At 41.2% G+C, this 288,358-nt stretch overlaps 2 protein-coding genes and 1 long non-coding RNA gene across 3 annotated transcripts; 2 read left to right on the top strand and 1 right to left on the bottom strand.

Annotated features, from left to right (window-relative positions):
* The first annotated feature begins 85,222 nt into the window (after positions 1-85,222).
* Positions 85,223-250,353, top strand: CHN2 (chimerin 2). The gene is made up of 13 exons (XM_087772315.1): positions 85,223-85,644; positions 152,418-152,456; positions 159,787-159,842; positions 175,521-175,552; positions 178,660-178,773; positions 180,794-181,079; positions 225,101-225,178; positions 231,611-231,695; positions 234,127-234,300; positions 236,113-236,190; positions 243,136-243,273; positions 244,959-245,064; positions 248,493-250,353. The coding sequence occupies exons 1-13, from the start codon at positions 85,596-85,598 to the stop codon at positions 248,662-248,664; spliced, it is 1,407 nt and encodes a 468-aa protein (XP_087628441.1). The 5' UTR covers positions 85,223-85,595; the 3' UTR covers positions 248,665-250,353.
* Positions 115,622-135,871, bottom strand: LOC148057612 (uncharacterized). Its single transcript, XR_015702966.1, has 3 exons — positions 135,664-135,871; positions 124,679-124,741; positions 115,622-115,912 (listed from the first exon to the last, which is right to left on the bottom strand). It is a non-coding gene; the product is annotated as an uncharacterized LOC148057612 (long non-coding RNA).
* An 8,692-nt stretch (positions 250,354-259,045) lies between the features above and the next one.
* PRR15 (proline rich 15) lies at positions 259,046-260,437 on the top strand. The gene is made up of 2 exons (XM_087748819.1): positions 259,046-259,199; positions 259,735-260,437. Exon 2 carries the CDS (start codon positions 259,744-259,746, stop codon positions 260,110-260,112), a length of 369 nt encoding a protein of 122 aa, XP_087604945.1. The 5' UTR covers positions 259,046-259,199; positions 259,735-259,743; the 3' UTR covers positions 260,113-260,437.
* Positions 260,438-288,358: the final 27,921 nt, after the last annotated feature.

Below are 288,358 nucleotides of genomic sequence, written 5' to 3'. Positions count from 1 at the left end.
ACCTGTACCTCTTAGCACCACACGCTCTACAAAAGCCTGTAAAAAAGGCTGAGAGTTATAAAGTGCCATAAGAAGAAAGATGAAGCATTGCAAATGTTTTGGGATCCTGTGGTAAGACAATCTTTGATCAATAGTTTCTGCATGATCTTTATAAGTATATATATAGTGTATATATACATGCTACAGGAAAAAAATCCCTGACAGGACTTGTCTTTCTGATTCACCTAATTCAGGTGAGTTGTTTAAATGGGCACGTGAGCCAGGTGGAACAGGCTGTCCTTGAGAGGTTTTAATACTTTGAGGAGCACCAGCACAGCCCAACTTGTTTATTTCTTCTTGTGCTTTCCATCCTAATACTTCCTAATGATGAGACAGGATATAAACCACATAAAAACAGATGATCAAGCTGTGAAATGACCAAGAAAGATCGTTTACATTCTACATCTGCCAAGAGGAAATAAATTCTTGGTCTTCTATGCTAGGAATGTAGCTTGAAAAGCAATGTTACTTTCACATCATCTCACTGGTACTTCCTTGATACTGTGTTTTATGCAACTTTTCCTAACTAGATTTATTGTGAGAAGATCCTGGGATGGGAGGAGACAGAACCAATTAGAAGAGCTAATCTGCTGGAATGCTGAGAACTGTTGCTTTGGAGGCCTCCCATCTGCGTGGCACCATCAAATGCACTTTGCTTAGGAAACGACAACTTGTTTGTTTTGGCCATGGCTCATGTGAGCAGAGATAGTGAAAAGCCAGGGAATCCAACTGGATAAAGAACATCTGCAAATGATGTTCTCTTAATGTGTATTCTATCCAAAGAAGCCTTGATGCTTGGTCTCAACTCTGATCTTGGCCACACATGTTGCTTTGTCAGGTTCATTCAGAATCAGCTTTTGTTTCTTGTAAATAAAGGGGCTGCCGAGTCTGTTTCATGCTATTCCACAATAACAGTGTAAACTATTTTAGCAAAAAAAAAAATAAGTTGGGTATATGGAAATCCGTTTTTGAACTAACTTAAAAAACTAATTGTGGATTTAGAAGCTTAGTCAAGTCTTTTGTTGTTTGAATCTTGCCTATATTGTTCTATGTTTGCTCTTACTTTAGTAACTAAAGAAGATGGACTAATGTGGCAATCCATCAATAGAGTGTGAGAAATAAGTTGCCTGATGCTCCATGTTGGAGCCAGATTGGAGGCCAAAAAAAGATAAAATTTTGAAGAATGCTCTTGGGTCATATTGCTGCAGGAGGGGCTATTTAGTGTTCTTTGTAAACGGTGATTTTGATCTGGACAGCTAGGTTGGACTTTTCACCAATCTTGTTTCTATGGCTACTTGCAAGGTAAAGACACCTAATCCAGTATTCATTACCATTATGTGAACTAAGTTGCATTCTAGGACAAAGTAATTGGCCCTTCAGTCTGGTAATCTTTTTCTGAAGCAGAAACATCTCTTTAATTACTCATTTTCATGGTCCTAATGTATTAATAATCATTAATAACTGGTTATTACAGTTTTATGATTTCTTCGTTCGGCACAAGTGTTCATTCTGTTCAGTTTATTTCTAGTAAGGTGGGATGAGCACAAGTTGTTGCCAGAGAGAAAAATATATACTATTTTGAGAACATAGAGTTGGAGAAAATTTGTATTTGGGACAAACTCACATTTAGTTCAATTGCTTGAAACCACAGGCTGAATTTCATGTCCTGCACAGATACTTTGCGTGGACTCACTGGAATTGATAGCTATTATCACGTCCAAGGAGGTATTGTTGCAATACCTTTTATGAATCTTCTGTCTCAGGGATTCAACCCTAGATTTAGGTTATCTTCTCTGGAGTCTTTTTTTAGTGAAGAGAAAAAAAGATTCATCATGGAGTGACCTGTGACACTTTATTTTTTATGGTGTAGTCTCCAACAAGGTAAGCAATAAGTTGATGGCCAGTATTTCACTGTCTAACGACTGCAAACATTTGTATCTACAGTGTCCCCTTATAGGAATTGGATTGTTTGGCAAATTAAGATTAAGACAATATAAGACAATATTAAATTAAGATTATAACCTTTATTTATTTTACTACAAATTAATTTACTCTTAAAGGTACTTAACATTTATACAGTTGTTTCAAACTTAATTATACAAATCAGAGGTTTAATATGAATTATTACTTGCGCAATAAACCATAATAAACCAATCAATTAAGCTTTCTTAATTGACTTTCTGAACTGACTGCTGTTGGGTTAATGCAAACATTTTTTCTCTCTTTTGGTTGCTTATATGTTCTGTGTAATGGATCTGTGTGACTTGGCTGACAGTGAGTGTTTCTTGGTTCTTTTTTGTCTCATCTGAAGTTCTTTGATCCTCTACTTTTATTAAATTGATTCTGTTAAACTGCTAGGGAAAGAACACACATGGTCTTTCTTGGCACTCAGCTGCTGTTAACTAGACCATGGTGCCGTGTTTCTAGATTATGAAGAACATATAAGAAGACAGTGAGATTTCCAATATCTTTTCATCTTTATGTGTAATTCCTGTTCTCCCCTCTGCTTTTTCAATACATTATATTTAAATAATAAAAGGTCTTCTTTTTTCTTCATGACTGTAGTTTATCAGACTGACTTTTCAGCAGCTTGGACACTTTAGGGAAAAGAAAGCTTAAAATTGAAGAGATTTAGCTCTTTATACATATATCACTACTCTAATCTATGAAAATTTCATTTTGTAACAACACAATTCTAAATCACCCTGTCAAAATTGTCAGATATCCTAAGGAGTAGCTGAATGGGAACTAACTGCACTGGTTCTCTGTCAGCTGGGAGCTCCAGTCGACCTAGGAAACATTTTAGTTGAAAATGCCAGGCTGCTTTCCACTTGAGAAATGCAGAGAATCTGGAAGCAGTGCAGAATGGACCTCATTCCACAATGACAGACCAAATAAAATAGTTTCTGGTGAGATATGCTGCCTCTCCCCTCATCACATGAATTACTTCAACCTATGAGGATCTTGGGGAGTTTGTGAATTCACTGAGGAACTTTGCTAGTCTCTCTAACTCAAGATACATAAACTTGAGTCAAAATACATAGCCTGAAAATTTGCTGCTATGTTGACAGAATAAGATTTTTTTTTAAAGCATTTTTGTGAATATATTAAATAGTGAGTCATAACAAGTCAGTTTATTGCAAACGTCAGCTTACAGACTCAGACTCAAAGTCCTAACTCTGGAACTAACTACATTGCCTTCAAGAGTTATCCATGCTTGATACCATACAACTGCAGGAATTAGGGCTCCTGTGCGTGTGTGTAATGTTAAGTAGTTTTTGTAAACTACTTTGTATCTTTTGGTAGATTCGCTTTTTTCAGATTTAAGCATTTTCGTCATAAGTCTAGGCAACTTCAGAAAGTGAGATGCAGACATTGTTCTCGCTGGCATTTTATCAAAGCATAATTTTCATCAAAGAATAAAGAAAGAAAAAAGGGTTCTTCCATGCACTTAATTACTGTCGTTCTTATTTTAATGATATTTCCACATGACAGTGTTCTCTCTAAAGTTCAGTCATAATTTCTCTGAAACACTTGGAAGGGCAGCTGATTAAAACTGTCTTTTTAATCTTCATTGCACTATCTTCTTCCAGGGCAAATCTATCCATCACATCCAGTGTTCTTTCAGGCTGGCCGAGGTAATGCATGTGCTCCATCTTGAATAAGTACCTTTGAGATGGTGGGGGATGGATTAACACTAATTCCTTAGCATCAGAAGGTACCTTTTCAAAGTTAATTCCCGGTTTTAAGAATATAGATTTTGGATAGTTTGATAATTTGATGCTAAATAGTGACTCAGAGTAAGTAATTTGCAATCACATCCAGTTTTATTACAGTCGTGATACGCTACATCCAGTAACATCAGGATTGAAAAATGAAAAATTGCAACTGATAGTCTTCTGATGCATTGGACAAGGGTTAGACTTCAGATTAGGTTACCATGTCAGGCTAGGGAAGGTTATGATGCTGGCATTAATCTTGGGTTTGAAAAGAGCTTTTTGAACTTGAGCTGGACCTGGTGCTGGTTGGCTTCCTGTAGATAGTGTTTTCATTTCAGACGGGCAAATTTAGTTCAAAGGGTAAAGTATTTTTAAGGGCTAGAAGTCAAGCTGACGTGGTGGTTGAGTCCATGTTACTGTGGGATTTAAAAGGGAATATTAGAGTATTTTGAATGTGTTTTAAACAGGAGTTAGTAAGCCATGCTTAGCTTTTGGTGTGGCATGGGTTGCTTCTGAAGCGTAAGGAGCTGACGTACAGAAAGGCATCGTGTGGGGCAAGGTGAAGGATCAGGTGATATGAATCAGTGAGTCAGTGTTGCTGCCCAGATGTAGGTGTTGTCAGCATGTCTTTTGATGTCATCACCAGCAGGAGCCATCAAGCTGTGCTTTAGTTCAGAGTTCGACAGGGGCTGCTAATCCAGGTGTATCTTTAATTTCAGGATTAGTGTTAATGTTAGGGTTCAGGCTGGCACAAGCAGGAGAGACTCTGCAGCTTCTTGGTCTAATCAGGTCAGTGAGATGCAAACACTGTCCCTAAATGTAACAAAAGGCCCTTTCCTCATGCTCAGCCCTGTAACAAACCCGAGAGCCCTGCTTGTCCGAGCTGTAACCTTGTGCTTTCTGGCCCATTTCACGTGAGGGCAGCTCAGTGACAGAACTCCACGGGAGACCCCTGCCATGTGAAGATGTAAATAGGAAGAACGGTTCCTGGTTACAAATGGTGTGCAAAGGATTTGTTGCTGCTCACAACAGCCAGCCCTTGTATTAACCTTTCAGGCTGAAGCTCAGGAAGAGACTGCTGCTTCTCTCAAGCCTCACAGGTGAGGCATGGTTAGGTGATTTCTAAAATTCTTGAAGTTAGCTCATGGATCCTGTTAGGATTTTGGTTCACATTTGAAAGCAGTGCTGACCCCAGTCCTAAGATAAAAGCAATGACTCCTATGAAGTCCAGAAGTACTTACAGCTACATTCCCCTGGTCCTCGGCAGCTTTTTGTAGACTCAGCAAGAAATCAAGTTAATCGGGAAACCCTGATCCTTTCATTAACCCTAAAGTCTTCCTAAAATTCTGCTGTATTCAGAGGACAGTGGATTAGTGTCACTGTTAATCACTACTCCAAGCAGAGCTTGACAACTTTTCCAGGACCTGCAGCAACTCCGGTTTGTAAGCCAGTATCCCCTGCCTACCCAGGACTACGGTAAGGCAATCTGCAAAAAACAACTGTCCACCCACCCCAAATTAAGTTGCGCCTCTCCAGCTGCAGGGATTGCAGCTCACCAGTTTTTATCAGCCCAAATTCTAGTGCTACGCCCTCTCTGAAATTTATTTTTCAGCCTAAAATCTCTTACAAATGCCGCAATTACATGCAGTCAGCTGGCAGTAGCAACTCTAAACACACCTTGATGGCCCCGTCTTTAGTAACCCAAACTCTCCCATCCATCCTGGGCTGAAATCCAGTCCTCTCCTACAACCTCTCTGCTCAGGAGAGTAGTCACAAATCTTCCGCTGCATCTGGGAGGTGTTAGTAAGTAATTCAGTGCCTCCTCACATCATGCAGAGGCACTCCTTCAGTGTTAATGGGGGCCAGAATCCTTCTGATCCAATAGGTAATCCTTCCTGCTGAGCTGCTTTTTAATGTGTAGTACTGAATATGTCTTTTGCAGCTGACTGAAGTACAGAGCAGATTTTGCTTACGTCCAAAACACCATACAGCACAAAAAGGGTATGGGTTGAAGTTTCTGAATTTCTTTGATTGGCTAGTAGCAGATTTTGAAGTGGCAATTGGGAAAATGGTTTCAAATGCATTTAAACAATATAAAGACTGAAATACTCTCTTTTTTGTTTTGATGAGTGATTTATGCTATGCATCCCAACTTGCTTTTGAGATAGATAGGATATTAGTGGCTTTTTAAAATTTCTCCTTATATTGTTAAGATACATTTTTTTAAAAAACTATACTTTACCAAGTAGACATTTGCAAACTAATTATTCCTATACCATTTGCTGTGCTAAAAACATTTGAATGGATTAATCATGTCCAAAAATGAGTACAGTTAACTCAGTACATCTTAGATTGCATACAGCTTCAGCACAGCTAGATACATCCAGTATCAAATGACATCTGAATGATTCTTCCAACTACATATAAACATGAGCAAGGAGGTCTATTAGCTAATCTTTATTGTTTAAGAAAAAAGTAAACCCCACTAAAGTAAAATAAAGGAAAATCCGATTCACATTAGAGAGTGACAGCTTTTCTTTAACCTGTTCGCTATGTTCTTGTCCAACAGCATGTATGTTAAACCCCGTATCATTTATGTTTTGTTGTATTTTGGCACAAAAGATTTTAATCCAGAGTATTACTTTCAACTCATGAAGCTCACCTTTAAAAAAAAAATTCTTCTATCCAACTCATTTTACCTGTTTAATAGAATTCCAAGAAGAAAATTTCTGTATCTGACTTTCTAAGGTATGAGATTCTCTTTTCTGGACACATGTTTAAAATGCATAATTATTCCCATGAGAAGAGTAGTAGATTTATTAAGAAATCTCTAGGTTCCAGGATTTCTGAAATTCACACGAAACAAGAAGAAAATGCAGGAGGAGCAACATTACTGTGTTAGTCTGTCCCTTCACCTTGACATTGAATAGGAAAACCTGGCCTTCAAAGGGTGAGAGAAAGTTCAGGCTTCATGCTAAATCAGTTTTGGGCCTCGCTCCCAGGATTTGCCAGCTATGCCAATTTTTTTAGGACATAAACTGTAAGATAATGTTAACAGAAAAAAACCCACAGTCACCACGCTCATTTTCCTTTGGCTGGGGGATCAATTTAAATCCCCAGAGCAGCCAGTGCTGTATCCTTCCAGACAGTGCTCCCTCTCCTAATCCAATCACCACCATGACCAGAAGCTGCTAACTGTGCTGTGGATTTCCAGATTTCTGCCTTAATTGCTGGCCTGCAGGAACTTGAGGCTTGAGACAATAGCTGGCTCAGTCAGATGGTTAAACATCTCCAGCCGCACTGCTCCAGGCTCTGCTGCAAAGGACCGCCAGGAGAGGGTCCCCCAGCAGAGCCCATGCGCTTCAGCTGCATTTGGCACCTTTATGAGAAACGAGGGTAGCGGTGGGATGCGGTGTCCCTGCTTACATTGGCTGTGACCCAAGCATCCTCTTTGACCTCTGTGTTGCTGATATGAAGGGCACTGGCTGTAGGATGTAGCTACCCTGTGTGATTGTATCAGAAATAGCGTGGCCAGCAGGACCAGGGAAGTGATTGTCCCCCTGTACTCAGCACTGGTGAGGCCCCACCTTGAATACTGTGTTCGGTTTTGGGCCCCTCACTACAAGAAGGACATTGAGGTGCTGGAGCGTGTCTGAAGAAGGGCAACGAAGCTGGTGAAGGGTCTAGAGCACAAGTCTTATGAGGAGCGGCTGAGGGAACTGGCGTTGTTTAGTCTGGAGAAGAGGAGGCTGAGGGGAGATCTTGTCGCTCTCTACAACTACCTGAAAGGAGGTTGTAGCGAGGTGGGGGTCAGTCTCTTTTCCCAGGTAACAAGTGGTAGGACAAGAGGAAATGGCCTCATGTTGCGCCAGGGGAGGTTTAGATTGGAAATTAGGAAAAGCAACTTCACTGGAAGGGTAGTCAGGCACTGGAACAGGCTGCCCAGGGAAGCAGTTGAGTCCCCATCCCTGGAGGTGTTTAAAAGGTGTGTAGACGTGGTGATTAGGAACATGGTTTACTGGTGGACTTGGCAGTGCTAGGTTAACAGTTGGACTTGATGATCTTAAAGCTCTTTTCCAACTTAAATGATTCTATGATTGGGGACAGTCAGGAATTTAAATAAGACCCACAAACGTCAAGTTGGTTGAATGACATCACTGTGGTGTGTCTCAGTGGTTGTACTCCCGTTATGTACAGTCCCAATTAAAATAATCTGGTCTCTGGTTTTGTTTGTATTAAGACTTGCAGGAGAGATTGCATGCTCCCTTACATGCGGCAAACCATACATATGTCAGGCAGGGGGAAGTGCAGATAGAAATTGTTGGTTTCACCACGTCAGGTTTACCACGTGCAAGGACAGACAACGGGTTTAGTATTGTCAGCCTCTCTGCGAAGGAAGCTACAGCAGCTGACGGACCTGGTGCCATGGTGGATCCCACGGGCCAGTGACATGCTGTGCAAGGCAATATTTCTTTCTGGCTGTATTTACCTTCCATTTACTTTAAGCCACCTTTTGCTCTTTTATAAATAACGCAATTTAAAAGGAATCTGACGCTTTTTTTTTGCTGTAACCTGCCTTTTCCAACACAGAGCAGCATTGTCCCACATCTTAGATGAGCAACACAGTCAACGTCCTGCAAGTGATGACTTCTGAAGTTTAACCTAATTTGTTAAATGGGTAAAGCTGTTGCTTAGAATAAATACTAAAGCAATCAGTGGAAGTAGCCAGTCTCCCTAAAGGATATTATGGGTAAAGTAATGGATTATTGAAGGGGCAGTATGTTAGTCCCGGGTTTCACCAAAAACAAGCTCTGGCTGACATCCATCCTTTTCTCCAAAAAAAGTCATTGCTAAGGGCAAGTCAGAGATTTGGAGTGAAGACTGCAGATTTTAAGTAAAAAAAAAAGAATTAAACTTGTGTGTGTAATTAGCAACATCTGCAAAGAGAGAATTTATATTATATTTATTTCTGTGATGCAGAAATGAAGATGATTGTACATTTATTTTTGTTAAAATGCTGATATTTCTTTGTCTTTCTCTTCTCCTTTCTTCATTAGCTAGCTTTATACAAGTGGTTCCTTGTGGTTTGTCTAGGATATCGGTAAGCATGTACAATTAAGCCAGTGAGAGGAGTACTGCGAAACAGATGTGGATAGACCCCAGCATAACTGGGCGGGTGAACTGCTGGAAGCACCGAGCGGAGAAGGCCGAGTGTGTTCTTGTTTTCTGATGTCTGGCAAGGGAATGGAGTTGGCTGATAGTGGGTGTTTTGAACAGCCCTGTGGCTTTGTGGTAATACAGTGCAATATCATTTGGGAAAGCAACTGGATTCCTGATGTGGAATTATTGTTCCCTGGCTGGGATGTGCTGTGGAAGCAGCGAGCTCTGCTCCAAAACTCAAAGGGTAACCTGCCTTGCCTAGGGAAAACTGGAGAGCAGACTCTGATAAGAGGCAGCTTCACTCCTCACACAGATGGCTGGCAACTGCGGGAAATGGAGAGGCTCAATGTGAAGCGAGAGACAACCAAGAGCTGTGGGGTGGGTGGAGATCCAGGAGCCTCAGACCAATTTTGGAACAGCTTTGAATGAGTGGAATGGGTGTCTTGGCTTATGGTCTCATCTGCAGTTCCCGGTAGCTATAGAAAACCAAACTGGAGTACTGAATTAATAAATATTGACATCCCATAATTCATATATTAAGGTTTTCACAACCAGATTTTGTGCAGATATTAAACACCATTTGCATAGTGAAACTATGGAAACTTTGTATTTTTAGATAAAGCTGTAAGAAGCAGAGACATGTTCAAGTTTTCTTCAATTTAAACTTTAAACTGAATATAACTACGGCAATTAATTCCTTTTCTTTTGAGTCTATATCCTGAACCTTCTACAATGGCTTCAGAGTAATAAAGATAATGAGAATTTAATGTGAACTGACTCACATACCCAACAGGCAAAGATGAAACAGCATCTTGAACAGTCAGACATCATTGTAAAATCTAAACCAATTGTACAGTTTAAAATAAGTCCAATTTTTATGAACCAAACAAGTGCATTTCCTTTGTTGGCCCCCTACATCAGCACTGGAAAAGAACCGTTTATTGTCCTTTGCTCCTTTGCTTTTTGCAAGAGTTAACGCAATGGAAGGGGATCCCACTCTCCCTAAGGAAAAGCGTGGAAGACAGATTCACTCCTCTCTCCACAGCACACCCCAGAGAAGTCACCACTGACTCATAATCAGTGCTTGCAAAGGCAATATCTATTTTGTGTCAGCTGTGAACACTAGGCAATATAAAGACCCTTTTTATTTGCTGCTGCTTATTACTATGAGAAAGAAAATTGTGCTATTGAAAGCCCCTTTTTTCTCCGCCAGCACAAATGAAAGTGTCTTCTCAGCCATTTTCCATACACCAGTGGCTTGTGCCTGTCCAGTTTGACCCTCACCAGCCAAAATGAATGCAGCAGTTCTTCATTCTGCACATACTAATGGCAGCGCATGCCATGTTTTGAACGCGCTACATAGGCTGTTCATTGTGGCCACCCTTGTGTTGCATGCAGCGCTTGTGTCAGCTGCGCCACTCGCGGTCTTGTTCCAAGACAGAAGAGTCCCTGGTGATTCAGCAACTAACTGGGGAATTTGGAACTTCAGAAAAAAACTGAGGCCACCAAGAACTTGTTTGAAGTTAGTTATAACCATCAACTTTAAATAAATGCAATAACAGTCTTGGAGGGGGAGGGGAGGAGTTGCTTGCTTGCTTGCTCTATGAAAAAAGCCCCATCGATGAACTAGAATGGGGTCAATCCTACTTTTTCATGTGAATATCAGTCTGAACTGGATCATTTAATCATAAGATATTATTTTACAGTAATGCCTATGAAACACCTAGTTAAGAATGCAGTTTTCTTGTGCTACAGATCTACAGGCGAGGGTATTTATTTGGAGTCCAAGGCAGGTCCTTGACTTAATTTGCAGTCCCATCTAAATGACTTACAGCAGGTCACTTCCATACGGTATGACAATATGGCAGGAGGATAATCAGTCCTGTCTCTTTTCAGGAATTTTTCAACGTTTGCTACATATTTGCTTGCACATTTACCTCAATCAGAGACTGCAAAATAAGGACTGTGCTATTTTTCTTGGTACATGTGAGTAACCTAATTGATTAAGTTGCATCTGTGTAAGTAGCTGAAGTGAGATGTTCACATCCACTTCACAGGGTGAAAGAAGGAGCGAGAAATGGACAGCAAAAAATTTGTAATTTTTATATTTTCATTCTATAAAGGTAAAAATTAAACTACTAAGTTGCACTTCAAAGTGTTAACCATGCAGGCATTTGTGTTACTCAGGCTGCTCTTGGAGGCCACAGCTGCAGCTGTAGAAGTCCTGGAAGCACAGTAGGCAGTCCAAGACAAGATTCAGTTACCATGTGTGGGCCTGCAGGCATATAATCCCAATTTCAAGAGCAACAGTTCAGGTGGAAAGCTACAAATCATTTGGCATGTTAGTTTTTTCAGTGGCTGGACAAGAAGTGTTTATTTAACACATTAGGAGTACAAAGGCTGTGAAAATAAGCAGGGTCACAATAAAAAATAAAACACAGATTTTGACAGAATGGACAACCACCAAAGATATTTTAAAATCTAAATTTGAACAGTGATATCGTCGGCAATGGTAAGCTACTGTTCTGCCACTTCCTGATTCACAGACTTGTTCCCTATTTAAAATCACTGCTATCTTGAGAATGCAGAAGATGGGTTAATTTCTATTGTATTTGACTACCCAAACAAAATCCTAGTGTAGTTAAGCTTCTCTGAACTCAGCCTGTGGTACACATGATTGAGTTTTTTGGTAGTGGAATTGCGAAAGAGGCATATGCCGAGGATTATATTTGAGGAAAAAAAGGAAAATCTAATGATGACAAAATGTGTACCCATCCATCTATTACATTTGCACACACATGTATCTAGCAAGAACTCATATCAAATACTCAGCGGGCCTATGCTGGCTATGTGTTATACCCAAACTGTCTACCAAGTTTTCTTTTCAAAAAGACCTGTGCCTAAACAGCAAATATGAATCCAGTTCCATGCTTTGCAGAGCAAGCATCTGCATTTTTAATTTAACAATGACCACAATAAAAATCAAGGTTTTCTTCCTGAGAAAGAGCTGCTCCAGCAATAATTATCCCAAATCTATTTAGCAGTTTGCAGATTGACTAATATGATGTAATACAATGGGGAAAAGCAGAAATATTTTATTAGGATTTGTCAGTTTGCTACCTGTATATTTTATCTTTAAAAGATCTTGCTTAGAAAGTTACTAAGCATTTGCTTTTATTTATTCAATTGCTTTGGTTAAAATTCTGTACTACCTCCTCTGAGGTCATTACAAACAGTAATATTTAGGCTTTAAAAATTATGTTGGAAATACTAAGGCTTGATAAATATCACATTTGCTTCATTGAAATTAAACTAAACTCTCTAGGCAAAGGGATTTGGATTTGTTTGGGGGATTTTTGGTTTTGGTTTGCTGCCAAACCAATAAATCCAGACCCATTCTAGTTTGGTTTAATAAACTAGCACTTGGAAGGTTAATCAAAATCCCATTTTCAATGTACAAGTGTAGCAGCCTATTACTAAAATATGCTTTAACGTGACTTTACCTCAAATGCTTTGACATTCCAATATGTCCATCTTTGCAATGTGTAATCATTCTATGCGGGTTTTTTCTTATTTTACTAAGGTATCAGCATGCGACAGCTTTGCAAGTATTTTCCATCTCTGTCGTGCATTTCCACAAAGGTTGAATACTGCATGAGGTTATCTTGCTACACAACCTTCTCCACTCAAAAGGGTGAAAGTAGAACTGGGAGAGGTGCAGAGAAGGGCAGGAAGAGCAAGGAGGGGACTAGAGCAGCATCCACATACGGAATGGCTGAGAAAACCAGGTCTCAGTCTGGAAGAGGACAGTTGAAATAAGATATGCATCTAGTAAATCATGAGAGGCATGAAGAAGGTGGATAGCAATTGATTGTTCACTGTCTTCAATGCAAGCACTACAAAGTATCTAATAAAACTAACAGTAGGTAAAGTTTAAAAAAAAGGAAGTTCTTCATCTAACTCATAGGCAGGCTATGAATCTCTTTTTCTCGCAGTACTGTGAATACTGGAAACTGATAAGAAGTCAAAGGGAGACTATGCAGGGATTGCATAGATATCATGTTTGATTCAGACAGTCCCTGAGCGATCAGTGGATGCAGGCTGGGACAGCCCTTGCTCAGCTCCCGGTCTTCCCTGGGAATCTGCTTTTGGTCAGTGTCAGAGGCGGGACATCAGGCTCGACCGACCTTTAGTTTTACCCAGTTCCTATAATGTCAGTTGATGTATGAACTGACAGGGTTTTCACTGAACGGGTTATCAAGCATTGGAACAGGCTGCCCAGGGAAGTGGTTGAGTTCCCATCCCTGGACATATTTAAAAGACGGGTAGGTGCGGTGCTTAGGGACATGGTTTAGTGGTGGACTTGGCAGTGTTAGGTTTATGGTTCCGCTCGATGATCTTAAAGGTCTTTTCCAACGTAAATGGTTCTATGATTCTATGACTTATTTCATCAGATGTGCTAAGATGCATATCATTGTCAGTACTAGCAACTTAAGACATGCGGTTGTAGCATGTCCTTAAATCTTCATGTTCTTCTTTCCTTGGCCTCACCTAATACAAGAAGATTGTACCAGGTAAAATATATTGTAAAGTGAGTCAGCTAATTGTGCAAACTCCAAAAGCATTCTTACACTTAACTGTGTTAAACTTGACTTCTCTCGGTCCAGCTTAAGTTGGTAATATGCTAGCTTTGGTTCATTTGAATAAGGAGCTTGCACTGCATTGAAGATCAAAACTTAACTGTACCCAGTAACTTGGACTCATGTTTCTTTGCTCTGAATTTTATGGCTTTTTTAAAAAGATAGTATGTTCTCCCTTCTCTTTTAACACACTGAGCATAGACAGTAAGCATCTGTCATACTGTAGTTTGTTTTAAAGTTAAGAGCCAAAGGGTTTGGCAGAAAAAGTTTTCATTTTGGTCAACACAAGCATACGCTTCTGTTTTATGTAACTAATGCTAAAATGAAAAGTCTGCAGCAATTACAGCCCATTTTTCCATTACCACACACTTACCAGTTGTGAAGTCTCTACAGATCCAAGTTTCATGGAGAATGCCTTTTTGTTACTGCTCAACAATCGTATTTGATTTTTGAGCAGTGAGAAGACAGGATCTCTGCCAAAATTTTTAAATCACCTATATAAAAATGCTAAGGCCTGGATACAGAATTAAACACTTCTTACTTATCGCAAACACATGTAAGTCTTTTTTTTCCCCCCTTTCTGCATGTTATACAATCTTAGAATCTCAACATATGTGTAGAGGCAGTGTGGTCTATTGGATAAATCACGAGGCTTAGACTTCTAAGACCTGGCTATTCTACCCTTGACTTTGTGACAGGCACCAGGGAAAATCCTATCGCACCTTTCTGGACAAGCTTTTCACCAGAAAAATGTAATGACGATAGAGCCAGCTAGATGGTATTATAACTATTTATGATTATGTGCTTTATTTTATGGAAAGAATTAATTGCACGCTGTAATTTGCCAGTAGTTTCTGATCAGGCTTTCAGTAAACTTAACTTTGCTTGTCTTTTCACATACCTGCAATTGCTTATTCTGGTTTAAATTGGACCCACTTTCCAGGCTGCTAAGTACTCCAAGAGCACAAGTTGTCACAAAACCAGGCAGAAATGTGGGAGGGTGTATACACAGAAAGAAAACACAAGAGAAAACCTGAAGGATTCCTAAGACCTCGTTTTCGAAAGAGGAGCTTATTGTGCTTAGCATTTTTGTTCTACCTACTATATATCTCCAGACACAAACCAGGGAAAAAAAACCCACAAAACCAACGTTAAAATATATGGTTTACACTCACTGTGTTAGATTAAACTCCAGGAAGGCTTAGTGGTGTTTCACTCTAAAGTACGCAGCAACAGGGACATTCAGGCAGGCTAAATAGTTCAACTAATCCTCCAGCTGCTGACCCACAGTAAATCCACAGCCCTTCAAAGAATCACTGATGTGACTATGGAGACCCTCGGGGACAGCTGTAATAGAGATACGGAGCAATCCTGCAGGCTGCCCTGGGGCAATTTGGCGCAGCGAGGACAGAGATGCTTGAACCAGAGCAGAACGTGCATCTTTCTGCCTGCTGGTTGCTCCTCTCCCCCCTGCTGTGGTGTCATGCTCTCCTAGGGCAGGAGCAGGGGCAGGAGCACCCTCTGCCAAGGGGTGATGGTGTGTGGCAATGCAGGGCAGCTGCTCAATGCGCTCTGTGCAATGGGCTGCTTAACAAATCTTTCCTGTTGGACAGGGTCTGTCATCAAACAAAATATTCCGAAGGCATATCTGTGACTTCCCAGAGGCAAGGAACTGAACGGCCTTCAGCCAAGAGCTGCGCTTTCTCTAGGTGGCAAATTGAATAGGAGAAGAAGGATGCGTGGGTGGAGGGCAGAGGGGGCAAAAGGGGGAGCCGAGGCACATGGGAAGCCTGCAAGAGCAGAGCATCACAGAAAGTTATGGACCTATTCTCAAAAGAGATTACTTCCATTTGCACAATAAAAAATTCAGGTACAGACTAAATTCAACCTGAAGCACTTACAAGTCCGTAGGATGTCTGTGCTCTCAAGAGGCACCATTTTTATGCCTCTCTGAATTGGATCCTGAAGGTCACAGACAAAATTATTCTTGGCTCTAGCTATAGCATCAGTGTGTGCTCTGGCTCTTTTCTTCTTAACCATTTTGTGTGTAAGTGGAGTGGAGTCAAATCAACCTTCTTTTTTAACACGTTTTAATTTTCTCATTATAACCAAGAAGGAACTACAGACAATTTAGAGCATATTGTAGCAAGACGGAGTTCTGGAAGAATATTCAGAAGAAAAAGAAACACTTTGAAATGCTATTTAAGAAAATAGGTGTGTTTTCTTCCACTCTGACAATCTTGAACTCATCTCTATCACATCCCTGTGTATATTTTGGTGGTTTTAGAAGAGGTCACTGAAGAGATCAAAGAAGCTATTAGTTGTGATACGAATCTCCATCTGTTGCCAGCCCCCTTCGACAGCTTGTCTTTCATATTTAAAGGCATTTAGTGGAGCATTTTGCCAGCTTCTTAGTATGACCATAACAGGCCTCAGACTCTCAGCTTTCATAGCTATATTCCAAAATTAGAGTGCTCTCACGAACTGGCAAGTTTCCAGTTTCTGAAACAAAGTATGGCAAAATCCAGCACTGTGAGCTATTAGCACTTGTCCCCACCATCCAATGTCCAAGCACGTCTGCTGGTGTTCTCCAGCTATCCACAAAAGTTACCTGTACTGTGGTAAAGAAATGACTTACAGTTAGAACTATAATTCAGTTAACAGTAAATTTAACAAGGGCAACAAAGAGGTTATATTTAAGAAGAAAAATATCACAGGAACCTTATGAATATGCTTCAAACTAGTAAGGAACACGGATTGTTTTGATACTTGTATTTCCATTGTTAATTCTGTGATAATTTGGCTGGAGATGCAGTGAAGAATTTAAAAAAAAAAACTAGTGTGGATGTCCTTATTAAATACTTTTTCAACTGACGACCAAGATCATCTTTTAATTTTGAGCAAAAGAGAACAGTCCTAGTGAGGAAATGTCTTAAGCCTCCAAGTTTCTTGCTGAATGCAGGGACAGGACACAGTGGGGTTGTGTCCCCAGTTGTGGGCTGTCTTCTGCCCTCTGCCCTCTGCTAGGGCTGTGTTGCTTAAGGACTCTCAGCAATGATTTCTCTGCCAGTATCCTGGGACCTCCACCTTTTCCCAAACCAAGAAGATGCTGCTCTTGGCAAACACAGGCCCAATACTAACCATCCTGGTATGCTTTGGTTTCAAGCAGAGGGGTTCTAAAGCCAGGTGGCTTCATTCAAATGCATTTTTTGTTTCCTGGAGAAGTGCTCTGTGTTTTCCAAAGTTGTTGAGAAGACACTTATCAGAAAACCACCTTAAAGAAGGCCACAGATGAGCAGTGGATTAAACACTTGATCCAAAAACACAGCTACAAAGGACCACAAAAACAAGATGCAAAGTTGGATTATCACTAATTTCAGTCACCTGTCCTAGTTCTCCTTTATTGGTACCTGCAGCAACTTGAATCCTAAGGGATTTCTTGGCTATAGCTCTTTCCAGTTTGCACTTCTTCCAGTTTTGTATCATCAGCAAACTTGCTGAGGGTGCAGTCTGCCCCATCATCCAGGTCATTAATGAAGATGTTGAACAGTACTGGCCCCAGTAGGGATCCTGGGGAACATCATCAGTTCCTGCTTCGTTACTTTGTTAGGTTTATCACCTTTTGAAGCAGCCTAACATTTCAAAGGTGAAAATTACTTAAAGCCATCTTTGCCTGTACACTGTGTCTTTCTCCTTGTTCACCAGGGCTTCTGCTGGCCATCGGTTCCCAGCCCTGGTCTTCTCTTTTGAGAAGCAAATCGCTAGCTGATGATCACTGGCACACGTGTAGAGACTGTGCTAGACCAAATTGTCATCAGAAAGACCTAAAAATCCAGCTATTGCAAGGCATATTTGACTCCAACATTCTCCATAGACTCCTAAAAACCTGCAAAGACCAAATAAAACAGAGAGCATCGCTTTTTGAGCAGTCTCAGTGGCAGCATTTTATCTGGCTCTTCATTTTCCTGTATAGTGTACATGCATTTCGTATTTCAGTGACAAAGGAGGAATTCACAAAGGTTCACTTCAATGGGAAGGTGTGTCAAGGACAGGGAGTTTGGGGAGGTGATTTAGAGAAGGAACTTAACTTCAGACACTCTAAGGCGTACCTCTGAAGGAGCCTCTTTCTTTCCAGTGCCTGTAGAGGAAGTGCAGAGAGATTAGCCTCCATCAACACTCCTCTAAATGTCAATGCAAAAGATTGCGTATGACAGCAGTTGGGAAATCAGATAGTTTAATGCAGCCATTAATTAAACAAAAACACGAAGGCAGTCTCCCCATACATTTTCATAACTGCAGTTGAACTAGAATTTCAGTGATTGAAAAGATTTTTGTAATTAACTGCATCTGTAGAAGCAACAAAATACTAACAGTGTCTGAAAAATTACCCTTTGATGCCCTTAGTACATTTAAGCGAGCAAAAAAGGTACCCTGTCTTTTCATAAGTGCACTTACGGTACAAAAAGAAATGGTTTGAAGAACTGTCATTCATAACATGGTATATAACTGTTGCAGCATATAAATAAAGCAGGGTGAAAACTTTGTTAAAATATTTATGCACACTGTAAGATTTAATGTTTCCTTAAAAACACCACTTACAAAAGCGGTTGATATAGTAAAAAATGCACTTAACCCTTGGACTCTGTTTCTGAGCATTTCCTGGTATACGTTCATGGTGGCAGCACAAGGAACCATAAATCCACGGGAGACACCGTGGTAAATGTGCAAATCAGATGTTCTTGGACTCCGCCACGGGTGGACTCCATCAAGCTAGGGGGAAGGAGACTGATGCTTTTTGTTCTCCTTTGGCCAGTGAGCAGGATTAAAGAAAAAACTGTACCCATATGCTGAAAGCACACATCACTTTAGAGGAAGCATATTATCAGTAGTCAAAAAACCAATACATTGGGTAATATTCCTTCCTAAACTCCAGGCTGAAGTAGTGTTTACATTTTGTATCAATCAGGAGCCAGCAGCAATTTGGTAGGATTTAAACCAAGATAAAGATCTTCTTGTGTGTAGAATATGAAGATCTTTCCTATATGAGCTACTAAAAATCCCAAGACAGGAACAAAGGTTTTTCCGAAAATGAGTGACTGAATACATGCCATGTCTATATATGTAAGTGATGTTGAGAGATCTGAATTCCTCATAACTTTAAGGGAATTTTCTGCAGTTGCTGTATTTACCAGCATAGACACTGTTATATCTGTGTTATATACCACATCATGGGTGAGAACACTGGCAATTACTTTATACCCAAGATTATGCATTTTAACTGTGATATTCTTCGGTAAAGTGTTCTTTCTGAAATGTTAAAAAGCACTCATTACATTAATTGTTAGCATTAATTTCTTCTGTTGTTTGTTATGCTAAATGTTTTTATTACAGTGTAGCTTTATCCACATCGAAAATGCAATAAGATATATCCCAATGTAATGCAAATATGGGACTACAATACAATTCAGCTAGTAATCATAGCCTTTCTCCATCATTTTCTCCATCAGTAATGGTTGCAATAGGAGCTTATTTGACACAGAAGAATGAATTGCTACTTTAATGGTTTTTACTGAAAAGAACAAGACCTCTAACATGCAAGAAAACTCAGCAGGTCTCTATGTGTTAAGCAGTTTATTAAAAGAATACAATATGGGAAGATGAGCTAGACCATTCCAGTGCATATAGAATATTTCCTCATTAATGCTATTTCATTCAGAAGCAGTCAGAGACTTATTAAATGCATTATCAGTTTACCAGACTTTCCTTTATTTTCAGTTGATATAATTTCTCTCTCTCTCTTCTCCTCCTAAGGCTCTAGGATCACTCAGTGGTAATTATTAACATGATATCAGTAATTTGGCCCCTAGTATATAAATGTGTATTAGATATGCAGCTACTGAGCCATGCAAACACCATTAGTTTTCAAATGAGGAATTCAGGGGGACATATTCATGGCAGCTGAGTTATGGCAGATTTGGTATTACAGCTGGGCTCCGAGCCAGCCTTATGATCCTTCCCGTATTACCAGCCATCAAGGGCACACAGTCACTGGTGGGGATGTCAGCTTGAGGCTGTGTAAGAAAACTGAGACCCCAGGAAAGCCAACCATATGAAAGGCAGGTCTGAGGCAGCTTGGCAGCAAGTCAGCTTCTAAGTAGTAATGCTTGTATTAAAGATATTCTGCCTTCCACGCTTAATAGTAATAAAGTTTGATTGAAGACATATTCAAATTGCACTGTCTGATGCCAGGTATTTAATATTAAGCAGTTTGGGGAGTTTTGCTATCTGAAGCAAAAGGGATTTAGATTTATTCCAGACTTTCACAGTAGAAAGTTGCTCTATGGGCTGGAGCCAGTGAGCCAGATTAAAAAAAAAAAAGGCTACTGGAGGTCTGATCATCTTCCTTTTGGCAGAAACATTCATGGTTCTTTGCATGCTTTTCAAAATTGTTCTGCTGTAGGAGGAGTTACCCTCTGCCGCAACACCAGGAAATCCCCATTTTGCCTTGAAACTGCTGCAGGGTCCAATATGATGATATTACTTTTTTCTGACATTACAGAGCTCAGGACTCCTGTGGTGATGAACTCTCATCTCCCTCCCTCTCTCTCTCACAGAGACATTTGTGTTTGCAAAGTTAACTTTGCTGCAAACAAAAGACTCAAAACCACAGAAGCAAATTAAAAGAGCCACAAGTTACATATCAGCTTTTTTTTTCTTGGTATTTAGAAAGCCTCCTGATCCTATGGCAATCCAATTATATTTGAAGCCTGACTCATGATTTTTGAATGTTCGATGGCACATCAGATATCCTTGGGGATCCACAGCAGGCTATGATGTTCCTGTATTAGGTTAATACACAATTCACCATTTAGAAGACAGAGGGACAGCCTTGCCAGTACAAATTCTTCATTTACTTTTAGGTGATAAGAAATACAGTGCCTGTATTTGAAGCTCTGATTAAAAAATTTATTAGTTCAACATTTCATATCACCAGCTAACAGCACACATGCAAATACATGTTGTATTCATTTGGATTTGCATTTGCATGGATGGTTTTACCTATAATGCAGCCATAGACATTTAGAGGATAAGAACTGTCAATAAAGTAATCTGTATACTGAAGGAGATAAAGCCCTACCTGGAGCATAAACAAAGAATTTAAAATTCAGAACCATTGGCGTAAAGGGTTTTGAAATGTGTCTACAGGATAAGTGTCCTTTTGAAGCTAAGTGCAGGTAGCAAGAAGAAATTGGGAGCCATCCTTCTACACTGAGCCATGGCCTGGGAAAGCAGGTGATGTGCCAAAGCGTGCAAACAAGTTGCATCTTCCTGAACACCCTTAGCTACACCCTTACAGCAAGAGCTGGAGGTTGCTTCAGGCTCTCTGCTTGATGCAGAGAAAGTTTTACTCTTCCATCTCAATGCCTTTTGCGTTTTTAAAGTATTTGCATTGTTATATCTTGGCCTATTTCTAGGAGAGGATAATATTTTGCAGACAAACCTATGTGCCTTTCCTAATGACGTAGTGACCTTAATCTCTAACGTTTTGTGGTTTCCTGCGTGGGGAAGCGCTAGAGCAGCAACCTCAGCTCTTTCAGCAGATTGATCCCAGTTGACTGCAATGCATCTGCATTTTGAGCGCTCTTCTATTCACTGACCAAAACAAGCCAATAGTCAGGATGGCAGGGAAACATCTGCAAGGAAGAGCGCGTATTTATTCCTTCTACTGCTGGAGATTCCTGGCTAATTTGGGAACGTTTTCGGCTGCAGAAACGCAATAGTTTCAGCTTTGTGCTGCTTTGTGTCTCCTGTGTTTTTTCCTTGCTGCAGGCGAGGAGGGAGGAGAGGAGAAGGAGTTTCCCTGGTGCAATTGCTTGCGTCAAGTAAACTCTCCATAAATCTCTTCTTGAGGAATTCAGTTCATTAAAGCCCAATTAGACACCAATGGCTTGATTTACCTCATTAAGGCTAATTTAAAGTAGCAGAAACAGCAAACTGCTGCTAGGGATTTGTAGCTAGAGTTTTAGTGGACTGTGAACAGACAAATACCAAGGCAAAGACAGTTCCTTTTACTGTAGTTTTCACTCATATTTTTGAGCATAAATACCTATTAAAAGAACATTTACTAAATCTGGAGTGAAACTCTGAACATGTAACAAGGAAGACATGACCAAATACAGTAATTTACCTGCAATTCTTTTTTTGGTTGGGTTTTTTTTGTTGTTTAAAGAATAACTATATTTTTCTTTGAGCTATATTAGGTGAAAAGACTAAGAAAAAACAAAATAGTCTGAATAAAGTTTTTCCTCTCCCATAAAACTTGTAATCAAAGTAAAGGATGTTCCTACAGAATTAGCATTTGCTTGCATTGCACCTGTCAGCACTGCAGGAACAGGTTTATTCAGCTTCTGAAACAATTACATTTGCAAGAGGCTGTGCACGCCTGAAGGAGAAGGGTATGGACTTTATGAAATACTCACAAATTCAAGAACTTTTCAGAACAGGATTCTGGGTAAAAATGACCCAAGTACCATACCCAGCACTTTCAGAAGCCCAAGTCCCTGTAAATGTGAACTTTGGTTCTTTTTCTTACCAAGCTGAAAACAGCAAGGGCACTATCTGATGCTTGAAACAGCGCTATCCCAGAAATGGCTGCATGAGTACAGCAGGAGAGCACCTACACACAGGTATGTGGACCTATAACTCTATTTATTTGGACTCATAAACTCAATTTGTATTCCCAGAGGACTAAAAGCAATCACGAAGTTTGATATCTAATCTATACTGCTCATCCAGGCTCCCTCTAAGGTTAACAGAGACACAAGACGACTTGTACAGGTCCTCTACAAGAGCTGTATAGTGCTCATCTTGTCTTTATTGCCAGATTGCATGCTATACAACTGGGTTTGCTGAGGTACTTTGCTTTAAGAAGGCAGAAGTTAGGTAAGGTCCCAAGTTTTCTTTTTTTCAGTTTTCAACCAGCCATGGTATTGCACAATATTCCAGGGGTTTACTGGAGGCAAAACTCAAGATTTTGAGCAGTCATATCAGACACAGGATTCTAAAAGCTGCACTAAACTACAATATGGGTATAAATATCTGTGTGTCTGTATGTGTATACACACACCTATGAAACACCATTTGACAGATGAAGGACATCATATTACATTCTCTCATTTATGCAAAATGGTGTTCCCTAAGAACAGAAAATATCTCAGGAATTATTTCAACACCAAATTTATATTCACCTATCTAAGGTTATGTGTACTTTAGATAAAAGTATTCAGATACATCACTGCCATTAGTTTGTGCTTTTTCAGCCTAAGACTCTTAAAGGTGGAGGGACAGGTCACATAACTCAAGTGTTGGAGCATTTGAACTTAAAGTTTGTCACTGAAGTTCATAATAAAGTTGTGCAGCAGAAAAATGACAAGTTTGAATCACATTTTTCTCTTGTACTAGAGACATTGCAAAGATGTGCTCTATCCAGAATAGTTTCAGCTTAAAATATCAGTCCTTTGCAGTTAAACCTCAGACAAGCTTCAGACTGGGAGTTCATCAAAGCCATTGAGCCACGTCAAACAAATCAAAAAAGATAGGTGTGCATTCAGCAGTCACGAACAAATACAGACATTACAAAAAAAGTTTATCCATCTCAAATAGAAAGTTATTTCTGATATTCTGAAAAGCAGCTAAAACATTAATAGCAAGAAAAGATAAAACATAACTGCAATCTCAAGGTCGCCAAAAGTTCTGTTGAAGCCTCATAGTCACGTTTCTTAGTAACAAAGAGATAAATCGTAACCTTCAACTTTTGGAAATTCATCTTCAAAATATCCATAGTTGCCATAGCTCTCTGTTCCCATCGCTCTCTCTGACCCCTCTCAGAGAACTTGACTAGAAATAGGATGCTGAGAAAAGACAATCTCCCAGATCTGGAAGCTCCTTTGTATTTTTTTCATCTTCCTTCTCTGATTTTTGCAACAGTCACTGCTAAAAAATGCACATCTCTTCCATGCTAAAGCTCACTATAATTTTTAAAGCAATGTTAAAATCTAGTTGTTAAGATGCACTTCATCTGGAAAAGTTTTCTCTCATGAAGTTCATGGGAGAAATTTGGAGATCATTTTACATGGAAAACCTGAAACCTGTCATAGTAACTTAAGTGACATGAAGGTCAATTAAACTGAATTCCCACTTTCCCCACAGAAAATTTAGTATCTGAAAATTTGCACATGCCAGCGGAGGGGAATTTTTAAAAGGAGCTGTGCAGAGCAGCCTTCCTCCAGCACTGCCTGGATTGTGAGTGAGTCTACATTTACCCCAAAGTTAAAATCAACAGTTAAATTCTTAAACACTCTTAGCAGTGTGGTCTGGTGAGCAGCTGAGCTGGTCTAAGTGTCTGCTGTTGCCAGAAGGCAACACCTTCACCCCACTCTCCCACTGTCCCTCCTCCTCCTCCCGCAGCCCCGGCATCTCACCCGCAGGCTCACCCCCTCTGCGGAGCTGCAGCCCCCCATGCAAAGGAGCCACAGTCTGGATGAGAAGGGAAAACAGAGGTTGAGAAACTAAACGACTGCCTCGAGATCACACAGTAAGCCAGCAGAAAAGAGCAGACAAAAATTCTGAATTTTTAAATGCCAGGCCCTGACAGCGGTCTGCGCTGCGCCTTATCTAAACAATCACAGATAGGCCAGCGCGGGAAAACAGGAAGAGGTAAAATAAGCAGAGGGCTTTTTTCTCCCTCCTTTCAGGAAAAAAAGGTAGTCAAATCAAAGGAGCTGATTTTCTGCTTGTGTTTAGAGAAAGGCATTTATATGTAGATCATGTTTCAGTTTGACCAGTAATACCAAATAATACTGTTTGTGCAAGTCGCAGAGGAGTGCAGCAGTCTGATTTTCAGCCTGATTTCCGAAGGATCTGGGGCTCCTGCTGCGGGGGTGTCCATCTGCCTCTCCCCACCTTACCCAACCACTTTGGAACCCACTGGCCGACTTCAACCCAACATTCATGAAAAGCCGTGTCTAAACAGAGCAGAAAGAAACCTGAAGTAATACTCTAACACAAGCAAGGCTACAGTCTGGGGTCATTTAGGAGGCAGAGGAGGAAGACCACAGTACTGTAGGAGGGTTTAGGAGACACAGAGGTAATTTAACGATATTGCAACAAGGAGGAATAGAAAGGAGCTGCGGCTATGGCTGTTAAGGGTCATAGGAAACAACACCATAGGAATCCAGGCTTGTTAATTCTGCTGTTTCTTTCATGGATGAAAAAATCTCTTTTTGGGGCTTTTAAAACAACATCAGGTGTTTGAATCTTTCCATTCAAAATCTTTTCTTCTGAGTGATCATCTGCTTTCAAAGAGGCAGGGAGAGCTTATATGTTTGAGTCTTTTGTGGAGGGAGGTCTTACATAGAAAATAAATGATCAATGCCGTTATATCATTTTGAATCTTACATGTCCACAGATTTCCTAAACAAAAATAAACACTCAAGCCCGCAACAACGTCTGTATTTATTTTGGCCTTTCAAAGTCAAGTTCTACAATTTTTTTACCAGTGTGTTCCTAATTGCTAAAGTAAATATAAAATTAGATCCAAAATTTGAAATGAGACACCATAGTGCCTGACCTAATTAGGAAAAGAGACATTTCCGCTAATTGTTTTCCAATGAGTCGGAGACAATGCAGTATCGCTCCTGAGCAGCCGGAGGAGTTCAGGATAAAGTGTACAGTCACAGGCAGTTGCACATCATGGATTTTGTCCTTTGGAAATTAATGAGCAAGGTAACCGTGAAACAGCCTTAACATTTTCGAGTTCATTCAGAAATAATGATGACAAATATTCCTGCATGATTCAAGTCCAGGAAAGTTTAAGTAAAGAAAGTCCATCGTTTAAGTAAATGTTACTGTGCTCCAGAGCTGTCACTTCTGTTATAATTATTGGAGGCTACGAGTGGCACGCGTAGCCCTGGGAGCCTGGCACAGGCTTTGCTGAGGGCTTTCCAAGCCCTGGGGGACCACCATGTAGAGCAGTGCTGCCTTCATCTTCAGAGAGTTTCACGAAGCAAAGTGTGATGCCTGAAAGAGCAGAGGAACCCCAGCTTGCCCTCAGGCCCTCAGCCACTCTGGCTAGTGGGACTTCAGGGGTTAAACAATCCTGTCCGTGGGAGAGCCACCACCTTCAAACTCTTCACGTTGTCTGACAGCTGCAGCGTTAGTAACAAACAGAGGCATTTCAGCAAGATCAAGCAGTATCACCTTTGAAAAGAGTAATAGCATGGGCATGCTTTAGTATATAAAACAGGCTGCATGAAGAATATCCCACCTGGAGTGTTCAACTGTCCTGTCCCCTTCATACTAGCCAACAAAGAAAAAAAGAGGTCTGAGGGGAGATTTTTTGGCCTCCAGCACTTGATAAATTAATGCAAATTAATAACTGATCTGTGATGAAGTGTAAAATCAGGGCTGAACATTTCTATTTCTGTGTGGAGGTATGCAGGGGCAGAGTGCCTCAGCATCAATCAACAGAGGAAGGGGAAAAGACTCCAAGACGGCTTTCGACCAAACAGCCACGCGAAGCCCTTGCAGGCTTTCCCAGGGAGCTTGGAACACTGCCTCATTTATTCCAGATGTAACCTACAAGACTCATTTGTTCTGATGATGGCTAGATAGCAATATTTCATATATGGGTCTCAAATGGTAAGCGACTAGAGTTAAAAATAGCAGTCACAAAAGTGCTGTTCACATCAGCGAGCAGGGGATCTGGGATCACACTTTACAAGACCATCTTTTGTTCTGGGTCCATAAAGACTGAAAATGTGACACCAAGAGTGGCACGAGATGATTCTGCCTGGTCACCACATGAGCTTTAGCACCAGCTCCTTGACATTTGTAATTTGCCCAATGGTAACCTCTCAGGCTCTTGGTTTTTTTAATCTATAAAATGAAGATATTCCATACATCACTCAAGTTCTGCAAGACCTAATCTGTTAGTATTTGTAAACTTGCTCTGATATGGAAAATGTACAGTGGGAGATTATGTTTACGAAAGTTTATGAAAGGGAAGTCCTGCTTCACTAACCTGGTCTCCTTCTATGACAAGGTGACCCACTTAGTGGATGACGGAAAGGCTGTGGGTGTTGTCTACCTGGACTTCAGTAAGGCCTTTGACACTGTCTCCCACATCATTCTCCTGGAGAAGCTGGCTACTCATGGCTTGGATAAGTGCACTCTGTGCTGGGTTAAAAACTGGGTGGATGGCCGAGCCCAGAGAGTGGTGGTAAACGGAGTCAAATCCAGTTGGCAGCCAGTCACAAGTGGTGTTCCCCAGGGCTCAGTGTTGGGGCCGGTCCTGTTCAGTATCTTCATTGATGATCTGGATGAGGGGATTGAGTGCACCCTCAGTAAGTTTGCAGATGACACCAAGTTGGGTGGAAGTGTTGATCTGCTGGAGGGTAGGAAGGCCCTACAGAGGGACCTGGACAGGCTGGATCGTTGGGCCGGAGCCAACTGCATGAGGTTCCACAAGGCTCAGTGCCGGGTCCTGCGCTGCGGTCACAACAACCCCATGCAATGCTACAGGCTGGGGGAGGAGTGGTTGGACAGCTGTCTGGCAGAAAAGGACCTGAGGGTGTTGGTTGACAGCCGCCTGAATATGAGCCAGCAGTGTGCTCAGGTGGCCAAGAAGGCCAATGGCATCCTGGCTTGTATCAGGAACAGTGTGGCCAGCAGGACCAGGGAGGTGATAGTGCCCCTGTATTCGGCATTGGTGAGGCTGCACCTCGAGTACTGTGTTCACTTTTGGGCCCCTCACTCCAGGAAGGACATTGAGATACTAGAGCATGTCCAAAGAAGGGCAACGAAGTTGGTGAAGGGTCTAGACCACAAGTCTTAGGAGGAGCGGCTGAGGGAGCTGGGGTTGTTTAGTTTGCAGAAGAAGAGGCTTAGGGGAGACCTTATTGCTCTCTACAACTGCCTAAAAGGAGGTTGTAGCGAGGTGGGGGTTGGTCTCTTCTCCCAGGTAGCAAGCAATAGGACGAGAGGAAATGGCCTCAAGCTGTGCCAGGGGAGGTTTAGATTGGATATTAGGAAAAACTTCTTCACTGAAAGGGCAGTCAGGCACTGGAACAGGCTGCCTGGGGAAGTGGTTGAGTCTCCATCCCTGGAGGTATTTAAAAGACATGTAGATGTGGTGCTTATGGACATGGTTTAGTGGTGGACTTGGCAGTGCTAGGTTAACAGTTGGACTCGATGATCTTAAGGGTCTTTTCCAACCTCAACAATTCTATGATTCTATGAGATCTCATGAGACAGGATCAGGGTTCCGGAGTTTCTGAATAGGAACAACTGTGCTGACATCCTCTTGCAACCAGTAATAATTATTATCCAGGCATCAGTATTTAGCATCAGAAGATTCATGGGCAATCTTGCAGAACTGCATTGCCACTTTCTACACATAAAAGGGTAGTTTTGTGAAAATTAAATGCATGCTGTATTACAGCCTAGAGAAATCTTCATGTGTTTGGTAGATTTTTAGATTAACTGCAATAATTATTTATTTTTTTTAAAATTTTATGAGTTTTCCCCTTTTGGGATTGATCTTTATCACTTTCAAAAATGCAGTGTCTGAAAAGACAGCCCATAGGTAAGTGCAATATAATTAACAGAATCAATCTAGGTTCACAAGTACAGCAAAACCTAGTAAAACCAGAGTAATAGCTAATGTGTTAGCATGCTTACTCACAATTTCAGCTCCTCATAGAAAATCATACAGTGAGAACACATCTTGAACAGGGTGTTCAACTAGAAATTGACTTTATTTACCAAAGGAGTTAATTTGAAAAGACACTTTGAATATTGCATATCAAGGTGGAATAAAGATGATGAAAATGTTAAAAAAGCAGAAGTTTCATGCAAAAAGGCAAGAATTTTTAATTTATTTCAGTGATCTAAATTCAAATTATAATGGAATTATTCCCACTGTTACAAAAATTCTTAAACTGGCATACCAAATATATGTACTACTTACAGGTCTTTTTTTAAAACAAAGACAGACTTCTGTCAATTGAAATGGGCAGTTTTGGGAGAATAAGAAAAAAGCTATGTTTGCCTCATTATCACATATGCACAACTGAAAGCTATTGGTTTCTTTAACTGTGAAATAAAAGTCAATAGTTCAAACAAGGATAATACTGAGCTTGATGCATGTTATCTCCATCTTCAAAAGCCCATTCTGGAGAAGAAAAGCACTCCATCACAACTCTGACTCATGGATCGCTCCTGAGGTAACCTCCTGTGCAATTATGAATGATTCTAGTTTATAACTTTTGCTTTAATTTGCCAAGATAGAAAATACCCAGTTTTGTTAAAAGCATCTGAGAATCAGATGCTATATATATTTCAAATACAAGATATGATGTATTCCAGCATGCTTTTTAAGTTGGACATTGGCAGCAGAACTTTTTGGATGTGAAAATATACTTTGAATGTTTTAATGAAATGTAAGGGTGTGTTATTTATAGCAAATAACCACTCAAATATTTTCTCTTGTGATTTTGCTTATGAAATATTTCTTTGGTTGTCAAAGAGACATGACTCTTCCCAGCAAATCATATGATGACAAAAATGTGATAGATAAGTTATAGATAATTTTTCAGAGAGTTATTCATGGGAAGGAACAGAAGGAGAGAGAAAAATGCAATAAACAATAAATGAAAAAGAAACAATTTTCATGCACAAACTGGAGCATCCTGCACTAAAAAAATATAATTTCCTCTGCATTTCCAGGCACTTCCAGGAATAAGTATTTACCTCTTGAATAACTGAACTAAAAGATTTAATAACCAGGGTCAATTTTTATTTTTTAGAACAAGTTAACCTCTGCATTCCATTGCTTTCTGTACAAGAAGTGACTAAAATAAGGAAAATAATTTGGATTTTAGGATTTCAGTGTGCTAATTAGGCACAGAAATGTTAGGACCTGGATACTAGGGTGAAGCTGCAATTAGCTGAGGTTTAATGAGCTGTGTAATGATAAGTGACAGGGCTGTGTAACTTTACAGCCATAATTTCCTGACTAGATGAACTCTTAAACACTGCAATCCTACGTCTTACCCCAAGGCACGTTGACCTTTCTAGCTGCCCAGAGGAGAAACAACTGCCTGCAAAGTTTTTAGGACCTAAACAATATTTTAGCAACAGGAAATTCCTATAGTTTCAGGGCAATTTCTCACTCTGATCAGAGCAAGCATCATTTTCCATGCTAGTCTAAACATTTCTTTCTGCTCCTTATAATCTAGTTTATGTGGCTAGAAGAGTTTGTCTGATGACAAGGGGATCCTCTGAAGTAGCCACAGTTGGATAGGATATCAAGGGCATCCAATATCCACAGCCACATCAAATACAGTTTGGGTGATGGAGAGGATGCGCAAAGAAAGCCTATAATAAAACACCTCGTAAAAGAGGACCAGAAATGCAATTTCAGAAAAAAAGCAAAACAAAATATTAAAAAAACTCTATTTGTAACATTCACGAACATCAAGGAGAAAGTCTGCTAGATGAAGCATGGGTCTGAGAATCAAGTGATCTGCAACCATTAATTGCTTCTGACTGCCCATGACTTTTGACAAGTCAAATTCTCGCTGCTATGGGGCATGTTACAGATAAAAAAGTTATTTGAAACAGATAAAAATGTTACTTGAAGATGACGAAGTCCTCAGATTCCCTATGGGAGACATTAACATATTGCCAATACTTTCAAAACACAATAAAGGGAATATTTTCTGTTGAATCTTAATCTTTCTAGGATAGCTAAACTGTAACATGTGCCATACCTTGTGTGATCACTTACAATTTTTTTCTCCTTCATTCCTTTGCCTCCTTTAGCACAGAGCACACATTTGCCATGACAGATAAGCACTCCATGGAGCAGGGACTGAATTTTACCCCTATTCTTGTTTTCAGCCACCATCCCCCATTCTGTCCTTCCATTTTAACAGAATTTATAGTGAACCAGACTAAGAGATAATGCACTTGGAAAGCTCCAAAATACCTAGATTCTGCCTTTACTGAGATTTTGGCAGAATTTAAATATCTGGGTCAATGAGAATGATACAAATCCTGTTGTCCTGCAACAAATGTCCTTGGAGGCACCCAAGACCTCCCTAGACCCCGACTCTGCCTGCTAGACCCCAACTCTGCCTGCCTGTATGTGCAGCAAGAGGCTGGGCTGAACAGTGGGCTCCCACTCACGCTCAAGCATGGTCCAGGATTTCCGCGTCTGTCATGGAGGCATTGAACACCCAGGATTTGGCAGAAAGCCAAGCAGCATGGTCACATCCACAGAAAATGTACACAAACCATATACATATATACAGTGCATGGCACTGCTTGGGACTTCAAAACTGAAAACATCTTTTGAAATTGGGTGGCAAGGGAGGAAGTGATGAATAAAACAGATTAAACACGGCATTTCCCAGATACCATGTCTGTTATCTCTACTTTTATATATGTGTTATGGAGGGTGTATAAAGCTAGCAATATGATACTAACTGTATGCTTATCAAAAGTCCCAAGGACATAATACTTACTCTGATACGTAGTTCAGAAGCTCTGAGGCTGTGAACTGTGTGGTGACATGGAAATCCTCAGGTTTGTACCCGTCTGTGATATCCCTCTGCCTTTCTCCACCGCCTGCCACTTTTTGCTTCCTCAGTGGCTTGACATGCAGAATGATTGGGTTTTTTTCTGGGGCTGACAGCAAAATAGACATTTTTTTACTTTGCTGTTTTTTTCTCATGCCGTTCCCCGATCCGGTGCCCAGCCTAGCTGACAAAGTAGTCACATTTGCACAGCAGAGAAGGCACGGCTGATGTGACAAGGGAGCAGGAGTACCTTAAGCCAATTTTGCTACAAGAAGAATAATGCGTAATGAAGTTGTGTGAGAACTGTGGCCTTATCTAGCTGTGAAAGGAGTCAAATACAATTGCAACTCAGTTAACATCCTTAGGAATTTATTACCAAATACCTTTTGTGCTGAAAAGTTGGCCTAGTCCTGGACAAATATTACCAATGCTTCGTTTGCACTATGACCAACACCCACAACTATACAAAACTGCCACACACTCTCCACTACTTATTTAATTAGGCAAGGAGGAACATGACACAGCTGGTGAGGGAGCCAACTAGGCAAGGGGCCCCGCTGGACCTGTTTGTGAACAGAGAAGGACTTGTGAGTGATGTGATGGTTGGAGGCCATCTTGGGCATAGCGACCACAAATGATAGAGTTTTCAATTCTTGGAAAAGTAGAGGGGGGTCAGCAAAATTGCTGCTACCTTGGACTTCTGGAGGGCCCACTTTGTCCTGTTTAGGAGACTTGTTGACAGAGTCCCTTGGGAGGCAGTGCTGAAGGGCAAAGGAGTCCCGGAAGGCTGGACGTTCTTCAAGAAGGAAATCTTAAAGATGCAGGAGTAGGCTGTCCCTATGTGCCAAAAGACGAGCCGCTGGGGAAGAAGACCGGCCTGGCGGAACAGAAAGCTTTGGCTGGAGCTCAGGAAAAAAAAGAGAGTTTCTGACCTTTGGATGAAGGGGCAGGCAACTCAGGATTACAAGGATGTTGTGAGGTTATGCATGGAGATAATTAGAAGGGAGAAAGCCCAACTGGAACTTAATCTGGCTACTGCCATAATAGACAATGGAAAATGGTTCTATAAATACATTAGCAACAAAAGGAGGGGTAAAGAGAATCTCCATCCTTCATTGGATGTGGGGGAAAACACAGTGACAAAGGATGAGGAAAAGGCAGATGTACTTAATGCCTTCTTTGCCTCAGTCTTTAATAGTAAGACCAATTTTTCTCCAGGTACCCAGCCCACTGTGCTGGAAGACAGGGACGGGGAGCAGAATCAAACCCCCATAATCCAAGGGGAAATGGCTAGTGACCTGCTACATCACTTAGACACATACAAGTCTATGGGGCCGGATGGGATCCACCCAAGGGTACTGAGGGACCTGGCAGAAGTGCTCACCAAGACACTTTCCATCATTTATCAGCAGTCCTGGCTAACCAGGGAGGTCCCCGTTGACTGGACGTTAGCAAATGTGGCATCCGTCTACAAAGAAGGGCTGGAAGGAGGATCCAGGGAACTACAGGCCTGTCAGTCTGACCCTGGTGCTGCAGAAGGTCATGGAGCCATAACCATCACGCGGCACGTACAGGACAACCAAGCGATCAAGCCCAGTCAGCATGGGTTTATGAAAGGCAGCTCCTGCTTGACTAACCTCATCTCCTTCTATGACAAGGTGACCCACTTAGTGGATGACGGAAAGGCTGTGGGTGTTGTCTGCCTGGACTTTAGTAAAGCCTTTGACACCATTTCCCACATCATTCTCCTGGAGAAACTGGCTGCTCATGGCTTGGATGGGTGTACGCTTTGCTGGGTAAAAATCTGGCTGGATGGCCGAGCTCAAAAAGTTGTGGTGAACAGAGTTATATCCAGTTGGTGACTGGTCACAAGTGGTGTTCCCCAGGGCTCAGTACTGGGGCCAGTTCTGTTTAATATCTTTGTCAATGATCTGGACAAGGGCTTCAAGTGCACCCTCAGTAAGTTTGCAGATGACACCAAGTTGGGTGGAAGTGTTGATCTGCTGGAGGGTAGGAAGGCCCTACAGAGGGACCTGAACAGGCTGGATCAATGGGCCGAGGCCAACTGTATGAGGTTCCACAAGGCTCAGTGCCAGGTCCTGCACTTGGGTCACAACAACCCCATGCAACACTACAGGCTTGGGGGAGAGTGACTGGAAAGCTGCCTGGCAGAAAAGGACCTGAGGGTGTTGGTCAACAGCTGGCTGAATATGAGCCAGCAGTCTGCTCAGGTGGCCAAGAAGGCCAATAGCATCCTGGCTTGTATGAGAAATAGTGTGGCCAGGAGGACCAGGGAAATGATCGTCCCCCTGTACTCAGCACTGGTGAGGCTGCACCTCAAATACTGTGTTCACTTTTGGGCCCCTCACTACAAGAAGGTCATTGAGGTGCTGGAGTGTGTCCAGAGAAGGGCAACAAAGCTGGGGAAAGGTCCAGAGCACAAGTCTTATGAGGAGTGGCTGAGGGAACTGGGCTTGTTTAGCCTGGAGAAGAGGAGGCTGAGGGGAGACCTTATCGCTCTCTACAACTGCCTGAAAGGAGGTTGTAGCAAGGTGGGTGTTGGTCTCACCTCCCAAGTAGCAAGCTATTGCAAGAGGACAAGAGAAAATGGCCTCAAGTTGTGCCAGGGGAGGTTTAGATTGGAAATTAGGAAAAACTTCTTCACCGAAAGGGTTATCAAGCATTGGAACAGGCTGCCCAGGGAAGTGGTTCAGTCCCCGTCCCTGGAGGTATTTAAAAGACAGGTAGATGTGGTGGTTATGGACATGGTTTAGTGGTGGACTTGGTAGTGCTAGGTTAATAGTTGGACTTGATGATCTTAAGGGTCTTTTCCAACCTTAACAATTCTATGATTCTATGATTCTATGATTCTATGATTCTATGATTCTATGATTCTATGATTCTATGATTATGCAAGGCGGATCTTTGCATTTAATGACTGCAAGTGCTTTGCTGTGGAATTCTCCTATAATCAGTTCCTTCTGTTTTATCCTACCGATGGGATGGGAAGCAGGGAGACTGCAGGCAGGGCTCCAGGACACAGCTCCCTTGTGCCACCCTTATTCTTGGGGACATTCCTCTCACTATCTTTTTAGCTGAAAATGGGCAAAGGCAAATAGCAGAAGTGGAGAAGGACATGGATTTAGTTGCATTCTTGGGGGCCACGCTGCACAAGAGTGTGCTGTACCAGGGCGTATCTCTGGGGGAAGGGTAAAGCTATCATCTACCTGCCTTTGGAGAAATCCAACCCATTTTTCTTGAGAAACGACAGGCTTTGTAAAGAGGAATCCCCTTTCCAGCACCACTGTGCATTGTGCTCTGAGGGCAGGGAAGAGGGGGAAAAGGAAGCAACAAGAGGTCTGAGACATCTGGTTATTACTACCTTTGACCCTGACATGTCTATCTGCCTCCTCCTAATGCAACTTTGTGGGGAAGCTGCATTTTCACAAAATCAGAGTTAATGGACTGCTGATAGGCCTTGCTTTTCTTTATTTTCTCACTTATCTTTACAGGCCACTCACTTGCACGTTTCTCAAACTCTGCAAAACGGCTTTCAGTGATGGGTGGATAATATCCAACTATGACAAAAGCTTTCAACAGTCATCTAATGTCCCAGCTGAATAACTCAATCTGGAACACAAAGAGCATAGAATGAAGTGCCAATAACAATTATATCCAGCCTTTCCCAAATAACTGCCACAACATGCACAATTATCCCTTGCCAACTAACGCAAGAGTGAAAAGTGATGTATCACCAGTCTTTGGGAGATAAGCAGAAGAGTCACACAATTCACACCGGCAGGCCACATAGTACCTGACTTTTGTACGTTTCTCATATACCGGTGGCATAGTACAATCATGGGTGCGTGGATAACAAGAGAGTTTGCTGTGTTACTGTTGTTTTATGAAACCTTTTTTTCAGCCAGTCACAGGGATTTGAAGAATACAGTGTACCATTCACCTTTTTTTTCAATTAAAATAACAGCAGCCAAACACTTTAATGTGAGAAGATTAAATGTATATGAATTAATTCCTGAGGACTTTTTCTGATTTCAGTATGAACAATGCAGCCAAAGTTGTGGGAAAGCCTTGAAAGATGGCCAATTTGCTCATGTGCCTTATTTTAATCACTGCCTAAACCTGTTGGTATAATATTTCCTTGAAAGTGGCAGTATAAAACATCTTCTGGAAAAGCTTGATAAAAATCTGTAAACAGTGCAATGAAATTCTTAAACAGCTGCAAGAGAGAAAGCTACCAAATTCTTTCTACTTTAAAGGCAGCTTGATACAATCCTACATTCAAGTAACAGAGAAAAAACACAGCCTAACCTCCAAACTGTAGCACAGAAAAACATCCCAAGGAAAAAAATCCCTGTCCTATGTCCAAGCAGTGGAAATGTTTTCATAAGATTTTGCACACTTTATCTTCAGTGAAATAATACGAATTAATTAAAACCCCTTCTGAAACATGCTGGAATCTAACATGATTTGAGGGGATGAAGCACCAAGGAGTTCACCAGGTTTTTGATCCCTCCAGAGGACCAGTTCTGATTTAAGTCATCTGTTTTGCAAGACTTTGCAGCCAAAAGTCCCCTTAATGCAGCAGCTCCCTCATAACTGTAATTTATCAAATAGATAAACTGATGGAAATTATCTGCTCCCTGTTCCAGCGTGAACAGTGCGTGATGAAGAGTAAGTGACCATTTGGAAACAATCACCTTCCCTCTGTTCCCTTCAGTTCCTCCCAGTAATTCCAGTAGTCCTCTTAAAATAGGATCTAGAGCCAAAAAGGTTTTCCCAGGAATTCTTTAGCTCAGTAATGCTATTGCATTCTTATATAGTAAAGAGATACATGTATGGATGATCCTCCACCAACAAGACCTCTTGCATCTAATTTTCAAAACCAACTTCTTCCCACTAGCCATAAAAGCAGCTTTCATATTAATTCCGCCTGGTTTTGCTGCCACACAGTGAATACTCTGCTATGATCAGGGTAACATGGAGCTTGAATCCCAACTGGAGTATTGAAAGCATTGAAGGTGTTTTTCTCCTATGTGCTCCACGGCAATGCAAAAGTTGTTCAACTATGTACTTCTGTATCTGTTTCACTTTCCTTGAAGTTTAATCTTAGTCTGGATTTCCTGAGGATATAATGCTTGTGATAATTATCTTAAATGACTGATTTATACACAATCTCAACTGCAGTTTAATACCACTTTCAAATAAAAGGACTTCCTTGTGTTTTTAAAATGAAAGAATTTATACGTATAATCTAAATTTTAAAAGTCAAAGAAAAAAATTTTCATACAATAGTTGTTTGAAGATACGTACCATGAGAAAACATTTGCTCCTGCAAAGTGTTGGGATGAGTTTTCTCACTCTGGCTGCTCTTTGGTGCTTTAGAGCAGCATGAAGCAGTGAGTACCCAGCCACTGGGTCTATCAGTGATTTCTAGCATCACCTGGCCAGGTCAGGGGAAAGGGGAGAGCACTGAGGCTCACAGACCTTGGAAATGGTGAAGTCAACAACCTTCAGAAGCTGCAGGAGGCTTGGTGTTGAATTTTGGGCAGACAGGTGGCTAGAAAATTGCTGACAGTTGTAGCAAACAAAAATTGCAGTAAGGGCCAAAATCACTAACTCCAGGGCATTCAGAAGAGTGAATAACATTAATTACAACCAACACTGAGATGTGACTGAGGCTGGAAAACAAGTATTTTTTTTATTTCTCCCTCCCTCCCTCCCCTTCCTTCCTTCCTTCCTTCCTTCCTTCCTTCCTTCCTTCCTTCCTTCCTTCCTTCCTTCCTTCCTTCCTTCCTTCCTTCCTTCCTTCCTTCCTTCCTTCCTTCCTTCCTTCCTTCCTTCCTTCCTTCTCAACTTCACATTCAATAGCTACATCCCTGTTACAAACCAAGGGCAGGGCATGATTTCCAGCACTGCCCTTGCATTCATCTGTACAGCTCCATCCCAGGCAGGACTTTTGCATGTGCTCAGCAGCAGACCCCGGCACCGGCGCCAGCCCTGCAGGAGGAACTGCCTGATCGGCATTGCCTTCTCGGCACCGACTAAGAGGGTAGTTTGGGGGCAGCCACTCACTTTTGGGGAGGAAGAGATAGCAGGTACTGGAATACAAGATGAGCTAGGATGCCTTGCCACAGGGATATTCAATAGCCTCTGGCCTCTTTAATTCAATAATGTCAATGCTAGCTATTGAGTCTAGGAAGTACATAAAGAGGTAATTTTACAGGGGATTAAAAAATAAAGTCTGCTGCATGGGAAGTGAAGTCTGTGAAAGGGTAGCTTCGTCTTAGTAAGAAATGGGAAAACACAACCATTATACATTCCCTGGAGGCAGCTAACGCATGAGATTTCACTGATTTTTAGCTAAATGAGATGTTTAAAGGTCTATATTGTTATTCAGATCAAAGATGTTTTTAGTAAATACGACTACATTCCATTAAAGAGATTTATTTCTTCTTATTTATTTTTTACCCCAAATAACTATTAAATACAGCCGTATTCTAAAGTTTTCTCTGCAAGTTTGGAGAAGTATGTGATGTCATTTGTGCTTAATGAAATGCTTGAAAGCAAAATTTGGTTCATAGATGAGGGAAAGCAGAGAGAAGTGGCTGAATTACTTCTTGGTGAATAATGTGCTCGGAGAGAAAGAAACCCACATGCAGCAGCTGGAAAGCATGACAAAGGCTGAAAATTAATTCAGACACATGGAAAATAAAGGATATTGCACAGGGCTTAAGCTAATTGTAATCACTAAGTTAAAACCCCTTCTGGCTTTTGGACTAGCCTGGACCAGTTGCTTCGCTTTGTATTTGCACTCTGCACAGATAAGCTGAGCGATACCTGCCTCAGCAAGTATTCAGTCAGGATTTGTGCACTCGGTTCGGTCCCTCACTTCCAGCTTGCGGCATGAAAGATATATTCTATGGCAAGGACTATGCTCCATTTTGGAGGACAAAACACGTATCACTCATCAGCACAGAAGGTGTGCAGCTAAGAAGCTTTGTAATTAAGAACCCTCACAATTGCATTCCATAATTTATTCATAGTATCAATTACAGAATTCCTGGTAGAGGAAGTCAAACTAATTATATTTTTTAAAATTTAAATTAGTTTCTTCTGTTCAATTAAGGGAAGCCAGAAACTCTTCAGGGTACCCACACTGCCAATGGCAAACTGTAATAGCTTTGCAGTGAGACGGTCAGCTGGAGCAGCTGCTAGAAGAACATTCTTTGCAAAACAAAAACTCTGGTAAAGCCGTGTTATCCACGTTAGTCTTGGAGAGTGACTGCTTAGCCTGCTGATTACATAAAACACTACTGTTTTTTGTATATGATTGTAATTCTGCAACTTTTAAAAACAGGACAATGACCAATGTATTCAAGGACTATGGTCTGCCTTTCAGGAGGATGAGTAACCTCTCTCGGCCCAGATGCATAAATTCAGATGATTGCTTGTGAGGTCTATGCTAGGGACACACTCATTCTAGACCCAGATGACCTTCTGGGTCCTCCTCATCACTGAATGAGGAGCGGAGAACAACCACTTTCCTAGGGCAGGCCCCTCAGACACACGAACTGAGGGGATGGATTTGGTCCTGCATTCCCAGAGCGCAGCCCAGTTGTGCGTTTATGTTGCCCTAGTGCAATGTGGGTCCTATTGCACCCCTCACACCAGCACTGATGGTTCAGGGGGCTGAATTCATCAGAGCTGCCCCTTGCAACCTGGCTGCATTGCTGCCTCCTCTCCGCCCCCATTTCACTGGGCCAAGGACATCACTACAGCTTTTTTTTTTTTTTTGGGGGGGGGGGGGGGGCGGCGCTTAGACTTTCACTTAAGCTACTCTATTTACATTAGATCCTCCAAAGAAAAACATCATTGCTTGCAAAGAGAGTGGTGCTACAAGCAGCGTTTCTGGCAGAGAATGCTGTGGGCATTTTCTGATGTATTTTCAAGTACCAAATAAAAAAGTGCCAGGCATGTACTTCATCCGCAACTGCTTGTGCCCTGATAAAAGAGCAGAGGGCCCCAGGACCCATCACGGCAGTTATTACAGGACATTCTTTCACATATCCCACACAGTGAGTTACAGCGAGCTGTATTATAAATCCAGCTGTATTTTTAGGTGCATTAGTGGTCGCTTGACTACAACTGAGTCTGGTCAGAGTTCAGATGTTTGGTGGAGTTGTTTTATTCCCCCTTTTCCTCCTAAGAACTATAAACTCATTTTCCAGATATTTCACTCAAAAACCTCAGGGCTGCAACTTCCATCTACTGATTTGAGGGGGATTATTTCTTTCAGGAAAATTTCCAGAAAGATTAATATACTACCAAGTAGTTTATTGTATTTCCTAATTACAAAGAGAGCAGGTTACCAGATCAAGCAAAACCAACACGTTATCTTTGATGCATTCCTCGTAATACACCAGTAACCTTTGGTAGAAACTTCCCAGTGTCTGGATCAATGATTTGTGGATGGCCAGGAGAAGGGATATCGGCAGCGTATAAGCAACGAGGAAACTATTTCTGCACAGAAACAAGACCAGAGACTAGGTGGTTAAAAGCTCTTGTATGCATTAATGCAGCTAACAAGGCTTTATTGTCTTCATCATATTTTCAGTTAAAAACTATGCAACTACAGTCCTGTTGTGGAAAGTGCGGTTTCTCACATGGGTGAATTTTTTCAGTTCTGGGAGCAATGAGAAGTTGACGAAATCTCTCCAGTCTTCAGGCTCCTGTTGTAAGGGAAATTCAATGGGAAAGTTGCTGTAAACAGAATAAAAAGTACCCCAAACAGCACAGTCAGCACCTATTTCCAACATCACGATGCAGAGTCAATGGCATATTATGAAAATTACCACATAAATAAAGAAAAGCCTCTCCTGATTTTTGAAATCTCTTTTTGGCACTTCAGAGTCCTAAATCATTTGATGCATTTCATCATATTTCTGACAGAAGAGGGAAAACAGCAGCAAAGTAACACAAGCACCTCCCGTGATCTGGAGGGTGATGCATTTTCTAATAGAAGAGAAGGTGGAAGAAGATTTTCTTTTCAAACCAGTCACGCTTCAGATTCCACAGCTGCAATCCCACTTTCTCCCAAGAGAAAATGCTGCAGGGAAGCAAAGGTGTCACACATTGTCTGTCTTCGCTCCCCCTCTGTGAGAAAGGGAATGAGTAGCTACTTAAATTTACATTTTATGCATGCCAGGCAATGAATTGAAGCTAATTGTATCAAACCCACTCCCAGCAGTATTTTAGCATATTCCTGGTCAGTTGAACTCCACGTTCACAAGGTCAGATATAAGGCTTTGCTTCCGGACTGTATGATGGGACACAAAAATGTATTTTATACAAAAGAGATGAACCGCTTGAGCTTTAAATTTAAGTTTTAGTCTTTTAAATACCTCTTTGTAGCAAAACATACAGAGTTTGAGGTGCATTTGCATCTTCAATCAGTCATTTACAAAATGCTATCAGTCATGTCAATTATCTGATCTCCCAGACGCGGCACGTGCAACTAAGACTCTTCTAAGAATTTGTTTTCCCCTTTTTAGATAATCCATAGAGAGTATAAACATCTTCTGACAGACTTAAATATACCAGTAATCAACAAATGATACCTGTAATATCAGTGTCAAGCAAAGAAGTCTCTTAAAAGAGTATTTACATGGGGCCCAAACATCCAGTTATGACATACTCTTATAAAATATTTTGGCTCATTATTGTGAGAATTCAGAATGATCCTGGCTCTAGAAGGGATTACACCAGTTATGAGGAGTGTAATCAGATACATGATTTCAGCTTCTAATTTCATATCCAAATGCCAAAAAAACTGAGCAGCAATTTTCAACATTTTGACTTCAGGCACCAAGATGAGACCATAAACCTTATCATTTAAGCTTGTTCATAGCATTTGTGAGCGAGTAGACTGCAATCCTCAAATAACCCCTACCGTAAGGGGAAGTGCCTTGACAAAAAATGAAGTGGAGGAGAGGTGAGACCACGACCATGCAATTAAGCTATTCTGTTTCTGATCTGCATGGAAAGGAATTCCTCTCCAGCTAGAGACAATGTTCTACTATAAAACGTGATTGGGCTTGAATACAAGAGCTATCGAGAAGCTCATTAATGTTTCAAAATGTCCTTAGTAAAGCTGACTTATAGTCTAAGCTTTAACCTAAATGAGTGGATAAGCCAAATGTCATGTGTATGAGTAGCCTCTTTGAAATCAGTGGAGCTGCTCCTACACTTGAATCAACATACAGTGAAATGCATGAATAGATGGCAAGGATAAACTAAATTTTACACTAGCTGCATTTAGGCTATTTCCTAGTGCTGGTATAAGAATAAGACATTTATTTACATTAAACTATGTTCTTTCGCTTGTACACAAACTGGGTGGTGTAGCAAGGTCATTTGTTTGAATTATACTGGGAGCTTGCCTGGCAATAAAGAAATTATAAAAGTTAATATATTCTGTAACATTCTTAGAGAGGGAAGGAAGATGGTTTGTATTATTATATAGCCAGCCTGATGATATCTGGAGAAACAATCACTGTAAACCAAGATGGATGTCTGTATTTAAAACACAAACCCTATAATCAAAATTTTCTTCTGCTTGAATTTGTTTTCTAGGTCATTTTCTGATGAAATTTAAATTTGAATCTCATTCCAGGTATTAATATTAAATGAGTGCTTACCTTTCTTATATCAAACCCACAGTGAGAGAAGAAAACTCTTTCATATTATTATACAAAGTGCTCCCTCACACCTGGAAGGAATTGTATTACTTTTTTATTTAAGCAGTTTCAAATTTACAGCCTAGCTCTAGTATAGAGAGGAGCCAAAGGTTATCTGTTCTCCGTGGAAGCTAATTTAGGACTATTCGTACAGCATAGAACAGGTCTGTTAATATTTGTAAGTACTTGCATTTACTCACAGTCATTAAACACTCCTTTTTGTCTTTCATTTTCTGTAGGGGAATGAGGTCTGCACTCGACGACAGAAAACTCAGTCTGAACTGAAATATTCTGCTCTCCCATGAGTAACGGGGTTTCACTTTCCTTTTTCCTCCCTTAACACTAGATTCTGTTTAGTTTCTGGGTACAATTCAATTTTAAATATTTAGATCTTTAGGACTTCATGACATTTTTTATCCTCCATTCAATAACCCTTGAATTCATGCCCGGTTCAAGGTGTTCTCAGAGAAGCTTTCCAGTTTGGATTTTAGTTCAAAAGACTTGAGGCCTAATGTTTTTCAAAGGGATCTCTGCTTTGTTTCCACCCCTAACAAGAGGGCTAAGAGGAGGTTTATACATGCATATGAATAACACGTCCCTGAAGGGCTGAAAGTGGACTATCCTTACTTGTGTTATCATTGCAGTTAAAAATACTCATTGGGAGACAGATCCCATTATGCCAGGCACAGTGCAAGTAGAAAGCAAAAATGCAGCTTTTTCAACTACTTTACAGGTTGAAAAATAGGTTTATAGGTAGTTTCAGCTATTATTTTATAAGTCACTGTGGTATCCATGCATTGTACTATAAGAACAGTTCAACTACATTGGGTGTTGGCTAATTATCACCAAATTTCTCATTCGAAGTAACTGTAATGCAATTTATTTTCTTTAACAGCAAACAATAAGTGCTGAATTATCATTTGCCTCAAGGTTCTACCATAAAAATGAAGCGTTCCTTTAGTTTGAACTTGTCTTATAAAATGGCCTGGCATGTATTTCTGTGAGGTCTCTCACCTTGTTTAAATTTAGTCTTTGTGATTATCTGAAATTTAAGCTGAGTGATAGTGCAATTTTTGCCACTCTTTTAGTGGAGGTCTTATCAGATACATTAAGTCTCTTCTAAAATGGTTCAGCTTTTCACCTTGGCTCCCACAGCAGGCCTTCCATTTCTAAACACCAGAGCTTGTGGTTGTAGGAGAAAGCACCGAGTTGGGTTTAGAATTGGTCTGGAACATCTTGTATTGCTCTATGACATTTCTGTCACAAGTTAGTTCACTTAAGATGGCAGCCAGCAACAGCAGGCTCGGAAAAAATAGATCAATGATACCTTCATAGCCACTGAACTTCTGGCCTGAATACCCCTTTTCTAACATACTGTGATAGCTTTTATTACTCACACTGACGTAATATGTGAAAGAATATCTTGAAAATACTAAATCAGAGACAAAAATTCTTACTTACATTTAAAGGTTCACACATTATGTTGTTTTTACTGAGACAAAGATTAATGGAACAGATGATAGTGTAAATCAGCTTTGTAGTCCAATAATTTTCATATTACAAGGTTATGAAAGCCACCTTCAAACATTTGTTTTCTTTCTACTTGACACCTTGTTATTCAAAACATTTATTTTTCATGTGTGTTGTGACATTAAGTTAAAGCAAGAGCAGCCCTGCAGATAGGGACCCGGGGCTGCTGGTCGACAGCAGGCTCAGTACGAGTCAGCAGTGTGCCCTGGCAGCCAAGAGGGCAAACTGCATCCTGGGGCACATCAATCACAGCATAACCAGCTGGTCCAAAGAGGTGATTACCCTGCTGTATTCAGCGCTGGTGCGGCCTCGCCTGAAGTACTGTGTGCAGTTCTGGGCCCTGCAATTTAGGAAGGATGTGAAAGTCCTTGAATGTGTCCAGAGGAGGGCAACAAAGCTGGTGAAAGGGCTAGAAGGAATGTCCTATGAGGAGTGGCTGAGGACTTTGGATTTGTCTAGTTTGGAGAAAAAGAGGCTGAGGGGTGACCTCATTGCTCTCTACAGCTTCCTGAGGAGGAGAAGTGGAGAGGGAGGTGCTGATCTCTTCTCCCTTGTATCCATTGGCAGGATGCATGGGAATGGCCCAAAGCTGCGCCAAGGGAGGTTTAGACTGGACATGAGGAAGCATTTCCTTAACAAGAGGGTGGTCAAACCCTGGAACAGGCTTCCTAGAGAGGTGGTCGATGCCCCAAGCCTGTCAGTGTTTAAGAGGCATTCAGACTATGCCCTTAAGAACATGCTTTAACTTTTGATCAGCCCTGAATCGGTCAGGCAGTTGAACTAGATGATCGTTGTAGGTCCCTTCCAATTGAACTATTCTATTCTATTCTATTCTGTTCTGTTCTGTTCTGTTCTGTTCTATTCTAACATCTCAGTCCCTTTATCGTATTCAGAACTCAACACGACCAGGTCTTCCTAGTCATATTATGACATACCGTTCTTCACTAAATCTCTACCACCTTTTAGGATCTTACCCTAAGATCCTCGTCTGCCTTGTTTTGGTAAAGAAGTTGTTGGGCTGGAGAATAAATACAGGCTTTGGTGTTCCTGGGGCATCTTAACTTCTGGTTTCAGATTAATGTTTTTTCTTTGTTTGGATTCAAACACTATGCCATGATGGAGCACAGAAGCAGATTACAACATTTTATTTCAGAGGTGTTGAGAACAGTATCAGGCCCTACATAAGCAGGCATTTGTGTGAGTTTTGCCACATTGCTTTGCTTTCATTGGCCTTAAATTTACTGATCCAAATTCAGTCCAGGCTCTGGAATATTCTGAGTGACTATATGGCAACTTTCCAACAGTGCTAGTCTGAAACAAAGAAAGGCAAGATTTGCTGGGAAAGGTAAAATTTTGGTAAAGGTAAAAATTTGCTGGGAAAGTTTGGAATTGGCTTCTTGTAAGTAAAGATACAAACAAACATAACTGTAGGCCTTTGGAGAACGTCCACTGTCACACTTTCAGAGTTGGATATCCCAAAGTTTAGCCCCCAAACAGGAGCCAAACTTTGTCTTCAGCCATATAAATATCTCATCACTACAGGTGAACAAGTGGCAGACATCATCTTTGCAGGAGTGACAAGTTACCTAAATGTGGATGTAGATATACAGGTATTTATCTGACCTTGTTCCTACAGCGTCTGAATACTGCGTTGTCTTTAAGGAATTTGTCTTCATAGCATCCTTATAGGGTGAAACACACAGCTTTGCCTACTTTACAGCAGGGACACTAGCACATGGGGCCCTATGGCCTTATTGCAAGTCTTTAACGGCATTGAGGTAATTGGAAACAGCTGGCACTGGGACTAAGAGGGAATTTAGGTCAGGTGAATCTACGCCTTGCCTAACTGAGAGATTTTACAGGTTTTGAAACATAGGGACATTACAGCATCGGGGTATTTGCACAGATGCAGCCATATCAGCAAAATGTGTGCCTTATGCAAACGATCCCTCCAAAGCTGAACAAGACACGGCAATACAAGCTGGCAGAAACCTCTAGCCCATATGCAATTTTGCTGGGCTGTTTTGTTCACCTTCTAACCGAGTGGCAGAGTTATATCAACATCTTATTGTCCCCGGAACAGCTGTCCCAGTGCTATGGACAGGCTGCTCCAGGGCCAGCTGTGCAGTGGGAGCATGCCATGCCCCTGCTGCTGAGATGGCGTGCATCGTGCCACTGGGCCAGGAGAAGGTACTTTTGGTAGCAAGCACCTGGTTTTCTCAAGCCTTAATCTGAGCAGAGCCTTCATGTTTTGGCGCAGGTCAAACATGAAGTTTCCAAGACTTGGAGGCAGGTGTCCAGCTCTCGGCACTCATGCCATTCGAAACTTTTCGCCATGCTGGATATGTTTCAGGCTCCAGCCTTATCAAACTAGCTAAGTGTTCCTCTCCAAAATGAGTACTGTGCTGCCAGACCTCTTGGAAGACTTCTAATAGCACTTCACCTTTTTTTTTTAAAGTATAACATTTGCCTTTTAGTTTATTGCTTTTTTTGCAAATGTTAATGAGGGACATATTTCTGCTTATTAAACATGTAGTAGCCTCATTACAAGGGATGAGCAATACTTATACACATGATGTGCAAATACTTATCGAAAAGCAAAGTTACACATTAGACATACAAATGACAAGATTATTAAAATAGAACTTTCTGTAACTTATTGGGAGTGTATTACTTTGTGCGTAGAAAATGACTGTGCCATAACCCTCTTGGCAGCTACGACCTGGTACCCATCAGAGAGTGCGATGCTTCCTTGCAGCCCCTGCTCAGCTGTGCCTTAAACCGGAGCTGCTACTTCTGAATGTGAAACTTAGAAAGCGTGTGGTCGAGTCCGCATCAGCTCTCTAGACTGCATTTCTTCTGATTTCCATGGGATAAGTCAAACCTTCAGGGCTTGCAGACCCTTAGTTAAAGAAATTAAAACAGCTCATGAAAGACAGGATTGTGTAAACAGAGTCTGAAGGTGCTCTGTTTGAAATTAAGCCAAAGCAAACGCTGCGGCCAGCTCTTCCTTCCCTTTGGTTGCCTCTCCCCCCTCCGTGCTGCTGCAAGGAACACCTTTGCCAGACGGCTCCTGACCTCCCCCGTGCCCATTTCTGACCCCCAGCCACTCAGCTGGTTTTAATTGCAGAAGGCCAACATCAGGTCCTTCAGCATGTACTTTAGTGGCCTCTCTCCCTTTCTTCTTCTGGATATATTTAAGGGCCTGCTCAGCCGGCTGCTGGACGTGCCCCCCCCGCCTCTTGCCCCGTGAGCCCGTCGGGGAGGGGACTCTGCAGCCATCATCTTTCGGACGGGCATGCAAGATCTGAAACTGGTTCCCGGGGAAAGGATATTTTACTTCTCAAAGATAATTTTTGTTTGCTTTTGGTAACTCTAATAAAAAACTGAACGTGTTAGAACACATTTTATATTAGGCAACAAAACAGATAATCAGTTTGGTGACATCTGAATTTTCTTGACAGCTACTAGAGTTTTAAAGCTATTAGAAAGTCATTTGCAAAATGGCTTTTATCAAAGTAGGAGAAACAACTCTACTTAACTGCAAAGAAGAGAACAGAGAAACAAAGAAAAGGTAAAGCTCATACCACCCACCTCCATAAGCAGCTCCTTTGAAGCTGATCATGACCTGGGAGCTAGGCTTATAGGTATGAATATAGTACCTGATAGTAGGTGCAGATTTCCCAGCCTAAGACTGGAGGGAGCACTAGGGTGATTGGTTTAATGAGATTTAAAATGAGATTACATGGTCTGTTGTGTGTTAGGGCTGGAGGATTTCTCTGTTAGACTGCCTATCAATATTCTTAAATTCAGCTTTTATATGGTGACTATAGATTGCTGGTCTTTTTATTTTCTATTTCTTCGCAGCATTCACCTAATCAATTCCTAATGAGCAAAAATTATACTTAATATCATAACCAAAGGGATTCAAGATTCTGTAGGCAAAACTATCGAATCGTCTGGAGGTTTTGAATAACAAAATCTCATTACTCACAATGGAAATTGAGCAGTCCAACCACATAGAAATCTGATCCTTTAAAAGTACTTTTTCCTGAATGATTTTATGTCATTATCCAGGAACACAGAGGCATGACATACCATCTTTGTTTTTGAGCTCCTAGTTCACTGCGCACAATATTAGGTCTATTTAACCAACGTCTATAATGGTTATGGCTGCGAAGAAAAAGGCCAGTGTCTGAGCAGAATAACAGGTGCAAAGCACCTGGAACAGTAGCACTAGGACCAGTGAACTGCCCTATTCATCCCAGTGAGCCCAAGGTGGAGTTTTATGATACAGCTGAGCCACTCTACATGCAAACTGCTCACAAATTGGCCTTGCTCTCCTCCTCCACCATTTCCTTTGAGCCAGCTCTGGCGTCTGCTTGAACACAGAGTAAAGCAGATGAGTGAAATGGCACAGAAGAAAACTTGCCTTCCAACCAATCTCTACCCCCTAAAAGAGGGAAGGAAGAAAGAAAAGACTCTTTTCCATGAACTGAGAGGATGAGGAGAAATGGCTTTGAAATCTGTAGCCTGCAAATGTAAGAATCTGGCAAGTTATTCTTCTCCTTAGGTAAGGCTCAGTATATGATTAAAAACCTTCTAGTCATAAATACTAGTTACCTTGTTAAAGACCCCTAAGCAAGCTCTGATGGTGCTAACATACTTATGCTGCACTGGAACAGGTCCCAGAAGCACGTTAACCACGGTAGTATTTTGCTGCTCCCAGACCTGGGAGCCTGCCTCCAGTGAGCAGCCTTGGATGGAGGGGAAGAGGGATGCAGCCACCAGCAGGACCATGCTGACATCGTACCTCGCTTAGGACTTTGCTTCCTTCTGGGCTGGCATGGAGGTTGCTATGCTGCAAGGGTGTTTTGGGGATGACACACTGTACACTGCAGTGAGAGGCTTACACCCATGATCTCCTCCTTCTCCGCAGCCAAGGGTGCCCACCACTCTCTTGGGGAAATACTCATGCTCATTCCCCTATTCACCCAGTCAGGAGATGCAGGAGCTGGGGGAAAGATCAGGGCAGGGCTGGACTTGACTGGGCTGGATAGCTCTTTTTGGCATCCTTAGATGGGCTCAAGCCCCTGAGAAATTTCTAATGTGTACAGATGTGCGTTCATGGCGTAACTATGTCAGCAACACTTTCTAGACTGGACTGGCCTGTTTAATGACATTCACCTTCCAATGTGGTGTCCTATGTTGCTGTCATTTAGGAGACTGATTGCCCCTATTTGCATCAGACCCAAGGCCAATGGGCCAACAGAGTCCATGGACCAGAGTCCTATGAGAGTAGGGTGTGCACGTCTTCTATGTATCTCATTTCAGAGTCTTACATGGGCAAAAAATGGGAGGGGTCCACTAGTTCCCCCCCTACCTTACCCTTTGGGCTATCTGATAGGAAAGTTTTGCTGTTAAGCTCAGTTATAACCAGAATCAATGACCCAACAAATAATTGAGTGAGACTTACTTGTCTCTATTATAAATTTCCTATTTCATCTAGTGACTTCACCACAGCATCTTCAGGAAATCAAATGCTGAATGAGAATCAGCTGGCACAAGCTGAATCTGTCAGGAATGCAGTGATTCTGGTCAAGACTGAAAAAGATAAATGCTTCAAAATGTATGTGGTACATTGTCATGGTTTAACCCCAGCCAGCAACAAAGCACCACACAGCTGCTCGCTCACTCCCCCCACCCCGGTGCGATGGGGGAGAGAATCGGAAGGGTAAAAGTGAGAACACCTGTGGGTTGAGATAAGAACAGATAAATAATTGAAATTATTATTATTAATAATAATAACAATAATAATAATAATAATAAATTGTAATGAAAAGGAAAACAAAAAGAGAGAGAAATAAAACCCAAGAAAGAAAAGTGATGTAAATGAAAAACAATTGCTCGCCGCCCAGCCTGCTCCGAGCAACAGCCCCCCGGCCAGCTTTCCCCCAGTTTGTGTGCTGAGCATGACGTCATATGGTATGGAATATCCCTTTGGCCAGTTTGGGCCAGCTGTCCTGGCTGTGCCCCTCCCAGCTTCTTCTGCATCTCCATCCTTCGCAGCTGGTAGAGCATGAGAAGCTGAAAAGTCCTTGACTTAGTGTAAGCACTACTTAGCAACAACTAAAACATCAGTGTGTTATCAACATTATTCTCATACTAAATCCAAAACACAGCACTGTACCAGCTACTAGGAGGAAAATTAACTCTAACCTAGCTGAAACCAGGACATATATAAATGTTATCTTCCCTTGCCTCTATCTCTGCTCATGTCAGCACACAGGTCCTAAGTCATGCTAATCCCACCATCAAATTTAGAAAATCCTTAGAGCATCAGCAAAGTATGCCTTTCACTTGCCTTGCAAGCAAAGATCTGATCTCAAACTGTTTCATCGTTCTTGATGCTAGAAAATTGGGGGCAGTGGTGAAGAGTCTTATTCTGGCAGAAAAATGCAGCCTACCTGTGCTGGCAGCTGCAGATGTCCCTGCTGTTCAGCCATCTCTTTGTCTTCCAAACACTGCTGGTCAAATTTCAAAATTTAATCTTCACATTTCACCATCACCTCAAAATCCACCTATCTCATTTCCCAGACTAATTATACAAGACCTAAAGAAAGCATTTTTCTTATCAAAAGGAGTTTAGTTCTCACAAGCAGAGACTGTGGAGTAAAGTTTTAGTAGTTAAAAAAGAATTAATTTACCCTTAAAGCATTCCTTATCATTTCCTTTTGGACAAAGATTTTCCCCTTTAATATTATGTGCATATTTTCATTACCATAACTCCACTTTTGCCCAAGGCAGGAAGAGAAGAAATTTCCTGAAGCACAAACAAAAAAATAAGTTTAAGCATGATTTCCTTAAGGGAAAGGCAAAGAACAGTGAACTGGGGCTTATTTACTCTCATAAATCTAAAGAAAGCCATATAAATTCAATACCATAAAAATCCAGGTATCCTATAATATTTCCTATGAAGAAAAAATATGAAGGCATCATATTTTGATCCAGAGGTGGACAGTGCTTTACAGGAACATGAGGTCAGGTTTCTGTTTCAGGAAATGGGAGACCAATTTTACACTAAGTCAATGTAAAATGATGGGCTGTGGTGACAGATAAGCAGAATGATATCATACCTTAGCTTCTTTACGAAGAGTAGAGCCTGCATTTTACTTCTTTTCGAAAAGAAGCATTACTAGTTTCTATGTCTTTTCTGGGCTATGTTGTATGAATTAACCAATTTCTGTGAAATAAGGCTGACCTATTTTCCAGAAATGCAAAGCATAATGAAAGGAACCCATCCCAGGCATTAGTGTTAGACACTGTCTAACCCACGCTAACGTTTTTAAACAAAACGAACCATTGTCAGGGTTTTTTTTGTGTTTTTTCTGTTGTTCGTTACTACTGAAGCAGCAGCTTTCCTAATGAAGAATTCAAACTGGAATCTGACACTTCAGAGTCAGAGTAGCTGCAGAGAACAAAACTTTAATGAAAACAATATCCTTCAACCAGATTTTCACATATGTTAGCGGTTACTGTCGCTGCCTTTCTCAGTACTGCCTATCTACATAGTCATGGTCTGCAAAGCGAGTTCAAAGGGCTTTGCTACATAGGAACCTGTACTGCTTCAGTTACAGCACAGCACATCCTTGCACGGATGTGCAGCAGTTTAAAGCTGAACAGAAGATCTCGGCTTGCTTCTGTCCTACAGAAAACCAATACTTGGCTAATGCACACAGAAAGATAGACCAACACTCTCCTGTTGGCTTAGCTGCTTAATTATGTTGTCAAATCAGTATTAAATACTCCAATCAATTAAAGAATTCTCTGGGCCCCAGATTGCTTGTCCTACTGTTATTTTCTTTTGCAGGTGTTGCTATTGATTGGCTGCCACAGGCAGGATTATGGGCTGAGCAGGCTGTAGGTCTGATATGATACAACTGTTCTTATATTCACATGGTAATACAACTCTGTATTTAGACCAGGAACTCTTGGCTCTAATCCCATAAATTATACTTTGCCATTAATTTCAGGTGGTCCAGAATTTCACTTCAGACCTTTAAAATCAAACAGTGCTGACTGGGAACACATTTCAATTAAAAAAATATATATTCTAGACAAGAATGTTAAATATAGGAGCAGATCAGCCCTATCCTTTAAAAATCACCACTGTCAAATCAATTCTGACCCAAACTATCCTGCATGAAAAAAGGTCCCTCAGATGTTTCACTGGAAAGTTAAGTGAAGCAGACACAATAACTACCATATTGCTTCTTCTAGAAGTCCCTTAAAATCCATTGTGCCGCTACTGAAAAGCCGATGGCTTGTGCTCCCTCAGCTGGTTAATTCATGAACATTTCCCAGAGCTGTGCTATTACTGATGGCTGAATTTTCTGCAGCTCGCTAATATCTTTACATGTGCAAAGATATTTGTCTCTACAAAAAAAGCTTACAATAACAATAACAGTATGGTGCAGAGAAGCAAAAAGACTGACTCTTAGGGCCCTGCATATTATCGTGAGTTGTCTGACAATAGTATCGAAAGTTAACAAATGAAAGCAAACATTGATTCTTCCTTTTCATCTCCACACAATTAGACTTTACTCTGACAAAACCCTATACTTTAAATAAACAAGATGAACCCATAATTCTGTGCTCTCGTATAGCACTTCATATGAGATTGTAATTAATTCAGGAAAATAGTGTTTTCTACTATGGAATTCCCTAAAGCACTTTTTTACTGTTATTTTTAATGGATTTTTATTATTTAAGCATTGTCCTCTAAGTGAAAAGCACACAGGACTGACCACATGCCCTCAAATACACAGCCTGTGGAATCCATTCACTAATAACCCCGTAGGCTTAAATAGACAAGTGGCGAGCTTCTCATCCACCCAGCTGTGGTTTGTTTGAGGTTTAACTTGGGATACCAGGAAATTCAGTTTTGTCTCTGTACCAGTTTTTTTACCAAGGAAAATTATTTGCCATTGTCTTTTATTAAATTATTTCCTATAGTTATCATAGAATCATAGAATGTCCTGAGTTGGAAGGGACTCACAAAGATCATTGAGTCCAACTCCTGTCCCTGCATAGGACAACCCCAAAATTCACACCAGATGTCTGAGGGCGTTATCCAAATGCTTCTTGAATATTGTCAGGCTTGGCGCTGTGACTACCTCCCTGGGGAGCCTGTTCCAGCGCTCCACCACCCTCTGGGTGAAGAACCTTTTCCTAATGTCCAACCTAAACCTCCCCTGGCATAGCTTCCTGCTGTTCCCTCGGGTTCTATCATTGGTCGCCGGGAGAAGAGATCAGCACCTGCCCTTCTCTTCCCCTTGTGAGGAAGCTGTAGACTGGGATGAGGTCTCCCCTCAGTCTCCTCTTCTCCAGGCTGAACAGACCAAGTGACTTCAGCTGCTCCTCGTACGGCTTCCCCTCTAAACCCTTCACCATCTTCGTGGCTCTTGTCTGGACACTGTCTAGTAGCTTTGTATCCTTTTTGTACTGTGGCACCCAAAACTGCACATAGCACTCAAGATGAGGCCGCACCAGTGCAGAGTAGAGCGGGACAATCACCTCCCTCTCCCGGCTAGCCATGTAGTGCTTGATGCACCCCAGGACACAGTTGGCCCTCTTGGCTGCCAGGGCACACTGTTGGCTCATGTTCGACTAGAACCCCAAGATTCCTCTCCGCGGGGCTGCTCTCCAGCCTCTCGTTCCCCAGTCTGTATGTACATCCAGGGTTGCCATGTCCCAGGTGCAAAATCCGGCACTTGCCCTTGTTAAAGTTCATACAGCTGGTGATTGCCCAGCTCTCTAATTTGTCTAGACCTTTCTGCAGGGCCTCTCTGCCCTCAAGACTGCCAATGGCTCCTTCCTATTTTGTGTCATCGGCAAACTTAGATAGTAATCCTTCAAGTCCTGCATCCAAGTCATTTATGAAGACATTAAAGAGCACTTATTACTCTCTCTTCTTTGCCTTCCTTTTTAGGCAAATCTAATTGAAATGTGGTAGGCCTACTTTCTCTTATGAAGTTACAGTAAAAATAAAATGCATCTTCAGTATATTTAGTGAAAATATGTAATGAAGCGTCAGCAAAGGAAATGTAATTTTTTTTAAATTTACACCTTTTGGGTAGATTGAAGTGTTATATGCTTTCAGTGTAAGTGGAGGTTTCCTTTAGATGGCAAGAAGAAAAAGAAGAAAAAATAGGGCTTGTAGGAACTGAATTTCTCCGGTGAACAATTCTTCCATTATTTGTGTTTCTTTATAAACAGCCAGATATATTACAGGTGTCTTTCATGAAGAGCTGTGTTGGATTGTTTGGTCCTTTTTTTAGTAGGGACCTGATATTTACCTGTACTAGACAAGTAAGTTGAAATAAAGTCATAGGAATCTAGTTATTCCATTTATCCATGCAAAACTAGCACTGAAAAGTGCTTCTACAAGAGCAGCTTGCTCATGTAACACCAACCTGGAAAAAGTGAACATCTTTTATTTTCTTTCCATATCTGAGATACAGGTAATATTCCACAGAAATAACACAATGTTTGCTTGTAAGCAATTTGGTACAGGACTTCTTAGAAATCAAATTAAGAAAACTTCACAGGTGCAGTTGAATTCAGAGGAACGTAGCCATCTGCCAGAGACCCCTATGGAGACTGATTCCTGATTCTACTTAATTCCAAAGTCATCTTTAAATTCATCAATAAAGAACTGAAAAGTCTTCAGAAAGGACTCAGATTCTTTTCAGAGTTTCCTGTGATGCCTTGAACCAAAGATAAGGCCAATTTGGTGCAGGAGCATTATACAATGTCAAAGTGAATTGAGTGCAAGTTGATAAAGCAGACAAAGCAGCAGCCCTGGCAAATGAAGAATGTGTTTTTCCATGGATCTGTTAAGGCAGTGGTGATACCAGACCATGGTTAGATGTGTCTCAGCTTTTGCCTGAAGCTTCTTAAGGAGCTTCAGCAGGAGACATTAGCTTCTAGCCAGCCCTGCAATGTAAGCCAAGGTGATGCTCAGGCTGCAAAATCTGGTGGTTCATGGGGTGAAGACCACAAAAAAGCTAGCCTTCACCTTTTCACCTAGATTTCTGTCAGCATTTTTAAGGTTGAACAGTTAGATAAAACACCTGTGCACCTCTAGGCCACCCTTGCATATAGTCACATCATAGAGTTTCTCTAATCAGAGAAAGGAAGACCAGCAGAAGTCTCAAAGAATACACCTTCCCTATGGAGTGAATGATGGAAAATAAAAACCTTTCAACTGGTAGGAAAAATTGTTTAGAGGAAATTATTTCCAAAGATAATGTCTAGCAGCACCTTCTAGCATGCTTCCAGATGAACTCCAGGACTTGGTTACAGGGCAATTTACTAATTTCCAAATACAGTTGGGAGCCTAGCTTTAGAAATCCAAGTTTCAGGATCCAAGCTTGTCTAACAGCAGGAGCTGTTGCCTCTTCTACCAAAATGGGAACCCAATGAAAATCTGATAATATTGTAAAAGCTCCAATGACAGTTTCATGGACTTACGGTAATAATGCATCCCATGAAGGAGGTAAAATGAAAAAGTCTATTCCAGGCAGGTCTCTAATCTTAAAGTATAAATCCAGTGAGTAATGAAACAGTAAAGCAAAGCTTTATCTAAAATTTATCTATAATAAGTTTGTGGAACTTGGTTAATAATTTATCTCATACACTTTAAAAGTAACAGTAGCATCCACTGATAGACTGCTTCTCTGAACTAATTTTCTGAAGGAACTGGGGAGGAATGTTTATAAATAAGAAAGATGTATGTGACTACTCCCCCTGTGAGGTATATAGAGAATTTACATCCACCCTTTTGTCAAGTGAGCTTTTGCTAATCCGGTGACAAAACTTGAAATATGCCAATAGAAACTTTAAGAGGACTCTGATGCAGAGAATTACATTGCATTTCAAATGCTTCATATTCACCTAAGAGAAGGAATACAGGATTTACAATAGAAAATTTTTCCTACCCCTCTTTACCATAGGAAGATCCTAAATCTTCCCTTTCATCATTCTGCTCACTGGTCTCTGTCACAGAATATAAGGCAATGAAGATTTATTTCTTGAGCTCCCAAGTAATTATAAAGTAAGATAGTTTCCAGGGACTGGGGGCAGTGTTATCCAGAGTAATTTCTCCAGTAACATAGAAATCATTTTTCTGGTAGCACAGAAATCACTGGAAAAAAATGGGTAAATGTACTGGACTATAAATAAAAATATGAATCAGGCTTATATAGGAAATGTTCACCCAATTCAAGCAACACATTTTAAGGTACATTTACTTGAAATACACAGCAGGGTTCCATATAGACTTTGCAGGACATGATTGTTTGGATTGGTAGTCTTATCATTACAAAACTCATTTTGCTAGGTTTATGGCACTTCAAAAGATACAACTGTCTCTTTACTTGGTGTTGAATATACAACTCCAGCCTGAGCAGGCATCTCACCCAGAATTCACATAGTTTCTGGGAAATGCAGCCAATACTAAAGGACATCACAGGTCACAACATTTCTAAATTGACCTTTGGAGACAGTAATTTTTTCGCAACAAGATGATATTTAGAATTTCCTGGCTCATTTGAAGGAAATTTGCATGGTGTCTATGCAAGCACTGAAGTTGAACTAAGTTCTGTTTTCTTAATTCTGTAGCTAGCCAATAGATATCACTCAGTCTCAGTGGAAATGGGATATGACAGTTTTCATCTGGTGAAGCTATAAACAGTATTGTTGAAGGAAACAGGTCTCTCCTTTCAAGAAGACAAAGAGACGGAAGTGTATCATCTGGCTTAGGCTTAAGCCCTGGCCATAAAGAGGGCTGTTTTCTCTCTGAAGTGCTATATGTACCTCCCTGGTTACAAGTAGGCAGTAAACATGTTTAAAATACGAGAGAACAGTCCTGGGGTTATGAGTGAGAAAAGTTTGTTAGTCCTGGAGGCAACCATCAGCAACGACGGAGTATTTAAGTGAAAGAATGGAGGGCATAAAGCTAAAAATGGCCCACCAGCCCTTAATTTCCTGTAGCTAGACATGCCTTTCTGGAAATTTTAAACTTGCCCTTGCTTTCCTCTCAGTTCTAGGGAAGGGGACTGTATTGGGGAGGGGGGAAGATGCCTGAAAAAAATGTGAAACCTATAAAGAGACAGCTGAAATCAGTTTTCTGCACTAGCATTTGATTAGCTGTTCTCCAGCTCTAAACCCCTGAAGCTAAAAGAACTAAAAAACCCAGCCATAAACAATGAACGCTTTGAATTAGCTTCTCTTCATATGTCATGCAAGAGGAGGGGAGTGACGTGCCCACAGTGAATAGCCACACAGAAGGTCAGCCGGAATCTGCAACAAAATCCAAGGGTGGAAACTAATAGCTAAAAGCATCTTCTAGACTCTTAAGAAAAGATGCATTAAAATCAAGACGTCTGTTAATTAAGCAACTAAAACAATTGTTAATGGAGGAGAACAGCCACAATGTAAACCTACCTGAACATATGGTGTGCTGGGGGCTCCAAATTCTGTTCCCGTGCAGCCCAACACTTCTAACCCATTTCCTTCAGCATTCAGCCTCCCCTAGGATCATGTCTCGCTGCTCAGGGATGGAAGGAGACAATAGATCTAGAGAAAAGTAAATATATCTAATACAGGAAATTCAATCCATCCACTAGAAGATTTTCTTCCTCAAATCACCAGTAAAGCCTCAAAACAGCAGGTGACTATCTGCTTCAACTAGGAATGAAAAAGAAAAACCAAAAAAGATCTTGCTAGTTGATAACAGGCCATCCATTCTGAAGAAACCATTAACGCTCTGAAATCGTAGTCTTGTTCTGAGAGCCATTCAAACAGGCCTGTAAAAATCCAGGCTTCGAGTCCACAAGTGGACTTTTTACACAGTATGTTTATTTAAACAAAAAGATCAAGGCAGATGCTTGCAAGCGAGCTAGTGGAGACTTGTTTTTTTAAGAAAAAAGGAAGCATTTACACCAAGGTGGTAGAGAAGAGCTTAAAGACATAAACCAGACAAATCTTAGGAAAAATTAACTTTTTTTTCCTGTCTTGTTTGTGGGAACCAGGTATTACGAGGATGAATTATGAGGCAAGTGATTTTTTTTTACCATTTTGAATCATTATTTAACTATCCACCATTATTTTTCCCTTAAGTTTTCTATTTCTGATTTTCTTTCAGTTAATAATTTGTATTTCAGGTATTACAGACAATTTGGTGCCCCAGAGAGATTTCTTAACACCAGCAATTATCACTAAAAGCAGTAACTTCTTCATAGCCCCTTTTTACATAAATTTCTTTAAAATGTAAAGGAGAAAAATATGAACTGAAAAGATTTTAGAAGTTGCCCAGGAGATGTTAGCAGTACCAGCTTCTGGGAGTCCAGTGGGCAAGTGTTTACAAAAGAGAAATAATGTAACCAAGGAAGCAGCATTTACCTGTACCAAACCCTTCACACATCATCGTCATTTACTATGCAGCCTGTTGCATTAGCATAACTAAAGCTAGTCCAAACCTAACAATGAAAGAAAGTCTAGGATACGTGAAAAAGAAAAGCCTGCTCCTAGCTCTTCAGCACTAACCCTACTTGTAGAGTTTTACTCACTTTTCCTTTTACCATCTAGGAAAACATCATGTTGTTCTTGAAATTAACAAATAAATTATACTTAGGGCCACTAAATTCAAGAGACTTACTTTTTTTCTCATTGGGCATTCTACACAAGCCCAAGAAGAAGGGAACCCATATTTCATTTTATCAACCCTTTTTAAAAAAACAGAAAGAAAAACCCAAACTGCTTCGGATCACCTGTGACTTTCTGTCTGCTCCCTCGGCCGTTACGCTCACCACGCTCCGGGAATGAAGAGTCTTCCAGAGGCTGCAGATTTGCATAGCTCAGGATGGACTTTTTTTTTTTTTATATAATTTCTCTAGTAAGAAAAAAAATGTATGTTAAAGTGAAGTTGTTAATTTAGCCAGACAGGTGCTCAAAAAAATGCTTAGATGGTTATAAATAGATGTGTGCTTTCATAGATGCAAAAGCATATATGCAGCTGCCATTTTCCCTGTGCACGTGGTTCAGAAAGCTCTCTGTCTCCAAAGGTTTCTTTGTACCTTAAGAGCCTATTGCTATAGGGTAGTTGGCAAGTACAGGCCATTTACTTTCAGGTATGAAGGAGGAAATATGTATTCAGTGTTTGCACTTACAAGATTATCAATGGAAAGCATGGAAAACCGGGATGTGCAAGGAAACTTGTTTATTCACTGCTAACAGATTTTTTTTGTCAGCCCTGCCTGACTCTTTTTTAATAAAGGCATTTTTCTATGAAAATACCTTTACAGAACAATATAGTATATTTTTCCTGCCATCCCCAAAAGCTAGATGTTTCCCTATTTCCCCCTACATGTGCCACTAATTTCAGTGACACATGTTAGAAATAGCTATAATACCAGTGTTATAAAATGAATATGTCCATGGAAAATGTGCACAAGAGACAGAGCAGCTACTGTATTTTCCCAGTATGTTCTGTATTATAAGTGCTGGACCCTTTCCATTATAAGACCTGTTTTCAGTTGCCCCATTTCAACCATGTTAATTGAAATTTTCCATGCCAGGGTTCTGACCCAAGACAATTTAAGGGAGAATGTTTTCAGCTCTATTTGTTCGATCATTTCCAAGAGTCATCCTAAAGCATCCCGGTAATTTTCCCTTTAAACAGGTTCTGTGTTTCTGGACTTCGACACAAGTACTTTGGCAGGGTGGTTACTCTGTCCACAATGTGTCAGAGGAGATGAAGCCAATGTGGAAAGGAGTGAGGCTGGGAGAAGATGGAATGGTGGATGGGGAAGGGAAAAAGAGAATACACAGGTGGTTGAGATGAGGATGGTTGAAGCAGTCTTTCTCCCTGCTAAGGCTGGATATGGAAGTGTCTTGTGATGGAGAACAGTAAAACTGGAAAAGAAACTGCAGGAGGGAGAGCTTGAGAAGGAGGTAGCAAGTGGGAAGCGGAAAAGACCAGACAATGAACGATGCTTCGGGGGAAGCTGGAGGTGGCAGAACAAAGAGTGTGAGAGCAGCTGAAAGAGCGCAGAGCATGCTGACATGAGACTGAGAGCACTCAGGGGAAAATTTCAGATGGCAGGCCTGGAAGGACTGGCTGGGTAAGACAAATTATACTGAAAGCTGGAGAAATGGGGAGGAAGATACAAAGCCAGGGAAGAGACAGGACTGGCACAGAAACAGATGGGAGGAGAAAGATAGAGCAGAAGGTCAGATTTGGGGCTGGAAAGAAGTGTCAGAAGAACCTACGCCTCACTAGAAAAAAAAAAAAAAAAGCTGCCTTTTAAAAGAATATTTTTGTCAAGTGAAGGGCTCAAAAGCTAGAAAGTTTCAGACTAAGGTTGCCTATGTAACCCTAGCTCAGTCTTCTTTGGGGCATTTTTATCACAACTCTCGCTCAGATTAGCAACTGTTTGCTTTCATGGCACGTCATCATGACAAGGAAATCAAAAAGAGGCTGAACAAGCCATAATCTATTTTGCTAGAAAAACCAGACAAAATAAGATGTCTGAATTTCTTTCAGCTTTAGTTAGTCTCCTGTACAATGGTACCTGTTCCAAAACGCACCCAATACCAGCTGTATCAGAAGAGAAATTTAATTTTCAAAAGACCTCAACAAGGGATATGAAACCCATGTGCAGCAAAGAAAACACAAAGAGGAGATAATGTTGGTGAAAACATTTTTTCAAGGTGTAAAAGTAACAGAGAAAAAGGCATTAGAGAGTTCATTGCAAAGAAAATGCTACAGTATACTATAGGTAAGTGTAAGTCATGAATAACATCATCCTTTTCTGAAAATGACATACTAGGAAACAACCTGTATCAAACAACAAATAAGCAAGCAGAACACTGGAAGGCAGGCAGAAGCATATTGCAGGGACATCTATTTGAGGCCAAAATGTAACTGTGATTTATGTTGGAGGTAGGCAAAAAAAATAGGTATTGCAGAGCTAGGAAAGTTTAACAGGCTACAGAAAAGTACAGAGAAAATATTTAAAAGCATTGTGAATATTTAAGATTTGCTTCAATAGCCTATCTATTGGGACCATCAGGATTCAGGGCCACAATACAATGAGAAGAAAAAGTCCAGTCAGGAAATTCCAATACAAAACAGCAAGGCCAGAAGTTATAGGGAACATGGGCCAGTACTAACAGCAAAGATTCAGAAGAAAGTGTAGGCTAACTTTTCTTCAATAGTTCCTACTCAAATTCACTATACTTGCACTCACAGTACAGCAAAGAAATGTGGATGCTACCAACAGTGCTGTTTTCTCCCTTATAAATGCAACGAAAATCCTCAACTAGGATTCTGCCCAGATAATAATGCTCTTTAATAGTTGAAGGCAGCCTACTTCAACATAAAGAAAACAGGAATTTCTGAAATAGTCTGCCTTATTTGCCAGAAACTTTTAAAAGCTTCTAAATAGTATTGTCAAGGGTGACTGAAGTATTTAGAAGTTCCCTTTCCCATGGCCTTCTCTCAAAGTCTCTGCTGATAGCAAGACTTTGGAGGGTGAATGTGTTTTAAAATCCACTTTTTCGTATAATCATAGAATCGTAGAATTGTTTATGTTAGAAAAGAACTTTAAGATCATTAAGTCCAACTGTTAACCTAGCACTGCCAAGTCCACCACTAAACCATGTCCCTAAGCACCACGTCTACACCTCTTTTACATACCTCCAGGGACAGGGACTCAACCACTTCCCTGGGCAGCCTGTTCCAGTGCTTGATAACCCTTTCGGTGAAGAAGTTTTTCCTAATTTCCAATCTAAACCTCCCCTAGCACAACTTGAGGCCATTTCCTCTTGTCCTATCACTTGCTACTTGGGAGGTGAGACCAACACCCACCTTGCTACAACCTCCTTTCAGGCAGTTGTAGAGAGCAATAAGGTCTCCCCTCAGCCTCCTCTTCTCCAGGCTAAACAAGCCCAGTTCCCTCAGCCACTCCTCATAAGACTTGTGCTCTGGACCTTTCCCCAGCTTTGTTGCCCTTCTCTGGACATGCTCCAGCACCTCAATGACTTTCTTGTAGTGAGGGGCCCAAAAGTGAACACAGTATTTGAGGTGCAGCCTCACCAGTGCCGAGTACAGGGGGACAATCACTTTCCTAGTTCTCCTGGCCACACTATTTCTCATACAAGCCAGGATGCTATTGGCCTTCTTGGCCACCTGAGCAGACTGCTGGCTCATATTCAGCCAGCTGTTGACCAACACCCCCAGGTCCTTTTCTGCCAGGCAGCTTTCCAGTCACTCTCCCCCAAGCCTGTAGTGTTGCATGGGGTTGTTGTGACCCAAGTGCAGGACCTGGCACTGAGCCTTGTGGAACCTCATACAGTTGGCCTCGGCCCATCGATCCAGCCTGTCCAGATCCCTCTGGAGACCCTTTCCACCCTTCAGCAGATCAACACTCCTGCCCAACATGGTGTGATCTGCAAACTTACTGAGGGTGCACTTGAAGCCCTTGTCCAGATCATTGACAAAGATATTAAACAGAACTGGCCCCAGTACTGAGCCCTGGGGAACACCACTTGTGACCAGCTGCCAACTGGGTTTACTCCACGCACCACAACTATATTCACCGCAACTATTGGGCCCGGCCATCCAGCCAGATTTTTACCCAGCAAAGCGTACATCCATCCAAGCCATGAGCAGACAGTTTCTCCAGGAGATTGATGTGGGAAATGGTGTCAAAGGCTTTACTAAAGTCCAGGCAGACAACACCCACAGCCTTTCCGTCATCCACTAAGCAGGTCACCTTGTCATAGAAGGAGATGAGGTTAGTCAAGCAGGAGCTGCCTTTCATAAACCCATGCTGACTGGGCTTGATCGCTTGGTTGTCCTGTACGTGCCGTGTGATGGCACTCAAGATGATCTGCTCCATGACCTTCCGCGGCACCGGGGTCAGACTGACAGGCCTGTAGTTCCCTGGATCCTCCTTCCAGCCCTTCTTTGTAGACGGATGCCACATTTGCTAACGTCCAGTCAACTGGGACCTCCCTGGTTAGCCAGGACTGCTGATAAATGATGGAAAGTGTCTTGGTGAGCACTTCTGCCAGGTCCCTCAGTACCCTTGGGTGGATCCCATCCGGCCCCATAGACTTGTATGTGTCTAAGTGATGTAGCAGGTCACTAGCCATTTCCCCTTGGATTATGGGGGCTTGATTCTGCTCCCCGTCCCTGTCTTCCAGCACAGTGGGCTGGGTACCCAGAGAACAACTGGTCTGACTATTAAGAACTCTATCAAGCAGTCAGAAGAACCCTAAAGGATGCAGTGAAACATCACCCTCTCTTTTAATAAAGTGCATTCTTCAGCTTTTTTAATTTAATGGTAAAATACTTCATTTAAGGGTCTGTATTGATAAAGACTTACAGTCAGAAAACGATGCTCAGTGTCCATTGAATTCTTTTGATGCCCCCTGCAGGCCATGATGGATAGGAAGCCGAAATCCTCGTAGGAAAAAACCCTGTAGGTGGTATCAAAATACCTATTTTATTAAGAAATAGAGCTGCTTCCATTTTACCTTCCCTCATGAACTTACTGATATGCAGTCTTTCCTGTTCCAACATGCACAAGCAAAATGCAAAACAGTTCTAGATTCCTTCTTGCTGACCTAATTAGGCAGAATAACGAAGGCTGACAGAGCAACGCAGCGTGGAGATGCGTAATGCCAAATATGGGGGTAAAATTGGAGGCGCCTGTGGTACGTGAGACTCAGAGGAGTCTGCTCCATCCCTGTGGGGACATGCAGCTTTGCTGTCTTCTAACCTAAAGATACCAGTCTGTTGTCAAATGCTTTTGCCTCCATGTGGTAGTGACTCATACAGATGAGCAAACTTCTGAAATTAGTCCATGGCAGGCCTAACACAGAGTCAGTCTCCTTCAAGAAGCTGAGGGCTTCTCATTTTGGTGACTTCTCCCTACTAAATGCCCTCCAAGACTTCACAGTACCTGCCTAAGAGTCAGTCATGCCAGGGTCTTTTCTCCAACTTGGTGCAGAGTATCAGGATCCTTGGGGATGAATGTGATAAAACTGCACTAGCTGGTTATTTTTCATTATTTTCCTTTTTAACCTTGGAGACTGCACACATTATATGTTTCTCATAAGGGATCTATTTTGCTAGGAGTTTGGAAAAGGCTGGCTTTCTGAGATGAAATATTCTACTTCAGTACTCAGGAGGAGGGAAAAACTGTAATCACACATCATTAAGTGAATCACCCCACTACCCTAGCAGAATGTAACAGGATACAGTGTGCCGTGAAAACCTGCTTTAGAAAGTTAAAATGACTCTTTCTTTAAAAAACAGGATCAATCACCCATCATTTTTTGGAGAAAAGATAGATAAGACCTGGAAGGCATGAGGCGACTATGGTGGGATAATTCCCAGCTAAAGAATATTAAGCGGATGGATGAAAGAAGAAACAGAAGACAGAAATTTCTAAAGGATGTTTGTAAGATGAGTTGCAGGGAAGAGAATAGCACTGAGAATAGATAATTAGCAGAGGGAAATTAGTACAAAGGAATGTAAGGTTCTCATAACCTTTTTGTTCCTGCTGTCATCTGTTTTTTAGAAAAAAACGCCTTCTGAGACAGGTCATCGAAGTTTGATGAACGCACATGAGCTGATCTGGGATCATTCTGGACCTCTTAAATCAACCTGCGGCAGTTTGGAGCCAACATGCAGCCAGTGAGAATATGATGGGTAGGAGAGAAAGAACACGAGGTGCAAGCAAGCCTCTCCAGAGGAATCGCTGCTATTATCTGGCCTCCATTACACAGATGTTAACTCTGAGCTATTCTGTGCGCTAGTTTGATAGCTAGTGTCTAAGGTATAGTGCTTTTCTTCTGAAATGTCATCTTCCTATTGTGAACAGTGAAAGAACTGCCATGCTGAAGTTTGGGGGTGGGTTGTTTTGTTTCGTAGGGTTTATCTCTGCCAGCCTGTCACATGATAACCCGGTCTTGGCAGAGGGTACTCAGAAGAGATTGCTGTTTCAAGTCTTGCTCAGTTTAGGGAAACTGGAATAACTTTTCACATTTATTCCTTGGAGGGGACCAACCAAACTTAATTTCCTTCCCAAAGAGCAAGAGGAAATTAAAACAAGTGTTTAAAAGGAGTGGAGTATATGCTCAAAATGTTTGTGAGAAAGTCAGTGTTAGTTAATGCACACTATTGTGATAAATCTTTCAAGGCATCATCTATTTTACTCATATACTGAAAATTCAATAAATTTACAATTCAAAGCACTTCTCTGTACACAACATTGTTCACCTCAAGACTTGTTCTGATTTATTCTGCTACCTGAGGTGACAGTGCTGATTCAGACTTCTTCACACCACAAAAAAGTGGCTGGGTGAGGAAAAGCCCTGGTTTCAGCAGACAGTAATGGGCAGTTGTTCAGCTGTACAGGATGCCAACAGGCAGACACAGGCCATTCAGTTTAGTGAGTCTGTCATTACAAGGCATAAACTGATGGACAGAGATTTCTTACCCATGATGAGTGGAAGGAGAAGAATAAGAAGGGGATAGACCAACATCGCACATCCTATTGCCTGAGCAAACATTACCATTTGGGCATCCACAGAAGCTGATCTTTTCTTTACAGACTGTAAAGAAATGGAGAATAGGGGAAAAGCCACACCATCAGCATCTTAATTTAGGGTAAGTAAGTGCCACAAAGGCTTTCATTCCTGCTCCAGTCCATGGGATGCCCAGCCCAGTGTGCAGCTCAAGAGTTGCACGGTGAGCCCTTGGGATCCAACCGAAACCTCCCCCGGGGAAAGCGTGATCCAGGAAAGGTCCTGTCCCTCAAGCACATCACTGGGCCACTGCAGTTATCCTCCTTACCCAGTTCAGCTCCGACTGGTCACACGTGAGTCAAGGTCTGGAAGGGGAATAGAAGCAATTCTCCCTTAAAACAGAACATGTAAAATGGGGGGAGCGGTGAAGGGGGAAGGTAATTTAGCTTACTAATGATCTTATTACTTCTGGCATGAGGCATTTCACTTGAACTAGTTTTATAGGATCCTGGGTTTTGCTAGATATTTAGTAGTAATTTAGAAAAGGTAAGCACTTTTTAACTTATGAGGGAGGATGAAAACTAAAACCTCTGGTTAAAACAAATTGTAACTCTTATGATTTTTTCTTCCAAATTTTCAGAAAGTTTTTGGAGCAGAGGTCTCATGTTTCTAAGAATTCCTTTAAAAATGAATTGCTTAACAGTTCAGTAATATTTCAAGCACCAGCACAGTTAATGAACTCTGCTGTTGTCACATGAGCAGTACATTAGGCTATATCATTGCAGTCTCATTTAATCTCTTGCTTCGAATCTTAATTCTTGCAGCTTCAGAAACTGGCAGTGACAGGGGCATCCAGATCCCTAGTGAAGACTAGGCAAGTTGTCTATAAAGTTGTTTTCACTGTGTCACCATTTTCAAAAGAAGGGGCAAGCAAGAGCAGGTGCCCTGGATCTCCTCTTGATGGCTTGCAATCCTTGATCTCTGAACACAGACCACTGCTGACTTCTAAGGTCCCATGCCAGCTCAGCAAAGCCAGCAGAGCTGTTGCTTTAGACACTGTCATTTAATCATCCAAGGTAGGAAAACGTATCACAGATTTGAGACAAGAAAGGAATTTGCTGCTGTGCTTACTTTGCTTTGCTTAATGGTCTATCATGTCATTTCATTTTATCCCCATCTTAACACAGTATGAAGAATCCTCTAGGCACCCTTTATCTAATATCTCCTGCAGAACAAATTGCTTTCACTTCTTTAAGTTGTTCTCACTTTCACGTAATACAGCAGAGGAAAAGAAAGTTTCTGATGACTTACGGCAGGAAGCAGATAACGTGCCCTCCTGGCATCACTGAAGGAGAAGCGGAAAGCTTTCATAAACACATTTCTAACAGGCAAAAACACATTTCTAACAGTACATTGCAACTTCAGAAAGGCCCCAGCTACAGAGTTTGCATTTATGTCCTGAACCTCTTGCACTTTGGGATTGTTCAGCTTTCAGATACAGATCTAAGGCTGCTTTTCCATGACATTACAAGCTAATTCTGAATTCTAAAACCAGCACTTCTAAAAGGTTTTACGTGTTGATGTCACAATTGTTTCCCAAACAATGGGAAATGAGAAGAAAAAAAAGCAGCAAAAAATAGGAAGGCTTCAAGCTATTCAGGTCAGAGGTCTTTTCTTCTGTGCATGCAATGCCCTACAAACCTCTGCTCAGGACCTTGAGACTGTGGGAAGAATACTGAAGGAATATTTCAGCTAGAAAAAAAATCTCCCAGGAAAAGCCCCGTGGACTTGGTAACACCAAAACTTTTTTCAAATGTATGTTGGTTTCAAATATTCACCTAGTACAGCAAAATAAGCTCCATCATTTTGGCATTATCAAAGGAAAAAAAAAAGTCTAAACAGTTTCATCTAAATCTGAAACAGTTTTTCTGACTGTTCAAGAACTTCTAGCAAATGAAAGAAAACACATATTTTGTGGAGCTTGGCTTCAGATGTTATTCCAATAAAGAACAGATAATAAACCTTCCTTGAGGCCTTCTGACATTAGATTTTGCAGAGGAAAAGAAGGAAGGATTTTTCCTAAGTTCATTTATATTTTTACAAGGATTTAAACAGTACAATACTGCAATAGGATACCAGGCCCTGTAGAAAGTCCAACATTTTCACAGCTCAAGATTCAGGAAAAGGTAGTCCACAGATGGATGCAGTTCCACAACAACACGTGCGCAAAGCTGGCAATAAAAAGATAAAACCTGCTGTTCATTTGAAGACAGGATCTGTGGTGAGGTACAGCTGTTTGAGCTAAAACACTGCAAAATAAACCAGCTAACCAACATCACAAGTTTGCACCCACACCCTAACATGTCCATTCAAGGCTTTAATTGCATTTATAACAGAGACCAGAAAATATGCTACAGAAGGGCTGGAACAAAGACCAGCTTCTGTGACTAAGAGAAAACAGACATATGTGTGCTAATTCAAAGGGCCAAGAAAACTGTGTGAGGTTGGAGAGGATGGGAAGGAAGGTGGCAACAGCCTGAAAACAGTACTAATATGGCTCTGTGAATAACTGATAGTCTTCTGGAGATTGTCTGAGTCCTGGGGAACAAGGGAAGAAAAAGGCATTTGTTATTGCTGAAATGTCAATCTGAAAGAACTATTTGGTGAGCGAGGTCACTCGGTGGTTTTGGACACAGGATAATCCATTCAGCCTCAACTCTTTTGGACCTGAATAAAGAAGAAAAAATCTAAAGAAGGACTTGGAGTCACACAGTTGCTGGTGCTGTTTAAATGACTCATTAGTTAAAAATCCAAGTCAGCAGAAGAAACTGCCAGATTTTATTGATTTTTGTACTTTCAGAGACTGAAACCAGTATCGCTTGTTCCCCAGGAGAGATCCATTCTGATTTTCCTGCCCATACGAAAGGGCTACAACAGGCAGCACTGAATGCTCCATGCTCTAAAATAGTTTACAATCGAGTATTTAAGTGAGAAAACAAAAGTTAAGGTTTCCTCTCTTAACTCCATGGAGCAAAGAGATGTCCCAAGGAAAACAAATAGAAGAACTTCTTCACTCATCTACAACTCTAGTTTACTGAAAATCTTCACAATTCTACAAAATATTGTAGATGGAGCCTCATTCATATGAAGGCTGAACTGTATTACAAGCAAAGCTGTTTATCTCATGTTGTTCTTTACAGATTATGCTATAGGCCTAGACAGGTTAGACAGAAGCCTTGCTTAATCAGTGGATTAATTTGGGTTCAGCACTGATGTTGGAACAGAGCTGTTTTGTATTTCATAACCTATTGCAGTATTCATTTGGACTGTAAAGGCTGTAGCATAAGTCAGTTGGTGGTTACACCTACAGATATTTCTCAGCCATAAGAAGAGGATGAGTTTAAACTGTTCCCTTGATCTGCCTTTCCATTTTTAGCCTTAAAGAAAAACATCGCAGGAAAAAAGCAGTTGAACTGCAACATCGCTACAATCTAAGAAAAAGCTGCAGTTTGCTCCTGCGTCCGGGTTACTGGAAGCGATCCACACCCCACAGGCAGACGTACAGCTCTCCCTCCCTGAGCTCATTGCAGCCAGGTGTGCAGGACAGGAGCAGAGGTCTGGGAAAGCTGCGCTTCCCGTCGGCTCGAGCACACACTGAGAGCAGCGTGCTGCATTGCTCGGCTACGCATCAGGATCTGGCTATTGCTTTCCACTTTGATTCGTCTCTCAGAAAGACCAAACTGGCAACGTGGCTTTCTTACACCAGCAATGCTAAAATTCATTTATCATGCTGATTTCAGTTAGGATGTTAGTCACTCGGGCAGGACAGTTGCCAACCCTCAGTCATTCTTCCTGTATGAGTTTCCCAAAGGCTTACTTTTAGACCATGTGTATGTGGGTCCAGTGCTTGTTTTTGTTCTTCTAAGCGTTTTTTAAATTCCTCTCCAGTTCAGCACAGTGATACCTGATGAAAAGCAGGTGAGCGGGGGGCTGTTTAAATGCCCCTTGCCTAGCTGTGCAGCAAGGCCATGCTACTTGCAGTCTTCTGCAAGTGAAGGAGATGGATCAGAAAATAACGCTAAACTGTGCTTTTTGCAGTAGTATGAGAAGCACATTAGTTCCATTCATACAAAACCAGTCAACCTTCAGGAGCAGACTGCTTGTCACTGGGAGTTTTTCAATGGATTTAAAGAAGGAAACAGTTAGCAGGAAGGCTCAGTTTTGAAAACACCGATTAATGACTAGACAACCAGGGCTGCCCAGGGCCACTTCCGATATAAAACACCTGTGAGTAACTTCTTGAATATTCTTGATTTAATCTTGTGTGTGGCAATACAGTCACCTTGCAGTGTTTCAGTCATCGCTCTGCGTTGTCCTGGGCACAGCACTCTGAAAAGCCTGGGATGGTTTTGTTTCATGGCATTTGCCTTTTGGCGGCTGGGGTGGCTGGGAGGTCACAGGTGGGACTTTCACATCCACACCTGTGGAAGGACTCGCTGAAAACACAGGAGCACACTGAGGAGTGAATGAATGCACCAAACCAGAAATTAGGTGCAGTACCTTGTTGCATCAACACAAGTTATAGAGCTCCTTCCTTTTAATCCATTTGACACTGCTGCAGCCTTTTGACTTAGGAAGAAAGGATGCTGCAAGATGTTTCTGCTGAAGATGTTAACTTTTTATAAAGTTAAGTCCCTGACGCAAACTTAGGGAAACAAGTGGAATTCACATCAAAATGGGAGCCCTTGGTTCAGCAGTCCACCTAAAGACAAGCTTTCTGACTTGGGTAAAATGTGTGTCTAATATTTCGGCTAGATATTTTGACAGCATGGTGTTTGTGTGTTGCTTGTGTTTTAACCATCTGGTAAGCACATTAATTCCGCCAGAGAAGGGAGAGACAGTGACAAGCACGGCAGAGATTTACGCAGTTTACATTACGGCTTTACACCCGACTGTGAGGTCGCAGCACTGTGCCCCTGGAGCAGAGTTTGGCAGCAAACACCACCACGTCAGAGGAGACCGGACACAACCCTTGCACTCGCAGGGACCGCATTTCTTCCTCTCTCAGCGTCTGACATGGATTCCTGAGAAGCACAAGTATGAGGAAAATAACCCTCAGCAGGCTATCTGTGGGAGGTGCCATCAAGGCTCTTGGAAGTGCTACCACAGCACACCATGATGTGCCAGTCTGGTTCAATCACTGGTTCCACAACATAGTAGGAGCAAGTCACAGCAAACTGTGTGAAAGGAGTAACAGCATGGAGAGGACACCAAAACCAACTCTAACGTGGGTTAGGCGAAACCAACAAACATAAAAGCTGGCAGGCTGTATCCAGCAGGGTGGAAGATCTGCTTTCAGAAAACAGGCAGGAAAGGTGTGAGGGAACATAACTTCCTTTCCCAATTGTTGGTTCTCCTACCTTGGCACAAAAAGAAAGCATGCAGATTTTATACTCTGACTGACTCCAGGTCACTGGAACAAAACACTTCCTTTAATTTTAAACACAACTGCTAAACAAAATTCTGCTACTCCTGCAAGAGGTGCTGGTAGGTAAGCTTTCCCCTTGTCAGCTCAGATGCTCACAGAGGAATGCATCAGTCAGCATGGCTGGGGACAATGCAGTCTCAACCTCCTTTTTGGCAATGAATATTTCTGTCCTCCCCTGTTAACCTCATTTAAGGTTTTGTATGAGGCAGAAGGGTCAGCCCCCAAACTAATGTCATCCCCTTCTCGCCATTCCTCTTCCACACAGGTAAGACGTTGTTGCAGCCTAGAGTTGTTTATCAGGTCAAACAGGTTCAGGTGTAAAGGAAGGCGCATCTAAAATCCTTCATTGTGGTTTGTCATCACTTCCAGTTAAGGCAATTTTTGGTTTTGGCAGTGTCGCTTTAAGTCATCAGAAATTTCACCCTATTTCAGCAAAAGCCAAGTTTTTTGATAAGGTGCACCAGATGACTAAACTGTTGATATTCAGATTTTCATATTGCCATTAAGAGACATGTAAATACTCTGAAGCTTTGGTAGGCAGCAAGCTACAGTTTAGGAAAATGGTAAAATTCCTCTAGCATAGGTCTTTTGGATGAGCGAAAAACAAAATACTATTAAGAGAGTGGGGCCACCATAGTCTGTCCAAAGCGACTGCACAAGTCTTTGTATTCCCAAAACTTTACACTTAAAGACAGTTATTTTCACTGTTGTTTTTATGTGACTGTATAGAGTGGATGGAAAGACAACCCTGAGTGACATGTCTCATAAGCACTTCTGCAAAGGTGAAGAGGGTAAGAATTTGGCATCCAAAACTGTTCTAACTTTACAGCATATCTCAAGATAAGGGCAAGCCAAGACACTTCTTATTTATGTCAAAGTTGTTTCTCAGGAAATAATGAAAAGCAGAGGTCTTGCAAGAAGCTGGTTTAAGGAACTTCAGATTTTCTGTATCTTTCACCTACAAATAATAAGCTCAGAGAAGTCCTTGGTTTTCCATGTGAATGACAGACTATTAACTTCTAAAATGAAACTTCTGTTCAGAGTGGATGTGGCACAGTGAAAAACGGGTAGGCATGCTGCACTGCCACCAGTTCATAGCTCTGACATAAATGCTATTCTGTTCACTTCCATCTACAGTCCTAAATAATACAAAGAATCCAGCTTACAGAAACTAGATTTCTGTATAGTTAAATTCACAGCCATGGAGCTTGATACTGCACTCGGAACCAATTTATTTCCTTTGGGAAAAAGCAGAGTATGAAATTTCATCATACACGTTTGTCCCTGCAGAAGTACTACTGTAATTAAAGAAGGATTTTGTGGTTAAGACATGTGACTAAAAGGCAGCAGTGATAGGGGCTGTTTACAGCTGCACTACAGCTTACATAAGCTCTGGTTTGAGTCTGCAGAATGAGGACAATTTAGTCATAACATAAGGTAGGATAGATAACGTGTATTAAAATCCATCTGCAGAAATAATTCGTAACTGCATTATACCATCTGCAAACACAGTCAGAGCAAGAAGCCATATTTTATTTTATTGAAAATGCTTTTTACACATTTTAATGAACACTAAAAACATCAAGAAGGTCAAGGCACTGCACTGACACTTGATTTGAAAACTTTCCTCTAATATTGAGAGAATTTGATTTAGAACATGTTTTGCTATGGTGTAACAAGTAGAGAAGTTCATAGTACTGCTGATAGTAATTAATACATTCAGACTGTGGAAACCTCATGCTTCAATGTATGTTCAATAATCAGAAGGCCAATATTATCTCTGAACATGTTTCAGCTGCCCTTACAGTAATACATTGGTTTTTACGAGAACAAAGTTCAAATTCAAGATTTGCTTGTAAACCCAAGCATACCTGGTGGACAGAAAGCAAGTACAGATTAACACCAATTCAAGAACAAAAAAAAAGCTAATTCTCTCCTGCATAATATATTTGGCTTGTAGGCCTCTCCTTTGAACAGCTTTAACCAGAAGAACTCCATATTACCCACATGCATATCAACTGTAGTGAACCAAGACTTGCAAATTAGAATTTTATTAGCCATAACAAAGTTAAGAGAGTAATGTTAGAGTGTAATACTTCAGCATCATTTACTCTTGCATTTTATCTGACAGCAGCTCTTGATCCCTTCAGGAACCACCGAAATACTTTACTCTTAGTGGCCACTACCAACACACACAGCCAATTGACCTTCTTGACTCAGGACTTCCAATTAAAGCGGAGAAAAGGAAATACCTTCTCTCACCACACCCAGGCCTGAGAACTCTTTGACCCAGGGAGCTTCACAAGACCTGGAGAATACCTAAGAAAGTCCTTAGCAATGTCTGAATCGCAACGGCATGAACTGGCCAAGACTGTTCTGCTTCCTAAGTCCAAAGATCTCAGCCACTGCAGGATCCTGTTTCACTGTACGTGGCACAAATCCCTAAATAAACAGATTTTAATAGATTAGGATTATTCTCAAGCATAGAAAGGGCTCAAATAGAGGAAATAAGACTGCACAGAACATATTTTACCTCTGTGATACTAAGACCATATCAGAGCAATTGCCTGAAACAAAATGCAGGATTAGTAAAGAGAATAGATTGGCCTAATAAAACAAATCCCTCATTCTAATCCTTGTAAACCAAGTGGACAAAAAGCAGTAAACCAGATCTTATCTCTCTGGGCTAAAAAGCTGGAGTTTAATAAGATGGAAGATTTAGAAGAACATCAGATTTTTTGGAAACTCTGGGTAGGACTCAGTTCTCGATGGGATTCAGTTCCAGCAGAGCAGAATCAGCTTCTCTCTCTAAAATAAATACCTATTACTTGGGCAGCTGGGTGGTTCTTTAAGACCTGTTGATGATATTGACAAAATCTTGATTGACTATAATGGGACCTAAGTCACTAAAACCTCTAGGTGCCTAAATGTAGGTATCCTGATATTGTGGATCCCACCCACTACGGGGTGACTTGAATGGTTCATAGCAAGTCTTCTCAGTCGGAATCTCTCAAACAAGAGCGCCCAAGGACGTAGAATGTGTGTTGAACACCAGTTGAGCCTGAAAGACATTCAGAAGTCTAATCAAGGAGCAAAAATAAATATCACTACTCTTCATATCTGTTTAGCCACAAACTATAGTTTTGACTTCCCAACATGTCTTGAGATACACTATTGCAATTAGAGAGAAAAACTGAAAGTAAATCTGAAAAGTACAACTAGGTATCAAAAAGATTGTATCTTGTTTCAAGGTCATAAAGACATTCTGAGGCATACTGAGTTCAGAACAAAACCCAAATTCCTATAGCTTAGGACAGCTAACTATAGCTTTGAGAAAAAATCAAAGTCTAAATAGTTCATGGATTGCAGTGAAAAACTGCTGTTCATGTTACTAAACACTAAAAGAAATAATAGTAAAAAAAATACTGGCTTGATTCCTGGGTCAAGTAATTTCAGTGACTCCCGTTTCTTGATTCCATCTATGGCATAGGTACAAGTTCTTTTGGCTTCTTCACTTTTCTTAGCTGTAGCTTAAAGTTGAGGTCACACAGGTTTTATTCAGTAGAGTTCTGTCAAATTATTTTCCAAGAGTGTTATCTACAACAAGAGGTTTCTAATATTACAGAATCCCCCAGTCTCTCAAGTTGTACATGTTCACCCATCTTGCACCGCTTCCGGGACAGTTAGGCAGACGTTACCAACACACTACTCCTCTTCCATTTGCAGATGCAGATGCATCTCCAGTTCTGTCCTAGGAAGTTGTAACGCTTAATCATTCTCTGCTACTGAGTGATCCATAGGGGATGCAGTTTCTAAGATGGTCCAATTTGTTTGATGTCATCATCCCTCAGGGAATTGTGCTTACGACTGAGTTGAATGCTAATGTTCAGCATTCCATATTCTAAAAATGTCAAAAGGCCTACGGAATAACCTCTGTAGCTATTTCTTTGATGCAATGTCAAGGATAAATATTAATAGGTCTGCTATAAATATAAGCATTTGCCCTACAAAAAGCACTTCAAAGAGTATAGAATCCATCCCAGCATTTTACATATACCAAATCATGCACAATAATGACTTCCTGTATAATGATCGTATTAAATCGCAACTCAAATTCGTGTCAGTGAAAATTCATTTAGTATTTTTCACTTACAGGTATCAGAGGAAAATGAGTTAAGACAGTCCTGATACAGGCTGTGACAGAAACATTTGTCTTCCCATGCTTGTAAATAAGAAAAAAGGAAATAAGAATTGATTGATAAAATTTGACTGGATAAGAGTTTAGCCATTTATTAGTGTGAAGCAACTGCTACTCACAGATCTAGCCTGTATAATGCAACATACTGGGAGAACAGGTTTTCCATCCAGCCTAAGGATGAAATCAATAGTCACAAAACCATACCAAAACTGATGCTTCACTCAAGTTCTGACTGAAGCTTTTGACAACTAGTTTCTGATTCTAAAAGAAGTCGGATAAGGTCTTTTATTAAGAGGCAAAATAATTTAAGATTCATTTAGTGGCTAATGTTCTCTATTTTCAATACCATGAGAACAACAGTATGTGAGCTAATTTTAACATGTGGAAAGAACATTTAATTTTATCAGAAGGAAACAATGAAGAATCTAATTTATTCTCCACATGTGTGCATAACCCCCATTGATATTAATAAGAGTTAAGCAGCCTATGGAGAGGAAAATAGGCCCCCAGATGTGGCAAAATGTTTTAAGAAAATTATCTGCAGCTTTCTAATGACCACAGAAATTATTTCTTTTTCTATACCAGTGGAGAGAGAAAAAGGGCTTCATATCCAGCCAGTCATGAAATGTTTCTGGCTTTCCCAAGGCTATATGTATGTGAGCAGTGGTATATACACACACACTCACAGACATGTATATGGATGGTGTCTCACAGACTTACACAAGTACATCCTTCTCAGTCGTCGCCTCTTTCCAACCAGGCTGATTCATGGCACAGGGCTGTCTGAAATTCTGCTGCCCTTCCCACTGGCTGCTCCTCCCAACTAGGGAAAAAGAAGATAAATTTTCCTTAATTCATGTATTTTTTGAATCTGAGTGCCTAACATGCTGTCAGGGGTAGCTGACAGGACCAATAAAGGCTGGTGAACAACCTTATTTGCCCTGTGCCACATTTTGCCTTAATTCTACTAACTTTGGTGAGTGTGGGGGGTTAATCTTGGTTAGTCATGGGCAAATTTCCTCAGCTGCCCAGCAGTAATCCCAAAGAGGGATGTGCTTTGACTTCATCCTTAACATTCGTACCACTCATTTCCATTCTCTTTTCAGGACGAACTTTGATATAAGTTGTTGGTCATTAGCAAGTCATTCCACCTCATTCTTCATTCTTCTGAGGCATTTCCTTCTGAAGATATACAAATACTTTGCTGTTTCTGTGGTGGAGCTCTTTCCCTTCATTTTCTGAACTTTTTCAGAGCACAGTGCTCCTAATGCTCTTGGGCAAAACCTTCATCACTAAATGGGACCTCTGCAGAGCCTGAAAAGGTCATCTCTATTGGTGTTCACAGCAGGAGTTTAACTGAATGACATCCAACTTTCCTTTCATGGCATTCCCTGGGGAACTGCCCAGGCCTTGAAATCCTGCACTGTATGTTCTTTGTAGCCAAGAACTTGCAATCTTGAACCAAATCATCCTCAACACATTTACAGCCCCCATTCCGTCCAGCTAAGCTCATGATATATTAACGTTATTTACACAGAGATACTTATTTATGGCTCTTTTACATAACTTTCATCTGATTTTATTTTTATTTTAATGTGCAATTTTAGAATCATATCATTTGATGCACTCTCCTCTGATAAAATTCCCTAGAATTTGCATTTCACTAGATGTTTTTGCATGTTTCAAAATGTCAGCATAATAATGAGAGCAGGACTTCCGATGTTTTGTTTTCTTTTTATATCTGTGGAATGAAAGGCAGGTTGGGCATGGGCACCTCTGTTTACTTTCCTTTTGAATCATAGACAATAGGATCTTCAGTCACTGATGAAAGCTCATTTGTACTCTGAATGTTTTCCTGCCCACTTAAGCTGATTTTATATAACATGCAAAATGAGTATTCAATATTGAGTTAATTATGCACCAAATGGAGTAAGCCAACGAATTAGCTTAATCAAGCATTCTTTTTTCCTTAAAAAAACCCAACAAACCAACCCAACCAGAAACAAACCAGAGAAGAGCTATGACAAGCATTACAGACAGGCTCCTGGTTTGACTATCAGGAAACATTCGTTCCCTTCCTGGCATTGTTGTTTACCTCTGATGCTGATTTTAAACTGGAGACTTCACTTCGCCTTGGTTCACTTTGTCAGCTTTTTCCATTGTCAGTCTTAGATAGTTACTTAGCAAAGTTCTATTTATGGTATAGACCATATATATATATATATATATATGGCAAACTGCCTATGGTATAGATATATTCTTTACTACATTTTCATTAAAATGTTCCCTCAGATGTGCTTTTATCTTTGCAGGCCAAATATGCTCCCCAAAATCACAAATAACAGGTTTAGAAATGCAGATTTCATCAAAGCATTACTGGGAGTTTCACAGGGGGAGGCTTTGGTGATAGGGAATTTGATGAAGGTTTGGTTTTAATTGCACTGGGACCAAGACCTGACCTTCTCTTCAGGGTCAGGGCTGTCACATACTTAAAATGGATCTGATCTTAGGAAATGAAAAGGGGCCAACAGCCCAAATTTGAAGAGCTCCTGTCCTTACTGCTTGGTGTCTCTATAGATCTGTACTCTTTATTGTCTGCTTACAAGATAACTTTATCCAGTTCTGAATGTGAGACAAAGCTTATCTTTTTTTCCTGGGAATTTGGACAAGAATTGGTTGCAGGATACAGGCAGTTTTATTTTTAATTTTTTGGGGAGAACTCCATCATATCATCCCTTATATATTTTGGACTGGATGCTTAAAACTACAGCAAAGGATGCCAGGCAGAATATAGATGGTTGGTAAAACTGAACACAATAAGCAAGGTAATCCATCATGCCATATCTTAGAATAAAGTTGAACTTACTAAAATCTAGGATTCCCCAGGATCATTCTTCAATACCTAAGATCTGCAGAACTTCTTTGATACTGGCGCCTTTCTCACAAACCCATTGGTGCTCAGAATCCCATTTCTAATGTTCTTTGCAACTGAGAAATGATAAGAATAGACTTATCAGTAAACCTGAGCTTACCTGATGGCTGCCCTTGGTGGAATGGTACTAAGCAAGTGTATGGGGGTTTTATTACTTGAAAGGGTGTATTTTCTTTTATAAATACAACAAAAACTCTGAGCTTTGTGAGTAGGAACATTTGTCTCTCCTGGTTTATTTCCTCCTCCCACTACTACATAAAAATATATATTGACATTGCCTTGTGGCATTACAAATTTTACTGAGGTGTATTATAGTTTCCAAAGCACCTCATTTTTTATGATACGTGGTAGCTTAAAGGGAAAAGCAGTATCCAGCAGGGAAATGAAGGGTGAAACACTGGCCTCTTTGAAGTCAGTGAGAAAAACTATTACTGCCTTCAGCAGAGGCAAGGTTTCAGCCCAAGCATTAAGGGACAAATGTGGAGCCATATATTGATTATCTCTTAGGTAAAACCATAGAGAAGAGAAATGCCTTCGTCGGAGTCTAGGATGCTTAATATCAGTAGGTGTTTAGGACATTGCATTACATAGTTGAATGATATGTTGGTCCAATGAAACATCCAAAATCTCTACATTTGACCTCTGATTCTATAAACGAAGAAAAAATAAACCAACTGCAAACCCATTATAGCCTGTAGGATTTCTGTTTACATATGTAATACAGAGCATCCATATCTGAACATATTTAAGAATAAAGGGCCAAGCTTGAGGCTACCCCAGCCTATATTAGTAAGTTGCAAAGTACACAAAATTACATTCAGACATCATTTTATAAAGGGAGAGAAAACATTTATAAACAAAAAAACACATTAAGATGGGAATTCTCCTCTAGTAGCTGCCCCTCTATCATTTAAAATATCTGTATCTAATTAAGAGAATCTGGTATCGCAGGTAAACAGGGGAAATATTGAGATAAATAATTCATGAACATCTGAAGTAAATAACTTCTAAATAGATATTTTGACTAATTTACTTTTGAAAAATAAACGAGCAAAGCATTGTTTTTGCAAGTCGGATGAATACAATTTTCAGTTCTGTAGCTGAAATAAAATTTATTTTGGACAACCAACGATTTAGTTTCTAAAGGCTTGTAACACATGACTGACTTAGATAGCAAATCATGCAGCCTCACCACTATTTGTGAATTTTGAGTATCCGAATACTTTTTTGCATTGAACAGTTGTCAAACAAATCCATTAGCCAAAATTTGTCAGTACAAAGAAATGCAGTGGGGATGCTGGAACAGCAAATAAATTAATTAATTAAATCTTCATAGGTTTGCATACAATCCATACGCAAGGAAAAAAATGACAGAAGAGTTAAAGCAGCTCTGCTCTGAGCCCCGCTCTTTCTTCCATCTTAATGAAAGAGTAAGGCAGAGGCTTTGATATGACTGCATTGTCATGGTAATTGCGAAGCTGTGAATTCAACATGATGACTTTACTATAGGTTCAAGAAAGAGGAAATGTTGAACTATGAGGAAAAGAATTTATTGAAATGTCAGTCTAGATAAAAGGCCAAAGGTTAATAAAAGGTATGCAGTGTACATCATGGAGGTTCATTTTAAGTATGATCCACTTGGAACAATTTGGTAAGGAAATCTCAGTTTAGTATCAGTTGGCCCATATTTCATGTAGAGTTAGTTAGTATGTAGTAACATGAGAACCAGAATATTCAGAAAAAGAGACTTATTGTTGTTAAGTTCTTCAAAATTGTTTCTGTTCTTGTTTTTCCACCTCTCCATCTATATCAAAATTATGAGTGTTTATGGTTCATTAAGAAATTAGATACCTGCCTAAATATTTAGTAGTCTAGGGTTCCATCCCTGGAAAAACTGAAACAAAAAGCTGTCATGTTCCAAAGTAAGAGCTTGACCATGATGTAAAGGAGAACTATATTGCAAGTAGTTTGGACTTTTAAATTCTGTTCTCTAAGGCAAAGGGTTTGAAACTTGCTGCTTATTATTAAGAAAGGAAAAACACACTAAAGTTCAATTTCACCAGAAATTTTTCTGCACAGTTTTTTTTTCAGATCAGGTCTAATGGCAGTTACATAGTTGACTCTAGTAATTTCAAAATCTTTATCAGCTTCCAATTACAGATTAGAGCTCCACTGTATAAAAAAACTTTGAAAACAACATAACAAGGAAATTCTCTGCCCCAGTGAACTCTCAATCTGAGATTTAATTAAAATAGGATGTATGAGACAGGAAGAAAGATGAAAGGACAAATAGGATGAACGTTCATAAATTAGTCATAGCAGCAGGTTTAGCACTCACAAGTGACGACCAGCCTATTTGCTGTACATCTTTTTCAGAGTTAATAAAATCCAATAGATGCCTCTAGTTTGTTCACCAATTAAAGGTGCAGAGCTAAAAATTGCACCAGGTCTTAGGGGTCTCAAACCTTCCTCTTTGGAGTATGAGGAAAAAAGTGAGAAATCACAGAGAGTTTTGAACTACACCACCACCTGCTGTTGCAACCATTATGACTCACATAATTTATTCATACCCAAATACAGTGTGATCTGCTATTTATTGATATTTTGGTTTATTTTTTTTTATTATGGCTTGTGCTTATATTGAGTAAAATTTCCAAGTACTGTGGAGAGTATATAAATATGGATTATATATTGCTTATAACGGCCTTTCCCTTTCATAACAGCAAAGAATGAATAATGCATTTCCTCCCTTTCCAGCTAAGCAATACAAACATCAAAGGAAGGATTAGCATTTTAGGTCTTTGACAACTCTAAATCTTTGTGTCATATGTCTTGCTGTCTTGTGCAGAACATTTATATTTCTATACCTATTACATAATCAAAGCAGTGGGCCAAAATCTTTACTTTCCTCTAATTTGCATAATTAATTAAACCCCAGCATTTTTGCCAAGCTATCTACACTCACACTGAAATAATAAATGACAAGTTTTGTCCTGAAATAAATTAGTTAACTAGGTTTCAAACTCCTGTCCTCCCCGCCAGGTTTATGGTGCAGAGTAAGCCACTGCTCCTCTGCTGTATTCACCCAGCAGTCAGATGTAGCGGATTATGCCAGATGCTATAAACATAATCTGAGATGCCATGACAGCAAAACCAGAAGGGCCTTAAGGATTGTACTGCAGCCATCTACAGAGGCTTGGCTGCTAGGAGTCCACATGAAGCTTGGCTGTAGTATTGGATGGGGAGGGCTTACAGCTGAGGAGACTCAAGGCACACTGATTTTGGGCAAGATTCTTTTAGGAAGGCTCTTATAAAATGGCTCCTGTATAATGGAGACTTAAACAGGTAGAAGATAGTGATATAAATGATGGTCTGCCTTAGATGAATTTCTTTCAGACTGAGTAAGCCAGGCTGATGCAGAGATTCATGTTGGTACAGGCCCTGTCTGGTGACCTACCTTTTTTTTTTCATCTATACTTGTATTTCATATCTCTTTTCTGCAGCAGGAAGCATTCTGCCAAGTCAGTAAAATGAAAGAAGTTCTAAGCAGAGGTCTTTTTGCCTCCACAGTGAAAGTGCCTACTATGTCTAAACTTGAATGAGAGGAAACCGGGATGTTAAATATGTGTGGGTACTTAGATATGCAATAAGCAACTTGGTCAAAAGGGAAAAATCTGGCTTCTTGAAGGAAAGCAGCGCAGTTCTGCCCACTTTCCTTTATTTGTTATTTCTAGGTTTTCATCCTGCTGTCCGGGGGGAGGGTGACTTTCTGCTTGCTTTTATCGCATGGGAATATAAAACCTATTTATCAGCTAGGATTTGCCTTGCCTTCACAAAGTCATTACAAATTAGCTATGATACTAATGACTGTGCAGCAGGCAGGTGGCCTGCCTGCTCCGCAGAGCCTTTGTTTTGAAATAAGGACACAAACCAGTACATACCAGTTGGCTGGGGAACCAAGGCCACTCCAGAAGCCACTCCATAGCACAAAAGCATCATAGACATGTCCTCAGCTGTCAAAGTCACTATGGTTTGCACCAATGGCTCTCCAAATGCAGGTCCTCATCCTGCTCATACCTATAATTTTACCAAAATACATCGTTCTACCAGAGTTCATGTGACAATGAAATTGTGCACGTACCTACGCATCAATAGGTTCAGAGTTACACTGTGAAAGAGAGTTACTTCCAAAAGTAGTTTTCTGTTGGGTTCAATAAGTCTTGGGCTGTGAGACTTATTATTTGATGTAATTCCATGTTATTTACTCATTTTTGGTTACTGGAGAACAAAATGTGTGTAAGCTCTAGCTTGAATAGGAATAGGATGCAGAAGTATGAGAGTGGAATATTATGGTACAGAAATAACTTAATACACTGAAAGTTTGGAGAAACTTTTTGGGTATTTTCATAGATTCTTCAGAAACAAGCAGCAACGCTTTTTGGTTCCTTTAATCTTCCAACTATTACTTTGGGCTTCCCACACCTATTAGCTTTTGGAATACAATGGCCTCTTCTGCAGTGAGTTTAATGTTATTTGAAATATCGTGTTGCTAGCTGGGCTTTAGCATAAGGCAGGCAGTCACTTCCTTGGAATTTAGGTATAGACTGAGGACTGGTTTGTTAAATCTTTGTTCTTTGACAAACTCCCGAATCTCTTCATGAACAAAAAAAAGGGAAAAAAACCACCCCAAAACCCAAACATTGAAACTCTGCCAGTAAAAACTGCATTGAACCAATCTAGAAGCAAGGAAATCTTCAAGGAATCTTCCCCAGGAATGAAAACCAGAAAAGCTTTCAGATCTTTCTCATGCGTAATACAAAGCATACAGTTTGGTACTTTTCCTTTGCAAGTCACTGTTAATATCAACAGCAGTGTCCATCCACGGGGGGTTTCTAAGGTCATACATAGGGAAATGTGATTTTTCTGAGTTCCTCAAAACTTTTGGAAGCTGGGACTTCTCATAAAAGTGCAGATATCATGCAAGCAGGCACTACGTTTAGTTCCACAGGGAGTGTAAAGTGGAAGATTTTTATCAGGCTTATATGAAGCATGCACTTGTGGAAAGCCCAGGAATAGTCTACATCAAAGAGAGTATCTAGTTTACAATTTAAAGTTTATTCTTGTTATCCGAGTATTTCCACTGTTAGTGATGGTTAAATCCGGGCTTTGCACAAATAAGACTAGAACAGATTCTGTTCACAGTTTCTATAAAATAGAACTGAAATGTGATTGCATTGTCTTCACTTTGCACTTTTTACACATAAAAAGGGTACTTTTGTTTCTTTTAAATTTGCTTCTCCTTTGATCTAGTAATTTCCCCTCTAATTTCATGGCTTTTATGTTCTTTGCTGCTAACAAGAAAAAAGCCATCCTGTCGTGAAATGTGAAAGAGTTTTCTTTTAATCTACAGTACATTTCACTTAACTTTATTAATTTACCTTTTCAATGTGGTGGAAATTGAGATTACACGACCTCATACCTGCTATTATCACAAAGATTATCAGCAGTTGCCTGTCCTTCAAAGGTATACATGTTCATAACCAGACATGTTCAGACTCACTGACTTTGGACAGAAAATACTTAATTTGCAATTATTGGAATACCTGGAGTAGTCATTCTCTGAAGAAGTTCCTCTCTTGCTTTATCCAGATCTATAGCTGCAAAGATAATTGAAAATTAATGACGAAAATTCTTTTCTGTCTGCAAAGTCACGGCAGAGTGAGGGATTCTCCTCTCTTTTAGGTTATTTACCTCTTTCCCTGCAGATTCTGCCAGGGTTGTTAACACCACTGCCTTTCACCGATCATATGAGACAGGTTTCCGACAGTTGCCAGAGAGGCATGAGGGCAAGACAGCGCTAGATTATGGAGGGAAAAATGAAGACAAAACAGACAACAAGGAGGCAAATATTAGAAAGATATAGCAGGAGGAGCAGAAAAAGCAAACATGTAGGAGAGAAGCGAATAGGACTTCGAAACATTACGTACTCTGCGAGTGAACAATTTACTAGTACAATCTTGATGTTTGCCATACTACTACGGTATTCTCCTACATCCCAGGTATCAGCCTGGTTTTATGACCTAATCCAAAAGACAAAATAACTTTCTACCTTTCTCATTTTGTTCTCAGCATTCAGTCTTTAAAATGCGTGAAATATTTGGCCAAAGGCCGAAAAAGCAGCGACCCGCCTGTCCTATGTCTGTCACGTGGCGATTTACAACCTAAAGCTTGGTTTAAATCTCGTCCCTTCCCGTATGGAGCAAGCCGTCATTACAAAGTAAGACGTGGAAAGCCCCTGGAGGTGCTGGCCGGAGTCCCCCGGGGTCGGGGGAGCCGCGGCGGCGGGATCGCTGCTACGGGTGTCGCTGCCGCTAGAGGGGGTCTCGGTACCTGTTTTCCCGAGTCAAAAACTGGCTGCAGGGTCTGGGGAGCCCGGGTTGTATTTTGGCTCTGGGAGAAGGCGGCCCGGTGCGGGTTACCGACGGCAGGAGGTTTGCACGCTCGTTTGAGGCGCTGGGTAGCTGGGTGGGTAAGGCTTAGTTTGCCAAAGAAACTTTAATGCGCTTCCTTGCTCGTCCCGAAGTAACTTTGTGTTACAGACTCTGTTATGAAACAAGGCAGGCTTTCATAAATCATCATCAAGGCAAATGGGTTGTAGGCTTCTTACGGATCCTGTGCCAGCAAGACTTTGCCACGCCACTCGGCTTTTGACAACCGTACGGCAGCTGACCGCCATCCTGCAGCCTTGTCACCCTCATTTTATAAAATGAGATGGAAGCTTTGGCTGGCGATAAAGCACTGCGGAGGAAACACGAAGGGCAGTCAACAGGAGGAAGCCTCCAAGTGATGCTTTCTTGGCTCTTCCTCTTTCCCACTCGCCCATTAAGACAGAGGGTAGCGGCCGAGGCTGGTGCCCCCGGGTCCCCCCAGAGCCGCCAGGACCGGGACCGCTGCGGGGGGGTGGGGGGGGGGGGAGGGGGCAGGCCCCAACCGTGGCCGGGCTGCGGCCCTGAAGCGCCCGCGGCCTCCGCTGCGCACCTGACAGCAGAGCCCGGCGTTGGCGCTGGGCGAAGCCCTGCCCCAGGTGCGCAGCCCCGCTCCAGCCGTGGCTGCGCGGCAGCGGGGGTCTCCGGCGGCCCGGGGCGGGGGCCGGCAGGGCCGGGGGGCGGCGTGGCGCGGAGCCCGCGCTGCGGCACCGCCGAGGGGGGCGCCGGGCCGAGGCGCTTCAACAGGCGCTGCCGCCCCGGCGGGCGAGGCGGGACGGGCGCCGGCACATGGCAGGAGCCGCGCTCGCCGCCAGCCCCGTGCCAGGCGGCGGCGGCCGGAAAGGGGCTTGGCCGCCGCTCGGCGGGGCTGCCGCGCCGCCGGGGCTTGCCCGCGCGGGACCCACCCTGCCCGCTCAGCCGGGGCCGGCAGCCCGGCCGGCAGCGCCGCCGCTTCCTTTGTGTGCGTGAGGGGAGCTGCGGCGGGCGGCGGCGGGTCTCCCCGGCGGGCTGTCAGCGCTGCCCGCGAGGAGGCGGGGAAGGGAAGGGAAGGGACGGGAAGGGAAGGGAAGGGAGGAGGCGAGGGAAGGCGCTGGCAGGGCGGCTCTCCCGTCCCCGTCACAAGGTAAGCCCTGCTCCCCAGGCGGAGAGAGGCACTGGAAGCGCCGCGGGGCCTCTTCCCTGACCTGCCGAGCGGTTTCGCCCAGCCCCGGAGAGCGGCCGGCAGCACCTCGGCGGGGCGCCGCCGCCACCCGCTCCCCGGCGGCGCGGGGAGCCGAGCGCGGGCTGCGGCGGCGGCTCGGCGCGGCGCGGCTCCGGCACTTTGCGATGGGCTGGCGGCAGCCGGACAGCAGCGGGGGCCGACGCGGGGCTCGCAGCTAAGGGGCGAGGAGGAGGGACCATGGCCGCATCCAGTAATTCCAGTTTGTCCGGCTCGTCGGTTTCCTCCGGTAAGTTTCTCCGGCGAGCGCCGCATTTCTCCCCTCCCTCCATTTTAGCAGGGAGCTACCTGTCTGCAGAGCGCCTCGCCGTCCCGCCCGCCCCGGGGTCCCCGGCGCCGCCGGCAGCCGCCGCGGTGGTCCCCGCGCCCGGCGCGGGCTCTCCCCCGGGGGGCGGCGGTGCCCCCACCGGGGCCGGCAGTCCCTCAGGCGGCGCCGAGGCGGGGAGCCGGGAGCGGGGAGGCGCGGCGGGGCCCGACTCGCCTCCCCGCCGCCCCGCCGTGCCTTTGTGTGGGGCGGGGGCGAGGGGCGCCCCGCGGCCGGCTCCCTCGCCGGGGGAGCGGCGTCCTTCCCGGCTCGGCAAGGGGGGCGCCCGCCGCCCCCCGCGCCTCCGCGGCCGGCAGGTTACCGGCAGCCCCCGCCTCGGGGTTTGGGTGGCCGGGGGTGTTCCGGGACCACCTCGCCTTGCTCTGACGGGCGTCCTCTGCCGCGCTCCCCGCGGGGCAGGACCGGCCCCGCGTCGCCCCTCGGCGCGGCGTGCTGCGGGGGCCGGGCGGGGGTGCCCCGCCGGTGGGGGGCTGCCGGACGTGCCCCTCGGTGGACGTCGTGGCACCCAGGGCGTTTTGAGTACCTGTACAATACTGGGAACGATTAAATTCCCCATCCGGATAAAAAAATGCTCCAGGTGAAAAACCGCCCCAGGGTTTCGGCCGCGGGGGCCGTGGGCGGGTGTGAGGAGCTTGTGCTTGCTCTGGGTTTTGGGGGTGCTGGGGGGGGGGGGGAGGCGGTGCGGTGCGGCTTGCCGCCCCGCCGACGGGGAGGGCTGGCTGCCTGCAGGAAGGCAGAAAAGTTACGGTGCATTTCTGAGCGAGGCAGCCTGAAATTGAAAGCAGCGCTATAATAGTACTACCGCCTGCTTCTCAGCTCACTGAGCAGTTATTTTAATATTTAAGTTATGAGAAATTGGCAGAGAGTAATATCCTGGCATTTTAGTGGGCTGAAGGAGTAAATAGAAGGATGAACAACTTTGGGGTTCAAGGGACTTGTGACTCAGTGTTTTATGTGAGGTGCCAGATTGAGAATTTGTAAGAGTGCTTCTTAAACATAGCAATATGTGCTGTGAAAAGCAGACAAGTGCCTTTGACTATCAATACAACTGTAGGAAAATATAAATGCATTTAGAAGGCAATGAGCAGCTATGTTTCTTTTAAAGATGGTGTATGTGGCTTACACAGCTTATTCTATGTCACTGTTCCAGTGTGAGACACTTACAGCCGGATCGAAAGAAAGAACTGGCTCCTAAAGACAAATATTTGTTCCAACTCTTTTAATAAAAAACACAAACATTGCAAGCCCTGGTTGCCTTAATTAGAAGGCACCTGAAAGAAGTAGGCATGAGAAATTCTGCTTTGTGTTCACATTCATGATACAAGAGTCGCAAGACCAGAATGAAAACAAGCAAGAGTCATCCCAACTCAATAGCTTGTTAGTTAAGGTACTTGTTTGGGCAACGTGAGTTTTATTTTATGGATCATTTGTGTATTTTTACATCTAAGTTATGTGATAAAACCAGGAACAACCCTAAAAGCCCGGGCTGGAACCTGGGACTCTCTTCCTTGGTGCTCTGACCATTAAGCCGCAGAGGCATGTTCCCTGCGTGCGTAGCTTCCTTGCTCCACAAGTCTCAAGGTCTTTCTTGCATTCTGTTCCAGCTTCTGAGAAAGGATGCTGAGTGCATACTTCTGCATCCCCTCTGGCTTTACTGAATCTGGGCTCCAGGGTCTGACTCGCAAACTGGCAAACGTGTCTCCCTTGCAGTCTTGGTTGAAATGCCTGAAGTGCAGGGAAGAGTGGGAGTTCAGGCACATCCTTGGTCCGAGCAGTTGATATCAGCTAACTCCAGGTGGCCTCCTGCTCAGCAGGTGAATCTGGCGCCAAACTTAGCATCTAGCTGAGGAACTGAGCTCTGGGCTTTAGATGCACATTCTTAAAAGTCAGGGGTTTTGGCACTTGACAGCTTTGTATGAAGCCCTTAGCTACAGCCTGCAGCAGTTTATGGTTTATCTTTTGTTTTGTATTTTTGCAAGGATGAGCACAGCTGAGCCTTGGTGCATGCTTGGGGCTCTTAGATGCCACAACAGTACAACTAATAAATATTGTCAACTGCTTCATAAAATAACTGAGTGCCCTTGGCTTTCATAAATTACAACCTTGGAATGATTTTTGTTTTTGTTCTGGTGCATTCAGTCTATGTTTCTTCTGTGCACATACTGATCAGAAGTTAAATTTGCTGCAGCACGATAAAAGTTTCCAATATTAGCAGACACACCATATCTGACTGTGCAGCTGTATTTTGCCTGTCTGTGGTTTCAGTTCTCAGAACTCAGCAAGTCTTAGAGCATATTGTTTACATAATCTAACCAAACAGTCCTGCTTTTAAAGTTAATTTGGTAGAATTCATATGTATGTTTAACTTACCAATGTGAAGACTTCCAAATAGTATAATTATTTCTGTTCTGCAGAAGAGGGAAGGTCGTTGTATCACAATACATTTCACTAATGGAATAGGGAAGTGAAGTTTGTGGTTGATAGCAGAATACCATGCTGCAGGACTCAGCTCCACCATCGACACGATGCTTGGCCTTGATCAAGCTGTGTAATGTGTTGCTGGATCTTTTGCCCATCTTTAAGAGCAGTTTAGTGTTTATCCATTTCATAGGGAACTTCTCACGTTAAAACATTGCTCCTATAATCCTTTAAGATCTTGAAATAATCTAGGAACAATTACCATATTTGCTAACGCATTTTTAGCTTCAGCAAAACATGTCTTTTATTTTTAGTTTTTTAAAAAATATGCTCATATACAAACATTCTGAGGAGAAATAAAACTGTTCATCTTGAGACCATATAAATAATTCAGGTTTGAGACCGCTGTTGGGGTTTGCTGTTGTTTTGTGATAATAGTGGAAATTAGAGTTTGAATAGCAGATGTGAATTTTCATTCACTTTTTTAAAGGGATGATTCCTTCCACCTCTTACCCTCCTTTCTTAAAATACAGATAGTTCTCCTTCCTTAGTGTCTACCTCTACTCTTCTTTTGTAAAATCATGTATCCATTATACAGATGAGCACAGATGTGTTGTAGGAGCAAAGGAGTCACATTAGGTCCCGGGTGGGGAAAGTCTGCTTGTGAATGCTGACTGCTGAAGCCTGAGAATGTGTTACTGCAAGTGACCATTTGCACTGTAACATTTCTGTTTCAATTCCTGCCAATTCGTATCTGAGAAAAAATATTAAACAGTTCAAATGTATTTAATGTGAGGAAGCTGCCCAAGAATTTTATGGTGTAGGTATTCTCCCTGCCCACTTATGTTTCTGTAAATGTTTAAGTAGGATTTATAGTCTTCACTTGAACTTGTATCTACATTGAAGACCAGAACTTGGTTCTGTCCTGGGGCAGTGGTTTATAAGCACTGCCTGCACAGTGACATGGCAGGGTGGTTAGCTGTAGCTGTTGTACAGATGGGGAACTAATGTGCATGGAGAGCTCTGACTTCAGCTATCAGCTAATGGTAAAGCAAGTATTTCTACTTAGGAATCTGTTGCTCCTTTGCTTTCACAGCTAGAGAACCTCTCCCTCCCTCAGAGCTCGTGTCTGTGTACTGGACTCCACAGCCACTGTGAGGCTGCTAATTACAGGTTCAATAATATTAGGTGCTTGTTATGGGCCCCATCTGATAGGAGCCCATGAAGGAATTTTTCCAGTAAGCTAGCACTCACTGGTAACAAAATCTACAGGAGAGCTGTGGGTATTTGTATTGTATTTCTTCATATATAGCTTTCTGCTTTTGGTGGCAGAACTTAAGCTGCTCTTTGACTACCAGCAGTCGTGTTTGAAGGTGGCTGGGGGAGAAAGGGGTATACTGTGCTGAGGGAAGAAGGTGGGCATGATAAGCAGCTAAATAAGCATTATTCTTTGGACCTTGGGTAAATCTGCACAGCATATGAAGCGCTGAAATTATAATTACTTCCAGTGGGAATTCCACTTTACTTTCCTGTAATCTCCTCTATAGCACATGCCCAGGTGATCTATTAGCTGTATTCCTTGCAAGCCCCTAAATTTTATTCTTCTCCCTAGATGAAGTGCTGATTCAACCAGAAGCAGCATCTCTTCTTTCTCTCCTGTCCTCCAAAGAGGACTGTACGCATTTCTATGCTTTCCTTCATGCTGCTTTCGCCTTAAATTAGACATATTCCCTTGCCGCTCCCCATTTTACTATTGACCCTTATTCTCACTCATTCTGATCTTTCTTTTTTTAAACGTTTTTGTTGTCGTTGTTGAAACTTCTCAGCTTTTTCCTGGCAAACAATTTACCTCTCCCACTTTGTCACCAGCTGCCTCCAGTTTCCTCCACCCAGTAGCCAAATACTGATTGTACACGACTGACGAACTTGAGGCTCTGCTTGCTGGAATGTAAATACAATCCTGAGTGAAGAGACCTTTGTGGCTGTGTCTGCTCTGCTTGTCTAAGGAGCAAAATATCCAGCATGCTTCCCAGCTAGGCTCCATGGTGCGGTATTCCTGGGTGTCGGATGTCTCAGGCTCTGTGCAGTTGTGCCATCCAAAGCTAGCACGAAGTGGCTGTAAATCCCAGCTGCCTTTAAGGCTTTGAGGTCTGCTTGAAAAGTCTTCTGCCAGATAACCTCCCTGTAACAGGTGGATAGGTTAGATAGCTTGGGCTATCATGTAAGGGTCCACGCTGAAGGTAAATGTAAATAAGAGTCTGCTAACGATAGCGTGTGATCAGGATTTCTCCTCCAGCAGGACTCAGACTGTGCCAAAACCTTTGCCTGAGTCTGAGCCTGTGCTGTGAGACTGGTAACACTGGGAGAACTTGGATGAAGACCCAAGGCATACATGTAAATGTATGTGCCAGTGTACCCAGTATTTTGTGTTTTCTGTGAGCTCCAAAGAGAAATTTGCAGGTGTTAGGCTGAGGGGGTAGCTCTGCACCTTTCTGCTTCCCATCTGAATTGATGCTTCTTCGTGTGCTGTGCGCGTTCCGAGTAATACCTGTTATTAGGCCAAATGATGGAGTTGAAACACATAGGCAAGCTTTCTGCTACAGGCCTGGAGCAGGGCTTGTGTGTCTTGTCGGGGTATTTTTACTTTTCAGCTATGTCCACTGCTCTAATAAAAGATACTTCTTCTCCCCACAAACTCCCTGCTTTTGTAAACTCAGATACCTATGTAGAAGATGACCGCTGTAAATTCTTTTTAAATCGCCAATTATTGATGCATTTCTTTTTAATAGAAAATCGAAAACTGTTTTTCTGTCCTGAAGCTCAGGGGAAAAGGCCTTTAAGTATCATTTAAGCATTGATCCCCATTTATTTAATAATGAAGTTTATTGTTTGTAAACTAATTCTTGTAATAAATTGAAAGGCAAAAAATTGTTTCTTTTTTAAATAAATGATCAGAGATATGTTGTTTAAAGGCAGTGTAGTTCTCAATTACATGTTTTCACACATACTCTGCGTTTCAGGAAGGATAAAAAAACACTGAGGGGAAGAAGAAAAATCTTTCATGGTTCCAGTAACTTAACAAGGTCAAAATAAAATATTAAAGGCTCATGACTCTCTGGGGGTCATGAAGGTGCTGTGATGTGAAATAGGCAGATATATTGTAAAAATGAAAGTCAACATAGGCTGATTTTAATTAAGATGCAAGCAAGTGAGAAGAAATGAAATTAGTATTGTACACAGATTCAGAGAGATTCTAATTGGGAAAAAAAGATTAGTAAATGAAAATAGGTGTTTATTCTCAATGATTTAATAGAAATAGTGTTGTGAAAATGGCACATGAAAGCTATTTAAATAATGCTGCCATTATGCTGATAAGGTGCTACTTTTGATTTTTAAAAGGGCAATAAGAGTTCTTTTTATTTCTGTTTCTCATGCCAGGCTTCTGCTGGCCAGGGTGTTCTTGCTCTAAATTAAAGCTGAAGTCTTTTGTATTTGATGATTATATAGAACTCACCATTCGTATTAAAAATAATAAAAATTCAAAAGGGAAAAATGCCAAAGTACTCCATTCTGATGTAGTGATTGGTCCAACAGTTAGTTACTGAATGTGTAGGCTGTGATTACTGAGAATAAAATAGCCTGGAAACTGGTACAATGCATGTCTGCTTCACAATTTAGCTTATATTGGTACTCGGTAAAGCAAAAGTCTTATTCTTCTTACGGATCTGCTTGTCTCAAAGACATATGTGGAGGATCAGACGAACAGTCTTTCATGCTGTCATGATGATGACCTTTTTGGATACCAGTTCAATTGACTAGTTTTTGCCTTCTGTTTGATAGTTCTAAGGAGGCTTAGATATGCCAAATGCTGAGCGATTGTAGGCAGAAATATTTTACATTAGTGAGGATTATATACAGTCCTCCTGTATGCCTGTGCCCATAATGTATTACATGTTTCAAGTGATAATAATTTGGCTATCATAGTGCATAGGTAAGTCTTAAACCCTGTGTTTTAGACAAAGAAATATATATATTTTTTAAAAGCCTCTTTGTTTATATACAATAAAAGCATACCTTTTGCTAAAGGGCAGCAGTGGTTGGATTTGCCTTGCTTGCAACACTGAGTGCTGGCAGAAGGTGTTCCCATGCTGGGGAGCCAGTCTGTTGTCAGTTGTTCCTCTCTTCTACAAAAGGAGGAGATACTTAGGAGATTAAATATTTGGAGAACTGTGTGTTAAGGAATGGCACATTAATACTGCATGAAAAAGCTTCTGTTGCAGGGAAATGTAGCAGGATTTATACAAGAAGCTATAAATTGGTAATTCTGTATATATCACATTCTTTACAGGTGTAGTCACAGTTCATCTAAGAATTATACACAGTAGCTAGTGTAAATGTATAGTTTTAACTGCTATGAATAATGACCCATTCTTGCTGTCTTTTTCTGACCTTTGATTGTGAGAATGTAAATTTGAATTTTACATTTGGAGGTGGTTATTACAAACTATGAATCATGCACAATTCAGCAATAATAGTTTCATCATCCTGTTTTACTCAGCAATAATCCAAATCCTGGGGCTGGAGAGCGAGTGTATCCCTGGTAGAAGAAAACTGATGTCGCAATAGTGTCCTTGTACCACTAAGGTGCTTTAAAGTTTGCTGATGAATAGGCTGAAACTTGACAGCACGGGCTGATGCGTTTGGTAAGGTAAGGAGAGGTTAAAGGGTTTTTAAAATTCAGAAGGATGTGCAGGTGTCACTCGCCTTGCTTCTGGTATTATTGATCAAGGTCATCACAAAAGAATTAGTTCAGTAAACAAGACATCTGTTCTGAGGATATCTTTACCAGGCAGTCCAATTCCCCCGAGACAAGGTGTCTCCAGTATGGTATTATTTCTGACAGTGTAGAAAGTACTCGGTGGGCCCTTTCTTATCATCAGTAAATCACGTGTCACCTGCTGCGACCTGTGTGTCAAGTCACATTTCTCAATTTCTCCTTAGAAGTTCGTCATGTAGCTATTCTTCTTCTTCCTTCTCACCTTCTTGTTGGCTGTTCAAACATTGCTCGTAGCTTTTAAAAAACCAACATGTTAAGAAGTGCGTTTGAGGTGTTACGCTTCTTATTTCATCAAAGAAGAAAATTGGATGTTAGAAGAGATGGAGACCTCAGTTTGTAAATGAGATTCAGCTTGTTGAGCAGATGTTTAATTGCTAAAAGTTTGTCTTATCTTGACAGATTAATTGGTTAAATGTTTGGCTTCGTGTTATGGCAAGGAAGAAAAATGGCAAGCACACATCATGTACAGGCATACTGGGCACAGCCACTGCAAAGGCAGGCAGAAGTTCCTGGGAGAAGGTGGTTCTTCTGCTCCAGCAACGTGCAGTGTGCCAGAGGGCCTGTGCCGTGTTCAAAAGCAAAAGAAGTCCGACAGCTCTTTCAGCATTAAGTTTGCCGTCAAAAGACACCGTGTATCTGTTGTAGTATTTTTCTACTGTGTGAAGCTGCCCTGATTCTGCATTAATCCCCAATAAACAAGATCAGAGTGCCCCAAAGGAGAGAGGAGAGACTGGGGGGATCATGAGAGACCCGGACAGATCCTCCATTTTCAGCTTTTCCAGGGCATCTGTGTGGTTGCTGTTAGAGGCAGTTGTATGGTTTTTTGTGTGGCTGAACCCTGCCTTTGTGTGCATGTAGCACTGTACTATTTCTGCATATGATACAGTGCTGTGGCCCTGCAGACAGTGCCAGCCCTTGTATCTCCCATTTTGAAGCAGTTATATTGTGTGTGAACATGTGTAGCTTAATAGTGAACCATATCCTATCCTGGTTAGGAGTTCAGGTTTAGGTACTTCCTAGCACAGAGGCATATATAAACTGTGGACCTCTTTGGCATGGAAAATTAGGGATGCTAGTGGCTGATGTGGGCTGTTAGCACATGTAGATAACTTTACAGGAGAAAGATCCACCCACGGCTGTTAAACACAATGATATTACCTCTGTCTAAAGTCCCTGAGCTGTATGTAGGCTGGGAAACTGTATGCTGTATGCCTGCTGTATCCTTTTATTCTTCTTTAGGTATCCACTGATAGTCACTGTGGGAGATAATCTACCGATCTGACCTATCATTGCTGTTCTTAGGTATATAGCTGGTAGAGTTACTGCTGAGTCAGCACACCATGACTTCTAGGTCCTGCTTTCTACAGCCAAGAGCTCCTGAAAGAGAGGAAAAATTTGGGGTGGGTTTGAAATATGGGATGTTGACATTCTTTGTTGCAGGTTAAAAACAAAACCAAAACCCACACCTATGTTGCAAGGAGACCTGGTAGGAAAATCTTACTAATAGCGTGCTGTATACAACAGTATATAGATTTGTCTCAATCCCTCTTTCTTCCTTTGATTGAAAAGCTTTTTCCTTCTTCTCCTTTGCTTTATGACTGTATGACCCAGCTGGATTTATGATCCAGCTGTAGCTGGATCACATTTCATTCTTTTTTATTCCAATATTAAGGCTAGCAATTAATAAACTTTTCAGAGCTAGAGCAGAGTTTTTCATATAAGGTTCCTCAAAGTTGCTTCCTCAAAATTTCATATAATGTTCCTCAAATCTTGGGATTTAGGGCTTTGCAAAAAACCTAAATGTTGCAATCAAATTTCTGTAGTGCACAGAAGTGTCTTAAAGCTGAATTAATTCTTTGTAAAAGATTTTGTTTTTTAAATGAAAAACCCTTTATGAGCACAAGGTATTAAGTCCTGACCCTTCAAGCTGCTTGGTACCTTCTGTTCCCACTGCATTGAGGTAGTAAATCAGCAGCTTGCAGGACTGGGTAGTTGCTTATCAGAGTATTTTAGTGCAGTTTCCATTAAAGCAGCATCTGCTGTTATGATGGGGCAAATTATTATAGACTACATGGTAAACCTCCCCTCCTCCAAGTGCTGGTGCATAACATTTAATATCCAGTGCATTTACATCACATATATATATAGAACATGTCAATTCATTGGTGATGAATTTCCAAGGATTATGTACAAGACTTAAATTATACATAATTTGTATAAATACCTGCTTCTTGAGAGAGCATACTCTCCGTAACTCCTGATCTCCTGCCAGGCAAATGAAGATGATGGACAGCTTTTAGCATCATGCTGTGATAGCTCTGTATTTGCTTTATTTTGCAATCTGAACCATGGAGTTAGGTTCTTTTGTGTTGATGAACTTGTTTACTGAAAGAATATTGAACCCTTTGATGTCTTAACAAAAACGGAAAGACAAATTTCAATTCTAAGCTTCCTCATGCTCATTTGCGTCTAACATATCGGTGAACATTGGAAATTCTGATTCAGTTTAAAGAATAACAGTAAATGATGACTTAAATAGGAGTGGCTGCCATGGATGAAACTTCAGTGCTCCTGAGTGAGCGCTTGAGGCTGGGAGACAAATTAAAGCTATGGAAATAGTGATTGACAGGCATGCTTTTTTCTCCTCTTCCATTATGACACTAAAAACGGCATTAAATTGGTAAACCACTGAGAAATAAAACGGATGAACTGGAGGAAGGCAGTAAGTAGGTGTCAGATTGGTGAGAATTTATGAAATTATGTAGACAAGAAAAAGAGATGTTTTTATTTAGGTTGTATAGAGAGAAGAATAAAGGATCCTGAACTCTTTACAAAGCGGGTTGCTGTATCAGACCATGGTATTTAACAGAGGTAGAATTTTATAGATTTTTAATGTAGAACCTCTGGTCATTTTGGTAGTAAATGACTACGTCCTAGCGGGTGAGAGAGAAAAGCCTTAGGTGCATTGATGCTCTGTTAGAAAATGTTGAATGTTGGGTTCAGGCCTTATCTGGTGTTTCTGAGTGAGCGCACGAGCCGGGGAGCTCTAAGGCATAGCTGAAAGCATCAGTCGCTGGCTGTGAAAAATTAGGTAATAACCTTGTTTCCTCCGATTGAACCAACAGGTGACTGTCAAAGTGAAGAAGCATCCCATGCTACAATAGCGTTTTAGGTACACACATGGTACAACATGATTTCTAGGCTAGGAGGTTTCAGATTTTTATGGAACTCTCCGAGAGCTGCATTTCCATCCACGCAGCGCCTGGAGTGACCGCTGTGGTGGCTTTCCATATTGCAGTTTGAGTGATTTCTCCTGCAATTTGAAAAAGTATCATAGTGAACAAGTGAACATAAAATGAAGAGGTTTTCTGGGCATGCTATTGGGTAGTGTTGCTGGGTAGTGCTATTGCGCATTGCTAAACAGTTGTTTATTTCCTTTCAGAAGTGATGGATTAGTTCATTCACTAAGCTCCAAGAAAGAAAAACCAAGAAATTCTCCTCCCAAATCCACTAAATTGCCTTATACCATTGATTTTAAAAATAAACCTGAAAAAATGGAAGTTGCAGTGCAAAACCAAAGAGTTAAGTGTATTACTTTTAATGATAAATGTAACAATAAATCTTTAAGCACTGACAACTTAAGAAGTCAACACACACTGTGTGATTTCTTCTAGAACTACAAAATTTGGCAGATGTGTACAGGTTATATATGGGCTTGTTTGCACATAAAAATTATTTCAAAAAAGGCCTTAAGAGCTGTAATAAAAAAAAATATTCAAACATGGAAATATTATGGAATAGTTATTCCGGAACAGCTATTCCTGAACACGGTTCAGTTAAGTTACAGTAATGTAGATCATTGACTTGAAAGGTGTAGAAATACAGCATTAATTATACTCATTTGTCGAGTAATGCTAAGCTTCTCTTTTCTTTCTTTTTCCTTTCTGCTCAATGTATACTTGAAAGCTCATTGCTGTCTTTTTTCAGAGACATAATGCATTCTTGACATCAGAAACTTAAACCTGAACCTGCCATTTTCAAGGTTTTTTTCTTCTTTTATTTAGTTTTGTGTTGTTTAGCACAGGAGCTGATCACATGATGGTTAAACTATAAAAGGATAAAACGACGTGAAGATAAAGAGGATTCATTTCAGAGTAAAACTTTGCTAAACAGAACAGGTCATTATAAGAAGCGTTCATGTCATGCATGTAAGAGGTGCAGTCAGGATTGGAGGTCTACTTTGCTGAATGTTGTTGAACAGGATATTATAATTACTGTTGTTTCATTTATGCTGACATAGATTTATGTAGAGATTGTGTGAAAAGGCCACAGGGCCGTACAACTACACAGTTGGTAGCTGTATAAATATAGAATAAATGACACTTTGGGGACCAAAAATCTTGTAACTTGAATAATGCTAGAAGCATGAGGATAGTGGGTGTAAACTACAGTCAAAATAGTGAAGAATTGGCACGCTGTTATTAATTACATGTATCACAATGTGTGTGTATGTTTAAGAAAATAACAGGAATGAGAATGTTTAGGAAAATAGCAGGAATTTGCCCCCCCACCCCCCTACGAATTGTTTCTTCTTTAATTCTGTTAACTAAGAAGGAGGAGGCACATTGTCTTCAAAGAATTGCTGCAGAGGGCTTTGGCTCATGAAAACCTTTTCTGTCTTGTATTTGTTTCAGATCCTTTGATCTCTTTTGGTTTGATGAGTATGTGTCATCACTTGGTATTGCAATTGCTTCCTCTTGCTCAGATATGACAGTAATAAACATATTCACTGAAGAGTGTAATTTAAAATTTATATTATTCGCAGTTATTGGCAAGTACTGTAGCCTAAATAGTGAAAATGAGGGAGACTCTGGTTCAGGTTGATTTTTTAAAATAATTGATCTGTCTTATCAATATGCATAACAAGCTTATCAAAACAGACTTCTCAAAAATTAAAGAAGAAAAAACTCAATATAAAATGATTGTAAGTGTAATTGAGTAGTGTAATTTACTTTCACTTTACAGGAAAAGGCTTTCAGCTTCACCTCTTAAGCAGCTTTAGAAAACTGCACACTGACTCCTGGCAGTGTGTATTGATTGAAAGCATCCAGAGTGTCTACAAAACAAAAGTGTACGCAAATTTGTCTGAAAGGGACGTGTTTTATAGAAAGAAACTCCATCACTGTCTAGGGTTTGTAAGAAGGATGTTAACTTCAAAAATACTGGATATACTGTAATATATAATAAAGAGCTTAATCATAGTAGGATTTTTTTAAAAGAATCTTTTTTCATCATTCTGTAAATACTTAACTACTCTTCATAGCACCTGTTTCATAACTGGGAAGAAATTAAGCAGAAAAATGGAACCACTCAGCTACTACCAGGGACTAAAATTAAAATTAACGTGGAGTAAAAATAGAAGATTTTTTCAGGAAACATTCTCAATTCATTAGAGAATGAACAGAGGTCCCTCCTTGGACCTCATTGGGAGCTTTGGCCCATATAAGGGACGTATTTAGGACTTTTTTTCCCTCTTGTTATAGTTTGCCTTACTTTTGTTTTATATAATAGTGTGTCACATATTTGTCTTATACATTTTTGGTTCTCTTTATAGAATCAGTTTAGGACATGCTTTGGCTCAGTAAAATTTAGATAGGTTTCTTTTTGCCTTTCCCTCCTTTCTCGTATGTACTGTCTCCCTCCAAATGTAAAGCTTTGCTACGCTGAGGCTTGGGGTTAGGAAGACTTATGCTTAAACCAGTTAAGTAACTGCAAGTAATGTCAGTGATGGGAACAATGTTATCCTGGATTTATGTTCTGACAGTTACTTAGTCTGATACTGGCTTTCCCTGTCCTTGATGATCAGACTGTTCCCTAGTAAACATTTGAGAACATATTTATTCACTGCTATGTACTTAAAGAAGTTGATGCTGTTCATTTCTGGGATGCTTGAGCGCCATTTGGAATAGCAGCTGCTGAGGTAACGATTTGGACGTGTCCCCTACCACCCTTGAAAGGAAAAACATCGTGGGCGCACAAAACCTTTCCAAAGTATCAACGACATGCAAGCCTGAAAGCATTTGCATATTTTATTTTTAACAGATTTTTTTCCCACCATTAGTATGTTTATCTTGCTTGCAGATACTGGGTCTGATTGTGTGATGTCAAGCAGGAATGACTTCAGGATATTTTGTATATCTAAGGCTCCCCTAAGCACATGAGCAAGGGCATTTTCTTTCTGATTACCTGCCAGGCTGTGACAAAGTTAAAGAAATACGATCTTATGGGTAAGACTTGGTAGTCAGCTCAGTTTACTCTATCCTGTGATTTATTGGAGCCTGCAGTCCATGTAATGGGAGATGCCAGCTCTCATTTGAGGGAGCCCTAAGAAAGAATGAGAAACGCACCTTCAGGCCCAGCCCAGCTTTCTGAAATACTGAGAAAAAAAGAGTTTTGTAGTGAGGTTATTACTTGAAACCAAACCAAATCTTAGGCCAGTCTGTCTTCATCTCATTCCCACTGCTCTTCCCAAAACAGCCCTTCTTCCCAGAAAACACACCAGTCTTTATAGTCTGTGATCCTAAGGAACCCAACTGTGGCAAAATTCAGCCGAGTTGCACCATTGGAGAGCCTGGCTTTAAGTTTTGTAAGAGAAGTTAAGTTCCAGGATTAGCTGACCTGTCAGAGCAGTCTGAAGTTCCCATCAGTGCAAATGGGAATCAAAACAGAGGTGCTACTAAGCAGTCGTCCTCTTGGGTTCATATTGTCAGGGATAATTTTTCTTTGGACAGCCTTAGTAAGATGAAAACAAATAATCAGCCTTACAATGGTACAAGTATGAGGAGACTACCTCTAACCTCTAGCATCACTTAAATCAAAATGCCTCGCTCGTGCTGGTCCTCCTTTCCCTGCCTTTGGAAACAGTAGAATAAATGCAGCAGAAGGTAGGTGAGCTGAAAAGGTATGAAGGGGAACAAACAATATTCCTGTAAGATGACTTTGTGGCCATTATATTTTCCCTGTTCTCAGTCACTTGCAACCTATTTGCCCGTGCTGGCCGGCTGGCTAAAGCACAGCACCCAGAACAGTGGCTAGAGCACGTTTGCGGAGGAAGAGCTGTACAGCGTTGGCCACAAGCTCAGCTACAGCCATGTGTCTTCTTCCCACCTGTGGCCACCAGCAAATGCTGAGGAGAGAGTGTAAGAATAGGACGAACGCGCAGAGTAAACTTCTGCAGAATGTTCTGTTGGCATCCAGAAATCTGTGGCTTGGGAACTTCCTGAGATAAAGAGCTGGATTCTTAAGTTTAATAGCTATACTTTATTCTTATATTTCATTTCATTAATTTAGTTAGTTGTTCTGTGGACCCATGTAAACTTGGAACATCCTGTGTCAAAAAGCTCTGGAGTTCAAATGTGTTATGCAAAAAGGTACCTTTTTCACTTGCTTTTGAACTCGCCATCAGCTAGTTTCATTTCATACACCCTACCTCTTTTATTGGAAGAAACAGTGAAAAATTTTTTTATACATGTGTGAAAGCTTAAGTGGCATAGAGCCCATTATCGTAGTGACACAGTCAATTCTTTTCCAGCCTGAAGAGTCACAGGGTACTTGGCCGATCCTTGTATGGAATAGCCTGCATATCTTTGGTCATCCACATCGTCTTCTACTACTTTTTTCCAGTCCTAATGTAATCTTATAAAAATGGACCAGAAATGAAAACAGTCATCAAGGGATGGATGCATCTTATATTTATTGCACTGGAATTAGGGTGTTCTCATTTTGTTCTCTGTTCCTTAATATTTGCTTTTCTTTTTCATTCATGGTATTTTCAAGCTTTTAGGAGCGCTGTGTTGACTTGCATAATATAACATACTATCATGTGTCTGCTAGTATTGTTCTTTTTAGTAATTTCTACGAGTTTGCCCAGTGCAGATGTCAGGATACCTGGAATTTTTTGATTTTCCCTTGGGTCCCTTTCTAAAATTGGCATGATAGCCATGTTGCAGTCCTCTGATACTGAGCCAGTTTTAAAAGAGACAGTTAGTCATACTAGTGTTTCATCCATGAGTTCCTTAAGAACTCTTTCAAAAATATCATCTGATCTGCACAAATTGTTAGCGTTCATGTGTTTGTTCTGTAGCTTCTTCCACTGAAACCTCCCTTTGAAATGGATGATCCAACCAGTCCCTTGTAAATAAATGTTCTGGTGTGGCGGCTTCTCCAAGCTCTATGTTCTCTATATGCAGAACTCAAGATACTTTATTATTTTCTGCTATGGCCTGTAACTGCTGCTTTTATGCCTCGATCATCTGTTGGTCAGACTGGCAGGCTTTGCATTTGGACATGAAAAAGGGGTTGCTGTTAATTTTTATGTCTTCTGCTAGTCATTTGTCAGGCTGTCTTTTGGCTTGCCTTATTGTAGTTTGAGTTTGCTTTGGGTTTTTTTTGTTTTTGTTTTTTTTTTAATTTATTTAACCTGCAATAGCTTATGAGTCTTTCTACTTCCTTGATTTGGACACGACTCCAGCTTTCAGAAGGATGTTTTCTTGCTTCTGATAACCTCTCATACCCTCCTGTTCAGCTACGCTGCCTGCTTTTTCCACTTTCTCAAATCTTTTGTTGCTATGTGGCATGTATTTGCTCTCAGCCTCCAGTGCGGTATCTCTGTTTACCATACTGCCTGGGAAGGTTTAACTCTCTTAGCTTCCCCGTTTAGCTAGCTTCCTTTTAACAAGATTTAATGTATCCTCCAGGGTGACTTAAAAAATCAGATTTCGAAGGTTTTATCAGTCTTGTCAAAATTTCCTAGTATGTGTATCAACACTACCTACAGTTACAAACCCATTAAAAATGTCCAAACTGTAAAAACTATGTGTGAATGTGTAAGCACGTGTGTCTGTTCATCGTAGATAGGGAACAGATAATCGTTCTTGACAGGAAGAATAATTCTAAATGTAGAATCTAGGCAGTCGAAGCTGATTTTTGTTTGTTTTTATCAGGCTCTAAACTAGCAGAAACTGTCCCTTTGGATATAACGCTGCTGTCTTCGGCACCTGTGGCTGCTTGAGGGCCAGCCAAGCTGCTTTTGCGCCCAAGGAGTCTGGGAAGTGAGGTCTCAGTTTTGAGCTACTGCGGTTTGGAATTTGGATCGAGATGGTTTAGCAAGGCAACTTGTACAGTTAGACATATTTTTTTGGAGCCAGCGTAGGCTAACTTTATTCCTGGAAGAATCTGGAGCACTCCCATAAAATTGCATGTCTTTGTTGCAGCTGACTGTGATAGATCCAGCTGAGGAGTCAGTAAGTGTTAATGAAGGGCCTTAATAAGCGTGGACTGATGTTGCCTAAACAAGCTTAGTAAAGTCCTGTCACTTAGCTGTGGTATTGTTTTAATAAAAAAGCTTTTTAGAGAGTCAGAAAATGTAAGAGTAATTGGATTGCATCATAAGACATCACTGACACTCTGCTGCTCAAAGGGAAGAAAAACTGAGCTGGATTAGTAATTTTTAAATATTGTAATAGAAGAAGGTAAAACAATTTCAGAAAAGACAAAACAGTGAGCAGACATCTTTCTTTAAACCAAAATGATGCAGTTTGTTTAAATTTAATAGTAGAGTCAATATACATATACATGTACTCAAAAGCTGTCATATTACCCTACCCAGCTATTAATCTTGATCTGACCCATTCCAGGCAAGAAGCATGTGCTCTGTGAGTTTTTTTCTTTAAACTTCAAACATGAGCTCTCTTTATGATAATATAATATTTTCCATGCTGTCTTTCTGAACCTTTCGCTGTGTGTTTGAATTTTACAACATTGAGGTTTATCTGAAAGTGGATTTATTTTTAGAGCTTGCAAGAGAATATTTCAGCTGCATGAGTAAGATGCAGAGATCGAACAGCCTGGAAATACCCCTCTCTGAGAAGCACCCCTTCTTGGCTGGTCACACTTGATTTCGGTTTGCCCATGACATGAACGTGTGCCAAAGTCCTCACTTGGTTCTGGGTTGTTTATTTATAGTTTATTAATGTTTTTAATACGATTTTAAAATGAGGTGCTCTATGTTAATTGAGTAAGGAAAAGCTTATACTGAAATGTGTTCCTGTTAATGGCTAGGGAGGTCTATTCCAGAAGCAGCAGAGACACCACCCCAGAGGCTTTCGTCCAACTGGGATGATGTGTTCCCGCCTCTCCTTTTCCTGAGGCATCTCCCTGGGGAGCATGTTCCTCCTGAGTGCATCTGTCCTGCTTTGTGCAGCTCCCCTCCGCCTTAGCAAGCCCTGCACCCTTCCTCACCATTTTCACTTTGCTCATGGTAATCCCCAGCGCTAGAGAAGATGTGTAGGAAAGCTGAGGGAGGGTTTATTAAGCCTGACTTAGAGCAGAGTCACAGGGTGGAAGATCCAGGAGGCAGCTTGAACAGACTGAACAGCTTGTTGCTGCCGGAGAGAGGGGGTGTCCCAGCCTGCTGCCTGCTCCCGGTCCCTGCTCTTGCTGCCGCCGTGCGCGGCTCTGGCACTCGTCTTGTCCTTCTGTGAGCTGGCAGCCGGCACCGTTTGAGAAACAGGGCTGACAGTGAAAAGCAGAAATCTCATCCTAGCATTTGCTTAGCAAGGTTCTCCTCTCCTTATTCCAGTATCCGTCACCCGAAATCTGAATTTTTCCTTCTCTTCAAAGGTATATGGTGTGTCGATCACCTCTTACACCATTGCTATTCAGATGCTTTCCAAAGTGCCCGTGCCTTTCTCTTCAGTTCCTCCTCTTGCCCTCCTTCGTGCATATGTTCTCATTCATAACTGCAAAACCTTTTGGTGCCTGCATTGTTCCATGCCTTTCATGTAGGAAGCAATATTAATTGTATTAATTGTACATGGATTTTGCTAATTCCCTAGTATCTGAGGCATTCTTAGGTTTTGATAGAGCATCTTTGGGTGTTTTTTTGAATTTTAGCACAGCTGACCATGCTGGGAGCTTTCTGAAAAAAAAAGGACAACATTCTGTATTACAAACAAAGGAAAAATGGTGCTAAGGAGAGTCTATTACCAAGTGATGAGAAGCCATAAAATTCCAGAGTTGAGAGTCTAGGTGCACATTTTCATGGGCTGCTCTTGACATCAATATTAAAATATAGTTGTCAACCATATTATGAAACATTACGTTTGAAAAAAATAAAATATAACATACAGTTTGTGCTTACAATATTGGCACATCTCTGAAACACAGTGTGTTTTATTAGATATGTGAGTTGGAACTCAAGAAAACTGTTTAGATGAAATGTGCTTATTAAACAGAGGCAGCAAAACCCCTGTAACACCAAAAGATTAAAAGAAAAAGGGAAGAAGGGGGAGAAGTGTACTCATACATGAACATTTTAGAGTCCTGTTTTCCTGTCTACACGAAAAGACTTGATTTTTTTCTTCTAAGGATGCAGTCTTTTTTCTATAATTTTTTTCCCTGTTCCTTTGAAACAGTGGACTGGAAACGGCGATGTTCTGTGACCTATTGTATTAACTTGGGCTAGTGCCAGGAAAACTTTTCTGCCTGAAGAAATGGTGCCAATTTTCAGGTTCAATATTTCATACTACCTGGGTTATAAAAACATTGTGAATTTCTGTGCAGCTGACAGTTTGTCTTTCCAATTCAATAAAGCCGTTACTAGCAACAGGTTAATTATTAATCCTTGGATTTCTGATTGTTTTGCTTTCTTTTTTTAACCTAAACTGTCCTCTTGGGCAGCTCTAGATAAATAACATCTACAAGGGGGGGTATTTTACCATGAGAATTTTTAAACTGCAGCTTTCAAATGCTGCATGAATGATTTCTTTCATATATGAAATATTTTACAGCCAAGACGAAGATAACTTTAAAAGCAGAGAAATTATTGGAGTCATGTCGTTTTAGGAAACTAAAGTGAAACACATTCTACAAACATTTTTTTAAATCTGTCAATAACTTGATAAGTTTAAATTTTCAGATGCATGATGATCTTAAGTGACACAATAATAAAATAAGGATCCTAAAATCTTTATTTACATGAAATGCTTTGGTTCCATTGAATCTTGGGAAACAACTCATGATACATCAAATAGCCATGTAGGGAATTTCAGAGATGACACCGATGTCAATTTAAACTTTTTGGAAAAATAGTTTGAAAAACAAACTTTTAAATCTTTTTAGCAGGGAGTAAATGCCCCCTTATACTTAAATCTCTGGAACCTCTTCATGGAACAGTAGAAATGCTTTGGAGAGCAGTAAAAGTGGAATTGGCTCCATGGTTCAGAATATTAGATCCCTGCAAATGCTCAATAACAGATAATGAGGAAAAGTGAGAAATTCAACCAGGAGTGTAAAGAGAGGCTGGTTCGTGCAATGAGCTCCATATGGATAGACATTTCTGCCTTTGCAGAACATCACTTTTATCAGCAGGTCCCCACATAGTACATGGATCAACTGTGTAGAGCTGATTGCATCATCAAAATGAAGTGACAGCATGTCTCAGTTGGTCAGCTAAATGTTATGTGATATTCTTGATCATGAGGATAAAGCCTGTGATTATTTTGTTTCCATTAGCTGTTCCAATTGTGTGTTTCATCCAGCTACTCTTACAGTCTTTATTTACTGTCTGGGATAACACAGGCATAGGCTTTGATTTGGATTGAAACCGCTTAGTCCTAACAGCAATTTCTGGGGAATTTCTGGTGGTCAGCTTGGGGGATTGGGACTAAAATAAGGAATTCTGTGAATAGACGAGCATCTTAACCCTCTTTATCCCGAGTCCTCAGAACTACCCACTGCCATGACACCAGATCCCAGTTACATCCTATGTGAGACCCCAGCTCTAATGCTCCGGGTGCCGTCCCTGTCTGCCTCCCCCTCACACAAGCACATATTTTCCCCTCTATCCAGCTCCCTGCAGCCCTCCCTGGTTTCTTCCACCTCCTCCCAAATCTGCAAGCTCCCTGTTGTAGTACCCTCTCTATTATGGGCTTCTTGGTTCCTTTTGAGAGTCTGTAGTTATACATGCGCTTACTGGTCAGGAAATATGTGCATACCCATCAGGTGAGCAGAAGGGGTGTCTGTCTGTCTGCAGAGTGATGCCCCTGTTGGGGTTTTTCCCTCTAATGCCACCAGTGGCGTTAAAGCTTTAAAAGGCGAGTTCTCCCTGTCTTCTGCTGAGCCTCTGTCCAGGCATGGCATTTCACTAAATCTACGGGAACGTCACGTCTTTGAGATCTTTCACTCTTTGTTAAATTGAGTGGTAATTGGGTGACAAGTTACAGTAAGCCTCATCTGCCTGTGAGAAAAGCAGGTACTGTCATTTTGGAACTGATACTAAGTTGAAACTCAACTTTCTAGAGATGTGAAAGCTGGTTTATTGTGTGTGTACGAGTGACTGAATGTGATCCCTTTCGGTCTGATTAGTTACATACGTTCAAAAAAAAGGGGAAAAATGTATGCATTAGAATTTGAAGTATGTCTGTGGATGAAACAATATCAGTATTAATAAACTTTGTGATTAATTAAAACACCAAGAAACTTCAGCTTCCTGTGACTTCAAGCCAGAATTTTTCCCTTTCATCTTGAGACTTACCCTAGCAATAATAAAGTATCTATATTTTAGATAGATCTAAATGAAAGTATCTATATTTTAAAGTATATCTATTTAGTAAAGTGATCAGTTGCTAAAACCATCCATTCATTTCCAAGAGAGTGCCAGTTTTGGGGCCAGGTCAGGCACTACCAGCTGGTTTGGCTGATGGTGCTGATACCTTATGTTCATGGAAGACATTTAATCGGTCAGGAAATAAAGGCACTTCACTGCTTTGATTACACGAGAAGAAGAATTTGGGGGTTAACTGCTGCCACAGCCTTGCAGCACAGAGCAAGGTCAACAGGTCAACGGAGGAAGTTAGGAAGCATCTGCTGCTGCATCGGAGTTTGTAGGTGAGTGGGCTGCAAGCACCCCAAGGGTGCTGAAGTCATTGCCGCCTCTGGTGTAAAATGAGTCATGAAACGAACCACCTAGTGTGCTGGTTTATGGCTTTCTCTAAAAACTGCCACTACAGACAACATGTGGAGTCTGCACACTGTGCTGGGAGATCAGGTCGGTGCAAATCCAGAGGACGACGTTATCGTCACCTTCAAACCAAAGCACAAACTGGCTTCTGACTTGGCACTTCTCACTCAGATGTTTCGTGAGCAGCTGTGATTATCATCAAAGCCCGTCACACGGTAGCTACATTTTAAGACTTGAGAAGGCATTGACTTAAACGGTGGAGGTAGAATCTGCCACATTTTTCTGTCTAGACATGCTTTTATCTCCAGTGTCTTGAAATAACAGAACATAGATTTGTAAAAATTGAAATATAGCAGATAGTGTTTTGATATCATGGTGGGAGGGGATTGCATAACCATTTGATCATAATGGGGACACGTGAAACCAGAACCTTGTGGCTGATGCTAAGGAATGGGCTGACGCCTTCTTCCCCCGCAGCAAAGCTGTGCTTTTACAGCCTATACTTCTTGCTTGTAACATATATTTGAATGATAAACACGGGCACTGAAGCTCCCAGTTACTCTTTTTACATACATTTCTGAACTCTTAATACTTTGCAAATACACTCAAAGCATGATGTAATGTATTCCAGAGAGGTATTATTTATTCTGAAAAGAATTTGCCATATATTAGTTAGGAATTTTCCTTCCTTTTTTTCTCCCCCTAGTTTCTGTAAAGCACTCTGGAAGTTTTCACTAACAACTTCTGTCTTCTTAACTGACATATGGAGAAGCCACGATGTTGGCATGAAGTTATCTCCCGGTAATCGTGCCAGCAGAGTGTTATTTTTCGGCATTGTTTAATACAGGAAACTGCTTTGCGTTTTGTCTGAAATTTCAGCTTTTCTGAATGTTTGGTTTTGGATTCATAATGTTAATATTGACAGTTTCTTTTGCATTTTGAAATGTCTAATAAAAGGGATAATGATAGCATGAAATATTTCTTGGTGATCTTGTATTTTTTTTTTAATTCCCTCTCCTTTATGTGTCTTTAAGGAGTTCTCTGTGGCAGATATTGAAGAATAGCTATTATAGGAGAAGTTGCAATATAGAAATGCCAACTTTTTATGTCTGAAATCCTTCAAGTTCTATGTGCATTTTTCATAGATATTTCTTTTCATTTTTCTATTAGTGCTAACATTAAGATCCATCTTAGCTGCATAACAATGAGCTGGGTGCTTCTCTGTTAACACAGAAAGCAAAACTGTCAGTTCAGGTCAAATCCTGATTCTTTGCTTGCGGCAGTGATAGGCAAGGCAGGAAGAATGGAGTGGGATTTCCACATCCCTGCTTGTTTCCTGACTTACGGACTGAGCAAAGTTGTTTTGGAAAGTAACTGAGACTAAGTATAAAGGCTTCAAAGTCCTTTTAAATAATAACAGACAGCATTTTTATAGCAAATTGTAGATAAAATCCTGGCACTGTTGAAGTTGGCATTAAAAGTCCCACTGGCTTCAGCAGAGCCAGGATTTCACACACGGTGTTCGAAGCGCTGTCAGGACATGGATTGATTCTCCGTTGCTCTGTCCAAGAGGTGGGTAGGTATCATTGCCTTTAATTTGCAGGCCAAGATGGCAAGATGAAATAACTTGATCCTTCCTTCACAGAGAGTCGGTTCGCCCTAGGACAGTAATTTGAGGTTTCCTTGATCTCAGCAGTCATTTCATGCCTGACACCATCTTTTACAGTGCATTTTTGCATGGTATCCCTGTATCTTAATTTGATATTCTGTTCCTTGGCCTTGTTTTTACTTGCCCATCTTTTTACTAACCATTTCATTTATCGTCTGCTTCTCTAGCATTTCTTCTTCTGCTAGTTAATTTACAGTGGTTCTATTTCTGACCATCAGATTTTCTCTCCTCCTTTTATGGCCATAACAGAGCACACTTGTAAATCATCCTTCAGACTGCATGCACTGGCTGCCTTCTTGCTGCTAAAACGTGGACAGCTCTACCCTGTCACTACTATGCACCAACATTTAGCAGACGTATTGCCATTGTTCCAGAAGTACTATTTTCTTAACATTTTTAATAGTTTTGTTATTGTTAGGTGCTTGACTCCTGAAAATAACTTTAGTAGACCTCAGTGTCTCTTTATAAACTTAATAGATGCATTCTAATATGTGTAATTAGTTGTCGAAGTATTTTCCTTCATTTGGAAATAATCTGTACAAGCTTAATTTTTATATTACTGCCAGTTGCAGTTGGGTGATGTGAAGTTCATTTGTCTGTCCTGGTTGTATATTGTATTCTACACAAAAACTTAAATTACTTTCATAACAAAGACATCATCTGAACAATGGTGGACATGCCTGCTATATCCAACATCTTACGCTGTGCTTCTGGAAACAAATAATATGCTATCTTTTTAAATTTCCTATTCATTTCCCCAGTCTGTTCCTTGTTGTACTTGTTCTGTTTCATGCTGGTTTCTTTCCTCTATCAAACAAGATCTTTTGGAGTACCTTGGCATGTATTGTGATTTAATAGTCATTAACTGGGTTTTCTCTATGGACAAAGAAAGGCTGGCACAGCCAGAACTCGCAGCGTCCCTCTCTTCTTTCTCCTCTCCCCTTGAGCCTCAAGCCCGGCTATTTAACAGCTGGGGTCTCATCCGTGTTCCCTGGTATTTGATGTGAGGGTTCATCACTCGGTAAAAAACGATATTCATTTCTTCAAGAGCTGTGTTCAATGATTTTGTAACAGCGTCAGATGGCTTGGGGTAAGTGAGCTGAATCCGAGTTTGAACACAAATTTTCTTAGATGAAGCACTCTTTCTATGGTTGTTTTTCACATGTACAGGAAAGTTATGCTGAAATTTGCAAGTTTAATTCTTTATAACAAAATGTTAAAATGTGGCAGCTTGGTAAGCGAATTGCCACTTGCTTTCTGCTAAGCATTCTAATCAGTTTGGGCCCCAAACTGAAACCTTGTTCCCAAGTACTCCTGCATTTTGATCTGGGACAAAGCCAAAATCCATGGAGTATCTCTCTCTTCATTCTGGTTGGGAAGGCATCAGGCTTTGCCAAGACCAGCAATTTTTTACCAGATTTCAATGCAAGAGGTGACGACATCTTTGGAGCAAATAATTCTGTGAGATTTGTGCTAATGCGGTGGCAGCTGTTTTTCGGAGTTACCGCCTTTGCTAGCACCTTGGCTTGCTCTTGCTGCCAAAGCAGTTGCTTGATCCACACCTAAACTCTGGTGTAAAACTCGCCAAAGTCTGTATCCAAACTAGTGCTTCTCAGTGTACCTTTGCCTGTGTTATCATATCACTAGTGATCTCATATATTTCCAAGGTGGAGGGGAGGGAAGGACAGAGGAGGAACTGCCATCTGTGTGACCAGCTTAATTCAGTATATGCTCAGTAATGCATTCTGTGACTGTAGTGGGCTATTAATTTTAAATGTTATTATTGCTGTTCATGGAGGCATAGCTGAAATACTAGCTTGAGCATTGGATCATGTATATTTAAATGCTAATAGTTGTAAAAAATAGTAAGCACTTTGTAGTTGTGTAATTTTTTACTGGAAGGATCACATGGATTGGTATTATTTCCTTATGTGTTTGAATAATCCATAGGTTGCTTTGACTGAAAAACAGGAATATACATTTGTAATGTAAGTATGCCTAGGGGAATGCCAGTCATGTATTCCTCCAGAAATTTTGGAAATGCATCCAGATAGATGCAAACTCTAATATTCAGTGATTTTTCAGGTCCCTGAAATATTGACTGGTACGTAACAGAAGGTGATAGTAGGGTTCATTCAAAAATTTCTGAGTATTCATTTAAATCTAAGAGTGCTTGATTCTGTAAGCAATTATTGAAATCCAAGTGTACTTGCTTTTTATGGAGGAATTCAGTATTACTGCAAGACCATTTACATCAGCTCTCACTCTTCCTGCATTGTGCCTGCATTGTGAACAGGCCAGATGGTGCTTTGCTGCATGCGAGCACAGCAATAATTGCAGTTCTCAAAGTGAATGGCTACGTTTTGCAGCATGACACCAATTTCAGATGAAAATGAGGCCCGGTGTATTGACAGACGCAAGCGGAGTGAAGCCGTGGCCCACAGAGTGGGAGTGGACTTGCTTTCTGGCTATTCCCTATTATTCCTTATGTACATTAACAAATGTCTATGTAAATTAGGGCTGTTTGAAGAGATGTTTGCTTGGGGTGAAGTTTCAAAAATTATCCCCCATCCTCCCCAAAGCTGTATGTTTCAGTATCCTGACAACTTTCTTACAGTATTATGAAAAGGTATTAAGCATAATAGGTATTAGTCTGTGTTTTGAAATAAAAGGTGTCATTGGTAGAGCTGGATATCATTTTGCTGCCATTTACCCTTTATCACCTGGTCCAAAACATTTGTTTCTCAACTCTATCCAAAGTTGTTTCCAGCCTCCCAAAGAATTTGACCAGCTTCACTGTTAAGTGCATTTTTGCTCCCCTATTCTGCCAGAAAGCTCATCGCTAGTCTCCTGACCTACTCAGAAATTAATAAGTATTCATCCTTGCCTCCCTTTCCTGCTCGTCTCTTCACTTTATCCTTCTTGCCAGGGTACCTTTTCTCCTCTCTCCCTTCTCTTTGAAATCGCAGTTCTCGGCTATGTAGTCCCTCTGCCTCCGCTGTCCTCTCTTGAGGTCCCAGACTTGTCTGGCCTTTGTGGATGGGAGGGGAGGAGATGGTGGAGGCAGGTTGTCAGCTTCAGCAGGTCTTAATAGGAGAGGGATGGGGAATGGGGAGGGGAAGGGGGCTGGGGTGGGAGAAGGTTGCTAGGGATTACGTTTCCATCTGCCACTCTCTCATCTGTCCTTACCCCGGTCCTGGGCTGCCGGTGCTCCCCTCCTTTTCTGCTGTTGAAAAGAAGGAAGAAAGCATGGGCTTTTGTTTGTTTAAAAGCATAAAAGAAAGAGGGAATTAAGCTCATTAGTCCTTCCTTATTAGTCACCATTGACTGTAGGGAGTAAGCTTGAGTAAATGGAGGCTTGCAAAACGGGGTAAAATCATTCAATAGCAGCAGTTAAGGGAAAGCTGAAAGTCCATTTTTCTTTTCTGCAAATTGTAAAAATACTGGAAGTAGATGATTTTACATCAGAGTATCAAAATTAAAATCTGACATGTGAACAATTAATTGTATCACCAGTTGCTTGTTTCCCTCTTACTGATTGTCCAAAGAATCTAAACACTTCTGAAACAACAATTTTGATTCATGCTCAGGTCTGCTCTGCAGTACACATTACAGACTTGGATTGTATACTGCTGTATGACTTCTAAGAGCAAATTTGTTACTTTATATGAGTGCTCTGAAGTAATATATATGAATACGTATATCTGAAGTACATGAACATTCTCAAATAACTATTTGTGTTAGTAGGATGTTGTTTTATTTGGGCGACAAGTTTCTGTTTTCCTGCTCTTGGCTTTATCTTTGATCAATGCTGTACTAGAAAATAGACTCAATTCTGTGTTACCTGCTCTGATAAAAAATAATTTCTTGATTTTAATCATAGAAAGAGAATTCCTGTTGACAAGTTACTGGCCTGACCATACTTAGAAATAGGCTGGGTGCTGCGGGTACTTAGTTAACATGATCTTTATGATACAGAATGTCTAAATGCAGAATGTAAGTCATTTGTTACGATATTTCGGATGTACCAAATAGGCAGCATTTGACAGTGAAATAGTACAAGTTTTCAGATAAATGCGGAAAACAGGTATAAGTAGCCTAAAAATTCACAGGTAAACTACTGATGCCTGTTACTGCTGCTGCTGTTTTGGTGGCTGCTGCTACTAGTAACCACTGTGCAAACTGGAGATATTGACAGGAAAAATGATCTTGGGAAGGCAGTAATTAGTACGTTCTTAGCACATTTACACGTTTGATGAATACAAGTGGTGTAGCAACCAGAGTGATGTATTACTAGTATTACTAGCGTCTTGGGACTATTCCCCCCTCTGCCTGTCGTCATGCCCATGTGCTCTCACGTCAGGGCGACAAGCCCAGGAGCATTTGGAGGGATGGGAACACCTTCTTTGAACCACAATCCCTCTGTTCACCCCAACCATTAGGTTAGAAAAGCAATTGTGCAACTTCAGTGAAGTGCTGTGTGCTTGTAGCTTCAGCAGTGTCACAGCACTAGGGCTTTGGCACCTCAAGCAGCAACCCACACAGGCCTGGTGCGATGAACAGCAAGTGTGAGAGCTGGGATGCTGGGTCACCATCACGGATAGCTCTAGTGCTGCCATTCTGTGTCTGACGGTGTCTTCCAAGCTGCTGGTAAGATTTTTCTTTGGGGTGTGTGTGTGGAAAGCCGATTTGCATCAAACATTCTGTTAACTTGGGACGGCGGTGGCAGGTGGAGATGGTCTCTTGCAAGTAGGACATGTAGAAAAGGAAAATGGACACTAGATTTCATCCCATAGACAGCACTATGGTTTTCCTCTTGCTTTGTTTTGAAAGTAGTCACTTTTAAAGATTTAGTATAAATGAGGTAATTGCTCCTGACATTCTTTGAAATTGTGAGTGTGGATCATTAGTATGTCTCTATGAGCTTTATTGTATTTTTACATGATTTGTTTGCTCTTAAAGGAACCAGTTTCAGTGAAGACATTTTCACACAGGGCTTTAAGACTGATAAGAGAAAACAGACAGTTGTTGAGAGTACTTGTAACAACACCTTCATTGATATGTCTCATTTTTTAGTATCCTTTTATCTACATGTCTAAAATTAAATTAGGTCTCCATTACTAAAATTAGAAGAGTCATTGGATTAGAAGTGCTTTCTTTCTGATCCTTAACTGAATGAAAGGAGCTTCTTTTGATAAAACTGTAATAGAATTAAATGCTCTACATCCCATCTCCTGAAACGTTATGGATGGAGTATTAACTTTATTATATCCACCAGACTAAAAACACCTTAAAAGGTGGGACAGAATTTTCTGAATAGGAAAATAAGGTTTGTCTGAATAAGAGAGATTAGCCATTCAGCCCCAGTATTATCCTTACATACTGGATTTTTGTTCGAGGTAGCCTTTCCTCCACCTTACACAGACAAAACTCCTATTGTATTCAACACAATTTTTGTTTGTTTGAGGCAACATGCTTGTCATAAACTTTGGTGGATTACACTGATACTTAAGACAAAGCTTGTGCATAAGTATTTTTACTAATTGGGACCATAGCATTCAGCATCATTGAACTCTGGCATTTTAAGGGCTTCAGGATTAAATCTACTTCTTGGCACTACTATGCCAATATATGCGTTTTGTATGATTAAGTATTTGTGTGTTTCTAAAATGCTTTCTTTTCCGGTCCAGAAACCATCCATAGCTGAATCCCAGCCAGGTTCTTTTCTGCTGAGGTCTCTGGCTTAGAGTCATTGACTGAATCTTCAGTAGAAATGGTGTAGGGGACGAGCAACAATCCCAAAAGCATCTGTGCCTTTAACAGGTCTGAGCTTGAGGATTGAACGGAAACATCGGAAAATAGTATCCAAATTTAACATTTCACAATGAGATATGTCCTGTTAGCTGGCAAGCAATTATTCTAGTATTAAAAACCAATTTCATCTTTCTTAGAACCACCATAAATGGCCAAGTTTTCCCATGATTTAAAAGTAGTAAGACCAAACGCCTTCAGAGTAGTTCAGCACAGCTTACCCTTAGGAAGATGTGAATCCTTTAAGGTTCTTGCAGACTGTGGATTCATTTGTGTGAAATGGCCTTCCACCTGCTGCTGGGAGGCCCCTGATGGCATTGGGCAGTGGGTGATTGAAAAGTGACCTTTTTTCGAGTGCTTTGAATCACAGTCTATGCCAGTCCCACTCTGTGAGATTATTGCGGGGCTGGGATGATGCAGCAGGATATAGGATGGGAAGGAGTTCTCTTTGGAAAGAGTTTAGTCCTTACCTATGGGGAATTGCATGGGACCACTGTTGGGCCCAGTTGAGTTTCATCTGGTACAAGGTATGTTCAAGAGGTGCCTGAGTTCTGCCCACTTTTTTACAAACAGAGAGTACTGCTGTGGAGTGCCAAGTCTCATTTCTAAACTATTCGTCCAATCTCGCCAAAAAGCTAGGGCTCAAGTTAAGAGGACTACACTTTTGTGTAGATAAGCCTAATATGCAGCTGTATCTGCCAAACATTGCATGTACCCTAACATTCAAAAATTGAAAGTAAAGAGAATAAGAAGTCATTTCGTTGACACCTTTTCAGTTGTTGAATGTTTGTTGGGGTGTGAAATTTATGTCTTTGAATTTATCTATGAACTTGTTTTTGAGATATATAAGCATAATCAGCATTTGCACTTCTTCTCACAAACTAAGTGGCTTAGGAGGGAAAGCCGGTGTTCAAATTTCTTTCCTATAATTGGGTCATTTCTCCGCAAAGAAATTTTCTGACTGCACTGAGGTTATTTTAGCATGATGCAATGTATTCTGTAATGCAAGCCAGTCTCTTTCATGTCTGATGTGTCACTTTTTGAAACAGAACTGTAGAGGAGTATCTTTGACAAATGCTAAGACGATATTTGCAGTTTTCGTGACCTTCTTTTATTAGTGCCTGTTCAAGCTGATTCATCTTTTATGTCAGCAGTTCCCAAACTTTCCTGCTTTGGACTGTTTCCTGCCTTCCAGTCTTGAAGCGGAGTTTCCAGCTGCAAGTTGCAGTGCTTTTCTGGAGTTACGACATCCCTTGTAACCCCGTTTCCGAGTGTTGGGATCCCAGCTGGGCTCGTGGACCCACATTCAGACCTGATGCTTTGTGCAGTAGTGTTAAAGCCTGGCTGGCCTTGCTTTAAGCTGCCCTTCCCAACAGGTGACAAATGTGGGATTTATCCAGCATAAGAAGGTCCAGGCCTGCATGAAGAAGGCAATTTGTTGTCATTCAGAGAAACAACAGGCATCTACTAGGAATACAGAGGACCTCTAAGGAAAGGTTCATAGGAAGGTGCTGACTGTGTAATGGTGTCAGCCTCCTATGGAAGAAGCCCAGAAGAGAGCAAGGAGCAGGAGCTTGGAGATAAAAGCCTCGCCTGCAGCAGGATAAATGAACAGTGGTCCATATATCAGGAGCAAGTGGGGCTGTAGAAGTCATGGCTCATGGATTACATAAAGGAAGTTTCAGAAGGGTTGGTAAGAACACACTTGCGGTGGAAAATGCGTTTAACGTGAAAGGCAGGCAGAGCTAAACATAGATCAAGCAAGTGTAGTACTTGGGTTATGTAGGTGGACTGTAGTCTCAGACTGAGTCTTTCTTATTCTAATTTTACGTTTGGTTTTAAGAAGTAAGCTAGGCTATGGCTTAAATCTTAGGGAAACGGCTAATTACAGAAAGTGAAGTTGCTCCTATCATCTCTTTTTAGGTTGGAAGAGGCTTGGAGTAGTAAAGGCTAGTCAGGTTCCCCGAGGGGCAGGATGTGACTGGGAACATTTCCTTGTGCGCAGTGAAGCGCTGATCTGAAGAGGAAGTGTTTGAAGGGTGGATAAATGTCTGCGTGTATATTTAGCCAAAACCTCTGTGACAAAGGGAAGCAGGGACTGGAAGGATTGCCAGGGTCTTGGCGCGCAGCAGTGGTGGTGGAGGAGCCAGCTACTTGGAACAGGCAGTACCCAACCTTCTGTCCAGGCTGGGTGCTGACAACAGGGTCTGACCTCAAAAAATTTCTCTTATGTTCCCAGTGTCATTTCAACATCAATACAAATTAACAATCTAAATAGTATTATTTTTCACGTATATTTCAGTGAAGGCTATCCAAGCCTTTGCTAGTACGGCATTTTAACTGACGTGCAAAATCTGTGAGATCTGTACCAATACACCCCCATTATGAGTTACTGAGGGACATAAATGTTGTGATCACTTTTTGAAGGAAATGAGTGTTGGAACTGCAGGAGGAATTAAAAATCCAAATTCAGTTTTGTTAATTCAGGTATATAAACAGGGCTTCCCAAGACAAAGGGGTTGAAAAGGTAGCCTGTGAACTAAAAACTCTGTTTACATATATAATGTTCTGTTTATTATTTATGAAATATATTTTAAAAAACCCTTTCTGACTTGTGGATTGTTTATTTGAGGGAAAAAAGCTAAGTCTAACTTTTTAGAAAATGCAATGTTTTCTGGAATGCTTGGTTCAGCATATATAAAACTATATTTTGAAAAATTTATTCCACTTAACTCCATTAAAAGAAATCTGAGCATCTGGCGGTGTAATAGTAAAATCTATAGTGCGTTTCTCTTCAAAATGCAGCTGAACACAATCTTCCCCCTGATATTTCTGATGAGTATGTGATAGCTATATCAGCTATTTCTATGTTACTCATTTTGACAGATTAACTTTTTGATGGGAATTTTCCATGGAATGAATCTTTTTGTAAACATGTACTTAATAAATTAGAAGTTGACTAACAGGCAGTGATGACTAAATTATAATGTAGGAAATATTAATATGACAAGAATTCATGTATCTTAAGAGTGATTTGAGTTTGTGGTCTGTTTGCATATGTTGCTGTTAGCAGCAAACCAGCCAAGGAACAAACAGTTCATCCTCTCGGTATATTTTTGCCAGTTTCCAGAATAAGTAATATCAAGTGAAGAACTGCACACTTTCGTTTTCTAAAAGCAGCTTTGCCCTCCTATAGAAAAAAAATATTTTGGAAAAAATCTCATTTAATGTAATTGATATATCACAAAAGTAAAAAAAAAAAAAAAAAAAAGACATTGTATCCATTAGTACTTCTGCTAGTTCTTGTATTTGGGTCTTTAGTCATTTGTTGTCTTTCACCTATCGTTTTCCCCATATATAGATCATTTCTCCTCTTAAAGCACCAAGAACATACATATGCTGAAGGCAATATTTGACATATAAAGATTCATGTAAGGATAAAAAACTTGGCAGATTAAACCAGGGCTCAAAAATGCTGAGGAATGATAAGATGTTGCATTGCACTTCAAAAAGCAAAGAGGTTGAGGTTGTTTTTTTTTAATAATGAGCATATGTCAGACAAGGCTTTTTTCCTGGTAAAACCTACAGCAGGATTAGCAGAAAAGGTAGTGCCATTCGAGAATGTATGTGCTAATTTCTGAACGCTTGAAGTTTATTCCTTTTTACTCCTTGCTATGTCTTCTCAGTTGATTAGTAATAAATCACTTTTAAGCCAGGGCACAGGGGACTATGGCACAGAATAAAATGCAAGGATGACAGGCTCGTTTACTGGCTTAGCACACAAACATGTTAGGCATATTGCCATTAGTCGTCTTGAGTTTGGAGTTCAGTTCAAAGAGATGCTTGTCAATGCATTTCCAAAAGGATGCGTTACTCATTTCCATAACGATGCTGGTGGTGACTGCATGCTCAGTAGAAGCTATGAAGAAACTGGAACTTCCTCTTTGTTCTTGTTTTGACATGGGATATATGGTTTATACTAACTAGGTTCTATGGTATTAAAAGTAATGAATAATTGTACATAGTTTTCTGGCTAGAAGAAAGTTGAAAGCACACTTTTCAAAACACTCAGCTTTGCCTGGACTTTGTTGGGTACATTACTGAGGAGAACGTGTCCTGATTTGTTGGGTGGATCGAGCTCATCCAAATGGACTTTCTGGGGCCACAGCTGGTCAGAATAGACTGAGGAAACTGGGATGCTGAGAAGTACTGGGCCTTTGTAGATGGCACAGGCCCTGGCACATCTGTCCACCATCCTTAGTGCTCTCCTGCTAAAGAAGGGCAGTGTCAATGAACTGTCATCAAATGATGGCTCTGACTAAGCCTTGACGGGGTGACAGTTCCAGAGAGGTTCTAGAAGGACTCCTGAAATGTATGTAAATGCATGTCATAGGGAAAAATCTGAAACCCCAGAAAATGAATTTCATCCTGTCCCCCCCAGACGAACATGTTCTAGTTCCTTTTCTGTCCTGCTTGCCAGCATGAGATGTTCTGATCATCCTGCAAGAGAGTGGTAAATCGCCCTTTTAAAGAGCTGTTATGGTCAATGGCAGGAAGTGGCGATGCCATCAGAACGCGTTTAGTACATGCTCTTTCAGGAAAAAACATAACTTTAATTTCTCAGACGAATCCTTGCCAGGGGAGGGGAAGGAGTGGCTATAGACTGAATGGATTGACAAGGAAAAATCCTGATAAAATCCTTGCTGTGTTTTGTTAAAGGACATTTTAACAGGTCTGATTCAGCAGCTTCTCAATGGCCACAGTACTCGCATGAAGTTTAGCCTTGGGGCCCTAAGTATTGCCGTGAGTTAGAACTGAGCAAGCCTGTATATGCGCTTTACCTGACCTGTGTACCATAGATTATATTGTAATAGCTTTATTATACTTGCAAAAAAAATCTTGCTAAATGAAGTAAACTTTCTAATACTTTTTCAAATGTGTAAAATTGACTCTGTCAAAATTGAACTCTTTTTAGGTAAAATTCTATGTCTATGAAATCTTCCGAAGTATTTGAAAATCAGGTCAAATTCTGTCTTCTAATCTTTGTGTTTAACACTTTGTATTTAGCACTTTGCATCTTAGTTTATTTGTTTTGATATCAACATTTTACTACCACTGAGCCTGCAGACATTTGTAACTTACCTAACAAAATTATTTTCTTCTATTAATGAAAAACTTTATTTTTCCCTGTAGAAGCACATAATCAAGAATTGATTATACCAAACCGACTAAAAGCTTCCATGGGAGCTTGAATCTGAAGAATTCCCAATACAGAGAATGGAAATCAAGTGCAGCTAGATCAATGTGATTCCTGTTCCTAGTTATTTATACAAGTAACAGGAACTAGGCTACGCTAATAAGCAAGTCAGCCTTTGAAGTACAAAGCGTATGCAAATGTGTTAGCCAAAATTTGGAGTTTGGAATGTAATTAAGTGAGTAGAAGAAATACTGAGGATGCAGAAAAGTTACGGGACTATGGCCCACTTTCCAAGTGGAATTTACTGAGTTTTTTGAAGTCTGTCTTCATGTCCCAAATCTTTTTCATTCTTCTGATTGTAATTTCAGTTGATAAGCAATATTGTAAGCTGTTGCAGTTCATGGATGGATGTTTTGCATGTTAATGCTCATACATTCTTCCTGCTGTTTATGTAAATAAGGGACTTTTGCATTTACTTTTGCATTGCTTAGATCTTAACAAGCACAGCATTTTTAGGAATGCTCAAACTTAGGTAATTTTGCTCCTTAATTTCTCTTAGCTTCTTTCCAGCAGCAGCATTGAGTCAGTATGCTCACCAGCTTTAAGGGGAATTTAAAGGGAAAGGCTGGTACAGACCTAGGGGTATGGAAAAGTGAAAGATGAACACATGGAGTTTGAATATTAGGAAAATGAAAAAAATTACTGGTGAATGGATATAACTATTTGTAGAAGAAAAAGCCAATAGAGAGAGTATAGAAAAGGGGAAAACAGTAAGGCAAGAAGGGAATTTTGAACACTTGAGTAGTAGCAGAAAGGAGTAAATGAAATTAAAGAAGAAAGCTATAATTTTAGTGGTCAGAAGCTGGTATGTACTTTCCAAGCATCCCAGCCCATGCTGGCTTTTCCTGTTTGTTTGGGGGCTTTCTACATTTTAGCTTCCCTTTAAAATCTACAAGTGCTTTAGCTGAAAGTTTTATGTGTTTCTTAGGGCCCAATTCTGAATTTGTAGGGAACACGCTGCAAGAGGTAGTTGCAGAGTGGCCCTGCTCTCATAAATAATGAAAGTTAATGAATGAAGGTGAGTACTCTGTAATGTGGGATAGAGTTCATTGTTCTCTATCCGGAAGATGAGAGAAGTTATTCTGGAAAAACAGTGTTTGTAATATGCAAACCCACTAATGGCGTTGTTCACATGAGCAGCTGTTGCAGCATTAGACTGTATACGTATAAAATCTAAGGACTGGGTTTGAAGTAGCACTATGAGAGTGGTAACAGATTGAGTCAGAATAGGTGCTTGGATGCTGACATACCACTTTAGATTTCTTTAGTGCATTGATCCATACACCACCGGTAGAGTTAAGTGAGAGATTTTGAAGGTAGCAGCTGACTGCAGTGAAGGGAATGGCTGGGGAACTATGCCTTTGATCCATTAGTCATCTTTGTTTTGCAAGACTGTTGATGACAAAATACTGGTGTTTTGGTTTATGCAGTGAAGTTTCTTGTAACACAGATGGAACTAACAAAAAAAATAAAGAAGAAGAAAGCACCTTATCTAAGAGGAAGAAGCTACATGGAGTACCTTGGCACCTCCCGGGTTGTTTGCTCTTTCTTTCCTGGTAAAAAAGGAAAGCTTTCAAAACAAATTTGAAAGCACGGATTAGGATGTGTGCTCCATGTATATGTCTCCTACTTATTTAGTAGGAGAATATAAAATAGTAGTAACAGTTTATATAGTAGTAATTGTACAATGCGAATTACAGATTGAATTCTAAAGGGAAAATCCTCCATAATGAAAAGAATCTTCAGAAACATAGTCGGCGTACTGAAACTTAATTATCAGATGAAAATCTTTTTTACCTCCAGAGGAGTCAAATGTTCCAAATTCATAATTTTTAGAAAGACTTCAACAAGTATAGAAATCATATAAAACTAGAAATCTCGGGGAGTAGAAGAGCATAAATTTTTAATAATATTGAGGGCAACTTACAAAATATTGCAATCCAAGATAAATACCTTGGCTTTGGTATTTATTATTAAACATCTGCTTTGAATCCTGCGTAGTGGAACACTTCTTAGTATTTCCTACTTGTGATTCTTGCTTAGCGCGGGTCACAGAAGTGAAGCCCGACAGGAAATGATCATGTGCAGCCCCGCACGCTTTCGCTCCCCTTACGAGCTTTGTTTGCATCCTGTTTTTTAAACAGGTAATGATTAAGTGTCTTGCAGAAAAAAACAGAACTTGGAAGGCGTGGTATTTTAGCTTTGCTTAAAAATATTTTAACATGCACGTCTCTTTTCTGGGACTGGCAAAGGTTTTGACTAGCCGTTTCTTATAGTCTGATGTTTTATTGCCATACTGCCTGTAATGTTCGAGCTGGGATTGGGAACCTCGTGTGGTAATCGCTACACAAACCACCATTTACCACTTCAGAAAGCTTTATTCATTCTTAGCCTATGTCCTATGTAGTACAGTATACTTTTGTTGGCAGAAGCGATCGTCAGACTTCAGGACGTTAAAACGCCATCTCTAAAGATTACCCTTTTTATGCAATTTCTTGCTTCCATTTGCTCTCTGCTCAGCAAAACCACCTGGGTGTGAACTGTGCAGTGTGGCTGCAGTCAGTCATAATTTTTCTGCTGAGGAAAGAGATTATTTGCCAAATGCTTCAGGCTTTTCAAGAATGCAACTGAAACTAAAGAATATGTTGAGATTTCTGCTCGCATGCAAAAGCTGTGCATTATTCCCCCATGGGAAATATGATTTTGTGTGTTAAGATGCTATTTAGAAATGGCTCCTATGTTGCCTGTACTCCAGGAGTGACTGTGGATGGCAGTAGGAGGTTTGGGAGTGCAGGGAATACGCATCAGAGCCATTCTGCGCAGATCTCATTGCAAACAAAGTACGTAAAACATTGAATTGGATCTCTACTGACAGAAAACGCTGAAGGTCTGTGGAAAGCTGCAGTCATCGCTGGCATCCTCAGAATTAGAATGAGGCTGGAGATCTGCTGGCTTAGGCAAGCTGTCTAGTCCACATGGATGGTATTTAGGTTTTGGCCTTATAAGTTTTTGGCAAATTTAGTCTTGGGAAAATTTTTAGTTGGGCTTGATGTAATTAGGTAACTTCATGTATGAAAAAATACAGTAATTTCTGAGAACATTTATTCAACAGCAAGTTTAAATGCTGTTAGAGGACAAAAGGCCAATATAGGTTGTTATAATTGTCCAGCGAGAAGTTGTTAGAGCATTGGAGACCCCAGGGCACTCCAGAAAACTTTATGCTGAAGCAGCCTTCCCTCGTACGGTTTAGGTAGACCTACAGTTGTTGAATAGATCAGCAACAGCGCTGGTGGGATGTAAAGAACAATTTTTACCTTGTTTTGGAAAGGAGGTGATCCTAGAGACATTGTGAAGAAGTAGCACTGCATGAACACTGCTTGGACAGGGGCAAAACCAAGAAAGTGCCTCCAGCTTTTTGAACTTAATTGATAAGGTGGTAGGTGACACTGGGAAATGGTAAAAGGTACAGAGCACAGAGAGTTTAAGAGACAAGGAGGTTTACATTTCAAAATAGAAAGGTCCTTTCTGAAGATTAATTGTCTTTTAGGACCTCTTAGAACTGGGTGTGTTAAAGACTCTGTCTTTCTTTTAATGAAATAAGACCTGAATGTTTTATGCAGTAACACACATTTGCATGCTGTGGAAAGTGATTTTTATGTTACATGTATTTATTCCATAAGTTCAGTCTTAAGGAATGAGGCTGGTATAATCAACTTCAATATTAACAAAATTTTCAGCAGGGAGGGGCTGCTAATGCAAGCTTAAAATGACAGTTTAGAACTTTTTTTAGTAAGAATTCAGAATTCATCACATATATCATACTGTACATGTTGCTAGAAACATACTTCGCTGTATACTGCTGTACTTAAAAATTGGGCAGAAAGAAATCAGTGGTTGCCCAGATGCCTCAGCACCACTCTCAGTTTGATCAAGCATTCCAGATTCAATAACCCAACTCAGAACAGTGTGGCACAGCCTCATCCTGTGTTCAAGGATGATTTGCTGATGGACTTGCTTACTATTTTGGGGTATGTGAAGCCATAACAGTATAACTGCCATGGGTCTCTTGCGCAATGTGCCAAGACCATGACAAATCCCCAGCTGCTATTAAGTAATTTTCTTTATTGGACACGAGAAGTGGAAATAAATGCTTCATTCTTGGTTTAAAATTTAAGATTTGGGTAATCTATATTATAATAATTTGCCAAAACTGGGTCACGCAAATTCTGGTTTACCCCTTCATATGGTGTTACTGCAGGAGTGAAGTTTTTGTTTCCCACCCTACTTGCAATGCAGTCAGGAGAACACTTTTTATAATAGATTGACTTCTAGTTCTGTGTCCCTGTGCAACTATCATTTACATTTAAGTCTATAATTTGTTCTCTAATGTCTGTTATAAGGAAGCAAGACATGACTGTATGACTTTGAGAGATCAGAAGTGTAAGGTGTTGTGGAATAACCAACCCAGCGCTATTAATTGCGTTTCCTATATCATGCTTCCTATGTTTTTTGTTTATGCTACACATGAGGATTTTTAATAGGAAGCTTGATTCTGGAAGCAGTGGAGCATATCAACAATGAAATAATTGTTTTAAGAGACACTGTAAAGGCTGATAGTCCCAAATTTTACCTACATGTTTTTTGTTTACTTTATGGGCTTGATGCTAGTCTAGACCTGCCTCTAATGCTGCTAGCTTCAAAGCTTCTTAGGTATAAGAGGAGCCTCCCTCTGCCTTTTTTGCCTCCGGCAGTGTGGTTGTTTGAAGCTGCTCTTTGTTTTCAGTCTGTAACATCTTGATGTTAGTCTGCATATAACACAGCAATTCAAGTTCTTTCAACCCTGTGTAGTAATCACATTTATGAGAATGTAGTTATGGCTGTAGTCAAAATGTTCATTGATGGTGTAAGAGAATGTTGATACCTTACCTGTAACTTTCAAATCACCTCTCTTCAAGAGACTTGAATGGTGGAGAGTGTCCCCAATAATGTCTGAAATACAAGGTTGAAAAGAATCAAAGCCAAATACAGAATACATTTTGAAGACTGTAATTGAGTATACTTTGATGGTGTGGAGCACCCAAGGTGAGGCAGTTGGCGAGTCTGCAGTGATTCTGTTGCATGGGTATTTCGAATTACTAAGCAATTGAACTTTTAGGGTCATCAGCAGGCAATGAAGAACTTCAGTGCTAAGCACTGAATGGAGATGGAGATTTTCCCTTGACAAAAAGGAGATGAAAGTTTGACATAAAGCCTTCAATAACAACTGACAATTAGTGTATTCTGATTTTAGGTGAGCAGCTTGGTACTGTGAGAGCACCTGGTTGGAAGTTTCTAAAGCTGAAAAGTTAGGACTCAGAGTCTCTTTTGAAAACAGGGCCAGAGTCCCAGCTAACCTCAAGTTTACAGTGCTAAGTCCTTAGTATTTGGGAAGTATGAACAGTTAGAGTTGTGCCGATGCTGACAGGAAGACAGACCTTGGAGAAGACCTCATTTTTAATACTTGATACCTGAACACAAGTATTTACATGTATTTTGCTAAGTAAACACTCATTCTTTACAACACAAGCTTTTTGGTGAAAGATTTGCAAGTTGCTTTTCCTTTTATTTGATTCCAAGTTTTAATTAGTTCTTAAATGTCTTTCAGTATCTGACTCAGATAGGCTGTTCTGTCGTAGGATGTTGACTTTGTATCTGGGTGTGATAAGAGTCACTTGCTCTTAACAATCAGGCATAGGCTAGAGAGTGCATAGACTACCATTTAAATTTATATGTGTTTACCATATCTTCATTGCCCCCACAAAAATAAATAAATAATAAGAAAGGAACCTGGCAATTTCTAATCATGAGTAACATGGCTGGCAGGTTAATTGCAGGCTTAGGCATGAATATGCAAAGGCGGAGATGATTCACAATTACAGGAATAAAAGGACAATGAATGAGGTCTTTGGCTAGATGTACAGTTATGCCAGTGAGGCCTGGCACCAGAGAGGGTGGATATAATACTTCCTCGATTGGGAAATCATCATGATCAAGAACAAGTTGTTCCGTGAGCTGAACTGCAATGAAACCTGGTTTCCTATGGGCTTGTAACATACCCACTGCGCTGCATGACTTCACCTCCTCACCATGTGCTTCACCCCAGTATCTGCAGCTGCAGTTCCCATGGTCTTCACTGCTCCCTTGCGTCAAAGCAATCACCTGTGCTCTCCCCCCAATAATATTTCCTCCTCCCCTCATGCTCCCTTAACTGCCAGCTGAGCTGGAGGCATTATGCATTGCTCTTAAATTTAACAAACTCTTAAATCCATCCTATAGCCTTTCTCATATTGGTAAGTCACAAGTTTTACCTACGTTCTAGAGAATGCAGCTGATAAAATGTAAGGGTAACCTTAAGACACTATTCAGTTGGGAAAAAAAATTGAAATGTTCAGAGTCTAAATTCAGACTGAAATTTTGCAGCTTGAAACCATAGTTTATATCTGTTGGACTGTAGGATCTCAGTGGCTTTTAAAAATCTCTAGTCTTTAAGATGCAGAGGGGCCCTTGACTAACTCCTGATTAACTCTCACCAACTTAGGGGGAAAGTAAAGAGTTACCCTTTCTATCAATTTTTTGATGGGTGTTTAAGTTTTACCACTTCTTTGGTAACTTGTTTCCTTCACTACATAATGGATTAGGAAAGTTCTTTTAATATGCCTGTGTTGGATAATATGAGTGGTGCACTCTTGTGGTTTTGTGACCATAAAGAGGTTTTGTGACCATAAAGATTTGCAAAATGCTCATTTGCAAGGTGACAGAGTACTAAGATGAATCTGGAGAACCTTCCCGCACAATGTGCTTTTAGCTGCAGTAGCACTTCACAGTAAATCTGTCATGAAAGGTATGGCACTGGCAGTATTTGCTGTTGTTTCAGTGCACAACAGTTGCATTTCTCTTTCTCCCTGGTTTTGCTTTATACTCTGTGACAGTTGAGTCACTTGGTGAGTGTCGATGAGCTCTGCATTTTTCTTGTGGCTTTTCAAATAGCCTGAGTGATGAAAAGAGCTGGAATGAAACGGGACATTGGCCCTAGTTTTGCTGTTTTGCTAATTTCCTGCAGATTTTTTTCAATGTAATTTAAATATGAAACAGGTTATAGTGTGGTGATCCGAATAGGTTTGAAAAGTAATATGACATTTACCACAAAGTACTTGTGAGGAATAAAGACTGAACTGGGTTTATGGCTGTTTGGGTTGTAGAGGAATGAAGCTTTGATCAATAATCTTGAAGTACCCAAAATTGCTGCTGACGTCTTTAGTCGATGTACATAATGAGGAAGACAAGGCAGTCATATGGAACAGTGTGCTCATCTGGACAAGCTGAGCCAATCCACAAAAAAAAATCCTAAAGAAGTTTCTACTTTAAAGGGTGATCTCTGATTGACTGTGTCAGAATGGGGTTATAGTGTCCCAGCAAGCAGTAACTGGTATTTTTTTAAAGTGTGATAGTGAAAATGCAACTCAAGAGAGGCTTTAACAAAATGAGCTCATAAACTCTGAGAACACGTAAGTAGGGCAGTAACCATCAGGAGCCGACTGATGACTTACAGTATGCGTGTGACTGGTGGAACTGGTACTAGAGTACTGAGTCAGTCCTCCTCATCTCCTTCAAAAAGGAAGTTGTAAAAGGTAACAACAGAGGAGACAGACACCAGAATGATACGGGGCCTGAGTAATGAATGCGTCTTACACAATAAACGTAACAAATTCATCAGGCTCATTTTATCAAAAAGGAGTTTGAGGGAGAGCTTGATTACAGCGTACAAATTCCTCCACAGAGAGGAGATAGGGAGTGCTAAAGGCTTTTTTTAATTTCGTTGAAAATGAGTAATAGTCAGAAGCAGAAACCAGATGAAGTCAAAGTAGAAATAAGGTACTTGATTTAATGTGAGAAAGGATGAATGAGTGAGGGAGATGATGCAGTCACTGTCCCTTGATTTCTTCCACTCAACACTGAATGCTCTTCAAAAAGGTGCATTTTCATAAAACATTAGGAACAACAAGGGTATGATATATAGGACATTATACAGTTTGAGGCTTGGTGTCCTGTGAAACTCAATAAAATGACCAGATCACTTTGGCTGAAGACACTAATACAGCGGTTAATTCACAAGACGCCTGTATGTAAGTACAGTTAAAGTGCCTGTTTCACATGCTGACCTACTTTGGTGCTGAAGTACTTCAATCGTTAAGCTCATGGTGAGAATTAGTCACAAACTTACTTCAGTGTAACAATTTCTGTTCGTCTTTTAAACCTCTTATCATCTCACAACACTTTTATTTGTAGAGCAGCATTACTAATTAGTATACACATGATACTGAAAGCACTGATAGGCAAACAGTGCTGAAGAGCCAATAGAGGAAGGGTAAAATACTGTTTTATTTGCAATTCATGATAATTACTTGCTTTTCTTAAATTGAAAGAATGGCAGTGGCCTTGTGGATGCAGAGCAAAGTGTGTGATGCCGTTTTTCTAAAAGTTTAAGGCTTTAGGAGTATCTCAGGATTGGAGAAGGGGAAGCAGGAGGGAGGTGGGCTTTTCAAAAGCATTAGACAAAAACATTTCAAAAGGTATTTTAGGGTTAGATGATTATGAAATTAATACTGATGATTGTTAGAGCAACTTTTTAAAATGTCACTATTTATTCTGAGTTCATTTTCTTCTGAAGGAGACTTTCAGAAAATATCATGGGACTTCGAGGTATAAATTGATAAAATCTACTGTACTATTTTTAGGAGTGAGCAAGGCTCTTCAGTAGCAGTGCGGAGGTCAGAGTGGTTTTTAAAATACAATTTAACTTTTTGTTATTGGTAGGGGTTTTTTTGCTTAGCTGTATGGCCTTTTCCTTTCTTTAAAAGGAGCTGCAAGGAAAGGTCAATTGAGGGAGTACAGCTGATGCCTGCTGGGAGGGGGACATAGCTTGGCATACAAAATACCTGGTCATTAGGACCCTCCCCAGAAGGATCTGAGTGCTATAATTAAAAGCAGTACTACATTTTTGTATGCAGCTTCAGTTGTGGTAAGTGCTAAGTACCCTCAATTTTAACCGTACTCAGATCTGAAAACGATCAGTCACAGGAGCAATTCATGATCTTACACATTCTGGACCATGTACCTTGTTAGTCTTTTAATGACATCTACTCTGCCTCTTGACCTCTACCCCTCGCACACTGATCTCTGCAAAAAGGGCTAAAAGACTGTTCTATTTAATAGAAAGGACATAGCAAGAAACACTAGATGGGTCTGAAAGAAGAGGGCTGTCAGTAATACATGAGATTTGATTCAAGATCAGGTACAGTGCTCTAGTATTTTATTTTCTCTGTTTCTTTCTTACTCCAGACATTGTACTGTGTTAAGTGCCAAGTGAAGCAGCATGTCATTGTTCTTATTTTTGCCATCCTAACCATTTAAAGCGAAGTTTGGGTCAGGAATGAGAATAATTTTCTGTTTCCTTCCCTGTCATTAGTGGGGCTCTGAGCGCTGAATGGCTTTTCAGGAGAGTTATGCATTTCCTTTTGTTTTCCTCCCTGGAGGAGTGGAATAAGCTACAGGCTGGTGAATTTTATTTCACTGAAGCATTCTCCTTGGAAAATATAATGAAAGCTGTGCCACAATTCCAGCCTCAAGTATCCAGTCTGGGGAAAGGCCAATGTTTGATAATGCTCTTGTGGGATCTAATGGGTCGTGTGACAGTTCCCGTTCTCTAGAGCCACCTTTGTGAGGGCAGCCTTGACCTTCTGCAGACCTGGGAATGGAGAGGAGAACTTCTTCAGTAAATGGGTGTCACAGGAGAGGAAAGAGTAAAACTTTGTTATTGTCACTCTTCAGTTCATTTGAGGAAAAAACATGTTCTGATATCAAAATCGGTGTTGCTAATTGTCATTTAGTGTCATCCTTTTCAATTTTCTTTGTTGAAGCATGTGCCCACTAAAAATGAGCAAATGTTCCTCATGAAGGGAGCTTCTTAAACTCAGGATTTAGAAACTAAAACAGTGATTTCCTGTCTCTCTGTCAAAAGAAATCATTTTAATTATTTACAATTCTGTTCCCATTTCCTACCTTTGTTTTAAAAATGGTCGAAAGAATTCTTAGTTGAAATAAGTACAGATACAGATAATTTTTGGGCAGAGCTACACAACAGCCGACATCTAATTTATGACACAGAGACAGTGGGGCTGAGTTGCAGGAGGCTTTTGGGGGTTTTCTTTACATTAGGTACATTAAATTCCTTTAGCACGTTTTGTAGAGGTCCTAATGTTAATAGGAACTTTGGCTATGTAGCAACAGCAAAACATGTAGCAAAATTTTATATTGTGGATTGGAAATTAATTTTCCTATGGTGATTTCACATAAATTAAAACTCTTGAGGGGAAAGTTTTGCAATCCCTGGAAATCAGTTTGATGTGTGTGTATTCATCCAGGGACTGAAATTGATCCCATGAGATCTTTTCTGTATCAACATTCTCTTAATTCATGTGGGCAATAGGATTTCAGTTTTATACATTTGGAAGTGCAACCTTGCTCTGAGCTATATAGATAAAGTTGTGCATATGCATACACGTGTTGTGCATCTCCTTGTGCACGGACACTCTTCCAGCACACAGTCACATAGCAGATTTTGTGCTGTAGGGGTAGAGATAAAAATCCTCTTAAAACCTACCCTGTGATGGACCACTTGTCATACTATTCTGAAATGCCTTCTTCCCTATGCGGAGCGGAGAGATGTAGCTGCCTTGGTGGGAGGGGAAGGGAGCAGAAGAGGGGGTTTATTCCATCCGTCTTACACAGGACTCAAACACACCTGGAAGTATCTCTCTAGACTGATAATTGAAGTAGCCTAAATGACTAGCTGAGACTAGATGCACAACTTCTAGATGGCTAAGTTGAGACAAATCCCTAGAAACATTTCATTATGCTCCCTCTGTCCAGGCTTAGTCTTTGGACAATCTGAGGCCTGACAGAAGGACCAAACCAGTTTGTCTCAGCAGCTTACCAGTAACTAGTGGGTTTGTGTCCAGATGTACCAATGTGCAGGTATGTCTTAAGTGTGGTAGAGACTGAATCAGATTAACCTGTTTGAAATAAGTATAAGTTACATGCCAGGCTGACCCATCATTTTTTTGGCAGATCCAGGCAGAAGAAGTAATGTTGATTTTATCTTCTTTGGAAAGAATATACCAAGCACTGCATCTGACTTATTCTTTGTGGCTTTTGACAGGCTTTTAGCCACTGTATTATCTCTGCCAGCGCCACACCATCAGAAGCTATTAGCTAGAGTTTAGGCTGTTCTTACCTCTTCATCCGCCATCATGACACCATTTTATTAGCTTTGCACTCTGTATACCCATGTGCCACTTGTAGAGCCACTGCTGGGAGGTGAGGAAGGTATAGAGTTCTTGGTGTGCTCAGAGAGCAATCCTGGCAGAAGCTAAGAAGCGTGCAGCTACTTACATAGCAGCTATTGCCAACACTGAAACATGCTGCAGCTTTTTTTCCAGCCCATCCTCAATTGCTTATCATGGCTGTCTTGCTGGAAGTAAGTATTTTCTCAGATCTTCCCACAGATATGCTTGTTTAAGATGTTTCCTGACCTTGTTCCATCCAAAACAAGCTTGGTTAATTTATGCAGCCTAAAAACCAAGGCTTTCTTTAACCCTACCTGCTGCACTTTTGGGAGCCGAGACATCTGGCAGGAGGGCTGTGCAAGGGAGCTGGGCAGTAATCCTTTCATTGAATCATAGAAAAGTTGGTTGGAAGGGGCCTTTGGAGGTCTTGAATCAAAACCATTTCCAGCACTATATCTGGTGAACCATGGCTTTATCCAGCCTAGTCTTGAAAACCTCCAAGAATAGATATTGCACCATCACTCTGGGCAGCCTGTTCCACTGCTGCCCAGAATTTTGTTTAATCATGTTTGTCCAATCTGAACTATCCAAGCTGTAGTTTGTGATGTTTGCCACTTGTTGCATTGTCTGCTGCTACCAAGGAGAGTTTGGGTCTGTCACCACTCCAGCTGCTCTTTAAGCAATTGTAGGCTGCTATTATATTGCCTCTTGGCCTCCTCTTTGCCACACTAACAAAGTCCAGCTCCCTTAACCTCTCATTGTGGGTAATGTGCCTTCTGTATGGTGTTTGTATTATTCGTGAAGAAAGCAATGCAGTTCATTCATATTCAGTTTGGAGTGCGCCATGACCCCCAGGTCATTTCAGCAAGGCTTCTACACAACCAGTCAGTTCCCAGCCTTCAGTGATGTATGGAGTTAGTCTGCCTCAGACACCAAACTTCGCACCTCTTGTTAAACATGATGAAGTTTCTGTTGTCCCAGTCCTCAGTTTGTCAAGGTCCTTCTGAACTGAATCTCCCAGGGAGAGATTAAGCTAAACAGTAATTTACTGTTGTCCGCAAAGTTGCTGAGGGGTCTGTCTTATCACTCAAGTAGTTGATAAAGATACTGAACAATATCAGCCCGCTATTGATGTTGAGGTACTCTGCTCATTACCAGCTGCGAAGCAGTTGTAAAGCCATTGATTATCACCCTTCAGGACTGGCAATCCAGCCACCAATTTTCAACTGACCTAAGAGTCTGTTCTTCTAGCCCTTACTTCCTCAACTCCCAAGTGAGCATGGGTGGGTCACAGTGTCAAAAACCTTAATAAGTCAAGGTACATTGCATCCACCTTTCTCTCCTCATACGTATAGCAGGTCATTTGTTACAGAAAGCAGTCAGCTCAATCAAGCATGATCTGCCTGTGTTGACTGTTTTTGATTGCCTTCTTATCTTTCGTGTGTCTGGAAGCAGACTCCAAGGAACACGTTCACTGCCTTGTCCAGGGACTAAAGCGAGGCTGACCGGCCTGTTGTTCTCTTGGTCCTCCTTCTTGCCTTTCTTAAAATAAGCATATCATCAGCATTTTTCTGGCTGCTGGGGACCTACCCTGGTTCTGTGCATTTTTTTCGTACATAATGGCCACACAGTCAGATCAGCCAACTCTTTTGGCACCCTTGGATGAATCCCATCCAGCCCCAGGTATTTGAATAAATACATCTAGTTTTGCTGATGAGTGCCTAACCAGTTACTTCCCCACTGACAGCTGCCCGTCCCTTTCCCAAACTGTAGAGGTACGTGCAGAGGTCTGGAAGCAAGCTTTTCCATTTTGCCTGTCAGTAGGTTGTCTACCCCATTCATCTCTGGACCTACATTTTCCCTGAACTTCCTTTTGCTGCTGGCATTGCTTGCAGAAGCCCTTCTTGTTTCCCTTTGAATAGCTGGCTAATTCATCTGTAGCTGGCCTTTGACCTTCCTGATGTTAACCCCTAGTGACCGAGCAATGTGTTTATATTCCTTCTCTGTTGCCTTTTTAACCAGCAGAACTGCTTCTTGGAGAGGATGTGTGTCTGCAGCTTGGGTGTTCATTAAAGCACAGGGAAGCTGGAAGTGCACAGACGGTGTTCCCGTCGCTCTCCCTCCAGGGCAGAGGAGTGCCTGTTAAAGATAGCATCTTAATATTTACATCGTTTCAGTCACCTGCTTTTGTACACATGTAGCAGGTCATGAGAAACTATTACTTTCCATATCCCTGATGGCTATTTACAGTATGACTAATTTGTCTCACCAGGCACTCCATTATAAATATGTGTTATATTAGGATACTGGTGTAAATGGCCATGTTGTTCAGAAGAATTGTTCTGGTTCAACATAATACTTTTACAGTTATACTACAGTGTTACTGCTTTTGAATTCAGTGCAGTTAAAGTGTCATAAAATTGAAATATAGGAAGTGAACCTGTCTACAGTTTGCATATTTTTTACTTCAGAGACCAAATAATGGCAGCTGGCTGCAGTCTGTATTTTAAAGTTAAGAAAAAACAACGCATACATAAAACTTTTCCCGTGGTTATTCCGTGTGGGTACTGATGTGTGCCGCAGGATTGTTTATGTCCAAAGCACTCCAGAGTGAGTGGGTATGATGTAACTCTGATGGTATTATGTGGGTAAGAATCTCCTTCAGCTTGGTTGTCCTGCTCTCAAACTCTTCCCCTGAGCCAATGTTGTTGGCCATTGTTGGAAATGGTGTGTTGGGCCAGACGGGCATTTGGTCTTCTCTTGGTATTGCCACTTTTTTGTTATTATGACTTTTATACCTTGATACTTTTTAACTTTCTCTTATATATATTTAGTTCAAGTGAATGTGCTTTCTAGTACATTTTATTGGTAACTATAATTTGTAAATAGGATGGATAAAAAAAAGAATGTTGTGAAAGCTTTTTCAAGTCAAACTTTCAGTGCATCTGTTTGTTTTTTAATGCATTAATGGCAGCGCAAATGTCCACTATTTCATTAACTGTATTTCTTATTCAAGCTGAAATGGCTTATTCCTCGGTTAGTTTCTAGTACCAGTGAGTAACAAAAGAGCAGTTGACTTTGACCTTAATTCAGTTTACTCAGTGAGACATCAGTGTGCAAGGTCTGCTGCACAATTGTATTTCAGAATTATGTTTCTCTTAAGAAGACATCTCAAAGGTCACAAGAGACACTTCTTGAAAGATTTTCAATAACTGCTTGTTTGCAAGATGAAATTCCAAATCAGTAAATGAATAATGAATAGAGCTGGAATTGGATATATAACAATAACTTTTAGAAGTGAGTAGGGTAGACGTGTCCTTGTCCAATTTGAACAGGAAAAAAAAAGTACACAACTTGAAATCAGAAGAGACACCTGAACTGTACAGCTATTTGAGATTTGTTTTTTTCTGTCTGTCCCACCATACTTGGATTTTTTTGTTTGTTTGTTTGCTGGTAACTTTTGTCTCAGTACTTCAGTTTCTTCCTGCACTTATCTGCTCCTTCATGGAGTTAGGGAGTACTTTGTTATTCATGAGGAACTAAATCAATCATCACTTTCTCATGTCATCTTGCATTGCATCAGCTTCCTTTTTCAGATGAAATGGATGGGTGTAGCTCTCTATGGAGTCTAGCAGTGCTGTTTGCTGGCTTGTTTTGGGGTGGTGGTTGCTCAATAGTAGCTTAAACATTTAAACATTGCAGTTAATTTATGTTTATCCATGCCAGTGCAAGGCTTAGAGTTTAAGCACCATTGAGGTAAATGGGCATTTTTACTGCAGTAATGTTGTACCATTATCCCTACAGTCATAATTGTAAAGATTTGCATTTTCAGTGGAGCTGGGTAAGGATTAAGAGCATAAGCAGGAGAGAGGTGGGTTGTAGAGATAGAACTGAGAGCATAATTTGTCCTGCCAGCATCCTGTAATTGCTAATGATGCCTTAGAAGAAGTAAAAGAACTTGGGACTTTTGTTTGCGAGATTGCCAATTAATTTGTTTACGGGGGGGGGGGGGTGTTGAAGGAGTATTTTATGGAGTATGAAAGCTGCCACATGGCAAAAAAACTCCTTACCATTTCAAGTTTAATTTTGAGGTGCATTCAGGTTTGAGTAGAATTGAAATTCTCTTGAAACAGAAAAACTGAGACTTTCTCCCATGCATTGTATAGTCTGCTCCGCTCTGATTTAGTTCCCCGATGGCGTAACACTCTGCTACCTAAGTTGATACATTAATATTCATTAGGTATATCAGTATGGCACTGTTGGAGCCAATAAATTTTGGTTTAGTTTAAAATCAGAGATGATATTTTATACATTATGTTAGCATACAATTTTTATTAGCATATCAGACTGTGAAAGAGTGATGCATTGCAGTAAAAAGCCAAGTATTTCAAGTTAATTGCTATTCCATTAAGTAGAAGTGGTGGTTTCCGCTTAAAAGAGTGTAGAGAAATGTTTGGCTAATGAAAAGAGTGCTCAGAGTGATAATAACCGTTTGATGTAGTGAAGATGCAGCCTGAAAATACTCACCTCAGCGGTCAGAACTGAAGGCCATCAGAAGCAGGGTGGTGAGATGGGACTAGTCCAGCCTGCAGAAGGACTTATGGGATGAGCCTGAGAGGCAGTGGTGCCCGCTGAGGCCCCATTGCGGTACTAAAAATAAATAAAGCAATAAACAGCTGCTAAGATAATCATCCAGCAGCAGGTTTGTCTGACGTGACCTGCTCTTTTTGTCCAGAACAAGTAGCGTGAGAGAGCAGAAACCACATTAAAGCGCTCGGTTAGAGGGTAGCTGGTAGATGCAGGTGTGATCCAGCAAATTCTTCTGCACCGTGCTGCCGCTGCTGGGGTTGTGCTCTGCTGGTGCGCTGCCAGCCTGCACGGACGAGCGGCCCTTCTCGCAGGGGACATGGCGAGGGCAGGGAATCAAGGCAGGGTGTTCTCTTATCTGCTTTCCTTCTCTCCTGCTCAGCCTCCTGTGCTGCTTTGGGCAGGTGTGCAGCCATCACTTTTTGGGATGTGCCACCAGGTGCAAGCACAGCCACTCAAGCTCCTTCTTGATTTCCTTCCACATCCACACCCTACATCTTCCTACTTCCTCTGCCATGGAATCGGAGGGGTTGCAGCTGAAATCAGAGTGGAGGCAGGGAATTCAATTCCCGCTACCTGCTACAGAGATCTCCGTTTAGAAATGTTGAAGGAAAGCTCCTGAGACTCATTTCAACTTACAATGCAACAGCAGTTTTCTTCCTCATACCCCTCTTCAATGATGCTCTCAACAGCTACCATTGATTTCTGTGCCCCAGGTGGAGCACTGCAGCACTACAGGGCTATTTTTGTCGGATTAGAAATATTTACTGCACTGAACTTGGCACTGAAGATTGGATTTGCTTACTTCTGTCTCCCTCTCTTTCTGCCCTGCTCCTGCTTCGTGTCAGTGTAGAGAGCTGCTTGTTTTTGAAACGTGCTCTGTTGTTTGAGGTAGCAGACGTATTTGTGTCTCATTTTACCATGATGTCTAAAGGCCAGATTTGAACTGGGACTCTGCTGCTACACAAGGCTGGGGGCAAGGTGGTTCCATCCCCAGGAAAGCTCAGAGAGGCTGGGAGAAAGACTGTGCTGTTTTTCTTTCTCATATAGGGATGGAGAGTAACACAGGGAGTATTTGGAAGAGTTAGAAATTAATATCTGAAGTTTCAGTACTGTCCTTTAATTGCAAACCCATCCTTTGTCATTCTTAAATATCGGGGTGTTCCCTCCTGATACATCCGTGAGCTGTGTCACTGGTTTGTCTTTTCTCTAGCTGGACCTGTGAAACTCTGAATAAAAAATCGGTAAACCCACAGAATTTATTTTGGAAGTCAGTGCGAAGAGGGAAGAAAACATACCAATCATTCCATATACTCTTTTATGAAAAATCCACTGAAACCTGAAGTGATCAAAAGAGTAGTAGTGTGTGCGTGAGATGGAATACACAGACCACACTTGTAAAAATAAAGACTGAACCTTAGTAAGTATATAATGTAGACATATCTACATCTATATATGCTGGAAAATGTATATGAGCATATTCAGAAAAAAAAAGGACCTTGTTGAACTTTTTCAGCTAATTTAGGATATAGCCACTGGAACTCATCCATTTAAAATTTGATTGTGTAGTGCTGGTCTTTGATCAGGGCTGCTGCGTTTTGCTTTTGTTATAGGTAAAGATACAGGTTTCTGTTCTGAAATAAGGTTATCTTCACAATATTTATGGATGAAGGAATTGGATTTAAACAGGGTTTGAATTAGAAAGTGTTTGATACTGCTTCTAGCCTGGGATTTTGGTAGTTTTCAGTTTAGCTTTTAAAGAGGTTTTTAATAATCTTTATTTCGTCAGGTTAGATATTTATTTCAGTGATCAGCAGAATCTGTGTTCATCCAGTACTTCTGTAGTTCTGTAGGTCATTTTAATGTTTACTACTTTAGCGGTTCATATAAATTTTGCCATAGGAAAATACTTGTCTAGATCTGGACGTGGGTGCAAAAATCAAGTGCCCTTTCAGTGTCAAGAGTTCTGGACTGTAAGGGATAAATCAGAGAGTGCCTGGCTCTGGCTACTCTTATATAGTGTATGAATTCAGTGTTAGTAGAGTACATTTCAGTCATTGGTACTGAGCTTACTGAGAGGAGCATGAGAACCGTCTGCTGTTAACACCATGGCCACTGGGATTTCTTAGCTCACAATGCTTGTACATAATTCTGGGCAGCTCTTTGGCTGAAATAAATTGCTCCCACTCTACTGAAATCAATGGAGCAAGTGTAAGTTTTGTAAGTCAAAGTTTGGTGCTCTCCGATATCAGAATTTTTACTGAGTTGGAATGTCATGGGGATCTTAGTTGTAGGTTGCATTCATTTTTTACGTTCTACATGATGTGCCTTTAGTACTGGTTATGCTCCTTTATTCCCACTTACATTCATTTTTTGATAAATTTAAAGCTAATACATATTTTGCAGCACCCCCTCCAAGCAAACCATGCGAGTATTCATCAGCTATTGTACAGAAGACAATAAAGATGGTGATTTAGATGCAGAACAAGTGGTGCAGGAATGTAGTGCACCAGTCTAGGATATGCAAGAAGTAGCGTGCCTGCTAGGCTAACTACTTCTGTACAGCAGCAGGAGCAGTCAGGGCACAGCTCTGAAATCCCAGTTGGAACTGGTGCAAAAAGACACCTGTACTTTGAAGGACATTGCAACTTAAAGTTGGATCTCTTTTAAGAGAAATCATAGGAGCTGCAAAGGCTTTCTTCAGAGCTGGCATCAAACCACTTTGGCACCTAATCAGTCATCTCTCCCATTGTTATAAAACCATTGGAGCATTTTCAAGTGGGTGTTTTGAGATTAGCATTTGTGTAAGTCTCTCCTGCTATATTAAAAGTGCCTGCAATACATTTCTTGGGGAGGTGTGAGTTGCAGCTAATGATCATGAAGCACCACCTCATGTTGATTTTTCGTTAGTGCTTTTGCGCACGACCACTGGCTCGTTAGATGGATGCTCGCATTTCACAGCTCCTTTTAGCCAACGGTTATGTCATTGTAAATTGTCTGCGGCAGAACTTGGCGTTCTCCTGAATTTCACTGTCTAATGGCACTGATCGTGTGCCTTGTGGACCTCATCAGATATACATGACTGCTTTCAAATCTGGCCTGCTCACTCCGGTGGGGACTGAGTTTTGGACCCTAATGAGTGAGAAGCTGGGAGGAAATGTGGTTCTTCTAGACAATAAATTAGTTTCAGAAAAGAAGCATTTCTCTACTGAAAATGTTTACCATTTGGGGACTCTGGACCAGACTTTGCACAGCAGCGGTGTAAGTAAATTGACTGGCATCAGATAAAATGATGCACTGAAATCAAACGGCCGAGCAATAGGGTATAGGCATGTCTTTGAAAATACAGTGAAGTCAGGTGCTGTTCTCTGGTGCAGCTTAAGCAGGGAAGGATATGCTCAGGGTGAGCTGCAGTTTGCTTTTGAATAATTCAGCCTTCAATAGAAATAAGTTATTACAAAACCTTGATCCAGAATAATTTTATTATTTATGTGATGTGTCACTTCAATAAAAATGTAACATAAATGTATTGAGGTTGTTTTTTCTCATGTTCTCAGAAGGAACTAAATCTCCACCATTTTTCTTAACATTTATAAGCAAAGCTTCCTAATGTAATAATAAATCAGCTGAAGTTATCCCTAGTGTCTTTCTGTGATGCTCTGTGGTTCTTAATGTTTTTTGTTTTTAGCATCATCTTCAGTTTTCCAACTATCTTTGCGTGGCGTTCAGATGAAACTGCTCTCTTAATAGTTAGGGGAGGATGCTGTGACTGGTACTTATGACTTTGGTATGGAGAGTCCTCCTGTTACCCTTTGCTTTTCCATCCCTTTTCCTTTTATCTGTTGGATCCTTGCCGCACACTATAATCACAAGCACTTTTAGGTCAGCAACTGCTGTGTTTTATTTTTAAACTGTACTTGTTAACAGTTGGACATAACATCAAACCTGATTTTGGGTTCCAAATGCTGCCATAATGGGAATATTTAATGATAATAAAATGCTTCGCTTCTGTCTCGTTTGGAGTTCCACCTAATCTGACTAAGCAATCAGCAGTTAGTAGGCAGATCTAAATGAAATATTATTACTCTATAAAACCATTTAAATTTGAATAGCCTTTTATTTAAGATGCATAAGCATTTTTCCAACATTTGGTCTGTTAGGCAAAGTATATGCTGTAAAAGCAGCATTTATTGCTCGCTTGTAAAAATAAAATACGATATTGGTAAGTTAGCTGGAAGCTTGTAGATATTCTAAAAAGATGACAAGGTAAGATAAGCAGTAGAGCTAAGCCGAAATTGCTCTGGAGGTCTTTCTGAATAGCTGTCAGTTTTATGTTCTCCTAACACAATAATGGGCACTCCCAGGAGGTGGGAGTCTCATGGGATAATTATTCTTCTGAGGTTTAGATTCGTTTTGCTATGCCTTTTCCACAGATGGGTAAGATTGCCTTATAATTATTTTCCTCCTCTTTCAGTAGATTTTTCTAATGTAGAAATTAATAGAATTAATTTTGTATACACGCACTGTACTTACATTACCTAGCATATTAATGAATTTCAAGCAATATTGAATGCTATCAGGTGGCAATAGTAAGTGGTCTGGTTAGCTTTTATCTTACAAATTGGATTTAAGTCTCACTGTGCTTCCATTTGAGATGTGTTTCTTTTTAATATTCAAGTGTATTTTCTGCTGTCATAAGCAGGCATGTTTACTCTCTCAGCTTGGTTTACCTTTAACTATCCTTGAAAATAACAAGCACAAGAAGTAAAAGTTTAAAATAAACGTATATTTTATAATTGTAGAATATTTTTATAATTCCTGGTACATGAAGCTGACATAGTTGCTCACTGTTTCTCTGTGAGCATCAAATAATGTTGATGAAATGAAGCAAAAACTTGGCAAAAATTTAGCTTCATTTGGGGTGGCACACTGTCTCAGTGATAAGTTACAAACCTTTGGTGTTGCCAATAAACCCGCAGACAAACAGCAACCTCAGCCTCTGGATTTTCAAGAAAATCTATATTTTGGGAGGTTTAGCTAGTAGGATGATGTGACAAGCTCTGACAAGCTTTCCTGTATGATATAACAAACATATAGGAAAAGCAGGAAAATCTTTCAAAAAAAAGTGTTCCACGGGGATTGGTGTATTTAAAAGATGAAATATCCATCCTAGCTTGGGTGGTGTTGGAGATGAGAGCATTAGCTCATCTTTTTACCCAGCTTTCCTGTCTCCCAAGATGGGAGCAGAACTGCAGAGTGGTGGTTGCTACTACAATTTGCACTTCTTGCTCAGCACCAACTCTTCCTCTTAGCTTAAAAAAAATTGCATCATATTGCTTTGGAGATTTGCCAAATCTTTCCAAAGGAAAGGCTTGAATTTGTTTTGTTTTCCCCTTTCTGTGCTCCGGAGTAACATTAGTCTAACTATGCTGACAGTTTTGAGTCTCTGAGCGTGTAGATACATGTTTGTTCAGTGAGAGTCAAAAAATACTTGAACATGGACCTCATCTTGTTGGATGAAGACTGGTACATTATCAGAGGAATAAAGCCCTCCTTGGTTTCATTACTAGGAAGCAATTGGTGGAAAGCATCTTTTTTGTGTCCGTAGCTATTGAAATTCCGACTCATTTGCTTTTTAAAAGGGAGCCTGTGCTGGGTCGTAAAGATCAACTGCTGATTTTTGCCCACAGAAAAAAATCAGGATATTTGATGTCTAAACTTTATCATTCAGAGTAGAAATCTCAGTAGAAAGTGTACTTGCTTACTGATATGTATTGAATATTGGTTATTATTTAACTGCTGGAAGCTTATAGCAAATATATTTGCTAAGCTTTTGATGAATATTGCTTCTTTTCACCAAGCCTGTGCCATGAAATATAGTAAATATTATTGTGCCGAAACCATAGCCTTACTCATAATTAATTGACCTTACACAAAGTGTTTTAGTGGAATGAGTTAGAGGGTTTGTTCAAAATTGTGGCACCTGTGCGTATCTTTAAAAATAGCTCAAAGGAAGAGGATGTTTTTTTCTTACTGTACTGATTTTCTGATCAAAGATCTGATGGATGAGCTTTTAAGGACTGGCTTGACTGTCTTCTGAGTGTATCTGCTAGATAAGTGGGGTATAGTGAGGTAAGAAACAAATTTTCTTTGTGATTTCTACAAAAGTGAAAAACAATTCCAGAAAAGTTATTGAGGAAAATTGTGCTTTCTACTTCCTTTGTAATTTATTTGTGTAAAAATAACCAGCCAGTCTCTGATTATACAAAAGGAAAGTCTGTTTTTACAGTGGGAATTACTGTTTTCACTGTATTTGGTTTACTTGTCACATATAAAGAAGCTTCGTGTGTTCTAAGACACTTAAATACAGCATTCTTGTGTTATATGCATCTTTAAAATCTGCAAAGTAGGAAATCAGGGTATTAGCCAGGCTGCAGTCACATTTTCCTTTATATATCACGGGTGCCTAAATTCTGTCCTCCCACTCAATGCCACTGGAGGCACTTGTACATCTGTCCTATGAGCACTGGTTTGGATGTGTTTTAATTTGACAATTAAAATGTTACAGAGACATGAGGTTTGCCTCATATGACATGCCATTAACCACAGTGTTTCTCTAGGGAAAATGCAGTCAACATTGCAACTTGCAAAGCTGCAAAGCAAAATTGTCACCCGTGCCCAGGCATCAGGATATTTTGCACAGCCCTGTTGGTTAGTTTGATAAAACTTGTGGAACACCTAAGCGTCTTTTAAATTGTATAGTGTTTCATACAAGGTATTTTGCAACAATATGATACTGTAAGAACTCATTATCAACTGTAGAAGTGCCAGGCTGTAGTAAAAAGCTCCTGGAAGAATTACAGACTTCCAGAAGGCAATTAAAATTCCTCCTGAGTAAGGAAACAATACATAAACCATATTCTTCTGAGAGGAAATAGTCCATGAGAGTTTTCTAGCGATTTTAAATATTGGTAGTAACTCTTTTATTGCTAAGATTGCAGGGAGGAAAGTGTAGTTAGTTACATAGACCTTTCTAAGACATAACAATCTTGTCAGCATAAACTTATTGTTATGGAACCTAATTTTAAGAAGATAAACATTTCTCTATGATTTAGATCCAAATTAATAACTGTAGGAACAGCGGTACTAGGAGAGCAGTTAAATGGCGGGTGGCGATATAATACAAGAGACTGTGAAGTGTTTGTCCATTTGTACAACATATATGAAGAGAAGGTGGGTGCCTTGCTAATATCTGATGTTGATTAATCAAAACTATTTAAAAAAAAAAAAAAGTTGAAGATCCAGAAACTAATTTTGCATAAAATAATAATTCAGTTGGCCTTGAATGTAATTGACAGTCTTACATGCAGCAAAGATTGTAATTAAAAGTCCACCAAAAGACTATAACTAAAAGGAAAATACTGTGTTTTTGTAATGGAGAAAGTACACAGGTACAGTATTGCCTCTTACCCTAGGAGCCCTGATTATTCAGTTTTATCAGAGAGCTGTGGGAATGATTAATATGCCTTGCAGGTGGGTGGTGTTTTTCCTGTTTTTCATGCTTTAATGTACAGAAGCAAATATTGCAGCAAATACTATAGGACTTGTAAAGGAAGCCAAAGAAAGGTCTAATCATTTGCTAACCTTTTATTCATCTGCAGGTCATTATGCTTGCTCTGCGTGGCGGAGTAGTTCTCATCTCAGATGTCCAAGCCTTGAAATTGTGTTTAGGCTGCAGAGTTCAGTAGACTCCCTAGCATATAAATAGCCCCTGTGCTGAGTACAACTAATTTTGTGATTTTTGTAAGTTACCAACGTAAATTCTCTAAATCACATGGCTTTCCTGAGTGATATGAGTTACTAGGTTTCCACTTGATCCTGAGTCTGCAGTTTCAACCTTTACAAATACTTACATTTCTCTGTCCGGAGAAGGGCAAATGCAGGTCTAGATGGGGAAGACCAAGATGATCCCTGAAAAGCTGTTGAACAACCTCCACAGGCAACTGCAGGACTAGGTCTACCTCACACCCTTGAACAGTCAAAAGCAAACTCCTGTGCCCTTGGTTAGAGAGATGATAAAATAACACATCAAAAATAACAGAGTTACCAAAAGCAATGATTTGGATTTTGCTAAAGGTTAATAAGTTTTCAGGGAATGTGCTGGCTCCCTTGACAAGCCAGATAAACCGGCATCATGTCAATGTATGAGTGCATTTCTGGAATGGGGAATGTGCTGACACTACTTCAACATAAATGCTCTAATTGAAATACTTCACATTGACCCTTTTAATGCCATTTTTCGGCATTATTGCGGTTATTTCAGTCACATGCTTTTTCATACAATGTCTGAACTGCTTTGCTGTGTCCAGGGATCACTGGATGGAGGGTTGGGTGTTTTGTTTTTTTTTTTAGGATGCAATAAGTAAATGACTGGAAATGCACTGCCACATTCTGCACAGTGATAAAATTCCTTCCGTGGAGCTATTCTTATATATGCCAATTGATTATGTGGTCTTGATTTTTAGCCAGGAACTAACTGGTCATTAGTTAGAAGATAAAGTATATCTGTGTAAGATAGGAGGTCTGCTAATATGATGTGATTTAACTTATGTCATGTGTTTATTCCTACCAAAGAAATGTCAAGTGTCTCAGTCAGGCAGAACCCTGATTGTGCCATTTTAATGTCTTGATACCTCCGGTTTATAGATTAAAAACATGAAAATGTGAAAATAACCATGTTACATTTAAATTACACTGGCATTAATGCTAAAATAGAAAATGGTAACAAGTATTGGGGTGTAATTTTTAATGATCAGATTAAATTTAATGGCAGCCATTAACTCAAACAGATTTTTGGCAATCAAGCATGAAGGAGATATTTTGTGATTTTTTTTCTTTGTCTACCTTTCTGGTTTTTAGACACAAACCTTTAGTGACTTGCATGAGGAAATTCTTCATTGTTGCTCTGTGAACAAAATGTTTCAAAGCACCTAAATTACAGAGGCTCTTAAATGCCTTCCAAGGTCAAATAGATTCAGTGTGATTCAGCATCAAAAAGGACCTACATGCCTAAGATGAGGCAGCGTGAATACCCCTTTGCACTCTTAAATCTTCCAGATTTCCCATGAAATATTTAAAGCATTGGGAATATTTGCATCAGCTTACTTAGATCCCTGTCGGGTTCTTGGATTTGGTCTTTGGAAGAGCCTGTTTAATTCTATTTCTTGGGCCCCGTGCAGTAAGAAAGACTGGTCTCCTAAAGAGACTTCTAAAACTAGAGTTGTACAAATACCCTTCCCTTTTACACTTCTCCTATTGCTATTGAGAACCCTGCGTATTCCTTCTCTCCATTTCCAAATTTTGAATGATATTTTCATCGCCTTTAATTCTCTTTAAATCTGTGCAGAATAGAAAGGCAGATTTTTTTAACTAAATGGGGTATTGCTCCAATTGGATGGTCATAGCTGGCTGAACACCCCTCACCAACTGTAGAACATGGCTCCTTAAGCTTTTGTTCTACAAGTTTAGCTGTGGAGTCACATAATTCAAATCTCCTGTGATCTCTTGGACTAGGTCCCTAATAATTCACTTATTTCACAGTTGTATTTTATTTGATACTTGATAACTCTTCTAAATTATTAAATTTACCTCCTTGCATGATCCGTCATCTGCATTTTAGTAAAGCAGACGTGTTCATTAAACAAAATTATCCATGCACTGACCACCTGTCTGTTAGTGGAAAGATACTGTTTCGAAATCTGAAGCAAATGCAGGAGAGAGCACAATTTGGAAAGACCCTGATTCATAGAACGGACTAAATGAGCTACCTTTACAGCAGTGGCTTCTAATAGCAAGTTTATGGTAGGCAAAAGCAAAAGATATCAAATAGCTCTAAATTTATATTGTGCTTATTAAAAGCTTACTGTTTCAGTCTAATTGCTGTGCAAGAGAGAACTCCACCCCTTTTGTGAGCATTTTTTGACATTTTAAATTACACACTGTTGCTGATTTTTTTTTAGAAAGAGAATAGCGCAGTGGGAAGTACCCATCATCTGAATTAATACACCAATTATAAACTATGTTGCAAATAAACAATTTGATCATTTCTGTTTCTGTGCCTTATGCTGAAAGTCAAAGTGTCTCATTAAAACAAAAGCTGAAGTCTCATTCCATATTTTAGCTGTCCATGTACCGATGACAAGAAAGTTCAGTGGTAAAGCTGGCAACTACTGGCTTCTCCATGGGCAACTGTGCGTTCTGAATGAAACATTAAACAGAGCTTTTGACACGCTGAAATGTTTCAACAGCTACATCACTAATTATTAACTGCAAGAGAATTAATTTTGCTCTTCAAAGGAAAAGCGACTTTTCAGGAGTTAAAGAGAGGTGCTCATTTGACAGTATGATTATTTGCAACTTAAAAAACTAAGAATGTTCTTTTTCAAAGTGTAGTCAGACGTGCCTGCAAGGACAGTTACTGGATGTAATAGAAGTAATCATAACACCCAAAGGCGTATGCCAAATGACAATCAAACGTAGAAAAAAGTGCCTATTTAAAATAGTTTGCAAAATGACTGCAATGTGAGATAGTCATGTATGCATATATATTGATTGGTGAGAGGGCAAAATAAATGAAAATAGCCCTTCACTATCCACAAGGTTAGCCGTTAGGGATTCAGATAAGATGAAAATGAGCTTCTGTAATTGATAAGTTTTAAGCACAGAATGGAAATTAAATAATGCAGTGATGTTTTATGTGTTGAAAAAGAACTGACCTTATCAAAGAAGCCCCCTTATTACTCTTTCACTTCAATCTCCACCCGCCAATATATGCTGAGGAAAACAGCTTGGCAGAAAAGGACCTGGGGGTCCTGGTGGACACCAAGTTGAAAATGAGCCAGCAGTGCCTTTCCCTTGAAGAAAGCTGATGGTATCCTGAGCTGCATTAGGAGGGGTATTGCCAACAGGTCAAGGGAGGTGATCCTTCCCCTCTGCTCAGCGCTGTTGAGGCCATACCTGGGGTACTGTGTCCAGTGCTGGGCTCCCCAGTACAAGAGAGACATGGACATGCTGGAGAGAGTCCTACAAAGGGCCACTAAGGGGATGCAGGCAGTGGAGCACCTCTTCTATGAGGAAAGGCTGAGAGAGATGGGACTGTTCAGCCTGGAGAAGAGAAGGCTCAGGGAGATCTTATCAAAGTGTATAAATATCTGAAGGGAGGGTGCAAAGAGGATGGAGCCAGGCTCTTTTCAGTGGTGCCCAGCGACAGGGCCAATGGCAATGGCCACATAAATGACACATAGGAGGCTCTGTCTGAACATCAGGAAACACTTTTTCACTGTGAGGGTGACTGAGCACTGGCACAGGTTGCCCAGGGAGGTTATGGAGTCTCCATCCTTGAAGATCTTCAAAAGCCATCTGGACATGGTCCTGGGCAGCTGGCTGTAGGTGGCCCTGCTTGAGCAGGGGGGTTGGACCAGATGACCTGCAGAGGTCCCTTCCAACCTCAACCATTCTGTGATTCTGTGATGTCCCTCCCCATTATAGTCAATTGTATAATATAATTCTGGCTGTATGAAGAACAATATAAGAAAAATACATGTGCCTGAAGAGTACAAACACTGTTCATCTTTCACATAGCCTTTTACTCAACAGTTATATGTTATTATTATATATATAATTACATACATAAAAATAAGAAAAATGTATTTAATGATATACGCTAACTTAATGTCTTGGAAGCAAAGCTATAAATATGAAAGTGTATATGGTAAATCTGTGAAAAATCTTTTTAAAGGAAATATACAAAAGGCATTAAAATACTGGTAATTATTAGTCTTGGTCCTGAAAATAACAATAGAAGATGAAAAAATTAGTAACTAGACTTGTTCATCCGGTGAATCATTTATCTGCACACTGCCAGTAAGCCAGTGGCTTCCAGCTTGGCTCTTCCTCACACACAAGTGTCTTTTCTTGCACATGCAGGTCATAGTTTCAAAATTAGTTGTTACTGGAAAGGAAGTCTGAACTTTGGACAATGGTGGCAGAAAATCCAGGCTGAGGCAGTTCTTCCAAGGTGAAGTGCAGAATGTTTTTTTATAATCCTTTAGTAAGGACAAAGGAAAAAAAAAATCTTTTCTCCTCTTTCATAGTGGCTATGAAGAAATTAGGAAAGAATGCTGGTCCCTCTTTGGTTGCTGTCCTGCTACTAGTCTGCATACCTCTTTACTACCATAGGAGTCATTAATACTTTTCAGAGTATCTAGAACTGGGCATGGCATATAGCTACTGTATGGATATTTGTTGCTGTTCCCCTTATAATTAGAAATGGCACTTATAAGTCAGAAATTTGATTCGTGTGACATAATTTGTGATCTTTCTTGTAAAACAGAGTTTCCTCTTTCCAGTGCATTATCAGTCTTAGTAGTCAGAAGAATCAAAGTTTTACCTTAATCTGTATCTTATTAGACCTGCTTTAGGTAGGTCAGTCCCAGTGCTGGCAGCACAAAACTACAAGTGTTGGCATTACATCATCATCTTCACAAAGTACAAGGAAGTAGTAAAAAGCAATTCAGCCATTCCAGTGTCTTTCACAACTACATCCAGAAAGGTGTCACCTTTGGTACAGAGCCAGGCATGGCGAAGATCAAGGTTTGAAGTCCATGGGTAACTTTACTAACTATATAATTAATATAAGCCCATTTCTCAGAAATTGCTTAAGAATGGCTCTGAGTAATGTATGAACCATTTACCACCCATCATTTACAGAAATAGTCTTCTGTCTTCATGTTTCTTTAAAAAAAAAAATCTTACGTAGTTTTATTCTTTATCTGTCTGGTTAAAGCTTTGCCAACTTTTCAGTACTCCCTTTACTGTAGTCTTTTTACACTGACTCAACTTTACAGTGCTCTATCAGCTTCATGAAAATATTTTATTCCTAAGATGCTTTTCATCCTCTCTACTCTGTGAAGAGTGAAGTAAATTAAGTGAAGAACTAACCTGCGTTTCCTTACTCCCACTTCTCAATTCCACAGTATAATTTCTGGTTTCACAATTTTCTCCAGTATCTTTTCGTGTCAATTATGCACGCAGTGAGAAGCCTTCTGGTAGCTGTAATATTTCCCAAGAGTCAGCATTTGCCATTCCTTTTGCCTTTCTGTTTAGCATACAACTAACTTCTAGTTACTTTTTTTAGGTCTAATAAACATTAACCTTCTCAACTGGTATGTTTCAAAGCTTTTAGTTAACAGTATTGCCTGTAATATTATTCGTGGAAGTCTTTCATGCTTTTTTGCCAGTTCTGGTCTTTCCAGTGAGTACTCCTTAGCTTTTCTGTTTTTGCTAAGGTCATTTCTGATACAGTATTGGTAAGACTTGAAATAATAAAAAAGACCTAAATTGGGCATTCTGTAATTCTTTTACAATGAGTCTCTCTAGATTCAGAGAGGTGTATCATCGCTGGTCCTGTGACATTTTGTTGAGTTTTTCAGAACTGATACTCATCTTCTGCCCCGAGTTTCTCCTGTGACAACTGCTTTCAACCTTAGCTAGCTCAGTTTCTGAATTTAAACAAGAAGTCACTGTTGAAAGTGTGAACCCTTCAAGAAAACAGCAGTAGGAGAGATCCTGTCTTATCACCTAAGAATACATCAGTGAATCCTTTTTCCCATGCTGCCAATCAAAGTTGTGATAGGCATTATCAGCAAAGTTCATATTAGGAATATCATTTAATGAGAGCTCAATGCGGGATGCTTGTCATTTGTGCCCAGTCTGATTGAGTGATTGATTTATTGATTTTTGCTATGTGGCTCAAAACTGAGATCTGTGGTCCTTGCTGAGACCATTACCAGAAGTAAAGGCAGAAGCTGTTGGAGTTGAGGTGTCACGTAGTAACTGAGCCAACCACCCAAACTATTACTGGCAACTTCTGCAAACCTGCTGTGTTAAGTCTAGTGATTGAGAGTGGAGCACGATTTAATGAGTAGAGCTACTTTATAACAAAAGAGGACTAATAAAAGAAGAAGCAGAACAGCAATCTCAAAAAAGGGCAAATAGTAATAATCCAGTCTGCTCAGGTAGAATTTGTCTTGTTTGACCCCTGATTTATGAAGGGCTGAAGTTTAGTCTAATCTAGTCATCCAGGATGGGAGTCCTGATACTGTATCATACAAGGAGGAGAGTCAACATATTTCTCTAGTGACTCAGATGTGGTAATTGCTGTCCTAAGGCTAATTTCCACGCTGACAGCTGTGTAGGATGGCATCTTCAGCTGTACATGGCCCACGTCTAGACAGGGGCCCAGTGGCCTCCTTCCGCGAAGGGAGCAAGAGGTCTATATCTGGGCACCATTAAATATCTCCCTGACCTTTAAGCATGACCTCTGTCTCCAGGTTGTGTTTAAACTAATTCTTTATTTCCCTGAAAACTGATGCCATCAAATGACATGCATGATAGCCTGACAATAAATAGTATTAATACTATCACCTATGTGGAGTTTTGTTCCCTGTGATTTAGGGATGTGTTATCAGCTGAAAGGATCACAGAGGATGTTGCAGTGCCTTGTAAGGGCGAATGTGGAGCCGGTGACCCGTGGTTTTCCTCCGAGTGTGCTGCCCTTTAGAATTATTTTAGCTATTGAAGAAAGGTTCTGTCCGCTCTTTCCTGGGCTGACAGATTCATAACCATGACAAATCTAACGTAATCATCGGGAGTTTTGTTTTATGACTATCTCCTGGATGATTGTTCTTCACCTAGGCTGCAGTGTTTCCACACCATCAGTCTGTCTCAAGCTAATGAAGCACTTTATGGCCACTTGTAGATCAGCTTTCACTGTTCAGTTTACCATGCTCTTTCTAATTAATTTGGAAGACTAAAGCAACAACTGATACTCGTTGGTTTTTCGTTGTTTCTCCCACTATTATTTCCTTTTCTGAAGTCACAAGTATAGATAATCAGATATTTGCATTATCTCAATGTTTCTCCTATTGGAAAAATATGTTAAGTGAACAAACAAATTCAGAAATTCTCTTGCAGTAGTGCAGAAGTATGACAGGAATTTAATATACAATATTATGGTGTTACGGTAAACTATATGTGGAGCAACAGATGTATAGGAAAAAAAAGAGTACTATATTACCATTATAATGTGAGAGGAGAAAAAAATTAGTCAGCTCTTGCATGAATAAATTTCACTGGTCTCATGAATAGCTTCATATAATTTAAAATAACCCTTCTGTATAATGAACTTGCAAGCTAATTACTCTTGGATTGCCACAGCATGGTATAACTCCGTCAGTCTGGGAGCGTTTTAAATTTTGCCAAAGTTGTGAAGTGGATACAGTTGAAACTGGAATTGAATGGGTTTCCCCGATGAATGTATCTGCAAATTGTTGCAGGGTATTATTCCAGGCAGTAACTGTGATTGTTGCTAGATTTATCCTTTTTTGAAACAACAGAGTTAAAAGTGGCAGATGGTAGTTAATGATTAACGTTCCTAGTAAACAAACTTTTGCAGGGATATAGTTAAAGTGGTTGTGTGTATATAAATAGACAGGGAGCATGCGCTATGCAACTATAATTGAATTTCATTAGCATAACTTAAGTAGACGTTTAGTAAATACCAAACACCTTCATTAACTTGCACAGTATTAGGAGGTTAATGACATACCCCCTGTAAATGACTCTTCAAAGTGTTTGGCAGCATGGCAGTTTAGAGCCAAACTAGTACCAGGTACCCCACCCTTTGTGGCTGGTAACTTATTTAACTCCTACCGCTCAAGCTTGGCCTCTGCCGGGATTTCTGGAGGTTGAAGCAACAGCCTTTCTTGCAGAGGGCTGGAAACCTCCCTGTGGAGCAGGACCGTACACTTGCTGTGCCCTCCAGTCGCACCAGTCTGCCTCCCAGCCCGGAGAGCCTTTTGCTCTTAAAACAGGGGTTTTTTTTTTAGCTCAGGCTCTACAAACTTATACTTTTAAACACAGAAGCTCTGCTCCCCCTGCCAAAAATTTACCCAGCAGCATTGTATAACTCTTGCACTAAGAGAAGATACCAGCTCTTCAGTCGATAAGGGCAATAATTGTCTGTTTCCAGTTGCAGATTTTGCAGTCTTTCCTTTTTCTAACTTTTTATTATTATTTTTGCTGATGCAGTTTATGGAAAATATGCCAATTACATATTCTAGTGGGTTCAAGAAGCGTAATTGAATCTTGTCATTGGAACTGTCGGGTCTGTGCATCAGAGTCCAGCCTGAGCTGTGCATCTTTTTAGCTAAGGCGTGTATTATTCATTGCTGCTCATTCTAAAATCTTAATAGTGCGGTTAGAAGCCTGATTGAAAACCAGGAGTGATTTGTCTGTTTATCATGCCAAGTGAAGTAAATAAAGAATGTAGTTACCAGTCTAGTTAATTATTTTAAAAATACTGGTGAGTCGGGAAACTATATGCAAATCGGTAAGAAATTAATTCCTCTTACATTTGAATAATTTGGAAAAAGCACATTGGTTCTACGCGTAGTTGAAATTTATATTCTTCTCGCACCTACGAAACTGTACTGTAAATGAACTAGCATCTCTCTTGGGAAAGAAATGTGAATTTTGCTGACAAGCTGAGGTCTCTCAGCAGAAAAATGCATGCTGACAGTTTGACCCAGTGGCCAGTTGACTGATTTCTTTCTCTCTTTTTACTTCTATTTTAGATGCTGAAGAATACCAGCCTCCAATATGGAAATCATACTGTGAGTACACCAGAAATTTGAATAATCTTAGTACCTTACCAGGGTGTCACTGTTAGGTCTTTGTTTAGAAAAAAGACAGAAAATTAGTAGATGCTTGTAGAAATTACTGTATGGGACAGCAGTGAAACTGGAACTTTTCTGGTTCTCCGTGGAGCAAGTGCAGCAGGGTTACGAGTGCCAGACTCTCTGCGTTGCCAGTGTGCAAATCCTGGGTTTCATGGTTTCTCTGCTGAGATTTTCAGGAAGGATTCCAGAAGTAGAGGTTAATACTTCATGTATTTACTAAAGGTCAGGCTTGAGTATACTTGTCTTTTTATATGGGTCACCAAATCCCTTTAAGATAATAATATTTTTGTCCTTAGCAATAGAAGCTGATTTTTGAAGTGGTGGTTTAGAAGTTGGAGACACCATTATCAGTTCTTTGAACCTTCCTGTCTGCCTTTAGAAAAATCATTTACATAGAGAGCAGTGCAGAAGTGCATATTTTATGCTCTTTTTGCTTTGTTCCAAATGTATTTTCTAATAAAGTAGCACAGATCTAAGACAAAATATTGGCTTTTAAAACCCTTATTAAAGATGGCCTTTAAATTTGATCTTTTTATTTTAAACCCTTACTAGAACTTTAATGAAACTGTAGCTTTAGGTGCAGAAGGTTTTTTTTTTTTTTGCTGTGTTCAGATGCAGAACTATCCTAAACAAAAGCCGTCTCTTTTATTGTGGCAACTTCAAATTCAGTACAGTGCCATTACCAAAATGGAACTACAAAAAGACAAGCATCACAACAGTTACATGCATGTACATGTATAATGTTAAAGACTGGAATAAACTTGTTGACTTCACTTATATGCACGTTAAACTACCTTGTGACTTCAAAGACATCACCTCTGTGTTACCCGAGAATGTCATTCTGCCTCAGAATGGACTGGGATTTTTTCAACCAAAATTTGAGTATGCCGTTAAATTACGAAAATTGCTTCTCAGAACACTGTTTTCTGGAGACTTTGTTGTTGTTGTTGTTGCAGCACTTTGAATGTATAAGAAAAATCTCCTTAAAAGTCAGCAAGAGTGTATTGATTTGAGTTGGACCATTCCAGAGTATTTTGCTGGGTACTTGGAAAGAAGCAGACACTTGAGCAGGTTTTTTTAGAAGAGAAACCTGGCTTACTCAAAATCAATGGAAAAGCTCCCGTTGACTCTGACGAGACCAGGATTTGAAATGACAGATGTTTCCTTTTTTGCAGGAAGTTTTCATTAAAAAGTCAGGGAATAAGTACATGCCTTTACTTACCTTCTCTTAGTTGCCCCAGTAGTGCAGCAGACAGATCACTGCATGCAGTGAAAAAGTCTGGTTACTTTTGCCTGATAGCTTACACATAGTCCAAGGAAACTTTTTTTTAAAAATAAAAAAAAAACCAACAGAATGAACTAATAGAATATGAATATATAATTTCCTATTCAGATAGATGTAGGATGCCAATATTGTGGTAATGACAAAGTCATGGCCTCAGCGTCTGAACCCCATGCATGAATGACCTTGGAAAAAGTTACACAGCTCCAAAACGCAGAAAATAGTTTAAGGTTACAGAGATTTACTGCTGAGACTGCTTAGCCACAGACATGCGTTTTTCATTGCAATGTTAGCTAATGTATGCTTCTTTACTCTGCTAGAAAAATCCCAATCTGGTAAATTAATTCTAGAGGGTCTGTCCAACGATAGCATTAGTCTATGATGCAATCTACTGTCCTGTCTCATCACAGTTTTAACTTAGTGTATGTATTTCACTCTTAGCAGTTTGTGTTTACTGGCTATTTAACAATTATTGTCAGTGTATTTTAGCTAGTAACCTTTAAAATTTGCTAACGTACTGCTAAGATACTTCGCATACAGTTTTGATTTCTTTTTTTAAGTCCTGGATAAATTTAAGTGCACTCTGTTGCCTTTTATTGACATCATGATCAAGGCTTCAATCATTCTAGCTTCTCAGCAAAGGCAGATTTTCCTGTTTATGCAGGCAGAGTATTCAGATAAACAGTATTGCACATATCCATGGGCAAATACCAGTCAAAGTGGAACAGCTTTCAGCATCTAAGCCTTACTCTTTGGCATAATGTACAAGGTTGTTTCAGCTGTATTTGGAAAAGATGGACACTTCTAATGCAGAAGATCCTCACTCACTTATGAAGAATTGTTAGAAGGTACATAGATTTCACAGATTAAAAGGTTTTTCAGACTTTTCCTGATAGCCCTAGGACACAGAGAATAAAAAGAAATGGCAAGAATAATTTTGTACTACCAGGAAGGGACTTGGGGAAAAAATCTGGAAAGTTACTAGCAGCCAGCAGTCTCTCGGCAGTGGATTTGATTGCATTTATACCTGAGTAACAGATTAGCAAATAAATATCCAGTAACAGATTTCTTTTTGTAGTCTGCTGTATGTTAGGAATATTATATGAAATGGTATTTTGCCTTTTACCATCACTGAGGTAGGAAAGAAAGGAAGATACGAATCACAGACATGGGTTGGCAGGGACTTCTGGGGTGAGCTGGTCCGGTTTCCCACTCGAAGCACAACTATTGTCTGCTCTAGAGCAGAACAGCCATGGCTTTATCTAGCCAAGTCCTGAAAACCTTCAGGGATGGAGCCTCTGCCACCTTTGTGGGTAACCTGCTGCAGTGCTGCACTGCCCTCTTAGAGCAGAACCAACGATCTTACCTGCTTCATGTGACGAGTAGGCAGTTTGTTTGACTGCTGAAACAGCGTAGTCATTTTTGACTTCCAGCTACAGCACGCACGTGTTTCAGTTTTGAAGAGATGTAAAACCACTCTTTTTCTCCTTTTACCGCTGTTGAGATTGGCATGTGCTAAGCAGGTCTAATGTCAATGCCATTTCAATGTTTGTTTGCATTATTTAAGATCGGTACGCTGGTGTGAAGCGCTGTGGCAAGGCGCAGAGCATCAGCTGATGCCATGCTTCAGCTCTTCACAAGGTTTCCCTGCTTTCTGCCCTTCATCAAATAATAAGTACAGTGTCTGAGACTCAGTTCTGCTAGAAATTAAGGCTTTATTTCAGCCAGGCACTTAAGGTTCCTAATTAAACATGTGAGTAAACCCACAGAAACAGGACAGCTCATATTGTTCAAGCTCAGCACATGGATAAATGCCTGACTGAGATGAGGCTGAGGAGGTAAAACTAAGGAACTCTGTGAAACATTCTCAGAGAGAAGGCAGTATGTTTCTTTGCTGCTTTATAAAAGCAATGATAGGAATTTTTCCTCTCTGCTGGAGTGTCACTGAACACTGGTCATAAGTGAGTTAAAGGAGAAAGCTTGAGTTCCTGACACACTGCAGAATGAAAAGAGTATGAAGAAATTGGTGACAGTCCTTCTTCCCTGGCAGAAAAGGAATAAGTGTTGATTTTTGCATGTCATCCCTTTGTTTCTTAGATCAGATTTCAGAATTAGATGGTTCTTTCTAAAACATATTGTAGAATTTCCCTTATTCATCCCATGAGCCAAGACTCGTCCTCTAGCAGGAACAAAAGAGAGATATATATTCTAACTAGTTACTTTACATCTCAAAGAAATGTTCCCCTAGAAATTCAATAATAAATTAAACTTTTGTTAACTTTATAAGTTCCCAGGTGATTATGATACTATGAATGCTGGCCAACTGTCTGAATTATGAAACTGATAAAGATGTTCAAGGGCCAATTAAAAGCTACTGCATTTTTCTGTTGCAGTACTGCATTTTGGTCTACTATTTAGTGTGTATTTTTACTGTGCATTTCATTTGCATCTGATGCTGAACAAAAAGCTACTCCCAGTCTGATGCTGTTCTCTAAGCAGTAATAATACATTTTCTTTTTGCATGCAGTTGACTTTTTATAAGGTTAATTTTCTCAGGGCTAAAATAATAATGCACCGTTATGTTCAAGTGTCATCTTTTTTATGATCACAGTGGATTTGTCTCTAACCTGCCTGTCGGTTCTAAATGCTGGAATAGGCTGGGTCAGATGTCAGTCACTGCTTACCACTGTATTAAATAATTGTGGTTTTCTATTATTTCAGTCAACCATATCCTTATACATTGGATTCTGTTTTAAGATTTTCTGAGGTGGAGGGAGGAAAATGAGGCAGAAAGGCAAGGCTTGTTTGTCATTCGAGCAAGTAAGTGAGGGTCATGTGCTTTCTGAACTTCTGACCATCCCCTGGACTCTGCTGGGGTCTCAGCAATGTCAGTCAGAGTGTGAGTGCCCAGCACTTTGGAAAAAGTATATAATGAAATTGGGCAGAGCTGCAGGATGTTCAGCACTTCTGAAAATGAGGTCACTTAATGAGGTGTCTGCGCTCATTGGAACTTAGCTGTAGGGCACATTTTTCTCAAGTCACCTTAGCCATAATATTGCACTTCTATTCATAGCCCATTAGCAGGCTTTCATATAGCAATCATTTGAAGCAGAAACAGGAGAGAACCTTTCTAGAGAAGAACACATCTTTTGGGATCACACTTGCTTTGCTCCTTAGTACCTTAGTCTGTGAGCTAGTGCCTTTTCCTAGTTTTTCACTTAACTGCACTTCCACCCTTGCCTTGCTGTGTGTCTGAGTATCCTTGGCAGCTGTATGCCTCTCTGTCTCTTCCCTGTTGTTTGCCTCCCATTGAACCACTTGGCGTCCCTTACCATGATGCCACTGGTAGTTCTCAGTCCTTTCTTTCTTTTCCCAATGTCTTCTCTCCCTCCATCTAATGATTCTGCATCTCTCTCCAGTAGTTCCACTGGATTGTCTTTCTGTCAGTTTAATGTCTTTCAATTTAAAGCTAATATGGCCAAATCTGAATTCTTTATCTTTCCCAGGAAACCATTTCCCATTCATGATGTTTTCTGTGATTACCACCATTCATGATCTCAGTCATGCTTGTTACTTGGGGCCAATTTCTCATCCTGCACATTTAAGCATTTAAGGCAGCATATAATTATTTTATTATTTATTATTATTATTATTATTTAATTATTTGTATAGTAATAATCTTACTACATTTTCCTCTGATGTATTTCTAAATCAGATATCTTTCTCAGTTCAGATTATTGTGCAGATTAATTACCCATGCCTCGCTGAGAATGACAGCAACCTTTTACAGTCTATTCAAAATACAGTTGTTAAGATGATTTGTCTTCCTTGCATTCATCATGAATCCCTGCACTGATTCATCCCACTGCATCCTATCAGCATCCATTTTTTTGTGTTTGCTTTCAAGTCTTTCATATATCTGCCCTCTCCTGTTAGTCATTACTTCCTTTGTTTTGTGAAATGCTGACTCTTCTCCCCACCCTTGCTTCTGCAGTGCTATCAGCCTCAGAGATCCTTTTGGTCATTTCAGAGAGCTCTTTGCTTTTCTCAGTTCTTAAAAATGCAGCACATCACAAGATAGGCTTCCTGGATGAGCTTCAGACCAACTTGTTTTGCACCACAGCTGTCAAGGTTATCTTAGAAACAGCTCCACTGGCTTAATTTGCTAAGTCAGTTAAGATTTAACAGGTTTGATTATTGAAAAATAGGATTTTTATCAAGTATGATTTTTCAATTAAAATGGAAAAGAATCAATTGGGGAAATAGATCTTTAGCTTGAAATGGGAAGCAATCACATTCTTGCAATATTTTGAATACTTAGAGTTCCTTCTCTCTACTGGAAATGTATGGGGGAAGAAAAAAGTTACTATTTTCCTCTTGGATATGTTTAGTATTAAACATCAGTAACTTGCTGAATCAGTGGTTATGCTGATTTCAGACATCCAGAAGTGGACTCTAAAATCATTATATTGGGCTCCGGAATAATCAGAGTTTTAAAAAACAGTCTGTGATTTTTGAAGCAAAATTTTCATGCTTTGCTTGGCAATTTTTTTGGATACACAAGCCATTTGATCACAAAAGAGTAAAAGGAAGGCTTTGAATCTTAGTCACACAGTTGCAAGAGGTAAGAAAGACCACAAGTTATCATGAAACTTGTGCAAAAGTAGTGGGAGATCTGGCAGTGCTGAATGATGCAGGTTAAATCCAAAGCCTTAGTACAAATTCAGAGCTGGATCACATCCATATGCATTAAAACTGATAGGGAATATAAGAAATCATGAACTCTCTGTGCCCCTCTGAGGAACCAGGAATGAAGGTTGGGTTGGGAAAAGGAGAGGTTATGTTTTTTTCCACTTTGACATTAGCAGAGAACAGAAGCCCCCAAAGCTTTCACATCCCCTGTGTGACAAACTTGGGTGCAAGCCGAGGACTTCCCCACTTCTCAGATTTCATGGCTCCTAACCCCATTTAAAGAGAAGGTGCAGAAGGTGGGAGAAGGTGCTGAATAGTAGCACCTACCATTTCAATTCACTTTTTGCAACAGGGCTTCTGTGTTTGTCAAACCTACAGGCATTTATATTCCTCCCATAATCTACCACCTTTCGGGGCATAATTCCGAGCTTCACAAGCATTATGAAGAGCCCTGTCCTAGAAACTCGGCCTTTTAAAGAAATTCATAGACACGACATGATCTTTCCAAATACAAGAAGGTCAGCATACAGAAGGCCATTCTCGAGGGAGGCAATCCAAACCTCTGGGATTTTTACTGGAGTTATGGAGAGACAGTCTGTCTGCACTGGAATTGATTACTGTCATTGCATGTCAGCTTCTTCTCACGACTCTGGAGTGGAAAGGAAGGAGAGGATCTCATTAAATACATGCGGTGAAGAGGCCGGGGGCCAGGGTTCAGCAACTACCCCTAGCCTCAGGTCTCTCTCCTCCAGCCTTCAGAAGATTCGCAAAATTGATCCAGGGCCATTTGAATCGGGCGTAATTGCTCTGAAAGGAATGTTTGCTTGCTCGTCAGTAATTGCCAGCAAATCTTGAAATAAATTATGAGATTGTGGTGAACCCTTTTGAACGTGCTGAACTTTTTCTTGGCCTATCCAAAAAACCACTGGTGTTGGTGGTAAGCAATCTGTGCTTGAGTTGTTAGAGCATGGTATATGCAAAAGTGAGATTTTATCCTGAGATACACCTAATAAATCTTTCTAGCTAGTCTTCCCTGGTATAGAAATGTAATAACAAGTACAAAATGAGATAATACTTCTAAAAGTTAAAACAATGATCACTTCAGTTAGTTTGCAGGTCAGCAGCTGATTTTCATATAAATGACTTAGATACACTGAAATACCTCCGTTTGCTGTCTTTTTTTTTACATTTGCATTTTTCTCTGCAGCCTCTGGCTAAAAAGACTCATCTGAATAAAAGTTTGTGCATGTAGCCGTCTTCTAACGATCTGTACATTTTTGTGTTTGACAGTGTATCAATTGCAACAAGAGGCACCGCGTCCCAAGAGAATCATCTGTCCTCGGGAGGTCAGTTCTGCTTTTGCTCTACCTTGTTAAATCTGATGAATTGTCAGCAGCATATGATTACCAAAAAATCTTTTGTACAGTCTGTGGGTAGCATTCACTTTAATTTTTCTAAGACATTATTTTATATAATAATTTTTCTTAAGGTTGATTATTAAAGCAGATTAATATTTGCTAATTAGGCATGGAGGCCTCATTCTACTACTAGAAGCCCCTTCATTAGACAAATGCTCATTAATCATTGCTTAGTGTGCTTTTCTGTATACTAGCTAAAATTTTGTGTTTCCTTGTCAAAATGAAGGTGTATTTTCTTCCTGCATTTGTGTATTAATATCTGCGTGATATGTGTCAACATGATACATGTAGCTCCAGTTTGTTGAATGCATTCTGCCAAGGATTATGTTCAAGTTAAAGTACTGAAGTGATAGCCAGAGAGCTTGGTTCTGTCACAGAAACTTTAAAGATTATAGGATATTTAGAAATCTGTAGGGCTGCAGGTTTGGCTGAGTCATCTTGTCTCCCTGTTCTCTTTTTCTGTATTTCTCCATTTCTACATAGTTAAATATGTCAGTTCCTCAACCTGCATGGCATAATAGTAATGGAAAACATATGTAGATATCTCTGCTCAATCAATAAAACCGTGATAGCTTTATCTTCTATAATGTCAGGGACAAATTTTGTGCAAATAGTCATGTAATACCAGTAATAGAAATACTAAATGCATGAAGTGATTGCCCGAGGTATAAAAGATGATGTGAAAGAAGATAGAAACTGCGGTTCATCGGCATGATATATAGCTCTACTCTCAAACATCATCTGAGCTCTGACCTGCTTCCCACACTGTGTACCCATTGAAGTAGAGCCCTAGCACAGCGTCCGTCAAATATTAACAGATACAGTCTCAAAACAATTTTGCGTGGGGCAGGAGGTTTTGTACCAAGGCACCAAGGCCCAGGGTCGTGAAGACGATCCATTGCAAAGCCAGGAATTGCATCCAGTTTTCCTGAGTCCACCCAGCGCCTTAGCTAAAAGCCATTGCATTTTTCTCTCAGGTGCCATCTACCAGTTGTTTCAGGGCAGGGAGAGCAGGGTCTTGGCCTCAGACTGGAAGTCTTCAAGCCCTGTCAGTTCGGGATGGTCCCAAGACATATACACGGGATGCTAAGAAGGGCAAGCAAAACACCAGGGTGGGTGAACCCTTGTGTCATCCTTTCTCCCTGTCAAAGACAAGGCTCAGGGAGAAGAAGTGTGCTGTAGCCCTGTGGGACTTCAGTGCACGTGTGCTGAAGGGTTTCAACAAGACCTTCCTCTCCAAAATTCTCACGCAAAACAAATGACAGGTAGGTCTCTGTGGCTGGTATTCTCTAAAGGAGAGGCCATTGAGGTTTTTACTAAATGAATATCACATAACAGGTATTAAACTAGTAGTGGTATAGTTGAAAATAGTTGAGGTATACAATTTATTTACTTCCAGTGAGGCCTTAGAGGAGTTCCTCACTCTGTGTGAGATAATATTTATCTAATACTTTATTTATCTATTTTATACTGGAAGTACTTTGAGGAAGAACTTGTTTTGAGAAAATCTGATTCATAAGCATTGAATGCTTAGGAAACTCATGTTTGTGGGGATACAAGTGACTTAGTCTGCATAAATTTAATCCAAAATTTATTATGCTAACTCTAAAGCGTTTTTTAGCTTGCCTCCATGAATGAAAATTTGAATCAAGGTAAAATGTGCTTTTAAAGTGGAGTAGCAATTGTATTCTTGTTCTAGAAACAAGATTATCTACACAAGTAAGTGGAGTAAATGTGCAGCTGTGACCTCTTTACCAGTGTGCTGTATTGAACTTATTTCCTTAGACTCAAGAACATGTTCTGTACAACTGAAGTTATCCTTTGCTCCCTTTGCCTGATGTTTAAAGACCATGCATATTTAGTGCCTATTCAAGTCACTTCCAAAGATTTGCAGAAAGAAGCTAAGATTGTGTCATATTAACCAAATTAATATGTATTCGCAAAGCAATACATAACAAAATAGGTAAAAAATGTCTGATTCACATAATCTGGGTTTGGTTCTGACTGATGATCCATTTTTAGTGGCTGAAGAGAGTCCTATTTTGACTTGGTTTGATTGGTTTTTTTAAAATTTAGTTAAACAGCTGAAAATAGGAGACTTTATTCAGGGGTAGGTATATAAAGCAGTATAAATTCTCACAAATGTGATCTTTGGTTGACTTTTTGTTACTTGGATTTTGAATCTTTCTGTAGCTCAACTGTATGTGTTCACAACCTGATTGCTACAAACATAGATCTCTGACCCAAGAGCCAAAAACCACTACAACACTGATGTGCTTTATTTTTACATACAGTTGGGGAGGTGGGGGCGGGTGGGGTGTCCTGATACCTAGATTGCTCCTTGTGGTTCATATTATCAGTTTTATATGAAATAGAACTACATAATGGTTTTATAGAGCATCACAGATTATTTTAGAGAGAAATTTCAGGACTATGATGCTATGGCACCTATTAGCTTTTCCTTAGCACACGGACTGTAAGGTGGGTGTTTTGGGGTTGTTTTTCTTGATTCTGGTTTGACTTCAGTGTAATCTGATGATTGTATAGGCTTGCCTCGCTAAAGATGATGTCTTATTAATCCTGAATTTCTGTCAGTTACATAGAAAGCTCTCAGAATCTGATTTTGTGTTATGTATGTGAAAATACATTAATAGGCAAGATGATAGTTATTTAGTATGCAACATGATGCTCATCCAACATCTGGAGAGCAGGTGTCAGTAGGATGTGTGACTGACAGGGGAAAGATTTATCTCTCTGTGTGCATATCATAGGAACAGGACTTTGTTGAGGATGTTCTCTTGTATAATTTAGGATTTAAACTGCTTCAGACAAATGTAAAAATTGCAAATAATTTCAAATCCTTCATGCTTATGGGAAGATGTCTTTCATTCATAATTGCCAAATTCCGCACTGTTCGCAAGGAAATTGAAGCATCTGCTGCAAACAAAATCTGTAACACCAACAGATAAACTTGTGAAGGGTTGCAGTGGTTTTTTTTTGCTCTCACCACTTTGCATTTTCATCATTCCTCCATCTTTTCAATTGCCATCCTCCACATTCTCCGCATTCATTTGCTCTTCCATTACCTCTCTGTTACTCCATGGTCACAGGGGTTTTAGCCTCAGATCTTTGCAGTTCTGCCATCTGATTTGTGTAAATTTCTTGATTAACTATACTGTGGAGACAGAAATCACCTCTCCTGGTACACAAACCACCAGACTAAAAGCTGGGACGGTAAATAAAACATGAACATTTATATCTTTGTGTCTTTGAGCTTTGCTATCGTGATTTCCCTTTTCTTTTTTTTTTTTTGCCTGCATAAATATCTTGTCAGTGAAAGCAGGTCATTCCTGCAGTGGGAATCATATTGAATGAACTGTTAGGGCTTCAGGTATCTAACGGCTTTTAATTAATCACCACTGGCAGCAGGACTAGTGTGAATATCCTACCTTCCCAATAACATTGGATTTCTGCCAATATCCTCATTTGTAACCATATTCCTTCCAGCAATGTTTTAATGATTTATTTTTTAAATAGAAAAAGTTTCATTTAAAAGCGCCATTCAGGTGGAGGAGTAGCTTTTAAATATTGTGCAAGTGCGATGATAGGCACCAAAGAATCAGATTCGTTTTGTGAGGAAGTCATATTATAAAGCATCTTTTAGGGTTTATTCTACAGAAATGCTGATAAAAAATTACATTCTCAGAACATAATTTAAGTATTCAACTTCCTGGTTTTATTCAAAAGTAACATCTTAAAGAATTCTTAATTTTAAGAAATATTTCAGTAGTAGACTATTCAAAGTTAAATATCTTCTAAAGAAACAGAGGCTTTAAAAAAGTAAAAGAATTAAGGAAGGATGGTGACATTATTTGGGAATATTTTTGGTTAGGCAATAGGCTTGTAATAAATTTCCTTTGAAGAGGGAGTGAGTGTTACCCATGAGTTTTTGGATTACTTGTGTAGTTATACTCATACCTGTGAATGCTATTCCTGTTCTGTTCCAGGAAAGCCTGAATTGCTGACAGCAATTTTTGAGGCTGCTGAGTTTGTCTGCATTAGACCTTGCATATTCCTAACAGTGCCTTGGCCAAGCCAGTGTCAGCAACAGTAAGAAACTCGTCTAAATTTCCCTAGGGTAGACAAAGCCTTAGAGCCCTAACTTATATTATTATGTAGAAAAATGTCAGTTAATTGCCTTCCTCGTCGTTCTGAATTCCAAATAAGTTGTGTCAGAAGCAGTAGAAATTATTGTCTCTGCCTTTAAAGCATCAAAATTATGGTTTCATGATTAAAAGCAAATATGATTACAAAAGGGAGACTCTTCTCTGAAAAAAAAATCCCTTTTTCTTTTTGCTTAAGTGATTGTTAGAGACTAAAATAATGATGGCATATTCAGACTGTACCACTGAGAGTCTTTCACTCTAACCATCGGAGGGTCAGGAACTGTTTTGACCCTCTGGGTATCGATTACCCAGATTTATCAGAACAAGTGTGTAGATAGTGCCATTTCATAAAGCATAACTGTTGAAATGGTCACTAGTAGGTTTATAATGATATTGCCGTCTTGTACATTACTAGGAGAGAATATACAGGATCATTGCACATGTCCAAAACTGAACCACTGCAAATTATTCTGTACTCAGTTATCCTCAAAGTTTCTTCTGAAGCATAGGATTTAAACTAAAAACAATACAATTAGTAGAGTATCGTTTAAACAATAGCAATATTGAAAAGTGCTTTAAAAACGCTGGTTACTTTTGTCCGTCCTTCTTTCAGGTACGAAACTGTTTTATATTTGTACATAAGAAAAAGCTTGTGATTAGGTAAGCTTGAGCAAGGTTGTTAAAGTTAAACCTTAGTAAGATGTTTGCAGAGTATATCTGACTGGATAATAAGTATTTAATCATTGCAATAAGTCTTCCATGAATTCCCTTATTCTGCTCACTTAGTGACCATTACAAGCTGAATATTTCCTCTTCCCCTCTGCCCTCATCTTTCTAAGAACGATGTCTGTGCTGTGGTAAAGTACTAGAGAGCTGTAATAGGCATTGAAATTGGCCATAAAATTGGTGGTAAATAATGGGAGTAAGTGGGAATTTTCATGGCATTTGTTCAAATCACTCTACTGCAAAAAATCAGACACTACCATGAGAAGGTGTCTCTTACTGTCAGTCCTGAGAGGTTATCTAAGATAATTCAGAATACTATATTATCTTTCCCTTAGAAAGAAGCCTCAGAACACACACAGTGACACACCAAGAGACCCCATTAGCCAGCAATTAAGTGAAAATGAGCAAATTGTTCTGAAACCTATTTTCATTAATGAAAATGTTTGTACATGTAAGACTTAATGGAGCCTGTATCTTCAAATTCTTATAATATTGCTGCTGCTGTAATTGTGTTTTTATAATCCTGTCTTTATGATAGAAACAAAAAGAAACAAGGAAGACACAGCAGTAGTCTGTGGGTTGCAAATGAAGCTGAAGAGCAATTTTGACTAGACATTGACAAAAGGAGGAAAGTTCTTCAGCTGAAATCTGTAGCAAAAGTAGAAAGCATGGCTGCTCTGGATGGGGCTGAAAACAGTTGAAGGCCAGAAGGGTGTTTGGTTCAACTGGTGCAGAGGACTCGTGGAATGTCAAAATGTGTTGTATCTAGCACTCCTCTAAACTGGCCACATGCAGGTTTTCCTATTAGGTTTAAAATGTGGCTTTACACCCAATGTCATTTTTCTGTGGTATCTCCATAGCGAATTTTGTCCCACATGTGTGTGGCAACGCCTGTGATTTGCAGCAGTGGATGAAAGAAACAAGGGAGGCTGGAATATTGCTTGCCCAAAATTCCCTTGTATTCATCACACCAGAGAAAGTTGCCAGTGTTTTTTTCCAAGGCCCTTTAAGGGCTGACAGGAAAGCTGATCTCTCCTAGAGTCCATGAAGTCTCACCCCGCTGAAGTAGTAGGCTGGTGGAGCACTCAGACGAAGCCACATCATCTTCATTTTAACAGTACATTGACTACTGAACGGAGGAGAAAGCTTTCTAATTACTCTGCAGACATGATAGTAAATACTTCGTTTAAGTAGTTACAACTAAACAAAACTAGGAGAGGTTTGTCTGTTCCACTTGAATTTCATCAAGTTTGATTTACTAATGTTCTAGGTTATGATTTGCAAATTAGGCTGGTGTTCATCTTCATCAGAGGAATACGGTATGAACCAGTTGGTGCGTTTTTATTGATCACTGTGAAATGGAATAGTTAAATCCATCTTTTTGGAAGACAAGATGGCAACTTCCAACTAATGAGCACAAACTGTATGTAGCTGTCTTTCTGGACTGATGAACTTGCTAATTATTCCTCTGGTCTTGGTTGAAGGCTTCTTTGGGAAGTTTTACCCTCCTCCTTGTTTTCCCTTGGAAGTGTGTGATTTGTGTGTTTATGTTTATGATTTTGCTGTTTTCCTGATTTTTAATTTACTTTTTATCCTTATTACCTATCAGTCTTTTCATCTAGTTCTTTTTATTTTGACATGATGTCAAATGTAAGTAGTTTTCAAGCCAAAATAAATGAAAGCCTGTTTCATATTGCAACTTCGATAAAGTTGATCGATAAGTCTATGTGTAGGTGAAAATGCCATGTGCTTGTATAGATTTGCATATCTGTTCCAATTTAGGCCAGTATTCCTTGTGTCTGGTTAAAATAATATGTAGAAGGGGGTCTCACTGTCTCCGCTCTCTGACTGATAGATTGTGAGGTGTCTGATGTCTTTTTTCAAGATTTAAGATGAGAACATGGAGTATCGAGCAGTTGATGAATTTGTATTTCTTAGTATGAATAAATATAGAAACTTTACACATCTGTCTCTCTTGCTTCCTATCTTCCTGTACATGTATGTGTACAGCTACACACAGAATGAGCACATCAGCCAGTTCTACAGGTCTTTTTGGAACACCAAAGAGAAGTGGGCATGAACATGGTGGAGTTTGTATTGTTTTCAAACAAGGACTCCTGAATTTCAGGGTTCAAAATGAAAATTCAGAAGGTTTGCAATGTAGATTTCTAGTTATCCTTTGTTTCCAAAATATTTGCATATCTGTTTGAAATACCATAATGACTAACTAATATGTACTAACATGTCAACTACCCTCTACAAATAAGTAAGAGAGTGTGTGTGTGATGCCTTAATGAATGGTATATCTTATAAATAGGTCTCGAAATATTCAGCTTTGTTGAAATGAAAGCATCTGTAAGTTACCAGATTGTTCATCATTTGGGAGATATTCTCCTACTTAGTATTTTGCAGAGGGGCTAATAGGATCTCCACCTTTTCCAGACTCGGGAAGAGCAGCTAGCACTGTCTAAGCTCCCTTATTCCTATTCAGACTTTGCAGATAGCCTGACTTAAGAGAAATGTCTGCTGTTCCCAAGTACAGAGCAGAAGTATTCAAAAAATCAATGACAGGAGATTAACTGAATGAATATTGTTATTTCTCCTTAGATTTTTGCTTTCATCCTTCCCCTGTCACCATGCACAGATGTTCTCCCAGTGTAATGAAGCGGCAGCGCGTCTCACACCCCATGATGCTACGCAGGGGCTTGTCTAAGGCCCCCTCCTCCTCACTTTCCACCTACCCCATCTACTCTCAGTTCTGATGAGTTATTTCCCGATTTTATTTCCACACCTCCAGTCCATACTTGGAGTTTATAACCAGTTCCCAGCAGATTGGTTATAAACGTTCACTTGGCACTTCACAAGCGCATTCACTAGGCACCTTGCTGAAGGGCTATGTGTTTACATCAAATAGTAGCAGTGAGCTGATTAAGAAACATGGCTCTTGGGGACACGTTAGGGTAGGTGACATAACACCAATAGGTTTCTGCAGATGTTCTGTGGACTGTTGTGGCATGTGTCATAGGAATGTCTTAGTGCTTCTCACTGGTTACAGAATTGCAAGCAGCATTTGGAGCCTTGATATGGCTTACTGCATTTATCTGCTGCTACTGGGGATATTTTTCCTCCCGTTTAAAGGGCTCAACACATCATTCTTGAAAAAAGGGAGCATAGTTTAAATACTATATTCAAATTCTTCATCTTGCATTCAAGGTAACGTTGATATTCTTCTTACATTTAATGATGCCCTTACTGTGTGAATGGAAGCCGCATAACAAAATAGATGACTCCCGCTTTTGTTGTTGAAGTTCTTTGAACTTGACCCTGTCTCCCCTGACTATTTAGCAGTAGTCTTCTTGACTAAGATTTATTTCAATTTATTTTAGCTCATGTTCAGGAGCACATTATTTTCTTTACTGGGTCAGAAAACATTTGGGTTTTCTTCTCTTGTTCAATCTTGCTCTTTTCTGTTAGAGCTGAATATATACAGAAATATATTCTGGTTCAGTAGCAATAGCAGATGTCCGTGTTGGGGGAGATTTTTGTTACCTTCTGGAGTTTATAGTGTTTTGTCTGGTATATTGATTATTGGCTGCTGGACAGTTTGCTCAAGGTCATAGATAGGAAACAAATCCAAGTTAAAAATACCCTCATAAAGGATGCCTTAGAGCAGCTCTTTTGAAAGTTTGGTATAAGCAAGTAAGTAAGCAAACAAACAAACCCAATTATTTTTAAATTCTTCATCTTTAAAAATGATAGAAATAACCTTGACAGTGGAAATCAGCCTGCAGTAAGTGCCACAGTAACAGTCGAAGCTGCTGAGCTTCCTGCATTTCTTTGCGATGTGTTATCCTTCTGCAAAAGGGTCCTTATGTATCTTACCTTCTCTGTAGGTTACAGCATGCCATCAGAGCAGTTGTCCAGCTTTGAGCAGCAGTTAATAAAAGCATTCTTTGTGTACTTCACTTCTGTCTTTCATTTTATATTCTTCCTAGTAGTGAAGAGCTCCACTCCTACCTTCTCCCCAGCGTTGTAAATTTTACTGCAGAATATTTTGTTAGAAGATATCAAACACAATTTGGTGCTTTGCTATGCTGATAAATTTAAACTGATTTTTGTTAGTTAGGTAAGTGGTGGCCAGTTTATCACTTGACGGTTTGGATTTCTCCTCTGGAACAGTTCACTCAGTCCACTGCTATCTCCCTGCTGCCTTCTCTCCTGAGAGCATCCCAGAGGTGGGCAGAGGCATGGTATTATTGTGGTTTTATATGTGATTTATGCAACCTATTCAGTCTCCTCCCTGCTAATCCCTATCTCCTGAGAGCAGTCCAGGCAGAGATGAGGAATAGGCTGGACCATGGTATCTGAGGGCTGGAAGAAACTCAAGAGGTCGTCATCCCTGAGTCAAGATGAGATCTTTGCATACCCTCTTCTTAAAACCTTTCAAGATTGAAGATTTCATGACCGCCTCTGCTTATTTATTTACTGTTTAATTATTTTTAACACTTTCGTAAGATCTAAGCTCTATCTTCTTTTTTGCAGTTTAAGCCTATTACTTCTTGTCATGTCTAGTAAGCACACAGAGAACAAATTCTTCCATTTCCTCTTGAAAGCGGCCTTTTTTGTACATGTCTGTGGCCATTGCAAGGAGACGATTACTTTAAGGTGTCTTGTTGGCTGCACTCTTAGTTTTGTATCCCAGTATGTCATTCTGGCTTTGGCAGTTTTTGCAACAGGCAGCATCAGCGATTCATGTTCATTTTATGATCTGTAACGATGCCAGGATCCTCTTCTGCGGAGACCTGTCTAGTCATTGCCCTTCTGGTATTTCAAATGGTTCTGACATCTTGCTCCCAGCTACTCTCTTGTCCTGGAGGCACTGTAGTCCCTCACAATCATGTGGCTGAATGTGTATCCATCGAGTGGCCGTAACACTGGCATCCCTGTGGCTCTATGACTGAACGACAAAAGGAGATGCAGCCTTCCAAAATTATTCATGTCACCTTTCTGGAGAGCCTCGGAAACATGGGCAGCGCAGGTTCTGGGGGCTTGTGCATTGCCAGTTTCTTTCTGAGGAATGTCTGTGCTCCTGCCTCATCACACAGCCAAAGTACATGAACATACTCTTGAAGTTACGTGGGCTGGATAGGCTTGTCATATGGAGCCTGTCCCATCAGTCATGCTGAATGCCATTGACTGAAAATCTTAGGGGAGAAGACCATCTTTTCATTATGTATGTACATAGTGAGTGTCTATAATTGGCCTGCCCTTGGCCCGGGGATTACAGATGTTACATTGCTGCTACTCCTTCTAACAAAATTAGCAACAGGCTTTATGATATGATACTTTTCACAGAATGAAGAGTTGCTTCTCTTTGAAAACATTGGTGCCAGAGAGCCTGATAAGGTAATAGTAAGAAAGTGGTAAAAAGTAGATAACTATTTCCCCTTCAACAAGAATGTTCTCCCAATTTAAATTGCTTAAGAGTCATTGATGTGAAATAATTTGTCCTGTTTGGAGGGAAAGTTAGACATGTGAATTGGTCTAAGTAGAAATTTCTTGAAGAAAAATTTGGAGACAAAAAAATTGTATTATAGAAGTAATGAAATACAACATAGTTTTTTACTTCATTCCATTTAATGGGGGCTTACAGTCTTCCTTAATCCTTTTCGGTTGTTGATTGTAAGGGTAAAGTTTGCAGTTGGCTTATGACAATTCTGCCAAAAGCTGCACAATTGAGACAATGAACTGCTTTTCTGTACAGTCTGTTTTTACTGGGCTTGTCTTGAAAGCTTCTCTTCCAACTCTTCTGTTTCTCTTTATGTCAAACTGAGCTGAAAAACCTATTTATAGCTAGTCAACTAGAATTACTGAAAAATAATTACGATTGTTCCAAACAGAAAATATATCACATTAAACTTCCTTTGGGAAAACGCCTCACTGCCTGCTCTGAGTGAACACACTGACGTTATTAACTCTTGGATCTTGTTTCTCTGCTCTTTCTGTGTACTGGAGAGAAGAACAGAGAGCCAGGTGCAGCTACCCATCTTATTGTTTCCCTTCCCCTTATATATTCTCTTCATGGATGTATTAAGGCAGTGGTTGAAATAGGTAGATATACAACATTATGCCGTGCTGGCCCTTCTGAATTACAGAAAGATTGCTGTCATAGAGGGATTTCTAAATTTTCATTCCAACATTTCTAGGTTTCAGCTTTGTCCACTGGATAAGGAAATATGTCTTGTGCTGAAGAGAAATTACATTTTTCTAAAATTAGGGTTGTCTTATTTCTGTGGTAGTACTTATGCAGAAAGAATTCTTCAGGGTATCTTCAAATCTTTAGTGCTGTGTGGCTTGGATGTCAATGCTTGCAATGAAAATCTATCACATTAGGGGGTGCTCACCTCCTGCCTGCATGATTCCCAGTAGTTTTGTGATGAGTTATCTTGCAGAGTGGTGTAGGATTTTAATACAATAATCTGTACATTAGCAGGAGTATGTCATGCCAGGGCTAAACCATCGCGGCCAAAAGAGGAGCCACAAATCCCAGGGGATTAAAATTCAGTAAACTTCAAAATTATGTAAACGTAATATATTGAATTAGCTTAGATAGCTCGTGTATTTTTTTGAAGAAGGCTTATTTCCTTCTCAGTGTTGACTTCAAACCCCAGTACAACTAACTCCACACCTTGAAGAATATGCTGTAACATAGTAAAAAAACTTGTAAAACTAGACTAAGTATACAAGTCAGGGGTTTTTTTGGGGGTTGGGGAGAGGCGATCAGGTTTGGCAGGCTGGGAGTCAAGGCTGGAGTATGCAGAGTCTCTCAAACATGAGCTTCCAAAGGCCTTTGGAGAGTGCCAGGAGAGCTGTGTTGGGCTTCATTTCTCTTTGAGCATGCTTCAAGATTCGATGTCATTGAATGTTGCTGGCTTTGTAAGAGTACTGGATTAGTAGTGATTTAAACTGTTTCACCATACATCTTATTCCCTGATCAACTTGATTTTAGTTTTAAACAATTTTAGTATTCACTGCTAGTTCATAATTTATACAACTATGAATTTCAGTAGTAATTTTCAGCGTTTTCCCCATGGTTTCTTGAACAACGTCCAGAAATGCCTGGTCTGCAACAACATTTTTGGTTTGAGATCAGCAATAATACCTTTTTCTAAGCCAGAAAATTACCATCTCATATTTGAATTGAAACCTGCCACTTACTTTTAGTGGAGACAGAGAAACAATTTAATTTGTCCTCTGTATGGGAGTAGTAAAAGCAAGCTGTGGAGCTCTTCAAGGCAAAATATATTTTCACTAGTAAAGACCTGTTATTTGCCTTATGTAATTTTCCTCAGTTTTGTACTTCGTTTTTGTCTATTAGCATAAGAGTCCTAAATGATTCAAACCCTCTGATCTCTCCCCTTGCTCAGTGTCTAAGGAGATGAGCCAGAGTGATGGATAAAACAAACTGGTCACCTGGGAAAGGTGGCCCATGTTTCAAAAAGGAAATTGTGAGGGCTATATATATAAGTGATGACAGTGTTCTTCATAGCCATTGTCTCTGAAAAAACTTAAGTGTATGTGTCCTCAGAATAAGGCTGATTATTCTGGGCTCCAACCACCGGGAAACAGTCACTTTTCTACCTGTGGATTTTCTGTTCTTTCCACCACTATGAATTCTCTTAGGTGGATCTGCCTGACTTTGTGTGTGCAAGCCCATTTATAGCAGGAGAAGCAAAGCTAATCCCAACTGAATTTCAGTCCCCTTTGCCTTCTGGGGTATATAGAGTTTCCCTTGAAGTTTGTGCAGAGTCTGCGGTTGGCACGAAATGGCCTACTGGCTCCTTTGATACTTTTTAAGCCCCTGCTCCATCAATTGTTCAGGCTTTTGGTTTATTTCCAAGTTCAGTCCCACATTCTGGTTTTGATCTAGAGACCCTGATGTTATTTTGATCTTTTATCTTGCTGTAACTTTGTTTCCCTGTGTTTGTTCCTAGCGGTGAAGTTGGTTAGCAGTGAAATGATTATTTCAGGATAACGGTTGCGGTGAGCACAGGAGAGGATTTTTAGATTCTGGGGCACCTGGATGGTTTGGCAGATCTGGAGCTTCATTTCAGGGAATACTACGGTATCTTTCTTGCCTAAAGCTAAGTGCTGAAGTTGTGATGATTTTAGACACATGGATGCTAAAAAATGTTGGAGTGAAGGTTTCTGTTTAATGGACGAGGGGGAAGAATATTGGAGTTGATGGGCTTTGTGTGGATTCTCAAAAGATCAAATCTTTCAGCTCATGAACAGCAGGAAAAATGGAAACCACTGTGTCAAGGGCAGTTCAGTCAGTTGCTAATTAAATGAGAAAAATTTCACAGATAAATTTGTATTTTCCCATAAATGGTGTTGTGAGAGGGATACAAAATGTGCCTCCATTTGCTCAAGGAGTTATTTCCATATTGTTTTTATACTTTATATATATAGTTATTTTTATATATATATATATATGTATGTGTGGGGGAACTTGTGCTTACAGGTAATTTTGAGGGTGAATGCTAGTACTGTGAACTCTTCTATCTTTCTGAGGTAGATTGAAAGTGTTGGGTTTTATTCCGTGTGTACATACAATCAAGGCAAATCTATATTTTTAAAAAGAAGCAGATTCTGAATCCTGGATGAAAGTCATGCTTTACCTTCTGTGGTGTAAAGTTTTTATTTGGCTTTCTGTGGGAATGAAAGTTTATCTGTCTGTTCCTTGTCACCATTTTCATGTACTGAGTGGCCTTTGTTTCCATAAAAGAGAAGATTGCATGCGGTGGTCTCACCTCAGCCAGCTTCCGATACCTATTTTTTAATTAAGTTCCCAGCTAAATATATGCTTTGGGGGGGTCATTAAGGTCTATAAGGATGACAGGAAGGCAGCACAGTTCCAAGGTAATAAAGTCATGTAGCGCTACTAAAGATGAACATATGAACAACCTCCTTTCTGAGGTAATATGGCTTTTTCTTTATTTTTTTTTTTACTTATAAAAATATAAAGTTAAAAAAAATTGAATTCATGCACTTTCTTCTCTGAGTTGTCGCATATGCACATAGAAACACAGCACCTGCACTTGGCAATTCCTTTAATTTTGCTCTCTCTTCACTTCTGCGTTTGCTTTTTCCTCTTATTCCTGCCCCTCGGAGCTCAGAAATGTTTGCATCAAGGTATTATTCCTAGGCGGGAGTTTCAAGGGTATGATACCGCTATTGTTAGTGTCGTGCTGGAAAAGAAATGCCGAGCTGGGAAAGAAGCGCAGTGAGAACTTGATTGAACTCCCGTAGGTCTTCCGTTGAAGATTCTCATTATCTTGTACAGACTTTCCTTCATCTTGCGCTGTATTGTAGCCTTCGTGACTGCAGGGGAGAAAGTCAGCTGCTTTGGTTTAGTGCGTGGTGTGTAGATTATTGAATCAAAAATGTCACATTTATGCATGTGCTATTCAGAAATTAAAAACCTTCATCAATGTAAAGTTTTTATGAGTGAAATAATGAGATATAATCAAAATGAGAACAAGGGTCCTTGTTTCCAGTCAGAGAAAATGGTGAAAACTCATTGGTTTTCTCCTAAAGGATGAAACAGTCTTGAAACCACAATTTTAATATGTGTGTGTCGCTATGTATGATGCAGTAATTCCATCGATACGGACAGCTTTACTCAGCTATGCGCTCACTCAGGTATTTTTTTTTAATAATCAGGAGACTTTGTGTGTATCTTGGATTAAGTTCTGTCATGCTTATGCATGAAAATGCTGGCTGAAGTTGCAGCCCGGTAAGATGACGCTATTGATAAGTGCCATAACTGGAGAGGGAGACACTTAAATGGGTGCATATACATGAATACGTCTTAAAATCTGAAAATGAATGTGTGATAGTCCGGGACGTAAGGATGGAGCAAGGCTGCCTGCCTGCTGAGCTAGCTCAGCCCCAGCCCCGCTGGGAAAGGCTGGGCAGCCGTGCCCCCTGCCGGCACTGGGGACGCGGCCTGAGGAAAGCTGAAAGCAGGGGCTGGGCAGCTCGATTTTGGCAAACTTGCCAAAAGTTTGGGGTCTGAGAAACGAGTCGAAGTGTCAGGCGCAGCCCACGTTTCTGGATAAGAACACGGCTTTCCTAAAACTGGGTTCAAAGCTCTTTAACGTGATTGGGAGTCCTGCCAGCAGCTTTCAGTGTACTTTGGATCAGGCCCGCAAGTTTTTGAGACTTCAAGGAATTTAAGACTAGATCTAAATCCAGAAAGCTTGTTTCTCCCAAGAATGTTACATTTTTTATCTTTGGTTAGTTGCCGTATATAGGCAAAAAATGTTTTTAAGAAGCTAAAGCATGTATAACAAAAATAGTCTTATTTAATAGTATAAATATTAGATTGGCAAAACTGCAGTAAACTATTCTTTATCTGTGTGATCAGATATTATACAATTATATATTTTTTATACAATTATGTCTATTTTTTTCACCATTAATATGTGTTATTCTTCCGAGAAATCCATCAATAAAACCACCTCTTCTGTTTTCATTTTTCTGTTCTTCTGTGTAGTCTTGTTCCAGTCACAGTTTTGAATCTGCAGAATTTCGTCACTTAGATGGGTGCAGTAGTTCTCATTAATAATCAAGTATAATTTATTTTTATGTAGTTTATTTAAAACTGAGTAAGGTTTTAATATTTTTTTTCCTTTCTTTCAAAATTTAGGTGGAGAACAGACCAAAGTATTATGGAAGAGAGTAAGTATTTTCCTCTTTTAAATATCTGCTGGGTGTATCCAAAAGTTGTTGTTCTAGAACTAAAAAAAAAGACACAATGGAGGTCTGATAAAATATTTTACCTTTCACTTCAATAAGCTAAATATATTGAAAGCCAAATAATTTAGCTATGTTACAGTCAAGTACTGCTGCTCACAGTCCATGGACTGTGCTGCTATGTGAGCCTGCATGTTTATTTTGTTTTTCTCAGGACAGTTTGGGAAAAAACTATTGTCTGGAGTATTTCTTCCTTTTATTTTGGATGTCGCTTTAACCTCCCAGTGGTCCTGCAATGGGCTGGGGAGGAGAGAAGCAGCTTGCCTCTCTCACTGCCTGTTTCTGTATGTTCCTATACTTTCACCACCCTACGTGGTTGTGGAAGTATGCGTGTATACTACTGCAGGTGTAAATGCTGTTCTCCCTGCTAAAGTTACAAGGTCCGAAATACCCAAAGAAGAGGTGTAGTTTTATTGTGAGGAAAGTAATGGACCACTAGAGTATAATTCCTTTGTGCTCAGCAGTCGTCTTGCCAATAAATAGCTTGAAAGGGGCTGGATTCTGCATTGTCATGGAGAATTGGGCAGGTGAAGTTGAAGGGCACAGCCACTGCAGCAACCACCCAGATCTGGCATTTGGCCTTTACTAGGATAATCTGCTGAGGCCCTAGCCCTTATCGCTAGCTAAATTACTTAGATCCCATGTTCTGTTTTTTCCATCCCAGACAAATCATCAGTGTTTAATGATCCTTTTCTAGCATCAGAAACCTCAAGAGCCAATAGCTTTGCCCCAATTACTGAAGTTTCATTTTTTAAATATTATCTTTGACAACAGGGAATTCAGATCTAGCCACTAGAGTAAAACAGAGCTGCAGACGGTGCCTAGCTGAGTAACCCATCACGCTTCCTACAGCAGGACTTGTAAAACCATTACCGCGATCTGTTATCCAGGAGCTTGCCTGGCTGTTGACATACTCTGGGTTTGTGGAGCAGCAGGGCTGGCAGGAGCTGTAAGAAGTCACCTCAGTGAACCTGCCCAGGCAAGATCACATTAGTTATTGTCATTCAGAAAGATTTCAGAACCACTGCGACAGTCCTATAAAACCAATTGACTCAGTGCTCAGCAGTGCTTGGAAAGAGAATCAGGAATTTCTAGGGAAAGAAACAGAAAAAAACATAATTATATTACTATATAAATCTACGATGTCGCTGCATTTTAAATAGTGCACGTAGTTCTGGTCCCTCTCTGCCCCTTCCTCCTCCCTCCTTTTTAGAAAGGTTAGAGAAGAAATGAAAGGTACAGCGGAGCACAACAACGATGGAGTAAAGGGATGCAGCTCCTACTACAGGAGGAAAATGAACAGGTCTTGCTCAGTGGGTGTCCAAGAGAGGGACATGCGCAGTGTCCCTCTCAAGTTCATTGCCGTGGGGTGCTGCGGAGGCCAAAAGCATAAAGATATTAAAGGGTTTACAAGTGAGATTCTCAATTCATGAAGGGTAAGGTCACAGCTGATCAGACACAATTTCTGGCTAAGCCAATGATGGATGGACAGGGATGTGAAGTGAAAGAAATATGTCACTGTTTCTTATACTCTTTCTGTAAGCATTTTTTGTTGGCTGCTGTCAGAGGCAGGCGTCTGAGTTCAGGGGAGCTTGTACCGTGTACAAGCTGGTTTTATGCCCTTATAAAAATGTACCAAAAATATCCGTGAGAAAGCTTGGGTTACCCAGTGCTTACCATCCATGGTTAAAGAAATTTCACAGGTGCCCCAAGTATATTGTCCCAGTGATTTCTTAAACTGATCACCAGGAGAGCTTTTTTCCTAATATCTAACCTAAAGCCTGCTATATTTTATAATGAGTTTCTGGTGGCAAATAGCTTATGCTCGTTATTTTTAACTAGAGTTATGAATTGCCATGAGTTTACTGGTAAAGACATGCTTAAATTATGTCGTCTAGGGGATGCTCGTTTCAGTTTGCATGTGGCAGTAAATGAGTGTGTCCCCCTCCAGTACAGACAGAAAGTATGAATCAGTTTACATCATTTTAAATAGAAAGTCACTCTGGAAAGATCACCTAAACCTAATATTTCCAACGTATATTAGTTGTGAAAAGACAACGTGAAGAGAACGGAACAACAGTGGTATTTACAGCCAATGTGTTTTTCTTTCACTACCGAGCCAGAGGCAGTGTTAGAAATGTGCCACTTCATATGTATTGTCAGAAAAGAGAAAATGCTGAAGGCCAGTACATTTTAATGCCTTTTTTCAGACAGCAGCAAAACCAGAAACTTTCAAAACCTCTGAGGAGACCCTCGGAGACTTATCAGCTAGCAAAATGTGTGTAGGAGTTAGGACTCAAACTGCTGTAAAGACTGCGTTTGTACTTATGGAAAGATCACTGCTAAATATTGATTATCGTAAGGTTAACTGTGCATCCTAGGGCCTCTTTCTTTCTTAAAATATCAATGACAAAAGAATCAGAGAAGTATTGCTTTTTTCCAACACTGAATGAGGAACTCATTGAAATGAAGAAAACAGTATTTTTCTCAAGGCTACTCTGTATCATCTTCTTCTTTAATATATGCAGAATAGAATTTTGAATAATTGTTGCCATTTTTTGTCTCAATTTCCCTTACAAATTTGAGGAATATAAAAATTAAGTAAACTGATAATAAGAATGACCTCTCATTTTAATTTTAAGTAATTTCCATTAAAAAAAAAAAAAAGCCTTTGTGCCTAGTTTTCAATTCTGTCATAAGACCACTAGAAAGGAAACAAGGAAGTGAGGCATAGAGTGGTGGAAGAGAAAAAGTTGTGAAAAGATGGGGCATTTACAGAAAAAAAAATCTTTGGGTGCAGTTGAGTGCTGTACTGACTGAAACTGCATATACAGTGTAATTTTTGTTTTGCCTCTGTGCTGGACTTGCCCAGGCTGGATGACTGTGCTGCCACTTTTAGGTGCTTGGACGCTGTCCTGATGGCTTAGACCATGATGCTCTGCAGTGCAGAAGTTTTCAAATGGTTTCTGGGGTGGAGGAGGAGGTGTTTCTGGTCGGATTGTTCTGTAAGTCACTGAAATGTCTTCCCTTAGGTTTCACGGGATCATTTCTCGGGAGCAAGCAGATGAAATACTTGCTGGTGTAGAAGGAGCATATATTCTTAGAGAAAGCCAGCGGCAACCCGGCTGCTATACTCTTGCTCTCAGGTAAATGCTGTTTTAATAGAGGCTTATAGTTCAAATGTAAATGTGTTTAATGGAGGGGATTATATCCATCCCTTTTGAGTGAAGTCTGTGTCTGCCGTTACTTAATACACTTCATGGTGTCAGTGGGATATTTACACCCTCTTGTCAGCAGTTTGACCACCACAGTACTGCAGCAATTCAGTCACTCCCTCAGCACTTGGCTAGGAAGTTCCTTTTCAGAAGCAGACTGTGCCTGCTTTCAAAATTTTTGCTCCCTAGAGCTGAGTGTTGTAAAGATGGAGCTTCTCCTTGAAAACTGTGTAAGAGATGTGAGTGAGTACAGAACAGGAGAGTGTCCCGGCAGAAGACACAGCCAGGTTGTCCTCTGAGCTCAGTGATGTGTTGTACGCAAACATCGGCAACCGTCAGTGATAATAACCCTGGATAAACCTGGAAAATAGTGAAGTCCAGTGGCTGACCAGCTGTCAAAGGGGCAGCACACTGGACTTCAGTTTTCTTCCCTAACTGGAATTCAAGTTTGCTGTAGAAATACAGTGTGAAGCATGGGATGCTGCTGCTCAAAGAAGTAAGAGTCTGCTATTCAACTGAATGAAAAAGTCAGTGGGAGCCCAAGCTACAACCTCACTGCCCCTCACAGGTGCCTTTCCTTGAAAATACAGCCGCTCCTGGCTTAGCTGTGCCGTTCAAAACCTGCCCACACAATAGTCTTAAACCTGCTGTGGGTTAATGGCAAGAGGACAAGATATTCTATTGGGTTGTGACAAAACAAGCTCCTGGGCAATGTTTTCCATTTTTTATGGCATTATTACTTCTGTGAGATATACACAAAATAAAAGTCTGCATTTTTACTCTTCTGCTGGTAAGCCAGAAGGAAAAATCCTTGAAGGATTTACCCCAAGTAGCTGTGATACGGTGCTGAAATCATCCTCAGAATTCATATTGATGTGCAGATGGTAGAGCTGGAAAAGCTGGTGAGTCATGCCAACTAAAAAGTGGTGTAAATTAAAAGCAACTTCCGTCAGCTGAAAAAGAACAAATGTAATTTTTTAGGGTTTTGGAGAGAGATTTCAAAATACAGAATAAAAAGAACTATTAAAGGATGGGGATTATGGCAAAGTGCCTGTTGTTTTGACCCAACAGCATGATTTCTAAATCCATCTGGATCATTATTTGTAGAATCAAAAACTGAATTTGATTATAAATTTGGAATTCATACAAAAAATATGGGCAAAAAAGTAAGAAAGAGGCTTAAACAGTTTGATTTGAATGTCCAACAAAGTATGCAGAGACATGCACATTTAGTGCAATATAAGGACCATTTAACCCAATGTCATATCTTTGAGTCCTTTAATCAAGAATGGGATTCCAAACTCAGTGTTATAAACCAAATGTGCTACTACAGCACTTTGCTTTTTAAAACACTTTAAAAAAAACCCATAGATTACACCTGCCATAAGTAGGGCCAGAGTCATCCCACAGAACTTTGGATGTTTAATTGAGCCCCTGAATTAGGAGCTCGGTCTCCCTGGCTTCCTGCCAGAGGGTGATTGAGACTCTTAGGATTTTAATTACTTGCTAGAGATGCCTCTGTCTCTTCACTGACTGTAAATTAAGCATCCGCTTTCTGCACCTCAAAAACGTTTCGGGATGGAAGAGCCCTTAACACAATTATGCATCCCAGTGTAATGTCTTGTCAATGCAAACGTGCCTTTCTGATCGCTGCAGTAGTCCCTTTATGATTTAGATTTAAACCACATATGTCTGGGTCACGTAGCTTGTTGCGGAGACTTGGCCTCAGTTCTGTAGCCCCATCCATGTGATGCAGTCAAGTTTGGGTTTGAACTTGAGGTGGTCTCTCCACAGAGATCCAGTTGCAGCCCTGTGCATATTCCATATGTAATCCAGACATATAGACTCGTCAGCAAAATTACATCCTGAGTGTTTTGCTAGTATGAATTCTCCCTCTCACTCTTCCCCCTCTCTCTTTCTTCTCTCTCCCCTTTTTTTCTCATATTTGCAGATTTGGTAATCAGACCTTAAACTACAGGTTGTTCTATGATGGGAAGCACTTCGTCGGGGAGAAAAGATTTGAATCGATCCATGATCTGGTTACAGATGGCTTGATAACATTGTATATAGAAACAAAGGCTTCTGAGTATATTTCCAAAATGACAACAAACCCCATTTATGAACACATTGGATATGCCACTTTGCTTAGAGAAAAAGTGTCCCGGAGGCTGAGCAGAACAAAAAATGAATCAAGAAAAGCAAGTGTAACGAGTGAAGAAAATACCCCGGTTGAAAAGGTAAGTATTCAGTTTAAAATTTTGGCAATTAATACCAGTCTTTCTATCAAATCTGAGAGAAAAAAGTGTTTTGTTTAAAGACCTGTTTCTATTTTTCTATACTTCATTAAGTATTACTATCCCACTGAAAAGTTTATATCCTATTAATGTGATCTTGGCTCCAAACAAATATTTGACTGGAGCTTATGATGAAAGCTTTCTAATAAGTACCAAATGCAAATGTTTTCACTGTGTAAATATATATATATATATATATACACCATCTAACTTAGGAACTGCATCTAAAATTGTTCGCAGGTTATGTTTCTTTGTCCATGTATACCCAAGCATATTCCACAGTAGGCTTTTGAAACTGGTTCCCGCTGACCCTTCACCACAGCTCAAGTTTGTTATCTTTCCGTTCACAGTCCAAAGCTCCTCTTTTCTGCCAAGTCTTTGGTGGATGGGTCTCAAATTGGGATACTGTGTGTTTTCTTCCTTTTCTTCTCGTGGGTCTGAAATTAGTATATTGTGTGTTTGCCTCCCTTTCGCTCTTCTCATTTGAAGTGGGCTTTCCTTGATCTCTTTCTCTCAGGCGCCCATGTCCCATAGCATTGTATGAACTAGGACTTACTTACATGATGATAAATTGAGAATTTTGTGCAGTTAGCAGCCATCTGAAGATGTAAAATTAGAAATTCTTTTACATATGAGAAACAGTCTTGTAAGCAGTGACATGAGGATATTTTCATTTCCCGGGTGGTAAGGCAGTAAGAACTGTCAAACAAAACTTTTTTTTTTTTAGTCCAGTGTTTATGCTGAATTACCTTACTGACATTTGTAAGCTTAGTCCTGCAGTGTGATTGATGATTTTAGTGTTCAGTGTGCTGGCTAGCTAGTTGGGAACTAGAGCCGGTTTGTATTTGGGAAGCAGGGAGTGAATTTGCTGTCATACAGTAATATTGAGCATGAAAAGAGATCAGCTTTTTTGCATGTATCCTCATCACTCTAGGACATTTCTAGCATAATTATCTGTTGGATTCACATATCTGCATTGGCTGATTATACTAGTTTGGATTTCTCAGTAATAATAATTGCTTGAGTAACTGACCTGACGTGTAAACCTATTCATCCTCTATAACAAATTACTTCCATTAGCAATGACATCTTTTAGGCAAGGCATACTGCTGCAGGGGAGTCCTTTGGAGAATGGCACAGCAACAAGTCCTCCATTCAAGTTTTATTTCTAAATGAATCCACTGATGACACTAGTTTTGGTTCAATTGGATGGTATTGTAATATGCAAGAGGAGTGGATGCCATTGAGACAGGTTTCATGTTTGTTCAGTTGATTCCTGTGATTGGACACTGGTTGATTTAAAATGCTCTAACAGGCACAAGAAAGTGAATTTAGACTTTATTTGAGGCACAATAAGAAATAAACGTAGTGCAGTGTGACAGACTTTTTTCTTTATGTGTTTTTGTGTAGGTAGGAGAATGGTCCAGAGGATGTTCTGGAAAAGTTTCTTTTATATCGAGAAAATACTGGACCATCATTGGGATGACTGTAAATATTATTACATGACTGTAGTGTAATAAAGCAATCATGACAGTTGAAAATCGTGCTACATTCTTTAGGAAATCAGGAGATTTATTTATTTTGTACAAGGAAAAACACAATTTCAAAATTGTGTTCAGTTTTACTTACAGTTCTTGCAGTTGAGGAGCAATGGTCTTTTGTATCTCTCAAAGTGTTCTCAAAGACTTCAGAGGGGTTTGTTTTAGTACCATGTATTTCCTAACAGATTGTGTTTTCTGTTGTGCTTGGGGTTGGATGTCATTTTTCAGGCTGGGCAGTTTTGAGTGAGGACTGTAAAAAAACTCTTTTAGACCAACAGAAGGCAAACTGTTGCTGAAGGGACCCCTGCCCTCTCTCCCTCACAGCCTCCTTTTTGCTGATGTACGGTTTTATGCAGCTACACAGTAGGGGACACTAAAAAAGTGCTCCAGGTTAAAACTATCTCAGCCAGAAGAATGACATGAATTTTCAGCCAGATCTGCTATTTGATCCACCTCATATGAGTGGAAACACAGCATAAAGTAGAGGGCAAGACTTTCTTCTGATGACAGCTCAAATAATGATGATATGGGCTTAAAGTGGCTGTAGAGCTGCCTCCTTAGTTGCAGGTACCTGTGCTTGAAAATGTTTGGTCTTGATGCCACTTGTTGTTCATAGTGAAAATACACCTCTGGACCTCATTAGTGATTGGATTAGAATCATAGAATCATTTAGGTTGGAAAACACCTTTAAAATCATTGAGTCCAACTGTAAACCTAGCACTGCCAAGTCCACCACTAATGTCCCTAAGCACCATGTCTACACATCTTTTAAATACCTCCAGGGATGGGGACTCAACCACTTCCCTGGGCAGCCTGTTCCAGTGCTTGATAACCCTTTCGGTGAAGAAATTTTTCCTAATATCCAATCTAAACCTCCACTGGTGCAACTTGAGGACATTTCATCTCATCCTATCACCTGTTACTTGGGAAAAGAGACTGACGAGGCCTTCTTTTGTGTTGCAGCTGAATGAAATGAAAGTGAGTAAAGTATTATTTACCTCAGAGGTGGTTCACAATGCAAAAGGCAGTATCACGGGTCCTTACCTTACAAGGATTAGTGCTCATCTAAATTTCCGTACTTGCAGGCAATAGCAGCCTGCAAGACTGGGCTGTGTGGCTGCGCTGTCATGTAAAAATAGCTGGCTTCAGCTAAGCCATTACTTTGTTGGCAACCCTCTCTGCCTTCCCCCCACTGAGGGGAAGCAGCAGAAGGAGAAATAGCAGCTGCTTCTAACATATTTTTCTTGCCAGGAGGAGTAGGAGCAATCAGAGCTACAGGAGGAGTGGGGCTAAATAGGCAAGGTGATCTGCTCACAGGCTGAAGACCTACTGTAGCAGCTGAGGCCTCGCTGTTAATGATTAGGACTCCCAGTGGGCTTCTCTACTGGTACCAGTAGTTTTCCATCATCTTGCAGAAATCCGTGTGAAAAAAAGGTTACTTCAGCGAAATTATTAGCAGCTGGAAGAAATGCACGGAGGTCTATATGGTGAAGCCTACCATGGTTGCTTTTGCTTCATATGTTCCTGGGAGTAGCTCGTGAGAGGTTTGGGTAGCAGACAAAGACTCAGGGGTCATCATTCCCATTTCTTCCTCACAGTAATCTCAGATAAAGTATGGGCTGGACTTTGGAATTAAGTAGGCAAATACCGAGCATTTGTCAGTAATAGCATTTAGGGACAGAGGAGGATAAAGGGAATTTCATGTTCCTTTTTATGTAAACTTTAGAAGTCCTCTAAAATATAAAAATAATATGGGGAAATGGTAGTTCAAGGGGAGTTATATCAGATGTTTTGCTTGAGGCTGTCATGCGTTGTACAGCGTTTTAGACAAAGGGCATGGTCTGCCCACAAATCAAAACCTTCACTCACTTCAATTACTCCTATAAATTTCAGACCCCTAGAAATAAGTGAATGAATATTCAGTATTCTTTGCTGCATGTATGAAAAATCATTGCGTTTTTTGTAAGGTGTGTTTTCTCTGGTCAATTGAACAGGTAAAATGTCTTTTTTTTTTTGTAATTGAGCTGGTTTATTTCAAAGTGCTGTCTGGAGTGTTTTGAATTTTTCCAAAATGATGGAGTGCGGGGGAAAGCCATACATGGAGGACAGAAACCTCCATTATTTTTCAAGAGGAACATGAGAATTCAGCGCTCTAAGGTTAAGCATCAGTACTCCTCTTAGAGATTAGGTTTTTTACAAGTGAGATTTTGTTTTATCCTGAAACCAATTCCAGAGTGTGAAAGTGCAGCTGAAGGCACTGTCTCCTTAGTGGGTTTGTTAACACCATCCAGGAAGTCGGCTCATTCGGTCGCATCCCACGGTGACAGCGGAGATTATTCAATGTCTCAGTCACTCCAGCGCCGCTGGTCCCCGTGGGGTAGGTCGATGGAAGGCGGCCACCAAGGCACGGGCTGGCGGGAGGAGCATGCATTTGGATGAAATGTCTCAGTACTGCCTGGGGTACCTGTCTGTTCCCATAATGATAATTTCTTCGAGGTTGTAATTAGTGGAGTCATGCCCATTCCAGAAGGCGGGTATGATGCATGGGCTGGATTAAGCTGTTGTTGTTCATGCCTTTTTATGCAATGTTTTTTGTAACAGGCCTAAGAAAATGTTTATGCTTTAAGATACTTAATGCCGACATTTCATCCGAAAGTTATTTCCATCTAGCTTTAAAGAGGTGCTAGATTTGTAGACACAGATTCCAAATTTTAGTCCGAATAGTTTAACAGATCTTTAATTTGAAAGGAGTCACAGTGATTTTTGGGAATGAAGTGTTGTGGGAGAACAGCATGCTGCAAATACTTTCTTAGCAGTGTAGGAAATTCTTGTTTTAATGGGATCCAGCTTCAAAAAGGATTTTGGACAGAGAAATAGTTTTTTGTGCAAAGAACATTTGAAGATTGTATGTTGTCTGTTTAGGGTTGTGATTTAAGCTTGGGCAAGTTGTGATCACCTGCTTCGTGTTTGCTCTGCTTATGGAATGCTGTACTTGGGGCAAATGAACATATACTGGATGATGTAGGGCAGATAAGTACCTGGTACTGGTACATACCATAATTAATTATGAGTAATTCACATTACTCGTGAATGTAGGAGAAATTTAACTTGCTGTAAGAAATTAATCTTCACATGTAGGAGAGAGAAAATTGCAGTAGTCTGTCAGTAAAATATGTAGTTCTGAAACGTTTATCGCTATCACATATCGTGTTATCCTGCAATTGCTGCCTTTTCTGTGTCAGTGGTCCTTGTGTCCCAGGCTAGGAGAAAAAATTCTTCCTTTTTAATCCTACATTGTCAAGTGTAATTTGGGAAAATACATTCAAAGAATTGAAATGTTGGAAGTAAATGCAAGCTGGAGTTACATGAATGCTCTAAGGAGGTAAAAGCTGTTATGGCTGCTGATGAGAAACCGTCCTGGTTCCTTGCTCTTGCACTTTCATTCCCACTCCTGTGACCTGCCCTGTGCACTACCACAGCCACCCCATGCCTTGGGTGGGACCTGGACGCTGTGACACAGTGCCCTGTGTCAGGCAAAGGCTGTGCCCCACACGTTTTTTTGCTATGCTGGCCCCTTGTTTTTTTGCTGTGCTGGCCCCTTGTTTTTTTGCTGTGCTGGCCTTACGCAGGAGCAGTTCCTCGGTTGTGGTTGCCTTATAGCTTCTCAAGTATTCATGTTAGCATGGGAGATGCGATGAAAATGGCAGGCTGGAGTTCAAGAAAACCTTTGGCAGCAGTTGAGCTTAAAGTATTTGCAAAAAGAATGATCTTAACCTATCTGACAGAGGACAAACTGTTGGTAAATGCAGTAAAGATTAAGGAAGGTTTTGTCAGTGCCAGGTCTGTGCTTACTCGAATCCTGGCAAAGCTCCCATCAACTTCTCTCCAAGTAGGATCTGGCTCAGTCAGTTCAAACATACCAGTTGTACATGAAATATGAGTTTGCTTGGAGCCTGGGATGGAGGGTTTGTTCTGCTCTCTGGCTGTACACACCAGGAGCAGCAAGAGGCATGTAACGATGATGGTCTGTAAAGAATAGTGAAGCATTTGAACTAAACCAAGAACGAGCTGTGTGTGGAGTCTTCACTTAACAGCAGGACAGTGCAGAAACCTGTGTATTGCTGCTTGACATGGTAACCTCTCTATCTGTTTTGCTGGAACTCATTACCGGGCATTTAAGTGCAAATGACAGAGCCCATAGTTAATACTGCAGCTAGAAGTTAAAAGCTGAAATGGTAAGCATATTACGGAGTCTGGAAGATTGTAGATTTCCTTGGCAGAAAATCCCACACAAAAAACAGACAGATAAGAAAGCTATTCCTATTAAGGCAAAGGTGACAGAAAAGGAAGAATAACTTTGCTAGAAGTAGGAGTTGGTATTACTGTCCTCATTAGTCATGCTGCTCACACACAGTTTCCCCAGAAGAAAATGCAAGACTTCCAGGAAAAACTGTTTCCTAACATCACTTAATTGGAGATGTAATCTGGTTATAGAACTAAATTTTTTAGGGGCACTACAGTTTTCCTTACATCAAAACTGCATGGGAGACAGCCACTTTTAAGAGAACCTCTGGTTTGGTTCAACTTTTGTAAGTATTTACACTTCTACATTGTTATTCACACCACGTCCCTTTCTGAAGGCGTTTTAGCCTCATCTTACCACTCCATTTTTGTCCCTTCATTGAATTTGCTACAGGTACTGCTGTTAGCCAACGATAAAGAAATCTTTTCAGTCTTTCATTTATTCATTATTCTTCCCATTCTGCAGCTCCTCTAAACCTCTAATGATCCTATTACAGGTTGCTAGCTAGTGTTTAACTCTCTGCTGGGATGTCTGTCCAGGTGTTGAGTATTTCCTTCCACACGAGGGCTGCAGGGCTGTCCTGGCAGCAGATCATGGGGTGAAGAGGATAGTGAGCAGAAATATCTTTTCCAGCAGTCCTCTGGGCTGGAACCGCACTGATAATTTGACCCGGTGTGTTTTACATTGTCTTCAACTCCCTGGTTTCTGCAACGTGCTTGGTCAGAACAAATTAAAATTTGGTTTTTCAAAACAGATTAAAATTGGTTCTACAGGGACATCAACAACCCACCACCATCTTTTATTAGGGGTTACAGTTTCACTGCCATAAGCATATCCACAGAATTCACAAGGGACTCCTCCCCAGCTGATTTTTCCCTGGAAGATGCTCAGACACCACACTGGTAAGCAGCCACATAAAGCCTGTACACGAAGGTGGCCTTTATCTGCAGATTGCAGTAATACATGCAGTGATAAAGGGCGTGTGGCATTTTTGCTGCTAGAAGCAACAAACTTATACATTAAAATGACTTTGAGAGTAATTAATTCCTTTCATCAGTCAGTCAGGCTTGTCCTGCAAGAGTGGTATTCTACACACAGGTTACCACATGTATGTACTTAATTGTAGCATGCCCTGGCATGAGTACTTAACTACATACCCAACTGTCTTCTTTAAATAACTGTTAGCAATTCAGTACTGATTTTATCCAGAATACTCTTTGGTATTATACCACAGTGAGAGTTTATATGAATACAGCAGATCTACCAGTATATGTATTTTAATTGCAGTTTTATATTTTGAGTAACAAATACCATCTTACTGAAAGTATAGCTGGCTGATCGTTTTCTTTTGCCTTTCAATGTTGGCATTCTTTTGTATTTTCCAGCTGTGTCTCTTTACAACTTCTTTTTTGTTTTAAAGCATCATAAATATGAAATAGGCAATATATAAGAAATAAAAATAAGAAAGCTACCAAAGTAAAATAATTGAAAGTATCTTTTTCAATTCCTTCCCTCTGGCTTTCTGTGTTTATGCGCAGGAAAAGGGATGCTGCTTTGTAGTTGACAGTGGCATTCCTAACTAATACCTAATGTTTTGCCTGATTAGGCAAGGATTTTTGAGAGGAATAATTTGGGCTCATTTTAACAGTAACAAAAATTGAGGGAATTGAGAGAAAGAGAGGTTCCATTGCAAAGTATTTGCTTACATTGCTTCCCTGAGCTGTTAACATCTCTACAGGTTCCTGGTTTATGTTATGTTATTACTGTCAGCTTAGGATTCATGACTTCTGCCTTAAGCAGAAAAAGTGATATGATTATGCCTGAAGAGAGCTTGTTCAGGGCACTGCTAAGCATATGGAGCAAAGGTGAACATGAAGTTTGTTACCACCAAAGTGTTTCCCAATCCAGTGTTTTAGAAAGGTAGCCAAATGGAAGCGGTGCAAAAACTTCATACCCGAATACCACAACTGTAGATTGAAATTTTCTCAAATGAGAATGTCAGATTAGCACTAAAAATTATTAGATACACCAGAAGTGCTTATAGTAGTCCTAAAGTAAATGCTCCTTGGCTCTTCAAGTGTAGTACTATATCTGCAGCTAGGCTCTGCTGAATGCATAAATTAATCATTTCCTCTTGGGTATTTTTCTGTTATAAGCATATTAATAATTCTAATAATGCTAAATGTTTGTTGCATAAAACCCATGCTTAGTTTGATGTATTAAAAATGAAAGCCTTATATGAGGTTTTCTTGTCTTGGCTTTTATACTCTTTGCATAGTTTGATGGTATTAAATTAGTATAAACAAACTTCCATAGGGATTGGGATGGAGCCTTCAGCATAAACATTTCATTTGTCTAGTCACTGGAAAATGAAAAGCCATTTTTTAAGTAAAAATCTATAGTTGATTATCTCGCATGAATCTTGAGACGCTGTGTAGGAATAGGCACTAAGCTTTTACAAGCACCTCTAAACTGCCATGTTTTGATCTTGGAAGACAAGTGTTCAACTTCTTAAGAATTAGAGAGAGACTCATTTCTGTTAGTGGAGGACTTGGAATTAGTGTCAAAAGGAAAGTGTTTAAATAGTGACTAATATTTATCCGTTATATTTTGTTTAGAAAATTTGGTTTGGTGATGTGCTTGTTTAGGTCATACATTTGCTTGGCTAATTATGAGGAAAAAAATAACCTATCCTCTGTGCTTATGCCGGACATGACAAGAGATGATAGGCCTGAAGTACAGTGATGAACATTGCAGGTTAGCTATTAAGGGAGAAAAAAAAAAAGAAAGAACAGTGAAACACTGGGATGGAGTGCCTGAGGGGGGTGACAAAATCTCCCTCATCATAAGGCATAGAAACACATTAGAAAACATCTGGGAGAAATGGCACAGGTAGCACTGATACCTGAGGCAGGCAGGAGAAGAACCTCCTAAAGTACCTTCCAGTCCTATTTCTCTGTGGTTTTCTGTGCCGGAAAAAATATTATTTAGGCTCTGATTCACCCTGTCTAGATAAAGACATCTTACCAACTGTAGCTAAGGAGCAGTTATTTGATTCCTCCCCATGGGAGGGGAGTACCTTCCAGCCTAGAGAAGAGAAGGCTGTAGTGAGACCTTATAGCAACCTTCCAGTACTTCAAGGAGGCCTACAGGAAAGATGGGGAGGAACTCTTTTTTCAGGGAGTGTAATCATAGCATGAGAAATAATCGTTTTAAACTGAAAGAGGGTAGATTTAGATTAGATATTAGGAAGAAATTCTTTACGGTGAGGGTGATGAGGCACTGGAACAGGTTGCCCAGAGAAGCTGTGGATGCCCCCTCCCTGAAAGTGGTCAAGGCCGGGTTGGATGAGGCTTTGAGCAACCTGATCTAGTGGAAGGTGCCCCTGCCCATGGCAGGGGAGTTGGAACTAGATGATCTTTAAGGTCCCTTCCAACCCAAACCATTCTATGATGCCATGATTCAGCTCTGAATCGTCACTTCACTAGTGATAAATCAAGTGCGGCTACAATCCTAATGTCCAAGGCTTCCATGAAATGCTTAATGCTAGCCAAGATATGCTAAGTTCTTCCTCTTCTATATCCTGCGCACTCTGCAGACCTTCTGCCAAGGAACGTCTTGGCCAGCTTTCTATGTCCCTACATGCTGACTGGCACTTGTCCCATCACGCTCTAGATATTATCCTTTCTGAGCATAAAAGGTGTATGTCATATCCACTGAGCATCTTCTTCCGTACTCGGGGTGCAGAAGGTCTCACCCATAAGGCATGTGGGCACTCAAGTGAAGTCAGGTGCAGAGCCTAAGCAAATGTCCTCTGTTTTATCTGGGCTCTTGCCATGGAGAGCCAGCTCAGCAGCCTGTACCCTCACGCTGCCGCTGGGATACTGAGAATCCAGGTGCGGGGATCTCCCTGGCCACCTGTGGGCTGGGTCAGCAGCTATCAGTCGGCTGCAGTCTCAGCCGCAGGGCTAGCAGAGCTCGCTGGAGCTGCCAGGCAGGAGAAGACAGCAGCCTGGGTAGGATGACAACTATCAACGGCCACAGTGAAGCACATGCTGTTGACAGCATTCTCAGCTGAGGCTTGGCTACAAAGGTCAGGAACCAGTGCTTTTTATAACTGCTAATATTTGGAAAAGAGGACGCTGTGGTGTGAAAAGTACAAATCGTAACAATGGGCTATTTCTTGTAATGTATTCTCAGCCCTGGAGAACAGTGGGACTGCGCACGGTCGTCAGCATGGGTTATATAGAATGAATACTGCCAGTTAGACTTGATTGCCTTTTTGATAGATTTACAAAAGTACTGAATGAAAAGAATGCAGCAGATGCAGAATAATTGGATTTTTAGCAAAGTAGTACAATGTCTCATGAAATCGTACTCTTGACATTAATTCAAACTGGTTGGCGCATGAACGCAGTCACATGGGCCAAAAATAGGTAGAGGAATTTCAAGCAAAGAAAAAAGATAGGCAGCAGTTTGATAAGCTGGGGAAAGGTAGCTGATGAAGTACTGCGGGGACGGGAGTTTCATTTAAGATTTTTATTGATCTGGAAAAAGTGCAAACAAGACATTACTGAAAACTCAGGATGGTTTGTGCTATGATGTGACTCAGTATAGGAATTTAATCCCTGGAAACATGAGTGTCCATGACAGAAACGTTGAGAGAATCTCAATTAGAAAATGTAAGAAGACAATTTCGCATGTTTTAAGCACATGAAAAGGGGCCAAGCCACGTACGTACCTGGAATATCTCTTCTGTCCAGAGTGAGAGGGTTGCTTGCATTTAAGCCAGGTGTGCCGCTATTAAGCAGGGGCTAGAGGCGAGGAAGGGGAACACTGACATAGTCTCAGGAGGAATTATGTCTCCACTGCTTGTCAAAAGAAATAGTTGTTGTTACACTTTGAAAGCCTCTTTCCTTGATTATCTGTTGGTTCATCCATCCATCTAAACAATACCTATTACTGTGGTAATTCATTGTCCCCTTTTGGCAAGCTGTAAGCTGGGAATAGTGCTTCTGCTTCTCAAAGTGATGCAGGCAAGGAGATGTGGAAAGCCCTGCTTCCTTCATTCCTTGCCCATGTGCTGGACCAGGTGCCATTTGGCTGGTGGCACAAGGCAGCTTTTCTGAAGTCAGTTGCAATTGTTCGGGATCTTTACAGTGGGGGTGACCCCCCCAGGGTCAGTTCTCAGTGCCTTCTGGATTGCTTGTGGCAGTCTGAGTTGTGGGCTCCTCAAATGAGAAAGATGGGCTGGGAGTATAGCTTGGCCATTTGGCAGAGTCCATCAGGAGCTAAACAGTCCCTGAGGAGGAAGATAATTCTTCAGAGAAAGCTGTAGGGTGAGTTTTTGGGGGGAAAGAGGGGGTGGAGTGGAGAAGGCGTCTCCAGGTACCTCTGCCAGACTCTATACCACCTAGACTTGCAGGAAACAGCTTAGGAGGAATCGATCAAGGTGATTTATGAATGAAATTGTTCCAATTAAACACTAGGTGGCATATTTACTTAAGAGTTTCCAGGGACTGTATTAGGGCATGTTACGCTGCTGACACCCATTCGTGCTTGTGCAATGAGTGTAGTTTCATGGGAACATGACCACCTGATGCCTTTTTTGAACAAGCATTCATCTTGTTCTTAAAAAACTTGACACAAAGACACCATTGCTTACTTCAGTCTTAAAGTTATTCTTTAGCTTCAAAGTCACTTCTGTATTAATATACAGATTATTAAATGCAGTGTGGTACAGGGCAGTGGTCCTACAGAAGGTCTGGTCTCAGAGGAATTGTGTAAATAGAGAGGGGGGTTAATATGCAAAGACATAGCATGACTTCTTTCACTTGGCTGAAAGGCTGAATGTAGGACTATATAATGCATTTTAAAAGTCAAATGAAGGAAAGCTAATGTTTCTCCTTATGTGAATGCAAAGCACAGCTTTTGATTTCAGAGCTGGTATTTTAAGGTAATAACGTCCAGTGGTTTGGGCAAAATACTCAAACGCAGAAAATATGCCTTTATTCTGTGTCTGTGTGACACCTGTTAAGACAGCCAGGCTGCAGTTTTCCGTATGCTGTTGCTTCTCCATCGGTGAAAGAGTAAATACACTTAGCTTACAGAAATGCTTTTTCACACACTGCATCCTTGAGAAAAATGCAGTGCTACAGCCATCACTAGGGCAGAGCACTTAGCCTCTGTCAAAAAAATACCATGTTTAGTATGTCTGCTCTAAAAATTCTTAATTCTTCCTATGGATATTTTAAGAAGACAGATAGATACTTTGGACTAACTGCAGATACTATGAAGATAAACTTCCCTAGTGCAGGAGAAATCCATAGTGTTCGTTGCACAGGTCATTGCAGCTCTCCCTGGAAGGGAGCTGTAGGTTGCTGACCCACATCCGTCACCGGCCGGATTTCTGAGATGAATCCCCTCATCCATCAGTCTGCTCTCTGTAACTCATATATGGACCTCTGAGTCAACAGAACTGATAACAGCTGTTCAGTGTGAGCTCTTACAAGCAAAGTGGGCTGTATAAAAAAGGAGCTAAATGTGTGGGTCTGAACTGGGGTGTGCTCATTATGCCAGTGCTGAAGACTGTGGAAAACAGACCTTGCTATGAGAACAGGATTATGGGGACACATCCTTTCCTTGCCTGACACTGGCTGTGCTGCAAACATGCCTGTCTTCTTCAAAGGGAGAAGAAAGTCCCATTCCCCTTCCCTTTTTCATCGTATCCTCACACACAAGAAGCAGGCTGTAGTTACTGCATTATCTGATGCCAGGGGGTGTGGTGGGGCAAAAGCTGAACATCTTACAGCTTGCCTTAGGACATCAAAAATGTGTCCAGGACATCTGTGCTCTGGCATCAGGAGAATCTGGTCAGGTTCATACCACAGAGATGAATTTATACCTGTTTTTCATTTTCAGTAGTACCTTTTGATGCCCATGTTCTGTAAGGTTTTTTATGTCTGTTATTTTCCCAGCTCTCAGGAAAATACTAGTAGACCAGTGTGTAATTCGAACAGTGGATCGAGTCTGCCTCCTTGCACACAGTGGTTGGATCCCTGGCCACTGGTGGGCTGCATTCACAAGGATGTGTTTTACAGTATAAGTATGCAGAAAGACACCTGGACAACTCTTTCAAATAAATTAATTCTATTTATTTATATATTTTAGGAAGTAGAGGAAAAAATCATTTCCTTTTATTTCTCTCTTCCCCGCCCTTTAATTTGATTAATCCAGTCAGTGCAGTTTCCTAAATCCATCTGGTCTATAATGAATTGCTGAATGTCAGGCCAAGTGAATTTGCAGACAAAGCTTAAGGCACTTCCAGTATGGCTGAAAATGAAGTATACTGGCAGAGGCTGGACTAAAGAGAGTGTATTTTCAAGGACATTGTTCACATCATTTGGTTTCTTGTAGACCTCAAAGTACCAGGAATTAAGGGAAAAGGCTGGATTGTGGTTTCTTTGTGGGCTGGCAGAATCCCAATTCAGAAAAGTCAAGTCATCATTTGATATAACTTGCTTCTTATGAGATGTTGCGTGCAATGCAGGATTTGTATAACTTCCACATGACGCTTTGTAGGGAATTTTTCCATGAGTGGTTTTTCAATAAGCTCTCAATTCAGTGGCTGAAGTTTCATTCTCCACATGTGAGCAGTGTACAAGCTCTGCATTGTCCAGCTGTAGACATTGAATTTCACGAGAAAATACAAAACTTTCTGTAATTTCCCTTGTCCTATTCCTCATCAAATTTTATGTTGCAAATAAAAAAAAAAAAAAGTAGGTAGTTAGGGTACATGTAGCATTTTTGTCCTTTGCAGATCACAGTATATGCTCTGCAACGTAGGCATGGTACTGCCCCAGTTGAAATGAGAGCGAGCCTATGTAGCCATGGGTCGAGGCACGTAGGTGTCCCATTAGAGCTACCCGGAACTAGAAATATGGACAAGTATGTTGTGATATACACCACAGAGTCCAGTGCCTTGGGGCTGTGGTGAGCCAGGCTACTGAACAGGTAACGCGTAGGCAGCTCGTACAGCCGTTTCAGGCAGCTTGTTCAATACATCCGCTCAAGTACAGCTCACAGAGCGCGTGGGCTAGTGCTCTGACCAGGTTACCTGGAGATCTTGGTACATACATCTTACTGGATGACAGTAATGGGGAGATTAAAGCACTGCGCATTAGAACATGGATGGAGTTCAGATATCTATCTGCTCAGTGTCTTTTAAGTAGAATTTTGTAATGGGAATAAATCAGTCCATTTAGTTCAATTTAGTATCTAGACTTTCTACTACACAAGCAGAACATCTCACTTGCAGCAAAACTCAAAATTGGACTTGGGAATGGAGTACTGTATCGGCTAGTGCCTGAGCTATCTATGGAGTAATAAATATTTGTATCTTCTCTAACTCAGAAGAACCCTCTTTGGTGTAAACAGATGGGGATGGTGAATTTGATTCTTTTGCAAATTATATTTGAAGTAGAAGATGGCAAATAAAGGGACAGTGACTAAAATATTAATGCTTTCCCATTCTATTGCCTGTCTATTTTCCTTTTAAAACATGAATTCAAATTCTTGAATAAAGGCAAGAATCATGACATTAATAAGAAAGCAGAGGTTAAAAATTTCAGCCATCAGCAGCCTTTCTGATTGTATGTAGATTGGGTTAACAGTTGTGGAGGTTTGCACTCTAACACCACCACCTATTTTTATCTTGCCAGGTGTTGCTAATAATAATTTAGTATTTTGAATAGTTATATTTTTATAGACGTGTGCAAGAATCCAGGAAAAGTATTTGAATATTTAATATTCCAATAATCAGATGAATAAACAAGTTAATTCAGTATTTGATAGCACTTCCCATCCAACATTACATACTCAGAAGTAATTGAGAAAAGAATATATTCCTATAGGCTTTTGATATTTTTTCTTACTGTAAAAATTTAGCAGCTAAATTTGTGTATAGAAAATAAGTCTTGATATTCCTATCTTCATAGTACTTTAAAAAAGAGAAGTGGTCAAGTTCTGCATCATCTTCAGAAAAACAAACAGATACAATAGAATTCAGTGACAGTATAAGAGAGTATTTATTGCAACAGGGGAGATGTCTTTTTCACTAGACTTCAAATATCAAAATTATACTAAAAATGGGGGGGTGTGGGGGTGGTACTTGTCCCTGCAAAACAGAAACCAGCAAATAGGAAACAGTTCTATAACAACCCATGTGGGACCATGGAGCATTTTGGATTAGCTATGCATCACAGGTAATCCTAGTTTATCTTTTTATTATTGTTGTTCTGTTCACAGTTCAGTGTATTTTAAGATGCTGTCTATGGCCTTTTAGGATATAATTACATTTTTCACTTGATCTGTAATTTAGTAGCTGGAACAAGAAGACAAAAGGTTATTTGGAATCAGACCTGACAGCCAGGAGGCTGAAGTGCTGACATTAGTCTGCCGCCTGACAGGTCTCTGCCTCATGATTCGTCTGTGCGTGTGTTTGTGATATATTTAAAAAGCAAGAAACCTAGCGGAAAGGATTCTCAGCCCACACATAGGTGCAGGCAAAATGCACAATAATGAGCCTCAAACTGTCTGTTTTATTTTCAGTGGGATGCCTTTTTTTTTTTTTGGCTTGCTTTCACTGAACCTAATGAAAATAGTTGTCACGCAGAGCATCAGAGGATGCCTTTTTTGCTTCCGGAAAGTATGTCATTGCTCTTTGTCCTTCTCAGTTTTCCTTCCATTAGTGGCACATACTCTGTTGAACCTGAATCCATGTTGTTGAGCTGGTTGTCTGCCTCACCATTTTTACACAGAGCAGTTGGGCCATTAGTGGTCGCGTTGCCTGGTTTAGTGAAAACCTGCTGTGTTGGTGCATTCAGCATTTATCAACCAAAACCACTGGATATTTTTCTGCTGTTCACCACTGTAGGGTTAAATGCTGTTCCCAGTTGAGTCAACGTTTGTGTCTCAGCAGATGGTGAAGTCCTTTCTCCTGGCTTCCGCTGGGTCCTTACCTCGGCTTCCATTGCACACACAGTGTGTTGCACACATGGCTTTACACGCGGATGCTTTCTTCCTTCGATTCACAGATGGGAAGGCAAAGATGCACAAACAGTGAATTTAGGACAGAAGTGCAGATCTGTCTCATTCGAGAATGATGTGTCAGTGGGGTGGCTGTGGTAATTAGGGCTGTTTTGTAAATATGGTCTCACAATGGTTTATTTGGAATAGTAATATTAATGGACAATGTATTTTGTATACCTAACTGCCCTCAGAAGTCACTTTTTTAAAGGAGGGGGTCTGGTGGGGGGATGTTAAGGAGGCACATTTGTGCTGGTGTAACTGTCACTGAAGGTCAGGGTTGTACCTGGGCGTGTGTCCATGACAAGACAAGACTAGGCCTAGTTTGGCATTGTAGGCAAGGCCAGTGAGGTGTTGCAGCCAGGGCCTGGGATAAATCCCAAACAGAAAAGTACAGCCTCCAGCAGCTTTTCTTTTAATTAACATCTCTATTGATCTCAGTGGCAAATGCAGAAAAGACAGCTATTGTGAAGAAACTACAGAGCCAGAAGAGACAGAAACAATAGCAGAAACGGCATAAAAACAAAAAAAAAACTGTTTATTCTTCTCAATCCATCAGCCTTTTTCCTTGAACATTCTTCTGTAGCACAATATCAAAGACAAAACATGTTGCCTTAACCACACTTTTATAGCAGATGTCTTGATAGTTGAGAGTATAGGATCTAAAAATTGCAGAATTTTAAATACATCTATATAGCTAATATTAAACAAATACAGAGAAGATAGTGCTAGAAATTTCATCAGATTTAGTCTCCAAAGCCTGAATTTTCAAATTCCCCTAACTTTAATGAATTTTCACTTAGATGAGTAGATAAGCATATGATTTGCATCTAAACATAGCAACACAGGCACCTGGGGAGCCATTAAGTGAATTGACTGTGGACAGTGAGATAGGGGCAAAGCCCAGGTTTGAACGTAGCAGCTTTTGGCTCTTAGTTCATCCCTTGGTTCAATAGGTCCCACAACCTCAGCTTTGCAACTCTGAGTAAGATTTCACAGTGTGTGCTTAGGAGGGACTTACTAAGTAGTGTGTCCTTTTCCTAGTTAAACACTTTACAGCTTTCTCATCTATGACTTTGCTAAGCCCTCATGGGTATATCTCTGGTAATGGTGCTTCAAGCTTTACCTTCCTTAGCTTTGGGCCCTTCCATTCAGTCTAATTTTTTTGCTTTTACAGGGCTTTACTTTTTCTCTCAAAATCAAGCTTGAGAACTTGGTGTAATAAAGGAGTCCAGGGTACTTGTTCTGGCAAAGGAAACTGTCCAAGCCAGAAACTGAGAGAGAGGTTTTAAAATACAGCCTCTAAAAAAATTTAAAACATGAATGTGGTTAGATATCTTCTAACTTCTGAATATCTTCTGAATATCTTCTGAAGCAGACACTTCAAAACAAGGAAGTATTGCTGAATTTGACCGTGTGGTCTATATGAGAAAGTATACATCCCACCTCAGTAATCAATTTTGTCTCTATTTTAAATCTGTGTCACTGACTTTCTAAAAACACAGGTGCTGTGCTGTCACTTCAGGAGAGGTTCTGCTGCTCTGTTCAAAGGGAGCAGCAATAAAATTTAATAGTCTTCCAATACTGCAGTCACCTCTGGCTATGCTTCAGCCTCTTCCACCGGGCAAGACGGACAGGAGAGGCAGTGATTTGTAACTAGGCTGTCTGCACTTCTGAGCTGGTGAGCAACAGGAATATGCAACCAACAAGTGTCTAGAAAGCCCCATATATTAACTGCTACAAGCAGTCATCACCAGTTTGCCCCAGTGTAAGAGACGTTGAGTTACTGCCATTGCCACCCTTCAGCGGAGGGGAAACTCCAGCAACAGGCCATTGCTGATGGAAGAAGAAATTCAAGTGCCTGGACCTTGGAAAGAGGCAACACCAAGCTCTGTCCTACTGTCCCATCCTTTGCTTGTCCATGGGATGACCAAAGGTGATAAAAATCATAGCTGTGTTGTGGTGTCTATCCTAATCCCAGAGAGGGAAGGAGGTATGGCACCAGCTCTTATTTATACCTCTTCCTATTGGATATTTGCAAATCTTTCCCACTGTTTGGATACCACCCTGAAGGGCAGGAGGTTGGCCTCAGTTCCTGTGCTGCAACAGGAGTTTCTCACACAGGATGAAATGACAAATAATTTTGGCAAGAATGGGGCTTGAGGTTTATCCAGATTCTGTTGCAAAGAGAAGCACATAAGACGTGTGACTTTCTATTGCTGCTACTAAGGAACAGAGCATTAATAATTTCTTCTGACAAGTGACATCACTTCCAGAGAAGCAATGAGGGAAGAAGTAAACATCAAAAATATGAAATAAAGATCCGTCCATTAGCAGATCTTAGTTCCGTTGACTTCTCTTTTCCTTTAAACAACGTAGACACATTTCTAAACAAACTGTCAATGATCAAAGTTGTGAATTATTGAGGGATTTACAGAAATTGCCTTCTTACCTGTCTTTAGTCGTGACATTGAAGGCACAGCAACAAGTGGAAAGAAGTCTTCCAAATTCAGAACAAAATGGCCATATCTTACAGATATATACATAATATATATAATAAAGGGTTGGATCCATCTAATACGTAATACTAAGCTACAGTATTCATTTTCAGGAAGAGCCCTTTTAACATATCTGAGAATGGTAATAAATGCTGTGCTTACCATCATTTGAAGGAACAAGGTTATGAAGAAATAAAACTAATTCTTTTTGGCCCCAAATGTATAACATAACTGTTATATGAATATTGAATATTGCTAATATGTGAATGTGAAAATTACATGAAACAAAAGCAGCTCTGGATTAAGAAACTATTGGATCTGGTACTCCCAACAGCTTGCATGAGCTTGAAGCTGTTGTAAGATCTTCTGCCTGCCAAAATAGGCATTGCAGAATTGGAAGCATTGTTTTTATGGTCATGGTAAATATATATATAAAATCTTCTTACAATAATTTTTAAGGAATTCTATGTCCATAACATTTCTCCTTTTTCTAGAAAAAACACCCTTTTTTTTTTTTTTTTTAATGTGTATTCATGTACACAGATACTCAGGAAAAAAATGATTGGCACTGTCATCATTGCCCTTTTTTAACTTCCCCAGCAAGGTCATCCAGACTGGTTGTGCAAAGCCCTCCTTGGGGAGTATTTTAATATTTTACATTAGGTGTGTTGCAGTCTCAGCTTTTCCCTTATTAGCAAAGGGAACCATGGACATCACACTGTGTTGGCCATAGCAGGATTAATCAGAGCAACATCAGGACAGACAGTCTCTACAAGGTTGCTCATGGGTCAGCCCTTGCTACCTTCTTTCAGATGTCAAAGTGGAAATGGGGGCTTTCCTGAGAATCTGGAGAGAAGGATGCCCAAGGAGGGTATAAGAAAGGCTGTTTTCCCCAGTACGTTATTGGTTCTCCTTCCCTGAAGCTGAGGCTCATGAGGTGGCATGCCCAGCTGCCTCCATGCTCTTCTATTTGTAGCTTTTTTGGAAGGGGAGCGTGGAAGGGAGAGGAGGGGGACTGGTGACAGCAGGGATCCAGAGGGAAAAAGGCAATTCCAAGCTGCTCCGTGAAAAAAAAATGAATGCACCTCTTCTCTGGGAGCCAAAAAGATTGGCATGGCTGGGAACACAGGGTGCTTTGTGTTTCTCCTTAGCCCTCCTCATTCACTGGCAGCAACCAAACATGTTGAGTCCCAACATTTCAGGTCTCACAGGCAGGGTCCTACACTGGGATTCTGCTTGCAAAGTTCTCAAGTGTTGCTCTGAGAAATCTTGGAGAAAATTACATTGAAGACAACTTTTGCCCCAGTCTTCTGTGAGAAAGTGCAGCAAAGGTTGAAAATTCAATTGCTAAGTAAATTATTGTCTCTCAAAAGCATGTCCCCGTAGGGATTTTGCCTTAACACTCTAAGAATTTAAAAGGGGGATCTTCTCAGTAAAAATATCACTTGAGAAACCAACAGACTCATCTCCAATCCGATGCGCTGGAATATCTCCACCTCACCCTGTGGTTTTCTATCTTTTTTTTTTTTTGCTTTTATTTAAGCTATCATCCTGAAAACCACGCTACGCCACCTTTATTTTTCCTCATTATTTTCCCTCTTGCCTTCCCAGGACAAGAAAAAGTCTTTCTTTTGGCTTTTTCCCACTTTATGCTTCAGAAACTCCAACACAGATACCCTGGTTTCTACCTATGGAGCATCGGCACAGCAAAGGAAAACAGTCACGTTCTGCCGCAGCACGGAAGATGCAAGAAGGACCAGCAGCAAAGGGGTTAAAGGGAGTCCCATAGCAAAGATATGCAATGCCTTGAAATTTTAAGCGCTAAAACCTATAAATACATGAAAGAATAAATCTTTGCAATTCCAGATATTTCTGGTTGACAGAAAACACTTGGAGCCAGTTATATAGGGGGGTTTGCTGTGAACGCTGGAATCCATGATGCCTGGTTCCCTATGGATTTGTGCCCTATCTTTCTGCACACTTTAATCCCTTCACACTTCAGTAAGCCCAGCCATCCCTCCAGACCTTTCACACATCCCTCCCTCGCCCCCATTCCTCTTACCCTCTTCTCCCCTCGACTTTTCCTTCTCAGTACCTGCAAAGGAGGCAGCAGGCAGCGAAGCTCCGCATCGGGCTGCCAGGCCAGCCAGGGGATAGCGCGGGAGCTCAGACTGCAGGCTGCATCTCTCACCTCAGTCCAGCTACCAAATTTCAGGAAACTCAGATGTCTGTTACTCCATCAACTTCAGCTAGAATTAGCCAGCTGGTTCAAAAGATAGTCAGGGCAAGTGGCGAGACAGATTGACGCACACTGCAATCATGTTTCTGTAGGCAACCAGGCTAATTTGAGACCAATATTACCTTTTATTTTTAGTAATAATTTTTTTAAGCTCCATAGGTACAGTTTTCAGACTTTTTTTTATCTCCCTGTAAATGCAATGACAAGATCCACCTCTTCTTTTTTATTTCCTCTTCTGCAAAACACCTGGCTGCAGGGGCTCCACTGGTCTCTACCAGTGCCATGCAGACTGCTCCTGGGTGTTTTACGGAGAGCTAGCCAGGTACCTTGCAACTTGCCAACTTATTATATCCCACATATTGGCTTCAGGTGACTTTAAAAAAAAAAAAACAACAAATTTTGCCTTTCCCTGAATGCCACAGCGGTAGCTGACTGCAATTTCCACTTCTTAATGGCTGCTGGGAGAAGATGTGGCTGTGGGTGAGTTGAGCACCTCACTGACAGTGTCTGAGGGCTGCTCATTTGAAACTGTGAGGTGGGTATCTCCTGCCTCTCCAGAAAGTAGCTGGTGGTTTTGTATGGGATGGAGAAAAAAGAGGTCTCATTGTAGCTGTTCTTCATGCTCTTGAGTAGCATGTCGCTCCCAGCCTTCTCCTCCCTTTTCAGGTGGACTGAAGGGAGGAGAGCAATTGTTGCTATCTTTAGCACCTGGGAATAGCAGCTTTGGAAGTGGCAAAGTGCCCTTCTCTCTACCTACGGAGGATAAAATGGAGGGAATCTATTACCTTGTCCTCCTCTAGCAGACATCCCTGAGAAACTGCCCGTTTTTACCTCCACCCCTCAAAACTTGGGGTGCTGCACAGTGGGCAAGGGGCATCGTCCTTCTGCGATGCAGTTAGGTCCCTGGCTGAGGAGCACATATTATGTCGTCACTGCGATGGCAAGAACGGTCTCCAAAGTGGGTCTTGTCTTTGTACCTGAGTAAACACTCTATCATTCAGGACAATCTGTTTTGAACTGGTTTGCAACATGCAGTTCCCCTGACTGTGCTTGGAGTTATGTGTGCTCAGCAATACTAAAAAATTATCTCACAAAAACATGCATCAGGCAGTCTCCTCTAGTTTGGTTTGGTTTAAATCTCCAAGTTGGCAACTAAAACATGTTCTCTGTTTTTTCTGACTGCTCCAATTCCAAGAGAGATTGAGTTTCCTTTGCTGCTTTAATGAGACTGTTCCCAGTGAGTTACTGTCTTGGTTGTGCAGAGGGATAAATGCCTGATTTTCTCCATTTGAAAAAGGCCTCCAAAAAATGCTGCTTCTCAGCATCATCCATTTGGCTGGGAGGTTTCCACATGATGTGTCAAGCTGGTTTTTCTTCTCTGACTGCAGAACACTGCTTGGATGAGGCTGAGGGGAAGTACAAGGTTTTGACAGCACATAGAAGATTCCAGCTAATTGAGTTCACCGGGAATTTTTCTACACAGCTTTTTTTCTGTAGAAAAATGCCAGCTCCTTGTGGAGGAGGGTCAGCTCCAAACAAATGACTCACTTTAATGGAGGCAGCCTGAAGGAGCTGGAGGTAGAAGAGGCAAGGCTCAGGCTGATGCCTGATGGGGTGATGTTGTACCCCATGACCCTCTCCCTTATAGGGCTTAAAAATTCTGTGTCTGAGATCTCATCGTTGCCCTGCTGTCAGCAAACAATTGTGATGATCCATTAATGTCTCATGCTCTTCCCATGACTGCCCCATCCTCAGTCACCACCTGCTCCTTGCTGACAGTCGTTGTGCTGGCTCGTGCTGCAGATGTCTGTCCTGGGGTTTTTAAGCTTTGGTCCAGTCTGGGTGATTACCCATGCTGGGGTCACTGAGGTTCCCCAGTTCATATTTTTAGTTTGGGAAAGGGGTTCACATTGCTGCAGGAGTCCAAAGAAATGAGGGAAAAGAGTCAACATTAAAAGAGCTTTGAAGGCACAAAGTTAAGCATTTGGAAGTTAGGGAACGGCAAACGGAGAGTCGCCACTACAACCCCAGCTGTACGTTTACATGATGGTACTGCTTTTAGTTACAGGATCCCATTTCTTTCCTGTGGGGCTCCTGCCTTGCTCAGTGCACTGGAGAAACTTTGCTCAGCTAAAGAAGCATGGTTGTGTAGTTAAACATGCTGTTGTCCATGGGTTGGATTCAAGTGGTTTAAAAACAAGAAGAATTTCCAAATCTTGCCTTCCCCTGAATGCCACAGCTATAGCTGACTACAATTTCTACTATTACCACTTCTTGATGACTGTTAAGTCGTGGCTGGGGGTGAGTGGGTGGCTGTGGGCGAGCAGCTTTGCCTTGCTATTTATGGAAGCGAAAGGCATGTGATGAAAAGGAAAAAAAAAAAAGTCTACTGCAGTGATGAAACTGGTTGAAAGTTGCACAATGGGCTGGATTACATCCCTGCCCAGAGCCCTCATTTCGCGTTGGCAAGTAGCTCAAACATGTTCAGAGGCTAATGAGGCTACTTCTGCTACTGAGTGCACAAATTAGATTCTGCAGAAGTATTGAATAAATGCAGGTGAAATTAATGGGATCTGTTATCTGAATATAGAAAATAATACACCCTATTAAATGTTATTAAAATAATGCAAGCTGTGACTCCAATTAGGTGCCAAAAAGGAGAAAAGATTAATATAACGAGTCAGCCTCCTGTCAATGAAATGGGAATAATACAAGCCTTTTGATGAAAATTGTTGTGCAGCATCCAGACTGCACAGCTTCCCGATTCTCTGGCGAGCCAGGGGGCGAGGGAGGGACATTAACATTCAGGATTGAGAAGAGAGTTTGAGAGGAATGTGCATGGTATGAACTGGCTTGGAGAAAAATAGTCTGTGCTCATGTAAACACAGCCAGCGTCATAAGACTTCAAGGGTCAGAGCTCAGCTTGAATTAAGACAGATCTCTCTTCTTTAATATTTAGTGTTGGGAGGATGAAAGAAGTATTGCCCTAGAAAAATCAGTTTTAAAATTCTGCTGGATGCTGGGATTTCACTTTAGAAGTAAATAAGGATGTTCTTTTCTTTTCTTTGCACTTCAAAGATTTACATGCAAGACAGGGAGTAATCAGCTGTTTGCTGAGTGCAAGTCAGCGTGATGGAAAAATAGCCACCGGTTTGTTCCATAAAGTCATGGGAAGAAACAAATAAAATAAATGACACAGGGTGTGTTTGATTTTTTTAAGAGCATAATGTGGCTGAATCGAGGATTTCTCACCACTAAGGGTAAGGCAGCAGTCTGCCAGCTTTGTGGTTGTTACAAGCAAAATTTTTAGTCACAATATTGTAATAAAAAGAAAGGCAAATGAATCAGACAGCTTTTTCAGAAAATGCGTCGGAGGCTTTCTCCCTAGACCACGCTCACTCCCTCAGTTGTCACTTGCTTTCTGTCACCCAGAAGCAAGTATCTGCTTGTCTCACAGATATCCTGAGGGTTGCTATTAATATTTTCTCTTCTTATTAAGATCAATTTTCTACAAAAGCGCCGATGTGTACTAAGCACTTTACAGACAAATAAGGAAGCAAGTTACTTTTCCTAGAAACTCAATCAATAGGGGTTTGCCTGAAGTAGCCTAAAATGAATCTCTCTGGGCTGTACTTATTTATCTGTTACTTGTAACAATTTATCTTGCATGCCTGGCTGTGACAGCTCTTGTTTTACAAAAACGAGAAATGTGGTAGGTGATCCACAGCAGAATCTAAGCATGACCTGCAGCTGGAATGATACTTTAAGGAAAAAAAAAAAAAACAAAAACGAGGTTCACAGATCAATCTTGCCCGGTTCTTCTTCTTCCAGTTCACCCTTCAAAATCTAGCCGTCACAGAAACTCGGCCAAGTAGATGTTTGCATAGCCTGCCAAATTTGTATTGTAGAAGGAAACGGGAGAAGCAAAGTTCCCGGTGCTGACGGAGAACCACTGGGGAGAAGTGAATCGCAGGGAGCTCAGCACAGATGCTGGGTGCTCTGAGCATCCCGTCCCCACCAAGGAAGCTGGCGGCTACAACCTGTGTCGTGCAGAGCCTCTGGTGGGTGCTCCAGGTTTGATCCTAAACGAATGGTGTGGAAGTACCTTCACCCTGAAGGTGGTAAAGCAAGGCAGTCTCTTGCAAAGTCTACATGAGAGAAGAAAAATCACATTCTCATTGGCATTTTAGATGACGTAAGGCACTACTCTTCCCTGATGGTTGAGAAGGGATGCCAGCTCTAATAAATTCTGCTAATTGCTGGTATCATTTTAGGGAAAGATGATTTATCTTCCTTCGGTAGACAGCTCAGGTTCTTATTTACTGAACACACTTGCTGACAGTAAATGAACACAGCTGCTCAAGATAGAAAGCTATTTTAATAGTACACTTCCTAGCACAATCTTTTTTTCATCAATAACGTTTGAAAGGCATGCAGGAAGAAGGACAAGTGACACTTTTTGCTTAGAATAAAAGCTTTCCTACTTTGACTTGGCTATGAACTTAGATCCATATGAAAAAAATGTGTTCAATCTTTCTAACTGCTGTACTTTTTCCCTATATATCCACTACTATAAAATGCAGTCATGTGGGACTGTATATCCAAAAAAAGTGATTCCAAAGGTCTAAATATTTGCATATTTCTGATGAAACATCCTCATAGTTATATTGTACCTGTACACAATTTACCACAATTATGTCTGGTCTAGAGACAGGCTTCGGGTACGTGAGAGTGGTGTTTACTGTGCATGGCTCCACTTGACATGCCAACTCTTTCTTTTGCCTGTCATACATTTTTCAAATATGGCCAGCTAATTAAATTTAGATATAGAGATGCTTCTATATTGATATGCATATTATATGCATATATATAGTATGTGCATAGCATATAAAAAGATATATACATATGCAGATGTACTAAAGACAAATAGTGTAACGTTATATCACGTGAGTATAATAGATTCATAAATATGAAATACTCCCACTGTTCTTTAGTTTCCGTGCAGATTTATGGTCTATCCAAAGGATTAAAGCCTGTGGCTGCTGCATAGTGAAGTAGGCAGCTGCTCAATATTTATTTTTATCTTCATTGCTAAAAAAGTAGACCCATTGCTCATTAAATTAGTCCTGGTTCTTCCAGTAAGCACAGCCTATCTCCTTCGGCAGGAGTCCAGGTTAGAGATATTTGGAAGTTTGCCAGCAACACCTAGTTTTTTTCTTTTTTATTTGTCAGAATATGTACGTTTGAGCCTGAAATGTTTCATTAAAAGGAAAATAATATTTTATTGAGTCCAAGCGACCATATGTATTCACGCATCACACCTCCATCCTCAGCACTCACACCTCAGCACTTCCTTGGATTTCTTTGGGTATCCTCAGCCTTGGTGTAATCTGCCTGATAGATTGGCTAATTATGTTGGAAGTTAATGATTCCTGGGCCTTAGGCAGTCTGCCATTAAGCTGAGAACCCGAAACACAGTCCCCTATCTGTCTGGCAGATCTTCCCCAGACATGGCAGACCTGAAACCGTGTAATTTTTGCCAGAACACTCCTTTCACCAAATGCCCACCATTGCCCGTGGGGTTTAAAATTTTGGGAAAAAAGCCAAGAAATTTCGCACAGAACAAACTCCTTGCTTTTCAGCCAAGTCTAGTCCACTCACATTCTTTGATAAATCATCATGTTAATCCACAACACCTCTATCTTAATATTTGCCTCTTTCCTATTACGTCCAGGGAGTGACAGACTCTATGAATACATACATATATATGTGAAATTAGACAAAATATGTTGTCTGTAAGTAGGTAGATTCGTGTTGTGCCCAGAAGGGCAGTGCTGGAATTCTTCAGATACTTCTTAACTTTGGTATTTCTTGGATTTAGTTTGCAGTCTATTTATAAACTTAGGAAGTTATTTTAAAGATGTATTTTAATGGAAAGTCTAAGAGAGGCTTATTTTGAACTAGAATACTTGTAATTTTTCAGTAGATGTTCTAACAATATTTCAGTTGTTTACGTGTTGTGGACTGCAGACTTTTGCAATAGCAAGGGTTGGTTCTCAGGCAGATTAGTTTGTTAGGAATTACAAAATGGAGTATCAAGTTGTAAAATAATCTGCATCCCATGATAATATTCAAGGAGAGCTCTAGATTTTTATAAACGCTGAATAAATTGTCTGGCCTTTGTTGTGCACATTTCTCTCTTGAACTTGTGCTGATTTATTCTCTGAAGGAATAAGGGATCTGGTTATTCTGGGCAAAACAGGGACGGCAAGGAGAAAAACCTGTGAATAGGAAGGGGATTTCAACTTTGGTCCTCCTCTTCATTTGCGTGTTAATCACTGATTCAGCACTTAACCAAAGGAGAGACTGGAGCTTTACTAACTGTGGTATTATATACAGGGCACTTTTAAAAAACTCTGGTAATCTACTGTTGGGTACTTGCTCCAATATTTGCAGTTTCTTCTTCATAAGCTTAAAAATGAATGTCTTTGTCTGTTGTGGTTATGTTCCATTTCATACTTTTCCTTGTGCAAAAAATAAAGTCCTTGTTATGAAGGTGGGGCAGCTTTCTAGACTGTAAGCTCTTCAGGGCAGGGAACGGTCTCCTACTCCGTGTTTGTACAGCATCGCTGTTAGCTTGACCTGGTAGAAGGCCCAAGCTCCTGTGCACTACTGCAATGCAAATAATAAACACTACTGAAAAATAAAGAGTCCGTTCGGTCAATTGGAGTTGCACCCAAGTATGAACACAGGCAGATTAGGTGTCAAAGTCAATGCTCTTCATTAGGGATTCTGTAGCACATAGTAACAATTTAGAATAGTAATGAGTTTTATAAATTAGCCGTGCAACTAGTTGATACTTTGCAGACTTCAGAAGATTTGCTGATGATAAATATGATGACATTTCCTGTTAACAATAAATAGTGAGACTGTACAGATTTACCAAACAAAGGAAAATTCTTCTTGCTCTGTGACCCTGCCATTTAAAAAGCCCTTGAATCCTAAAGGGCTTTTGCAAATATAAATCACTGTAAACTGCAGAATTGCTAAAGCATACAGCGAAGTACTTGTGTAAATCTAGAGTGTCTGATCATTCTATTCACTACATGAATTACCATACAGTTAACCATAGAGGACATTTCATTTTTTCTAACAAAAACAAAAACAAGTTTCTCTAGGCAATGAGTTAATGTGTATTAGTGATTCCAGACATCTTAGAGAATAAAAATGAATTAGCTCAGTAAGTATTTTTCTCATTTGGTGCTTCATGTGGTTATGGGACCAGAGTCATCTCAGCTGAATATGAGCAGGAAATGACAGGAATATTGATAGTATGGATAGTGTACGTAAAACTGCATTGAAAATAGTGGCCCAGATGTGTTCACTAGAATGGATGGCCCACTTCTAATGTGAGACAGGCCAATTACACAAGGGCAGAAAGCAGAAGGTGACAAATATACAGGGTAAAAGTCTGTTGTTATGAGATGGCAGAGATCCCTGCTTAGAGCTGGTGCCGATCTATGGAAGAGTCTCAGCCGATGATTCACTGAATTCTTCTTCCTTTCAGGTGGAACTTTTTTATCATTCAAAAATAAGAAATAAAAGTACTGCAGTTGTAAGTTGTCTTTGACATTCTACTTTTGGAGGAGGAGTGCTTTAGACATATTACTCTGGCTGCTCAGGAGAGCTTTCTCATTGCCCAGCTGATGTTTTTCTGGTAGGGAAAAATCTGCCACAATTTCCACCATTCTTTTTCACCTGTAGCATGAACTTCCTATGACACTGGTCCGTGTGAAACCAAGGAGATAATCTCCTTATCCCTGATTGATCTCCAAGGCCCTCCTGATCTCATTTGGCGCTAAGCACCTGCTATGGTTTTTAAGAGGTGATGCCTCCCCCCTGCCTTTCCTTTGCACATGATGTGCCAAAACCTGGTGCCTGGCCCTTATGGGATGGGTGTAGAGAGCTGGTACGTGGATGGTTCCTAACTCTTCCCCTTCTCAGTAAACATGTATGTTTTTCTCACTGCTGAGACCATTGTTGATCAGACTGTCAGTGTAAACAGCTGGGGGAACAGCTGTAATTACTTTTTTAGTGGCTTTGTTGTTAGCTGAGAGCCACCACTTGTTCGTTTCCAGGTGTTGGTTCTTTGTCCAGGGGTTCCCTGGGACAGATGTTCCCCCGTGCCCCTGCCCTGTAGAGTCCATGCAGCTGTGGCGGTACAGAGGCGTAGGGCTTTATCTCGCCAACACCCGGTTGGTTTGTATTGCGTGGATAGAGGCAGCAATGTGGAAGTCAGCGGCACAGTCAAGTTCTACATAACTTGGAGCTGAATCTGGATGATGTGATGAAGCAACCTGAAAGTCTGTTGGGGATTACAGCTGCTCCTTCAAGTCTGGGTGTTTGCCTGGTGTGTGTTACTAGAGTGTACAGCTGGGGGTATTGCTACACCCTCTGATGCTCTTTGGCATGTATAGGCAGTAGTATCTAGTAAGGGTGCTTTTTTTCAACCTGTATCTACCTGGGGATTGCTGTGGTTTCTTTCAGACACGTTTGTTGCCACCACTATCTGTCCCATTGCAGCTACCAGCTGCTGGTTCCTAAAAACCAAGCTAGAAAGTGGTGTTAGAGCAACAGCCTCTTCAGTGGCTCGTGTGTTACAGAGCAAGTGGTACATGCGTTGTAAGGCACATTTTGCCTGTTAGTTTTAGGATGTTGAGGTTTGACCTATAAAGCTTGAGGCAATTTGTGAACTGCTGCCTGTGGAGACAGCCTTTGTCTTCGCAACATTTTGCCACTGCTGAAGTTAATGAAGAAGATTAGTAAGAAAGCAAAAAGCGTTCAGTTGGGAAGATCTCATCCTACATATCAGGAAAGTCTCCAGGTCTGGTGTCCTGCAAGTGCCATGCGGCACTGAAGGCTGTGAAACTGGGGCGCGAATGAAATGCAGAGCACAGGGGAAATGGAAGCGACTGGCTTGCTTTCCATGCTAGTCTTGTGCTTCTGTTAAATTACTAAGAGCCCATGTTGGCAAGTTGCAAAAAAAAATGCTATAAATTAAAAATAAAACAAGGGCAGGATGTAATCATGATGATTCTGATAGAAGATGGCAGGTCATTTAATGAAATCTCCCTGTATTCCAGCAATAGTAAACCAACTTGTTAAACTTCTTAAAGCAAATGAGATGGTTTTAGAATGAAGTGAAAATGCATTTAAGTGATAAATTAACTTACTTTGTCTGAATGGGCAATGCAGCGCTTGGCCTGTTTTTCAAAATGCAGAGCCGAAGAGCTGTTATTCTTAATGTTGCAATTAAAAAAAAAAAAAAAATCAGAGTTTTGTCTAATTTGAAAATTAACTCAATATAAATGGAGGCAATTAGTGCGGTGTGAAAACATGCCACCCAAAAAGACATGCATGGAGCTATGGTTTTCTTTCAGTGCGGTGAAGTCTGATTTTAGTTGTCTTGTGCTCTGGCAAGTCTTTGACTATTTTGTGTAAACATGAGGTTTAAAGTGCTGCATTGTCTGCTCCTGGCTGAGTAAATCCTTCATTAATGCCTTCTATATTAAGTATGTCTGTCCCCTCCACCGGGGCTGAAGTGCGATACTTTACAAACAGCTGAGAGGCTTTCTAAGGCATTCCTTCAGGGGCGCTTCTCGTTGATCGGCCTTTGCAAGGGCATGGCTGTGGTTGTGGCTCCTTCTTCCCGGGCTGGCTAGATTAAGTCTGTCTTTCAGTTGAAGTCCCGAGAGAGCAAAAATGAAAGCAGAAGATAGCCGTGATTCACATCAGCCTGTTAAGACATGAGTCTTTTGTTATTGCTTTCTTCAACCAGGAGAATAAGATTCTTTTCTGCTTGAAATTATAAAGTATTTAGAGATGTGCCTTTTGTTTTAGTAGCAGAAAAGGCATTCTCGGTGGGACCGAGGCTGTCACTGCAGATTAAAAGAGCCCTGGGAAACAACTGATTAACAGAAAGAAAGCGAATGCAAAGCCCCTGTGTCTCTGTATTGGGTTTGTACAGGGGAATACAACTTTGCTTGGCAGCTGTCGGTAGAGGATCACCTTTGAAAGTAACGTTTTATCAAAGCACCATAGTGGAGGGTTATAACAGTAATGGGCAATTTTTGCACTTTTGTTTTTACTGTGTTCTGAATTGCGATAAAAGTAAAACACTCAACTTTTCACGACCGAGCACTGAGGAAGCAGGATAAAAGGCAGAAAAAGATCTGAGTTTGATTGATTGAAACTGTTCCAGCTATTTTTAATGTTTTATTAACTGCTTTTAATGAAGTGTTTCAAACTGGAAACAGAAAATTACTTTTTAAAATATTTCAAACTTAAATGTTTCCACAGTTTAAAAAAAAAATGGAATTTGGGTCTTGGTCAGAACTTCTCTGTGCAAAGTTCCTGGTCTGATGAGTTACATATTCTGCAACAAAAAATGTTTTCCTGAAAAATCTGCCCCCCCCCAAGTTCAAATATACCAACTGATAGGCTGTTCTACTCTTCAGATTAGCAAAGTAAAAAATTATGGTAGTTTATGAAGCAAATGAGTCCTCCCTCTTTTTTATCATAACCTCTGGTCTAACTCTATGGTGTGCTGAATGCCTTCACGTCTGAATTAGTGGCAGTGGAAGATGTGCAGCACATTGTTGGTTCAAGCCCTTCCAGTATATGCTGATGCTGCCATCAGCATTGCTGAGACAGTAAAACTCAGAGAACATTTGATGGGAGCTGTTACATCTCTTGTCTCATCAGCATCATGGTTTTCTGTGCTTCTGTCTGCTGGCCACAGCTGTGTAAATCCGCTGAAAGCCACGGGTTTGCTCCAGAAGTCTCCCAGATAGAGCTGGTTCGTACAGCTGTGCCTGAGGGGATAATTTGAACCTTACTCTGTGTGGTTAGATGCAAGAAGAAAAAGGCTCGGCTTGGTTCTTCAGGCAAAACTGCAAATAGACAGTGACATCTCCCACGGACACTGATCTGCGTTCAGGAGTAAAACTGTCCTCGGGTCTGAGCCTGGTTCAGCTGCTGGGGTTGGGGCAGGAGCTGCGGTGGGACACTGTTGGGTGATGGGTCCCAGCCCCTGCTTGGGCTGTGTGGAGGAGCTCCACAGTCTCTGCTGTTCCCAGTCACTCAAGGAAAGAAGAAATTGCTTCAGTGACAGAAGATGCTGGGAGCTTTCTTAATCTCAGTAATGCCTGCGTGTTGTACTCCCAGTTGTCTCTGAGAAGGCTGAAGGTGCTCAATACCTTCCTTTTTTCCTTTCAGGGAAAAAAACCCACCTTGAAGGAGCTTTTTATTCTTTGTGGAATGGTTTTGTCTTCACATGGCGGCATTCCTGCACGTCTAGTGCCTGTCGGTTGTTTAACAGGAAGGGTGAAATAAAACAGTTTAGAAGAATCATTTCTGATCCTTTCGGCAATGGCTAGTAACATAAAGAGGATGGTAGTAGCTACATGGCCGTGTTGATGAGTGTCTTCAATGAGACATTCCTAAAAGCAGTAGCATCACTTAAATGTAACAATCCACTAAACACAGTGGATTAAAAGGAACATCAGCATGTGCCTGTTTGAGTTTTATTTAAAAAAAAAAAAAAAAGTTTGTTGAATTTTACAAATTTTACCAAACTATTAGTATTTCTTCTAAAATTGTATTTCTGTTATGCTGTGCCCTGTATACCCTAACAGAGGCTCATGAGTATGAATTACATCTTACAGAAGCCCCAGGATCATAGGCAGGCTTGTATTATGTCACTTTTACAGCTGGAAAAACAGAGGCACAGAAAGATCAGTGAGTTTAGCCTAGTCTGTGTGGTCAACAGTGTTACAACAGGCAGAATTCAGAAATCCTGCTCTGATTGCTGATGACATAATATATATCCGTGACGCTTACTATGTATACTGCGCCTTGTGTATACCGCTAACCTTTTTCGAGGAGTTTAACACTTTGAGTACTAGTACTTCCTTTTTGGAACTTTCATTTCATGATTTTTGTATGGTTTTGCTAGAAACACCATCTGTCGCAAAGCAAAAATCTCTGCTCTGCAGAAAAACATGATGGCACCAAGTACCACACATACACAGAGGCCAAATTGCCCTGTCCCAAACAGTAATCAGGTAACATACTTAAGATAATATGTAAATTCAGATAAATACTAGCTAGGTAAACTGCAGAAAATACTTCAGCTGGACAAGATCACTGTATACACATTCCATTGAAGGTATTTATAGTTCCCCAGAGATTTCCTCCTGGAGTACCGCAATGGCTGCCATCCTTTGGTGTCCAGTGGTCAGAAAGGGGGGAATTCAGCATGATTTCATAGATCTGGAGCTGAATTCAAGGCAGAAAAGCGGCTACAAAGCTAACTACTTCCAGAACTGAAGTTTTGTGCTATTTAGTTCCATTGACTTAAGTGGGACTATGAGATATGGATGAAATCCTTTACCTACAAAATGTCTTAGCAGGATTGGTCCTAATGGTGAGACTCATTTATTCTGCTTTGTGTTTCCCCAACCATTTCTTATGAACACCTCATCACAAGCGAAACAAAATAAATAAGCTGTAAACCAAGTTACTGCAGTTGAACTATGGGCAGGGATAGAGGTAGGGTACAGTATCAGTCTTGCTTTTTGAGCACTTTAAAAGTGCTGCTGATGATAGGATGGTATCTATCCAGATTAGCTGAACAGCTGTAAAAGAATATAATTATTAGAGTGATGTCAACTACATATTTTAAAAGAAACATCTTTCATTCTGCAAAATACAGGCTTTTTCCTTTCTGTGGGCAGAGTCAACTGCAGTTTGAGTTCATGCTGGTGGTAGCCCCACGGGTCCCCTGAATTAAATCCCAGGCTGGGTAGTGATGTCATTCCCCCAGTTCTTTTTTAGTCTCTTTTTTGTGCTGAGCACAGCCATCTGTCCCCCTCCGCACAATGGCGGAGGCAGCTGTGCATGGTGTGCCATCAGGAACAAAAGCCACTGCTTCATACCAGAGGGTGGCGGGCTGCAGGCCGCAGGGAGTTATAAGGATATCGGGGTCAAGTGACACCTGATGCCATGCTGTACGGAAAAATAAAACTAGGATTATACAGCCTTTATGTGTCCATTCGCTAGCAGAGAAGTGGGGTCAGTCTTTGAGTTTTTCTCTAATGGCCATGGGAATGTGTATGTGTTCTCAAGGGAGGCCGCACCGCTACTTACCCATGGAGTAAAGGAGTAACAAAACCAGCTTCAAGCAGCGGGCAAAGCAAACGTGACACAAAACAATTCTTTCGAAGGGAAAATAGAACAACTTGGATACATTCTGCTACTTTATACAAGTTCAAAGTGTGCGATCTCAAGTGGTTTGCGTATCCCACAACACGCCCTTATAAGAGCGCAATGAACCATGCTTTTCATGTGCAATCCGCGGCACACAGTAGTTTCCTTGCTTCTTTGTGGGAAAAGGGAGGCTGAGCGAGGGCCGAGTGCTGCTCAGAAGCCGCATTCAGGAGAAGAAGTAGTTGGTTATGCATTGAGCTGCTTTTTCTGCAGGGTGAGCTGGAAGGAACTCAAGGAAGGTACACACTCTACAGGATGAAATTGCCCATTCCTGCAGGCAGCTTTCTACTTTTCAACAAGTGGTGCTAGTCCTGTCCCAACTATTCTCCTTCTGTGCTGTGTCCATAAGGAGAACAGAAGCTGATGCAGGTTTAAGCTGTAGGAACCTTTATCGTATACCAAGAGGGAATGTAATATATGGGGTGAAGTTTATGCATATAATGAAATAAATAAGTGATCCCAGCTGAGTGCAGAGCCTCCTATCTTTTCTTTAACCCCACATCACTTTTGTCTGCATGGGTTCCTGCTCTGTTTCTAAGCAAACACATGTTTTGGAGCCATTAGTCAGAGATACACCAGGGGTCATACAGCTTCACCACTTCTTTTGGGGTGACAGTCCAGGATTTGACCCTGTCTGTCATGAACAGGGTGACATTCCTTGAAGCTTGATGGGACAGAAGCACGTATTTCACAAACGGGCAAGCTGTAAGCACCGTATGCTCTCACCTCAGGGGAACACCTCGTGGGACATGGAGGCATTCATGGATATACAGCTGAGCTCGGATGAGTCGTAAGACAGCCATGGCTGGCCCAGCACCAAACCCAGTGATCCCTCCATGCCACAGTTCCACTTATGCACGTGGAAAATGGTTCCCCATTGCCCTCTTTTTTTTTTGCCTTGTGATTCATAAAGGATACTGAAATAGAAGTTCACAGTCATATAGCACAGCATTTTTATAAAAGCAGCATTTGTCCTTTTTTTTGGTAAAGTGCAATGGCTCAGGCCTGTTAAAAACTATTCTTTCAACTTGAAAACGTGTTGTGTACTTATTTGCTAATTGCCTACTTTGTGTCCTAAATGGCATGAATAATTCCTTTCACCTTAGATTGTCTACCTAGTTTATCCATTTTTAAAAGGAAGAAGTCACAAGATGCTGCAGTAAAAGGGGACAGAAATATTACTAATGATGGAAAACACATGACTACATTTCTAGGTCCTTGTATTGTGTAGTTTACCTGAAGGTGGTGTGACTGCTGAGCAGCAGTATAACTCGGTCATGCCGTTTATAAATTTGAGACTGAAGCTTTGGAGTTCCTTCACACAACCCAGAAACTGCCAAAACTAGAGAAAAATTCTGTTTGCTGCTTGATGCTGATACTAGCACTGTCCTCCCTGCAAATTGCTTATCACCCCCATCTCCCTGTGGGCGCTGGGACAATTTTATAGATTGACAGTTTTTTAGACAAGATGATCACCGGTTCATGAATCACGGGTTCACAAATTATTTGTTTTCTTTCACTTGCATAAATCTCTTCTTTAACCCACGTTAAAGTCTCTTGTTTTAAGCTGTCTTGAGCCTGGGCAAAACTTACAGCGCTGCTGTTGGTTCCCAAGACTGCCACAGCATACTTCAGATTCTGGCAGCGCTCTCGGCGTGGCTTTACAGCCCCTCCAGAGATCAGCTGGCTCTGCTAAGCGGTTAGTGGCTCCGAACATAAATGCCATTGCTGTCTGACTCTGTGGTTTCTGGGAAACTTTCCTGAAGCCTGTTTTCCTCCATGTTTTGTCATAATCCCGGGAGGGGTGGATTTTTGGTTCTCTATTTGAACAGAAGCTCTGACTGCCTAAAGCGTATGCTGCAAGGCTGAGTTGGTCTCACTCCGAGAGAAGTTTACTCCCACCAGCATATAGTATCGGAACTCAAAGTGAGAAACAGAAGAACTTTCTGTATTGTATTTTTTGTGTTGTATTTACTTTTGTTGTGTTAAGTTTTACTGTGTACGGAGCAGATAGATAGCTGGTTAGTGTATTGCTTTGAGATAACACCTGCCTGTAGGGCATAATGGTGTTTGAGACACAGAAATGAGAATTATCCCAAAAGTGTGGAGGTGGGTGTTTGTGTACTGTCCGATGTATGTGTTTGGGGGTGTGATGAGGCGCATGGTCAAACATCCAGGCCTTACGCCCACCAGCTATACAACACAGTGGCTGTATAGCACTGGGATTTATTATCAAGCTCATTCATTTGATGCCCTGACATTAAACAGACTTAATGCAGTCTCACAGAGCATGGTACTCAATTTAACCCTGTGATTGAGTGTGGCACCCAACTAGATCCTTCAATGCACAAGCAGTTATGTTTAATGACAACCCCACACGAGCAAGCCGAAAGGGCCCCGAGGGCAGGACTGCTGTGCTTATGGTGCCTCTAGCTCCTTTCCCATCCCTTCAAGGGCACTGCACCGTGCTTACATGCATCACTGTTCTCAGAGGGGACGTTCCTGCCTTCCTCTCTCTCTCCCCAGACCGGGAAGTAAGCGTGTTAACTTCTCCACTTCATTGTGGTAGCTCAGCAGGTTTGGCTCTAGTTCAAGCTCTGCAGTCTCCTTGCAGGGCAATGACGGTTTTAATCAATGGCAAGCTGGCTTTCCTAAACAAAGTGCTGTTTCTTCAGAAAACAAGAGCTTCATAGCAAAAACGTAAAAAGATGAGCGGGTCATATACTTATAGAACTTACGTGGTGCTGAGCCAGCAACCACTGGGGGTCTGGATAAAAACGATAATATTTAGGACATTTTTTTAAATCTCTGTCTCTTGACTAATAGTCCCGTATCTTGCAGAGAGCATGAGTCACTTCCCTCTTAATTCAGAGAGGCCATTGTATATCATATTAAGTTCATTATGTTGCTAGGCTATTTCCTCTGTGGGTGAAATGTCAAAATACTGGCTACCTATATAGTCAGCATCCAAAATTTGTATTAATTACAAACTGATTCTTCTATAGTTATACTTCTTGACCAAGTTCAGCCAATGAGCCCAGATAAACCTATAAAGGTACATGCAGCTGTGTAACAGGTGATACAGTAAACTGGGTAATCGGTGTTTCCAGAGCATGAGTCTTAGACAGGTCTAAACTATGGGCAGTACTGATAACCAAAACAAAGTACAGTTATTATTCTGTAATTACTTATAGATATGGTTGAGGCTGATAAAATAAATGATTCCTTATTTAATTTATTCTAAAATTGAATAGATAATAGAAAAATAGAAAAGAGTTCAGAGAGAGACTCATCTTACCTAATTTTGAATATCTTAAAGCAAGCTATCTGTTTCTACCTGAGTCATCTAATTTCCTTATATGATCCATAAATGAGCTGCAAAGACCCGTTTTAAACTTGGTCTGTGGTAGAAGAGGATGAATCACTGTCTGGAGGTTTCTGTTTTTCTCCTTTGGTTATAAAGAGAGACCAGATTACGGTTTTAGATTAGACACCTGATTAGTTTTAGTTTTAGATTAGACATCCATCCATCCATCCATCCATCCATCCATCCATCCATCCATCCATTCTATCCTTAAAAGTCTATTTGTTAGAAAAATCCTTTGTTAGTTTTGTTGTCAACAGAAACAACATCATTGACAGAATAATGGGATCACTGCAGATTTTTTACAAATATTGGGATAAATACTATGTTTGAATTTTGGTTTGACTACAGACCAGATGTTATCCTAGATACACTTTCATTTATAGGTGTGATAACAGTACTCATTCACGTACATTGCAGTCAGTCAAATTCAGTCAATCACGTGTTGTAGCCACACAGAGAACAAGAAGTAATTCAGAAATAAATTCAGTGCAGTTTCCCTGAGAAAGCCCTGTTTGCAGATGAAGTGGCTTCTGCCAGCCCCACCATGGGGGACCTGGTGCTCCTCTTCCTCCACGGAGGCAGCAATGGCAGCGGTGTCCGGTTCTGCTCTCATCTGCCCTGCTTAGCCCTCACACCCCTGCTCTTCCAGCCCTCTGCTGCCATTTGGGTCATGAATATTAAGCACAGAGGAGAGGCTCATGAACTTGGCCAGGAAAACGTCATTAATAACCTTGACAAGTATGGAGATAGATTGGGAAGGATAAAGGAGAGAGTGGGAGGAAAGGAAGTCAAGGCAATAAATAGGATAGACCTGCTGTTAATCTCTACAAGGTTATTCCAGGGAATCGCTGAATTAGCTCATCCTGTACCTAGATCCTTTCCTTATTTCTGGACTATTTCTTCCTTGATACTGACAATGTATTTGTAATACAATGCATATTTACTACAGTTTACAAAAACGCGAAGTCAAAATACTGTTTCAGACATATTAAATACAACGGCGGACATGAAATACACAGCTTAGTGCATTAAGTGATACAGTTGCCTGACAACATAAAAGGTTTTAGTCTGCCCATTATTTTTTTAATTGGAGATGACTATGTAATTGCATACCGCTTGATGTAACCTGCAGTTGTTGTTCCAAAATAGACAGTAGTTTATTATATTAATACTCTATAAGAGGCTTACAGCAAGTATTATTTTTAATAATAGTCTTGCTAGTGCCTTCCTGATTCTGCAGCATTTCTCCTTTGGCTGTTGTATTGTTTGGTTCACTACATTGTTTTGAGAAAAATAATCATGGTGTGTACAGAAAAATCTGTTTGAGAAGGATTTAGAAAGGGGATCTGAAGTTTAAGGGAGATTATATTTCCATTTGCTGTAGGTAAATTATATCTTTTATCTGCGGGGGAGGGGATCAAATACCCTGTCAGAAAGAAGTGCATATAAATGGCAACTGGTCACTGCGATGCTGATAAACAATCAGTCAACCGCATTAGTTTAGGAGAGGTGTAAAGATTAAAATTTTAATAGTTTTAACTTCAGAGCATTTGCTGCAGGGGTCCTCCTAAATGAGCAGTTCCTTTTGCTCTGAAGTGGGTTATCCACAAAAGAGAGGTGGGATTAGTGGTGATGGAAGTGCACCCAGGCTCTCCAGAATAGGAGCCCAGTGTAGATAAATCTGCTGCCATAAACACTTCCAGCATATTGTTGACAGCTCCTCAGACTCGTGATTTGCACAGAGACTGGTTGTTATTAAAAAAAAAAAAGCAAGCTGAAACTGAGGAGTAAAAAGCAAAACTATAGATATATCTTAATTCTTTAAAAAAACCTCTGGTGCTTTTTTTTTTTTTTTAATGACGATGTTCAGTTTACTGAGCTCCAGCTCACCTGGAAGGAAGTCTTGTGCTGGAAATGAGAGACTGTTGGGTTTTCAGTGGGCAGGACGGCACCCTTGAGGAGTCCAGACGGACCTGCGTTCGGGGCAAACTCTCAGCGATTGCAGTGGGAGCTCTGCTGAACAGAGGAGGGTGGCAGCCAATTAATGCTAATTATTTTTGTGTATTTTTGATTGCCCTGGGAGCAAGTAGGTTGTGTTCCCCTCAAATATAAACCAGAGAACAGCAGCAGCCCGGTTTCTGTGCCGTCAGACTCCTTTCCTAACCCCGAGCTTTGTGTTGTGGAGCCTCCCGGCCCGGCTCACCTCTTCAGTCTCTATTCACCTCATGGACGTCGAGAGCGTTCCTGCCAGAGGGAGGGTTTCTTAGGAAAGCGAGTCTTGCAAGATCGGGTTGGCAAGCCCCACTCTGCAGGCATTGTGCTCTGCTTCGTGTTCAGTACGTGTTCTGCTTGGAGCTTGTTTCCTCCCGCTGTTTCAGCAGCACAGAAGCCTTTTAATGGCAGCTCCCGGTGCCATAGCACGGGCTGGCGGCATTGTGGTATGGCGAAGGCCTTTGGCTGACTAGCCTCCACCACCGTTTCCCCTCCACGCCCTGTGTTTTGCTAAGAGCCAACTTCTTTGGTGCTGTCTCCTGAGCGCATTGTGGGAAGGGCTCCATGGGAGAAAAACCCAATAGCTGCGAGATTCCTGCACTGTGTGTCATCTCCACGGCGTGTTTGCAATTGAGCAAACGTAATCTGTCTGGCAGATTACCGAGTATGCCGTGCCTGCGAGGGAACAGGCCTCTCTTTGACCTATGACTGTATCTGTGTGCGGTGTTAAGTGTATTTAGTTAGAGATCAGTCATGAGTTTGTCACAACTCCTCATCATGGAGCAATCTCCCTTTCGCTTGTGGTGTCGTCCAAGGAGACATGCCCGTGCCGCTCCTCTGCCCGCCATAGTTGTGCCCTTTGGCAGGTAGAGTGGCGGGCCAAGGACATGCCACTCAATACCCCATCCCTGCCAGCCTGCATGGGCATGGCAGCAGCAGGGGGAGAGGAGCCATCGCTCCCGCAGCGTCTCTTCCCGCCACACTGGAGCTGGCGCGAAGTTTCCCCACTGCTTGCTTCCAGCGAGTCCTCAGCACTGCCACACGACTACAACAGAAATCGTGCCACATGTACAAAACCGAAAGCTTTTCATACTACAATTTGTTCTTTCCTACCCCCGAGGCCTTTGTTAGCGAACAAGATGCCAGTGTTTGAGGGGAGAGACAATGGTGTGGTTCAGCTCGAAGGCATGCTGGAAATGGCGCAACAGCTGAGTCCGCCCTCTCCCCCCCCCCCCCCCCCCCTTTTAATTTTATTATTCTGGTTCGGTGACATTTATTTTGCTGTAAATGCCCAATTTGCTATACAGTACATGTGTTTTACAGAGAGACTAGTAAACTAAAATCATATGTTATGCAGAAATCCGTTGGTCTGAAAACACAGGCAACCCGTATTTGCCTTTCAGCCTTCACTAGCTTAGATGTTTGGTGACAATCAGCAAGGATACTTTTAGCCACTGGCGTTCTCCTCCTTAGCTGCAGGCTAACTTGCTGACTTGATCAAGAGATGCTCTTTAAATGAGTTGACACCACGTGCAGTAAATTTTCTATTAAGAAAAAGAAGATGGATACAAGAGGCCACTGGGGTTGGCCTAGGGTATCAGTACATTGAAACTGGTTGCTGCTGAGAATGTCATTGCTGCTGTTTGCATTATATTTAGAGTGGGACGGGGTTATATATGTGGTCCAGCTCATCTCAAGTTTTACAGCACCATTTTAGCCACCAAACCTGGTAGGGCTTTGTATGGTTAAGCTTCTTAAGAGGACGCACTCACTGTTGGCCTTCTGTACACATCCTGTGTTTGCAAGGATCCCATTAAACAACTGTCTAAACAGGGCCCAAGCAAGGCAGAAAAAGCAACCTAGGGGATAAATAAAATTTCATATATGATAAACAGTAAATACTGATCTGCCTTAGTCATCTGAACTGGTTTGGCTGAGTTCTCCTCCTCCAAGTCTATTACGTTTAATGCTTCTGTGCAAACACTCAGAGTTTCCATTAAATATAGTACTGTATGTCTGATCCCAGGATGACACTCTGATATTCCAAAAATAGTTTAATAAATAGAAATTCCAAGATGCATCATCATAAGCCTGTAGCTTGAGTATCAAATCTGCCATGTTATGTAAAAAACATTGGTTATATAATGGGATTTTTATCAGTCTAGTGACATAAATACAAGTATTAGAGCATTATTAGGAAACCCACCTCTCTGACTTTCAATCTGTTATGCTGGAAGTCAGAGAGAAGGTAGCTTATGTATATATGGGGATTTAGATGCTGTAGCTTCAGAGGTGTCTTAACAGCTCAAAGCTAGTTTCAGGGTTTTGTTCTGGATAAATGTAAATACATTTAAAATGGTACTGAGGAAAGAACCTGGAGTTTGATAAGAACTTCAAGCTGCTCCAAAGTTTCCTTCGTGATGGCCCAGGCTGAAGCCATTGCCAATGATGCAGTCAGAGATGTCCCTAAAGCCAGTGTTTCTCATCTCTTGAAATACATTGAGAGAGAGCTGGGGAGCTATAGTCTGTCTTTATCTGCAGGAAAGCAGATAAAGGTCCTGAGCTAGCAGAAATTGGGACTCACTAGCAGGAGGACATATGGAAGAGCAGCAGGGATTTCCTCTAGGCAATGGGGTTGTGTGGAAGTCCTCCCTACCAGAGAGCAGAAGCTTTGAATTATGGCAGCACGTAAAAAGAGGTGCTGTGAGTTACCTGGAAAAGAAAGGAATTAAGTATGCTATACATAGAAGTAAGTGCATCGTTTTATAACTGAGAAGCTGATTTTCAGGTTGCACAACTTCTTGAAAACCTTAAGTAGGGCACAGGGCACTATCTGAAATTGCACGGCCTGATGTTACTGACGGCTGACCATCTGTCCCCATGGGCTTTCAAATCAGGAGAGCATCGCTTTTACTAAGAGCAGGCAGTCTATATGGTAGGGGCTTTAGTAAGTGAATTAGATGAACCTTCTGACTTTTCAGCCTGAGGTAAAAGCAGTCTGAAAAAATAGAGGCAAGTTCAACTTTACAAGTTAACATAAGTGCATTAAATACTTTAATTTCATGTGTTTTCTGGGTAAGTTGAAGTGGGGCAGACTGTAAAAGGCTGATGTGGTCTTTAGCGTCTCCAGTTCAAAGAGGCAGTTTTCCCAGTAGTGCTGGTAACCCTGCAGTTTGCTCTGTCGCAGCATCCCGAGCATTAGACACACCTTGGAGAATTAAATCTCACAGTGCTTTGCTGAGCAGGTAACTCCTATCCTCCTCTTATGGGTGGAGAGTGGGCATACTCAATAAGGGAGCAGGAGAGGGGAGCTGGAGGGAGGGAAGCTGGTGGGGAAGGGGTACTGAATGTGCTTCCCAGGGGATGCTTAGTGTCACACATCTCCTGTGTCCTGGGACGGGGAAATACCTGCCTGTAAAGAAGTGAATCAGGTGCCGAAAGTAACACTGCAAGCTGTAGCGCAGACTGGTCAGGGCCCAGACCCCTCCTGTCCCTGGGCTTTAACTAGAAATCACTTCCCTCTCCCAAATCTATAGATGTGTGTAAGCAGAGCGAAGGACGATTGCTCTTGCTGCCTTGCAGACCCTATTCTGCAAACAGGGCTGTGCGCATGGGCTTCCTACATCCACGTGAAGCTCCCCTGCCTTCACTCGAGCGCTGCACAGGGCTCGGGGGTTTCCTACCTGCATCCTCCCAGCTGGGCTTTCAACTTTCCCTGACAGTGAGCTAGCTCCATGCTACCAAGCGCACACTGGCAAAATGCTCTGGTTTAAAACATGGCATAAAAGTGCTATTAATGCTCAGAGTGCTGCTGGATTTTTCCCCTTGTACAGGATATGGGGGGGAAAAAATATTTTTTAGCCCTGTAAGATTAAACAATCATTGTGGTTTTAAGGGCTTAATCTGCTGGCATGCAGACTGCTGGCTGATAAGTCTGAGTCTGAGTGTAATTGGATGCAGCATCGGATTCAGTTGTGTGGGCTTTCCTGGGGCTTTTTGTTTGTTTGTTTGTTCATTTTTAACATGCTGCGGAGTTGAAGTGATCTGTCCCTGGAAATGCGTTTGGGCGTGAAGCTGTAACGCCGTCCCCCGTGGCCGGTATTTCGGCAGCACCTAGCTGGAGACCACCGCTCGGGGAGGCGGGGGGGGGGGGGGGGGGGGGGGGGTGCTCAGTGTATGAATTCGGGCTATTGTTCGAGGCACACATCTGCTTTAAGAAATCGCACGGCACAGGCCGTTACTTATTCAGATGCAGAAGCTCCTTCCGTCCCACAAGACGGCCCATTCAAGTCACATGCCAGAGGTCTCGGCAGAATGGGCTGCAGCTGCTTCAAATCTGCTGTCTAACATCAGAAGCAGTTGGACAAACTGTACCGTACTGACTGCAGTCAGGCTCCCGGGCGCCGAGGAAGACAGGGAAAAGATTTGGGATCCCAGCGCTATGTTCTCAGAGGATCTGTGGCTGGAAAATGAGAAAAACTGTGCCGTCGTTCACAAGTCGAAGCGAGGAAGGAAGCGCCAAGAGCTCCTGGCCGTGGCCCTGGGGGTGAAGGTGGGAGTCAAGGGGGCACTTTTGTGGCAACCTCTGAAACTCTTTGCCTATTCACAGATCACCTCCTTGGTCAGAAGAGCAGCCTTAACTCAAAACGACAACCACTTCAACTATGAAAAAGCACACAATTTTAAGGTAAGCACAACTTCCTATTATTTTCAGCTAAAAAGTTCTGTCTAGATGCCTCACATTTTATTTTTTGCTGTGATGGGGTTTTCACGCACCCATCTATACTAGCTCTGAGCAAAGTGTTGAAAAAAGCATTTTTCTTTCTACTTCAAGTTCCCTTGACTGCATTCTTAATATGCTTTTACATAGGCACTTAATCCAAATAACGGTTTTGCTACTCACTACGCTACTTGACTGGCATTTTAGCTCTTTCTGCCCAGATTCAGTTTTCTTTTTTGTTCAGAAAGAAAGTACTTCATATTGATTGTCTTTATCTTAAAGTGTACCCATATTTAAATGAGAAAAAGGCCCCTTTTCAAAATCTAGCTATTATCAGAAGCCAGTAGCGTTTTACCAGCAAATATTTTGGACCATTTCTGTTTTCAGAAGAAGTTGAGGGAGCTCGGGTGCTCCCTAACAATAAAGCAGAGCACAGCGGTGGTATTGTCTCCTAGCTTTTGTTCCACCACCATATGCTAAGGAAATGCTCTCAGAGTCCCACTGAGCTATTAGGGTCTGAGCTTGTGTTTGCTTGTCAAACTAAACCAAATAACTAGACAAACACAGGGATGTCTAAATGGATCATCTTTTTGCTGTCTTACACATACAAAATCAGACTCTTGGGGCTTTTTTCCCCAAGCGCTCTGTCTGGCGTGCTGCAGCAGGGAAGTGACTCAGCTTTGGAAATGGACCTTCCAGGCAGCTTGTACTAAAATGGTTTGCCAAAAGGACTGTGCTGGTTTCAGAGTACGCCAGCCAGTTACCGTATCTAATGCTGTCAAATTGCGGTTTGATGCTTATCAGAATGGATACAGAGAGAATAAGAGGCAGTAACAAGACAAGAAAGGAATGCATCTCAGCTTTGAAACCTCCTTTTACTTAATGCTCCTTGAGGATGCTGATCTGGGTCACTGTCAGAATAGTTCAACTCATTTGCAGAAAGAGAATTTTCTGATATTCATCTCGGGCCTGTCAAAAAAGGCGAAGCACTGATTAATATGATTTCACTGATTTAGCAAAAAAGCTTCACTTCTTATTTTTCTACATATTCTGCCATGCAGACATTGCTCTCCTCTGCAGTGCTTCTGCTGTAGTTGGTAAATCAATAATTTAATATTAGTGAGCAAAGCAAATAATAGCATCCCTTTTCTCATTCCCCCTCCCTGACCCAGTCTACAGAAAAGTCAATATTTATCTCACTGATCAGCACTGAAGGAAATAGGGGAAATACTCTGTGTTTTCTTGCTTGATTAAACCAGCTTTCGTTCTTTCTGGGTTTTGCCCTCATTATCATTTTAATATCAAAACTATTTTAGTTTAACTAGAAAATATTTTCTCATGACTGAGACTTTTTTCCACTTTGACCCATGCATTCTTTCCTCTTCAAAATTCCCCTTGTTTTGGCTTTGATTTATAATTGGATATGTGCCCAGTTAACTTTGCGTTTGCACAATCTAGCTGTTGTACAGTCTCTGTTCCTTTCTGTTTCAAAAGAGTCATAGTTTAACTGGAAAATCACATGATTAAAATATATATGTACTCAAAGGCTTGACAGCAGAAAATTATTGTTTTATCCTAGTAAAGGCAATAAAAAAGTTAGCGAAGAAACATTTTTAAAAAAATTGTCCAGAAAGTCCAGTCAAAAGTGTTACATTTACTTAATGAACAAATATGTTCACTATGCAAATACAGTTAGTTTTCCAAAGGAATATATTAGAACATGTCTAGTTGTTGAACAAAAAATGTGGATAGAATGCTTAGAGTAGAATATTTAAAAGATGGCTAAATTTAACTCCAATATCTTTAATATATTCTATATTCATTACATAAAAGGGTTAAAAAATTATTTAAAAGAGAAAGAATGGCTTTATGGGTCTTGGGGCAAAATTCTTAATGGCTTTTGACAGCCCTCAGGCTATGATGATATGGGATTTATCTGAAGGAGAACGCTATTTTGCAGACATTCAAAGAGTTGTCTTGCCCATTTTTAGGTTAGTACTGACGTGTATTGTATCATTCATCTCAGTTCATAGGGACAAAGGTTACGTGTCACAGTGTCCCTCATAATCTTGTCATAGGCGTTTCTTCCTGAACAAAGAGATGCTCTTTAGCTCTTGTCCTTTAGCCATGAAGCATCTTAAAAATGAAGGGCACATTTTTAGTGAAGCTGATGAGATTTTTATAGATCTCACACCGAAGATCTTACCTACTGGAAGAGAGAAGGAACAAAAGGAAGAAATAGACTCAAGGCACAAATTCAGAGCAAGGACAGCTCTCCCTCCATCCTTTCCAAGCTAATACAAAAATTAAAAAGGAGCGTTGGAGTTTGGAGTGTGAGGGCACCAGGTTATGCCCTTCTGAGCATCCGTGCTTTCTTATTCAGCCTCTCTTCCAAATTTCGAGGCACTCAAGGCAAATGAACAAAAAAAGATCTAGTATCCAGCCTCATTTGTTAAGCTGGGTTCATCCTGAGCACACAACGCAGTCACACGGATTTAGGTTTGGAGCTGGCGTCTGTCTGGCGGGACAACTTTGCATAAGCCAGTGTAGACATACTGTAATTCAGGAAAGAGAATAAATCTCTGAAGCCCTTTTTGGAAAAACACGGAGGTATTTCTGTAACTATGTGGGCGTCAGCCTAACTGGATCGCAAAGTCCTCTTGCATCTCATTACAGTTAGGATCCAGGAGGCTCTTTGGGATGTGCTTTACCTGCCAACTTCAGTGGGGTCCCAGCTTGTGGTGAGGTCAACCTCACGGCCGAGAGCGGCAGTGTGGAGTTTGGGGATGCTCCACGCGTTTTGTTCTAGGCTGGGAATTAATGAGAGGGCCTCTGTGCTGCTTTAAGTGAGCAAATACAGATGAATAATGTGCATTTACCACAATATTGTACCTGTTTGTCACTATAGCATGGGCAAATCCCGTTTGCAGGTGGGCTGGTGGAGTAAAGGCAGTTGATTTCGCACAAGTCAGAAGATCTGCTGGGAGAAAGGAGGGTCTGGGATAAATTTCCCCTTGTGTTAATCACTGCAGATAAACACTGCTTCTGGGAGACAAAGGGTTTGGGGGAGGCATTTTTTACAGACATCATGAAGATTATGCGTATGTATTTAAACAAAAATAACAGCAGAGTCAGCTTTTCTTCCCTGCAAACAGCTCAGGTTTAGCAGGAGTCCACAGGAGAGTAAGAATGTGCATGTATTCAGGGAAAAGTCTGAAGAAACTTAATTTCTTTGGAGGCAAATAGAAAAGTCTTCAAACCCAGTCACATCAACAACAAAATTGTCTCAGAAGCCACACTATATAATGCCAATAAAAAGCATGCATTTCAATTCAAGGCAATTTTTTAGTTTGTTTCTGCAATATTGCTTAAGGGATTATTTTGTTTTGCCACTGTATCGGCACTCCTTAACTTTGGTCTTAGTTTCTTCCTCTATGAAGACGGCTCAGACACAGACTAAAACTGAATGAGATAGCATCTGCGGCGGGAATTCCGCCGTTTGGAAGCAAGGGCACCAGAGGGCCGCAGGGTGAAGGTGAGAGCACAGATAGGCAATAAGAGACACGCAGTGTAGTATTGGATGAGAAGACTGTCCAGCAGAGAAGAGAGGCTGAATGTAAGAAACAACTTTTCATTGAAAGAACTGGAAAGGAAACAGAGTGAAGAAGTTAGGAGTTAGACATTGTGGAAAGAAGATGAAAGACTAAACAAGAGAAGTACAGTGTATAGTCTGAAACGTCAAGTTTTTGGCTTATGTGAAGAAATACTTCCCTGTAAATTCTTTTTAAAAGTTGGAATTATGTGTCAACTGTAGCCCAAGCAGCCCGAGCCTATGCTGTGTGTACACAGAGAGGTCTCCTGAGACTGCAGGATAGGATAGGGACCAGTAATGAACGGATCTTGATCATGTTTCCAAAAAATGTAAGTCCAGTCCATTTGTAATGATGTGGTTACAAAGGATGGGGCAAAACCTAAAATCCCATCTCAAAAACCTAAGACCTGCTGTTACCTCTCCTTGTTTAAAATAGAGATGAGACCAATCTTGCAGGCAAAATTCCCATTTACCGTTCAAAAGTGTTGCATGCAAGCTTCAGGCGGCATTTAAGTGTTGTGTTCATAAGAACAGACTTCCTTCATGATTTCTTTAAAATTAGTGGCAAGCCATAAAAGACTTTGTTCAAAACTGCATCTTAAGAGATTTTTTTTGCACCTTCATCTAGAAACTTTTGAAGATCTCCCTTTTTTGGTTAGACATAGCGAATATTTCCCTGTTTCAACTTGACCAGAAACCACCGAGCTTTTCACGGGGCATTTCAGCTGGGAAATTGCCATTTGAGCTAAAATACAGATCCGTGAAAAATTGAAGTGAATGAATGAAGAGAGCTAAACCTTTGAGGGCCACCAAGCTGAAGGGAACAAGGGAAGGGTGCGCAGTCAGCACTTCTCAGATGGAGCCCTCAGTCAACATTAATGACTTTCGCATTAATGACAGAGAGATTGAGGAATAATCAGCTATTTTCTAAATATGCCACAGCGAGGTCAGCTGAAATAAGCTTTATGTAAAGTGAGCAAGTAGGCCTCAAATATCCTAGGAACTGTGATGGACTTTAAATATGAAATGGTGCGGTTTTAAAAATCCTGAATGAGCTTTTACAGCCACTTCTCATGAGGTTTGCTTTTGTAAGCCGCTGCAAAGCAGAAGACATAGTTAGCTATCTTCCCACAGAAGATAATTTTCACCCACAATTAAACGCAGGTGCAGACCTACTAATTATGTGGTTATCAGTCTAAAAATGGTAAAGATGCAGCCATAATTAGTTGTATCTGTAGTTTTGTATCCACTGAAGGTCACATAGAGTGTATGCCTGAAACTCAGCTCATGTTAGGTACGGCCATTTACCCCCACTAAAAGCCATGTCTGAAATTCATGCTACCCACCCTGCAAAATAAGATGAAATGAAAAAGTATGTGTCTATATCTATCAATCTATCTATCCATCTATCTATCTATCTATCTATCTGTCTGTCTGTCTGTCTATCTATCTATATCTCTCAAACTTTATTGCAAAGTGTTGTTTCCCAGAGATACACATTTTTCTGAGCTAAAATACCATTTCAAAAAATAAGTATGACCAGTCAGACATTGCAGTTTTGACCTTTTACGATCAAAAGGGAGGAAGAATTACTATTGCTTTAAGCTTATTCATGCGATTATTGACTGTGAGTAGTTGGTCTGGAGCCATTTGTGGTCAGGCTCACATTTTTATCACTAAATCAGAAAGAGAGGTCTGTATTAAAATCACAATACTTCATCTTCCTGGGGAATGAACTCAAGAGTACAGGCTTGTTTAGGTGTCATCCTGCAGGCAAATGGGGCGAAAACATCAGCAAGCCAAATGCTTGGCTTAAAACTTCACCAAGTTTATTTGAAAAGGGCAATGACCATTTTTTTACTCTATGAAAAGTAAAGAGCAGCTTTACCCATCCCAGGGGGTGGAAGTGGCCTTTCAGCCATCCACCCGATGGGTAAACAAGAGCAGAGGGAAGGAAAAGGAAGCATTAGCAGCCAGAGTGTGCATGATTTATGTTTTGTTAAGCTCAATTAAGTCTCTGGCCAGAACTAGCTCATACCATGTCCATTCACACAGGCGTAGACCTCGCTATTTACTCTTCTTTTCAATGAAAATGAAATGCTTACTTTACCAGAACATACATCTTAAATAAAAAGGTCTTCTGCCGTAGCCTTTGGAAAAGCAGTGGAGAAAGCAGCAGTGCTGTGCAAAGCCTGGCAGGAGAGCCGTGGGCTCTGTCAGCGCGCAGGTCGTTTTATTCCTCCTTCCTCATGTGTGGACTGTAGCAAAATGAAGTTTGCTCTTGTAACATGGGTCTTGCACCAGATCTGTAGTAACACAGGTTTATGGGGAACCAAAACATGGTGCTTTCTAAGGGACTTTCTGTCACTGCATTTCCCCTACTTTCAAGTGAGCTGTTGAAGAGCATTTGAATCATTCCTGGTTTGTTTGAACTAGTCAAATAAAAGCACTGACTACAATTCCTTGGATTATAAGTTTTACTTTTTTCTCCTTTGACTAGTGAACCTGGTTTCCTGCCCTCTGCTATAGCTAAAACGTCATCTAGCAAAACCAATTTGTTTTCAGTGCCGTATACAGCCCAGTTCTCTGTTATGTTAAGCCTATTGAAAGATAAACCTCAAGATCAAAGCAAATTTCTGTTCCCATGGTTTATTTCATCTAGACTTTGGAAAGATGTGGGCACTGTGTGCTAAAGATTTACTCCTACTGAGTCTTCTGTTGTTTATCCATTTCAGTTGTTCCATCTGTCAGACCATCTGCCTCCCAATGACCCCATTTCTTTTTTTTTTCCCCCATTTGTATTACAGGTCCATACATTTCGAGGTCCACACTGGTGTGAATACTGCGCCAACTTCATGTGGGGTCTCATCGCTCAGGGAGTGAGGTGTTCAGGTAGCCCTTCAACATTTTCTGTCTTTCTTTTGAAATGCTCAGGCGTCCCTCCCACCCCCATCCTGCACTCCCTGCAGGAGGGGCAGTAGGGATTACTTTACAGAACAAGGCAAGAAATCCTCCTGCACAAGTGCTGTCATTTTCTCCATTAGCTGGTTTAAAAATGAAGCCACCAGCCCTTGGTTGCTGAGGGTGACATCCTTTCAGTAGTACCTTGGTTATGCATGTGCCCTGGTGTGTATATTAAGAATTCTTCTTTATGGTGTCATTAAGTTATCCCTGAATGTTTTTACGTCTTAAGACACAAACTTTGGAAATGGCAGAGCCAGCCAGCAACTAGGCTTCATACATCTTTTTGCCAGCAATGGCTGAGAAGTGCCCTTGTCTGCAAAAAGACTGTCACCTGTTTCCTATAAGAATACCATGCATTGCTGCAAGCCTCAAGTAGCCCACCTCGAGAGAAAGCAAAAAATACAACCTTCATTTTCCCAGAAGGATTAGTTTTCTGGTGCCTTCATAATTGTATCAGCATTTTAATAGCATTTTAATTACTTTAAATTTGTTTGTTCTTTTGTGAAAAATAATCCACCTTGCAAAAATGCAATAATCATCACATCGTGAGCTTTTGGATTCAGCAAGTGAAATGGTATTTGGTGCATTGCAAATGGGGTTTCATACCTTCTTTCTACGGACCTTCAATCCCTTCCCTGTCTCAGCTGAATATGCTTCTGTCTTACCTCTCCCTGCCCTGATCTCCGGGCGTTCCTGGTCTCAGACTGACACTGAACACATCTGCCCCCAACATCTGCCTTGCGTGGGTGGAGGAGGTGGTTGTTACCTAAAATTTAGACAGCAGTTTGAAGGGTCAAAATACCTTTCACAAATGCAAAGTTTTAATAAGTGCAGTCTTAGTTACTGCTACATCTTGTCTGCCTGTAGATGAATAATGGTAACACAAAGAATATAAGAAGGACATTAAAAAAGAGGAAAATTAATAGTAGTTTGCTTTTCAAGCTATTTGATCTTAAACACAAGTGTGCAAAACCTGACCTCACTAATGCATAGAGCTGTATTTTTTCACATACATAAAATATTAAACTTACGAAAAGGCTTATTTATTTAGTATGAAACATAATACTCTCCCTCATTAAATTACCAACATTTAACTCTAAGCAGACAGATGCGTTTGAATTTAACTTCACATGCTTGGAGAACAGCACTGAAAACAATACAGGAAGGATCCTAACTGCAGCTGCTCACATTTGTTTAGATTTCACAGAACAATAGTGTATTATGCAGCAATAACTGTATGGAGAAACACACAAAAACCACCAATTCCTTTACATGTATAGGTGTGTTTGTAGTGATTATATGATTTTGCTTGATTAATATTTTGTAGAGAATAATACTGAAATGTGCTGCAAGTAATAGAGACGTGTTCACATTTTGAATAGCTCGGGCAGTAAATCAACATGAAAAAACAGTAAGTAACTTATTAGTGATGATACTAGACATGTTAAGTTAGCCCAAAAGGTACTGTCAGTGATGGGCATGACTGGGAGGGCATTAAAACAGGAATCTGGGTTATGTGAGATAATGTAACACATGATCGTGGTGTTTGCTTTACTGAGGCTTATAAATTCATTTGGCTGAATATTTGATTCTATTAGAAAAATTCAGTTTGTGGAGATCAAGCAGTGATGTTTAAGTTAATAGAAACCAAGAGTAGGATTTGACTCTGGAGTAAGACATCAAGAACCATTCGTAAAATTAATCACTTCTTTACATCATGTCTTTTTTTATATGCCTAAACTGACCTACAGACTAAACACAGGGGACACTTTAGTCACTAGTGAAGTGATGAGACAAGATGGGGAGACTGCTGATGCAGCAGAGCGAGCCAAAATGCGACACCGCAGGAATGTGGAAGGGGAAGGGAAGCACACTAGCTCAAAGCACTGTCCCAGTTTGGGTGCTCAGGTGAATCTTAGGTCCTTGGCCCATTAGCAGCGCTAAGCCACAAGCTGGACAGCAGCAGACAGTCATTACTGTGCAATTTTATAAAAGGCTAAACTAAAATACTCAGAAGTTAAGTCCCATGTCCTTTCAAACGCAACACCTAGAGCTACGTGTCCGGCAGTGAACTGACCCAGACCGCATCAGCGGTCACCTCCATCTCAGAGGTGCGTGAAGGACATTCAGAGCTTATATAGCTTTTTTAACAACTATATTGGAGTTCACTTTGCTCACCGTAAGTTTTTTACGGGAGATTTCCATGCTCGTCTTTCTCATGTCCATCTTATTCATTCTAGCTTTGCTGACTGATGGGGAAGTTATGCCCCTTGCTTGATATGGCCCAAGGAAATAAATTGTTAGACAAGACCTGTCGGCGTTAGTATTAATTAATTAACCTGGCTAAATTTGTTTACAGACTGTGGGTTGAACGTACATAAACAGTGCTCCAAATACGTGCCCAACGACTGCCAACCAGACCTCAAGAGGATAAAGCGAGTCTACTGCTGCGATCTCACCACACTAGTGAAAGCCCACAATACCCAGAGGCCGATGGTTGTGGATTCATGCATTCGAGAGATCGAAGCAAGAGGTTTGTGTGCTTCGGGAAAGCGGCAGACACAATTAAATGAAGACGACTTGAATTACGTGCTAAGCTAGGTCAGGGTAGTATGCTCATGCACACTGAAGACAGGATGAGAGAAGGGTTTTTTTAGTGTAGGTGATACATTGCTTTGCATTAGCTAGAAAAATTAAATCATGACATTTCATAATGCAATTTCCTGAAATGCTTTCTGAAAACATGTCAAAACATGTATTATGTTACACTTCTGAAAGGGGTGAACTTTAAAGTGAACTTTAAGTTCATGTTTATGTGTCTTTTTTCATTATTTCCTTTTAACATACCTAGGGACACTTCCAATTTCAGAGTAATCAGTTTAAATCAAATCCATTATTAATAACCTTCCCAGACACTATGGGCAAGAGAACAGAAGTGACTGGAAGTGACTCAGACAAGTGAGGTCACAGGCTGTGGCGTTTTGTGGGGTGTCACAAACTGCTCAGGGTTTCGCATGCTGCTCAGCTACCGACTGATGGATGCCGTGGCTCAGGCGGCATGTCACAGCCAAATCTCCAATTTGTGACAGGTTTTTGCTACGCAGAAGCATGCCAGATTGCAGAAGTACCATATCCCCTCCAACACAACACAGTAATGATCACGTGTTTTTGCTTTGGATAGCAAATGTGTATGTCGTGTTGCCTAATAAGCCAAATTTCCCTGTTAGTCATAGCTTCAGCACAGGAATCTTATAATGTTGAATTCACAGCATCACAGTAATCTGCATGGCAATACACAGATACTAGCCATAGGGATTTCAAAGCCACGTATCATCTACTGAAATGAATCAAAGATTTACCAGTAAATCCCCTGCACTGCTCCGTAAAGCTCTAGCAGGATTATATCATCATTGCAGGGACAAATAGAAAGAACAGTTTGGACTAAGACAGAAGAGCTTTACTCCAGTGATAGAGCAGGAAGCTACATTGCATTTGAGATCTAATCACTTACTTGTACATTTATTGATTAAGAAGAAATCTGCTGCCCGCTCTCTGTTTTTTTCAACAGCTTTAAATTTCTTTCTTTAATTGCTGTAGAATTGTGAAAGATACTGATTTCGTTCTTAAGAAAACAAAGCGTATTGGATCTTATAAGTAGGTTAGCACTGTGCATAGTCACAATAAGGAGCTCTGGGATGAAAATAAGTAACAACATGTGCGTAACTCTGCTTGGCTAGCTCTGCCTGCTCTGGTGGGCTGCCCTGCATTTCATGTTGGTGTGGAGCACTGGGGGGAGAGTTGTGCAAGTGAGCAGGTCTCTTGTGGTGAAAGAACTGTAGAAGGGATGTACTGATGTGAAGAAGAACAGTATCCATCACATCTATCAGCTGTGTATAGGTAAAAGCTGAGAGCAAAACTGGGAACAAATGTGCTTGTAGGGAAAGGCAGCCTCTTACTTGCATTGCTTTTTATGATTAAGCAATGGGTAAAAGGAAAGGAGACCTCTAAAGCTTTATTAATTATAGCCAAAGCCAGTAAAATCTCCCACATAAAATGAATAAATCATGATAACATCACATGTCCCACCATTAGCAAATTGCAATATCTTCCTCTAACATAATCAACCGTGTACCTAACAAAATCAGAAAGTATAAATTCTAGAATTCTTTAATCCTTTAAAAAACAACTTAAAATTACCTTGATCCTTCCTTAAATGCTCTGGGGTTTCACATTACAATTAATGTTTTGCTACACTTACTAGATCTGTTGTTCTTGCTTTATTGTTTTTAAGCCTGAATATTTGTTGGTTACTGAAGCAAAGTTAACTAAGAACTTCTTGTTTCAGGTTTAAAGTCCGAGGGCCTCTATAGAGTCTCAGGCTTCACTGAGCACATTGAAGATGTGAAAATGGCCTTTGATCGAGGTATACCATTTTTTAATCTTGTACAATTTTAATCTAAGGTTTCAGTTCTAGGACTTTTCAGTTCTTCTTATGTCTATATAGGTACTGTGGTCATGAAACTGGCATATAAGCAGAAGTACAGAAAGCAACTTGTCTTTTCTGAGTTCTTAAATTAATCTGTAGTGCTTTTCATAAGAAGAAATCATATTTCATAGTTGGAAGGAATAGTTAAGCAGTAAGTAATGGCAGGCAGAAGGCTAAGTGCTCAGGGGACTGGATGATTACTCAATCAAGCAGCACAGCCTAGGCTCCTAGTTCAAGTACGAGCCTAGATAATACCAGGGGAAAGCTCTTAGTCCGGTCTTTAGTGGACTCAGTGCTTTACAATACAATAATCTATTTATAAGTTTAAGAACCAGGAACTCCAACTGGGAAGTCACTCTGCACATAGCCTTGTAGAAAGCACCACACCACTGTGCACGTGATTGCATCTGCACAACAGATGAGAGGAGCATTGTGGAGATAGGTTGTACAGCATATTGAAAAACTGATAATTAAAACACTGCCTGTTAATCATGATTACCATCCTCGTAGCCCTTCTGAATTGATTTAGCTGATTACGTTGGTTCTGGTTGCGCACACAGTCTTTGCACACAGGACTAATTTTAAGTATATATGTTAGTGGGTGCAGAGTAGGGCCTTCATCAACAGAAAACACGTTTTCAAGTACATTTAAGAAGTTACATAAATATTCTTCTCCTTTCCCATAAATAGTGTTTTCCTTCCTACTTGATTTTTTCAGGTATTACCTCTGCCATGTTAGGGAATAGGGTCAGACACAGCCCAGTGATTGCAAGCCCATGGGGACGAGGCAGGTTCAGGTCAAGCTGGGAAGTAAGCCTGTGGGTCGGGGTACTGACCAGAAGGGTGTGTGGCCAGGCACAGGCATGGCCATGACCCAGCTGGAGACCCTGGGGGCCCATGGGCAGGAGGTCTGGGAGCGCCAGGGGAGGCTGGGCAGGGCCAGCAAGGTCTATGGGCGGCACGTCTTACACTTACTGTGCCTGAATACTTTTTTGTTTGGAGACAGTTTGTCACGCAGACCTCACTGGCAAGAAAGTCCAACTAGGAATTAACAAAGTGACTGGTTTCTTGCTATACCAAAATATCCTTTTAAAAATAATACATCATTTAAAATGTGTTGGATGCTGCAGTTGTGAACGTATGCATATGCACACATAGGTCAGCGATGATTTGGGTGAAAGAGATGCACAGTGGTACGATTGCTATCGTAGCACATAACATAACACATGTTGCGGGTGTGCCACATGAAGCAGTGCACTGAGAGGGTCACAGTCCCCATAGGTCCCACTCTGCTTCCTGCACGTAGATCTGGCCTGGCAAACCCTTTTGCTCTGTGTGTTAATTCTCCTGTACCAACATGAATGAAACCCAGAAGGGGAATCACAGATTGAAGAGGGAAGAGTTTGAAGAAAGCAGATGGAAATTTATGTCTGAGCATGACTTGAATACTGCTGCAGCTGTAGTTCCTTTGCAAATGCTTCGAACCATTGGAGCCAGTTCAGTTTTACAGACAGCGTATCTTTTATTATTGCCTATACTTGTGGCATAATCTGGTGGCCATACACACTTGAATTAGACTCACAGCAAGGAAGAAAGTGTGATTTACTGGCAAAGAAGGCAGCACCTAGAAACAGGAAGAGTAATGTCACTAGCAGTATCGGATTTCCAAAGGTAAAAACCATGGATGAACATGGAAGCTGAGAAAGCAAGAACCGAGTTTGTATACACAGGCTGTGGGGAAAACCACTGGACATAAATTGATAAAAAGCTGTGTCTTTGACTTCTTTTAACAATGTCATGAGGGAAAAGGGATAAGAAAGGAAAGAGAGAGCATTGCCATGAATAATGCTAAAAGCAGTGGAATGGTGAACAAAACCTTGTCGTGAGAATTGCATGACTAGAGTATTGCTGAGACCAGAAGCTGAGAACTTCACTTTACAGTTCTGAAAATGTTTTCTCCCTGAACTGAGATGAAAAAGCAGGTGCGGGGTGTGGGTTTTTTTGCAGGAAGGGATTTAAAGAAAACCAAAATAGATTTTTTTGTTCTGACTTGTGGGCGGTGCAGATAGAAGGTGGTTGTCAGCTGGCAGAAGGTTGAATTGGCAAGACGCTTCCAACCTGACAGCTCAGGGCTTGCTTCCCTGTCAGATCCAAGTTTACAGAGACAGGGACCCCACCCTCTCTTCTGCATCCCAGCCCCACAGGTACGAGCATTGCTTTTCTGCTGCCCAGTTACCCCTCCTTAGCCCTAGAAGCCAGAGCAGCAGGGATTGGACTGTCCCAAGGATGTGGAATATCCCAGATCCCTGTCCCAGGTGACAGAGCTGGGAGAGAAGGGAGCTGAGAGCCAGGTGGCAGGTCTCACCTCCAGCAACGCCTGGAAGGTTTTTGTTTCAATTTCATTTTCTGCCCAGAAAGTGAAGTTTGTGGGAGTTTTACAGAACTGTTGTTTTCACATTCACTACATGAAATTAACATATTTTTTGCAAAAGTTAAAAACAAAAAAAAAAAAGAGGAAAATTTGTGTCTGAAATACAAAATGGAAAATTCCTGATCAGTTCTGGTTAATAGACAGGTGTTGCAGCGGAAGCAGCCATATCTGTAGCCATATCACTCTCTCAGACATCTTTGGAGCACACTGCATAGCAGAAGGTAAATGTGTTTTAAAAGAGCTTGGGATAGTTAGCTGTCAAAGGAGAAGGTGAGAGCAGGGGCATGAACCAGAGAAGAGAACTGTTGAATCTAATGGATAGTCCTGGCACAGTACTAGAGGATATACACTGGCCAGGAATAAATTTAGTTTGACAATTTAAAGACCATTTTTAACCACCTGAAAGCAAGGCTCTGAAACAACCTTCTAATAAGAGCAGGGATAAAAACCATAACTAGTTTTAAAATGGAAGTTGAGGGGTTTACGGGAAGGGTTATATGGCGTGGTGCCTGCAGTGGCAGAGCACTGCGCTCTGGCGTTACAGAGGTCCCTCCCTGCCTGTCGTTTCTGAGTCAGTCCCTAGGCACCTGGCTAGAATGCCAGTACGCTTTTGCATGTCTGGAAATACAGCTTTTAATAAATAGGTTTGAAAACAAACACGCAAGGAGTCCTCCCATTTAATGCCCAGGATGCATCCTTCAAATAATGCCATCGAGCTTTCTGGTTTCCCAAGCTCTTCGTCAAGCCCCAGGAGCCAGAAGACAGCATGATACAGGGATGAGGCGCAGGGGCTGACTCAGCCGTCGGGTACCTCTCCTGCTGATCTCATGTGCAGCTGAAGGGGCACAATGACAAGAAGGCAGCCTTCCCTCTGACCAATTCTGCTTTGCCAAAGGGACGCTCCTTGTTGCTTCCGCTGAATTATAGCGAGAACAGAAAAGCAAAGGCTGGTTTGAAAGTTAACATCTCGGGAAGAGAATGGCATCCCACATAATATTATTTGGGCCCAATGAAGCTGTGATAGTTGGTTTTAAAACAAGGAGAAGTTGGTCCTCATCTGATTTAAACTAAGACTCCCTTCCAAAGCCAAAGCAGTGTAAATACCCCTACTGTAAATTAGCGTTAGGCTCTCAGAGGCACTGACAATGTTCCATTTTAGTGATTTTTGTAATGAGAAGGAGGGGAATAATGTGGATTTATTTAATCTGGTGAATGTTGGTGCTGTAGAACGACAGTTGCTCTCTGTCTGTGTTGTTGAGCTGTGGCGTTGTGGCATCCAGAAAACCCTCATTGTGCGCTTTATCCACAGAGCTGCCATTGTCACCAGTGCATTCTGTCCCCCCACTTGTTTGTATGGCTGACTGGTACAATACACTTGCTAAAAATATTATGCTGTTAAATATTACATGAGTACTTAGAGGCATCCTAACTCATACTCACTCTTTTGCCAGTGTAGCTGAAAACCTGTCAAGTGCCAAATGCAAGAAAAACCACAAAAAGAAGCACGTTAGCATGGCAAAGGTTGTGCAATGAAAACAAAGCATTAAGGAAAAAGGAACTTAAGTAGAAATGTAATTCAGTATTCAGAGGGCATAGCTGAGGCTTTAAGAATGTAATACTTACTCCATTTCATTCTCTAATAAACTATTGATATATTTCTATGGCATCCAAAGTCAGCTGAAACCTTTAAGGACCAGAATAAAGACTTTCTTTGTCTTGAGATATTCAAACTTCAACATAATGCAACAAAATATGTTGAGAGTCAAAGTAACAAGGAAAGAGAAGGGACGGGTTTGGGTAGGATTAGGTTTGTAAAGCTGAAATGAACTATATGTTTGTAATCCAAAATAAAAAAAAAAAATTGTATTAACATATGGCCACTACAATGATACTGTAAATACTAATTACAGTCTGAGGAGAGTTACTGTATTGAAGAGTGAAAAAAATGATTGTGGTAATGCAGAAGGTACCATATAAAATAGATGTAGTTCATACAGTATGCCACTGCAGAGGATCCTCTGTGAAATACGTGTCATGACTTTACCAGCAATTAATTAACTTTTCTTTCTTAGTGCTTTGAATTTTAAGTGTGTTTAAATAAAAATACAAATCTAGGAATTTGGTGGGGATAAGATGTAAGTGCAGCCTGTCAACGGCCTTCAATTGCTGAAACTGAAAGGGAAAAAAAAAGGACAATCCAAAATCTACCAAAGGAAAAAAAAATCCACTTTCTCCTACATACCCGCTGCAGAAATGTGTAGGTAAAACAGATGTATTGTTACGCTCACTTTAACATGATCTTCAGTGCATTTCCAACGGATGTATATTTGTCTCTGAAGAGAAAAATCTTTGACTCGGGAATTAGTGCATTTTTCCTACAGTAAGTGAATATGTAAATAAGAGGTATGTTTGAAGTACATTGTAGTTTGAAGTACTTCTAGCTGAAGTGCTCCTTTAAGGAAAGCTTGCTGGGCTGCTTTGTAAAAGTACTAAATAAATAACACTTCCATTTAGTGTATTGGTGACCTGGATAATAGATGCAACCTTCTGCTTTGCTCTATCTGTTCGGATGCAGCTGCTGGCTCCTTGGAGGTATCTGTTTTCAGTGGAGCATTTTGAGTGCTCAGTGTCCATCAATTAAATAGAGCTCTCCACACAAAGCTTTACAAGACTAATGCTACCGTGCCTGGAACGTGTGGATTAAACAAAAGATTGGGGCAGTGTAAACATCCTCCTAGGGCTTATTGATGCTGTATTAAATTAAATGCTGATGGATGTATTCAGACTGCTCAGCTGCATCAAGAAAGGCTGCTTGTTTTAAACACTTAAGCATATAATCTCCTCTTGATGAGAACATGTAGCGCTATTAGTCTTAATGAGAATTATGTGCATACGTTGGACAGGACATATCCCTTCAAGATTAATGTCATAGGTTTGTATAAAATGTCTACAATCAATATAAACTCTTTTACTCTGCTGTGAAAGCCTTTATCACCATCTTAGATGCCGTGTATCAAGCACACCCACTCATCTGTCTGTATCAGGGCATGTCTACAAGCACTAGTTACTGAGACAAGCAAGGCGATGGCTTTACAGCATGTCAGTGCCTCGGTGGTAACAGCCCAAGCTTGTGCTTGCACCTCCTGGCAGATACAAGCAAACTCCTCTCCGTTGTTGAAGCAAGCCTCACATAACCTCACATCGCCCCACTCACTGTATGGTCCTAATCTTCACCACCCCCTGCGAGGGAAGCACTATTATCCTCACTTGAAAGGTGGTGAATAAGGACTACGGGGTATAATTGATCTCAAAGAAGCCTGAGGTGAAGCTGGGGATAAAATCTAGACAGCCTCAGCCCCTGCTTGACCAGTGTCCTATCTCGTCTTTCTACTGGAAGACCGCCAAGGACAGGCCCCAGGAGGGGAGGACAGCAGAATGTCTCGGTCTGGAGGAAAATGTGGGTATGCAGGTACTAAGTCGTACAGAACAGATGTAGTCATTTGAACTTGAAAAATAATGGTGATCCAGCCTTGCCGCTAGTTCTTGTAATTTCACTTGTTGCAAGCCATGCATTGGTCAAAGGCTTACGACCAACACTTGTAAATGTTAAGCTCATGTGATTAAGTGTGCTCCATAATGGAGTTCTGACTAACTGTGTTATAATGTGTGGCAGACAAAATGTATGTCATTTCAGTTGCATAATTCATCTATTTAGCTGTTCATCCATTACAAGTATCCATATTCATTTAACAAATTGCGATCCACATTTCAGAATAAATTGTATAGCTAAATGCCATAGCACGTCTATTTAAATTCAAATCTTTGCTATAAATAAATAAGTCAAATATGAAGACATTAGAGGACATCCAGAAAACAAGGCGGCTTTCTTACTAGCTAATTAGTATAGATAGATTGGTGCAGGCCTTACAAGATTTGGACGTTTACTCTAATTTTTCTTACTGGTCTCCTGAGGGATGTTGGAAATTCATATTATTTCTCTGTGCCTCTGTTTCCCCAAGTGAAAATGGAAAGAATGGTTCATACTCCTGTGCATTGATCTGCGGATACAAAATACAACATCAGAACAAGTTATTAATAGCTTATTTTCAGTGAATAAATGGGCCAAATTCAATAAATATATTATTAACATGATTTTTCATCCAACATTAAAACATTACGTGTGAGATGGTACACAGCAGATGTTGTTGATGTAATCACCAGCCTCTCCAAACGATGTAAGCAAATAAATTGTGTACTAAAAGATAAAGAAACTACAATTCCTCATTCATATACAGTAAAGTTGAAAGCAATATATTCTCATTTAAGCCTTCCAAATGCTTTCAGGTTGTTTTTTCTTGTCAGGTTGGACACAATAAATCTGAATTAGAAGCCTAGCCTTGCTTCAGTCAAAATTAGCCTGGTTTCAAAAAGATTTTTTCCTCCCCTTCTAGATGGTGACAAGGCTGATATTTCTGCCAGTATTTATCCAGACATAAACATCATTGCTGGAGCACTGAAGCTATACTTCAGAGACTTACCAATTCCCGTGATCACCTACGACACCTATTCCAAGTTCATAGAGGCAGCAAGTAAGTACTGCATAGTAATTTGTACCAATCCTTAATTACATTTCCCATCCACAAAGCTGTCCACATTAAAGAAAAAGAAAAGACAGACAACAAATTGGAAGCAAGGGCGTTGTTCTGTTCACTACTTCTCTGCCACATCCTTCTTGCACATGAAACTTTTGCCTGAATGTTATTGCAGGTGACATCATGCAGGTACACCATCCCAGGGCTGGTGTCACAGCCGCAGACACATGCAAGACTGGGTGATCTGTGATGGGTCAGGGATGAGTGAACAGTGTGAGCCTCGAGGGTGCTTCCCATTTCCCCACCATTTTCCCCATCTTCTGTGTCGTGGCCTCTTTTGGCAACAAATCTGTACCGCTGGCAAGCACATCCCCTCCTTCAGTCAGTGAGGGATCAGAGCAATGAGGCACGCCACAAACCACACCTGCCCCACAGTTCAGGCGCATCCACTGTTCGTTAGGTCTTACCGTATCTAACCCATGTCCAGATGGGAGGCATGTGCAGTTACCCCCTGCCCAGAGCCAGCAGGTTGTGGGTGCACGCTACCAGAGAGGGAGGAGGAAAACAGCGTTCATTGCCATACTGTTGGCAGAGAGCGCTGAGATTTCCCTCAAATTCTGCTCTCTGGGGCACAGCCTTCCACATAATGATAGTCACTCATGAAAACTTACCAGGTGGATTGCATCAAAATCAGATTATTAGCAAAAAATGTCAAAGACCTGAGGTGTCTAAGAAGTAGCATTTGTTAAAAAGTATCCTTAGTAATTTTGAAATGGCACCCAGTACATGGATAAGCAGCAGGAAGAGTGGTCTGTCTGCATCACTGTGCTGCCTTCCCTTCCCCTCTGGCTTACCCCACCTCACACTCCCCCTGCAACCCCAGATACCTCTCTCCTGCACTCTCCTCTTCCTCCTTGGCAGAGAAATTATTATTGCTCGTCACTAGTCCTATGAAGAACATGCCCAGAGGAAGCACTTCCTATGACGTCAATACACCAGTCTCTTAAAAGCAGGACATAAAGATTCTTAATCATCTAAAATTTCAAGCTCCTGGTGCCATTTGTATGGAAAGCCATGCAGCAAATATAACTCTGACTCAGTTCACAGCTTAGGAATCCATACTTTTCCTGTAAAATACATGTAAATCCTGCTCAGATTTTTAGAGAGATTGCCAAATGAGCACTGATGCTCTCTGATCACCGATACCTACATATTTAAAGATGTTCAGAATTCTTTGTTTATGTAATTGCATGTCATTTCAATCTCTAGCTGAACTTATATATTCAAGCACAGTCTCTAAAGCATATATCCACACTCCCATCTGGTGTTGAAGGCTAATGGAAGTAATCATATGTAAGATTTTAAAGAGTCAGTTCCAGGCAGAGTATTAGGAAGCACTTAATGAAGCTCAGATACTGTACCTATACAGGCCTGTAGATAGAGCTACAGACCATAGAGATGGCTATTGGGTGGTCTTTGTTGCCGATTTCTTTGTAAAGCTTTTTTTTGTTGAGAATGCAGAAGTTGCTGATAAGCTCCATGTTTATGAGTTTAATATTTATCCCTCCAAGCACAGTCAATGGCTTGTAAATGACTCCATAATAATAACTTAGCTTCCTGAATTATTCGTGTTTACAAATGGAAAGCCCTATTAACATTAATCCTGTTTGGTGTTTTTACAGAAATCTCCAATCCTGATGAACGACTAGAAGCAATACATGAAGTGTTGATGTTACTCCCTGCTGCTCACTATGAGACACTTAGATACCTAATGATTCATCTCAAAAAGTGAGTTAATTGGCATGTAGGATAATTCTTGAAGAGCTTAACAATTTTCTGCTTTGAAAGACAGATATTACTGAAAGTACCAATAAAGCTTCCATTAGGGCACTGCCACTTAAACAATAATGTTACAGGCAAGTTATGTTTGTATAAATGCATATAAGCTATGCACATATATAGCACAGATCCTTTTGCTGGCAGATCATTGCAAGCCTATGAAGAGTTAATTGAGATTTGCCATGTTTCTCTGAGGCAGATATCTGAAAAATACCAGAATGGTAGGTACTTCAGAGATGTGCTAGATGTGCTGCAGCAAGTCACTTGATCATGCTTTGCTTCTGCCTCCCTTTACCTCCTGATTTGTCTTCCTGAACGATAACCCTAAAAGGAAAGAACTGTCTCTTACGAGTTGTTTGCTCACATCACAGTTAAGCCAAGAATCAAGGAGGGCCTGTTTTTATACGACTAGTAAAAGCAATACAGGCCCTTACCAGTTATTTCCTCTCTCTTCTGGTTTTAAACACACTCTGCCTCATTTGCTTTCCTAAGCTTCTTTAGTCATAAAACATACAAAATTTTCAAAAGTGCCTAAATTTCATTTTTGATCTCTTCTTCATTGTCCCACTACTTGCAGCACGGTTGCAAATTTGGAGTATTTTCTGGGTTTGATCTGCACTATTCTGCAATATTAATGCCAACATGAAAAGAAAAAGATCTCAACTCACATAAAATTGCATCAGAGAGCTTGTGTGAGGTGCGTTTCATGCTCAATCCGGTTCTCATTATGCAGAGACTTCTCCTCATTTTGAATTGGCTCAGGTCATTACAACTGAGTATTTTAGCTTTTGGTGAGACATTACCTGGGCATGCAGGAGCTTCTTTGGACTCTGCAGAAATGAGATGTGCAAATACCCACTCTTGTCAGCACATATGCACAGACAACTCAGGATGAACCATGTTGGCTTTTAAGAAGGCCTGTGGAGGCTGTAGACAAGCAACCTGTGTACAGAATCAGTGCTTTCATGTCCTGGCAGCAAATTTTTAATAGCCAAGTACTGACTTGCCTTCCTTCTTTTTCATGAACTGCAGTACAGGCTTTGGTTCAGCTGTTGAGCTGAACTACTGATGAGACAAAAATAGTCCAAACAGCTGATTAAGCTTTCTCTCTCAAATACCTGCAAGTCACGCAATGAATTTCCTCTCCTTTCCTAAATTGTAGCTTTCAGCGTCTGCATGGAAATCAAGTGCATGTGAGTTCCTATGGAGAATCTGTCAGAGAGATCTGAATGCGAAAGAGGGAAGGATTCTTTAGGGTCAGACTATGCAGTTCTGTAGATTAAACATAGAGTCCCAGCTCCAGCCCTATAGGGCTCTTCCTGCACAGAGCAAACACGGACTGGTGTCAGGGAGTCTGTTTATGTATAGACTGCAGGATCACTGCAGGATCGTAGCCTCTACACCAGCGCTCTTTCTCAACAGAAAAGAAACTGCACTGAGTTGCTGTGTAAAGCACTTTGTATTTCTTTACCGAATGGAAGGGACACTAAATTGAGCTCAAAGTTGAGTAAGTTTTGTATTGCTTTTGAAAAATCAGAGATACCTTCCCTGAATCTGTTTATTGTCTTTATTGTCTTTCTTCCTCCTTCATTGAAAGAATAACCTAGTGTAGTCAGGAAAATCCAGCGGAGGACAATATCAACAATGAAAAATAAGCTTGTCAGTCAATTAATTAATTAATTGTTTCCTTCAGTCAAATGGAACATTCTTTCTGATAACTTTTTGCTCAAAATTGGAGGAAATACAATAGCATGAGCAGTCCCCCCTGTGGCGAAATACATACAACTCCATCCATGCTGACGTTGCAGTGAAGCTGTGCAGCTGAATCTTCTGTGTTCACCCCAGGCCATGCAAGAAGCCCCACAGTCCTGCGCAGAGGTGCTAGTAAGATGTATGCGGTATTGCATAGCTGTTCAACATCTCTGCTGCATACGGCCGCAGATGGAAAGCAGTGTTACGCATACACTCGCACAGAGGTGGCTTGGGCTAGGCAGCCTTGGTTCGTCTTTTCTCCTTGCAAAACACAGCTAACTTATCTGTGCTAGAAGATGAGGACATATCTGTGAGTAGGGGCACTAATGGACTTCTGTCCTGAAAGCAAAGAGGAACAGTGTTTTTCTGTGACAGAGACACTCTTTGCAGAGAGCCAATAGTAGAAGAAAAACCTAGTCATATAAGGACCTTGCAAACAAGGGAAGACCAGATTACGTTTGCTTTCAGGTTCTTTGTGCTCCACTGATGGCATGAGTGAATCCACTGCTGCCCAGCTGGGAATTGCCATGGCCAGGGGCAGTCTCAGCTGTTGCCAGCAGAGCTGGTTCCCAAACCAGATGTGCTCCACCCTGGCAGAGGACTTGTGTGTGGAGGAGATGTGAAACTTCACCTGTACCCTGCTTAGTAACAGCAAGTGTCTGGTCCACGAGGGACCGTGACCGATTAAGGGACCATGGCTGTCTCTACACTGCAGTGCAAGAGCACTCTCAGGACCGAAATCAAATGCCAAAGGCTTGCTGGCACAACACTGATGTGATCCAGCTCTGTTACCTGGAGGGAAACCCTAAGCACATCTTGCCTTTTCCAGCAAGCCTACGGGATGACTTCTCTGCATCCTTGGCAGCCTGTGTTTGTTCCAGCCACATGTAGCCTACCTTTTTTTGTATTTACATGATATGAGCTGCCTCAGGGAACAAAACAGCCCAGGTTCCTTCCTAGACATGCCTCTGTTCTCTGTCAAGGATAGATGGCATTTGTAGCAGTCTGACTTTAGCAAGCCACCTCTCTGGACTGCTCCAGGATTCAGCATGCTCCTAAAGTATAATGAGTAACCAGAGTCACTCAGCTGTTGGTTGGCCTGAGGCAGCCAGCAAGGCAGAAATGTGTGAACATGTGGGTTCCTGCAGGCTGGAAGCATGGGGGTCACTGGCAATCAAAAGAAAATCTGGTTCGTATTCGGGAAGCACATCCACACCTCCGGTGTGATGCACACCAAGTGTAACATGCCAGAGAGCTGTAGTTACTGCAGAGTAGAGGACTGCTCCATACATCGTCATGTAAATCATTATTATGCCTTTCAGAAAAGCATCTGTCACTAATTCTTATACCCTAACAAATAGCCACATGGAAAAATCACTTAAGAGTCGCATGATGGGTGTGTAAAGGCACTGGAAACCACACCCCACCGTAGTTGCATTGTACTTGCTGTGGAAACAGTTACTATATTGAGTGAAAGTAAAAATTGTTACTGAAAAATGTCATTATTTACCAATGCTTCATGTGAAGTGGGACTACAGTTTAAGATGCATATATTCTTTTCTTCTGGGAAGTAAACAACTACTTACTTTTTTTTTCTTTCTTTTTTTTTTTTTCTTCTATTTTAGGGTTACCTTGCATGAAAAGGAGAATTTTATGAATGCTGAAAACCTGGGAATAGTGTTTGGGCCTACTTTAATGAGACCTCCAGAGGACAGTACCCTTGCTACACTGAATGACATGCGGTACCAGAAGTTAATTGTGCAGATTTTAATAGAAAATGAAGATGTTCTCTTTTAGACAGAGAGAGGCATATCCTCAAAGCCATTTGTTTTAAAATAATTAGTTTGAAGGTAAAACAACATTTCTTTAAATTTTTTTAAACATAAAGGAAAAGTTCCTTGACTGCACTTCAATTTCTGCAAAGTTGCAGATGGATGCCAAAATGTTTAGGGAAAGCCTATGTCTCATAGACATATGCCTCTTTGTAGAAGGGAAAAAAAAGGTCAGAAAAAATCCTCTTACCTTGTATCTTTTGCCTTGCCTCAGATGTATATTTGTTTTGAGAAGTTGCAAACAATTTTATTGTTAACTTATTAAGAAACACAAAACATATTTTAATATGGCTAGAGAAGCAAAAAGGTACTTAATCAGTGTTTCTTGTATACGCCTATACATTTCCCTCTCCATGAGACATAATTATATATGTCAATTGTGAAACAGAACCTATATTATAAAGATATTTTTACTTTACCTAGCTGAAAGAATGGCATTTTATTTTAGCAAGCTATAAATCAATGCGGTGCATTGATTATTTTCCATGTAATTCTTTCCTGCATTTTTACTATGATATATTGAAAACAATTACCACTAATGCAGTATTATCTGACATACCTCTTTCATTGCAAGTGTTTTAAAGGAGAATTCTTTTCTTGTGTGTATTCCAGCTTTCCTTAGGTTTCTTTGCATTTAGGCACTAGCATCCTAAGATTCTACACTTTTAGCCATTTGATATTTCCCAAAACATATAGTATTTTCTCTGCTTTTTTTTTTACTCCCATGTAAAATATGGTATTGAGAATTTTTCAAAAGTCCTGGTGGTAGTATCAGTTTCATATGCCAGGTTTTTCTTGGACTACAGTATTATGTAAGTTAAGTAAGTGATGCTGGGACACTGGATATTTTCTGGCCTTGTTGAAAAGTTAGCACTTTTTTGGGTTAATTATGAAGGATTTGGTTTTTCTGTAAAAATCGAGTTATGTTTTGTCATGTTTCTGTATTTATAAACGTACAGTAAATCTGCTAAAAATGTAGGTATTTATCTTGAATGTGTTTCCTGATGGTTTGTTTAAAAAAAAAAGAGAAAGAAAGAATGTGTAGGAAATGTGGGAGTTGGTAAATTTAATTATTACCAAATTTTAATATTTTTCTCCCCTCACAAACATTGACCTACAGAGTTCATAGTCTAACTGCAACTTATTCCTAATGTTAAAACTGTTTCTCAGCATGAGATGTTTCTGCAAGCATAGAAAATCAACATACTTTACTACCAAACTCAATTTTCAATACAAAAAAAAATTATAATAATCCCTCATCTCAATCGTTTGTATCATATACTTGGTAACTCAGTGATGCAGTTTCCTGAATTATTTCAGGGAGCACATGTTTCTATTCAAATTGAAAAATATGTGTAACTATGATAATGAAGGGAGGTGGAGGGTATGACTGTAAATCTGTCATCTTCTAGAGAAATAACTAAGGGCTAGATAGATTAACCCAGATTGCAGAGCAAATGCTAAATAGTCTGAGTTCCCAATACTTCCATAGAGCCTCCTGCCTTGTACAGGACTATTTGTTGTAGGTTATGTACTACTTAATACTGTCATAAAAATGATCTGGAAATGGTTTTATTTTGTGAAGTGAAATATGCTTTGTAATTTATGATAGTGTAAATGGAAGGAAGAATCCCATTAAATGTGTTAAAGAGTTCTGGTGTCTGCCACTCTGATCACATGGCAAGCTGCCAAATGAAAATCAATTGCTAATTACCATCCTGACATTGCTGGAAACTTTCCTACTTGGAAAACTTAGAACAGTTTTACTGAACGTCAGCAGTTTCAGATTGGCACTTGGATGCCCATACTACCACAGCCAAGCCTATGCACCCATTTATTTTCTGCGACCACCCTGAACCACCTCTGTGTAAAACTTCAAGCAAGTAATGAATCGCAGTATCAATCCAATCAATTTCCAAGAATCAATGCCATCAGAGCACTTTCCGCTCCCTCGAATGCAGACACTTGACTAACAATGACTTCCTTTATTTTTTCTGGTCAGTTCAGTAATGAGTTATTTTTTTAAGGCAAGAACAATATTTTAGTACCATTTTTTATTTTTGCAGGAAGACAAACAAGCCATTCTACTTCTGCTTCTCCCTTTCCCTCTACCATGAGCAAACTGGTAGCTTTGACATGTCTCACAGTCTGGGGTCTTCAACACATGCCCCATCCTAAGGATTCAATGACAGTACAAAGCGGTGTGTTTAGAAATACCCATGCATGGTGTCTTTGGAGGGCAGAAGTTTCTAATCTGTTGGACGGAGGGAAGAGTATGATTCTGCATCTTAAAACACAAATATTTAATGAATTGTCCATGTTTGTCTCGGCTGACAGATGGCCAGCGTCCTCAGGGCCACACTGAGCATGGAGATAAAAGGACCCTGTCCCTTCCAGGCTTCCCTAGTGCTGCACACACTTCATCTCTTACGTCAGACTTACTGGGGCCATCACCGCTGCACCTGGGGCTGAGCAGCACCTCAGAGATCTGATCGTCTCAGTTCCAAATTCGCCATTCAAGGACATAAACAACCAGAAGACTTTTCTCTGCAAAACTGACAGCTAAAGCAGAACACAAAGCATGTAGCTCTGTAATGCAAGCCTATACTCCAGTACACAGAAAAAATGTGTCTGACTGGATCTTCCCTTTGCTTCAAAGCATTCAGCAGAGTGCGATGACATATCTCACGTGAGGTGCTACTAGGGCGTAGTAAGAGTCATTTGAAAGATGCTCCAGGGGCCTGTGTTTGAGCTGTTGTAACTTCCCTGCTAGGTCATTTCATCTCGAGTGGAATGCAGCTCCGCTCCTCCGGAGGCAGGTGAGCTACCTGTGTCTGACTGCACTGGAGCCTCTGTGCAGCTGGATGTTGGGCAGGAACCTTGTTCCCCTCCAGCTACTGGAGAAGGCCTTTGGTGGAGTGCTGCGGGCGCAGCAGGAGTCCCCTGCTGCCAGCAGCCACCCGTGCTTCCCATCTGCCATTCAGCTAGCCCCATCTTCTGGTACGATGGCTGCAACTCTGTACCCCCTTACAGCTGGTCTTGGGCGCTACCGGCGTGAGACGACTTGCCTCCCATAAAGCAGAAGTGTCTTAGCCACGACTAGTAAAGCATTACATGAAATTAATGGTTTGTAAGGTAGGAACTTTCCAAAGTGCTGTGGAACAGCTGAAATTTCATCTTTGTATCTCTGTCTTTGCAGAGTATTTGACTCATTGCTGTCAGGTTTAAATATTTCGAGCCTCCCGGGGCAACTGAGCGAAGGAATCGCTTCCTGAGAACGCTGCGCTGGAGAGGAGGCAGCATGTGCTGTGTCCGACCCCAAAGCACATGTGTACTGAAAAGGCAGCTGGCAGGCAAGATCGAACAGGGAACCCTTGAAGGGATTCCTCAACTGAGACACTGATTTGGGGCTCCTCTACCCAGAGACCAGTGGTTGTGAAACTTAGTTATCTCTCTCCCACTTGTCAAATACCATTGGAATTGGACAAAGGATGTAGAAGTTACTGAGGAAGGAGAAATATTTGAAAAAAAAAAAAAAAAGAGACAAAAAGAGCATAAGCACAGATATTGTTTCCTCGGGAAAACTTTTTAAAATTAAGTTACAAAGGAAACACAGCTTTGCTCTCCACTCACCGCTCTGCGAGCTGATGTCAGTTTAAGCTGCAGAGTGGGTCTAACAGAGCACAAAGCTGGGTCAATTGGTACCACATTCATTTTATTTCTAAGCAAGAGGTAAGACTACACTTTCCTATACGCTTAACAGTCTCAAAGCTCACACAACATTTGAGCTTAATGAAGGAGCCAGAGCTGCAGGGGTACTTGGCCTGACCCTCTGGGAAGGAATATAGCAGGTTTGGGATCTCTCCTGAAACAAGGTGCTTGAAAGGCCTGAGCTGTGCGTTGCTGTCAAATTTAGGGATTGCGGGTGTAGTATTGGGCAAAACTCTGGTGTTAGTAAGGTCTCAGAGATGTGCCGGGAGGTATTAAATAGCTGGGCTGAAGGAAGGCTTAAGGTCAGGTTGCAAGGAGGTGAAAGTGAAGGTAGGTACTGAGAGCAGCTTGCAGAGCACGTGGAGCAACTGTGTCTTCTCTTTTATGATAAGCTGAAACACTGCACAGTGCAGACCTGTATAAATGAGACACTGCGAGATGATTAACTGTGTTTGCTTGGGCCCCCCCCCCCCGGACTCACATGTCTAGAGGGAGAGGAGAGCGTTTCCCTAACGCAGCTGGGCAATCTGCTGCTGTCTCCCCCTCCCTCCCACCTGGAGATGAAGACAGCCGACAGCCTCTTCTGCTGTACCTTCAGCTGCTGCCAGTGTCACTTTCTCCCCAACACAGTACAGGCAGGGCAATGGCAGCCTGCTCCCCTGATCCTGCTAACAGCTGGGTAGGTACTGCCCTGCTGCCTGAGAAGGGGCTGGAGAGGACAGAAAAGGAGATGGGGATGGGAGGAAGGCTCACAGAAAGGTCCACAAGCGGGCACTTCTCCAGCTGTTTAAGCTCCCCAAAGTGGCAGCAGCTGGAGAGGCTACAACATCTTCCCTCGATGCTGCACTCTCCCCAAACCTTGCTCAAAGGGCACAAGCCACAGGAGCCTGTTGGCCGCCTTCTTATTTCTTCATTGACAAGTACAGGCTCAAGGTCTACAGAAAAGGGAGGAAGAAGATTCGAGTGCCAACAAACCCCCCTGCCAATAACCAGGAACTGATGAAAACTCCGACTAGGCAGGTAATTCAAAACACTTACACAAGGAGAAGAATGCCATCTAACTGGATCTTCAAAGCAGAATTACATTGCTATATCCCCTACAGCTATCTAAAGAGAATGAAGAGACTATAGGGCTCATGAAGATAAGAGTGAGAGCGTCAATACGTTTTATGTTCTTTAGCTGTAGAGATTAATTCCTTGATTAAAGTAAAGATCATGGTTAAGATTCAGAAATCTGAACCTTAGGGAACTGTGATTATTGCTGAATGCTCTAGGGCTTGCAGACTGAGGACATCAATGGTTCTTACATGGGGGCCACACTTCACATTATCCTTCTCTGAAGGCATGGTATTCGGGATATAATTATGCTGATGCTACAGCTAGAGCCAGGACTGGGAGTTCAAAGCCTGAAGGACATGGATTATTGCAGGATGTTGTAAGGACTGCAGTTAGGAAGAAAGCTGGTGTCGGTTGGAGTCAGTGCCTTATAATCTACAATAGAAATGAGCAGCGGGTTTTAGGTAGAGGAACTGTCAGGGTTCAGTTTACGGTAGACTTGGGGATGTGAGGAACCAAGCTTACCACTGGAAGCTGCCTTCGTTGCAGGGTTCTGCAGGGCCTGACAAGGTGGGGGTCAAAGTATTCTCTCTTTTCTCTAAAGTATGAGCCATTTGTTACTACTAAGATGAAAGTTAGAATGAGGAGTAGGGTCAGCTGTAGGGTTTGGAACTGCAGATCTTGAAGAACACAAATTGCTGCTGGCAATACTCAAAGCTACCTTATTTTCTGTTCTACTCTAGGGCAGGTATGGGTATGACCAATGTGCATGAAGCTCCAGATTATTTACCACATGCTGCTGCCCAAGAACATTAGGAGACTGAGGTCCATAGGTGTTCATAACAAGGAGCATAAGCATGAACATAACAGTCAGGGTTAGATTAGGAATCCAGATATTGAGGAACCTGTATTGTTACTGGATGCTGCACAGCCCTCAGTATTAGGAATAGGGCTGATGTCAATAAGGGACAGTTATTTATGGTGGCTTTTTTGTTGTTGTAAACATGAGTCTTACAGTTATAATTAAGGTAGGAATAGGGATAGACTTTGGAAATGTAAAGCCTAAAGAACTGAGTTGTTACTGAAGTTGCAAGAACTGCAGCGTGCTGGTATCAATAATGATCAATTCTGTCCCTCTACTCGGTGTGTGGGTTCTCTGCTTAGGAATGTGGATATGGGATGAACTGCTTTTTTGCAAAGCCTGCAGAGCTAGGAAGGGTACTGATGTCAACAGTCACAAATATCTTTATTTGTATGTTCTGCTATAGGAACATGACCTTAGTTTTATCTCCAGATACTATAAGGGTGAAAGAGAAGATGAGGCTTAGAATTTGGGATTCAAAGAAACAGACTGAGTTTGCTGCTGGATATATCGACATAAGAAAAGGGCTGGTGTTGTTAGGGGCCTACACTCCTCTGTCTGCTCCTGGTGTGGGGATGAATTCATGGGATACAAGAAAGGGCTGGTGGCTGGTCAGGAACTGAAAGTTTGAGGAGCTGTGTTTATGGTCTGTTTTGATGAAGTTTTGGGCTTCGTTATAGGTATAGGTATTGTTAAGGGAAACTTTCAGAATCTGTTGGGTTATGCTGTTCTGAGACAGATTTATTAACAAAGCTGAACTTCCCATTCAATGAGCATGAGCACTAGCACTAACACATGCCTTATGTTCCACTACAGGCCTAGTTCCCTTCGTAGAGCTACTGTTAGGGCCCATGTAAGCAAGGATATTGTCTGCACTAGTGCTGGAGGTAAGATTAGGAAAGACTACATCTGTGTCACTCAATAAAATGGGGTCAAGGACCTCTCCCATGCCAAACAGTGCAGACTTGCCCTGTCCACATTACATTGTACTTAACTGAGGTCCCCCCAGGGGTCCGTGGTGTCACCTGTGGCCTTTCAGAGTACATTGTTTTCTAGAGGCACTGAATCAAAAATTGTGATTTAGCACCTGTAATAATGCAAGGGCTGTGCTGCAGCCCATCAAACTGGTATTTTCATACCCTGAGGCTGAGATGGTGCAACGCATGTCCTAGACTGTAACACGAGGAGTGGTTGTGTACTGAAGTGTTTGAGGGTGCAAAACCTGTTGCAATAAAGCTGGAGGACTATGGAGGGAGACAAACTGGTGTAGTTCTGTCCATTCTGCCTAGGAGGAATAATTCCTCGTTCTTACTGCCTCCAAACCATGGCTGAAGAGTGGGTTATAAATGACATAGGCCAAAACCATGCCAGGGAGGCACCACTAAGAAGAGGGCCAGTTCACCAGGTGCAGGGTTCAAACCCACTGCCTGGCTCTATTTTTTTGGCAGGAGAGGCATAGCCTGGGTGTGGATGCTGCAGTCCCACAGCCTTAAGCAGCAGGCTGGCACCAAAAGGGAAAATGTTCTTCCCCTTTACAAAAGGGTTGGAGTCCTTCCTGTGGATAACGGCAAAGGCTAAGGTTTGAGATGCTGCTGGCACTTGGAAATCTAAAGCTTAAAGGGCTGAGGTTACTGCTGCCTTTGTCAGAGTAGACAGCCCGATGTGGATGGGAGCCCAGTCTTTGTGGGGTCTTTTCCTGTACACAGGGGTCCCCTGGTTAAAATTAAAGTGACATTTAGGCTTTGAGATCTAGGAGTTTCAAGAACTGATTTTAATGCTAAATGCTAAAAGGCCCGCTTGTGCCAGCAGGTATCACTGTCGCAAATTTTCTTTCTAAGGGCCAATTGCTCAGTTGTATGTCAGGTCAGGGTTAGAGTTTAAGAATCAAAACCTGAAGAATCAAGCACGCTGTTGAATGTTGCTGGAAACATGGACCCAAGAAGAGCTCCGCTCTTTATAGGTGCCAGTGCCATATGGTTTTTTATGCAGTAGGCTCAAACATGTCCTTGGCCCTAAGGTTAGCATTTGAGAATCCCAGGTTTCAAAAGTCCACTGTATTTGCCAGATGGTGTGGGGCTTCAGGGCAAATAAGAGATCTGATATCAGTATTCACTAGCGCCCTTTATGTTTCTGAGGGCGTCGCTGAATTCCCTTGGTATAATTATAACTGCATTGAATATCAGGGTTAAAGCTACTGTTATTTTTTGGAAACCAAAAGGTTCCAGAGCGCAGCTGGACGCTGGGTAGTCCACAGTGTCAGGAAGGCTGGTGTCTGCAGTGGACAGTGCCTTTCTTCTACTGCGAGTAGAATGGATCCCCTCAACACAATTAGGTAAGAGTGTGGTTTGGTAATCTAAGGTTTGCAGAGCCCAGTTTCAACTTGAACACAGCAGCATCTGCAAAGTTTGGAAAAAGGATGGTGGGAAGTGCAACAAACACCTTTTTTTTTTTTTCTTTTCTTTTCTTTTCACTGCAGTAACAGTTTAGGTGTTGTAATTAAGGTTAGTTTGAGAGCTGACATTAAAGTTAGTCTTTGGGAATCTAAAATTTGAGAATACCGGGGTATTTCTGAACTTTGGAGAGCCTGCAGAATTATGAAGAGAACCTATGTCAATATGGTCCAATCCTACACAAAAGGAGCATGTTACCATGTAGGAGAAAAGGACATACAGTTTTATTTTGCAGTGTACTGGGGTGCCTGCTAGAATCTTGCACATCCACCCTAGTTGGGACTACAAAACCCCATTAATTTTTATCCTCTCCTCCTGCAAAGAAAGGACATAATATAACTGCAGCAGCTGTATTAAATGAATATAGTAGTTAACTTCCATGCATTGAAAGAGTCAATGGGTTATTTTACTTTCCCTTTTATATCAATGCTGTAAATACGTGCATACAGAAGGGATGCAACAAGTACTGTTGCAGTAAGAAAGGGGCAGAACATAACATTTTCACCATCAGAGTTGTTTTTACAGAAACATTAACCTCAGTGACAATCTTGGGGAACAGCACGTTGTGACTGATTCGTAGCAGTGACTTTCGCAGGGAGAGCAGGTTTTGCTGTTCTCCTGTGCAGCCACACACAGATGCAGGCAGCACCCTCCCACGTGCACTGTCTCTTACAAAGCTTTCCAACCTGCCTGTCTCTTTTCAGTAGACCTTGCTTTCAGTGCAGTGTCAAAAAGAACAAATCTCTTGCATTGTAAGATTCTTTGAAACAGGCTAAACTGAAAAAAACACACAGATTTAAGTTTGGCATTATGTGAGCTAAGAGGTCAGGCCTATGGTAATCAAAATAATATAAACAAGTAATATGGTGGTAAATGTTTTATATAAGCCTATAACCAGAATGGAAGCTATAAATGTCAACCAGCAATGTTTTGTGAAAAGGACTTTTAATAATAATATTTATCCTGACTTCTCCATAAACTCCCTTTTTCCCAGGCACTTTCCTGGGACACAAGATGAGAGATGCTGGTGTTCTCCTTCTCCATACATACAAATGAGTAGCATAGCAGTAAGTTATAGTCACTGGGAGAAACTTGACCTTATATCTGTTGCTACCCTTGGCCCAGCAGAGCCCAACGCCCTGGTGCTATGCATCTTAGAAAATGCTAGCTGCTGCTTACTTGTCAGGAGGGAATGTAAAGGCCATCTTTTCTCACTGGAAGTTACTGGTTTATTCCATAGGAGAGATTTTTTGCTGCTGACATAGGTTAGTATGATAGACAGCTTAGAGTGCTTTCAAGTGTGCAGGCTTCCCTGTCCAAAACCCTTTGGGTTTGAAGAGAGCAATCTACAGAGCAATGTAAGCGCACACCCCAGGCTCCTCTCCCTCAGTAACCTGCATTCACCAATTTCCACGTGTCTTTATGGGCTATTCAGGGAAGCTGCGAGTAGCAGAGGTTAATCTGCAAAAGAAGATGAGGCTGAAATACCACTGCTTTCACGGACTCCTCCATATGATCACAGGCATCCTTGAGTAACTGAATGTGTAGCTGATCGAAGGGGCGTTAAGAATCAAATCAATATTACATGGCGTAGTTCTCCAAAGAACAAATCACCATTTTTAACACATGGCGTGGCACAAGCAATTTTTTTTTTTTTTTCCTTTCTGGATGAATAAAAAAAAGGTAAAGGCATTTGTATGGCTGTATATGATCACACAGAAATTCAAAGTCCCAATTCTAAGCCAGTTCAAGTATAAACTAATACTTTATATATATATTATATATTTATATTTATATAGACGGCACTGTCTCTCTTAGCATGTCAGCTACGTTCATTTTGTAAAGATGCGCAATTAAAGACAATTCTATTTTCTTCAAGGCTACAAAATAGTCACCTGCGCACACCTGTCGTGTGCACAAACGAAACGCGTTGCGGTTTCAGCCATGCACGCCAACACCGCATCCACCGCTGGTAGCCCTGGCTTTCATTATGCCCTTACGGTGCCGCCTCACCTGCAGGGAGGCTCCCTCCTCCTCCTCCTCCTCCTCCTCCTCCTCCCTGTTCCTTCCCCGCCGGGTGCCCCTTCAGGGGGACACCGACCTTCCCCCGCACCCCGGGGCCGGTCCCCCCTCCCCGGGCCGCCGGCCGCGGCCGCTCCCCGCCCCGGACGGCGGGAGCCGGGCAGGTGAGCGGAGCCGCCCCGGCCCCGGGGCCGGCCGGGCCGCCGCCCCGCCCACGGGGGCGAGCCGCGGGGCTGGCTGCCACCTGCCGCCCCGCACAGCCGCCGCTCCCCGCCGCCCGGCGGCCTCGTCCCTCATTCCCTGCCGCCGCGATGGAGCCGTAGGGGCGTGCGGAGGGAGGAGCGGCCGCGCTTCCCCGGGGGAGAAGGAGAGCGCTCCCGCAGCGGGCGGGACCCGCAGGTCAGTGTCGCCCCCCGTACCTGTTGCGCCGGGAGCCGGCGGGGAGGGCGGGAGAGAGCGGCGCCCCGCGGCAGGAGCCCCCAGGAGGTGCGCGGGCTCCCGGCCCCAGCCCGCGGGGCGGCAGCAGCCCCAAGGTGCCGGGCCTCGGGGACCACTTCTGGGGTCGGGGGGTGGCGAGTGCCGGGAGCGGGTCCGGCGGCTCAGCTCCGGGGCTGTGTTTCCCTTTAACTCTGCCGGCCGCCCGGGGGAAGGCGGGGTGCCCCTCCAGAGCCTGTCACCGGGGCTCGGCCAGGGGCAAAGCCCGAAATCCTGCCCCCGCGCCCACCCGGCCGCCTGTGCGAGAGCCGTCCCTCCCGGCTCGGCAGCGCCCGGCGGGAAGCGCAGACCTCCCCCCAGAAGCGCTGCCCGCCTTGGGGGGCTGCCCGCCTCCCCGGTGCTGGGGAAAAGGGGTCCCCGAGCGGCGGAGGCGCCCCGGCAGGCGGGGTGGCGGCCTGCCCGGCTGCCAGCCCGCCCTCGCTCTCTTCCCCCCCCGCAGGCGCCCGAGATGGCGGACCGCGCCGCGGCCACCGCCGCCCCCCGCGCCGGCGTGAAGGGCAGCTCGGCGGGGCCCTGGTGGAAGTCGCTGACCAGCAAGAAGAAGCCCAAGGAAGCGGCGGCCGCCCCGCCGCCCCCCGCCGCCGCCAGCGAGGCCCCCGCCGCCCCCCCCAGCCCCGGCGGCCCGGAGGAGCAGCCGTCCCCCTTCGGCAGCGGCGAGGCCGCGGGGGCGGGCGGCAGCAACCGCCGGAGCCTCCGAGTCTCCCACTCGGGCCGCTTCAAGGAGAGGAGGAAGGTGCGCACCTCGCTGCTGGCCGACAGCCCCGAGGTCTTCGACGGCGGCGGTGCCCCGGGCTGTGCCGCCCAAGGGGGCCAGTAGCCCAGGAGGGCCTCACCCCCGGAGCCGTGGCCCTGTGAGGAGCTGCCACTTGGACGGGTGGCCAGAGCACCAGCAAGGACAGGTGGCCGGAGTGTGCGGCTGTCCCACAGCTGGGGTTGGCCTCGCTTGGCCCCATGGGCAACATGGAGGTGCGTGGCAGCGTCCTCCCCAGACCTGACTGGACACTGCGGGGAGCCTGGCGCCTCTGCCAGATGAGTGAGTCGCGTGCTGGGTTACATGAACACTGCCAAGACCAAATCCCTGGATGACGGGACGATGTGATTGTCTTAACAAAATAACACCAATAAACACCCCACTCCCTGTACTGTGGTGAGCGGACTCAAAGGTGCTATCCCGGGGCCGATGCTGGGCTCTCTGTGCCTTCCCTCAGCCCTTGCCAGGAGCCAACGCGCTGACTTCTCAGGCCTGTGACCCAGCTCCTCCCGGCTCCCTGGCTGAGGAGGCGCTTTGCTGCTCTCATCTCACGTGCTGCCCTACCAAAGGAAGGGGGGAACAAAGTGCTCTTGTCTAATTTCAGGGCCGAGGACCTCCGGCAGTGCCGTATGTGCTCCTGCCCTGCCGTTAGCAGGCATGCCGTGAACCCATCCTTCCCTTCCCTGTGGGGGTCAAAGGAGAGGTATCGTGAGGGGCAGGCGCTTGCATTCGCCTATACTCCACATTGCGTTGCATTTAAATATGCAAAAGGCAGGACCAGGCTGGTTTTCTCCCTCTTCGTACTGTGTAATGATAAGCAGGTGTGTCAGAGGCTGGTCTCCTGTAGTTTTGTTACAGAGGGAGGCTGGTTGTTATCTAGCAATTCATGCTGTTTACCCAGGGAACACGTGATTTTTTGCATAATTGGTGATAACTGGCATAATGAAGCTCCGATGAAGAAATTGCGTGATAAAATGTAAATACTCTTTTGGGAGACGAGACCAGCCCTGGAGAGCAGAGGCAGGGTTGTACTCCTAATGGGGAAATTGGCTTGGGCACCACTGGAAATGTTCTTTACTGTTTACCATGTCCGAGGCTTGTGAAGCAAGATTCCCAGGATTTCTTTTGATAGCAAGATAATGTGCTTTAACTCAGGCAACTGTCTGCTCCTTCTAATAGCTCCTGGATTTTTGGACAAGTAAACTATAAGCCAGATTTGTACTGGTGGTGTGCCTTACAGAGCAAACTCAGCTGAAAACACTCGGCAATTACACATTTCTTGATAGTAGGTGATGTAGCAGCAACCGATCTATTTATTTTTAAACGCATTCGCAATATACTTTATATTGTTAAAATGGTTTTAGACTTTTTCTGAGTATGAGATACTAAATAGTGGCAGGGACTGAAAATTATTTCCTAGCAGTCAAGTATTATCCAGTTATGATTTTGTTTGGCTGTAACTAATGATTTAAGGTCAATTAAAAATAAAACGTGACCTGAAAGGAAACAAGAGCTGAGAGCTGAGGTGAAAATATGAATTAAACCAGTCACTGACCATCACTGAAATGATGCAGGAGATGCTGGGCAAGTGCCCCACGGTTCAATGTATGTAAAAATAGATAATGAACTTTGAAAGCTCCTGTGCGATAAACTCAGACAACCTGGCTGGCTTAGGTACTTACTGGTGCTTCACTCAGCTACTCCTTCAGACTCTGAAACTCAAGGACAAAGGGACTGTAGCATCAAACCTGTTTCCATAAAAGGTTTTTTTCCACCCGATGTGCAACATACGTTTTTTTTATTTCATTTTGTAAAACGACAAGGTACTGGTTTTGGACTGCCTTTTTATGTTCTGGACTACCTGCTGACCAGGCAAAGAGCTGGGGGGTTGTGGGGGGAGCTCTTAAAAGTTTCTCCTTGGAGATGCTTTTCTTATGTGGAGCCTCTTCAGTCAAGGGACATCTGAAATCCATCTGTTGAGAAGAAACTGGAGCAAACCCAGCCTCAGACGAAGGGGTGTGAGAGAGAAGGAGGGAAGTTTAAAAGCTGGGAACGGAGAGAGGGATGAAGAAGAACCGTACTTCAGCTACAGTTAGCCCAGGGCAGGGGAAAAGAGGCAGAAAGGGGTGGCTTTGCTGCCAGGGTTGTCATACTACCTTTGGAAGGCAACATGTCCGTATTTATTACAGGCAAAAAAAGTTCTGCCTGTATTTGTATATTCTAGGGCCCAAAGAACCTTTTTTTGTATGTGTGTGTCCAAAATGGAAGAACAAGTAAGCAGATACTGCTCTGGTGCATTTCTCACTCGTACATCTGGTTTAGCGTGAGCTGTGAGGGTCAGATCCTCAGAACTATCCAGAGGCCTGAGTATGCAGACTAGCGTTTTCTACGTTTCACACAGATGCTTTTCTGCATTTTTAATCCTTACACTGCTGTGAAAATACAGTTTCCTCTCTTCTGTACCTCTGAGCTACCTCTTTCTACAGTGAACCTCTATTTGATCTTTGGAAATGTCTCAGGTTTATTAGTTGCAAGTCTTTACCTAGGCACAAGATATCTACCAATTCGGGTTTTATTTAAGAAGTCTGGTATGCTGTTCAGATGGCTGCTGTTAAGATTCGATATCAATACTGGTTAATATGTGACTAAATATTAGCCATGTCTTAATCCTTGTGTACGGTACTTTCAGCTTGGAAATTTGGTCAGAATACAAAGTCAATAAATGCACATAAAATGACTCGCTCACAGCCATCCTCCATCGTCATCCTGACCTTGAGCTGTGGGAAGGAGACGTAATTCTATCTTCCTGCTCAGTCAAATCCTTGCTTTAATGAATTTGATAGCAGCCACTGAAAAACTAGATCCATGAGAAAACGGGCCGACTGCCTCGTCTCACTTTCCCCGCCCTCTGTGCAAGGGCCACGCAGCAATATCTTCGCGTTATTGCTCACCTGCGTACCACAGCCAGGAGTGAGAAGACCCGTTGGCCATAGCCAACTTGTTGCACATAAATAGTCTGCTTGTTTCTCAGTCTGAGCGTAAGATAAAGCTTTAAGCAATCTATACACATGTAAATGAATTAAGCTGGTACAGAAAAAGACAGTGTTTTATGGAGCATCTGAATTTTTTTTTTTTAACTGTTGAATTGGAGAAAGTTCAAGCTTCCTTTTGTATTGGAGGATACTTGCTCACTTATAACAATAGTGCATTTCTGTGCATTGAATTATTGAAAGGCTGTCGGCATTCTTAATATAGGTATTTTCCTCATCTCCTTTATAAAGGTCATGCATCAGAAAGTAAGTTTAGGAAATAGGGCAGCTGAGAAAGTAGTTGCTGTTTGTTTTTAGAAGCAAACAGTGACATTGACAAAATAAATGGAAATAAGCAGATGAGGTTCAGCCTCAGCTACATCAGTTGCAGTGCAATTTTCTTAATATTATTCCAGATACTACTAAGGATTGCAGGTTTGGGACAAAAAATAAATATTTAGTAAATAGAGTGAACTTTTCAAATAAACTTGCAAAGTATATGCCTGCTTATTCCCACTCTTGCCAAAACTAAAAATAAATCTCTGAGTAGCTGCCTGGTGAATCATTCCCTGCTATTGTAGGCTGGTCAGTCTGGACCTCAACAAAGATTATAGGGAGCACCTGCAGAAAATGATCCTAAATTGGAAACACTGGAATAAATGCCTTGAAAGCCTCAAGACTTTTAACCTCAGATGTTATGTCAGGGTATGACTTAAACTGAACTGAAAGAATGGAGAGGGGTCTTCACTGTTTTTTGGTTTTGTTTTGTTTTTAAGTTCTGTCTTCACTGTAGTGCACCCAATGATAATTTTCTATTTGAAATATAAAATTTCTTGTCCATTAAGATAACCTCATATGAGGGCTAAAATCGGAAGGACAGAACTCCCAGCCTTGGCCTAGCCAGCGCAGCTGGATGCTTCACGTTAAAGCCCATGTTTTATTTAGCTCATTCAAATATCTGATATCCAATTGGAAGAAAAGCTGTTTCAAGTGCAGGTACAAACTGGAAGCTCATTTTGCTGCCTTTTGGGATCCCATCTGGTAGGGCAAAAGAAAGAAACCCAAACCTGGTATTTTTGAACGTGTCTTTTAAAAGCTGGGGTGAGAGACAGTTGGTTATAGAATGATATTTGAGACCATATAATTACACCATTTTGAAAAACAACCCTTTCCCCTTCATCACTAATTTATTGTAAATAAGGTGAGAGACCTGCTGGCTGTGATTTTTCATTTCAGAATAAAACAAAAGGGATGAAGTTGCTCAATTTTATAGACACCAGAAGTTGTGAAGTAGTTTCTCTTTATCTGTTTTATCCTTAATGACACATCTGAAATTCACAAATAGCTCTAAGAAACAATATTTGGATGTAGTCTTCAACTAAAGCATATTGATTAGCAGCTGCAGCTTACGAATTTGATTTAGTGCCCATTTTATCTAGATAAAGCAATATGACATCAGATAATATGTGTTTGGGGGATAGCAAACAGCTTTCCATGATAGCTGTAAGGCATGATTTTAAATGAAAAATTTACTCTGGTGAGTAATCCTCATCCCATCTAGACGTCATGTTTCATGTGAGTAAAAATGAGTTAGAATGTTTTTTTTCAGGGTATTACTAGTTACCAGGCTACCAGATGTTTTGGGATGTGTGAAGTAGGCTTGATTCTCAGACGCAAGCCTTTATGTGCCATGAATCTTCTGCTGCCTGTTTCAACGCCTCAGGTCTTTCCCCTGATCCAAAGTTACCGTTTATCATGGTAGTTCCTTTTACACCGAGGAGGTGAAAAGCACGATCCTCTGCGTTACTGAAAATAAGAACAATACCTATGTATGTCTGTTGAAATGAAAAATTAGAGGTACTGTGCATCCTTGAACCTTGGTGGCTCGCTTTCTTTTTTTCCCCCCACTGCTGACTTCAGTCCACTTTGCTTTCCAGGTCTTCGTTTCATCCTCAGCTTGTAAATGTTTGAGCAGATAAACTCTCCACTGATCCCACAAGAACTGCTCAGTGACAGGCAGGTGGGCAGCACTTCAGTGGCCAAGGGAAAAGGAAAAGTTACAATAGATCCACTTCTGCATGTGCTTCTGGGCACATTCCCTCTCAGTTTATGAACAGGAGCAGAACTGAGCCTTAGACTTGATTCTGGAAATACGACTACCTGAGAAAAAGAAGGAGCCTCATAGTCTGCACATCCTTGGTTGTGTTTATCTTGGCACGCACTTTCGGTGACAGAAGTTTCCAAAAATCAGAGTTGGTTTACCTGTGCTGTTTAACATCATTGGGTTCAGGACTAGGAACATGGCATAAACTTAAAAGAGAAATCCTGCCAAATGCTGTAGCTCAGACCTTTGCAAGGGGGAGGAGGAAAATCATGTTTTCTGGCTTCTGTATTTTTTGGTTATTTTCTTGGCATACCAATGCTGTAGCAGCCTCCTTGCTGGACCCTAAAGCAGCTAGAGAAGTAGAATCTATGAAATAGGCAGACGTACAGCATATACAAGGACAGCACGTTGCAATGGCTTTCTCTTGAGGAAAAGACAAACCGACTAGACGTTACACTGGGTGTGTAAAGGTGGTTTAATTCTTCCTGCAAGCCCAGGAAGCTACAGTTTGTTCCTGGCTCAGTTCTCAACTGCCTAACAGTAGATATGAAAACACCTCTAGGGAATACATTAGCTATCACAGGTGTTAATTAACATCTGCTGAATTGCTTCTGAATTGGAAAATGGTGAGAAAGTGAGGAATCACATTAGAACAGCAAACGTTGCTGACCATGACTGAAAGCAGCTCTGGAAAGCTGAGGTCCTATTTTAAATGATCAGTTGAAGCACTTAAAATATTATCTGGTATTGTTATAGACAGCTGTTTTTCCTTCATTCATACATGTTTGGTTTTTTTTACCATGCAGTTATCTTTTTCATGAGTAATCTTATTCACTATGTGTTACCTTTCCAGTTTTATTTATTGGTTTTCTCTTTTTTGTGCTGGAACAGAAATTTGGCTGGCCTTGCAAAATGTTTTCACAAAATTTGAAGATATTCCCATGCCTACAATTAAACTCAAATTAATAACAATACCCTGCAGTTGTGGAGCACTCTGGAGAAGTGAGCTTACCACTGAAGACTGATCCTTTCATCTTCCTGAAAAAAAGCATGCATCATCCCTACTTTAAAGAAAGGAAATTCAAGATATAGGGCTAAATTAAAGCTCGTAAGTAAGTACCTGAACGGAATGACTCATCTAGTCTGAGACCAGAAATCAGGCTATGCCAAAACTGCCTCAGAAAACCATGCTGTAATAAGTGGTGGCAAGAGGTTCAAATAGGCTTTCTAAAGTTTTAGATCCCTGAGAGGAACCTTTGGAAATGTGGGAGTTTCAACATCACTTAAACTTAGATGTCATTGCACAGCTACCTCCAGGACAGTTACTGATGCTGTGCATTGTAAGCTACGGCTGCGACTTTAACGAGAACCACAGAGACAGGCAGAAGTGGAATTGCAGTTGTATTTGTGGCAGTGGCATCCCACTGGTACACACAGGAAAAACAATTTAGTTACAACCGAAGATGTGTATTTAAACTAGTGTAGTTGTGTGAGTATGTATCTCCCCTCGTGCAGCTGCAGATTTCCCATGTGGTCAAAGGGTCTTATTGACAAAAGCATTGAGGTGTCTGATTCCACTTGCTTCACTGGCGTCTCAGTACCTTTGTGGATCTAAGCTTCAGTAAAACCTCTTAGAAGAGGGAGTGCAGTTACACAAAACTATCAGAATTGTACTAAAATGAGGAAGTTAAAAAGGTAAATTTCTGGTTTATTTACCAAGGCAAATAGAGTTCACAATGCAAAAGAGCTGCCTAATAACACATGTATTTTTTATTCTGTATTTTCAGTTGTTTGTGCTGAAGCAGTATAGCTCCTTTCTCCCCTCCTTCCTGGTATATTCCTGCTTTTCAGCTGCTATTTGATCTTTTCCAGCCTTGACTCGAAATTATTCCTTACAGAACCTCTCAGTGTAGCGTTTCGGCAGAGCCATTGTTCTTTTGTCCTCTGCCTGTAGATCAGCTTTTACTGCTAAACAGCTTCTTTATAAACCCCGATGAAATCTTCTCTCATGTTTTTTTCTGTGTTGAGAACAAGACCAAAGGTTGAAGATAGTTTTAAATCCTGAGGTGTGCGGAGACCCCCGTCCCTCCCCGGGTTTCGGTGTTAGTTACTGCTTTGGCCTTTACCTGTGTGGCTTTGCCAGCCAGGATGGGGCACACCCTCACCCAGCACAATACAAACCCATTTAATTAAGAGCTATTCAAGCTCTTTTTTTAAATGTTTGCTTCAACAAATGCCCATGTCAAGCAGCAGTCATACGACACTTTTCCAAACCCTGCAATCCGGAGCAGTAACCAGCAATAGAATTTTAATTCGCTTTTGGATCTGAACGGTCACCATAAAGATCCACAGCTTGTTCCCAAGGCTGGGGAAAGGTCACTTGCCAAGGCTTTGCTGGTCCCTTCAGTCATTTGCATGCTCTATAACTGTTTCTAGAAGCGATACCAAGAAGCATCTGCTATTTGGGGAGAGGCAAAAATGGCAGTACAAATTTGGCTTCTTGAGATCGGGTACTTATGCATGCGAATGCGCAGTGTGCACTAGCAAACGGGGTATCTTCAGGATGTGCGTGACACCCAGCCTTTGGTATCTGCGCCTAAGATGCCACCTGCCAGTATGTGTGAAGGATTTGCATTTAGGCGTGGACCTGTGCAAATCAACATAGGCTACTACTCGCAAGGGAGCATTTTGAAAATGTTGTCCTTCCTGTCTTGCTTGGGGATTGTAGCATCGGCTGGAGCGTCCCTGCACGCCCCGCATGACTCCTCAGCCGCACTGTACCTGAGAAGGCTCTGAGTCCATCACACCTCTCCTAGAGCACCTTGGTAGTCCCTTGAGAGGAAACAGGGCTTGCTCAACCAGCAAAACGGAAAGTAAAAGCTACTACTGGAGGAGTTAATGCCCCAGGGATCCTGCAGGAGCCCGTCTTACTTACTCTTCTTTGCCAAATCAAAACTGCTTGTGTTTTGGCTTGCGGGAGCTGTGTTGCTGTTGCCTGTTGCTGTGACAGCTCCCCCACCTGCTTTCACCTGCCTTTAAGTAGCGTGGTAATATCATTTGGGTATGTTTGACAGATTTGAGAAGGGGTGTGGTTCACTGAAGGCTTGACTAAAGAAAGATCTTGGAGAAGAGCCATTTTTACATGATAAAATAAAGCTAAATTTATGGGGAGGAATCCCTCTGTCTAAGGTCCATATCTGTTCATGAACACACCCATGAAATTCTTGTGAATGAGAGTTGCAGCATCTTATCTGAAGATGCAGCTGACTACAGGGGACTGATCTAGGTGCCCTCCCGGTGCCTCCAGTAGGAAGTGGTGCATGCTCTGAGGGACCTCAAGCCTGAGACTGGTTGTCCTTGCTAATGGATCAGATCCCAACACGTAGGAAACGTGCAGACTTTTCACTTACATAATTGGTTTAAGAAAGGCACATTGACAGTTCGCTTCTGTGCTGATGGCAATGTATCATCGCTGTGCCATTCTGATCAGTCTTGCTTGTGGTGTTTGCTCATTAGGCCAACTAATTGTTCTCTGCTTTGGGCAGCTGCTGTTACTCTGTGCTGTTAATCTTCACTCTGAATCTGCCCAGAGGCTATTAAAAATATGCCTGAGGATGAAGATGCTTTGCTCTATCAGATAGTTAAAGAAACCTGCCCATCCAACAGACTGGGAAGATTTGCAGCCTCAGGTAGCTCTCCTGACAGAGGTAGGTTTGAGTCCCCTCAGGCATGAGGGAAACACGATTGAGGTAGCCACCTTCCTTGGTAAGTGCTTTAAATGTCAGGCTAGGTATCTCCGTGCTGTTGATGGGGCTCAAAAACTATTAGGCAGATTCCAGTGAGAAAAGTCCATGGAGAGCTATTAACACAAAGATGGGGTTATAACCCCCTGATGGGAATTTCTCGACCAGAAAGCCTTGATCTCTTGTCAGAAGTGGGAGAGCATAGCAGAGGAAATATCCCATGTTAGTCTTGTTCAGGAGATGAGGAAAGGGAATATTTGCTATCAGTTACTGTCAGGGGGTACTGTACTAGATGGATGTTTGGTCTTACCTGGTAAAAATCTGTATCTTGTTATGAAAAAATAAAAGCAAGCCCTGTGCATTTCTGTGGAAGCAACGGTGCTGACACCTGTGCTCAGGAGGGGATTCTGGCCTCTGGAGTGTGCCTTTATGAAAGCATGTCCCAGCAGAAAGAGAGAACATGAAAAAATGGTGCCTGTCCCCAGGATTTCCACCTGAGTCCAGCACCTGAGCTTTGAGGAGTCCCAGCCTGGAACCGAGTCCAAAAACCAAAGCTCCTTAGTGAATCTGGACTGTGCTAGCAGGCCAAAAGTCATGCATTTTGTTTACACCAGAGCAAGGACTCTTTACACAAAAGTACGGTAAGGTCTGCATTTGTCAGTGCGGATTTCTCTGTGGTTCAAACCTAGCAGGCGCCTTTTGCAATTGCTACGACAAGCTATACCTTTGCTGTATTTTATCTAAATGTGGCTGTACTTTTGCACATCATGTACTAATTTCTAGGCAGATAATATTTGCTGAATGCTTTTGAATGCATGAGAGCTGCATGAGCAGAAGGGATAGCTTTCTGCTCCTAGGGGTGAACAAGTACTTGGCAGGAATTCCTGTGCCTGCACTAGAACATGAATTATCTTTAAAATGTCTTGTCATATTCAACATTTGAAAAAAAAAAACCAAAAACAAACAAACCAGCTCCAGGCGCATGCAGGGTGACATGACACCGTGGTGTTTATAGCAGTTAAACTGTCCAATGTTCAAGCAATAAAATATTCACAATTACACAGCAATAGACAATGTCCTTCCTGCTGTAGGGAGAGGCTGATGTGAAAAGCTTTTCGCCCACATCCTTTGGGAGGAACTCGCATCCTCAGCCTCTTTCCCAAAGGAGACTCCCACGTCTGTCAGCTCCAGGGGCTTTCCTTTTGCAGTAGATGACAGCTTTTACACTCCCATACTCTTTCTAGTAACTCTCCAGATTTTGAACTTACCTACCAGGGGAAGTTTTTTTTATATCAGTTATGGTGTAACATTAAGATGATCTAGAGTGTCCTGGTAAAAGTTTAATCTGCGAGAAGAGTGAGAGTTTTACCTGTACAACTCCGGCTGTGTAAGGCTGACCATTGCATAGTCCCTTTCGTGTATACATGAAGTTGCTTAACACTGATTATTTCTTGAGCTGGCACATAGTAGCTCCTTATAATTTATGTTCTCCAGCAACAGCCTCAGTCTCATAGCGACTGGCTGTCTCTTTGCACCACTGTAATAAGCCCCAGGAAGAAATTACTAAAAATACTTATTTTGTCATAGGTACTTCAGGATCTGTTTAAAAAAAGAAAAAAAATTCCAAGTTTTTTGTTAAAGAGAACTACAAATTCCTCTGGAGCAGGGGCTATTGCAAGGTGCATGACCAACTTCAGGCAAGGAGGTCAGACCACCGACTTTTAGTAACTACTGAGATTTTAACCTGTATGAATTGTGAATCCCAGGCTCAATCTACTGCTCACACAAGTTTTTTCTCACCCTCTTACCAGTTTGAAAACATGCCATTTACAAGCTTTATTTGCTGGGCGCTGAACCTGTTTGGAGGATTTAAGCTTTCCATAACACTTAAAGCTTTTGCTCTTTGATGCCTCAGTCTTAATGCTCACTTTGCCCTCTGAGGTACTGAGAGGCATGCTGAAACTGCAGATTGGTACTTCAAGGGAAAATACAACCATGGGATTCCAAGAGGTTTTAATCAGGCTTTTAATTACATTAAATGTAAATATCCTAAAGCTTTATTCATTAGGAACAGGGGTATAAATGTTAATTTTTGTGTTTGCAGGCCTTCCTCTTGACATTGATGACCTGGCTAAGGACACAGCTTTCACAGGTTTTCTAAAGCTGTCTCCTATTCACAACTAATAATACACTGTACGAATAGCTTAATTTAGCTTAAATTTAAGAGTACTGTGTATAAGTAAATCAGGAGTAAGCTGGGCCTATGATTTTATTAGATTCCTTGGGGAGGGAGAGTTAACCTGAGATTCTTAACACTTGTGCAAAAGTATGTCTGGGTGCTCGAGGCATTACAAGGGACAAACAGTTCACTCTGCCAAAAGTAGCAAAGGGAGAGCTTTAAGAAATAGCACGTAGGCTCCAGCTCAATATATCAGCCTTGTTTTGTCTTGGGCCCGGAGCAATCTCAGTGGGCACCAAAATAGTTTTTAATCTCTGCTCTGTCGCCTTCCCGAGTAACTTCATTCGCATCGCGTGGTTGCTGCTGTCCTCTGCTCAGCTGTATGTGGCTGCTGAGGCGTAGGGGAAAGGTCCTTCACTCTCTCACTCTCCAAATTCTGAATTTTCTACCTAAGGCTTTTTAATTTCCCATCTTCATATGTGAGAGGAGTTGACTCTTCCATGTGCTAAGTAGCTCTGCTTTTTGCTGGCTTAGAAAACCTGATAAATGAATGTGTTGCACCCTGCCAGCTCCACAGAAAGCGATGGCATCCTGCACACGACCAATACCCGATGGACGGTCTGCTTCTGAAAATGTCCCAGAAGGCACCTGCAAGGGGGAGCCAGAAATCTGCAGGGAAAAGTCCTTCTCTCCCCCATCCAGAGCATGAGGAATACAGTTCATTCTTTGTGCATTTGCCATGAGTGCTGCAAATGCTGTTGGGTTTGAAATGTAAATTGTGCCAGGGCTGAAAGGTTGAAGGATTAGGAAGAGCAGCAGCTGAGGAGTAGGCATGGTGTGCTCTGTGTTGGTTACAGATGCAGCAGGGTAACCCGCCAGAAGGGAACAAGGCATGATGGTATGTCTTCAGAAGTGGCATCCATTACAGAACAGGTTTGGATGTAAATCTTTATGCATGTTTTATGCTCTTTGATGGGCAAGCAGTCTGATTTGGTACAGTCAGAGAAAACAGCCCAATAATGAACTGGGGGCAGGGTTGACACTCTTTCTGTCTTTTATTGTTATTTGCATTATGAGCATGACTCAATGCCTGTTAACAAATCCTGTATTGGCATTTTAAGTAGTAATGTACTAAAGGTGATCCTGATCCGTGGCTGGGAGATGAAAGGACATTTAATTTCCCAGTTGAGAAAAGCTGCTAAGGACAGAAAAGCTTTCTTATTGTACTGTTGATAACTGATATTCAGTGAAGTATACCAACAGTTCCTGCTGGCCTCAGCCACAGTAGAACAACTCTGAGGTTTTTCTGCTTTTGTTCTCCCAAGTTTTATATGCAGAAAAATTTAGATTTCCTGCTACTTCTGGAAAACAAATAATTACTGGTATATACACTGAGAGCTTTATTGTGTTTTTCAGACTATGGCATCACTGGACCATAGGACTATACAGCCAAACCAATGCTTTAAATTGAGTGTGCAGCAACTACCATGTCTATTTGAAAATGATACGTATTTGATTGTAGGATCCAGAGCTGTTACGTTTAAAGAAAGACATTTCCTTTTAATTCTGAGTGTGAAGACTGAGGCTGTGAATGTATAAAGGGCACGGAATTAAAAAGTTTTGTCTTCCACAGCAACCAGATCCGAACGGAATGAATCAATAGTAGTTTAGAAGGAAAAAAAACCACCCAAAGGGTAATAAATGGTCAATTTTCCGAATGCAGGAAGTGGCCCGCGGTGAAAAGGCAGCTGAGGCGAGGTGACAAGGCTATTGATTATTCAGAAGAGTCAAACAATCCTTACTATACACTTACAATGGTAAACTCTCCAGAAGTTGTTACTATTTGGTAAAGAGAGCTTACAACTTGTGTTGGCTATTTCAGCAAAAGTGACAGCTCAGTACTCTGCGGTAGCCCGGAAAGGTAAATAAAACCTTAAGATTTATCAGTAAAGGAACAGAGAGCAAAACTGAAAACGGCAAGCTCATGATGTGACCACAGTTTGACTGTTGAAGGCAGTTCTGGTCCTTATTTCAGGGAGAATACGGTTGGGCTAGGAAAGGTATAGAGAAAGGTAAAAAGATGATCAAAGGTTCACAAAGGTTTCTGTTCAAGATGAGTTGAGACAGATTTGCTTGGAAAAAGTGCAGTAGAGAAAAGACATAACACAGCTATACAAAATCACGAACAGCAAAGAAAAGTGAGCAGGACACCACAATTTTCTCCCTCTATGCAAAAGCTTGAGAAAGCTCGTTTAAAGCAATCATGAAGTATTCTTCACAGCCAATGAATTAAGCTGTGGAACTCCTTGCCATGGGGAGACAAAAACTACAAGTAGGTTAAAAAAAGTGAAATGAATAAATTTGCAGATGAAAAAAATCCATCAAAACCTATTAAATACAAAGATATGGATTAAACCCCTGTCTCAGGTAGTTCCCAAGTAGACTGTTAGGGTCTGTGAGGATGTACTGCAGGAAGTATAACTGTGCACTGGCTTTATTCTTACACTCTCTCCCTAAACATCTGCTACTGACTGCCAGCGGAGCCCGGCTACTGACCTGGACGGACCTTTGCTCGGATCCAGTATGACTGCACTTGGGCATCATAAATCTGATTGTTTGACAGGCAAATACACTGAAATGAAGTTTATGCATCAGATAGTGCTGGAAGATATGCGCTATCTTATGAGAGTCCCATAAAAAGTATACAAGCAATCTATCATTCTCTTGCAAATATATTGCAGGGAGCTATTATAAAATGGCATGATGTGCTCATTATCTATGCTCTGTGAGACTATCGGTAGTAACTCAGTACTGTTATACTGCTGCAGATTATATTATTTTCATAACACAGGTCACAGCAGAATCTTGGCGCCAGAACTTACGATAGTTTAAAAGGTTATTTCTCTGCCAAAGTCAAACGGTTGCTTTGAGATCAAGGTCTTGCTGCCAATCGGTCTGGTTTAATAATAAGTTAATATATGCCGTCTTAAAAATTAGGATACGCCTAAACTGTGGGTCTGAGATGCCTTAGAGTTTACAGTTTTAGATGAATCTCTGAAAAGAAAACATGACTTCAAAGAACTAAGAGTTTACAAAATATTGCAAACCTGAATGAATTAATATTCTGAACCCATGTGTTAGGGCTGAGAAAATGTTTTTTTTTTCCATGATTATAGAGAGATTCAGACTAAACAGTGGTTTATCTTTAATAGACATCAACCACATTTTCCCATTCATGTAGTACCATTCATTACCTGAGGAAGTCAAAGTGCTTTACAAACATGAATTAGCTAAGGGCTATGAAGTAGGCAGATGCTAGAGTAACCTCTTTTTTAGAATGAGAAGACTTCATGGCAGAAAATTCACATGGTTTAAGAAATTTCCCCTGGCAAAAGGCACCAAAAAAGTGAATTTTGTGAAGACAGCTTTCTCTTATATGCACGTCTCCGCTGTGTTAAATTTTCACATTATTTTAATATGTTGCACTTTGAATTAAGAAAAGACCAAATATTTACTAAAGGGATATCTGACGGTCCAGTAGAATATTGTATTTTGTTGGAAAAGACACCTTTTTGTAGCTGTGGTTGAGTTCACCTGAACTTCACTCTTTACAGTCCTGTTCCTGTTGGCAAATTCCACTTCTACCACAGAATTTCCAATGAACTCGTGACTCATGGCAGTGCAGAAATCACATCTTTCTCCAGAATATTCCCTGTAGGTTAAGTTTACATACTTGCAATAGCAAAGCCATTATTCACTGATCAACTTACATTCCCTTTTTGAAAGGGGAGAGAGAGTACGGCATTTTGGGGAAGCTGGAGGCTGGCAATTCAGGTGGAGCAGAGCTGGCGTCTGCTGCTGCCCTTTGCTATGAGCTACTGGAAAATGGATGTTTTGGTTCACCTAGAGGATCAGTAACTGGAGATGTTTTAGCAAACAGGCTTTGGGGTTGGAGACAATGAATCACTCCACTTTAAACAAAAAGCCCACAAAAGCAAACAAAATATCCCATGACCCAACTTTCAGTGGAAGCCGTCTGTGTCCCTGTGAAATGGCTTGTGAATGTAAACAGTGAATGTAAAGGAAGAGCAAGGAGGGAAAGCTGGAGGAGAGCACGGAGGTAAGGCTAGTCCTGGTCAGTCATATAACTTCACTTGTGATCTGCCAAGTTTTGCAAAGTGGGTGGGAAACGTGGCTTCCTAGTAAATGGATGGGATATTTCCAAGAGAAATTAAAAGGCAGGTGAAAACAATCCTGGAACTTAACATTGCCTGGCACAGAGCTGGCAGGGCTGGCCAAAATGCTAAATTCTGCCTCTCTTTTGGCAGTTCTGGTTTTCAGGAAAAGCCGAGCTCCTCCTTGAAAATTCAGTCCCTTTAAATTACTTTTCAAGTTGAGTACCCAAATCATGAATCACTGCTTCTTGCATTAGCTAGTGATTAACTCATGTTCATATATCTATTTAAATGCCTTGGTGTTTTCTGTGAAATATTTTCCACAAAGTATCAAGATATGTTTCAATGTCTTCTATTATTTATTCTTTAAATGAAGAACATTTTCAATGAAGGAAAGCAACAGAAAAAAGGTGCTCTCAGAGCGAGACATAACAAAGCGTGAGCCTATCCTTCTTTAAAATCCTTTTCCTTTCATGGTGTGACTGCAAAACGTTCAGAAATGAATATCACGGTATTTTCAGGGAGCAAACAGCATCCTTTAGGATAACAAATCTTTTATAAATAACAACTGACCACTTAGCTTAAAATGTTTCACATAATCCAGAGGCCAAGGGGTCCTTCAAATTGAGCTTTACCGAATTCTTATATAATTTTTTGAAAATTTTAATAGGTTTTAGACACGCAACTTCTGCTGCCTTCTAGTGGGAAAAGGAGTGTGAAATTCCCCTAGCCATTCCTGAAATTTCCTTCCTAGGTTCCTAACCCCTCCAGCTGACCTCAGACAAAGCAGCTTGCTGATTTTAAGGAACTGAAGGAAGACAGGCAGAAGGATAGTCCTTGGTTTAGAGAGAAATCACCATTCAGAAGCATGGAAATATTTCTGTTAGGAAGAACTTTGCTTTAGTATGGAACTTACCAGGAAAGTAGTGCAAGGACTGCATACAAATGACAGGCTGCGGCAGCAGAATGACTAGGACAGCGAGAATTGCTGCAGTCTGGAGGAACTGCTTCGCAGAAGTAACTCAATGAAAGTGAAGAATGACAGTAATTTACCAAAGAGTCTATATCCTTAATGAGCGTAAGATCCCTATAATTTTACTGACAATGCATTTGATGTACTGTTCTCCAGTTTATTGCAGAAACAGCAGGAAGTCTCTTTGAAAGCAAAACAACAACAAAAAACTCATAGAAAATTAATCATTATGTCTTATGTGTCTGGGCCTCTGAGTCCTTTTCTTCCTGAAGTTGTGTTCTGACCCCTGTGACCAGGAATGCCATGTTAATACGTGGAATCCCCTAAACCCTCTCTCTCATTTTTTACCCACCAACAATGCCATGAAACTGTTGCAGAAAAGGCGTTGAATCAAGAGTAACGTGGCCTGGGAAGCAATACTTCAAGTCTGTTCTGCACTGATGAGACTGCAATTGCAGCATGCATCCAGGTTTGAATCCTTCAGGCATTAAGAAGGAGGGAGAATAAGTAAAGAGAGTCTACAGGAGGTGCTTAATATGCATGAGCAGAAGCCTAGAAAGCATGATATATGAGGACAGACCAAAGAAATTGGAGTTTTTTAATCTAGAAAGGAAAAGAAAGAGCAGGAAACATAATGGTCTCGAAACACCTATAAAATGGCTGCAAAAAAGAATAATTTGCTTCCTGTGTCCTTGGTAGCTAACGCATGGAGTAATAGGTCTCGACTACAAAAAGGGAGCTTTAGATTTGACATTTGAAAAAGCAAAGCTTGGAAGGCTTGCCTTTGCCATACATGGCTTCATGATAAGGGCCTCTCTGAAATATAGCTGACACTGCCGTGGGGCAGGAGCCTGGAGCCAGGGATCTCTTCGGATTCCTTCCAGCCTTCCAAGCAGTTGGTTGTAAAAGGGAGAAATAATGGCTGGCTGTCTCTGTTGGCTGCTTTATGGACACAGGGGGAGCAGTCCCACCGGGGAAAGAAATTTATACTAAGCTGATTTTGCTGAAAACATTTGTTTGGTGCTGGGAAACATGGTGAATGATTGCAATCTCTGTATGGACCTAGGATAATTTTGACACCAGCAAAGACCGTAACCACCTTCACAATTCCTGGCATGTACTACGGGAAGGTTGAGTAATATAAAGAAAAGCCTCTTACTGGGGATGATCTAGGATCTTTCCCAGCAATAAGATTTGTAAGGGGTTGTAGATGCCAAAGCTTGGCCCTTTCCAGAGTGCCTCTGAGGAGTGCAGCCATCTGGCCTTGGGGAAGCTGAAGCCATAAATGACTTTTGCAAAGTGCACGTTAAAAGGAATGACTAGCTCTGATAAAGAAGCAGCAGATAAAAGCTCTGTAAGAACTGGTGAGTGCAGGTGTTTCCAGGGTCCAGAGCAAACCAGTGTGGGAGGATTCTAAATTTCATGCTAGCGTGTGTGCTTTACTCTCCCAGCACTTCTCACAGTGTGCCCACAAACGTTTACCTTTTCCAGCCTGAGCTGAAGCCAATCATTTCCTAACCAAGCAAAAATACTGTTCAGATAGTTTGGTCTGCAGCTAGAGAGCCCTAAAACAGGCATGAATCAACATGAGGGAATGCCTCAGCTCAGCCCCTTGCAGCAGTCCTTGGACGTTTCCTTTACACAGCGGGCAACACAGTGCCCACCCCAGAGCTGCACAAATCCGAGGAGACAGCAAATATCCACATTCACAGCTGTCAGCAGCAAGCACAGCCTTGGAGCAGTAAATCTGCCAACTCAGATTAGGGATTAGCAATAAAAATTCAATGATTAAATAGCAGCGAAAGGCTTTGGCTGAGAAGGTTTAGATCATGGAGCAAGAACTGGAATTTGCTGGCCACCCATTCAGTTCAGCAGGAGGTTCATTTGTTCACCTAATGCGACTGGGTCTCCTGACAGCGAGATGATGAGAGGCCCTCACTGCTTACTTGTAAAGAGGTTTCACAGACTTGTCACTTTTTTTGTGGGAGAAGGAGAGCAGGTTAAAAATTGTCTTGGTAAACCTGTGTCCTGTCCTAATACCAAAATACCAGTGTCTTCAAATAAGACTTCAAAAAATGAGGGAGAGGAGTTGGTTGCAGTACTAGTGACAGTCCAAGAGCAAACCAAAACTGCCAAGTGGGAGGGAGACTGCAGAAGAGCACGTCCCTGAAGCAGGGAGATCTAGGTGAGGATGGGCGCTCCTTTGGGAGCACAACCTCTGCCAGAAGAGCCTGCTCCCAGCTGCTCTTGCTATTGCTGATGTGCAGTTGGTCTAGCTCCCTTCTAGACAGAAAGATTTGGGCACTGTCCTGGTGCTCGCTGAGCTATACCCCTGCCTCACTCCCCTCTGTCTCTATACAGGATGATGGAGATGGGAGTCTGGGAGTAGCCTCTTCCTTCCAAAGGCGTTTAGATTTCGGTTTTAAACACTGGATGGAGAAATTGCAGGAAAAAGAATATTTGATCCTTAAATACCTTGATTATAAAGTACAGCCTATAAGGTACAGAAACTATTACGCACAGAAATATTCATGGAAAGAAACTAGTTTTTTATTAAGAGTCAAAAGAATACCAAAAAAATTGTATATATTTTTAATAGTTACAACTTGACATGTCCAAAATCTCCCTGTTAGTGGGAAATTAGCATGGTTGTGTTGCCAGTAAAATCTCACATGAATTGGCTCTTATTTTCATGTCGTTTAACATTTTTCATCAGTGACATGGAAGAAAAAAATAATTCCTAGTCTTAATGATTACTGAAAGCTATAGCTGACACAAAGACTGGAGGTAGTGGGTAAAAAATGAAGAAGACGTGTCATGGATAGAGACCAATCTGGATCTTCTGGTCACATCAAACAATGCGTACAAACAAAAATTAATTCTTACAGAGCTTGTAGTGCAACCAGACCATGAAGGGCAAGCCCTCTTTGCGAGTTTCCAGTGGCCAAAATATCTACTATAAACCTTGATGTGTGAGCAGGAGAAGGGTGAGAATGACTGGGGAAGGCATATTGCCTCCATCATTCCACTGGTGTAGCCACTTCTAAAAGAACATCTAGTTCATTTATCTGGGAATGATTAGAGAGAAGACTGATCATACAAGAATGATTAAAGCACTGGAAAATACACCTCATAGTGTAAGACAAGAGGAGTTCAATCTATTTAGCTTAACAAAGGAGCCACAGCATGATAAAACTTTGATCTCAGGCTCCTTGATCTAGCAGACAAAGATATAACAAGATCTGGGACAGGATGGCAGCAAACCCAGACTATAAATAAGATGTAGTTTTTTTATAAAATCATTGCAATTTTAAGCTAGTAATAGAATTATTTATAGAAAAGAGGCTCTAGTTCAAGCAAGAAATTGTTCATGAAAACCTCCTAATTCATGGTTTATATGAAGTCAGATTCAATAACCAAAATAATCCCTCAAGCCAGATAATCTATGGGTTACTAAAAGAATTTCCCACGACTACTACATTATTATTTCATTATATGTTACAAGCACGTCAAGAGAATCTCAATAAAATCCACATTTCTTTGTAGTTAATACTACACAGCTATGTCTCAGAGACAAAGTCTCTGCCCCAAAGGGGTTCTAAAAGAAATTATTTTATGCCCTATTTTGCAGATTAAGTAATTTGACCAAAATCAGACAGGAAGCTTGTGGCAGAAAATGGATTTGAATCTACATAGTCCTTAGCACTATCTTAACCAAAATGTCATTTACACCCCATTGAGACATCTGCTGATGGTGTGCTTACAGAGTGAGTGCCCTTCTTAAGTTCTCTGTGGTGTCCACATGCTGGTGGCTCACCCCTTGTGCCACCAAATGGTGATGGAGGAGTGCAGAAGGAAAGGGCTGAGGAATGTGCTCACAGTTCATAGGGAAGGCACCTCAACTGTTGCTGATGGTACAATACTGATGGGATTTCTGGATCTGTGTTCCTTCTTTTTATTAGACCCTGCAGAGGACAATAAAATAAAATTCACATAATTAGCTAGTAACCTGCCAATGGCAGATACAGCGATAAAGAGTGGGGTGCACGGGAAATGCAGGTCCATGCTCCTGATGTGCACAAAGCTGAGAACGCTTTCAGGATTTGTACTGCTCTGCAAACGTTTGAAATGCAGCCCAGCAGCTACGTCTCAGCTCACCATGACCACAACCGCACTTTGCTCATGGGAAGCCATTGCATCAGACTGACCGTATCTAGGCTTTGGATGTACGCTGCAGGGTGCCCTATAGGCCTAGTCCCATTGCTCCCCCCGAGCTCTCTCTGTGTGCGCTGTTCCCTGTGCATTGACAGGGATGCAAGGGGATGGGGGCAGAGGGGCTTTGTACACAGCGAGGGCTCACACCAGCTTGCCCCCAACCTAGCACATCCAATGCTTTCCCATGGTATGGCCTTTGCAAGTGTCTTTAACCCATCCTGAGATTATACCTGGTCCAGGTCTGTCCTGTGCATGTGGACAGACTGGCACACAGCAGCCCTGAACAAGGCAGGCAGTGATACAGTGACAGGAAGGATTTTTCATGGAAAAATTAGCATTCTTCCAGATTTGAAAGGAACTGGTTTTTGTTGACAGCTATTCCTAAAAATATTTAATCTCTTTAGGTTTGAATTTATTACCCGTCTTCCTTCTTCTCCCCATCTACAGAAGAAGAGGAAATGATTCTTCTCTGCCTTTGTTTCCATTTTTTTTTTCATCCTGCATTTTCAGACTGGATTTCTAATGAAGCACAACATTTTGAGAGGGGTGTTTTTCTGGATGGGGGAGGAAGCAATAAAACAGGAGTTTCACTCGAAAAATGGAGGCCCATTGTGAGAGAGCTCTTGTACAGCTGGTATCGGAATGCATATACATCCTCTGGGGACATTCAGTCTGTAGGAAAGAATCACTCAGGCTTGGTGGCTATTCCTTTGGTGGAGACATCCATATGCTTCATGGCTGTGTGTTGCGCAGAGTGGGGAAGAGAAGCGTTTTCATGTCTAGTGCCTCCAAACATGCACATGAACACCCCCCGACACGTGCACACTCAGGCATGCTATGCCCTTCCCTGCGTCCTAAGGAGTCGGCTGGTGCTTTCAAGTGTTTATGTAACAACACCGTCATTGCTAGTTAATGCACTGGAAATGCTGAACAGCAATTACGTAGCAATTAGTAAGCTGAATTATTGTGGTCATAATTCCTTTCCATTTTGCTCAGCGAAGGCAAGAATGTCTTGGCCGCAAGCCAAGTGATTGCTCAGAAGGATGATTATGCATTTCTGCGGCATCCAGAAGGTTAAATTTCCTGATGGAATCCAAAAGCCAGCAAGGAAGAGGTAAGTCTGTGAGATGCACGGCAGGAGGAGCTACTGTCGTAATAACATGTTACATATGAACAAACATTCTGGAAACGGTTCTCCGGTAGAGGAGCCGCACTCCTCCAGTCTTGTAGCTAAGCTAAGGGCTTTTTTCTTTCCTTCTATGATACTGCTTTTTTATTGTTTCATACTTTGAACACTGTCTTATGAACTCAAAAAATTATGGCACTTATTTTCTTATCTCATTAGGATAAGCAACAGATGAAAGATTGTGGAGATCCGAAGACCCTTGTCCATTTGGTCCTGTTGACCTCTCCAGCCTGTTCTGTGACTGCAAGGAGGCGTATCACAAGCTGTTCAGCTGGAACTAAGCTGACTAAATGAAAATAAAAGAGCTAAGGGTAGCTGGGTGTGGTGCCAACCTTTGCTCATGTGCTTTTGTTTGCGGTTGGCAGAGTTCAGGCTCAACTTATTTATCTTATTCACTGAAAACCATATCTCTATATTTAATTGTTGTCAAAAGTAAATGGGCATGTCTTGTGGCTCCTGATTGGGTTGGGAAAAGGTAGTGGTCACCTTACATTAAATCTAAATTTTTTGCTGCAGGACTGCGGTGCCATCCAGGCCAAATGCGGAGCTTGTTATCGCTGGAGTTTTTAAACAGTCATTAAAAACTTTAACAGAAGTATAGCTATATATAAAAGACTTCTTCAATCATATTTCAACATTAATCAGAATTATCCTTAAACTACACGTACCTTTTCAAATAGATCCAGTACAATAAAACGCACACATCTATGAGGAATCACTTTTATAAATCTTCTCAAACCTGGGAGATTTCTTGTCTAGGGACGCAAGATTGGCTGCTAGTTTTGTATCTAACCTATACCTAACTCTCATTTGAAAAACTTGCTAGTTCAACTAGTTAAGAGAACTTGGCGTATTCAGCAATGCTTCTGTGCACACAGTGGCATTTTAAGGCTACGTGATAAACCCGTTTAGAAATTCTGTTTGTGGGCAATACATACACTCAGTGTATTGAAAACCTTAATTGCTAGGTTTCTCAAAAAAGTTTCTCTATTTTTGTCTGTCTTGTTGCTCACATTGCCTCCTCCACTTCCATATCTGAGGGCACGATAAAGGAATGAGTGTATCTGCAGAACTGCACGGGGTATGCCATCGGTGAAGGTAAAGCCTTCCTGGTGGCTTCCTAATCTCAGCAATAATCAAAGAGTGAGAAGAAATGCATTTTAAGCAGCTGCTCCACTCTGACTGTTGAATGTAGAGAAGGATGGTAAATAATAAGCACAGCAGCATTACATGTGCTGAAAGTATGGTAAAAATCAGAAGGGCTTTGACTTTAGGAAGCAGCACTGTTTTGTGAGGGAACGGTCACTCTCAGTTTTATAAAATTTGCAAAACTCTATCAAAGGAAAGACAAATTCAAAGATAGATTAGCTAATGTGACATCGCACTCCCAGAGAGCTTCATTTCATTTAGGTGTGTCTAAATCTTTATTAATTCTTATACTAAATAGATATACATTTGGGACTTGCTGACATGACAAAGTCCCTTCAGGGTGCAAACAGACAAGTTTTGCTTATGTGTAAATGTGTCCGGATCAACAAAAGCCCAGCCAGTGACTGAAAACCAACTACAATTCACTTCAAAATGCATGTCAGTCAGAGAGGATTTACACCTAAAACATTTCTCCAAAGCTGTACAGTACATCTGGCTGTGTAGAAAGCCCTTTGCATCTTCTGAGAAGTCATCATAAACCCTGCAGCATTTGAATACTTTGGCACAGGTGACATTATAAAATGATGGTATTGTTTTCAGCGTAGCCGGATCTGCTGGGATGTCTTATGCTTAGAAAGCAGACTTTTGGATATTGTTTTCCTTTAGACTGACTTTACCACTGCTATTCAGAAGTATTAAAGTCTTATCTCTGAGTTTTCCTTTAGTTATACCGAAATTAAAAGATCGGGCAAGATACTTTTAGCGTTCATAATTTTTAAGAGATCGCCACCCAGTGGTAAAAGAGAATTAATGCCATTTTTCAGCTCTTGCAGGCAAAAGCAGTGTGTATAGTAATGCTTAGAAACTATGGCACAGATCAAAATATCGCCGTAATAACACACGCAAAGCAAATATTAAGGATCATGCAGTCAAATGATTTTTTTTTATTTTACGGGGGATTAATCAAGGAGGTAAACCATTTGAAATGTAGATGACATAGCTTTCACTACCATGTTCTGCTGTAAAAGAAACAGCCCTAAGTAGGTAGCTTATTATTTGAACTATTGACATTGGTTATTATGAAGACAAGAACCACCTGGACTGTACAACTCTGACTTATCACCATTCAGAAAACTCAATAGAAATGATTGCATTAACACATCTACTTCTTTAGCTGGCTGGGTTTCAAGTACCTAAGTCTCTTAAAAATTAGTGTGCTATTATTTAGTCACAATTTTTCTGGACTCATAAATATGTTACTTGTAAGCCGTATGATTGCAGTGGAAACAGCATTACTCATGGGGGGGGTCCTGGACAACCAGTTGGACATGAGCCAGCAATGTCCCCCTGCAGCAAGAGTCCAACAGCAGCCGGGGCTGGAGCATCTCACAGATGAGGAAAGGCTGAGAGAGCTGGGACTGTTCAGCCTGGAGAGGAGAAGCCTCGGGGGGGTTTCTCACCAGTGTGTACAAATATCTGAATGGAGGGTATAAAGAAGATGGAGCTCTTTTCAGTGGTGCCCAGTGACAGGACCAGGGTCAATGGGCACAAACTAAAACACAGGACGCTCTGTCTGAACATCAGGAAACACTTTTCATAGTATCATAGAATGGATTGGGTTGGAAGGGACCTTTAAAGATCATGTAGTTCAACCCGCCTGCCATGGGCAGAGACAACTTTCACTAGATCAGGTTGCTCAAAGCCCTGTTGAACCTGACTCTGAACACTTCCATAGAATCAAAGAATGGTTTGTGTTGGAAGGGACCTTTAAAATCAGATAGTCCGACCTTCACTGTGAAGGTGACTGAGCACTGGCACGGGTTGCCCAGTAAGGTTGCGGAATCTCCCTCCTTGGAGACTTCAAAAGCCATCTGAACATCGTCCTGGACAACTGGCTGTAGGTGACCCTGCTTGAGCAGGGAGAGTTGGACCAGATGACTTCCAGAAGTACCTTCCAACCTCAACCATTCTGTGATTCTGTGGTAGGGTAGTCATCTGGTTTGTTTCCATTTACCACACTGAGCTTACCAAAAGCCATCACTTAAAAGTTCTTGATTCACAAAAGGAAACTGTCAACTTGAAAGTCCTTGAAGAACAGGAACTTCACATGCTAGCTACATCTACAGAGTGATCAATGTGTTTAATCCACTCAATATGACCCTGCAATTACTTTATCCATTCTTATTTGCTTGCCATTTTAAAAATATTTTCAATATTCTATGACAGAAGTCATAGCATCATTGATTATTCTGCAAAACTGATGTACCTTCACATCGTTTTTAGATTATCTTAACGCTTGGGATTACAACTGGCAATTTCGTTAAAGCAAGGTTATCTTTAAATAGTATTTTCAGACCATTTTGACTCTATGTTCCACTGTATCATTGGAAGGCTCTGCAATCAGGTCTTCTCTGGTCTCATATTATTTACTGCTCATAAAAGCCAACTATGCAGAAGAAAAACATGGTGTTCAGGAAATTTGTGTTTAGGTGCAGCTACAGAATCCACCCTCAGAGGCGGCCAGCTCCGGGCCTGTGGGGTGTCCCTCCCATATTCCTGGACTTCATGAGAAGTAATTTCATCCAGAACCTCTGCAGGTTGTGATCTGCCACCTAACAAAAGTGAGGACATTTGAGATCCTGCCCTTTGTGAAATGCGATGCTTACACAATCATTAATCCTCTCCTATTTATCCCAGTTTTTTAAAATGTCACTCACCAGGTGGGGGACAAGTCTCTAGTTTCAGATTATTTATTCAATGAAAAATAAAAATGCCAAAGAGCAACTTCTTTCTGGGCACTTAAACAAAGCAAGTCTTTTATGTCTCCAGTGATCCATGAACCTTACCATCATGAAATGTTCGTGTTGGTAATTCATTGTGATGTGACCAACCACGTGCATCACCTAGTGCAATCAGCTCCAAAGATGGAAAAGCACACACATACACAAGACGACTTTTCCCTTATTCTCTGGAATAAAGAGCCTCCTGCAAGCATACTGTACCCTGTTTTGAGCCAGTGATCCAACACAGACAACTTTGGCTTGGGAACCTTGGCTTGTGTTTCAGCAAAGACCATTCTCCAAACCGCTGATACCAACAGGCTTCCTGTTCAGCAGCAAGGACCAAGAGCCTCTCAAGAGCAGACCCAAAGGAAATTTTAGATAAAGGTTGTTGCTTTGTAAAATAACTTAATCTTACAAGACAGATTGCATGCTTAAGTCCAACTTCTGGTAATTACATTGGAAGTCAAACCTGAAAGCAAGCTCCAGCCCCAGTCACTCCATGGGTATCAGAGCAGACTGTGCTCAGGATGTGGCCACTACAGGTGTCACAGTCGCCCTGTTACAGCATGTACAGTTCATGTCCTGAAGATACTGTGACAAAACTGAAACACCCAATGCTTTATCATGCATGTAGTTATACAAACATTACTCATAGTTGGAATATGTTCATAAAACCGTGTAGCTGGCTATGTGTTTGTTTAAGACCTGGGAGGAATGCCAGACCTAGATTTTCCTGCTTCCTGTTGCTTAAAGGAACAGGGTGTAGTTGAAATTTGTTGTGTAGTGGGCAGGATGCAGTCCTAAAGAGTGTGGGAGATGTAAGGCCCCAGCGCTCTTGTGTGTATACAAACTGGTGAGGATTATATTGGATTATGACAGTGGCCTTGGTGCAAATGAACACCTTTTGGAAATAAACTCTAAATTCAAGGGACCAGATCAGCCTTATTTTAGCAGGATGATGGTTAGCATGTTAATTGTATTTGGTTTTAAGTTGATATAGCTTAAACAATACAAAAACTAGAGGTCAGCTGGGCAGCAGTAGAGAATAAAGATGCAAAGCACCTCAATATCAGTGTATTATCTGTCCTCTACTCATGTAGCCGTTGGTGGACTAAACTGCCTGATTTGTGCACCTTGCAATAATTATGCCTCCAAATTGATCACACAATTGCAACTCCTTGATTAGCGTAAAGCTTTACTTGGCGAAGCTACCGTTCAAAGTTAATGCCCCAGTCCACTACATGGACAACTTATACATCAAAAGCTGCTGATGCTGGCTGCCTAGGACGTGGTGTTGTCTAATTATATTTACTAGGCTATCTTCTCAATCATATCAAGGTCTCACATCCAATTTCTTTTTTGCAATGGAAGCTCGTGTGCACACTGCTGCCTTGGCTGATACATTGAGGAACGAACCAGGGACCTTGGGGGAAACAAACCTCAAGGATCTATGTGCTGCTGCAGTTTGAGCTGAAGAGTTACAGCATCGTAGCTGTCAGCTGTAAAACGCCTCTGTGAATCAGCACAGATGGGATCTGTATCACATACCAGAGGGGGTTTGCACTTCGGTTCAGCCAACTCTGGCTACCTCAAGCAGATGAAATTTGGCCGGGGGGGTGAACAATGAGCTGGTGTGTTTAAACTTCTACTGGTTTAATAAATAAATAGCTATGAACAACACTATCAAAATGGTCTCTCAGTCTCTTTGCCTTTATTCTCATTTCTACAGTTATTGCAATAGGAGCAGTGTCAGTTTATGACTTCTAACCTCTGTGATGTGACAAGGTTATTAATCCTTTTGTCAGCTTAAGCCATTTTGAGACACTGAAGCAGAAAATGAGGATCAGGTTTCTTCACCAGCATCCTCCCATGTTTGGGTGTGTGTATACTTTGCTACAGTAAGGACAATCACATTTATGTCAAACCAAACTCTTTTTCTTTTTACATATTCATATACATTAATGGAAATTTAACATGTTTAGTACAGATTTTATTTCTCTGTGTAGGAGAGTATGATGAAGATGATAGTCACAATTTTGGCAACTGTCTCAGAATATAAAGATCTGTTCATGGGTCTAAGGCAATGTTTGGTTGTTTCCATTTAATCTGTGCAATTCCCTTGATTATAAACTGTTTATACAATTTCATTAAAGTAATGAAATGGTGAAGTAGGCCAACTGTCTTCCCTTCACAGACCCAATGCTGCAATGAACAATCTGTCAAAGAGATAAAAACTCTTATAGAATGTAATCACCTGACTGCAGACATTCAGGGCAGATTTTGTAGGTGTCCCATGATTGCACTAATCTCTTCTGAACATGTGGCAGCCTCCTGGTGACTTGGCAGGACAATTTTGCCGCACCCAGCTCCACCAGCCTTTGACAGGTGGTCTCGTTCTTCATTTCACAGTAGGCTACTAAATAACTGCTGCATTTCATTACACAAACGATGAGGGGAGAATATTCCTAGAGTTATTAACTGCAGGGAAGACCTTGAGATGCAAAAATCCGATCCACATTTGGTCCATCTTTAGCTCATTTTTGGAAAGAAGGTTGAGCTTGGACTCTAGTGAGACTTGGATATCGGGATTGCTTTAGTTCCACCTCTGTGTGTTAGCAGAGTAAGCCAAGGCCTCAAAGGCTGAAAACGTGGATAAGAAGACATTTGTTCAAAAACAGTTCTGTTCATTTGTTTCAGACTTGTTGTGTTTCATGCCACGAGAACAAAGTGCTCTCAATTCCTGAATTGCTCCCACAGGCCTCCCCTGCACTGGCTG

This window comes from Nipponia nippon, unplaced genomic scaffold, assembly GCF_047370975.1.
Source record: "Nipponia nippon isolate SJK-2023a ecotype South Korea unplaced genomic scaffold, ASM4737097v1 scaffold_1, whole genome shotgun sequence".
NCBI classification, from domain to species: Eukaryota; Metazoa; Chordata; class Aves; order Pelecaniformes; family Threskiornithidae; genus Nipponia; species Nipponia nippon.
This window is presented reverse-complemented; position numbering and strand designations above follow the sequence as displayed.

What these genes read in the sequence shown, in the direction of transcription:
- CHN2 (XM_087772315.1), top strand. Translation starts at nt 85,596, where the DNA reads ATGGCCGCATCCAGTAATTCCAGTTTGTCCGGCTCGTCGGTTTCCTCC. An exon ending in GAATCATCTGTCCTCGGGAG is followed by an intron (nt 159,843 to 175,520) that starts GTCAGTTCTGCT and finishes TTCAAAATTTAG; the next exon opens with GTGGAGAACAGACCAAAGTA. An exon ending in CCAAAGTATTATGGAAGAGA is followed by an intron (nt 175,553 to 178,659) that starts GTAAGTATTTTC and finishes GTCTTCCCTTAG; the next exon opens with GTTTCACGGGATCATTTCTC.
- PRR15 (XM_087748819.1), top strand. Translation starts at nt 259,744, where the DNA reads ATGGCGGACCGCGCCGCGGCCACCGCCGCCCCCCGCGCCGGCGTGAAG.